This window comes from Antechinus flavipes, chromosome 4, assembly GCF_016432865.1.
Source record: "Antechinus flavipes isolate AdamAnt ecotype Samford, QLD, Australia chromosome 4, AdamAnt_v2, whole genome shotgun sequence".
Taxonomy (NCBI): Eukaryota; Metazoa; Chordata; class Mammalia; order Dasyuromorphia; family Dasyuridae; genus Antechinus; species Antechinus flavipes.
The window spans coordinates 457841483-458129840 of NC_067401.1; positions in this window are offsets into that span (position 1 = coordinate 457841483).

Consider the following 288358-nt stretch of genomic DNA (forward strand, 5'->3'; position numbering starts at 1 on the left):
CACAGGTGTCGATCTGGAAGGCTGTCTCATTGAATTTTGTCATTTTACTGTTGAAGAAACTGAGGATTGGGGTGCCTAAGTGTCAGGTCCAATGACACATAGATAGAATGTGGGGTGATTCCAGCCCATTGATCTTTGTACTATATGACCTGGTCATCACCATGTCCTGTGAAAGCTGGGGACTTTAGGGAGGTGGTTTCATTTCCCTGAATTTTCTCTCTTTCATCTGTAATTAGGAGCAGTGTAACAGCATTCGGGAGATACGGTCTCAGAGACTCAGACCTCTGGGTCCCAGTCCTGGTGCCCTTTTGGTGCTTTCTAGTTGGCTGGTCCTGGGCAAGTGTTGAACCCACTCTGGTCCCCAGACATCTCCCTAAGCCTGTAAGCTGCAGAGCTGGTGAGTGACAGTATCAGGAGGGGGCCCTGCCTGCTGGAGCATGAAGCTCCTAATAAGATTTAATTTAATTTATTTTTATTAGATTTAATTGTAGAGAGAAGATGAAGTTTTGTCCATATTGGCTTATATTGATAAAGGAAGTTTCCTGAGTGGGGGAGTTCTTTAGACTAAGGTCCAAACCCCACTTCTCATAATGGGGGTGAGGGGAAAGGAAGTTCTCGAAAGCTTTACTCAGAGGATGCTGACAAATAGGCTGAAAACTCAAATACTCTGGGATGTTTTAAAACTCAAATTAGGATTTCATGGGTGCAAACAATTCCCTGATGAGGACCCCCATGCAGATCAGCTTCTGGTGTTCAAAGTTTAGTTCTGAAGATTTTTTTAAAAGCACAAAGAGTTAAAGTATTCATCCAGGGTCACACAAGCCAGGATATGTTAGAAGTAGTTCTTTCTGCCTTGGAGCTCAGAACTGCCTCCCATGTACCATTTTGTCTCTTTACTAATGTACCTTCTTACTTAATTTGCTTCCTCATTTCATTATGTTATTGTTTATTTTATTGAATTTTTAAAAATTAAAACACCCCATCAGTGGGCATGACCTTAACTTTCCTTCATTTCTGGCTTTCACATCTGATATGGCGACATATATAAGAGCCTCTGATTCTTTCTTTTTTTAAATTGAATGCTTTATTTTATTATTAAATTTCATTTTGATATTGTATTTTTCTTTAATTACATATAAAGATAGTTTTCAATTTTTATTTTTCTAAGATTTTGATTTCCAAATTTTTTCCCTTCCTTCCTTATGACCCCTCCTCACATTAGCAAGCAATCTGATATATTTATACATGAACACTTATTTTTTAACATATTTCCACAATTCATGTTGTGACAGAAAAATTAGAACAAAAGGGGAAAACACACAAAAAGAAAAAAAAAGTTGAAAATAGCATGCTTTGATTTGTATTCAGTCTCCTCTGGATGAGGATGGCTTTTCCATCCAAAGTTTATTGGAATTGCCTTGGATCACAAATTATTGACATGAACTAAGTCTATCATAGATGATCATCACCCAGTTATGCTGCTGCTGAGGACAGTTTTTGGCTGGTTCTTCTTGCTTCACTCAGCATCAGTTCATGTAAGTCCTGATCAGTCCAAAAGCATTTATTCAGTGTTAGCTGCTGTAGACGCAGAGACAAAATTAAAGTAATCCCTGCCTTCAAGGAGCTCACATTCTATCTTTTCTGTTAGATATGACTTCTCTGGGATTTGTCCACTCCAAGGATCATTTATCGAGAACTAGAAAGGATATTCCTTTCTACCTTTTTTACAGATGGGGAAGCTAAGACTCAGAGGGTTAAAATGATTTGGCCAGGATCTCACAGCTAGGAATCTTCACTTTGGGTGACACTGAACTTGAATCCTCCTGACTCCAAGGCCAGACTCCAGGCACATGACTCCACTGAAGGCCTTCCTTCTGTTGAAAGATTGTCATCATGTCAGCCCTAAGTCTTCTCTTTTTCAAGACGAGAAGCATCCTGGCAAAGAATCCCCTCTCCCGACAATTCTGTGCTGAATGGAAATCATTCTATTTGAGCATGGTACATGGTGATGAGTCTTCATGTGATTCCCATTTTCCTGATCATATGTTCCATTCATCTAGACCTGATAAAACATGGTGAGGTGTCAATAATTGTATCTTAATTTCCCTTTTGTAGCTAAATTAACCAAAACTCTGGGATGCAACTGTGATGGAAAAATAAGTGTGTGTGTGTGTGTGTGTGTGTATTCACATTAATATACATACATATATTTACATGTATAGATCTATACATATGCTTCTCTTTCAATGAATCCTCATGGAAAGGACCTGGGGTACTCTTGAGTTGGACAATTGAAGAACCATCAGCAATCCCCTGCTTATATATACATAATTTTGTGCATTCTAGTTCTTTATTAAAGGGTAGGTACATGAAGAAAGGAAGAAGTCCCACGAAGCTCATGATAGGGGCAACTCTAATGCAAAAGATCCCAATCTCATCTTGTTCCCAAGCAGAAATTTGGAGGATCCTCATCTCTGTGATCAGGCTGAAAAAAATTGAAAAAAAAAGGGTCCTTCTCCCTCTGACATTATGTAATTATCTGATCTAGGATAGTCCTGAGTTCAAAGCATCATAGTATTTGTATGGCCTTAGATTGAGGGGATCAGACCGGAGAAACTCATCTGTCCCCTTCCAGCTCTAGACCTATGGGCTCTCCTTCTTACAAGGAACCCTTTAATGATAGAGGGATAGAAGATGGGCAAGGTCCTGGGAGTCTATGTACCCTAGTAAATGTCTTCTTCTTTCCTAATCTATAGTATTGTAAGTGGCAGATCTATTTTCAACCATTCAATAAAGTCAATAACTTTGGCTGTCAGATGTTGAAAGCTTGTTAGGATGCTGGTAAATAGGGATTATTATATTCATATTCGTAGAATAATGAATGTCAATAAATCACAGAGTAACTTTTAATTCTCCCAATGGGGGGGTAGGGTTTCTTGCTACACTGATATAATCCTAGCTAATAAGCTACCTCATCAATAGAATCTTTTTCATCATTGATGCTTAAATGACAAATATGGCCCCATTTCTGAATAAGAAAAAGGTTTTTGTGATTATTTTGAGATCCTGTATATTACTGTGAGATCCTAAATGGACAACAGGGGAAGTGAGGAATTAGCTGGCCTGTCATTGGCCCCCAGAGTGCAGCTGAGCCCAAGTGGAGCTGGATCCGTCACATCCGTATAACCAGGGCTGCTTGGGAAGCAGGAGAGATAGCTAGGATGGACATTAACCGGCAAAGAGCATATGTTACTAGTTCACGTCAACTGAGCAACCAACAAGTAATTATGATGTACGATAATGTGCCAAGTACTATCAAAATTGTTGACCTGGCATAGGGAGGGTGAGGAATAATGGATTACTGATATTTAGATAGTGCTTTAACATTAATGCTATACGCACATACATAAAATCTTAATAAAAATCTCCTTTATAATGATATATATATGAATACATTTATACATATGCAATATATACATTAATACAATTGACTCACATGTGTGGATACACACACACACACATATATACACACACACAATGACTCATCTATTGTGAACACACACATATATATGTATGTATATATATAATCATAATACATATATATGTATATGGAGAGAGAGGGATATATGGCAAAATAAATGTACATATATATAGTTTATATATATGTTATATATATATACATATCTCCACACAAATAGGAGTCACATCTATATAATATTATATTCTCCAATTGCTAGTACTTCCCCTATTTTTATACTTACTTTGTCTCTATTATGTATACTTTATATATACATAATATTTCTCTTGCTAGAATGGAAGGTACTTGAGGACAAATGCAGTTATATTTTTCCATCCTCATATTTCCATTGCTTAACCCAGTGCTAGGCACATAATAGGTGTTTAAGAAATTAATTCTGAAAGGTGTAAATCTCATAACAACCCTTTGAGTTAAGTCATATATGGGCTTATATACTTTATGCATAAAGAAACTGGGTCTGGGAGAGTTTAAATGGTCATATAACTAAGTGACCCATGGTCATATGAGTAAAAAGTGTCTGGGATTTGTTTCGATCCCCATTTTCCTGCCCCACATTTGGTGCTCTATCCACAGTGCTGCGTTCTCCTTCAAGGCTTCAGTTTTGTGAGGTGAGTCCATTTGATTTAATATCTATTTATTAAACACATGTTAAATGTCAGACATTGGGCTAAGGTCTGGGAATTGACAGAAGAATCCAGTCCCATTCTCAAGGAATCCATAATTCAGTGGGGAGGAAGGAAGAGATGGTTTCAAAATGCATATGATATAAGGTAGAATATTCTAATAACAATGGAGAGTTCCAGAAAAAAAAATATTCTGAGATCATTTGAGGAGAGCGAGAACTTTTAGCTGGAAGGTGAAGAGGGAGCCTGGGTCAGGCAATGCTTCGTGGCCTCAGCCTACGTGGCCAGCTCATGGACATTGCTCAGCTTCTTACTCTCCGCTCCTGCCAAACTATCCTGTTCTTTGTTCTTCACTCTCCACGCTCCATTTCCTGTCTCCATGCCTTTGCATTGACTGTTGTTCATGCCTGAAATGAGTTTCCTCCTTACATCTGCCTCATGGAATCCACGTCCTCCCAGAGCCCTCCAACAGTCCTGCTTTCCCTGTACCAGCCCTTTTGTTCAGCTCCTTTCTATTTATCATATCTATTTTAGATGGTTGTCTGCTGTTTCTCCCATTCCAAGATGAGGCCGGGATGCGGCCTCCCCCAGGGGAGTGTAAGCTTCAGGAGATCTGAGATTGTTCCATTCTTTGTCCTTGAATCCTCAGGGCCAGCAGAGAAGATTGATGTAGGGAGGAGGTGGCTGTAGACCTTAACCTCTAGGATTTAAATGCACAACACTGAGCATGGAGGATGGCTCTTCACTGATCCATGGAGGCAGAAAGGTTTCTGGGGGACACATCATCCACCCCAAGGATGCGCAAAAGTGTGCAAGGAGTTCCAGGTTTGGAATCAGGGAACCCGGGTTGGAATCTAGGGTCCAACATTTGCAAGAACTCCAGTCCAAGATGAGTCATTTCTTCTCCAGAGAAAAATTCCTCTAGACAACCAGTGGAGGGGTATGATGACCTCTCCATTTGATTCCAGACCTACATTTGTAATCCTCTGATTTCAGGCAGACTCCTCCCTTGTCTGGTCTCTGTCTATCCAAAAGGTGACCAAGGGCTCAGGCTCTCCCCTACAATAGAATTTGCCTTTTATCGTTTCTTACCTCATGTCCAACATCCTCCAATTCCTAATCGTCCCCTTGCTGAGGGGTTAGGATGGGATACTTCCTTTTTAAAGAGACCATTTTTCCTAGAGTTTCTTAGTTCAAGACCAGCTCTTTTTAGCTGACGCTAGCCATGAGATCTGACTACTCCATCACAGAAACTCCACAGTGGGTGCCAGGACTTTTCCTCTCAGTCCACAGGGAACCTAATGAGTAAAAGGGAACAGGTGCTGTACTCTGGTTTGTCTAATTAACAGCATGCATCAGATTACCGAGCCCTAACGGCCTCCACTGGCTCAGATGGTTGGACCCTGCTGTCCTCCTGGGTGTAAGGGAGACCAGGAAGGACGGCGGGTCTGCGCCATTTTCTGCGATGGAGAATCCGCTGACGAGCCCACGGTAGTGATGGCATTCCGGCCCCATCTTTGTATGGGAGAAACAGCAGATGATTGTTTTACTCTAATGAGCCCCTTGTAAGATAAAAATGGGAAACTAGCTCCGTTTTCCTCGAGAACAGAGCAGAGGCGATGCAGAGATTAATTGTGGATGTCTGTGATCAGATAGTTAGTCAGGGCCTTTCAGGTTATCCTTTAATTCCTGGAATACTCTGTCTACCACTTCCTCCTTCTAAATGATCTCCCGCTATAACAAGAGAAGAGTTATTTGTAAAGCTAATCAATGAGACAGTAGAATATAATTTTCTCTATATCTGATTCAACTGACTTTAATTAAATGACCTTGTACTACCCTGAATCCATCAAAACCTCAAAGGTGGTGAAATCACAGAGTGACACGGTCTCTGCCTTTGTGTTGATGGTAGCCCCTGGCACCCTCACAGCCCACGCTCTCACATTCATGGTCAGCTCCATGAAGTGTGCTTTCTTTCCCAGGGTGGTTTCTGGCTCTCCAGACTTCCCATGGTGCCCCAACATTTCTCTCTTCCTGGTAGTTGCTCTATCCCCAGCCCCCCAGTACCCCACAATGGATGTTTGTGCCAGAGTCTCCACTTTGATGAAGGGCTCAGCTTTGCTCTCTCCTGCTTCTGTTCCTGATTCTCACTTGCCCCTCCATGGATTTATTCACCCATCCTTGCACCCCACTTTTGGATCTTTGTCTTTACTGTCTTCCCCATTACAGTGTAAGCTCCTGGAGGCCAGGGACTTCCCACTGTCTGCTCATACTGTATCACCAGTTATTAGCACAATGATGAGCACAAGTTAGACTAGAATTCAAATCCTGCCTCACACTCAGTGACTGCACAGGACTGGGGAACTCCCCGAGCTACCTCAGCCTTGCTTTCCTCATTTGTAAAAAACGAGGGGAGTGGATTGGCCGGGAGGCAGGTTCCCTTTAACTCTAAGGCAATGATTCCATGACCTCCAGTTTGTCCAGCTCTAAAGTTAAGGGTTTGGATGCAGCGACCTCCGAGACTCTGCTTTTACCTTTAGCTCTGGCCTCCTAAGATCTAGAAATGATGCAGCGTGCTCCAGATGCTTTTATCTTTGAAGAGAAGTGCTCCGAGATAATGTCCAGAGACTCTGGTTCCTGTTGGCTTAGCTCAAACAGGATCTGGGTTTCACTTTAAACAAGGCCAAGTCTAATTGGAATCGAGGCCTATCTGAACTTGAGAAGTGATTAAAAGGCAAAAAGCTTCTTCTGAGCCAATGGATTTGTTCTGAAAGGATTAACCTGGATATGGGAAATGTGCTGACCCCAAGCATTTCATTTGATGTTTTCCACCAAACTATCCAGAGACTGGGCTAAGAGACCAATAGATCAGCCACAAGAGGCTAATTTTGTGTTCCAGCCGGGCTTTATCACAGCTATTATAGCTAAGAGTAGGAATCAAACTAAAAGCAAGACGGGCTTTTGTGACCCAAGTGCTTTTCTTTTTAATCCTAAAAGGCACCAGCAGAGCTGGGATGCTCTGAAGCCAGTCTGGCCTTCACTTTTACTATCAGCCCTTCCGGTCAGCAGTGTTTTTCCCTTTGCTTTCTATGTTGGGAGGGTTTTAAATTTAGAATCAATTCATAATCACTAGTATTTGATCAAAATCAACATGCACCTTCAAGAAAAACGTTCCTGCAGGATGGTGTGTCTTAAAATGATTCTTATCTCTAAATTCTTTGGCAATCACTTTACAAGTTGTGTATATAAGGTGATACACACCTAGTAAAAAGTTGTCATTAGAGGAATGAATGTTAATGAGATGGTCAAGCCACTTCCTTCCTTCTTTCCTCCCTTTCCATCTCTCTCTCCCTCCCTTCCTTCCTTCCTTTCTTCCTTTTTTCCTTCCTCCTTACTCTCTGCCTTTTTGAATGCTAACTTCTTTCTTCCCTTCCTTCCCTTTTTGTTTTTTCACTTCTCTTGATTTTTCTTCCTTTTTTCTTCTTTTCTTTTCTTCCTTCTTTCCTTCTTTCCTTCCTTCCTTTCTTCCTCTCTTCCTCCCTTCCAACTTCTCTTTTCTGGAATAACAAGAAGTTAATTCATTGGAAACTGAGTGGCAGTTGGAGAATAGCTGGATAAGTTATAGTCTACGAATGTTATGGAATATTGTTCTATAACAAACAATCAGCAGGATGATTTCAGAAACACCTACATGAACTGATGCCAAGTGAAGTGAGCAGAACCAGGAGATCATTGTACACAACAATAGCAAAATTATGTGATGATCGGTTCTGATGGATGTGGCTCTTTCCAACAATGAGTTCTAATGGTCTTGTGGAGAGAGCCATATATACCCAGAGAGAGGACTGTGGGAACTGAGTATGGTTCACAGTATAAAATTTTCACTCTTTTTGTTGTTTGCTTACATTTCATTTTCTTTCTCATTTTTTCCTATTTGATTTGATTTTTCTTGTACAGCAAGATAATTGTATAAATATGGATGCATATATTGGAAAAAAAGAATTGAATTCATAAAACACTTTAAATTTTCCCAGGTGCTTGTTATACATTATCTCATTTGAACCTCACAATAATCCTTGAATTGTGTGTATTATAGTCCAAATTTGACATATGAGGGAAGTAAGAGTGAAACGCCTTGTCCAAGAGAGAAACCAGTTTAGACCTTTCTTATTCCGAATCCATAGGCCTCTGCATTATGCTAAACTGTCTCTTAGAAGAGGAAAACAGAATATCTGCTTCATGTTGAGTAAGGCAGCATTTGAGCTTTTTGCAGAAGTCAAGTTGAGAGAAATTTAGGAAGAATTTCCAGGATTTGTCAACTAATGAATGTTGAATATGAGGGAAAGGGGAAAGTCAGCAGTGACTATAAAATCTGACCTAGGTAATGGAGTGGCCAATGGGGGAAGAGGCCTTGAGGGTGTCCTTTCATAGGCAGTACAGTGCTAATTGTTGTGGAAGAGACAGAAATGTTAAAAGAAAATGTGGCCGCCTGCAGGATTAGGTCATGAAGGCCTTGAAGGCCAAGAAGAGGAATTTAGATTTCAATGTACAGTCAATAAGGAACTATTGAATATCCTTGACTACAGTAGAGACACAAACTGAAAAAAGCCTAAATATTAGGCAGCAAAAAGCTGCCAGTTATTTGCTATCATGCAAAAGGAACCTCTCCTTCTGGTACAGAATCCTATTTTCCCCTCTCTGAATCAGTCAAATAAAACATAAGATTTAAGTTACACATATGCCGATATGACAAGGATCTAACATTTCCCCAGGGTGTAGGAAACTCCTGCTGCTGCTGCAGCTCTTACCCCAACAATGAGAGGGGAGGGCCCAATGGAGCGGGATGAGCTCCAGGTTCTGGGGCAGAAGAGAGGTGATGAAATCCAGACTCTGACACCCATTTCCTGAATGATGCTGGCCAAGTCATTTCTCTTCTCTCCATTCTTGACCAGTAAACTGAGGGAGTTGAACTCAATGGACTTGGGGATGTGATCAACTGTAGATCAAGGAATCTGTGGTAGAGTTGTGGAAGTCAGTCATCAGAGTTTGTAGGTAACCTAGGTAACATAAAGGAGTTTGAAGGCCCCCTGGGCTAAGGTCTAAGGGAAAAGTGACTCAGACAAACTCACAAGACAGTAATTTCCATTTTCTTATTTGAGCCTCACAATAATCCAGTGTGCTAAGTGTTCAGGAATCACATATCCAGTTTTCCCTTTCCTTTTTTCCCGGTGCTAAGTGCTGGTGACCCAATGACCCAACAAGAAAAGAAGCTATCCCCTAAAAGGCCTTTCATTCTACAATGTTGACAAAACTTTCAATGAAATGCTGAATACATGAGTTACTGTTATTGGGTCAGTGCTTAAAACATTATTAATAGAACCTTAAAAAAGACACTGGCCAGCTAACTTGGGCCCCTTAAGGGAAAATTTCAACTTCATGTTTCCTAGGAGTTGCTCTGCTTTTATAGTTATCAGTCTGGAGGCTTAGGAGAGGGGAGAAGGGGGCTTCTTTGCTGAAGGAGGAAGATGATCTCACTCTGCTTTAAGGCATCCCCGGGGGTTTGCTCCACCAAAGTGGAGGATTATGGGGATGACAGTGGGTGAGAGAATCACATAACCAAATCAACCAAAGGCATTTGGATCCCTTGTATCTGCTTGTATCTGCTGAAATAAGTCACATTATCCATGTAGAATCTTCTGGTCGTCAGTTGAATAATCTTTTCTTGGAATTATTTCTCCTAAAACATGTCCAGAGATCCCATTTAGATTCTTTTTTTTTTTTTAAATCAGGTAATAAAAGATTTGAAATTTTCCAAATGTCAATGTAAAACATAATTAATAAATGAATTCTTCAGATTCAATCAACCATTCATGAACTAAACATCGATTGTTTTTGTTATTAGTACTAACACTATGTGTTTGTATCATTTATCATAGCATTCATCATTTTGTTGTTGTTGTTCGTTAGTCTCAGTAGTGCCCCCCCCCCTCTTCGTGACCTTATTTGGGGTTTTCTTGGCAAAGATACTGGAGTAGTTTGTCACTTCCTTCTTCAGCGCATTTTACAGATGAGGAAACTAAGGCAAACTAGGTGAAGTGATTTGCCTAGAGTCACACTGCTAATAAGTATCTGAGGTAGGATTTTAATGCAAAAGATGAATCTTCCTGACTTCAGGCTGGTACTCTATTCATTGCATCACCTATCTACTCCATAATTAGTCATAATTCTATTAATTATTACATTGCTATGGGTCAAGCATTGTGCTGAGTGTTGGAGACACAAAGAAAGGCAAAAGAATCCCTGCCCTCCAGTAGCTCGCTGATGGCAGAAACACCATGTCCAAAAGTATGGCCACATCCAATACATACAGGATAAACTGGAAAGGATCAGTGCCTTTGCTCAGGGCTTCGGGGAAGGTTCTCGTGAAGAGGCGTTTTAGGAGGACTCGTGAGTTAAACTCAGACATTCTCCTGGGTGACCCTGAATGGGATTTTTCCCACGCAGCACTTTCCCAAGCTTATTCTCTGGCTTTCCGCTGGCCTAGGGAGAAAGCTTAGCCCAGTGGGAAGTTCTGGAGTCAGAAACAGAGGCAGAAGGATCGTGGCTCTCCCTCGGAACCTCTGTCATAAATGAAAGCAAAGTAGATGCAGTATTACGAGCACGCATTAGCTCACTAGGTCTTTAGTACCCCCATGAGGCTGGGGTCTCACATGATGGAGGCACCTGAGGTCTAGTGAATTGAGCAGAGTACTCACACAGCTAAAAAAAATGTCTAACTCTGGTCTCTCCTGACACTTTGCCTCCTTCTTTACAAAAGAATTAGAGAGGAGGCGATTGCATAGACTGTGGGAAATGAATGTAATAGAATATGATTATGACATAAACAATGGATGACATCAGGAATTCAGAGTGATATGGGAAGACTTAAATTAGACGGCAACAGAGTCTGAGTCTGAAGAAATGAGACTGAAGTTACCGAGACCTCAGACCCTTATGTGTTGTATGACCTCGGGAAAGTGATTTAATTTCTCTGCCTCAGTTTCCTCAACTGTAAAATGCTGATCACATAGCACCTTCCTGGCAAGACCATTGTGAGGATCAACAAAGGTAAATCTAAGACCCTAGCCTCCTGCAAACCAGCAGCCCTCTGGGCAAATGAGCAGCCTGCCACAGGGCAGCAAGGTCCACCCCAGCAAACCCACCCCCAGCTCAATAAGCATTATCTATAAAGGAAATAAGTTATTAGTCTTCCCAATACAATCAGAGGTAAAACAGCAACAAACATGATCACATCTGTTATTTAATATTGTACTAGAAATGTTAGCTGTAGCAACAAAAGAAGGGATAGAAATTAAAGGAATTAGAACATGCAACAAGAAAACAAAACTATCACTTTTTGCAGATGTTGTTATGGCATAGTTAGAAAATCCATTTTGACTCAAGAGAATCAAAAAACTAGTTGAAATCTTGAACAACTTGAGCAAAGCTTCAGGATACAAAATAAACCTACCTTAATCATCATTTCTATATATTACCAACAAAACCCAGCAGCAAGAGATAAAAAGAAAAATTCCATTAAAAAAAAAACAAAATTGTAGACAATATAAAGTACTTGGGAGTCAATCTTCAAAGACAAACTCAGGAACTATATGAACATAATTATAAAACACTTTTCACATAAAGTCAGATCTAATCAATTGGAAAAAATATATCTTGTTTATCAGTAGACTGAGCCAATGTGATAAAATCGACAATTCTAATTAAGTTAATCTATTTATTCAGTGCTATTCCATTGAAACTATAAAAAACTATTTTATAGAACTAGAAAAATAATTTAAAAAATTCATTTGGCAAAACAAAAGATCAAGGATATTAAGGGAATCAGCGAAGAGGGAAAATCAAAACCCAGTGATCTAGCTATACTAGATATCAAACCGTATTTAAGAGTAAATAAGATAAAAATGTGAAAAAAAACTATTTAAAAATTTACCATGGTATTCTGGTACTAGCTAAGAAATAGATTAGTGGACCAGGGGCATCGATTAGATACAACTTACACTAAAGTAAATGATCATAATAATCTATTATACAATTCTAGATCATGATCCATGATCCATGCTTTTGGAACAAAAACTTGTTACTTGACACAAACTTCAAGGAAAACGAAACAGTATGGCAGAAACTAGGTAAAGATCAACATCTCACATTGTAACCCAAGATAAGTTCAAAATGGATGCAGAATTTACACACATAGGTTGATACCCCAAGAAAATTAAGAGAGTATAGAATACTTTATCTGTCAGATTTATGGATTAGGGAAAAATTTAAGACCAAACAAGATACAAGGAGCATTATAAATGTAAACTAGATAATTTTGATTATCAAATTAAGCAGTTTTTGCACAAACACAACTAATGCCACCAAAATTATAAAGAAAGCATAAAAATAGGGGGAAAACACAATAAGTATGATAAAGACCTCATTTCTCAGATATATAGAGAATTGAGTCAGATTTATAGAAATACAAGTCACTCCCCAACTGACAAAGGATGTGAATAGACAGTTTTCAAGATAAAGAAATCAAAGCTATTTACATTTATATGAAAAGATGCTCCAAATCACTATTGATCAGAGAAATGCAAATTAAAGCTACTGTGAGGTATTTACCACACACCTAACAGATTAATCGATATGATAAAAATGACATTAGATGTTGGAAGGGACATGAGAAAACTGGGACACTAATGTACTGTTGGTGAGCTCAGGGAATGAGGGAAGGAATTTGGAACTCAAAACTTTAAATACAAATATAAAAATTGGGAAAATAAATAAATTCAAATTGATGGTGATAGGGAAGAGTACGAAGAGCCCAAAGAACATCATAGACAATAATTTCAATAAATGAAAATAACACTGAAAAGCAGCTGAATTCTGTTTGACAGCAACAATCTACTTGTGCCTCAGAAAACAAGTGGCTACAAATTGAGGATGTCTTCAAGGCAATCTTGTCCACCCCTCTAAATTTATAAATGTGGAAACTGAATTTTAGAAAGCTTAAGTGACTTTGCTAAAGCCGTGCAAGAAATTTGCAACCAAGGTAAGCTTTGAAGCTGGGTTCTTTGACTCTTTCCATTATCCTCTGTACCCTCTTAGTGCATTGCCTTCTTCGAGATAGGCAGAAGAGGAAATTTGGTTACACAATGTGTTCTATCTTGTCAGAGGCTGTTATCGTGCCAATCAGATTTGTTTAATGTTTATTCTTTGTTACAGAATTGACTTCATTTGTATCTAAGTATATAGGTTGGCGTATTAGGAAAAGATTATACTTTTTTAAAGCATAAAATTTTAAAAATATTACTTTCCACTCCAAGTTGTAAATTATGCATGGAAATGTCATTATCTGGTTTCTCCATACATTTATGCTTGGCGGTAGAATGTAATCCAATTCCTTGGAGATTTTTGCACACATGTGGAAGGCACCCAAAAACTTGTTCAGCAGCTCTCTTTTGGTTAGCATCCCTTTATGAACACCAAAAGTTCAATTTGTTTTAGTTGGTTTAATTTTATTTTTTTAATATTCTGCAAGTGCTGGCCAAAGTTTGGCTGCTATTTGTGAATGACAGTGAATTATATATGGGAACAAGGGCTGCAAGAATAAATCATTCTTTCCACATCCCTCAGTAGGCTTCTACTAATAAAAGAAAAAAAAATTCTGAGGTTGCACTAAAACAGCTGTAACCATAAAAATACATGCAGATGATCACATCTACCTCAGAACACATATAATAATTCATGGGCCAACCTTTCGCGTCTCTGTTTGGTGATTCATTTTTTAACTGATTGAGCCATCAACAACCCCATGGTGGCCAAGCATGGCCAGTCCTCCGGCACTGGAGCAGCATTGCATGACTAAATGATCCTTTTGCAAGAAGGCAAGTACACATAAGCCCCAGTGAAGTGGAAAGTGACTGCTCTCAGGGAAACTTTAAGATCCTGTTAGTGGTGGTCCAGAACACGGAGCACAATTATACTGAGCTCTCCAAATTCTGTTGAGGCTTAGGAGATTGCATCTTAAAGGAACTGCATAGTTTCTGGTGGAGTGAGGCAAGGATGGAAGAGCTCGTTCCCCATAGGCAAATGGAAAGGGGTTCCCCTTTGGGTCCACAGAGGCTTTGTTATAATCACAAAGGAAGAGACAAAACTTTCTCCTTCACCTGTACCTGCTAGTTTCCCCAAAGTCCCAGTTTTCCTGGTCCTCCTTAAGGTGCCTTCCTTTTGATAGTGTCTCCAATGTATCCTGTATTTATCTTTTTTTGTATGCAACTGCTTGCCTATCATCCATCCTCCATGCGCTTGTGATGTCCTTGAGATGCAAGGCTGTGTACTTCCCTTTCTTTGATTTCTAGCACTCAGCATAATGCCTGGTACTCAGTAAGTGCTTAATAAATGCTACTCAATCTGATTTGATTTATTTATTGCCAGATACTAGTTCAAGTAAGTATACTCAGGAAAAGAATACTAGACTGTAAGTCAGGAAGAATATACAATATAGTTAATAATAAGAAGCACTTTTAAGTTTGCAAAACATTCTACTTATATTATTTCATTTGTCCCTCATAAAGCTGGAGGGAATATTTACTTATTATCATTATAATTATAAGATATTCTACTTATTTGACTTTATTTGACTCAAAAAGCTGAAAGTAATGTATTATTATTAATTATTATATAATATTTGACTTATATTTATTTAATTTGACCCTCATAAAGCTGGAAATAATATATTATTATTACATAATATTCTATTTATATTATTTCATTTGACTCTAATAAATCTGAAAGCAATGTATTATTATTATTACATATTTGACATATTCTTCATTTGAACCTTATAAAGCTAGAGATAATATTTATTATTATATAATATTTTACTTATATTACTCATTTAACCCTCATAAAGGTGGAAGTAATATATTGTTATTATTATTCCTATCATCCAGATGAAAAAATGATACTCACAGGGCTTAAATGCCTTGCCAGGGAGCACACAACTAGTGAGTGTCTGAGGTTGCACTGAGACAGTTCTTTCTGACTCTAAATCTGCATTTTATTCATCAGATGACCAGATACCTCTAGAGAACTTGATATTAAAGTCCTTGATGTATCTTTAGCCTTCCCTTTATTCCTAGTATTCCTAGAATATCTACTATTTTACCAATTTGTAAAATAGTAGATATTCTAGCAATACTCGAAAGCATTACACCATGATGAGGGCCTCAGTTGCATCATCTTGGTTCTGGGCTTTCCAGTGCTGATCACTATTAGTCATGTGTCTGTATTTCACCTACTGTGTAGAGACTGAAGGGTCATAGAGATACCAGTGACTTGGATAAAGGAATAGAAGGCATCTTTTCCAAACTTACTGAAAACTCACTTACACAGGCTGCTGTGGATATGTTTGCTCCTGTAAAGGATGGCGGAGAGCTCACTGTTTTTTGACTATGAGATGGATAAGATGGCCCCTGATGACTTGGAAAAAACTTTTTCTGAGATTCAAGTATGTGAGATTGCATTAGTGTAGCTTCTCCTTCCATTAACTCAATTTTCAACTGCCCTATGACTCAGGGGCTGATTTTCAATTGCTAATGTGGCCAAAAATGTCATCCTCCTGTGGCCAATTTGGTGATGATCCCAACTTTGGTAGGCTGATCTCCAAATGATAGGCATTCCATCCTTTCCCTTTCCAGGCTAGGTGAAAAAGCTAGAGGTTTTTAAAGACCCCAATAATATGGTTATATTGTAATGAAAAAAAAAACAGACTTAGGCTTTGGTTATTGATAGGATTGGGAAGGTAATAACTACCTACTCTGTGCCAAGAATTGTGCTAAGTGCTTGGCAAATATTACCTTATTTGATATTAGTTTATTTGACAAGGGGACGCATTGGTATTAATATCATGCAAAATAATCATTTTATTTCTAGCAGTTCTTTTTGTAGTGTCAAAGAATTGGAAATCGAGTGGATTCCCATTAATTGGGGAAAGGCTAAATAAACATATGAATATAATGGAATATTAGAATTATGGGTATTGGAATGTCATGGAACATTAATGTTTTATTTATTATTTTATTTATTATTGTTTTACAAGAAATGATGAGCAGGCTGGTTTCAGAAAGGTCTGGAGAGTCTTAATGAACTAATGTTGATGGAAGTGAGCAGAATCAGGAAAAGATTGTACACAGTAACAGCAAGATGATGTGATGATCAACTGTGATTGACGTAGCTCTGCGAAACAATACAGTGATCCAAGACAAGATGGAAATGCCATCTGCACCCAGGGTTAATTTTATTATCTTGCCAGTTCCACTTAAGGTTTTGAACCATGTTGGGGACTGGCTTTCTGGTTTAGCATTCACTAGTGCTTTGGTGAGACTCTTAATGGACCCCTTGGGAGCCCAAGCTGTCTTGTCCCATACTGATCCTTGTACTGGACAACTGCTAGAAGGATTCTAAACATGACTGCTCAGGTATCCTAGGCAAGGGCCCTTCAAAGAGCACTTGAGTAATATTGGTAAAGTGAAGATAAAATGAAAATCATTAAAAATTAGTGAAAATTATTAAAAATTAAGAATTAGAAAATCATTAAAAATTAGAGAAGAATTTGTTAGCTGGGTATCCACTCTATTTCTTTCCCTAATGGCAGCAGTGGACAAAATTGGTCACTGGATAAAATTTTGGATCCCTTTGTGAGATTAGCTTCCTTGCTGCGTACTTCCTGGTGCATTGATAAATTAATAAAGGGACCCTGTAGCAATCTGATAGCTGTAGAGTTCATCAAGCTAAGCGGAGCTTGGAAAAATCACAAAAAAGAAGTCTCCTCATTTTGGCCAAGTTAGTCATGATAAACAGGCTTTTAGGGAGAGGGGCATCTGGGATCTTTATTTCAATGGATGCAAAATGAGCGTACTCAGTTTTGAAACTGAAATTGCTGGTGATCGTCATTTACTTTTGTCTGTTGCCTTTCTCTTGTAGAAGAGAGATGGAACATGAATGTTAAGAGGGAAATACCAACCCTCCATTGTCAGACCAAACCTGCCTTGGGGGCCATTTTGCAGAGGGTGTAATTTATCTCCATTAAAGTATATTTATAGTATTACCATGAACAGCATGAGAGAGAAAAGGGCAAGTTATTCAGAATAAAGAATCCTTGAGTTCATCATGGCGTCATTTTGGATCAGGACAGATGAAGAAGCTTGAGTGTACTGGGGATGGGGGAGATTACCCCTATGTCATCAGAATTCTTTTTTTTTTTTTTTTTTTTTGAGTCACAGAGCCTTTTGACAATTTTATGCCAAATATGTATCTATCCACCCATATCCAAATCTGTCACGTATGTCTTTATCTATCATCTATTGGTACCTCTCTATATTTAAAATTCAGATTTCATATTAAGATTACCTTTGTGTAGTTTCAGGAAAACAAATAATGGATAAACTTTCTTAGGCATGGCTAGGGCCACTGTAGCAAAAGGAAACCAAGTATATTAAAGTAGAAGGAGCACTAATGGCTTATCCCTTCTGAGCTCAGTTTCCTCTTCTGTAAAAATGGAAATAAAAATGATACCTCAAGAGATTGTTAGGTTCAAATAAGATAACATATGGTGCTTTGTAAATCCTTTAAGAAATATGAGTAAGGAGGATTCTGGGAAGATGGCAGACTAGGTTGGCAAATTTCAAGCTTTCCTGGCTTCCCCCACAAATTTGCTCCTCAGGGTGAACATAGACTGTTGAAAAACCAAGAAGACTGCCCTGGAGAAGAAGGAACCAGCACCTGGTGAGTGCAGAAGCAGCAGGGCAGGAGGGGGAAGCTCCTTGTTTGGGGTTTCTGGTTAGAGCAGAGAGCTAAGGGAAGCGTAAGGCACCATCTCTCCACCCATCATTAGATGGGTTTACACTAATACCTCTTAATAAAAAATGAAACAGCAAAGAAGAAAGAGCCTCACAAATGAAACATATTATGGGAACAGGTGAGACCTGAATTCACTTCAGAGGAGGACATTTTAGGAAAAAAAAAGAAAGAAAGAAAGAAGAAAAAAGAAAGAAAGAAAAAAAAAAGCTTTTAACCCAAGAATAATGTGAACCTTCCCAGAGAGAATTTATAGAAGAACTCAAACAAAAAATTCAAAAATCAAATGAGAGACACTGAGGAAAAAATAAAGAAGAAGAATTAAAATTATCCAAGAAAAAACAAGATTATGAAAAAAAAATCCAATTGGAAGAGGAGGTACAGAGTCTCAAAGATAAAATAACTCTTTGAAAATCAGGCAAGAGGAAGCCAGTGAAGCTATGAGAGACCAAGAAAGAACAAAGCAGATTATAAAGAATGAGAAAATAGAACAGAATGTGAAACATCTCATAAGAAAAACAACAGATCTGGGGGGAAAAAAGATCAAGAAGAGAAAATATATTTTAAAAAATTGGACTGTCAGAAAGTTGTGACCAAAAAGAGAACCTTGATTCAATCATGCAGGAAATTATCCTAGAAAATTGTCCTGGTGTGATAGAGTATGAGGAGAAAGTAGAAATAGAAAAAAAAAAACCCTCCTCAGAGTGTTCCTTTGTAGAAAACATATAGGGATATTATTGCCAAATTTCGAAACCCCAGATCAAAGAGAAAATTTTGAAAGAAAATTGCAATCAAATATGCTAGAACTACAATTAAAATTGTACAAGATTTATCAGAAGCTACAATAAAAAAAAAACACCACAGGTTTTGGGATCATATCTACAGAAAAGCAAAAGAACTGGGTCTACAGATAAAATTATCATATCTGGCAAAATTATCTATAATTTTGAATGACAAAAAATGGACATTCAACAAACTTGCAGACTTTCTATCAACCAAACCTGAATTTAACAGAAAATTTAACATCAAAGATGAATTTTAAGAAACTCACCATGGACAAACTGTTTAAACATGGACCAATTTTTTTTTTAACATGGGAAATGTCTACTTTATGTTTAAGATTTACATCAACAATAGGGTAAGATCAAAAGAAAGTTCAGCAGAGTAAAGGTAAAATTATAATCATATACAAATGAGGTGCAGAGGAAGAATAGGCACAAAAGCATTAAAGGGGAGAGAAAGCTCATAGCTGAAAACCTACTCACATCAGGAATGGGTTCAAGAGGCAACACTACATATATAACATGAAGGGTATGGCACCCACCCAAATCTATAAAGAAATAGGAGAGAGAGGCATAGGAAAGCAAAGGGGGTGAAGGAAGAATATAGGGAAAGGATTACGGGGGGCGGCAGGGAGGAGTTAAATCATAGTAAGCCAAGTTATGGAGCAGAATTTAATGAAAGAGTCAGCAGAGATAGGGAAGATGTATGTGTGTGTGTGTGTGTGTGTGTGTGTGTGTGTGTGTGTGAGTATGTGTATGTATGTATAGATCTACATATGTATACATAATATAATTTTCTTAACTGTAGCTTGTATGGGTATGGTGGGGAGATGAAAGGGAGATGTGTGTATGTATCTGTTGTCTGCATGTATGTGTATGTATATATTTACATATATATAGACAAATATATCTTTTTTAAACTATAGTCTGCTTAGGAGTGGTATAAGGAATGAAAGGGGAGAAAAAGAATATAGTAAAAATAAGTGTCCAGCAGAGAACAAAAGAATAGTTTATGGGGAAGTAAAACAAAAAGATGAACATATATACATATAATTTCTTCATACACACACACACACACACACACACACACACACACACACACACTTTCTTGAAAATTTGTTGTTATATCTTTTGAATCCTCCCTGAAGTTTTGCTGGGCACATGATAAGGTTCTCTCTCTCTCTCTCTCTCTCTCTCTCTTTTTTTTTTCCATTTTATTTCATATTGCTTTTCTGGTTTTTTTTCTTTCTTATTCTGTTTCTTCCAATAAAATAAATTTGGGAAAAAAGAATGATGTGAGTGCTAACTTAGTTATTATTGTTCTTATTTTTATGATGGCAGTTGTTGTTATTCCTTAAGGAGGTAATACCCCAAATAAGCTTTGATGGAAATTAAGTATTCTACAAGGCTAAAGTGAGACGGATGCATTCCAGGCATGAGGGAACAAGTCTGTGTACAGGCTTAGGGACTGAATATTGCCAAGGAAACAGACAAATAGTGATTTGGAAGAGTTTTTACCAGTAGATTGGATCCAGATGGTGATGGCTTTAAATGCCAAATGAAAGGGTTTGCATTTCAGCCCAAAGGCAGTAGAGAGCTACCAATGGCTCTTGAGGAAGGGAGTTAAATTATCAAGCCTATACCTTAGGAAGAAGGTGCATTCACAGAGGAGGAAGATGCTCTAGTGAACCTAAGAGAGGGAGTAGCACAGTAGTGTTGGACTTGAATTCAGGAGACTAGGATTTGAATCACAATTGCAATCCCACACTTAATAACATTATGATCATGGACAATTCTTGTCATCTTTTTGTATCTTTAAAATTGGAAAAGAACTTTCATTCTAACCATCTCACAGAGCGGTTGCTTGGAATGGAATTTGTTGTTGTTAAGGTGCCATGTGAGCTTGAGATATTATTGCCAGGGACATTTGGGAAAGAGAAGGAGTGAGTGACCAGGCTCACATAAAAAGAGATGTGAGGAAAGTGATGGCAGATGAGCTGTTTGTTTTGTTAGGGCCCAAATTCAGATGCCCAGGAAGCTGCTGGGCTTCCTTATCTCTGTGCCTTTGGTACGAGGTAGAACTCAACCAGACCCAGAATTCATCAGGTCTAAGCAACAGCACTTAGCCTGGGACAAGACTTTTGCCTTTGAACTTCTAAAAATAAGTGGGGACACCAAGGTTCTATGATACGTGCTCCTCACTAATGCCACCTTATATGCAGTTCTCAGCACTTCCTAATTTAATTTTTCTGCAATTATTGTGTTTGTAGCTATTCGTTCAAGTCATCAGAGAGATGGTTTTTTAATAGACTCAGTGCACACTCATAGCTCAAATTCCCATTACAGTTTCAAGTTCTCTCCTACACAGGTAAAAATTGGGAAAGAACTGAAGACTCTGATCATTGATGCTGTCTAACATCTATCTGGATCACAAAGGAAAGGGGAGAGAGTGCCCAGAAAAGCAAAAAAAAAATGTTCCCAAGAAAAATTGCTAAGAGGCTGGAAAGTAAGACTTGTTTATATAGCAAGGTGGACCGCGGAGAGCATTTCAATTGAGGGACTTAGAGGGATGCAAACCTCTCAGCAATCAATGGAAATGATACCTAAATTCAACTGGCTTCTTGTGCTTCTGTATTATTTTCTCCAGTTGTTCTGTTTCCATGGGGAATCTGCTTTTCTGTGGCTTCCACCTATTGTTCTTGGTTCTACATCCAACGCTCAGTGATACGTGATGACAGTTTCCTATTGTATCCTTTTTTTCTCTTCTCTAAACTAGCCATTCTTTCTGTTCAGTAGATTTTCATATGGCATGAACACGTAGCCTTTGTCCATACTGGTTCTTCTCCCTAGACATTCTCCCACTCATCAACTTTCTCAAAGCAGTCCAGTGGCCCAGATGCGGTCTGACTAGTTCGACTAGATGTTACTGTCCCTTTCCTGGGTAACTACCTTAAGTAGACTCAGATGGCATTAGACCTCCTAGAACTTAAGTATAGATATCTCAGAAACCTCATTTTCTAATACAGAGAAGTCTCCCGGTTCTAGGAGATTATACACAGAAGAGAACAAACTCTATTGGATGCTGGCAATCTGAATATTTTTCAAGCATGGACCCAGAAATGTTTGGTTGTCAAAGAGACTCAGAAAAATCAGAACAGACATTCTGAATATCAGATGAATTGTCAACCAAGTGAAGGTGCTGATGGTGACGATGATGGTGTGCTGATGATTAAGATGATGATGGTATCAGCCAACTAGTGCAATTAGTAAGGGACAGGACCCGGAGTCAAAAATACTCAAGTTTAAATTCTCACTTAGATAATCCTCAGTAGTGGCCCTGGGTGAAATTGCCTCAGCTTCCACATCTGTTAAAAGAGTGATAGCTTAATAGCACCTAACTCCCAGAGTTGTTGTGAGCATCAGGTGAGATAGCATACAGAGAGTACCTTGCCAACCTTAAAGGGCTATGAAAACGATAGTTGGTTGTTGCTGGTTCTGATCAAGTCACTGACAAGTATTTATTGTGTGGCCCAGGCAGTTGAGATAGAAATATAGAAATAGTATCAACCTTCAAGGAGCTTATATTCCAAAAGATAACACCACATGGGTATGAATATGTAATATCATTACATAAATCCCATACATTTTCATGTTTTCATATACATTTATATACGTAGCTAGCATTTACATATATATATATATCACTTTAAGGTTTGTAAAACACATCAAATAAATTACTTCATTTCATCTTATTAGATATTAGGTTATTACCCTTTGAAAGCAGTACAATTACTCTTTTTTGTAGATGAGGAAAATGAAGCTGGGAGAAGTTAAATAATGTGTCCAGTATCATACAATCAATCATTATCTGCGGCACAATATGAACTCAGATCATCTATTGCTATCCATTATGACCCTTAAAAGCCTCCCTTTTCCTTCTTTTTCTCCCTGCTTTTATATATGTATTGATAGAGCTACGTAGAAACACATATATATATGTGTGTGTGTGTGTGTGTGTGTGTGTATACACATACATATTTCACAGTGTGTGAATGAAACCCTCCATTAAGATATAGAAAGGTTGTCATCTGATTTGATGGAGAAACCACCAAAATTCTCTTGCTCTTTAAATACTCCCACTAATTAAACATCGAGGCATTCTAAGGGTTAATGGAAGGGAGACCAGCTGTAGCCGGGCATTTCATTTCACAGCAATTGAATGAGGCAAACAGTTTTCTCAGCAGTATTTTTTCTTTTGTCAAGAATCTTTCATCTCATTTTTGTTCTCCCTTGCATCAGAAAAATGAATATTCATATCCTGGTCGAAGTTTGGAGTTAGCAGAGAAGCAGGAGCTGTTGAAGCTCCCAGGAATGAGAAACCTGGGCTGAGGACACAAAGTTATTCAGTGATCGACTAGAACCCAGAGCTTATGGTTTTAAATGATGCATTTTCTTCCATGAGCTCATTCTGTTGTGATGTGATAATTGCCTGTCAGAAACAGAAACAGAGGCTTCATCTAACCTTAGCTTTAAAAAGCAAAACAGGATTCCCAAGGATATACTCTCGGGATGTGGCTAGTCTCACAATGAAGAAATCCTAAAGATTTCTCTCTTAAGGGTTGGAGGCCCTGTTAAGTGGTCAATCAGTGTTTATTTATTAAGCACCTACTAAGTGCCAGAAGTCATAAGACCCTCTCTCACTTTGATCTCTCTTCATCCCAGTCCTGCAGGAAACACCCTCCTAAACCTCCTCCCCAAAGGGAGGTAATTCCTCAGTTTTGGAGTGAAAACTGGAGCAGAACTAACCTGAGGATTGGAAAATGAGTACCTTGCCTCCTCATTCTACATCCAGCCAGGTCCCAAGACACCACTGACCCTCTGCCTTAACCATCCAGTAGAACCTGGGAGTGTGTGAACTGCAACATCTTCCTCCTCCACTTCCCCACTTCCCATCTCTTGTTCAGGGATTAATAATGAAATCAATGTTATTATTGCTTCTGTGATGGGCATGGCAATTTAGAATTATAGATTCTAAGTGGAGCCCCATGGTGCCACTTGGAGTCACTATAATTCTGCCTATTAATCAATCAGCCAACCAATCCATCAGCAAACACTTATTAAGGATCTTCTGCATGTCCGCTCCCTCCCTTGGCCATCTGCTTCCATTCGCTCATGCTCATCCATGGCAATGGCAGCCCTCAGTGTCCCATCCTACTCATAGACACCCTTTCAGTGTCCCCTTTGGAAAGCCCATTCTGTGGTCATAATTGTGCCCTTTAATTTATTTTATTATTTTTATTTTGCTAAAGCTTTTTGTTTACAAAACATATACATGGGTAATTTTTTCAACATTGACTTTGTGTTCAAAATTTTCCCCTCCTTCCCCCCACCCCATCCCCTAGATGGCAGGTAATCCAATCCATGTTAAATATATTAATATTAATATATATAAAATATAGAATCTAATATATGTGTGTATATATATGTATACATACATATATATACACATAATTATCTTGCTTGTGCCCCTCATTTTCAAACATGTTATTATCTGATCCCATTTGTACTTTCCTTGTCTCTCTTCCTAAAGACTTTGGGTCATAGGATATTTCTATCTTCACCTTCTTTATGCCGGTTACTTAAGATGGGCAGGCCATGTAGCTAGCTAGTCTGTCAAATCGAGCGGAGACGTCACCTCTAGCCCCACTCTTATCTGATCAGCTCCTTTCCTTTCAGCGGTCTCCTTTACCTGTCTGCAAATTAACTGGCTCTTGGCTCTGGAGCTTCCCCTTCTAACATCTCACTATTTCCCCTTTCCTTCGTCTCCATCTACCCCAGATCCAGAAATGGCTGCTGAAACTGATACTGGGGCTCACTGATGATTGAGCTGGTGATCCCTCCACTCCATGGGGTGATAAACTGCTGTGCTCCCCCTCCCTCCGTAGCACTGACTGCAGCAGCATCCATTGAAGAACTGTCTGACATCTTGTCCCCTTCCTATCAATACCTGTTATAGAATGTTTTATGTTTCTCACCCAAGAGAATGTACTCCCTCGGGCAGGGACAGTTTTTTTGTGTATATTTGTGTCTCTGATGCTTACCATGGCCCCTGGAGCAGATGACAAGAACCCCCTTAATCAGTTGTCGTATTCTTCTCTGGATGAGAAAACTCATTGGGGGGAGTCGGGGGAAGCAGGCAAAGGAAGATTTTAATCAAAAGGCTGATGTATACAGCAAGTCAAGCCAACAAGCATTTATTAAGTGCCTATAGTGTTCCTGACATCTAAGTGCTTATAGATAAGAAGAAAGGCAAGATTTTTTTTAAAAGAAGAAGAAAATATATCTCCTGCTAAATGAGATCCCTAATAATGGAAATTCTCTGTGAATTGAAATGGTTTGTTTATACGAACATTAGTGGGAATTGAAAGAAGCAGGCAAAGGAAGATTTTACTCAAAAGGATGATGTATACAGCAAGTCCCATCAACAAGCATTTATTAAGTGCCTACAATGGTCCTGACATACTGTTAAATACTGTGGATAAGAAGAAAGATAAGATATTTTTAAAAAGAAGAAAACAGTATAATCTGCTAAATGAGAGCCCAAATTATGGGAATTCTCTGGGAACTAGAGTAGTATTCTGAAATGCTGGGATTTTAGAAGGGAGCAAATGGCCAGTAAATAGACTGTCTCCATGGCTTCAACAATCTTGGGAGTTGAGGAGATTTCCCAATATCCTTAGCAATTAGCACAATTGCTGGAACATGGCAAATGCTTAATAAATGTTAGTGGAAGGAATGACAGCAGAATCAGTTATAAAGCAGTTGTGGCAGAGCTGTAGCTCGTGGAATGGAAGGCTTGGGTTCTAGCCTGAGACACCCAAGGCCTGGGGAGGAAAGATTTTAGGGTAAAGGATGCTTTTAGTCCTCAGTCTCCCATCAACCAATAAAAACCAGCGAGCACTCTCTGGGCATTTATTATGCACCAGGCACAAGCTAGTCCTGAGGAGAGCTTTGCTCCAGATCAAGGCAAAAACCTACTGATTGCCCAGTAGCCAAGAACATGGGCATCCCTTCATGGGGTGGAGAACGGGGGCTCATTATCTGGCATCTAGTCCCTTCATGGATATTGAGAAAAGTGTCTCTGGAAGCATCTGTCAACAGAAAGTGGATGGCAGACGCCCTGACAAAGTGGACTGGCTGGGCTGCCTTTGTCCCGCTCAAGTCCAAGCTTTTGAAAAATCAATGGACAACAACAGGCCCCAGCAGGTCTTCTGCTCTGTACAGCTCTAGACAGGGGGAGGATCACAAGGAAATGGCCTGCCACAGAAAACTCTCTAAGTCTCTCCGGTGACAGAATCCAGCCAAAAAGGGCAATGGTTTGGGAGATGCCCCAGATTCCATGACACGCCCCCATTGTGTGACCTGGCCCAGTCATGGAACTCTGAGACTCTGCTAAATTGTGGAACAGTCTTGCCTTTCCTGTTCTCCCCCTCTTTGAGTCATGTGAAGAGGCGGCTTCATGAAAGAAGGCTCTGAAAAAGTCCGCCTGTCGTTGGGTGTAATTTTAGGTTAAGTTCAGAGGTTTTATGGCTGTAAGGAACTGCCAATTCAGAGGTCCACATTTCAAGTCTGAGACTACGAGCCACATGACAGACTTTCCTACAGACACAATGATGATGATGATGATGAATGTTTATACAGCTACGATCCAGGCTCCGTGCTAACTGCTGTACAGATATGATCTCATTTGATCCTCCAGGAATCCTGGGAAATGGGTGCTAATATTATCCTCATTTTAAAGTTGAGAAAACTGAGATAAACTAGGTGACTTATGCAAGAACCCACAGCTAGGATGTGTCAGAGGCAGGACTGAAATCCAGGTTCCAAGGTAGTCCCCCTCTCCATGACACCATCTTATCATTCAAGGATGATAGAGGGAGCAGAAGGTAAGGATTAGGTGGCTCAGTGGATGGAATACTGGATTTGGAATCAGGAAGACCAAGATTCTAATTCTGCCTCGGACTCTTATTAACTCCGTGACCCCGGGTACCTCTCCTAGCCGCGGAGATGATGTGTGGAAAGTGCTTGGCCAAACACCAAGTGGATAGAAATGCTTGGTTTTGTTGTAGCGTGGTTATGTTGGCATGGGAAACCCCTAGATGAGGAAGCTCCTGCAAATGCTTCTTTGAACCACAAAGTCACAGGGAACTGCTTAGAGCTTGACCCAAAGATTGACCAAAGCAATCAGTCTTTTCTTTGAGGCTAAAAACAAATCCAGAGCCAGAAAGGCCTGAATGCAAATCTGGTCTCTGTTGTCCCATAGATTCATGATTTGGGGCTCACTGAATCATGCCTTTGGGGCTCAGTTTTGCTAAACAGTAAAATAGGGTCAGGGGAGGGCTTCCTGTCTGTTGCTGAGATCCTGCCAGGATCTAAAGCTATGAAATCTGTATGGACCACAAATGAAACCTTTCCTGAGCTGCAGTTCACTGTTGTGAATGGGCCTGCCAAAGTGATTCTCAGGCAGCCTTCTGATCTGATCTGACACCAGAAAATGGCCGAATTCCACGAAACAAGGACACGTGAGCTTGAACCCACCTTTTCCGAGATGTTCATCAGATTCCTTGTAGGCCAATGGAAACACACGTTCTATTTAGATTTGTACCCAGAAACCCAGACTAGCAGATCACTGAACCTGGAAGAAGGAGGGATCTGGTCCCCCTAAAACAAAACAAAAATAAGACAAAAAAATATAACATTCATCTTGAGGAATTCCCCCTTCTTTTTGTTTTTCCCTGCTTCTCGGGGTTTAGTTTTTGTTTTTTCACTCTTTTGATCCTTTCCTTTGCTTCTGCCTCTACAAATAGGTCCCCTTCTATGATGCTCACGTTCAGGGTGGGCCTAGGGTTCGAAGAGTACACAGTAGGCCAGCAGCTAAACTCTGATAATGTGCCCTTGAGCACTTGTTCAAAGCTGACATTAGAAGCTGGATGGGGGGTGTTGGGAGCAGAGGATGGGGGTGAGGGATGCCTCTGAGCACAATAGTGGGGGAAGAAACGGTTTCTCCTGACATTTTGCTTTTTTGAGAGACTAAGCGAAATTGTGAATACAGTTTAACTGGTACCCTTCTTAACTCGGCTGCAAGTTGCCATGGAAACAAGCTTCTCAGATCCACATGAAAGGCATTGGGGGAATCTGGTAGGCTTCACCATTAGCATGATCTAAGCATCCTGCTCATCACTAACAAGCCCGGCAATTCTTTCTGCATGTCATTAATGCTCATTACACCGCTCTGCATGGGATGAGGGACTCATTTCCCATCCAGTGTCTTACAGGGACAAGGTGATTGTTGGTGGCTACAGAGTCACCAGAGAAAATATTACTTTTCATAATATCTTAGCCAGGAGACAAAAGAAAGCCAGCCACTCCCCAGCCCCCTTGCAGGGCAACACTCGTACAATAGAATTGGAAGCCTCAAGTGAGAAGTCTACAATGGCAACGGTAATTAGAATGAGATGCTAATATTGAGGGTGCACACCTTCCATCGGGAAAATGTTTATACTCAAAGGGCACTAAAGACACCTCTCAAGGGATTTTTTTTTTTTTTTTGCTTTCCTAAGCAGCAGAATGTAGCCGATAGAAAGCTAGCTTTTGAGTTATGGAGAATAGGGCTTAAATCTTGCCTCTGGCACACAGGTGATGTGACTCTGGGCGGATGACCCAAACCTGATTCAGTGTCCATCCTAAGCAATTCTTTAAGATGCTGAGAGGCAGAGCAGGTGTCAGGCTGATTGGGCAGAGAGTTCTTCACTGGAAATACCTTTTGATTATAACAATGAAGTCCCAGGTCTGTTCCATAATGAGAGAGAGAAAGAGAGAGAGGGCAAGGGAAGGAAGAAAGAAAAAAATTTAGACAAAAATCATAATTTTGAATGAATTTTTATTTTTTATTATTCTTTTATTCTTTATTGATGCTTTTATGTTTTTATGATTGTTATCTCTTTAGCAATAACAGCTTTCCCAATAAAAAGCAATTCATCATAGAAACCCAATTCTTTAAAACAAAGAATAAAACATCAAAGTGATATAGACCAGTACACATGAATACTCCTTAGATTATAAGTATTATTTGGCACTCCCAGGCTCCTACCTCTCTCCCAAGAGGGGGGATTGTTAAAAAGCAGTCCAGGACAATGGAAAGGGCCCTGGACTTGGAGACTGGATCTGGGATTTAACTATTAGCTCTGCTGCTTCTTAGCTGAGTGATTTGTAGCATTTTTAAACTTGAATTTATATTTCTATGTCTCCTTCATTAGTTCTCTAGAATAAAGATGGACAATTCTTTTAAAGTCTTTTCACTTTGTTTTCCTTTAGAGCATTATGATCATTACATATATTTTATTGTTTCCACTTTTTTCCTTTGCTGACAGTTCATGTAGATCTTCCCAAGTGAATCTCCATTTTTTCTAATTGTCATTTCTCATGGCACGATAATATTCCATTGCGTTCATATCTGTCAGCTTATTCCAATATTCCTCAGCTGAGAAGCACTTATTGTCTTTTTTTCCTCCATTTCAACAAGTTAGAACCTTTGATTTTGTAAAAGCTAAGAAACTTTTAGGCTAATGAGTTTCATTACATTCCCTCAAGCATGAGTCCAATCTTTGCCAAAGAAAGCATTTTTGTAAAACTTGCCTTCCAAGGGCTAGAATTCTTCTAAAATAAGGGAGAATGGGAGTGTTTCCAACTGATTCCATAAGACTTATGTAATTAGTTGCCAAGGCTTATAGATTCTCCTCCATCAAGGTTTCTCATATCCATTACTGTCTCTCTATTTCTACAAGCCCCACTCTAGTTAAAGCCTCTATTATCTTTGGCCAGAACTATCATAGTGGCCTCCTAATCAATCTCCCTGCTTTTATCCACTCACTTTTACCATTTCATCTGAAGGAAAAAAAAAACAACCTTCCTAAGACATACAGCTAACCAGGTGCTTCTCCTGCTTAAATTTTTTAAGTGATTTTTTATTATCCATAAGATAAAAAAATAAAAAATGTATCTGTAGTCACATGAAAAAGTGTTCTAAATCACTACTAATGAGAGAAATGCAAATTAAAACATCTCTAAGGTATCACATTACACCTGCCAGATTGGCTAATATGATACATAGAAAAGGAAAGTGATAAATGTTGGAGAAGATATGGGAAAATTGGGACCCTAATACTCTGTTGGTGTAGTTGTAAACTGATCGAACCATTCAGGAGAGCGATTTGGAACTTTGCCCAAAGGGCAAGCAAACAGTGCATACCCTTTGATCCCACAATGTAATTACTAGGTCTGTATCCCAAAGAGATCCAAAAGAGGGGAAAGGATCTACATGTACAAAACTGGTGGTAGCAGCTTTTTTTTGTGGTAAAGGATTAGAAATTGAGGACATGCCCATCAATTAGGGAATGGCTGAATAAAGTGATGGTATATGAATGTGATGGAATATTATTGTTCTGTAAGAAATGACCAGCAGGATGATTTTAGAGAAGCCTGGGGAGACTTACACGAACTGATGCTGAGTGAAATGAACAGGACCAGGAGACTATTGCACACAATGACAGCAATTATTATGTGATGTTCAATTATGATAGACTCAGCAGTTCTTTGATTTAAGACAATTCCAGAAGCCATGATAGAAAATGTTATTCTCATCTAGAGAGAATTCCAGAGGCCCAATGCAAACCAAAGTATTTTCATTTGGATGTGTGTGTATATGCAAGTGTGTTTTTCTGTCTTGATTCTATTTTTTCTTTCACAACATGACCACTGTGTAAATATGTTTAATATGATTGTACATGTGTAACCTATGTCAGACTGCTTAATGTCTTGGGGAAGAGAAAGGAATAAGGGATGGAAAAATAATAGAACTCAAAATTTGATTTTAAAAAATAATGTTAAAATATTTTTCGTATAATTAGAAAAATAAAATAGTATTTTTAAAAAAATCAATGTACGACATTGAAAATTCTTTACTGTATGACTCAAAATATCTTTGGAGATATTTCTAAAAACTAATACAATAGAATTAATAATAATAACAATCCATTATATTTGTAAAATATATATTATATAATATTATAATATATATGATTATACAATATATTATATATTATAATCATATTTACAGTATTTCAAATATGTAATACATACCAACTGACCAACTTGTTTTTATTAGTCAATCAATCAAGAAGTAACTATAAGGCACTTCCAAGGTGCCCGGCATATACTAGGTATTTTAGTATAAAGATCACAATGAAACAATTCCTACTTTCAACTGGTGTTTAATAGGATAAGATGTTATATTAAAATTTAAGGATATGCACAACATATGCACAATAAAAACAAGGAAACTGGAGATTTGAAAAGAGACAAATCCTTAGAAGCTCAAAGAAGCCTTCCTGGAGGAGGGAGTAGTAGACTTGAGCATGGGGATTCCAAGAAATAAAAGGGAACAGGGAAGGCATTCTACGTATAATCCCATTGATCCACATCCCGAGATCCTTGCAGGCTGAATACTGATTTAATTTTTAAAATGTAATGTCTACATTGTATTTTATTTTTATTTATTTTATTAGATTTTCTTTAATTCCATTTTAATCTGGTCAGGCAGAGGCTCAGTGACCTGACTGGTTGGAGAATGAAGAGGCACTGATTCTTTTTCCAATCCTTAGTTAGGTTAGCTCTGTGCATTTTCACTCCAAAACTGAGGAATTCTTTCCTTCTGGAGAGGAGACTTGGAGGGGTTTTCCTCCTGGACTGGGATGAAGAGAAAGATAAAAGTAAATAGGAGGGTCTTGTGACCTTTAGCACTTAGTAGGTGCTTAATAAATACTGATTAACTGCCTGGTTGGATCTCTATCCTTAACTGAACAGCCTTAAGGATTTCTTCATTGTAAGACTAGCCACAACCCAGGAGTAAACCCTTGGGGATCCTGTTTTGCTCCCCATCTAGTTGGGTGCTTCTCACCACTGGTTTGCATTATGGTGGGTGACTAAGGAAAAAAAAAAAGGTTGGATCTTCTGGCATGTCCACTGCCCAACAAACTGGGACCAGACCTCCTCAGCTTAGTCTTGGACCCTGAACACAGGCGATGACAGATTTTTATAGATTAAAAAAATAAATCAAATAATGTCAGTGAATGGAAAGGAAACAGCACCATATTAAGTCAATCTGATTTGTAATGGGAAAAAGCTAGCAGGGAGAGAACCAACAGGGGCAATTTTCTGAATTCAGGAAAAGAGCTTTCCCCATCCCCCTACATTTCCGTACACAACTGGAGAAACATAAAAATAAGAACTGGATTATCAGTGTGGGGCAGGTATTCAGATGAAGCCCATGGATTGCTTGAGATGGGCGATGACTGTGGGAAAGCTGCTTGCATCAGCCTCTGGGTCTGGCCAGGTTTCTGGCCAGCAAAGCCCAGGCCCTTAGTTAAGGGTCACCAAGCAGCAGGCGGAGGAGGCCCGGCTTTCCTGCTGCACAGCGCTCCGTTCAAACAATACAGTGAGGTTTTCTCCCAATTCCCAAAATTGAATAAAGTTTTCCCAGGAGCCAGAAATTGGACTAGACCCATAATTGAATAGAAAGGGAACTCAGCTAGTTCCAGAATTGAGTCACAACATGGAGTCAATGCAGTTCACTCTATTCCCACAATTAACCCATTGCTGTCTTAATCCCATGGATTTCCTCCTCATGAAAGGGGAGTCTATGTTTGGTGGAGAAGCCCCTAGAGCTCCCTGAGGACAGGAGTGACCTGGCCAGACTGAGCTCTGAGAGTATCATCTCAGCAGCTGGGTGCAAGATGGATTGGCCAGGAGAGAGATTGGAGGCAGACAGAACAAGGGGGAGGTTGGTGCAATAGCCCCCTGGGTGATGAAGGACTCAAGTAGGGCTGGTGATCCCCTGAGGGGAGGGGAGCCGCTAAGAGGGATTGCTTCTCCTCTTCTTCCTGGAGTGTTCCCCACTAATGCACCCCCAGCCTTCAGATCAGGAACTGCCACCTCCTTTAGAAGCTCTTTCTGGGTCACTGTAGTGTGAACCCAGTCTTTTCCACCAAAGTACTAGTAATTGTGTAGTTATGTCCTTTGTTTGCTCAGCTGAAAGGTAAGACTGATGGATCATGGGAAGTGAAAGGCAAGTGGAACTGGAGAGACTCCAGAGAGACCCAAGGGTATGTGGAAGTGTGATCTCCTCCCCACCCCCAAGCAAGAAACTGGATTGCAATGAAATTGGTGCTGCTGGTTATACATTATACATGATCTATATGAATATATATTGTACATATGTTATATATTATATATTATACATATATACATGTTATACATCATAATACATTATAAATTGGTGCTTTATCTGGCTTGACTCACTGGCTCCTTTAAGGAATGGCCTGCTCCTCAGGGACCAAGCACATCTGTCTCCTCTCTACTTCTTCCCTCACCTCTGCCTCGAGTCTCCTTGGCAGACCAGTACCAGGCAACACCATCATGGGCTGCTCTCTGATTTCCTGGGCTCCACATCATCTGACAACCTCCTTCTCGAGATCATTTGGTTGCAAGAATACAGTGAGAGAATATAATTCCAAGATCATAGATTCACAGTGGGAAAGGATCTCAGGGTCATGAAAGGGAACCCCCTCATTCTACAAATGAAGAAACCGAGTCTCCCTTACTGTGACTTGTCTAGGGTCATACAGGAAGCACGGCATTAAGATGTGATGAGAGTCTCGGGTAAAAAATAAAGGAGATGTGTGACTTTAACATCCTTATGTGTCTCTGCCCTTCTGGACATAATAGGGTGCACAGAAGGATCTCAGAGAGCATAAAATACCCTTTTCCTCTATTATTTCTCATTAGCTCCTTTGTCCTTTTCCAATTAAATGAGGAATTAGGAAAGCTTAAATGATGAGGATAATAAATACGATCTGTGCTTCAGAATGGAAAGGGATAGCTCAGGTCTACTCCAACCCCCTAATTTTACTGCCGAGGACACCAAGGACCAACAAGGTTGAATAATTTTGTCCAAGATCAAACAGATACTAAGCAGCGTAACTATTATTGGAACCTGTGACTTCTGTCTCCAAATGCACTGTCCTTTCTATCCTATTACACCATGCCGCCTTCATGTAGAAAAACTCTAAAACAAGGAAACTGTTGAGAAAATGGAAAGCACATAATGAATTCTCTGGCACTGACTGTTTCATCCAGAGTCCAGAGGACTACTTGTCATGGATATTGTAAAGGGAATTAGATCCATCAGGCAAGGGACTGAGGTGAAGGACTTCTAAGGTCCTTTGCAGCACCCGAGGTATTTAAGATTTTGTGATATTATTCTTAAAACATATTGTGTTTTATCAGTTTCACATTCCTTCCCTGTCAAACTTCTGCCTGAGCTACCAACCAGGAGTAAAACTGGGTGAGGTTTCTAACAGCCGACCTTTTTTAGACCTGGATAAAATTACTTATTGCCAAGGATGTGGCCAAAAAGTGAGACAGAGAAGGGAAAGAAGAAGGGAGGGACTTGGGGATGCTACCTATGGTTGTATAACCCTGACCAAATCACTTAGTTTACTCCTATTTGAAAAAGAATAATAGTAGTGTCTGTCTTACAAGGCACTTTTTATTTTTATTTTTTTTTATTTTTCAAAATAATGCAAAGATAATTTTCAACAATCACTCTTACAAAAACCTTTTGATCCAAATTTTTCTCTCCCTCTTCATCCTCACTTCCCCTTCTCTGGATAGCAAGTAACACAATATAATTCTAGATACACCTCCACATTTAATACAAGAAAAATTTGATCAGAAGGGGAAAAATGAGAAAAAAAACAAAAAGCAAGCAAGCAACAAGAATAAAAAAAAGATGAAAAAAACTGATAAGCAAATGTAGTGATCCACTTTCAGTCCCCATAGTTCTCTCTTTGGATGTCGATGGCTCTCTCCATCACAAGTCTATTGGAATTGGTCAGAATCATCTCCCTGTTGAAGAGACAAGACACTTCTTCAATGGTTTTTAAAGTATTTAACAAATGCTTATTTCATTCTCCCTCTCTCGCCCTTTCACTTCTTGTATATGTATGACCAAGGGGACCATTTGTTTAACCTTTATTGGCCTGTTTTCTTATTTGTAAATCAGAGATTTGACCAAATCCCCCGCAATGTCTCATGCACTTATAAATAAAAGATCCCAAAATTTAGGCTGTAAAATGATCATAGGGTGAGGTAACCCTGTGGGCTCATGGGAGCTGCTTAACCTTCTGATGGTCCTTTAAAAGGACCAGTCTTTAAAACTGATTTGGACTTAAGATCTCCTCTGCCATCTCAAGGCACATGGATTGGTGATTACAATACTTATCCAAAGCTTGTATGTACCATAAACCATCCAAGCTACCTTCTGTCTCAGGGGCAATCACAGCAGCTGGGCAGAAGCCCAGAGCCAACACAATTAATCAGCCAACCACAAAGAACAAATATTTACCAAATTCCTATTCTGTGCAAGGCTTGTAAATGTATTGCACTCACCTGCTTAGATAAAATAATGAACAGGTCTTATTTTAATAGTGTTTTCAATTCAACTCAGCTAAAATCTAGTATATACCAGAGACTGCCTTAGGTTGTGGGGATCTGCAAACAAGAATTGAAAAATCATTCCTACCCTCAAGGAGTTTAAAATCTCATGAGCAAATATAAATAAACAGAGTGTTTGATGAGGGAAATAACATCCCCTTGGATGCAACATCTAACATGTACCTTGAAGAAAGCTAAGGATTTCTAAGAGGCAGAGATGAGGAGAAAGGACCTTCTGATGCTGGGGGATACCCATGCAAAGCCTTGGAGACAGGAGAGATTGGTGACCAGCTCATTTCAAGTGTAGATTTCTTGGAGGGAATTCTCTAGAAAATGGATCTCACATTATTAATGGTTTTATAATTTTGCTTCAATTAGACAGACATGTATTAAGCACCAATAGGTGTCCTAGGCATTGTGCTAAGTGCTGGGAATGCAAAGAAGGAAAAAATAATCCTCTTTTTCACTTGTATTACTTACCCCCTCACATATATACATTTCATTTCTTTGAGGGAAACAGAAAAGAAAAGGGGAAATAGAAATGTTGCTGAAATAAAGTGGACTAAGGGTAATATGCATGAGGAAATGGGATGGGGAGATGTGATCATGTTGGGTTGTGTTGAGCTTGACAACTGATTAGGGAACAGAGAGGGAAAGGTAAGGTAGATTTAAGAGCTGAGAATAACTAAGATATCCAATCTTAGTAGTTTTTTAAACTATGCTGTAGGAAATTATCAAAATATACCACTGAACCAGAAGGATCATTGTATGGATTCAGGAAAAACAAACAAGCAGAAATAAACAAATAAATAAATGAGTGAGTGAGCACATAAATAATACATGAGTCAATCAATAAATGAGTGAATAGATGATAGATAAAATAAATTGATCGTCCTTTATGTTGCATTTGCTTTTCCACATGGAGTCTCCTTTTCTTTTATTGGAAAAAGGTTTCGGTTGGAGTCTTTCCTGCCTTTCTCCGTCTCAATAAGATGCAGCCTCTGTGAATGAGCCTCCTGTAATTAGCAACCATACGGCAGATGGTCCCAGAAGCCCCAGTGATGTGTACTAGTAATTGCAGGAATTGACAGACCTGGTTTTCAGTGACCACTTACCAGCTGATCCCGTAATCGAACCATTCAATTCAAAATGAGTCCAACTTTCTGGAAGGGCGAACACCACCAGGAGTTTCATAATAAATGATGTGCAAGGACAACTGACAGTAATGCTTGCTTCCCCTCTGCAAAGGAACCGTCCCCCTGTGCCCGAGATTCACTTTGTGTGTGACACAGAGTCCTATCAATCCCTTCTCAGGGGAGATTATTTCATTTTTCCATAGCTGGTCTAGGGAGGATCAAAGATCCAAATATGGGATAGAATACATGTTTCAACAAGCACTTATTAACCAACTACCTTATTCAAGAAACTACTTTGTGCTAGGGATGCAAAGTAAAAAATAAAAACCAGGCAGGCATTTATGAAAGGCTTACCCTATGCTAGGTACTTGTCTATGCACTGGGGACAAAAGACCTAACCTCAAAGACACGAGAGCTAATACAGAGACTGATGTGGGACTTGGACTCAAGAAGACCAGAGTTTGCATTTTGGATGAAATCTAGACTAGCTGTTGGATCCGTCTCACTGGTCCCTCTCAGCCTCAGTTTCCTCATCCTACCCACCTCCCAAGATGGCTGGGAGAATCAACTAACTTAAACTCTGAGGAGCACTTTGCAAGCCTTGAAATGCTGTATAAATGCTAGCTTTGGTATTAATAATAAAAATAATAAAAAATTATCTTATCAGAGGGATTATATTCTACTGGGGATGGGTAACAACATGCTCCCAAAATATAAATCTCAAACATATATAAAGTTATTAGAGGCTAGGAGGAGCACTAAGAACTCAGGGAGTGGGGAAGGAGACACCAGCTGAAGGGAGCTGGAGAGGGGGCTTGAGGTAAAGAAGGAGAGCGGAGAGTCTAAGCTATGGTGGACATAGATAGCATGTCAAGTCAGAGAACAAGAAGCAGGTCAGCTTGACCTGAATCAAAGGACATGGGAAGTGGGTGGGAGGGATGAGTCATGTGTAATCAGTTCTGAGAGATTGAATCCAGGTTGTCTTGTGCTTAAGATGTCAAATAGAAGAATTTATGACTGAATCCCAAATCAAGAGAGTTACCTGAAATTTCTTGCATGCTTGGAGATGGGTTTTAGGATTAAGGAAGGAACCTGCTATAGTTGAAAAAAATGACCACCTTTGGAGTCAGAGGTTCTGGATTCAAATACTGTTTCTACTACTTAGAATGCGTGTGACCTTGGGCATCCCTTTATCTGTTGTGAGCTACAAGTGTACAATGAGGGAAGTTGACTAGAATTGATGTTGGAGATCCTTTCCAAAATTAGATTAATACCATGATCCAAATATATCTTTTACTGCTGTACAGAGGCTGGATTGGTGGAGGGAGAGACTGGAGACAGGGAAACCCATTTCATACCTCTCAGCGGTGTTTCTACTGGGCTTCTATCCCAAAGAGATCTTAAAGGAGGGAAAGGAACCCATATGTGCAAAAATGTTTGTGGCAGCCCTATTTGCAGTGGCAAAAAACTGGAAACTGAGTGGATGCCCATCAGTAGGAGAATGGCTGAGTAAGTTATGATATATGAACATTAGGGAATATTTTTGTTTTATAAGAAACAATCAGCAGGATGATTTCAGAGAGTCATGGAAAGACCTGCATGATCTGATGCTGAGTGAAATGAGCAGAATCAGGAGATCCTTGTATACAGTAACAACAAGATTTTAAATGATCAGCTATGATGGACATGAATTTTTTTCAACAATTAAGTGACTCAAGGCAATTCCAATGGTCTTATAATGGAGAGAGTCATTTGCATCCAGACAGAGGACTATGGGGACTGAATGTGGATCATAACACAGTATTTTCACATTTTTTGCTGGTTTTTTCTTTTGTTCTTGTTGTTGTTTTCTTTCTCTTTTTTTCCCTTTTTGATCTGATTTTCTCATTCAGCATGATAAATTTGGCAATATGTATAGAAAAATTGCACATATTTAGCATATATTGGACTACTTGCTGTCTAGGGGAGAAAAATTTGGAACACAAGGTTTTGTAAGGATGAATGTTGAAAACTATTTTTTTGCATATATTGTGAAAATAAAAAGCTAGAAAGAAAGAAAAGAAGAAACAATAAACAAGGAGAGTGTTTCAAGGATGGGCCAAGCTAGTGAAAACATTTGGAGAAAGAAAAGAGAGAGAAATTCTTATTATTGATTAATCCATTGTCAATATATTAGATTCCCAGATTCTTCAAAGCTCTGGTAGAACTCAGAAAACTTTATGCCTGCCCACTTGTCATTTTGAACTGATTGTTTCTATCGTCTCTCCCAGTTAATAGACTGCTCAGAGAGCACTTTCATACACAGAAGTGAAAAAGAAAGAAGATCCTGACCAACCTGGATTCCAGCTCTCAATGACACAGTATTGAAAGCCGTTGGAGCCTCTATCTTCTTTTAGGGGCAGTCACTCACTGACCATCCCAACTCTATGGTCAGAACTTGGAAAAGAAATAACATTGGATTTGGAGTCCAGAGATCTGGGCTTGAATTCCACATGGTCGATTCAACATGTGAACTTGGGGCAAATGAATTGATCTTTCCTGTCTTAGTTTCCTCATCTGCAGAAAGAGATTCCAGCTTCTTTGAAACTCCCATTGTGATATCCCATCTCATTCTTCTCACTCATTTTACGGTGTCCATTAGAAGACCCTTTATTCCTAATTATCCATTTCTGTCTTCATCAGTTGACCTCTGTCTATAGAGATCATTTTCATATTTTCTTTGACTTTTTAATTGTGTTTTAACTCTTTCTTCTCCAACTCCCCCCCCCCCCATTTTCTGTGTTCTTTATTGAACTCTTCTTCAGGAAGAAATATCTCTTTCTCTCCTTAGAGTCTTTGACTTCACTTATACTAACTTTGAAAAGGTTCTAATATTTGTTAAGCATCTGGTAGCAAATCATTGTTTCCCCCCTCCATCCCCAGAAAATAACTTCAAATAGATTCAAAATAAATTCAAAGTACTCTTTGGGTCCATATTCCTCACATCCATCCCTTACATGCTCAAGTAATGTTGTACAGTAGGGAAAATTGTTGATTTTAGAATCAGGGGACATGTTTCCAAATCTTTTTTTTCTGGCACTTACTGGATGACCTTGGACAAAATAACTTAATTTTCCTGGACTTCATTTACATTCTGTAATTTTCCAGAGGACATAACTATTTCCAAAAAATAGTACTCCCAAAAAATCTGGGAAAAGAAATCCCAAGAAGGAGCACATCATTAATAGAAAGAAGGAACAGGTATAAATAAGGCATCCATACCTAAGTAACACATGGGGCAGGATGTGCTCATAGAGAGGTGCACATGGAGGGAACCTGGGCTCATATATATGAGTGGAGGGCCAGTCCATACCTCTGAAACTAAAGAGATATGAAGACCTTCTTACCGCTCCCCCTGGACCTGTTCCAAGTTGCTCCTACAGATTGACTTGAGTCGGTCAGACATTGCTGTGTTGGACGCCATATACCTGGGGAAGCTACCATATGGGATGCTAGTAGATTGCAGGTATTGGTTCTGCAGCAATTCTTAGCTACTTTCCATTAATGGAACTCCTTATATTTAAGGCCCACAAGTTTAAGAAAAGGACAAAACTCTTGTCTTATACCACCACAAACTTCAGCTAGGGAGAAAACTTCAGCTCCCTCCCCCCAACCTTTTCTCAGCCCCAGACTCCTGCTTCTTTAAAACGAAGAGCAAAGATGCTAAATAATTAGTATCTCAATATCTTCTGTCTTTGTTTTATGCTCTTTGGTCACTGCATTTGGGAGTCTCTTCTGTGGATCTTAGTCTAATTCACAGAGAGCATTCTATCTCCATCTTCCTCCTGCTTTTCACTTCTGAAGGTCCAACATTTACCAAACAGTTCTGAGTTGGACAATTTCCCAGGTTAGTTTGGCTTTTTAAAAAATTTACATTTTAAATTGTTTTTAAGTTTCTCTCATTCCCTCATGTAATTGAGTAGATTGGGAAAGGTCCTTTAACAAGGCTGAGACTAAGGTTCAACGTCATTTTCTCTGGTCTCTGTGTCATTTTATAAGTTAGATGATCAATGAAAGCCTGATAGGGACTGAGGCACAAAGATACACTTATTTAACTTTGTCTCTCACTAGGGAACAAAAGCTTCTTCCATCATTCTTCCCATATTTTAAAAGCACTCCTGTTTGAACAAGAGTTTACCGTTTGTGCACACCAGCCTGATCTTTCTACTTTTGAGAAATTAATTTCAGCCATGACTGTAGTATGTTAAGAAAAGGCAGTATCTTTCATTCTAAACATCCTAACTTGCATTCTTTCTCACCTGCTTGTCCTGGGACTTATTCCCATTTTAGCAAATATATTTCCAATGTAGAAAGACAGCATAATGTAGTGTTGAGAGAGCCATTCTCAACATCAGGAAGACCAGTGTTTAAATCCAAACCTCTAGCACCTATTGGCTATAAGATCCTGGGGAAGTCATTTAATTTCTCAAAAGATAAATGGAGTGTGTATGATGAAGAATAAGTCACAAATCAGAACACATAAAGATTAGTTAAAGCTATAAGGAACATTTAGCCTAAAGAAGTAATGGCTTAATTTTAATTTTAATTAATTAATTGATAGCTTTAATTTTATTGACATTTCTTAGACATTTCATTAACATAGGGATGGGCTTCAAACATTTCAAGAATTCAAAGGGAATGGGAGATGGGAAGAGTTTTCTAGTTTATCTAAAACAGAGGCTCAAACACATGGTGTATAATCCATATAAAGATCATAATACTATAGAGAAGTTTAAATATAATAGGGAAATACTTAATGAAATAAGGGGAAATACAAGAAACCTTAAATGATATTATATTTTAGAACTAAGGCAACATAGTGCATTTCTTTATGCACAATTTAACAGCCTCCTTTCTATTTGAGCCTAACTCTGTTGGTTTTAACCAACTTCCTTATTTTATGGAAAACAAGCAAACAAACAATTCAAGGCAAGGGAAAGGTGAGATTTTCCTCACAGGAAGTGGCAGTGGCTAAAAGTTAAAGAGATAAGCAAATGTTAACTTGATATTAGGAACAATTCCTTCTTTAGAATGAGCTATGTACTTGAAGAGGTGATGAGTTCTCTGTCTCTGAATATGTTCAAGAAGTTGGTGAGTTAACCAATGTCAAGGTATTAGAGAAAATTTTCATGAATTTCATAATGAAAACTTCCAGACTCCCACCTGTAGAGGCTGGCTCTTCTAACACCACATCATGTTGTGTTTCTCCATTGGAAATATATTTCCTAAAATGGGAAACAGCTTCTGGTATTTATTGAATTGAAAACCAGAACAATATGGCTTTTCTAGGCCCCTTTGCTCACCTCTTCTTGGTTGCTGGCCTCTGGTCCTGTGCAGACAAAAGGATATTGTCCATCAGCCAATGGAAAAAAAACATATTGGGCTGATTCAATTTGTAAAGCAATAAAGAAGGTTTTTAATTTCCATCCAAATAACCAGGTAAAAAAATAACATTTCTTCCATTCCCAAACAGACACATTGTTTGGCTATTACATTGGCCTTGGCTGGGGCTACTCTCAAAATCATTTCTCTTTTCAAAATGCATATAAGTTTTGTTCAGTGCTTCCCAAGCCTACTGCTTTGCTTCCTTTTGTATTCATTTCTAGTCTCTATCCCTTATCCTTCAAGGCCCCATTAAAATGCCATTTTCTCTAGAAAGCTTTTGTTGATTTGTCATTCTAGCCATTTGTGGAAGCCATTGAAGTTGTCACTGCAAGAATTGCCTCTGGTCCCGTCCTCCATCTCCCACCCTGGGTCAGTGCTCTCCTGATTGGCGAGAGTTTGACAGAGCCAGCTGGACTCGGACCCTCTGCACTGCTACTTTCAGCCATCTTTCTGCTATACCATCAATCCCTCTCTCCTTAGTTGTCCATCTCTTGTTCTGGATCACCAAATTAGCACCCCTGCTCCCCAGAGAGAGAATATCAATTGATAACCCTATGGTGCTACTCTTCCTGCATCCATGATGTCTTCCTGGCCAAAATTCACATGTGTCTGGGGGCATATGTATATATTTTCTACATGAAACTGTGAAGTTTTTTTTTGTTTGTTTGTTTTTGACCATAGGCATCATCTTGATTTTTTTTTTTAATTTCTGGCACTTAATGGCACAAGTTAAGTACTTAATAAATGCTTTATCATTAATTCTGATTCCCATCGAAAGAGATCTTTCACTTTTATGAACTCTGATAAGACTCAATCATGCTTATATACTTCTCACATTTCAATCATGAATTATAGAGCTATTTTATCTTCCCTACCATATTGTAAGTTCACAGAGAATTGGAATAATATCTTGTGATGGACTAGGTCTTTCAGATCTTCTCTATGTGATGAATACTTGAGAACACTCAGCTATTAAGCTTTGTAGGATGGGGCAAAAGGGTCAGATCAGAAATAGAGCAGGTCAAAGCTCCCATGGTAATCAGCACTGAGCTCTGATCTTTGATACAAAAACTCAGCCTAAAAAAGAAAAAGGAAATGAATGAAATTTGCCAGGAAAATACAGGGTATATATTCTGAAAGGATGTCATGATCATTTCATAAAATCTGTTTCCTTTTTGAACTAAGGTTCAAGTGCATGTAAGGGATAGGACAATATGCAGAGAACACTTTAAAACATAATTTTATTGATAGCTTTTGTTCTTGCATTACCTTTGTTTCTAAATATACCCCTCATTGTTCTTTTCTCTAGGGCGTCATCCTTTTTAACTAAGTGTCCAAAGAAGTTTATCAAAATGGAGGAATAATCAAATACTTCAAATGAGTCTGACTATATATGTGACATTTCAATGTCTAGGTCCCCCAATTAAACAAAGGAGATAGAGTTGCATTTTCTCATTCCTTCTATAAGATTATTCATTGAATGCTTGTTCCAAATACTAAAGCTCCTTTCATCTATTAGACTTTTTGTGTTTCATAACAAGAGCTATGCAATTAACTTTGTGATTGCAGTCATTTCACAGATAAGGGAACAAAAATAAGAAAGAAATGTTTTAACCAGCAGCATTTAGATCATGAATGTCAAAGGGAGGATTTGAACTCTGGACTAATTTGCTCTTCTGTTTAGCATTCTATCCACCATGACACTGTGCCTTTTATAAAACCAGCCTCCTTGGGGAGTTTCTTGGAAAAGTATCAGAAAGTTAGATTAGAAATAAGTTCATTTTTGGTAAGAATCACCAATAAAATTTGAAGCATTTGAACTCAAATTCAGGTGTCAAATTGAATCAACAGAATAAAGCAGAACTGAAAACTATCTTGGGTTCCTCCAACCAAGACTCATTGAACAGAGAACTATCAAGAAGAAAAGTTGTGTTTATATATTTTAAGAGACTGAACACAAGCTTGAAACCAAAGGTCAATTAAAAGAATACATTTAAAATAACACCAATCATAAATATTTCAGAACCATATTTTAATAGAAGTCATACAAATATCCATAATTGTTTTATATCTGATATGTTTCATTGATGCATTGCTTTGTTTTTCAATTCATATAAGTTAGATCTGATGATTATTGCTTAGTTAAGATCTAGTAATGCTAGGACTTCTTCCTTCTCACTTTTTTTTTCATAATTTTCCTTGAAATTCTTAACATTTTTTTCTCTCTGCATGATTTCTTTATTACTTTTTCTACTCTAATAAAATAATTATTTGGTAGGTTAGCATGGCATTAAATAAATAAACTTTGGTAGTATCATCATTTTTTATTGGATTGTCACAGCCAAATTATGAGCAGTTAATATTTACTTAGGTCTGATTTTCTTATTTTGTAGCTATATTCATACAATTTCTATACGTGTCCGAGTTGCTAGAATACTTGATATTTTATATACTTTAGTTATTTTAGTTATTTTGAATTAATTTTCTTTTTCTCTCTTCTAATGATTTGTATGACTTTGTTTTGCTAGTTTCCTGGTTATTTGTTGTTTCAGTTAATTTAGAGGTGATATCTAGGATCATCTATATAAATTTCAATTTGCACAAAGATTTTGAATTTTCTTTGCTTATACTTCTTTCTATTTCTTTTTCTTGCCTCTTTTTTGTTATAAGTAGTATTTCCAGCACTATTATTAAATAAGAGTTGTATTATAGGATACCCTTGCTTTATCCTGATCATACTAGAAAGGCTTCTAGTTTATTGCCATTTAATATAATGTTGGCTCTTATTTTTACACAGATATTATTTACTATATTAAGGGAAGATCTATCTATTCCTATGTGTTGTAGTGTTTTATCAGATGTATATTAGAGTTTTCCAAAGTATTTTTCTGAATCCATTGACATAGTTATGTGATTTTGATTTCTTTTTTATTGTAAATATAATTTATCGTGGTTATAGCTTCGTAGATATTGAAGTCACACTAAATTATAAATACTATCTAATAGTACTACATAGTCTATTGCTATACTTGTTTAAATATATTGTTTAAGTTTCATTATATTCATATTGACTTATATGTTGGTTTGCTTGTTTGTTTTTCTGAATTCACTCTCCCGGGTTTAGATATCAAGAAAATATTTTGATAGCAGAAGGAATTTGGTAATACCATTCCCGACTATATTTTAATATTTCATATTCTTCTACTCTTCTGAATAATTTTTCTATCCTGTATCAGAAGATGAATGGCATCCTAAAGGAATCTATGATCTCATTTAAGATTGAGACCATTAATTACTCATGTAATTTGCACATGCATTCAGTGATCTGAAATTTCATTAGAATGGGAATTACCTCCATCAGTATACATAACAGCCCAGCTATCGTAGGAAGTAATCTTTGACATTTATATGAGATTTATTAACTTTCTCATGAATACACAGGAGTTATATTTCAGAAGCAATATTTAAAGCTAGTTTTCTTTTCCTTCATTCCCAGTGGCTCTTTCGACCACACTGCACTAGTTTGTACAGAATAGCCGATAAATCAACATTTTGTTCATGAAAGAATGAAATGAGACATAAGTTTCAGGTGACAACTATAGAGAATTGCTGACAGAGTAATAGACAATCAGGTGATCATTCACATTTGGTACTCCAAAAATCATAGTCTAAAACTGCACCCAAACCTTTGATCACCCTATATATTTGAATAAGAATATAGCTACTAGAAACAATAGTTATTAAAAGGAGGGTAAAGGAAGATAGAAAATGTTATAAGGACTTTATAATTCACCTTATAGTAGATTCACTTTATAGAAAAAGAAGCCTAGTCAAAGGTAAAATGACTTTATAAGATTGTACAATTAATGGAAAAATTGGGACTAAAATATAGATCTCCTAATTCCTATTTGAACATAATTTCTATTTATTAATAAGCCAATCAAAAATATTTAATAAGTACCTAATAATATGTGCCAGAAACTATTATTCATTAGAAATACATATATAGAACCTTCTTCCAAGGAGGTGACTCCGTAATAGAAAAGATAAATAGATGATAGATAATTAATATAAATTTATATATTTATATATATTTATAAATATAAGCTAGAAAAATAGCTATGATTGATTATTATTAAAACTTTTTTTATGTAATCAACACATTATGTCAGTAATCACTTAATCTATAGAAAAAACATTCCAAATAAAAAAGGTATTACATATCTTTTAAATTTCAAATGACATAAGAAAAAAGGAAGAAAGATCCTTCTTTGACTGATGCAATTAATTAAATAACTTTCTTTATTTAAGAACAGTTGACCTCTAAATATAGTGTGTCATAGGAAAAAAGTAGAAGCTTGTTTTGTTTCTTTTTTTCTTAAATAAAGTGAGAAAGGATGGAATTTTGAAACATCATATAATAACTTTTATTTTTCCTAGCCAGAAAGCCATCTTTTCTTAATTATCTTTAGCAGCTTGGTGTAGAAGGGGGAAAATATTGGACTTCGAGTAGGAATACAGGGCTCAATTCCAACTCCAAAGGTTAATAGCTTTGTCATCTTAAGCAAATAACTTCACTTCTCTCAACTTTAGTCTTCTTATGTATAAAATGGTGATGATATTACTTGTCTTAATTCTATTGTTAAATTTATGGTGAAAATGCTTTTATAAATTATGAAGTGTTATATAATTTGAGATAATATTTTTTAAAATCACCAAGAAAAGTGTCCCCCCCTCTGTGTCCTTATTTTTCCAACAAACCCCAAATCTCCAGCTCTGTGAAGAATATCTGGGTAACTCCAATAGGGCTGAGACTGATGTGCCATCACCAGTAGAATCTGTTTTTACATCCTAAATGGGTAGACAGCTTTTGTACAACCTGTGTGGAAGGGGAGGTTATTTACAGATAGAGCAATTTGCCCAGCAAGGGGACAATTGCAACATATGATACACACCCAAGTGATTTAATGTGCTTGATTAAGGCTTCGTGGTGGTTCCTGTGGCAGAGTAGAGGTTGGCCCTTTGTTTGTTCTCCTTGGATTCTAGGAACATTGTTGGCTGTGCTTTTGAATACATGCTGCCAAGTAGGCAGTGCCTTTGTTTCCATTCTATACCTATGAGAATGGCTCAATTGCCTTTATGATGGGCTACACATGTGAACTGATGGCTCAGGAATATGAAACTTTGACTTCCCTCTTTCTGGGACTTTGATTCACCTGTTTATCCCTCTTTGAAGAAGAAAGCAGAGATTAAAAAAATGTTTGCAGTTAAAGCATATAGGAAACAGATGCCTACAATATTCATATCAATAAAATATGAACATATACTTGAAGTCAAGAGTAGAATTTTTTGTGGGAAAACAGCCCTGTTGAGAAAATAGGTAAGCTTGTATATTTAAACATTTTTTATTGAGCTAAAAATTAGGAATGTCACTAGAAAGGAAATACAAAATTATTCAGACTAATATCATTTAATTTAATTCAAGCCAAGTCAATCATATTCAAATCAGTGCAATTGAAAAAAATAAAAACACTTATCTACTCACCATCTACAAAACTAAGACCATATAAAGGCAAAATGAAAAAAAACATTCCCTGACCTCATCAAGCTCATATTTTAGTGGGATGGATAGGATAAGTGTATGTAAGTTACTTTGCAAAGGAGAACAATTAGAAATTAGGAGAATCAGGAAAAAAAAGTTTCATGTGGGATGTTACTTAACTTTTTTTGCCTCATTTTCCTTAACTGCAAAATGGAGTTAATAAAAACATTTTCCTCATAAAGTCATTGGGAAGCTTATAGGAGATGATATTTATTAAAAATAAACAAACAAAAAATCTTCTAAGTAGTGGAAGGAGGAAGTGCATTCTAAGCACTATGGGCATTGAGAAAGGATACGGAAAACTCATTTTTAAGAAAAAAAAATAAAGGCACATTTTTTTTTTTTTGGTGTGTGTTTGGAATCCCTGGATGGCATCTCTATGACATAAGTCTATTATTGTCCCAGAGGGACCTAAATTGCTTGTGCCAAAATGGATATTGGAGACAACTGAATAATTAAAGATTCTTAACCTGGGGACTGATAAATAATATTTTGAGAACTATTTCAATATAATGAGTTTCCTTTGTAATATCATATATTTTTAAAAATAAATTGGATATCTTTTTTATATTACCTAAATTTCCCCACAAGTGAATATTGTGCATTTAGAAGAGGTCTTTACCAGACCTAAGAGAGGCTCAGAATACCAACCAAGTTTAAGAATCTCTGATTTATTTCAACTTATTTTTACATCAGTATAAAATCATTAGGGTGAAGTAGGAGGGGAGTTGGCTTCAAAATCAGGAGTACTTGTGTTCCAATCTGGTTTCTCATACAGGTCACTTGTGTGACTTAGTTAATCTCACAATATTCTCTAGCAACTCTAAATTGCTCAGAAGGTGCTGACCTCAATTGGGAGGAGGGATTCCCTCATCTGGGAGTTCCCTATGCCCCTGATACCATAGATCTAGTTCTTATGGTTTTTTGTAAGAGAAGGAAACTGAGGCAGAGTCCAGGTGATGCCAGAAAATGGCAATAACAAAACAGGGAATGCCTGGATTTCTGTCAATTTTCTTATTGCCTACTTTAAGATATCTTTATGGTGAGATATTTCTAGTATATTTTCAATTCATTCTTCCAAAAACTCATATTAAAAGAGCAAAACTCCAATATCCCCAAAGATAAAGTCTACCTGAAAAATCCTACTACTTTGATTCAAAGCACAAAGGCAAAAACAACCTGCATTTCTATAATTTTCCCCACATAACTGAATGTCCCCAAATGCTTCCCAAAGCATTTAATTACATGCTAGCAGTGGAGGAGAGGCTGCCGTTGCTACGTGCCAGTAACAACCCACATAAAGAGCTTTGAATGTCAAGTGAACTCAGCAAGTGTAAAAGATTTGCAGAAACCTAGTTCCCAGCTCTCTTAGAAAACACAGTCACATCCCTCCCCAGCATTAGGACAGGTCAATGGAAGAATGCTATATGCCTAAGGATGCTCATCCCCCCAGCTGAATCACAAGGGCCAGGTATTGACCACGATGGACCCAGTGAGTAAGAGATCAGAAGATGTCCTCTGGCCCCTTCCTCAGCTGTGATTGAGATAGAAATTGCAGTTCACCTAGAGAGCACAGGACTTGAGATCTACAATCTTCATAGAGAGTTGGGAGGGAATTCCTATGATATCTGAACCCAAATTTCCTATTTAAATATTGCTGGTAAGTCCTCATTCTCCTCTAGGTTAGGGCTTTTCAGTCCCCCTCTCAAGTAGGCTATTCTCATTTGGAAGGTATTTTTTTTTCTTCATTGGCCTGTAAAATCTGATTTTCTTTCATTTTTCTTTGTTCTCCCTTTTGAAATTAAGCAAAACAAGCTTAATTTCTAATTAGGAAAAGTGTTCTAAGTTGGCCTCAGATGCTTGTTAGCTGTATTATCCTGAGCTATTTCAGCTCTTCCTGCCTCAGTTTCCTATCATCCAAGATCAGGATAAAATGAACTATTCGGAGAGCATTTTGCAAAACTTTCAGCTCTATAAATGCTAACAACCCTCAATGTCATTGTCATCTTCCTCCCCCTCCTCCTCCTCATAGAACTATTCATCATTATCCTTAGTTCACATAACAGCACTTCCAATACTTGAAGATAGTTAACACATTTGTTCCTTAACCTAAATATTCTTAGTGCCGTTCATACACCCTTATCAAACATGGTCTCCTGTCTCCTCGCTCTCCTGTTCACTCTTTTGTAATAGCCTGAGAAGAAGGGATTGATTCCTGTGTGAGGGGTTTGGGGGAAGTGCTGCCCTGATAGGAAGTGGATTTGTCCCCACCTTCGAAGAGAAGGAGGCCCTCATGAGCCTAAGCTCAGGCAAGTGTCCAGAAGCCTGAGTTCCAGATTAGACTTCTGCAGGGCCAGGAGTCTGGGGGATGATCCCCATGACAACGTGGCAGTGATGGAGCGTAGATCCTGGACAGCAAAGCCCCAAGGAGCAGCAGCTGTGCTCCTCTCGTGGAGAAAGTGGCAAGATGCCCTAGTCCCTGGTATTGATTCACCTAAAGACATATGCACAGAAACACATACACACATGTATGCATCTACATCTGTGTATACATATGAAACTTTTTTGGATATTGTGAGTTACTTTGGCAATCTTATGTATTTTATTTAATTCATTTAAAGACTACCCTAAGAACAAAGACTTTTAGGCTTCACTAGATTGCCAAAAAGTGTCCATCACACACACACACACACACACAAACACACATACACTCATACACACTGACACTCACACACTCAAACACATTCATACACACACACTCACACACTTACACACACACATTCACACACAAACACACACACTCACACTCACATACACACTCACATACATACACTCACTCACATTCATTCACATACACATACACACACTCACATTCACACACACACTCACACTTACAAACACACTCACTCTCACTCACATACACATACTCTCTCTCTCTCTCTCTCTCTCTCTCTCACACACACACACACACACACACACACACACACACACTTAAAACTCATGCCTTACTGGCTTTATAAATTATCAATCTTCTTCCCAACAGTGGGCACACACAAGCAAAGCATGGAGTTTAACGTGGTCTCTGCAGGAGAGAAGACAGCTGTAATTGTATATCCTTAGTCTGGTGTACCAAGTTCCTCTTAATACAGTTTAAAAGAGATTTCTTGAGATCCTGACACATTATTGCCTCATACTAAGTTTGCAGTTCCTTAAGAGTCTAATATCTTTTTGAAGTGATTTAGGAATGTAGCCATAGTGGCTTTCATCCATTGACCATTGGCTATAGAACATACATTTTTTTTCTCCAATGTAACTGTACAGAAACATTCAAAAACAATTGATTCAAAAGCATTCAAAAATAAATTTTACATTTTTAGAAAAAAAATTTGAGTTCTACATTTTCCCTCATCCCCACCCACAATTATGAAACCACATGTAAAGTTATACAAAACATTTCCATAAAAGTCAAGTTGTGAAAGAATACATAGATCTCCAATGCTAATAAAAAATAAAAACTCTCAAGAAAAAATAAGTTTAAAAGAAAGAGAATAGAGAGCAAAACAAAGAATATTTCAATCTGTATTCAGACATAATTCCTTCTTTGGATATGGTTAGCATTTTTCATCAAAAGTCCTGCAGAGTAGTCTTGGATGATTTTATTACTGAGAAAAACAAAATCATTTACAGCAGGTCATGCCAGAACATTGTTATTATTTTGTATACAGTCCATTTCGTTCTGCTTGAGTTCATGGAGGACTTTTCAGTTTTTTTTTTTTTTTTCTGACAGCATCCTCCTCATCATTTCCCACAGAATAATACTATTTCATCCCAAATACATATTACAGTTTATTCAGCCATTCACCAATTGATGAACATCCCTTCATTTTCTGGTTTTTCTTATCCTGAAAAGAGAGCTGCCATGAATATTTTTATACATATAGGTCATTTTCTGTGTTTATTTTTTCCTCCAATGTCTTTTGGTATTCATACTTAGGAGTGGTGTTGTGGTGTTGTTAGGTCAAATATATTCATGAATTTATAGCTCTTTGGACACAGATCACATCTTTTGATCTTTTATTAATTGGTGCATAGTTCTTTTTTTAATACAAATTTGACTCAGTTCCTTCTATGACTAAGAAATGAAATCTTATCAGAGAACCTTGCCTTGATTTTCTTTTTTTTACAATTACAATTTAACTGTATCCCCCCCCCCCCATTTATTCTATCTCTCCTTTCACTCTGTCCCTCCTCAAAAGTGTTTAGCTTTTGACCACTCCCTCCCCAAATATGCCCTCTCTTTTATCACCCTTCCCCCTTCCCATATCCCATTCTGCTCCTATTTTCTTTCAGGGTAAGATAGATTTCTATATCCCTATTGAGTGTGTATATTATTTCCTTCTGAGCCAATTCTGATGAGTGTAAGGCTGAGACAGTGAATCTCCTCCTCCTCTTCCCCTCCACTCTAAAATGTTTTTCTTGCCTTTTTTGGTGGCAGATAATTTGCACCATTTGACTTTTTCCTTTTCCTTTCTTCTAGTGTATTCCTCTCTCATTCCTTAATCTCGTCATTAAAAAAAATACTATTATCCCTTCATATGCAACTCGCATCCATGCCCTCTGTCTATATATACTTCTTTTAAATGTCATAATAATGAGAGAGTTCTAATTAGTTACAACTATCATCCTTCCATATAGGAGTGTAAACAGATAAACCTTATTAAGTCTCTGGTGTAGCACATTCCTGATTGCCTCCCCATGTTTCTCCAAAGTACTGTATTTGAAAATCAAATTTTCTATTCAGCTCTGGTCTTTTCATCATAAATGCTTGAAAATTCTGTTTCATTGAATGACAACTTTTTCTCTGAAGGATCATACTCAGTTTTGATGAGTGGGTGATTCTTGGTTACACTCCTAGCTTCATTGCTCTTTGAAATATCATATTCCAAGCTTTCCATTTCTTTAAGGTAGAAACTGTTAAATCTTTTGTTATTACTGACTGTGGTTCCACTATATTTCAATTGATTCTTTCTGGATGCTTGCAATATTTTCTGCTGGACCTGAGAGTTTGGAATTTAATCATAATATTCCTGGGAGTTTTAATTTTTAGATTTCTTTTAGGAGGTGATTAGTGGATTATTTTAATTTCTATTTTTCTCTCTGGTTCTAGAATATCAGGACAGCTTTTCTTGATATTTTTGAAAGGAGATATCCGACATCTTTTTTTTTAAATCATGATTTCAGGTAGACCAATATTTTTTTTTATTGAAGCTTTTTGTTTTCAAAATATATGCAAAGATAATATTTTTCACCCTTGCAAAATTTTGAGTTGCCATCCTCTCCCTTTCTTAGATGGAAAATAATCCAATATATATTAAACATGGTGAATATATGTAAATTCAAAATAGGCATACATATTTATACAATTATCTTGCTGCACAAGAAGAATTAAATCAAAAAAGGAGAAGAAATGAGAAAGAAAACAAAATTCAAGGAAACAACAACAAGAGAAGTGAAATGCTATATTGTGATCCATATAGTTCCCACAGTCCTCTCTCTGGGTGCACATGGCTCTTTTCATCACAAGATTCCTGGAACTGGCCTGAATAGTCTAATTGTTGAGAAGAGTCGCATCCATTAGGATTGATCATTGTATAATCTTGTGGTTACTGTGTTCAGTGATCTCCTGATTCTGCTCATTTCACTTAGCATCAATTCATGTCTCTCCAGGCCTCTCTGAAAGCATCCTGCTGGTCATTTGTTTTACAGAACAATAATCTTCCATAACATTCATATCCCATAATTTATTTAGCCATTCTCCATCTGATGGGTATTCACTCAGTTTCTAGTTTCTTGCCATTACAAAAAGGGCTGCTAAAAACATTTTTGCACATGAAGGTCCCTTTCCCTCCTTTAAGATCTCTAAGCCTAGTAGAAACACTGCTGGATCAAAGGGTCTGCACATTTTGATAACCTTTTGAGCATTGTTCCAAATTGTTCTTTAAAATGGCTGAATCCATTAATAATTCCACTAACAATGTACTAGTGTCCCAATTTTTCCACATCTCTTCCAATATTCACCATTATCTTTTTCTGTCACCTTAGACAATCTGAGAGGCATATAGTGGTATCTCAGAATTGTCTTAATTTGCATTTCTTTGATCAATAGTGATTTAAAACACTTTTCATATGAACTGAAATGGTTTCAATTTCTTTATCTAAAGATTTTTTGTTCATATCCTTTGACCATTAATCAATTGGAGAATGGCTTGAATTCTTGTAAATCGGAGTCAATTCTCTATATATCTTAGATATGAGGCCTTTATCAGAACCCTTAAATGTAAAATTATTTTCCCAATTTATTGCTTCCCTTCTAATCTTGTCTGCTTTAGTTTTGTTTGTATGAAAACATTAGATTTACTATAATCAAAATTGTCTATTTTGTGATCAAAAATGATCTCGTTTTGATTTGGTCACAAATTCCTTCTTCCTCCATAGATCTGAGAGATAAACTATCCTATGTTCTTCTAATTTGTTTATATCTTTCCTTATGTCTAGATCATGAATCCATTTTGACCTTACCTTGGTATAGAGTGTTAGGTGTGGGTCAATGCCTAGTTTCTACCATACTAGTTTTCAATTTTCCCAGCAGTTTTTGTCAAATAGTGAGCTGGAGTATTTGAATTTGTCAAACACTAGATGGCTATAGTTATTGACTACTTTGTCTTGTGAACATAACCTATTCCTCTCTCTTTCTTAGCCAGCACCAAATGGTTTTGATGTCCACTTCTTTATAATATAGTTTTAAGTTGGCACAGCTAGGCCACCTTCATTAGTATTTTTTTTTATTAATTCACTTGAAATTCTTGACCTTTTCTTCTTCCAGATGAACTTTGTTATTATTTTTTCTAGATCAGTAAAATAATTTCTTGTTAGTTTGATTGGTTTGGCACTAAATACATAGATTAATTTAGGTAGTATTATCATTTTTATTGTATTTTCTTGGCCTACCTATGAACACGGCATATTTTTTCCAACTGATTAGATCTGACTTTATTTGTTTAGAAAGTGCTTTGTAGTTGTGTTCATATTGTTCCTGACTTTTCCTTGGCAGATGGATTCCCAAACATTTTATACCATCAACAATCATTTTGAATGGAATTTCATTTTGTATATCTTGCTGCTGGACTTTGTTGGATATAAAAAATGCTAATGATTTATGTGGATTTATTTTGTATCCTGCAACTTTGCTAGAGTTGTGAATTGTTTCTAGTAGTTTTTAGTTAATTTTCTAGGCTTGTCTAAGAAGACAATCATATCATCTGCAAGCATAATAATTTGGTTTTCTCATCACCTACTCTAATTCTTTTAATCTCTTTTTCTTTTATTATTGCCAAAGCTAACATTTCTAATATAATATTGTATAGTAATGGTAGTTAAATAAATTTAAATTATATTGTTTAAATTAAATAATTTAAATTATCTCTCCTGATCTTTCAGGTCAGTGGTTTTTCAAATTAGATATTTCAATTTTTTTTGTTTTGCTTTATAATATCTTGATTTCTGAATAATGTCATTAGCTTTCATTTGTTCAATTCTATTTTTTTAAGGAATTATTTTCCTCAGCGGGCTTTTTTATTCCCTTTCCCAATTGTACAATTTTGCTTTTTAAGGCATTCTTTTTCTCATCAGCTTTTTGTATTTCCTTTTGCACCACTTTCAATTCTTTTCCTATTTTTACACTATCTCTTTTATTTCATTTTCAAAATTCTTTTTGAATTCTTTCATGGCTTGAACTTAATTCTTATTTTTTCTGGAAGCGTTGGATGTAGGAACTTTGATTTTGTTATCATTTTCTGAGTTTTGTTTAATTGGTTGTTATTTTTTTTTAACTGTTGGTGAAACTCAATGTCAGTCTTGGCATCTTCCTGGCTTAAGGTTCTAATAATCTGTGATTTTTTGTTCTGGTGTCAGGGAGGGAAAACACAATAAAACATTCTTAATAGAATTACTGGTTGGAACAATTGACAATCAACAAAAATTAGCCCTGTAATATGAGAGCTTCTTGAAAATAATGACACATTTCTATAGTACTGTATGATTTCAAAAACACTGCCTTCACAACAGCTCTATTAAGTAGGTGGGTGATGGAAACATTATTATCTCCACTTTGCAGATGGGGAAATTGTGAATGATAGGTTAATTGATTTCCTTGTGATATCCTCAGTGGAAGTTGTCCCAATATGAAATAACAAGTAAATTGTGGCTTTAATTTCCTAACTTTCTCCACATCAAACATGATCCTTTCCTTTTAGGGAATACAAAAGAAATAGAAATAATTTTTGTTTTTAAACAGCTCATGATCTCATTTTGGAGTCAAGATCAATCCATGTGATGTGATTAGAAAACAGCAGAAAACACTAGATGGCTAAGTGGTAGCATGTGTGTACCAGACACAAACTACTTAGAATTTGACAGTAACCCTCAAAAAAAAAATGAGGCAGGAAATGGGAAATGCTAACTGGATATTAAGAGATGGTTACAATAAAGATAGATGGAGAAAAGTGAAGAGGAAATGCACAAGGAAAAAGTCCAGAGAATAATAAAGGAATAGCAGAAAAGTAGGCTTAATAGATCAAGTGGGGTGGTATAATGGAGAATTATGAAAGTAAAATTATGAACCCTATATTTGATGAGGAAGAAAATAAGTAGCAGCTAGGGAGTTTTATTCAGTAGATATAATATATAACTTAGAGCCCCCAGATATAAATTAGATCAAATCTTGACATTCTATTCCAAAGATCAATAACTCTTTTGATCATTATGGATCAGTCAACTTTATTTTAGGAAGGTTTTTGAATATATCACATGTGCATTCTGTGTTTTCATTCCTGAAAATATGAGTGTAATTTTTATACAAGCACTTCAAGAAACATATATATTAGATAACAGAAAAAATCTTTCTTTTTCTCCATTTGCCCCTTAGTACAAAGGATTAACAGGAGCCCATAAATAAAAATAAAATAAGCAAATAAACAAACCAACAACAAAACAAGGCATGCACTATATTCCCCCAAACCATCAGTTCAAGCTAGTTCAATTTCAGTCATTTATTAAGCTCATTTTTTTTGATAGATATCATGCTAAGGATTGGCAAAGACAAAAACAAGTAGTCAACAACACAATTCTCCTCCATCTCTTCCCCACAGAGTTCTTCATAGCTCTTTAAGAATCTTATCTCCTGGTCATTTGGACTTAATTAAGAAGAAGAACACATTTAGGATCTAAAGCCCTGAAAATTCTTTGTCTATAAGACTTCTACTTTTTATAGACCTCATGATAATAGTAAGGAACATAGTAAAAGCTTTTTGGTCCCCCATATCATGGCTTTTTAATCCCTTGCTGTTCCTTCATTTATTGGTACTGGGATGGAACATGTAGATGGTTTTTTTTCCTTCTTAAGAGATACTAGAAATACTTCTTTATGGATAGAAAATAAAATCCCCAAACTCTACAGCTTGGGGTTATCCTCAAGGCAACCCTGGAAATCTCCCTTTTCTACCTTGGTTAGATTCTGGGATTATACTGCCTAGAAAAAATAAATATGTTTCAATCTTCTACCTCCCCCCTAAAAATGAGGTTTTGGGAGCCCTATTGTCCATGAACTACCATCTCAGGTCAAGTGGGAAGAAAGCAACTTCTATGCTTCTCTAGTGTACTCTACATTATTCTGCTTACTGTTAATTTTAGGCTGCGAAAGTCCATTTCCAGGTTTCTGGTCTCTTCTCAAGAAGAAAAAGGAGGCAGAAACCTGTTCTAAAAGTCAAATCCAGGAAATCCTCTCTCAGGCTGTATAAACACAAGCATGCAACTGTGAGGGAGTCATTAGATGCTGAGAGGAATCCACCCTCTACCACTTCCACTGACTGCATTCTTGGGAAATGGAAAAAAAAATAAACAAGAGAAGGAATTGCTTCAATGATTGGCTTCATATACCTGACATCCCATGCTCTTAGAAAATGCTCATTGGTTAACCAAATTAATATGATGATGATAGATAGATAGATAGATAGATAGATAGATAGATAGATAGATAGCATTTACAAGGTAGTTTGAAGTTTGCAAAGCATATTATATTATATTAGTCATATATCACATATCATGTCATGTCATATTTGGTCACATCATAATATTATATTATATTTTTATTTTCTAAGTTCACACTCATATGATCCTAGGATGCAGATGTTATTTTTGTTCCCATTTTAGAGCTAAGGCAAGATTTATTCTCTAATCTCTGATACTTCCTTACTGTCCATCACTCTACCCATTTTGACTTGTTGGTTTTTTTTGGTATTTCAGCAAAGAGCTTGACATCCCTAAACTCTTAATCACCATTCCTGGTAAGTTGAAAACCATCCTCTAGAAAAGATCTTAAACATTTTCAATGTGTGACCCCTTTTCTCCTGAGAAATTTGTATGTAACTCCAGGTCTAGAGGTATATAAAAATCCAACATTTACTGATAAGAAATCTTAATTTCATGACCCTCACATTCAATTATGAGATCCCATATTGGGTGGCAAACCACTATTTACGAAGCTGGGTTCTAGAGATGTCAAGGAACATGGCCACTTTCTTTGTACATGTCAATGCAATCAAAAGTCCAAGCCAAGAATGCTTCTTTGTGATGATCAGGGAGCCCTTCTGGTGGGATGCCTACACATATAATAAGAAAGGTGAGGCAGAGAAAAGCACCCATGGATTTTGAGTCATCTGCAATCTGGCTTGGGATCTGCCCCTAATATTTCTCAGCTATGGGATATTACATTACATTTTTCTAATATAAAATGGAATCAGATAAAATCTCTTTTCCCTTTTGCACAGAGTTCACATGAAATGATGTATGTAAAAAAAAAAAGCCTTGAATACATTTCAATGTATGCAAATGGCAAAAAGCCATTGCATGCATATTATTATAAGAATGAGAGCTGCTCTAGCCCTGGGGAACACTAAAATAGCATCACACAAACATTCCTGAAGGATCTAATGCTTTGCCCCCCATTTTCCTAGTTTTCCTAAGCTTCCCACAATCCAAGGACCTTGTATTTCGAGATGACCCGAGCTGATTGCTTACCATAAGCACTGTCTGATATCAATCAACAAAGCAATTCACCTTATTCAGTGAAAAGGATTGCTCTAAGTGTGAAGAATTGCAGTAAATTATCTGAGCTCTCCCATTTCGAAGCTGCTGCCAAAGTCAGGATCTCTCCTCCTGAAATCTCAAAAAAATGGGGCTTTGCAGAGAAGAGAAAGGAAGAAACAGAAAATGTGATTTCTGGGGGAGGGATGCAGATGATAGTACACATGAGGCTCTCATGGTCCGCAGCTAATGATATGCTTAGGGAGACAGGGATAATGCAGAAGAGCATCATGGGTCCCAAGTGCTCATGAAGAGACTGCATACTCCAGTGAAATGAGCCCAGAATTTTCAGTGTCAGAGGTTCTGGATTGTAATCCTGGCTCTGATAGATAGTAGCTGGAGGGGTTAATTATCCTTTCTATGCCTCAGACAGCCAGCTCTCTGAGACAGGAATCTTAATCTGGGGATTACGAATTTTTAAAATATCTCTATAGCACATTTCAATCTAATGAGTTTCTTTTGTAATCTTATGGATTTTCTCTTAAATATTTAAAAATATATATTCTAAAAAGAAGTCCACAGACATTATCAGATTGACCACCAGTGGAATAATGACATGAAAAAAGTTTCAAAGTTTAACCTCTAGATCATATAACCTGCTCTAACCTGTGTCCATGATGATCTGACAATACTCTCCTCCCCAAATCTTTGAACCAGACAACCTGACTTGACTGCTTTTTCCATAAGGCATTCTGCCCCCTCCCCATGCTGTGTTACAGGCTGCTTCCCTTTGGCTCTGCCTCCCAGAATCCCTAGTCTCCTTCAAAACCTAGCCTGAGTTCTATCTTCTACCTGATGTGTTTTCTGATTCTAAGCCACTGCTGCCTCCCCTTCAAAATAGTCTTGTATCTATTATTAGAAGTCAGCTGGTGATTCATTACCCAGAGGCAGGACAAGCTGAATACAGTACTTTCCCCCAAATCTTACTAGGTATAGGATTGTGAACAATTCTCTTTACCTCTCCCTGCCTCAGTTTCCTCTTCTGTAAAATAAGCTGAAAAAGGAAATGGCAAACTACTCAAGTACCCACAATGAAGTCAGGAAAATTAGAACAGGACTGAAAGTGACTAAATAAGAGCTCACAGGAGTCCAATACTAAAGAAAAGGAGTCAGAGGTCCTGAATTAGTTTGCTGGTGCTTTCCCAGATTAACTAGGAGAACTTTTTGGAGTCAAACTTTTTGGACCTCAGTTTGCTTGCCCATTGCACTAACTGCAACTGAAGTCCCTTCTAGCCCTTAAGTCTATGATGCTGCAATCCCTTAGGAATTTGTCCTGCCAAAATTCAGTGAGCTGACTAGTGGGCTTTCAGCCATCACACTTTATTCTCTCTTCCCATTGTGCATCCCCTAGTATCTTACCTCAATGCATCGCTGCCTTGGTCATTAGAAGTATCTGAAACAATAGAGTGAGTTGTAGATAGCGAGATCTCTTGTACTTGGCTGAGGAAGCTGATTCCTGAAGGAGAATGGTACCTCTCCATTTGACAGATGAAATGCTTTCTCAGACCTACAACCTGAACTCTCCTTATTTTGTAGATGAAATGGAGATTTTTCTGACTCTCTCCATTCTATTTTCCCTTAGCCTGCCCATAATTCAGTGTTTAAATTTTGGCTGCCCGTGGGCTTTTACAAGACCTCATGACCCAATGAGAGCTTATCATTTTTCTCCACTTTTTTTTAAGATGGCCGGCTGAATGCCTCTCATAAAGAGTTCATTTGCGTCCCTTATTTCACTGGGTTATGAAAAATAATAGTAACAGATCTTTATAGAGTATTTTAGACATGGCAAAGTGCTTCATGCACATTATAAATTAATGAACAATACATGAATGAAAAAGGCATTTATTAAGTGTTTGTTATTTGGTGTGCTCTGGGGACTTTGGATAGTGCTCCTCTAACTAGGGCAGGAAGGAAAGAGTTTAGTTGTCTAACCAAACAAGCTAACCGCAATCCCTGGGAGTTTTAAATAATGAAAGAAGTTCAGGAGTTGATTAGCAAAGTTGCCAAGCAGTAGATTACTTCAGGTTTAAGAGAATTTTGAGAAAGTTGACTCTTGTTTCTATATTTGAGGGTAGAAAGCAGCAGAGGAAGGAAACCCAAAGACAATTTCACACTCCTTCTTATTGGCCACATGATCAGGGAAAAAGAACCACCTAGTACAAATGCATCCAGAAGATACCCTCAGGAAAGCCAAGGACAGAGACTGATAGAAAATAAACACCCAATGGGGGAAATGGTCTCATGGAATCTGATATTCTTGAATAGAGAAGAATAAATGATGGCTAGGCATTAAAGAAAGGGCTGCTAGTAAGCAGGATCATGTATATTATGATATATATTCTAAATATGTCTCATTGCTGTAGTATAATTTGATCCTCTGTGTGTTTAAGTGGAGAAAATATCCTTTTAAAAATTATTCCAATAATATGTATATTTTCAATTACCTATGAAGATGGCTTTCAACATCTATTTTGGTAAGATTTTGAATTCCATTTTTTCTTCCTCCCTTCGTGAACTCCCCTATACCCGTTCTAGTAGGTAATATGATATAGATTATATGTGTATATTAATTTTAAACATATTTCCATATGAGTCATATTGGGAAAGAACACAAGGGAAAAACCATGAGAAAAAAAGAAAAGAAAAAAAAGTGAATATAGTATGCTTCAATCTGCATTCAGTTTACATATTTTTCTCTGTGGATGTAGATAGAATTTTCTGTGCAAAGTTTATTAGAATTGCCTTGGATCACTGAATTGCTGAGAGGAGCTAAGTCTATCACAGTTGATCATCACACAATCTTGCTGTTGCTATGTAAAATATTTTCCTGGTTCTGCTCATTTCATTCAGCATCACTTCATGTTAATCTTACATGTTTTTTTTTTTTTCTGAAATCAGCCTGCTTATCATTTCTTATAGAACAACAATATTCAATTATATTCATATACCCTAATTTATTCAGCCATCTCCCAATTGATGGACATCTACTCAGTTTTCAATTCTTTGCTACCACAAAGGGAGCTGCTTCAAACATTTTTGCACATCTTTTCTCTCTTTTATGATGTCTTTGGGATACATAGTGCAATTGTTGCACTGTTGGATCCAAGCTTATGCAAGTTTTATAACCCTGTGGTATAGTTCCAAATTGCTCTCCAGAATGGCTGGATCAATTCAAAACTACACAATGTATTGGTGTCCCCATTTTCCACATCCCCTCCAACATGTATCATTATTTTTCCTGTCACCTTAGCCAATCTGATAGATGTGAGCTGGTACCTCAGAGTTATTTTAATTTGCATTTCTCTAATCAATAGTGATTTAGAGGATTTTTTTCACGTGAGCAAAAATGGCTTTAATTTCATCACCTGAAACTTGTCTCTTTTGACTATTTATCAATTGGGGAATGAATTGTGTTCTTATAAATTTGAGTCAGTTCTCTTCATGTTTTGGAAATGAGGCCTTTTTCAGAAACATTGGCTGTATTTCCCCCCTCCCCCCTAGCTTTCTGTTTCTGTTTTGATCTTGGCTGCATTTGGATTTGTTTGTGCAAAACCTTTTTAATTTAATGTAATCAAAATTATATATTTTGCATTTCATAATTTTCTCTAGTGCTTCTTCTAGCCATAAATTTCTCCCTTCTTTAAAGATCTGACAAGTTAACTATGTCTTCCTCTCTTAGTTTGCTTATAACATCCCCTTTTATTTCTAAATCATGTACCCATTTTTATCATATACAAGATATGAGATGTTAAGGTATGTCTAGTTTCTGCCATACTATTTTCTAGTTCTTCCAGCAATTTTTTTTTTCAAATAATGAGTGCCTATCTCAGAAGCTGGAATCTTTAGCTTTATTAAATAGTAGATTACTATAGCCATTGATAATTGTGTCTTATTTACATAACCTATTCCACTTATCCACCACTCTATTTATTAGCCAATACCAAATGATTTTGATGACTGCTGCTTTATAATGGAATGTTATGTCTGATATATTTAGGTCACTGTCCTTTGCATCTTCCCTCGTCCCATTTAATTCCCTTAATATTCTTGACCTTTTGTTTTTCCAGATGAATTTTGTAATTATTTTTTCTAGCTCTGTAAAATTATTATTTTTGGCAGTTTGATTGGCATAGGACTGAATGAATCGACTAATTCAGATACAGTTGTCATTTTAATTACTTTAGCTCATCTTATCCATGGGTAATTGATATATTTCTAATTGTTTAGATCTTATTTTATTTATGTGGGAAGTGTTTGTAATTGTGTTCATGTAATTTTTGGTTTATTTTGGCAGATAAAGCCCAAATATTTTATATAGACTACAGTTATTTTAATTGGAATTTCTCTTTCTGACTCTTGGTGCTGGGTTTTGTTGGAAACATATAGAAATGGTAATACTTTTGTGGATTTATTTTATATCCTGCAACTTTGCTGAAGTTATTAGTTGTTTTAAGTAGTTTTTTTTAATTGATTCTCTAGGATTAAGTATACCATTATATCATCTGCAAAGAATGGCAGGTTTGTTTTCTCATTGGATAGAATGCTAATTTCCTCAGATTCTACCAATTATATACCTCATGCTTGTTGATGGTTTAGAAAGATGCTGCTTATTATTTTAAGGAAAACTTCATTTATTCCTATATTCTCTAGTGTTTTTAATAGGAATGTGTATTGTATTTTGTCAAAAAGCTTTTTCTGTAACTATTAAGTTAATAAGATTTCTGTTAGTTGTATTATTAAAATGATCAATTATGCCATTAGTTTCCCTGATATTGAACTATACCTGCATTCCTGGTATAAATCTCACTTGATCATAGTATACTATTCTGGTGATTTATTACTGTAATCTCTATAGTAATATTTTATTTAAATTTTTTTGCAACAATATTCATTAAAGAGATTAGTCTATAATTTTTCTGTTTTTTTTTTTTTGGCTTTTTCTGGTTGAGATATCCATATCATATTTGTTTCATAAAAGGAATTTGGCAGGATTCCTTCTTTGCCTGTTTTCCCCTAAGAGTTTATATAGTATCGGAATAAGTTATTTTTTTAAATGTTTGGTAGAATTTACTGGTAAATCCATTTAGCCCTGAAGATTTTTTTTTCTTAGACAGTTCATTGATGGCTTGTTCAATTACTTTTTCTAAAAATGGGATTATTTAAGTATTTTATTTTCTCTTTTCTTTATATTCCTGGAAATATTCATCAATTTTAATTTGATTGTCAGATTTGTTGATCTATTGTTGGGCAAACTATCTCCTAATTATTGCTTAATTTTTTTTTTTTCTTCATTGGTGGTAAGTCTACCCTTTTCATTTTTAATACTGGGTTTTTGATTTTCTTCTTTTTCTAATAAAATTAACCAAATATTGTTTATTTTGTTTTTTCCCATAAAACCAATTCTTAGTTTTATTTATTAGTTTTATAGGTTTCTTCCTCTTAATTTTATTAATTTAATCTCTTCCTTGATTTTCAGGATTTCTAATTTGATATTTAGTTAGGGACTTTAATTTGTTCTTTTCCTAATTTTTAGACCAATTATAGCTCAATTCATTGTTCTACTCTCTCTCTATTTTATTTATATAAGTGTTTAGAGATATAAAAATTTCCCTAAGAACCACTTTGGCCACAACTATACGTTTTGGTATGTTGTCTCATTGTTGTCATTCCCTTGTATGAAATTATTGATTATTCATGTCATTTGTAATTTGTTCCACTCATTTTTTTTAAAATTAGGATGTTCAATTCATAATTAGTTTTTAGTCTGTCTTTTCCTAGCCCCTTATAGTATGTAATTTTTATTACATAATGATCTAAAAAAATTCATTTGCTATTTCTGCCTTTGTGAAGTTTTTATGCCCAAATACATGATCATTTTTTGTTTAGGTACCATGTACTGCTGAAAAGAAGGTATAGTTCTTTCTATCCTCATTCAGTTTACTTATTTTATCATACATAACTTTTCTATAATTCTATTCAGCTCTTTTACTTTTTCTTATTTATTTGTGGTTAGATTTGTGGGTAGTGAGGGAAAGATTGAGGTACCCCATTTGAATCATTTTGCTGTCTATTTCTCCAGTAATTGAAAACCTTTCCTCTAAGAGTTTAAATGTTGTACTACTTGGTACATGTATGTTTAATATTAATATTCCTTTATTGGCTTTGGTCATTTCAGCAAGATATAGTTTCCTTCCTTATCTCTTTTAAGTAGATTTATTTTTATTTATTTTGTCTGAGATCAGAATTGCTATTCTGTTATTATTATTATTATTATTATTATTATTATTGCTTCAGCTGAGACATAATATATTCTATTCCAGTCTTTTATCTTTATTCTGTGTGTATCTATGTATTTAAATTTTTTTTTGTAAACAATATATTGTAGAATTCTGGATTTTAATCCGTTCTGCTATCTGCTTCCATTTTATGGGATAATTCATCCCATTCACATTCATAGTTATGATTACCAGCTTGTATTTGCCTCAATTCTATTTCCTCCATGTCTATACAGTTTTCTCTAGTTCTACTCTGCCTTTCTCAACAGTGTGTTGTTTCTGACCACCCCTTCCCTCAATCTATTCTCCCTTCTATCATCTTTCCTCCCTTCTCCTATCTCTTTCTCCTACTTTCTCTCTTCCTTCTCACCACTCCCTTTCTTCCCTTTCCCTCTTCTCCTCCTATTGTTATATAGGGTAAGATAAAATTCTTTACCCAATTGTGTGTGTATGTTGTTCCCTCTATGAGACAAATCTGGTGAGATAAAGATACAGACAATGCTCATCTCTTTTCCTTTCCCCTTTCTATTATAATAGGTATTTTATGCCTCTTCATGTGATTTAATTTACTCCCTTTTGCATCCTCTTCTTTCAGTACAATTTTTTTCCACCACTTAATATCTTTTTTTAAATATCATCACATCAAAGTGAACTTATACCTGTAGCCTCTGTTTATTTATACCCTTTCTAAATGCCAAAATAAAAAATGCAGTTTTCAGGAGTCACAAATATCATCTTCCCATGTGGGGATGTAAACAATTTAACATTTAAATAACACTTTTTTTCCTTTCCTGCTTACATTTTTATGTTTCCCTTGAATATTGTATTTTAAAATTAAGTGTTCTTTTTTATTTTGGTCTTTTCAGGAGAAATGATTGAAAGTCTCCTACTTCATTGAAAATCCATCTCCTTTCCTGAAAGATTATACTCCTTTTACTTGTGTAGTTGATTCTGGGATATGATTCAAATTCCTTTGCCCTCCCAAATATGGTGTTTAAACCTTTGACTCTTTCCTGTAGAAGTTATCAAATTCTATGTAATCCTGACAATGTAATTATTTTGTTTTTCAGATGAGATATTTTGAATTTTCTTTTTTTATTATTTTTAGTTTTCTTGATTGATTCTTGATTTCTCATAGCCATTAGTTCCCATTTTCTCAGTTATAATTTTTAATGCATTATTTACTTCAGCTAGTTTTTGTGCCTCTTTTTTCCATTTGGCTAATTTGACTTTTAAAGATGTTTTCTTCAGTCAATTTTTGTCCTTCCTATTCCAAGCTGTTGATTTTGTCTTGCATACCTCTCATTTCTTTTCCCAATTTTTTCTACCTCTTTTATTTGATTTTTAAAATCCTTTATGAGTTTTTCCAAGAAAAGTCATTGGACTTGAGATCAATTCATATTATTCTTCAAGGTTTTGTAGGTAGGCATTTTGTTTTCTTCTAAGTTGGTGTTTTGATCTTCTCTATCACCACAGTATCTTTTAAAGATATAAGTTCCTTTTTGCTCCTTGCTCATTTTTTTTCTTATCCCCCAATTTCATGACTTTAAAAGTCAAACTATGCACCTGGGGCACAAGAGGCATTGTCCCAGCTTCTTGTGTAGCTTTGAGCAGAGAGGTCCCTTGTTTTTGGTGAATGGCTCATAGAGCTGGGGGTACTGGATCTAGTCCCATCTACTGTTACCTGTTTTCCTGGCTTGATGATTTGCCTTCAGTGTTGGGACTGAATTGTTTTATTGAGCCAGGATTGAGAGATATCTAATGCTTATTTGTGCTGTGATTAAGACCATACTAATGGCTTGCCTAAACATTGTCTGAATTAGGCTGCATTCCCCTTTCATCTCAGTGAGACTGATTTTTAAAATCCTTCCAAAATATCTTGATTTGAAAAATTGTTTCACTCTGTCTCTTTCTAGGTTCTGTCATTCTAAAATCTTTTCAGAGGCTTGGTTTCACATAGTTTCTGAGGGAAACACTCAAGAAGCTTCCTGACTTTACTCCACCATATTGGATTTGCCCCCTTCAGAGGATAATCTTTCAAACAACCCCATTTCCATAATGTACAATGTGTGTGTGTGTTATTGTAGTTATTCTTTTTTTTTTCTATACCATTTTAGTAAACAGGTAAAAAGATTATTGAAAGTTTGCTGACTGGTGTTATTAGGAACTATACTAGTAGGGGCTTGTAATTGACGATGCTAGAAATCCATCTTTCTCAGGGTTACCCCTGGGTCCCTAAGGGGAATCATCTTTTCTCTTAGATTCAGTATGTCAATTTTAGTTGCAATTTGGAAATAATAATTACAATCCATAATTAACAATATGTAACAAACAAAATGTAATTATACATAATAAAATAAAGGAGTGCATATATATACATAATAAAATAAAGGAGTGAATTTTAAGGTAGTTTTGGACAAGATGTTGGTGAATAAAGAAAAAAATATATAGATAAATCTCATAATATTCCAGTGAGATGCTCATCACCAGACAAACTCCTTTAAATTTAATAACAGTATTATGAGATAGACATAACAGTTTACCCACTTTACAAATAAATTCACTCAGGAGCACATGCTTGCTAAGAGGCAGTGGTCAGATTTGAACTCTAGTCTCCACTAACTTCCATGCCCTAGACCCTTTTCACTGTCTAATGGAATAATATGGAATGCCTTGACTATATTTTCCTCTGTGTCTGACAAAAGTGTGATGCCAAAGAGGAAAGTAGAAGAAATGGGTGAGTTTCATTATGTTTCAATTCAACAAGTACATATTAAATGATTACAATCTTCTTAGTACTGAGGTGATACCGGAAATATCAAGACAACAAAACAAAACAAAACAAAACAAAAAACAACAATATATACTTAACTATATTGAGCTAACATTTGATTGTAAATGAAAAATGTCTCTTAGAGAAGGAAAAAAGACAACAGGAATGTGGCTACTTTCATAACTATATGATCTGGTATTCCATTATGGATTTTTTCTCAATTAACTTGTATTTTCCCCTATTGAATATTAGAATAACATGATCAGAGATTTAGAAAAGTAAAATACTTTACAGATAATCCAATCCTATCTCTTTAAATATGATATGGAAGTCCTAAATCCTATTCCCTAAAAATACTGCCCTAATATGCTGTTCAACCAGGGCTCTTTCTTTTACTCTGCATTATTTGGCATAATGGTACTGGGATATTTGCAGAAGTCCAAAGTACCTTCAAACTCCCAAGTGAAGAATAAAACATATTTGACCTCATTTCAGTGCCAGATACATTATGAATATATAATGATTTTTTTTAAAAGATGGATAAGCCTTACATGATGTATGCAGCAAAATTCTATTAGGTAAACTACTTTTCATTCATTTTTTTTTACGTTTTTCATTTTTATTCATTTTTGTTTAATTTATTTTTATTAAAGCTTTTTATTTTCAAAACATGTGCATGTATAATTCTTTCACATTAACCCTTGTGAAACTTTGTGTTCCAATTCCCTCCCTTCCCCCACCTCCTCTGCAAATAGCAAGTATTTTCATATAATTTGTTTATAATATCTTTCCTTATGTCTAGATTATGAATACATTTCAATCTTTTCTTGGTATAGGGTGTTAGGTGTGGGTCAATGCCAAATTTCTTCTATACTAGTTAACATTTTTTTCCAGTTTTTGTCAAATAGTGAGTTCTTATTCCAAAAGCTGGGGTCTTTGGGTTTGTCAAACACTAGATTACTATAGCCATTAGCTATTTTGTCCTATGAACCCAACTTATTGCATTGATCAAATACTTTATTTCTTAGTCAGTACCAAATGGTTTTGATGTCCACTGCTTTATAATATAATTTTAGGTCTGACACAGGGAGGCCACCTTTATTTGCTTTTTTTTTTTCCCATTAATTCCCTTGAAATTCTTGACCTTTTGTTCTTTCAGATGAATTTTGTTGTTATTTTTTCTAGGTCAGTAAAATAGTTTTTTGAGACTTTGATTGATTATATTGTCACTTTTATTATATCCTTGATTTTTTCCCAATTGTTTAGATGTGACTTTATTTGTATTGTGAATGTTTTGTAGTTGTGTTCATATGATTCCTGACTTTGCCTTGACAGGTAAATTCCCAATATTTTATACTATCAGCAGTTGTTTTAAATGGAATTCCTCTTTGTATCTCTTGGTTGATTATATATAAAAATGTTATTGATTTATGTGTATTTATTTTGTACACCTGCAACTTTGATAAAGTTGTGAATTTCTAGTAGTTTTTAGTTGATTCTCTAGGGCTCTCTAAGTGTACCATCATATAATCTGCAAAGAGTGATAATATGGTTACCTCTTTATCTACTCAAATTCTTTTAATCACTTTTTCAATTCTTATTGCCACAAGTAACATTTCTAATACACTACTGAATGATAATCGTGATGGTGGGCAACCTTGTTTTATCCCTGATCTTACTGGGAATGGTTCTAGTTTGTCCCTATTATATAAGATGCTTGTTGATGGTTTTAAATAGAAGCTACTGATCATTTTAATGCAAAGTCCATCTATTCTGATGCTCTCTCATATTTTTAATAGGGATGTGTGTGGATTTTATCAAATGCTTTTGATCTCTATTGAGATAATCATATGGCTTTCTTAGTTTGGTTACTGATATATTTAATTATGCTAATAGTTTTCTTAATATTGAATCAGCCCACATCCCTGGTACAAATTCTACTTGGTCATGGTGTATTATACTGTGGATGACTTTTTGTAATCTCTTTGCTAATATTTTACTTAAGATTTTTGCATCAATATTCATTAGGGAAATTGGTCTATAATTTTCTTTCTCTGTTCTCATCCTACCTGCTTTAGGTATCAGAACCATGTTTGTATCATAAAAAGAATTTGGTAGGAATCCTCCTTTTCCTATTTTTTTCAAATAGTTTGTACAATATTGAAATTAATTGTTCTTTATACATTTGGTGGAATGCATATGTCAATCCATATTGCCATAGACACTTTTTCTTAGAGAGTTTAATAATAGCATGATCTAGTTATTTTTCTAAAATGAAACTATTTAAGCAATGCATTTCATCTTCTCTTAATCTGGGGAATCTATATTTTTGTAGGTATTCCTACACCTCACTTAGATTATCAAATGTATTGACTTAAAGTTGGACAAAATAACTCCTAATTATTGCTCTAATTTCTTCTTCACTGTTGGAAAGTTCTTCCTTTTCATTTCTGAGACTAACAATTTAATTTTCCTCTTTCCTTTTTCTAATCAAATTAATTAAATGTTTATCTATTTTGTTTTTTTCCCATAAAACCAACCAAAAATAAAACTCTTAATTTATTAATTTGTTAGATTTTTTTTACTTTCAATTTATTAATCTTCCCTTTTATTTTTAGAATTTCATGTTCATGGTTTTTTATTTGTTGTTTTTCCAGATTTTTTAGTTGCAAGCTCAATTCATTGATCTTCTCTTTCTCTCTTTTATGCAAATAAGCATATAGAAACATAACATTTTCCCTAATAATTGCTTCAGCTGCATTCCACAAATTTTATGTTGTCTCATTATTGTCATTCTTTTAGATGAAATTATTGATTGTGTCTATGATTTGCTTTTTCACCCATTCATTCTTTATGATTAGATTATTTAGTTTCTGTAATGTTCTACTTGGTTCAGTTTACTGGAGTCTCTGGGAGCAGCTTTCATTTCAGTTCAGTAATCACCATATAAGTAACCAGAGGTTGAAGTCCAAATCCTTTATTGTCTCCTATCCTGGGGCCCTGGACCAGCTTTCTTGAGGTCCTCCTGAATGTATCTTGATTTCTGTGGGGGAGGAAGAAGGACCACCACCGTGGTCTCTGTCTTCCCTAGTTCTCATTCTGTCTGAGTTTGTCTGAGATTATATGCTCTCTTATCATAGGTGTGAATCTTGTAGAATTATATTAAATACTAAGTACATTTACTGAACTACCATTGTCTTTATCAATTCCACTGACTTAACTAACACCTTTTAAGAATCCTTTGTTTCAAGTTCAGAGTTCTGGCCCATAACAAGTTTCCAATTACTTTTTGGTCTATTTCTCATGGCTTTTTATTGAATGTAATTTTTATTGCATCATGATCTGAGAAATGCATTTATTATTTTCTGGCTTGCTACATTTCATTTTGAGGTCTTTATGCTAAAATATATGGTCAATTTTGGTATAGGTTCCATAAACTACTGAGAAAAAAGTGTATTCCTTTCTGTCTCAATTTAATTTTCTCCAAAGATTTATCATACCTAACTGTTCTTATATTCTATTCCTCTCCTTAACTTCATTCTTATTTATTTTATAGTTTGATTTATATAGTTCTGAATGAGCAAGTTTGAGATTCCCCACTAGTATAGTTTTGCTTTCTTTCTGTCTTTCTTTTTTTTTCAGCTTTCAACTTCTCTAGGAATTTGGATGGTATACTACTTGGTGCATACATATTTTTTTTAAGTAATACTATTTTTTAAATAATTATAACTTTTTATTGACAGAACCCATGCCTGGGTAATTTTTTTTAAACAACATTATCCCTTGCACTCACTTCTATTCTGACTTTTCTCCTCTCTCCCTCCATCCCCTCCTCTAAATGGCAGGCAGTCCTATACATGTTAAATAGGTCACAGTATATCCTAGATACAGTATATGTTTGCAGAACCGAACAGTTCTCTTGTTGCACAGGAAGAATTGGATACAAAAGGTAAAAATAACCCAGGAAGAAAAACAAAAATGCAAACAGTTTACATTCATTTCCCAGTGTTCTTTCTTTGGGTGTAGCTGCTTCTGTCCATCATTGATCAATTGAAACTGAATTAGATCTTCTCTTTTGTCGAAGAAATCCACTTCCATCAGAATACATCCTCATATAGTATCGTTGTTGAAGTGTATAATGATCTCCTGCTTCTGCTCATTTCACTTAGCATCAGTTCATCTAAGTCTCTCCAAGCCTCTCTGTATTCGTCCTGCTGGTCATTTCTTACAGAACAATAATATATCACATTATTCATTCATAAACCACAATTTACCTGACCATTCTCCAATTGATGGGCATCCACTCAGTTTCTATTTTCTGGCCACTACAAACAGGGCTGCCACAAACATTTTGGCAAATACAGGACCCTTTCCCTTCTTTAATATCTCTTTGGGATATAAGCCCAGTAGTAACACTGCTGGATCAAAGGGTATGCACAGTTTGATAACTTTTTGGGCATAATTCCAGATTGCTCTCCAGAATGGTTGGATTTGTTCACAACTCCACCAACAATGCATCAGTGTCCCACTTTCCCCACATCCCCTCCAACATTCATCATTATTTTTTCCTGTCATCTTAGCCAATCTGATAGATGTGTAGAGGTATCTCAGAGTTTCTTAATTTGCATTTCTCTGATCAATAGTGATTTGGAACACTCTTTCATATGAATGGACATGGTTTCAATTGGAAACCTGGAAATTGTCTGTTCATATCATTTGACCATTTATCAATTGGAGAATGGATTGATTTCTTATAAATTAGAGTCAATTCTCTATATATTTTGGAAATGAGGCCTTTATCAGAACCTTTAACTGTGAAAATGTTTTCCCAGTTTGTTGTTTCCATTCTAATCCTGTTTGCATTAGTTTTGTTTGTACAAAGGACTTTTAATTTGATATAATCAAAATTTTCTATTTTGTGATCAATAATGATATCTGGTTCATTTTGGTTACAAATTTCTTCCTCCTCCACAAGTCTGAGAGGTAAACTATCCTATGTTCCTCTAATTTATTTATAATCTATAATTATAATATTTATAATTTATAATTATAATTAATTATAATTTATAATAATATAATTTATATATTATAATAATAATTTAGGCATTCTTTATGCTTAAATCTTTTTGATTTTATCTTGGTATACAGTGTTATGTGTGGGCCTAATTTCTGCCATACTAATTTCCAGTTTTCCCAGCAGTTTTTGTCAAATAATGAATTCCTATTCCCAAAGTTAGGATTTTGGGGTTTGTCAAACACTAGATTGCTATAGTTGACTATTTTGTCTTGTAAACCTAACCTATTCCACTGATCAACTAATCTATTTCTTAGTCAGTACCAAATGGTTTTGGTGACTGCTGCTTTATAATATAATTTTAGATCAGGTACAGCTAGGCCACCTTCATTTGATTTTTTTTTTTCATTAATTCCCTTGAGATTCTTGACCTTTTGTTCTTCCATATGGATTTTGTTGTTATTTTTTTCTAGATCATTAAAATATTTCCTTGGGAGTCTGATTGGTATAGCACTAAATAAATAGATTAGTTTAGGGAGTATTGTTGTCTTTATTATATTCACTTGGCCTATCCAAGAGGTGCATACATATTTAGTATTGATATTGCTTTATTATCTCTGGTACCCTTTAGCAAGATATTGGTTTCTTCCTTACCTCTTTTAAGTAGATCTATTTTTGCTTTTGCTCGATTTGAGATCAGGAACATTACCCCTGCTTTTTTATTATTATTATTTCACCTGAAGCATAATAAATTCTGTTCTTTTATGGGATTCTGGCTTTTAACCCAGTCTGCTATCTGCTTCCATTTGCTGTTGGTGTGAGTGTCATGGGGAGAGCTCAGAAAAAAGATGTGTCTCCACTATCTTGACTCTGTCCCAGAAAAACTATTTTTCTAAATTCATTTAATTCGAGAACTGGGAGGAAACCTGCCAATTGTCCAGTCTAATTGCTATGTGAAAAGGAGGAAATTGAGGTACAAAAGAGTAAAGGCAATTGAATTGCTGAAAATCAAACAAATATAACAGTAATGGACAAATTCAAATGACAAGAAGAGTTGAGACGATGCACTAGCTTCCTTTCATAGACAGAGTGGAGGACTGTGGGTTCATCATAGTGTATATACTGTCAAAGAGGAGTCATGTTTTAGGTGATTTCCCTGAATTGCTTCTCCCCATCACCATTTCAGCTTTTCTTTTCTTTAATTTTTCTTCAATTAACAAGTACTTGTTTTGTTTTCCTCTCATTGTCCAAATGTAAAAAAGAGCACAAAAAATAATTGTAAGAAATCTGCATATTTTAGCAAAAAAATTCATGCTAACCATATCCCAGGGGAAAAGAAGTGACTCAGAAATAAAACAAGCAAAAACAATTTTTTTTAAAAAGAAAGTCACATAAATTATTAGTGGTCTAGTCCTAGCAGGAAGGTACAATGTCCTGGGTGGCCTGATTAGGTCAGATCCAAGAGAGTTAAATATATTTATTTTTTGTCATATGAAGGAAAAAGATACCTGTTATTACCATTAAGTAAGACCAGCTATAATGCAATATTTATTTTGAGGGCTACAATTAGTGTCTGCTCATGTAAAAGTAAGACAGGTAGGCAAATGAAGAGCATGATTAAACTTGTATGGGGGGTGGTGAAGCTGATCTTTTTCATTGGGGAAAGACAGACACATGGCCAAGAGCAGGTTATCAGGATAATCAAAACTGACAGCTGCTTTTGATATCACTGACAATGGAAGTAAAGAGGATGAGCTTGTAAAATATATATCCCAGATAAGCATCTGAGTTTCCTCAAGGGCTGAAGGCAGCAAAGGGAAATTCCAATAACATCTTGGAAGCTAGAGGATCAGCAAAGTTTGGGGTGATAGTGGTAACTGGAAGTATCCATCGAGTCCCAATGCCACGAGTTTTTAGTTTAATTTGGGAATTCACATTTGAGGAAGGTCATTGATGAGCTATCTATGTCTCAGGGGAGGGCAACCATGAGGATCATAGTAAGAATAGCTGGTGTGTGTATGTGATCAGTTAAGGTTTACATTTTACAAATGTGATCACGTTTGATTCTCACAAAAGAACTGTGCTATAAATATGACTATATTACAGATAAGGAAATTGAGACTGAATAAGTGAGTTGATTGGCCCAGAATAATACAGCTAGAAAGTGAGTGAAGTAGGAGTCTAACCCAGATTGTTCTACCTTTAAGACTGCTTCTTTAGCTACTAAAGCACTGAGCCAAAAGTCCAGAATTTAAGAATAACTCAAGGGATTAAGAAAAGTGTTTGTGCAGTTGACATGCCTAATCCTTCTATTGTTATTCAGTTATTTTCAGTTGTATCTAACTCTTCATGATCCCATTTGGGGTCTTCTTGGCAAAGATATTCGAGTGATTTGCTATTTTCTCTCCAATGCATTTAACAAATGCATAAAGTGAGACAAGCAGAGTGAAGTGACTTGTCAGGGTTACATAGCTAGAAAGTGTCTGAGGTGAAATGAGAATTCAGAAGAACTGCCTGAATCCATGGCAGGCATTCTATCTACTATGGCACCACCTACCTGCCTCCCCCCTCCATCCTTCTAGTGATTGGTCTATTATAATTTACATTATTCTAGTTGACAGAGTCCATCACCTCATTTAGTCCCCACAATAACCCTAGAAAATAGGTGCTATTACTACCCCCATTTTACAGATGAATCTGAGAGAAGTTAAATGATTTCCCCAGAGTCACAAAAGTAAGGAATGTCTGAAGTAAGATTTGAACTCATCTTCCTGACTCCAATTCCACTGTACCATCTGGGGTTACTTAATTTTAAAAAGAGGGGGCATTAAAAGATAGTCTGTAAAGGAGAGGGGTGTCTGATAACTAATTTCAGATATTTGTAAGGTTGTCATGTGAAAAACAAGACTCTTCTTGTTCTGATTGACCTGTGACATGGGCAGTGTCTGGAACAATGGGTAGAATTTATAAGGAGACATATTTAGACAGATATAAGGGGGAAATGCCCCACAAATTTGACCTATTCAACATCTACATGGTTTGCCAAAGTAGCAAGTGAATTTGCTCTTATTCGAAGCTTTCAAATAAAAGTTGGTTATTGGGGGTGCTGGAGAAGGGAGCTTTGTCCAGAAATGGCTTGCACTGATTGGCCCCTGGGACATGTGTCCCCACCCTGGATTTCTGTGCTTTTTGGCTCTCTAGCCTGGCTCTGTAAGCAAGCCAAGTCCAGCAGGGCAATGTTCTCACTTGGCTCAGCAGGCTTCTCAACCATGAATCTTTTTATGGCAGGAAGATTACAGTTGTGAAGAGCTCCAGGGAATGGAATTTAGAATGCTTTTGGATAAAATTGGCTTTGGACTGAAGGACCATGGCTAATGAAAAATGCCTTGAGCTAATTTTAGGAGTGGAAAGGGCACTAGACTGGATGGGAAAGATTCAGGTTCTAGTCTAGTCCTTGCCATCATATGACCTTGGATAAGTCACCTAAACCTTCTGAATTTAGATTTCCATACAAGGTCTTCTGGATTACAAGGGACAAAGTACATGAAAGCACATTCTAAATAAATAATAAAAACCAGGAAAAGGTAAGGAATTATTATTATGTTGCTGAAAATTTTAGCTTAAACCAACTTCTGTTATCACTTTTAATTACATCCTATGTGTGCACTGCATGTTAGGAAATTTAGAATTAAAACCATATTTTTTTCTACATAATAAATAATCCTTTCATATATATTAAGTAAACCAAAATTTTCAATCTAGTACCATTCACAATTTACCTGTCTTTACTGTGTTATCTGAGCAAGTACCTTGGTAAAAATATAATAATTGAGACCATTGGATAGCTCCCAATGAGAACCTACATTAGGAAAATTCCATACTCTTATGGTTATCTCTTTTTTTAATTAAAGCTTTTTATTTCTAAGACATATGCGTAGAAAATTTTCAGCATTCACCTTGTAAAACTTTGTGTTCTAATTTTTTTTCTGCTTTCTCCCCATGCCCTCACCACATTGCAAGAAATCTATGTTAAACATGTGCAATTCTTCTATATGTATTTCCACAATTAACATGCTGCACAAGAAAAATCAGATCAAAAAGGAAAAATGGAGAAAGAAAACAAAAAGCAAACAAGCGACAATAAAAAGGTGAAAATGCTATGTTGTCATTCACACTCTGTCTCTCCCCTCCTCTCACTGTGTAAACCTAGGGCTCTCCATAACATAGTGCATTGGAACTGGCCTGAGTCATTTTGCTGTTGAAAAAAGCCAAGTCCATCAGAATTGTTCATCATATAATCTTGTTGTTGCCGTTTCCAATGTTCTCCTAGTTCTACACACTTCATTTAGCATCAATTCATGCATTCTTCTTGTTCTTCTTGTTATTGTTCTTTTTCTTCTTTTTTTCTCCTCCTCCTTCTTCTTTCTCCTCTTCCTCTTCTTCCTTCTACTTTTTTTTCTTTTCCTCATCTTCCCTTTCTTCTTCTCTCCTCCTCTTTTTCTTTCTATTTTTTTCTCACATCACATATGGTGCCTCTTAGGGTGCCATATAGCCATTATGTTTTGTTAACAAAACAGTTATATATTTTTCAAATATATGAAGGTTTGAGGGATTTTTAAAAAAAAATATTTCTTTTCTTTAAAAAATCTGAGATAATTTACTTTTTTATTTTGTGCAGATTTCATGTATTATTTATTGAAATATAAAGTTAGAAAAACAGGCTTTAGTATACTGTGTTGCAAATGGAGCTGTTTTACTGTAACTTTAAACCAAAATCATGCTGCTTTTCATAAAATGACTAGTAACAACCCAGGGCAAACTGAGGCTCAGTTTTTAGGTTTTGATGGCTTAGAATGAGTGTAAAATAGCAATTGCTTTCTATTCTGGCCAGAGACAGTTAGGTTTTCTCCTTCTAGACTCATACTTTTGTGATGGTAAATTAAGCTGTCTTTTTTCCTCAATTTTTATCTAGCTTTTAGTCAATGAACTGACTTTGCCTCATACAAATGAACACTTGGAAGACCTTAATGTAGTGATATCACCCATGCCATCCTATGCTATCACCAGTTATCTTGATATTTTTCCTGCCATTGGACTCTGATACTTCTGAACGAGAGAATGGGATTGATGAATTTGTTCAACTCTGACTCACTTCAATCCAATTCATGTAAAAATCAAGACTTCACTTTTGTGATGCCATTAGTTATTTTCAAAATCAATGGATAAACATCATTCACAATATTAAAACAAACCTATGGTATGAATTTTAGTAACACTTATAGTTTTCTCTTAAAAGTGTCATATAGATCACACATATCTATATAAGCTATAGATTTTATAGATGAAAAAAATCTCAAAATAATTATGAATTTGCTCCAGTGACACCTCTGTAGAAGCAATGATTATTTCATTCTTTGTCTTTCTATCTCCAGGGCTCAATGCACAATGCCTGGCGCATGGTTGATATTTAATAAATATTTCTTAATTGATTGATTCAAGACACAAAGAAAGAGCTGGGATTGAGGACTAAATTTTTTAACTGCTGATCCATTGACCTTTGGGTTGCTTTTACCCACATCACTATTCCTCCTTTCTATATTTATGTTCTATAAGATTTTTTTTTAAATTCCAGACTTACATGAGCCTCTGTTACTTCTACCCATAGTTCAGTGAGGCACAATGTTGGACAGTATGAAGAATACGGACTCTAGAATCAGAACATGAGATTTCTATTTGTCTCTGGTGTTTATACTCTAAATGACCTTGGGCAGGTTGGGGACTCTCTGTTTTTTTTTTTTTTTAATAATTTGTATTCTCTAAACTATAATATATTTAACATGTATAAGACTTTTTGCCATCTTGGGGAGGGGGTAGAGGGAGGGAAGGGGAAAATCGAAACAGAAGTGAGTGCAAGGGATAATGTTGTAAAAAATTACCCATGCATAGGTACTGTCAATAAAAAGTTATAATTATTTTAAAAAAAATTGTATCCTCAATCCATAGTATGATGTTTCACTCATAAAATACACATAATAAAAATTCACTCGTTCTCTACCAATCTACCATCTGTCTATCTTCTATCAATCTAACATCTATTTATTTATTTATCTATCTTCTATCAATAAATCAATCTAATCTAATTCATCTATATCTAGTAATTTAATCAAGCTAACAGAAGGACCCAGGCACAATATGTTTTTGGAGGTAGCTGGTAGGTTGGTGTAGAGGCCCTTCTTTTCCTTGTATTTCTTCCTAGATCCTGAGACCTCATAGTTGCTGCGATCTTGCCAGTGGAAAGCTTCTCTGGCCTTTGAAGCATGTATTTTCTATGTAGATACTCCTGTTTTTTTCTTCTAGCCTATGTTGGTTCCAGTCTGTGAGGCACTGGATGGAGCCTTAGGCAATCCACAAGTTTCCATACAGTCATCCCTCCTGATCACCCTTAAGCAAATGGGTGATACACACAAGTTTGAGGTCTAGCTTGAGATGAGTTCATTTACATTGAAAAGGGAAAATGATTCCTACCAAAAGGCTATTTGGGCTCCCGTGACTGGGACACATCCTACCACTGTTAATTAGTTGGTCCGTGTTCCAGAGGGCTCTGAACACTTGGGGTTTCTGGGATATCGAGCTGCGGATCTATAAAGACTCCCTATTTGGTCAGTTTCGGCAGCTGTTCATTGACAGGCAGCCTCGGCCTCCTGCAGATTACATTGTATGTCAGTTTCAGCCACTTTCAATTACCCTCGGGCTGTCTCCAAATTTCCAGATTGTCCTTGACAGCCAGAACCACAGGGAGACATGTGAGTTTGGTGAAGAAACAGGGGTAGAATCTGTAGTTATTGTAAAAGGGCATGTTCGGGGTGGATGAATGAACCTTGTTATTATAGCAAAATTCAGCCGTGGGCAGCAGGGTAAACCAGTCATCCTAGTAATATGAAGTATAGCATTTGAAATATTGTTCCAGAGTTCAGCAAGTGCCCTTTGTCTGACCAATGTTTAGGCAGCATTATGCAGTGGAGAAATAAATTTTTACCTGTAGACTGATGAATAGTACAGTTCAAAAGTATATAACAAATCAGGGACCTCTATTAACAAGAAGATGAGAAAAGGGACTTTAGGTCTGGAAACCATCTCTGAAGACCTCAGGGATAGCTTTGGTGGCTGTGGGAGGTCCTGTGCAAGGGAGAGAATAAGCCATCTGGGTCGATTTGTCCATGGCTTCAGGGATGTCACCATCCTCCCTGAAATGGGGCCTGACATAGAGTTTGGCATTCCCACCTTCCATAAGCAAACATAGAGATTGACAGAGGATCACACAAAACCTTGCATTTCTCCCATGGTATTTTTGATGTGGACATATTTTGTAAGATCAGAAGATGGCATCAGGTTTAATTTAGAAAGAAAAGTTCTATAATTTTGCTCAATGATGAGCAAAATTATAATATCATAACATCACATGGGGGATACAATAGCAGAGGAAAAAAGTATTTATTGATTAGTGAATCACTCTTTGAATCAAATGCATGTATGAAACTGCTGAGTTTTAATATGTGTGTGTGTGTGTGTGTGTGTGTGAGAGAGAGAGAGAGAGAGAGAGAGAGAGAGAGAGAGAGAATGATGATGATGGTGATGATCATGATGATGATGACAATGATAGTGATGGTGCTAGAAATTGAAACTAGTCTAGAAATGAAAAGAAAAAAAAATCTCAGGAAATAAGTGCTAATGAAAATTTGATTCCTTGGAGAAACAACTCAAGGCAGGATCATTTGCTGGCTTAACCATCCATTAGTAAATGGATGATAAAGAGAAAAAATAGAAAAAAAAAGTTTATTCCCTGTAAACCTCTCAGGGTTTTTCCTCTCTGAGGAAAACCAATGCAACTAGTTTGGGGGGAGTTCTCTTGTACTGTGTTGTATCTCTGGGTCTTGCTTTCCTTTAGAAAGCTGAAAATAATTCTTGACCCTGACTAACTGCTAGTCCTCCCTTCCTCCATCCTATATTTTATGTGGATATATTTGTCATTTACATATATGCATGTTGTCTTTTTCATTCAAATATAAGCTCATTGAGGGCAGGAACCATTTCATTTTGTCTATGTAGCCCCTATGTAGCCCCTGAACTTAGTGCATTATCAGACTCATAGTAGGTGCTTAATAAATACTTGATAATTGATTGTACCCTTTCCCAATGCAAAATGTCAAACAAAATGAGTAATAAAAGTTATATTACAAATCAAAAATCATCTCAAATATCCCTGCACTATCATAAGAGCATTTCAAGGACCTCTAAATTTGCTAAATGTATAGCAGCAAATGGATGGTAAAGAGAACAAATAGAAAAAAAAAAAAGAGAGACTGATATTAATCCTTTGATCTAAGAAAGCAAATTGAGTCCTGTAGCCAAGATTAGTTTGTTTTTAAATTCAAAATTCTTCCAGCTTTTTTTCATTCCCTGCCCACTCTGGTTTCTTTCTTCTCTTACAAATATATTCTTTCAGAAAACTATAAAGCTTGAGGAAATACAGCTGATGTGAATTTATCTTTTTATGTATCTATCTATCCTTTGATTCACTTATTTATTTATTTACTTATATTTATTCATTCATTTATTTATATCTGTCTACCTACATATTTATCAATGTCCTTTTTTTGTTGTTGTTTGTTTGTTAAATGCCACAACCAAGCAGCTTTTATAGACCACTCGTCATTTTGCTATCTGTGCTAGTAAGGCAGGCAGCAGGTTGCTATGGTGCTGTGAAAGGGATTCTGCAGAATGGGAGACCTTGGGATTCCAAGTCTTACCTCTGCCAATTAAATAGCTTCCTTACCTTGAATAAATGATTTCAATCCTAAGTTTCATTTGCCTCATCTGCTTTCAGCCCTCTTCAATTCTCTCTCTGTTACAGAACTCTCTCTCTTATAAAACTCCATCCACTCCCAAGGCTTCAATTAGCAGGTGATTCTGACAGCTATGGCTAATAGTGCCTTACAGAAGGGTAACTCTGATAGAAAGAAGGGGCTAGTCAGGAATCTTGGGAGCTGTAGTTTTGAAGGGAGCCTCAAGTTGAGATTGGGGTTCTATGGCAGAATCTGAGATTTAGACGAGTTTTCTGTTTCATGTCTCTACAAAAGAGAGCTTCAAGAGCCAGTCATAGATGCAAAAAATGGCAGGCAACAGAGACAGAGGAGGAAGATGTTCAACTTGTGGATGCTTCAACAAGGCATATAGAATCATCCTCCACTAAAAGCATGCATGTTAATAGGAAATAGAGTGGGCAGCATTCTCTGTTATCAGTGAACTTTCGCCTTGCTAAGGACCTAGGTGGCTGGTGAATTGTAGCCTTCTTTATTCTCTTCCCCTTCTATCTAAAAGCAAAGTATATTAAATTGAATTTTCTGTTCTTTTTAAGTTGTGTACTTGTTTATTTAAATAGACTTGAAGGAGATTTTCTTGGGGGAAAGATGATATCAATTTTAATTGCTTTTGGTGGATATTTATCTTTAATGAGGTACAGAAAACAATTGCATAAGGGAGGGAGGAGGAATGCCCATTTGTTTAAATACAGAGAATGTAAAAAGTCAGAGATTTATGCCTATGGCTAAATGATAAAGATTCCTCTATTCCAAAAACTGACAAGATATATGAGTGTAAGAAGATCTGATGGTCATGGTTTTCTAAAAAAAAAAAATTAATAACAATAATTCATTATTTAAAGTTCCCTAAAATAATAAAGAATTGGAACTTAATGGCTTTGGCCCTTTTCCCCTATGTTAAAACTAAATGAGCATTAAACTGTGCAGAGTGGAGAAAGCTCTGGTCTCCCAGTCAGCAAGACTCAAATTCAAATTTCTGCTTTCGACAATTATTAGCTATGGGACTTGGGGTAAATCCCCAAACCCATTCAAAGCTTTACTTTTTTTGTCTGTAAAAGGGAGATAATGATAGCATAAGTTTCCCAAGGTTATCATGAGGATTTAATGACATAACTCGTATGAAGTGATTTGAAAACAATTATAGTGTTAAATGAATACTATTTATTGTTGTTGGTATTGTTATATATCCTTGACTTTTTTAAATTCTCGCTAACCATTCTTAAGCTAAAGATCTTTGTCCTCTCAGGAGAAAGCTAAAATGAAATATGATTGGTTCAGCCATCCCATTGATCTCAATGTACATAGCATTTTTGTTCTTCCTCTTTCCTTTAGTCTAATTATATACACATATCCTCTAATCCCACTCCTGGAAATATGCTTATTAATTCTACACTATCTTTGCGCTTTCCCTGGCCACCATTCTCCTATATGTGTTGTCTCTCCCCATTAAAATATCAGCTTCTTAAGGGACAGAATTCTTTGCTTCTTTCACTTTTCCCCTCTTGCTTAGCAGAGTTTCACACACAGACCTCTTGATAAAATTAATCTTCACCTAACCATTACCTTTTAGCTTTTCAAGGTTCCTTCAAGACTGCTCAGAATTAATGTTACCTCATACCTATCATATTGGCCAACATGACAGAAAAGGAAAATGACAAATATTAAAGGTATAATAAAAATTAAAAAGGACTATATTATCATTCCAGGTAGAAAGGTTGAAGTTAGATGTCATTCAAGGGCCAGTTTAGTCATCCCATTTCAGGTCAACATGCAACAGGGTTTCCCACCTAAGGGTGCCCTTTTCCTTAGCCATTCTCCCAACTTCATGCTTCTCTGCAGTTCATTTTTTTTTGAGGTTTGGGAGCTTCCATTCTTTTCATTCAACTAATCTAGCCATGATGTAAAACTTCATGCCAGGTTCAACATGCTACCCATTTTTTTTCATGGTTTTTCTTTTCTTTTCTTTTCTTTTTTTTAATATTTTATTTTCTTTTATTTAATAATAACTTTATATTGACAGAATCCATGCCAGGGTAATTTTTTTCAACATTATCCCTTGCACTCGTTTCTGTTCCGATTTTTCCCCTCCCTCCCTCCACCCCCTCCCCTAGATGGCAAGCAGTCCTTTACATGTTAGATATGTTGTAGTATATCCTAGATACAATATATGTTTGCAGAACTGAACAGTTCTCTTGTTGCACAGGGAGAATTGGATTCAGAAGGTAAAAATAACCCGGGAAGAAAAACAAAAATACAGATAGTTCACATTCGTTTCCCAGTGTTCTTTCTTTGGGTGTAGCTGCTTCTGTCCATCATTTATCAACTCAGTTAGGTCTCTTTGTCAAAGAAATCCACTTCCATCAGAATATATCCTCATACAATATCATTGTCAAAGTATATAATGATCTCCTGGTTCTGCTCATTTCACTCAGCATCAGTTCATGTAAGTCTCGCCAGTCCTCTCGTATTCATCCTGCTGATCATTTCTTACAGAACAATAATATTCCATAACATTCATATACCACAATTTACCCAGCCATTCTCCAATTGATCACTCTACCCATTATTAACAAGGTTTTTTTTTTAATAGAATTTTAAGTCTTGAAGAGCAAGTCTACAAATATTGCCTCATTTTATCCTCACAACTCTTAGGATGCAGGTGCTATTATTATGTTCATATTACAGATGAAGAAACTGAAACAGAAGTTGATACTTTGTCCAGGAGCACACAGCCATTGTGTGTCAGGCAGGATCTGAACTTAGGTTGTCTTGATTCTTGATCCTGGACTATTCCTAATGTGCCACTAGCTGCCTCTTCTATTCCACAGTACTACATGGCCCTTACTTTTCCTGACTTTTTTTTCCCCATTTTCTCATGGATTGTGACTTGGCTGCCAATCAAACAGAGGATAGATCCCACACAAAGATCGATGGTATGCATGATGGGTGGAGCAGACTGCAAAATAAGAACCTTCGAAGAGGAAGATCAATAAAGAGTGTCAAGAGGAAAAAGATGGACTGCTCATGTGAATAGAGTGATTGATAAACAATGATTCATCTTATTCTGAAGGTGTCCTCATGATGTCCACAGAAAGTCAGGAAGATCTTTAGCATTTGGACTGCTGCCACATCTTTCCCTCTACCTTCCATCTTTTTGTAGGACCTGCCCCAGGTGGCCCAGGATAGGGAATAATGAAGGAATAGTGACCTGCATTATTGGAGGGAATATGCAAAGTGTTGATCCATGTGAATAATTACAGATTAGGAAACTGAGTCTCAAAGGTAAAGTGACTCATCATATAACACAGTCACTAAGGTTCTTAACTCTATTCTGCCAACTAATATATCCCCAGTTCCGACAATCATGCTTCACACATGGGGGGGCTTCATGTATATTTGTTGAATTGTAATAGGGTTGAGTTAAATTAAATTGACAGACCACTCTGTCACACCTAAAAAAATACCCAGCAGGCCATGCAGAAACAAAAGCAGCAGTGAGAGAATTTGAACTATCTAAAACAGTTTTTTTTTTTCCTGTGCTCTGTTGGAGCCAGTGGCTGTCTCTGAGTTGAGCACAGAAAGGTCAATATTTGGAAGCGAACAAGGAGAATATTTATGAAAGAGCAACAGCACATAGTTCAGTGGAAAGTGCTAGCTGTGCCTTTCACACTTCTTCTGACTCATCTCCATAGGAAGTCTCTATAAATGCTACCTATTATTTTTGTGAATTGAGCCCTTAATTTGCATCTGTTTTCTATCGGATGACTCCAGGAAATTGAGACCACAAAGTTGAAAAACAGGAGAATACCTGTTTAATGTTCCATGGCAGGCAGATTTTCAGCTTGCAGCAAAATCCTTCCAGGCAAGAGATGGAATGAGCATCTTAACCAATCCTTGATGACTTGAGTCCATTATGGAAATGGGCAGGAGGCCATTCTATTAATGGGAAAAAATAAAGTCTTATCTTGAGCAGCTCATTGTTTGAAGGGAGACAATTTAATGACTGGCAGATAAACAGGGACCTCATAAACCAAAGGAGATTTTTAAGGAGCCCTACAATTTTGATGTAATACATATATATTGAGACACAATGAAAGGAGAGCAATGCATTGTAAAGAGTGGTGTATTAGAATCTTATCATTCTTGTCATCCAGGATCTATGGACAAGCCACTGGGGAAAACAACAACTAAAGCAAAACAACCTTTGTCCAAAAGAAGCTTATATTTTTATGGAGAATCCTGGATCCTTAATTCAAATCTAAGCTATGCCATTGACTGTGTATAGAACCATGGGCAAATCAATTAATTTCTCTGGATCTGAATTTCCTGAAATGAGGGAGCTTGGGATTTTTTTTTTTTGGAACAAAAGATTTCTTCCATATCTAGGTCTCTTGTCTTATGATCTTTATTGTGTTTGCTTGTTTTTTCTCTGTTCCAGATTATTAAATAATAAGAATGAGCTTCAGGTATTGCTATTCAGCATGAATGCTGCCTCCATGAATTTGGATGAGAATCATGTGAAAGGGATTCACTTTATTCAGTGTCCTTCCAAAGGCAGAATTAGGAGCAGTGGACTACTGCCATACAGTCAGGTTTAAAGTAGAATAAAACTAAGAACTAGACTTATGAAATTTTTATTTTTGTTTGGTCATCCATTATTCTCTTCTTCATAGATCTGACAGATAAACTATTCCATCCTCACCCATTTTGTCTGTGCTGTCATCCTTTATGGCCAATGGAATAGTTACAGATTAGGAAACTGAGTCTCAGAAAGATAAAGTGACTAGAATTATTCAATTGAGTTATGTACATGGCATTTCCTCTTCGAGCCAATTCCAATCAGAGTAAGTTTCAAGTGTTATCTGAACCGCCCCCCCACTATCTTTTCCTCCCTTCTAAAAACTTCTTTATACCTCTTTTATGTGAGATAATTTACTCCATTCTACTCCTTCTTTTCCCCAATGCATCCCTACTTCTTACTGTTTTTATTTATTTAGGCTATCATCCCATCACAGTCAAATCACACCTATGCCCTCTGGCTATGTATACTCCTTCTAACTTCTATAACAATAATAAAGTTCTTAACAGCTATAAGTCATTGACAGATACCTTCTTCCCAGTTGCCATTGAACAATTCTGCCTCTTTGCATCTATTCCAATTGTACAATCATGTAGCTAAATCTGTCTGTTTTTGCCTGTCTGTCTGTCATAATAAGAATCACATGAGACACTTTTTAAAATTTTTACTAACATATGTGTGTGTACATGTATAAAATTCCCTTATCTGCCAGTTTATTAACCATTTCAAAAAGGTAATTAGATTATTATATTATAATACATTCTTAATGAATTCATCATTGCTTTTTTTTTTCCTTGATGTTCACACATTACCCCTTTAGTCATAATTTCTAGAATTTTGCCAGGCATTAGTCAGTGAACAAGCACCTAAGTGATTACAATGTTCCAAACACTGTGTTAATGCTGAGAATACACATACTAAAAAGGCAAAAACTCAAGGAATGAATATTCTAATAGGAGAGAAAACACATAAATAACTTGAGCCTTATCCTGCTCCATCTCCCACATGATTTTATCCTTTGCAAACTAGAAGTAGAATAGGTATAAGCAGAAAATTCACATTATCACACAGTTTTTGGGTTGGAAAGCATCTCAATGATCATCAAATATAATCCACACTTCAGAGGAATCTCTGCTATGGAATTCAGCCATTCATCTGGTCTTCAGATGACAGATCTCACTACATCCATCACCATCATGGATTTTCCTGCTTCATTGGATCTGCTAGAGATCAGGTTTCTCTGCCAAAAAGGTCTCATCTGTCAAATGTGAAAAAATATTGTTTGAACCTAATTGTCTTGTAGTAAGGATTTAAAGGAAGGGTTACACAGGTAACCTCTAAACCAACCAATGCATCAGGAAAGAGAAGGCCTCCAGTGCTCTTGGCAGATTCCTTTTAAACAATATGTGTGTTTACAAAATTGAAGAATTTAAGAATTGGAAGAGATCACATTGACTTCTAATTCAACTCATATGTGAAAACTATTCCATTCCTGGCAAGTAATCATCCAGATACAGCTTGAAGACCTGAAAGGAAAGGGAGCCCACCATCTCTTAATGTGGAATCCCATTGTTATTTTGGACAGATTTATTCATAGGAAATTGTTTTTTTCCCTTGGACCAAATAAAGTAAATGTAATTAATCCCTGGTCCCATGATTGCCATTCTAATTATTGAAGTCTAATTTTGTGTGGTCCTGAGTCTTCTCTACAAACAGAACATTTATTATTTCTTGGATTAATCCTTCTATATCATGGGCTCTGATTCTTCACTATTCTCTTTTCATTTCTGTACATGCTTCATATTTTCAATGTCTTTCACAAATTATTATGTTCAAAATGTAACCTGATACTCCAGATGAGTGTATCTCTATATCGAGTGGCCATAACTCTTACTGCAATTCAAAATTTTATTGAGTATTCTGGGAGTCCTCAGAATAAGATTATAATTCACCCAATTCACCAGAACAATTAAGGAAAAGTTACCTATGAAGAACTCAGGCACAGGAAGGTTAAGACATGTATTTGTTCATGATCGAACATCTAAGAAGTAATTGAAATAGGATTTGAATTCAGATCTTATTGCCTCTGAGTCCTGCACTCTATCTATTATATATGTATGTATGTATATGTGTATATAGCCATCTATACATATATATACACAAATGCATGTATATGTGTGATATATATGTGTGTATATGCATATATATTTATGAAACATTGATGCTGAGCCAATAACACCTCTTTGTTGATTATGTTCATCCAACCTCTTCTTAATACAAATGGTTTTATTATTGTTTCATCTATTTTTCTTTATCTTCTTCACAAGAAATAAATAGCAAAACTTGTCAAAATCTAGGTAAACTACTGTGTTAAATTCCTCTTATTTAATGTTTTATTCTTCCTTCAGAAATAAAAATGAGGTTAGTCTGGTACAATGTGCTCGTGATAAAGATATGCTGGTTCTCTTGGATATGAATCATCATGTACTTTTCTAGATTTTCATCAACCATCTCTTTAATAATCTATTATGAAAATACAGGTTTAGAGTTAGCAGACTTATTTTCTCTCTTTTTTTCTTCCAAAGATAAGAAAATAGTTTATCCTTCTTTAACCTTGGGGCAGGGGACTTCCGGTTAAGATGGCGGAGAGGAGGCTCACAGTTGCATAAGCTCCGCGCTTTCTCTCACTATCCACTTCATTACAAGCCTCTGAATCAATGCTTGACTGAAAAAAACCCACAAATAGTTACCAAGAGAAGCCATCCTTGAGATCCGCCAAGAAAGGTCTGTCTTTACCGGAGGGCTGGGGCGGTTTTAGATCAGCGCAGGCTGAGGGCAGCGGCAGTGAGAGCACGAGAGCAGAGCTGAGACGGGGTGGGGAGTGATCGTAGCCGTCTCTGCGGGGAGAGCTTCGCTACAGGTTTGGAACCTGCAGCAAGTCAGCAGCCCAGCAGAGAAGCTAAAAACACCGGGGCTGAAGAACACAACCGCAAACAGCTGGAGTCTCTCAGGACCTGGCCGCCCCCCCCCCTTCTTCCCCCCCCCCCCTCAGTGACTCAGCATGCTTTGGGATCTCAGAGCGCAGGCGCAGCACAGTCCTGCTAGTGCCTCACTGCTGCCCCCTGCAGTCTATAGAGGAAGCTCGATAACACACCCAGCCCCCCCCCAAAGAAAGACTCCAGTTTTTTCTGTTTTTCTTTGGTAGTTTGTCTCTGATTAATAGACAGAATGAGCAAGAAGCTGAAGAGGACTTTAACCCTTGACAGCTTCTACACAGATAGAGAGCAGACTCTAAATCCTGAGGAGACTAAAAACAGGCAGTCCCCAGGTGATTCCCCAAAGGAGGAGATCGTCTGTTCCTCAGCACAGATGAACCTCATAGAAGTGATTAAAAAGGCTCTCACAAGGGAGCTAGAAGAAAAATGGGGAAAGCAGAGTGAGGCTTGGCAAAAGGAGAAGGAAGCTTGGGAAAAGGAGAGGGAGGCTTGGCAAAAGAGCCTGGAGAAGTCAGTTAAAGAGAGAGTGGATAAAGAAGTAAAATCCTTGAAAAATAGGATTAGTGAACTGGAAACAGAAAACAGCTCTCTAAAAAACAAAATTGGCGAAATGGAAAAAAATTCCACAGAACAAAAGAACTCAATTGGACAATTAGAGAAAGATTTTAAAAAAGTGAGTGAAGAGAATACTTCACTGAAAATCAGAATTGAACAAGTGGAATTGAATGACTCGAGGAGACAAGAAGAATCAGTCAAGCAAATCCAAAAAAATCAAACAATGGAGAAAAATGTGAAATACCTTCTGGGGAAGACAACAGACCTGGAAAACAGATCCAGGAGAGACAATCTGAGAATCATTGGACTCCCAGAAAAACATGATGAAAAAAAGAGCCTGGACACTGTCTTCCAGGAAATTATCAAAGAGAACTGCCCAGAAGTCATAGGAACAGAGGAAAAAATAAACATTGAAAGGATTCATCGATCACCCACTGAAAGGGATCCTAAAATCAAAACACCAAGGAATATAGTGGCCAAATGCCAGAACCCTCAGATGAAAGAAAAAATATTGCAAGCGGCTAGAAAAACCCAATTCAAGTATCAAGGAGCCACAATAAGGATCACCCAGGATCTGGCAGCATCCACATTAAAAGATCGAAGGGCCTGGAATATGATATTCCGAAAGGCTAAGGAACTTGGTATGCAACCAAAAATAACTTACCCAGCGAGAATGAGCATCTTTTTCCAGGGAAGAAGATGGACATTCAACGAAGTAAGCGAATTTCATCTATTTCTGATGAAAAAACCAGAACTTAACAAAAAGTTTGATCTACAAATATAGAACTCAAGAGAAATCTAAAAAGGTAAAGATTAATCTTGGGAACTATATTTTGACTATATAGATGTATAAAGAATACATGTATACCTTGTTCTAGAAATTGATGTGGAAAGGACATTGTACCAGAAAAAGGGTAAAGTGGGGGTAGTACATCTCATGAAGAGGCATAGGAAACCTATCATATCTGAGAGAAAGAATGGAGGGGGATGAATATAGTGGGTATCTTAGTGCCTTCAGAATTGGCTTTAAGTGAAAAATCTTAAGACATATTCAATCTATGGTGAAACTTCTCCCATCTCATTGAAAAGTGAGAAGGGAAAAGTGGAAAGGGAAGGAATAAGCTAAGCGGAAGGGAATACGGGAACTGGGAGGGAAAGGGGTAAGATAGGGGGAGGAACTCTAAGGCGGGGGGAGGGACACTAAAAAGGGAGGGCTGTGAGAAGCAAGGGGTGCTCACAAGCTTAATACTTGGAAGGGGGGGAAAGGGGAAAGAAGGGAGGAAAGCATAAACCGGGGTTAACAAGATGGCAAGTAATACAGAATTGGTCATTCTAACCATAAATGTGAACGGGGTAAACTCCCCCATAAAGAGGAAGCGGTTAGCAGAATGGATTAAAAGCCAGAATCCTACAATATGTTGTTTACAGGAAACACACCTGAAGCGGGGAGATACATGCAGGTTAAAGGTAAAAGGTTGGAGCAAAATCTACTATGCTTCAGGTGAAGTCAAAAAAGCAGGGGTAGCCATCCTGATCTCAGATCAAGCTAAAGCAAAAATTGACCTAATTAAAAGAGATAAGGAAGGACACTATATCTTGCTAAAGGGTAGCATGGATAATGAAGCACTATCTATATTAAACATATATGCACCAAGTGGGGTAGCATCTAAATTCTTAAAAGAGAAACTAAGAGAGCTGCAAGAAGAAATAGACAGTAAAACTATAATAGTGGGAGATCTTAACCTTGCACTCTCAGAATTAGATAAATCAAACCAGAAAATAAATAAGAAAGAAGTCAAAGAGGTAAACAGAATACTAGAAAAGCTAGATATGATAGATCTCTGGAGAAAATGCAATGGAGACAGAAAGGAATACACTTTCTTTTCAGCAGTTCATGGAACCTATACAAAAATTGACCATATATTAGGACATAAAAACCTCAAACTCAAATGTAGTAAGGCAGAAATAGTAAATGCATCCTTTTCAGACCACGATGCAATGAAAATTACATTCAACAAAAAAGCAGGGGGAAGTAGACCAAAAAATAATTGGAAACTAAATAATCTCATACTAAAGAATGATTGGGTAAAACAGCAAATCATAGACATAATTAATAACTTCACCCAAGAAAACGATAATAATGAGACATCATACCAAAATGTATGGGATGCAGCCAAAGCGGTAATAAGGGGAAATTTCATATCTCTAGAGGCCTATTTGTATAAAATAGAGAAAGAGAAGGTCAATGAATTGGGTTTGCAATTAAAAATGCTAGAAAAGGAACAAATTAAAAACCCCCAGTCAAACACTAAACTTGAAATTCTAAAAGTAAAAGGTGAGATCAATAAAATTGAAAGTAAAAAAAACTATTGAATTGATTAATAAAACTAAGAGTTGGTTCTATGAAAAAACCAACAAAATAGACAAACTCTTAGTAAATCTGATTAAAAAAAGGAAAGAGGAAAATCAAATTGTTAGTCTTAAAAATGAAAAGGGAGAACTCACCACTAACGAAGAGGAAATTAGAGCAATAATTAGGAGTTACTTTGTCCAACTTTATGCCAATAAATTCGACAACTTAAATGAAATAGAAAAATACCTCCAAAAATACAGCTTGCCCAAACTAACAGAGGAAGAAGTAAATATCCTAAACAGTCCCATCTCAGAAAAAGAAATAGAACAAACTATCAATCAACTCCCTAAGAAAAAACCCCCAGGACCAGATGGATTTACATGTGAATTCTACCAAACATTTAAAGAACAATTAACTCCAATGTTATATAAACTATTTGAAAAAATAGGGATTGAAGGAGTCCTACCAAACTCCTTTTATGACACAGATATGGTACTGATACCTAAACCAGGTAGGCTGAAAACAGAGAAAGAAAATTATAGACCAATCTCCCTAATGAATATTGATGCTAAAATCTTAAATAAAATATTAGCAAAAAGATTACAGAAAATTGTCACCAGGATAATACACTATGACCAAGTAGGATTTATACCAGGAATGCAGGGCTGGTTCAATATTAGGAAAACTATTAGCATAATTGACTATATCAATAACCAAACAAACAAAAACCACATGATCATCTCAATAGATGCAGAAAAAGCATTTGATAAAATCCAACATCCATTCCTAATAAAAACACTTGAGAGCATAGGAATAAATGGACTTTTCCTTAAAATAGTCAGGAGCATATATTTAAAACCATCAGTAAGCATCATATGCAATGGGGAAAAACTGGAACCTTTCCCAGTAAGATCTGGAGTGAAGCAAGGTTGCCCACTATCACCATTATTATTTAATATCGTATTAGAAACACTAGCCTCGGCAATAAGAGTCGAGAAAGATATAAAAGGAATTAGAGTAGGCAATGAGGAAACCAAACTATCACTCTTTGCAGATGATATGATGGTATACCTAGAGAACCCCAGAGATTCTACCAAAAAGCTATTGGAAATAATTCATAATTTTAGCAAAGTAGCTGGCTACAAAATAAATCCCCATAAATCCTCAGCATTTTTATACATCACCAACAAAACCCAACAGCAAGAGATACAAAGAGAAATTCCATTCAGAATAACTGTTGATACCATAAAATATTTGGGAATCTATCTACCAAAGGAAAGTCAGGAATTATATGAGCAAAATTATAAAAAAGCCTCCACACAAATAAAGTCAGACTTAAATAATCTCTTGTCTTATGATCTTTATTGTGTTTGCTTGTTTTTTCTCTGTTCCAGATTATTAAATAATAAGCATGAGCTTCAGGTATTGCTATTCAGCATGAATGCTGCCTCCATGAATTTGGATGAGAATCATGTGAAAGGGATTCACTTTATTCAGTGTCCTTCCAAAGGCAGAATTAGGAGCAGTGGACTACTGCCATACAGTCAGGTTTAAAGTAGAATAAAACTAAGAACTAGACTTATGAAATTTTTATTTTTGTTTGGTCATCCATTATTTTCTTCTTCATAGATCTGACAGATAAACTATTCCATCCTCACCCATTTTGTCTGTGCTGTCATCCTTTATGGCCAATGGAATAGTTACAGATTAGGAAACTGAGTCTCAGAAAGATAAAGTGACTAGAATTATTCAATTGAGTTATGTACATGGCATTTCCTCTTCGAGCCCATTCCAATGAGAGTAAGTTTCAAGTGTTATCTGAACCGCCCCCCCATCTTTTCCTCCCTTCTAAAAACTTCTTTATACCTCTTTTATGTGAGATAATTTACTCCATTCTACTCCTTCTTTTCCCCAATGCATCCCTACTTCTTACTGTTTTTTATTTATTTAGGCTATCATCCCATCACAGTCAAATCACACCTATGCCCTCTGGCTATGTATACTCCTTCTAACTTCTATAACAATAATAAAGTTCTTAACAGCTATAAGTCATTGACAGATACCTTCTTCCCAGTTGCCATTGAACAATTCTGCCTCTTTGCATCTATTCCAATTGTACAATCATGTAGCTAAATCTGTCTGTTTTTGCCTGTCTGTCTGTCATAATAAGAATCACATGAGACACTTTTTAAATTTTTACTAAGATTTGTGTGTGTACATGTATAAAATTCCCTTATCTGCCAGTTTATTAACCATTTCAAAAAGGTAATTAGATTACTATATTATAATACATTCTTAATGAATTCATCATTGCTTTTTTTTTCCCCTTGATGTTCACACATTACCCCTTTAGTCATAATTTCTAGAATTTTGCCAGGCATTAGTCAGTGAACAAGCACCTAAGTGATTACAATGTTCCAAACACTGTGTTAATGCTGAGAATACACATACTAAAAAGGCAAAAACTCAAGGAATGAATATTCTAATAGGAGAGAAAACACATAAATAACTTGAGCCTTATCCTGCTCCATCTCCCACATGATTTTATCCTTTGCAAACTAGAAGTAGAATAGGTATAAGCAGAAAATTCACATTTTCACACAGTTTTTGGGTTGGAAAGCATCTCAATGATCATCAAATATAATCCACACTTCAGAGGAATCTCTGCTATGGAATTCAGCCATTCATCTGGTCTTCAGAAGACAGCTCTCACTACATCCATCACCATCATGGATTTTCCTGCTTCATTGGATCTGCTAGAGATCAGGTTTCTCTGCCAAAAAGGTCTCATCTGTCAAATGTGAAAAAATATTGTTTCAACCTAATTGTCTTGTAGTAAGGATTTAAAGGAAGGGTTACACAGGTAACCTCTAAACCAACCAATGCATCAGGAAAGAGAAGGCCTCCAGTGCTCTTGGCAGATTCCTTTTAAACAATATGTGTGTTTACAAAATTGAAGAATTTAAGAATTGGAAGAGATCACATTGACTTCTAATTCAACTCATATGTGAAAACTATTCCATTCCTGGCAAGTAATCATCCAGATACAGCTTGAAGACCTGAAAGGAAAGGGAGCCCACCATCTCTTAATGTGGAATCCCATTGTTATTTTGGACAGATTTATTCATAGGAAATTGTTTTTTTTCCCTTGGACCAAATAAAGTAAATGTAATTAATCCCTGGTCCCATGATTGCCATTCTAATTATTGAAGTCTAATTTTGTGTGGTCCTGAGTCTTCTCTACAAACAGAACATTTATTATTTCTTGGATTAATCCTTCTATATCATGGGCTCTGATTCTTCACTATTCTCTTTTCCTTTCTGTACATGCTTCATATTTTCAATGTCTTTCACAAATTATTATGTTCAAAATGTAACCTGATACTCCAGATGAGTGTATCTCTATATCGAGTGGCCATAACTCTTACTGCAATTCAAAATCTTATTGAGTATTCTGGGAGTCCTCAGAATAAGATTATAATTCACCCAATTCACCAGAACAATTAAGGAAAAGTTACCTATGAAGAACTCAGGCACAGGAAGGTTAAGACATGTATTTGTTCATGATCGAACATCTAAGAAGTAATTGAAATAGGATTTGAATTCAGATCTTATTGCCTCTGAGTCCTGCACTCTATCTATTATATATGTATGTATGTATATGTGTATATAGCCATCTATACATAGATATACACAAATGCATGTATATGTGTGATATATATGTGTGTATATGCATATATATTTATGAAACATTGATGCTGAGCCAATAACACCTCTTTGTTGATTATGTTCATCCAACCTCTTCTTAATACAAATGGTTTTATTATTGTTTCATCTATTTTTCTTTATCTTCTTCACAAGAAATAAATAGCAAAACTTGTCAAAATCTAGGTAAACTACTGTGTTAAATTCCTCTTATTTAATGTTTTATTCTTCCTTCAGAAATAAAAATGAGGTTAGTCTGGTACAATGTGCTCGTGATAAAGATATGCTGGTTCTCTTGGATATGAATCATCATGTACTTTTCTAGATTTTCATCAACCATCTCTTTAATAATCTATTGAGTATTTTCCCCAGAATGAAAATACAGGTTTAGAGTTAGCAGACTTATTTTCTCTCTTTTTTTCTTCCAAAGATAAGAAAATAGTTTATCCTTCTTTAACCTTGGGGCAGGGGACTTCCGGTTAAGATGGCGGAGAGGAGGCTCACAGTTGCATAAGCTCCGCGCTTTCTCTCACTATCCACTTCATTACAAGCCTCTGAATCAATGCTTGACTGAAAAAAAACACAAATAGTTACCAAGAGAAGCCATCCTTGAGATCCGCCAAGAAAGGTCTGTCTTTACCGGAGGGCTGGGGCGGTTTTAGATCGGCGCAGGCTGAGGGCAGCGGCAGTGAGAGCACGGGAGCAGAGCTGAGACGGGGTGGGGAGTGATCGTAGCCGTCTCTGCGGGGAGAGCTTCGCTACAGGTTTGGAACCTGCAGCAAGTCAGCAGCCCAGCAGAGAAGCTAAAAACACGGGGCTGAAGAACACAACCGCAAACAGCTGGAGTCTCTCAGGACCTGGCCGCCCCCCCCCCTTCTTCCCCCCCCCCCCCTCAGTGACTCAGCATGCTTTGGGATCTCAGAGCGCAGGCGCAGCACAGTCCTGCTAGTGCCTCACTGCTGCCCCCTGCAGTCTATAGAGGAAGCTCGATAACACACCCAGCCCCCCCCAAAGAAAGACTCCAGTTTTTTCTGTTTTTCTTTGGTAGTTTGTCTCTGATTAATAGACAGAATGAGCAAGAAGCTGAAGAGGACTTTAACCCTTGACAGCTTCTACACAGATAGAGAGCAGACTCTAAATCCTGAGGAGACTAAAAACAGGCAGTCCCCAGGTGATTCCCCAAAGGAGGAGATCGTCTGTTCCTCAGCACAGATGAACCTCATAGAAGTGATTAAAAAGGCTCTCACAAGGGAGCTAGAAGAAAAATGGGGAAAGCAGAGTGAGGCTTGGCAAAAGGAGAAGGAAGCTTGGGAAAAGGAGAGGGAGGCTTGGCAAAAGAGCCTGGAGAAGTCAGTTAAAGAGAGAGTGGATAAAGAAGTAAAATCCTTGAAAAATAGGATTAGTGAACTGGAAACAGAAAACAGCTCTCTAAAAAACAAAATTGGCGAAATGGAAAAAAATTCCACAGAACAAAAGAACTCAATTGGACAATTAGAGAAAGATTTTAAAAAAGTGAGTGAAGAGAATACTTCACTGAAAATCAGAATTGAACAAGTGGAATTGAATGACTCGAGGAGACAAGAAGAATCAGTCAAGCAAATCCAAAAAAATCAAACAATGGAGAAAAATGTGAAATACCTTCTGGGAAGACAACAGACCTGGAAAACAGATCCAGGAGAGACAATCTGAGAATCATTGGACTCCCAGAAAAACATGATGAAAAAAAGAGCCTGGACACTGTCTTCCAGGAAATTATCAAAGAGAACTGCCCAGAAGTCATAGGAACAGAGGAAAAAATAAACATTGAAAGGATTCATCGATCACCCACTGAAAGGGATCCTAAAATCAAAACACCAAGGAATATAGTGGCCAAATGCCAGAACCCTCAGATGAAAGAAAAAATATTGCAAGCGGCTAGAAAAACCCAATTCAAGTATCAAGGAGCCACAATAAGGATCACCCAGGATCTGGCAGCATCCACATTAAAAGATCGAAGGGCCTGGAATATGATATTCCGAAAGGCTAAGGAACTTGGTATGCAACCAAAAATAACTTACCCAGCGAGAATGAGCATCTTTTTCCAGGGAAGAAGATGGACATTCAACGAAGTAAGCGAATTTCATCTATTTCTGATGAAAAAACCAGAACTTAACAAAAAGTTTGATCTACAAATATAGAACTCAAGAGAAATCTAAAAAGGTAAAGATTAATCTTGGGAACTATATTTTGACTATATAGATGTATAAAGAATACATGTATACCTTGTTCTAGAAATTGATGTGGAAAGGACATTGTACCAGAAAAAGGGTAAAGTGGGGGTAGTACATCTCATGAAGAGGCATAGGAAACCTATCATATCTGAGAGAAAGAATGGAGGGGGATGAATATAGTGGGTATCTTAGTGCCTTCAGAATTGGCTTTAAGTGAAAAATCTTAAGACATATTCAATCTATGGTGAAACTTCTCCCATCTCATTGAAAAGTGAGAAGGGAAAAGTGGAAAGGGAAGGAATAAGCTAAGCGGAAGGGAATACGGGAACTGGGAGGGAAAGGGGTAAGATAGGGGGAGGAACTCTAAGGCGGGGGGAGGGACACTAAAAAGGGAGGGCTGTGAGAAGCAAGGGGTGCTCACAAGCTTAATACTTGGAAGGGGGGGAAAGGGGAAAGAAGGGAGGAAAGCATAAACCGGGGTTAACAAGATGGCAAGTAATACAGAATTGGTCATTCTAACCATAAATGTGAACGGGGTAAACTCCCCCATAAAGAGGAAGCGGTTAGCAGAATGGATTAAAAGCCAGAATCCTACAATATGTTGTTTACAGGAAACACACCTGAAGCGGGGAGATACATGCAGGTTAAAGGTAAAAGGTTGGAGCAAAATCTACTATGCTTCAGGTGAAGTCAAAAAAGCAGGGGTAGCCATCCTGATCTCAGATCAAGCTAAAGCAAAAATTGACCTAATTAAAAGAGATAAGGAAGGACACTATATCTTGCTAAAGGGTAGCATGGATAATGAAGCACTATCTATATTAAACATATATGCACCAAGTGGGGTAGCATCTAAATTCTTAAAAGAGAAACTAAGAGAGCTGCAAGAAGAAATAGACAGTAAAACTATAATAGTGGGAGATCTTAACCTTGCACTCTCAGAATTAGATAAATCAAACCAGAAAATAAATAAGAAAGAAGTCAAAGAGGTAAACAGAATACTAGAAAAGCTAGATATGATAGATCTCTGGAGAAAATGCAATGGAGACAGAAAGGAATACACTTTCTTTTCAGCAGTTCATGGAACCTATACAAAAATTGACCATATATTAGGACATAAAAACCTCAAACTCAAATGTAGTAAGGCAGAAATAGTAAATGCATCCTTTTCAGACCACGATGCAATGAAAATTACATTCAACAAAAAAGCAGGGGGAAGTAGACCAAAAAATAATTGGAAACTAAATAATCTCATACTAAAGAATGATTGGGTAAAACAGCAAATCATAGACATAATTAATAACTTCACCCAAGAAAACGATAATAATGAGACATCATACCAAAATGTATGGGATGCAGCCAAAGCGGTAATAAGGGGAAATTTCATATCTCTAGAGGCCTATTTGTATAAAATAGAGAAAGAGAAGGTCAATGAATTGGGTTTGCAATTAAAAATGCTAGAAAAGGAACAAATTAAAAACCCCCAGTCAAACACTAAACTTGAAATTCTAAAAGTAAAAGGTGAGATCAATAAAATTGAAAGTAAAAAAAACTATTGAATTGATTAATAAAACTAAGAGTTGGTTCTATGAAAAAACCAACAAAATAGACAAACTCTTAGTAAATCTGATTAAAAAAAGGAAAGAGGAAAATCAAATTGTTAGTCTTAAAAATGAAAAGGGAGAACTCACCACTAACGAAGAGGAAATTAGAGCAATAATTAGGAGTTACTTTGTCCAACTTTATGCCAATAAATTCGACAACTTAAATGAAATAGAAAAATACCTCCAAAAATACAGCTTGCCCAAACTAACAGAGGAAGAAGTAAATATCCTAAACAGTCCCATCTCAGAAAAAGAAATAGAACAAACTATCAATCAACTCCCTAAGAAAAAACCCCCAGGACCAGATGGATTTACATGTGAATTCTACCAAACATTTAAAGAACAATTAACTCCAATGTTATATAAACTATTTGAAAAAATAGGGATTGAAGGAGTCCTACCAAACTCCTTTTATGACACAGATATGGTACTGATACCTAAACCAGGTAGGCTGAAAACAGAGAAAGAAAATTATAGACCAATCTCCCTAATGAATATTGATGCTAAAATCTTAAATAAAATATTAGCAAAAAGATTACAGAAAATTGTCACCAGGATAATACACTATGACCAAGTAGGATTTATACCAGGAATGCAGGGCTGGTTCAATATTAGGAAAACTATTAGCATAATTGACTATATCAATAACCAAACAAACAAAAACCACATGATCATCTCAATAGATGCAGAAAAAGCATTTGATAAAATCCAACATCCATTCCTAATAAAAACACTTGAGAGCATAGGAATAAATGGACTTTTCCTTAAAATAGTCAGGAGCATATATTTAAAACCATCAGTAAGCATCATATGCAATGGGGAAAAACTGGAACCTTTCCCAGTAAGATCTGGAGTGAAGCAAGGTTGCCCACTATCACCATTATTATTTAATATCGTATTAGAAACACTAGCCTCGGCAATAAGAGTCGAGAAAGATATAAAAGGAATTAGAGTAGGCAATGAGGAAACCAAACTATCACTCTTTGCAGATGATATGATGGTATACCTAGAGAACCCCAGAGATTCTACCAAAAAGCTATTGGAAATAATTCATAATTTTAGCAAAGTAGCTGGCTACAAAATAAATCCCCATAAATCCTCAGCATTTTTATACATCACCAACAAAACCCAACAGCAAGAGATACAAAGAGAAATTCCATTCAGAATAACTGTTGATACCATAAAATATTTGGGAATCTATCTACCAAAGGAAAGTCAGGAATTATATGAGCAAAATTATAAAAAAGCCTCCACACAAATAAAGTCAGACTTAAATAATTGGAAAAATATTAAGTGCTCTTGGATTGGCCGAGCGAACATAATAAAGATGACAATACTCCCTAAACTAATCTATTTATTTAGTGCTATACCAATCAGACTTCCAAGAAAATATTTTATTGATCTAGAAAAAATAACAACAAAATTCATATGGAACAATAAAAAGTCGAGAATCTCAAGGGAACTAATGAAAAAAAAATCAAATGAAGGTGGCCTAGCTGTACCTGATCTAAAATTATATTATAAAGCAGCAGTCACCAAAACCATTTGGTATTGGCTAAGAAATAGATTAGTGGATCAGTGGAAAAGGCTAGGCTCACAAGACAGAATAGTCAATTATAGCAATCTAGTGTTTGACAAACCCAAAGCCCCTAACTTCTGGGAAAAGAATTCATTATTTGATAAAAACTGCTGGGATAATTGGAAATTAGTATGGCAGAAATTAGGCATGGACCCACACTTAACACCATATACCAAGATAAGATCAAAATGGGTCTATGACCTAGGCATAAAGAACGAGATTATAAATAAATTAGAGGAACATAGAATAGTTTATCTCTCAGACTTGTGGAGGAGAAAGAAATTTGTGACCAAAGATGAACTAGAGACCATTACTGATCACAGAATAGAAAATTTCGATTACATCAAATTAAAAAGCCTTTGTACAAATAAAACTAATGCAAACAAGATTAGAAGGGAAGCAACAAACTGGGAAAACATCTTCACAGTTAAAGGTTCTGATAAAGGCCTCATTTCCAAAATATATAGAGAACTGACTCAAATTTATAAGAAATCAAGCCATTCTCCAATTGATAAATGGTCAAAGGATATGAACAGACAATTTTCAGAGGATGAGATTGAAACTATTACCACTCATATGAAAGAGTGTTCCAAATCATTATTGATCAGAGAAATGCAAATTAAGACAACTCTGAGATACCACTACACACCTGTCAGATTGGCTAAGATGACAGGAAAAAATAATGATGAATGTTGGAGGGGATGCGGGAAAACTGGGACACTAATGCATTGTTGGTGGAGTTGTGAACGAATCCAACCATTCTGGAGAGCAATCTGGAATTATGCCCAAAAAATTATCAAAATGTGCATATCCTTTGATCCAGCAGTGTTTCTATTGGGCTTATATCCCAAAGAAATACTAAAGAAGGGAAAGGGACCTGTATGTGCCAAAATGTTTGTAGCAGCCCTGTTTGTAGTGGCTAGAAACTGGAAAATGAATGGATGCCCATCAATTGGAGAATGGCTGGGTAAATTGTGGTATATGAATGTTATGGAATATTATTGTTCTGTAAGAAATGACCAGCAGGATGAATACAGAGAGGCTTGGAGAGACCTACATGAACTGATGCTAAGTGAAATGAGCAGAACCAGGAGATCATTATACACTTCGACAACGATATTGTATGAGGACATATTTTGATGGAAGTGGATTTCTTTAACAAAGAGACCTGAGTTTCAATTGATAAATGACGGACAAAAGCAGCTACACCCAAAGAAAGAACACTGGGAAACGAATGTGAACTATCTGCATTTTTGTTTTTCTTCCCGGATTATTTATACCTTCTGAATCCAATTCTCCCTACGCAACAAGAGAACTGTTCGGTTCTGCAAACATATATTGTATCTAGGATATACTGCAACATATCCAACATATAAAGGACTGCTTGCCATCTAGGGGAGGGGGTGGAGGGAGGGAGGGGAAAAAAAATCGGAATAGAAATGAGTGTCAATATAATGTAATTATTAAATAAAAAATTTAAAAAATAAATAAATAAATAAATAAATTAAAAAAAAAAAAAAAAAAAAAAAAAAACCTTGGGGCATCTCTACCATCTTCCATGAAAAAGCTGGTTGGTTCAATGGATAGACTACTAAGTCTAAAGTCAGAAAAATCTGTGTTCAAATCCAGATTTAGACACTAGTAAGTGTGTGACCATAGCAAGTCACTTAATCTTTGCTTCCCTCAATTTCCTTATATATAAAATGGGGGCAATAATAGAACCTGTTTTATAGAGTTGTCATGAAAATTAAATGAGATGATATTTGTTAAAAAGGCAGAGCTTAGTGTCTGGCACATAGTAGGTGCTATATAAATACACATTCCCTTCCTTTCCCTCTTCCCCATGATGTCTCAATATTGCTAACAATAGTAAATACTTAATACCCAAGGATGTAAATCATCTGGTCCACATGACCTGGATTGAAAAAGGAGGAACTGGAGTGCTCTCCTCTTGTCTTTTTATGAGTAACAACTTGCTTTTAGTCATTTTTGTTCTATCACTTCCGGTTCAAAGATTATTTTCTTTTGCAGAAAAAATAGAAAGAAGAAAAAATGAGTAGCTCTGCTCTCTCTCTCTCTTTCTCTATTGTCATTTATCAGCATCCTATTCACTCTAAACAAAAGAACTTTCCCTTCTTAGATCTGTTTTTTTTTTTTTTTAATTTCCCTCTCCCAATGCAGGTAAAATGAAACAAAATACATAAAAATCAGTTGTTTTTGTCCTTCATTTCCTTTGCCAACCTAGGTTCTTTTTAAGTTTTAGAATGCCTGACTGTATTTCCATATGAATAGTGTATAGTCTGTTCTGTTACCTGAGTTTGCCTCAATCATCTGTACACTCAAAGTAAGTAAGTAAATAAATAAATAGCACTGACGTGGTTGGTTAGTTCCTCATGAAGCCAGACTGTTTTTGTGAATAAACTCATTTTTTCTCTCTTCGATGGAATTACTTCCTAGTTTTTTTTCAGATTTTTTTTTTCTTATCCATTCCTTCCCTCCTGTGTTAACTTCCCCTGAAGACTTTTGTTCAAGTAATAACTTCCTTTCCAACAAACCCTTTAAAATATGTTATCCTGAAATCTGGGAACTTGTCAGATTATACTTAGATTTTTTGTTTTCTCTCTGTGTAACAAATTCTAAGAGAGAATAGTTACTTCTCTACAGGAAGGTTCCTCCATATTAGAAATAGAACCACAATATTTTCCTTTTGTTGTTTCTTTTATCTTTTGAAAGATGAAAATATCACTATAATAATTCAAGGATTTCTCAAATCATCTAATTTTGGAAGTGAGAGAATTCTAGCCATTATCTTTATAATTGAACTTCTCAATCACTACTATGGTTTCCCTTGAGGCTGACCTTCTGAAGTATTTTCCAAATTCCTCATCCCTTTTTCTGCCCTGGTAGTTGGTATAATGCTTCAGTGACAAGCCACTTGTTTCTCTCTCTTTTATTTTCCTCTTAATTATTCTCCACCATGCTTCTTCTCTCTCTTTCTTGTCTTTCCTCACAAGAATTTACTACTTTAATAAATAATGTGATCATGACAATTCAACTAAATTAATCTATTCATTCAGGGCCATTCCAATTATACTCTCAAGAAATTATTTTATGGAGCTAGAAAAAAATAATAACAAAGTTCATTTGGAAGATCAAAAGGTCAAGAATTTCTGAAAAGAAAAAAGGAAATGAAGGTAGCCTGGCTATCTCAGAACTAAAATATATATTGTAAAGCAGCAGTCATCAAAACCATTTGGTATTGGTCAAGAAACAGAGTAGTTAATAACAAATGAGACACAATAGTCAATCACTATAGGAATCTAAACTTTGACAAACACAAAGATCCCAGCTTCTGGGATAAAAACTCACTATTTGACCAAAATTGCTGGGGAAATTGGAATATGGCAGATACTAAACATTGACCCATAACTAACATTTTACACCAAGATAAGATCAAAATGAGTTCATTATTTTGACATAAAGAATGATACTATGAGCAAATTAGAAGAACAAAGGACAATCTACCTTTCATACGTGGGAAGAATGAAGGGATTTGTGGCCAAAAAAGAACTAGAGATCATTATGAAATGCAAAACAGATAATTTTGATTATGTTAAGTTTAAAAGTTTTTGTGTAAGTTGGGAAAAAAATTTACATCCAAGGTTTTGCTAAAGGCTTCATTTAAAAAAATAGAGAGAGAGGATTGACTCAAATTTATAAGAACACAAGCCATTTTCTAGTTGATAAAATGACAAAGAAGATAAACATACAATTTTCAGATGAAAAAAATTAAAACCATTTCTAGTCATGAAAAATTCTCTAAATCACTATTGATCTGAGAAATGAATATTAAGACATATTAATGAGGTACCATTACACACTTGATTCGCTAAGATGACAGGAAAAAGATGAAGATAAATGTTAGTAGGGATGTGGAAAAACTGGGACATTGTTGGTGGAGTTGTAAACTGATCTAACCACTCTGGAGAAGAATATGGAACCATGTTCAAAGGGCTATCAAACTGCATACTCTTTGATCCAGCAGTTCTATTGGGAATTGTATCCCAAAGAGATCATCAAAAAGAGGAAAGAACCCTAATGTGTAAAAATATTTGTAGCAACCTTTTTGTAATGGCAAGAAACTGGAAACTGAGTGGCTGCCCCTCAGTTGGAGAATGACTGATTAAGTTATGGTATGTGAATACTATGGAATATTATTCTGTAAGAAATGATCAGGAGGATGATTTCAGAGATGCCTGGAGATACTTAAATGAACTGATGCTGAGTGAAATGAGCAGAACAAGGAGATCATTGTACACAGCAACAGCAAGGTTATATGGTGTTCAATTCTGGTGGACATGGCTCTCTTCAACAATGAGGTGATTCAGGCCAGTTCCAATGATCTTGTGATGGAGAGAGCATCTGCCCCCAGAGAGAGGACTGTGGGAACTGAGGGTGGGATCACAACACCATATTTTAACTTTTTTTTTTTTTTTGCTGTTTGCTTGCTCATTTTTTTTTCCTTTTTGATATGATTTTTCTTGTGTAGCAAAACAATTGTGGAAACATATATAGAAGAATGGCACATATTTAACACATATTGGATCACTTGCTGTCTAAGGGAAGGAATGGGGAGAAGGGAGTGAGAAAAAAATTTGAAACACAAGGTTTTGCAGAAGTGAATGTTTCAAAAATAAAAAGCTTTAAAATAAACAGATAATATCATGCATCTCACATCTTTTCCCTACTATATTATTTTAAATAAGATATACCCATTAAAAGGCATGGTCAAGTTGTGGGTTTCATATCACTAATATTCAGTGATATCTCTGAAGCCAAAGTCGCCCTATTGGATTAGGGCATCTAGACAAGATCACCATGTTCAAAGATTTACAGGTCCTATAATTTTAAAAGGCACTGCTTAGGATTTAAAATCAGAGGGAATATTAGAGATTTGTTCAAACTACTTGATTGGTTCAGAGAAGGTGAGGGTAACTTGTTCTAGCTTATTAATAAATAAGTTGTATTCTTATTGTAGATAAACTGTAGATCTAGATCTTAAACCCAAGGATTTTTAAAAAATATTATTCAGTGTCATTTCCCTTATAGAACCTTGGAAAACCATAGACATGAATATCCCAGAATGAGAAGGCATACATGTTCTGAGATGGGAGTAAATATGATGAATACCCTCTGGAGGGAAATCAATCCATCAATGTCATTACCCTAGACCTGGAAACTGCATCATTTTTTTTCCTTCAGATCAAACCATGATCTTTGTATTCAGTACAGAAGTAACAGCCAGCACTGCACTTCCCCTGTCAATTCATCCCATGCCTCTATGAGTGATGGCTTCTTCTCTCTTGCCCTTGTGAGAAGATTCAGATGCAATTTCAGAATTAAAATTTAACACTGACCTCTCTAAACCTGATTATTCAAAGCACTTTACAATTAATGTGCAAAGATCCATGTCTAAGAGATAATGTCATTCAAAATAATTCTTATAGAATTATTTTTTAAACTTTCCCCAATGAACTGAATGTGGTTCACAATACAGTATTTTCACTCTTTTTGTTGTCTCTTGCTTGCATTTTATTCTTTTTTTTTTACTGGTTTGATTTGATTTTTTTTTGTGCAGCACAATAATTATATAAATATGTATGCATATATTGGATTTAACAAAAAACTTAAAAAAAAATAAACTTTCTCCAATGTCTTATCCCATTCACAACAGGGAAAAAAGCTCTATTAGCTTTGACTGTTTTGCAGTAAAGCGCTATAGTAATGGCAGCTAGCAAGACCAGTTGGGTTGAAGTTGATGATGACCATCTTGCCTTTCTCTTACCCTGGGACTCACTGGGCCTCAGTGTACAAGATACTTTTTTCTGCAGTCAAGAGTTTGTGGATTTAAATGCCCCTCTGCTGATTACCGTCAGTGTGGCTTAGGCAAACTACTTTATTTCCCTGGGGACTCAGGTTCCTCTCCCCTAAAATGAGAGCCCTGGACTACTTGAGCTGTCTGGCCCTTCACAGGCTTACATGGATGATCCTTCCATACTATGAGCTCAGTCTGCAGTCTGCTCCCCTTCTGTCCCCATCCTGGGCCAGGTGGCCTGGACTGCAAATTGGGCACCTTCTGCTGAAGGGAATGAGGCTCTAAACTGAGTTAAGTCCACACTTGAACCCAGGTCTTCCCCACTTCAGACTGACCCTACCATCCGATATATTAACTGCTCCCTTCAGTCTTGCTCAGTGGGTATTAAGGTGTCGGGGGGAGCAGACCTGGAACAGAATCCTGCCTCCCTCCCTGCTGTTCATTTTACCTGAGGTACATTTTCTATCTCACTGAGCCTCAGTTTTCTCATCTGGAAAATGATCATGTTTAGATAATGTTTTGTGAGGTTTAGAGAGCAGGACGCAATTGCTGTTTTGCACATGGATAGAAAGTATAATGACTTCAGAGTCAAAGGATCTGCATTCCAATCCTGCTTCTATCTCTATCTGGGTGACTTTAGGCAAGACGTTTCCCCTCTTTTTGCCTCAGTTATCTTATCTGTTAAATGAGTGGGCTAAACTAAATACCCTTTAAAGTTGTTTCACATTTAATGTTGATCTTCATTTTGAAGGAGGAGAATGTTTCTTTCTCTCTGTCTCTGTCTGTCTCTCTCTCTCTGTCTTTTTTGTTTGTCTGTGTTTGTCTCCTTCTCTCCTCCCTCCCTCTCTCCCCTCTCTCTGTCTCTTTCTCTCTGTGTCTTTGTCTGTCTCTCTCTCTCTCTCTCTCTCTCTCTCTCTCTCTCTCTCTCTCTCTCTCTCTCATTTCCCCTGAGAACACTTAACAAATGTCAAACTGGACTAATTCTTAGTAGAATGAATGACAGGTCACTTTGAATGACAGGATGGTAATTTCTTCTTAGACAAGCATCATTCCACAAGCCCCATCTTGCCTTTCCTGCTGTTCCGATGTTTGCCTAAGAGCCCCCTCAGTCCTCAGAGCTTGGACTGGGTCTCCCTTCCCAGTTGGGGAGACAGTAATGGGAGGGTTAACTGGGCCAAATACAAGCACCATCTAAATAATTGCCCATAATTTGAAGGGAAGGAAATAGTTGATTTTCTGAGTAGTTGATCGGGGAGAGGAGGAAGAAAGCAAGCTTCCTGCTGGCTGGTAAAACTGATAGGAGGCTTTTTTTTCCCAGGTCTCCTTCAAGGGCATTTCAGATACTTTGCACTAGGGGAAAAGGCAAATTGAAAGCCAGGGAGTAAAAGGATTGCAAAGAAGAAAGAAGGCATTAAGTGGGATGGGAAGGACCCACCACTGGGAGCAGTCACACCAAGGGACCCCCTAAGGAAAAGGATTTAGAAGAACATATGTATTCAAGGTTACAACAAGACTGTAACATGGATATCTTATAAATAAACTATTCTATCCCTCAGTAATAAGATATCAGCACAAAGCTTTAGGGTGAACCAGCAGAATTTCTAAAGAGACCAGAAAGCATGGGGGCCTGGACACCGAAGTGACCTGGCATCAAAGGCCTCCCAATGCGCAGTTATAGAACTGAAACTCAAGAAAATTGATGATGATATAGTGATCTACCTCCAAATTCTCTGGAAGAGAGAGAGGAGGCAGCTTCATACAATTAATAGAGAAATGATTGGGAATCAAGGATGCTTGGGTTCAAATCCTGTCTCAAAATCACATCTATGTTTCTGTTCTTCTTGCATTTTACTTCCCTCCATAAACTTCCAGAGACTGATTTTCCTACTGTTGATACATGACACTCCACTAAGATGACTTTTCCCTGGTCTTCCCCATACCTGAAATGCTCTTCATCCTCAGCTCTGCCTCCTGGCTTCCTAGGCTTACATCAGCTCCAATGGCATCTTTTCCAATTCCCTCCCATTGACATATAGCTTAAATGTGTGTAGACATTTACAGGTTGTCTCCCCCAGTATACTGTGATCTCTTTGAGAGCAGAGACTAAATTTTTGGCTTTTTGCCTACAACATTGCTCATCTTCACAATGGATTGGATTTGAGAGAAGCAGAATCACACAAAGTCTTCACCATCACTCTCTCTTTCTGAATCATTGAAGTCCAATGGCAAAAACAAAATTCAGAATACCTGGCAATGGCCCAGTTTGCAGGGGATAAGCTTGGCAACTTTAGTGCCTTCCCAAGATCTGAGCACTCGACACTACCTGGTTGGCTGCTTTCATGAAATTGGAACAAAATGGCTCTTATTCACTTCACCAGCTTGGGTAAAGTGACAGGTCACTCCTATCTCACTTACAAGTAGGGGGACTTTCAATTACCCTCCACCTGGTTTAGCCCACCTGCCAAGATGGCTGCTCAAAATCAAGAAATCTTTATTTCAAGTCGTACATCTTCCCAAATGCCGACATTGTCTGTTAAACTGGAAGACTTTTAAGATTTTGATTATTATTTTGTGATTGGTGGACTAGATTTTTTTTCCTCTTCCCTACTTATTTATTTTATCATTTTTTAAAAAAACAAACAAGCAAACAAAAAACAATTAAATCTTAATCCCATGTAGTTTAATTTATGATTTCTTAAAATTCAAAATTGGAAAATCAGGATTAGTTAAGACCACTGTGATTCAAATGGAACTATATGACATTACTTTAAACCCAAATCACTCTGGCTCTCACCAGTGATCAATATAAGTTCCCAGTCCAAGTCTTATTTGGTCATTGTTTGAGTTTCTTAAGTTCAGACTGAGTGTAAATTCATAATTTCAACTTGAGTAGGTAAAAGAGATCATTTATTGCCTCATTTCTTACCTAACTTCAATCAATGAATGGGTGTTAACCTCAGACAAACTGAAATCTGGGAAAGATCTTCAGTTATAAAGGTCAAGGTCTCCTATCACATCTAAGTCTATTCCTGGTCATCCTGATCTGTGTGTTGCCACTGGAACCAGATGACACTAGAGGCCAGAATGAGGTTGGTGACTTTGCCCAGCCCTGCCTCACTTAAATCCGATTTACTCCCAAATCAAGACATCACTTTCCTAAAGTCCTCTGCAAGAAGAAAGGCCAAACAATCACAATCACCTTGCTGTGTTTCAGGTAAAACCCTCTATCTCCCAGCTCCACAATTTTGTACTAGCTGTCCCCATACTTGGAACATTTTCCTTTCAGGTCCTCTTTTTTTCTTTTTTATAAACAGCATTTTTTTCCCCAAATACATGCAAAGATAAGTTTGCAGAACCCTGATTTCCAAATCCTTTACACCTCTTTCTGCTGAAATCCCTGTTATGCTCCATGTAGCCTTGCCCACTCCTAATTCCAAGGTTCTATTGCTTCATCTTGAAAGGTATCTTGTATTTAGTTTACATGTATGAGTCAATAATAACAATTATTAGTTAAATGTCTACTATGTGCAAGACACTGTGCTAAGCATTGGTGACATAAATACAGGCAAAGATCAGGGTAAAGGGGGTACATTTTAATGGTGACTAAAATAGGCAAATAAATAACTATATAAGATATATACTGCTTAAATGGAAGACAATCTCATAAATAATTTATTAGCATCTGGAGAGTGGACAGATGAGCATGGAAGGCAGTTAACAAATATATACAGATTGAAGGATTAATTTGATCCTAACAAAAAGCCATGAATAAAGTATAAGAAATATTACTATGCCTATTCTACAAATGAGATAACAAATTCTGAAAGCATAATTAAGTCACTTCAGGTCACACAGACTAATAAATAACAAAGCTTATGTTCAGGCTAAGATCCAAGTCTAACATTTTTCATAGTGAGCCATATTTAGTTTGATGGCTATAAGGCCCAATGGACACAAGAAGTTTTCTCACAGAACTACAGTTCCTATTGTCTGCTCTTTTTGATATCTTAGTCCTGGACTATGATTGGTTTTAATAGATTCTGCTTGAGAACTCAGAAGGGAGTCTTTCTGACTGTCCTTCTCTTTCCCCTCTTATATTCTCAGCTTGTGCTCATGGATTGTGATCTCATCCCTAATTCAGTCATGTTCAAATTTTTCTTGTGCCATAATCTTGTTTGAGGAATCAATCTAAATGGTCAAAAGATATGAACAGATAATTTTCAGATGAAGAAATTAAAACCAATTCCAGTCATATGAAAAAATGCTCTAAATCACTCTTGATCAGAGAAATACAAATTAAGAAAGCTCTGAGGTACCACTATACATGTCTCAGATTGACTAAGATGATGGGAAAAGATATTGATGAATGTTGATGTTGAAAAATTGGGACACTAATACATTGTTGGTGGAGTTTTGAACTGATCCAACCATTCTGGAGAGCAATCTGGAACTATATCTATACTGTACATACCCAGCAGTGTTTCTACTGGGCTTATATCCCAAGGAGATCTTAAAGGAGGGAAAGGGACCCACATGTGCAGAAATGTTTGTGGCAGCCATCTTTGTAGCGGTAAGAAATTGGAAACCGTGTGGGTGTCCATCAGCTGGAGAAAAGCTGAATACATTTTGATATATGAATGTTAGGGAATATTATTGTTCTGTAAGAAATGACCAACAGGGTGATTTCAGAGAGGCCTAAAGAGACTTACATGAATCATTGAGCATTCATGAACCAAGAGAGCATTGTACACAGCAACAGCACAATTATACAATGATCAGCTCTGATGGACATGATGGCTCTATTCAAAAGTGAGGTGATTCAGTCCAGTTCCAATGGCCTTGTGATGGAGAAAGCCATCTGCACCCAGAGAGAGGACTCTGGAAATTGACTGTGCATCACAGCATATTTTCATCTTTTTGTTGTTGTCTCCTTGCATTGTTTTCTTTCTCATTTTTTTCCTTCTTGATCTGATTTTCTTTTGCAGCATGATAAATGAGAAAATATATATAGAAATATTGCACATGTTTAACATATGTTTGATTGCTTGCCATCTAGAGGAGGGGATGGGGAAAGGAAGGGGAAAATTGTAACACAAGGTTTTACAAGGCTGAATGTTGGAAATTCTCTTCATACACACACACACACACACACACACACACACACACACACACAAACACACACATATACTGAAATTCAAAAGCTATTATTTAGAAAAGGAGGAATCAATCGATACTGGTCATAAGAATGTTTGTCCCGGGGAGCTGCAGCCTGTTGGAACAGATGGGCTTTGCTGACATACTCCCATTGGTTGCTCTCTGAAAGATTTCATTACCTTCCAAAGCCTTCCTCTCCACTGGCGATGCTCATTGGAGTGAACAATGAAGAACTTGGCCCATGACTACCCATGAAGTCTGTGCTGTGTTCATCTGTCCCTTCTTTGGCTAAAGCTTCTCAATCCCAGCTGTAGGTACACTGTCCTAGGCTGTTCTCTTCCTTCCTTTGGTCAATCTTTGACAAAGTGATGATTTCTGTGGTTGTTGGCTCCTTTATAACTTGGAACATGTTCTTCAGTATCACCAGATTGGGACCTTATGTTACCAGAAATTACAAGAGCAGAGATTTGAAGGCTTTCAAAGTAATCTTATCCAACTCCTTCATTTTACAAATGAGAAAACCAAGGAGCAAATGTTAAGTGAAGTATTCTCCAAAGACATTAAAATCAGATGAAAATAGCAGAGGAAGGGTTCAAAGCCTGGTCACAGAAGCACAGGATTTTAGGAGAGGAAAGGACCTCAGAAAGAAAAACACCCAATATCTGAAGAGAAATCCACTCTTGCATAAACCACCCTACCAAGTGGCCAGCCATCAATTCTTTGGAGTCCACTAGTGAGAATGAATACACTCCTGATGGAGGCAGCCAAATTCCACTTTTGGAAAAGTGTCACTGTTAACAGAGTATTTTTTTTCCTTTGCCCAACATCTCTTGACAGCTTCCATTCTTTATTCCTAGTTGTTTCCTCTGTGACTAAGCAAAAAATATTTTCCCTTTTCCATGTGACAATCTTTTCAAATACTTAACGACAGCTCATATAGCTTCCTTTGCCAGGTTAAACATTTTCAATTCCTTTAGTCATTCAATTAATCATTCATTCATTCCTCAAACATCTAGTAAACAGTAAAATAGGGTATAAGAGAAGCAGGAAAGACAGAAACATAAATAATCAATTAAACAATCCATGACAAACATTTATTAAATGTTCATTCTGTGCTAGGTCCTGGGCAAAGCAAATACTGAACAAAGCAAAAGGTCCTTGACGTCAAGGAGTTTATATTCTATGGGGGAGAAATCATACAAAAAAAGTATATTTTAGATAATTAGTAAGTAGATGGAAGATACCTTTAGAGAGGAAGCCTCTGGGACTGGGGAAAGCCTCTTACAGAGAGCAGAGCTGAATTTTGAATAAAGATCAGGATTTGAAGAGTCCAAAGTGCTGAGAGAGATCCTTTCAGACATGTGGGACACAGAGATGAGAGACAGAGAATCCTGTGTAAGGAAAAGCAAGGGAGATTCAATCCCTATATTTGAAGAACATAAAAACTAGCACAGGGGACAAAATTTTTGCAGCAACAAATATTATAGATAGATAGTCAGAAAGATGGGTAGATGTATGTGGAAACAGAAATAATATATAATACTGTCTATTTGAATATATGTAAAATATATAATATTGTAATAAATAACATAATAATATAAGATAATGTAGGAAAATGATAACATAATAACGACTTATTGAAGAGAAAGTGTAAAAGAATAATGGTCAGATTGTAATTAGCTCCAGGGCAATTTCCATCAGAAATAAAAGTTGAGAAGAATGAAATAAGGATAATATCGTTTTAGACTTACACAATCCTTCAAGGGACAGCAAAGTGCTTTTCATGTATTATTATAGCTTCAGAAGCCCAAGTCTCCCATTTCATCCAGGGCCATTTCCAGTCATCTTGATCTGCGTCCTGCCACTGGAACCAGATGGCTCTGGAGGGGAAAGGATACATACAAGGATACTCTCAGGGTCAGAGAAGAAATAGGGTGAGCCCTGAAGCCAGAGGGAGATGTGCCTTCCAGTCTTGGGAGCAGAAAAGTTCCTAATTATTGAAGAAGATATGATGCAGCAGGACTAATATTGCCCCAACTTCTTTGTACAGTGAAACACTGCGTTTTTAGTTGGTTCTGATGTCTCTTTGTCAAAAAACATAAAATAAAAGAGTTCCCAGAAATGTAGATGATTAGACATAATAGGCAGGGGCAATAGGAAAAAGAGAGAGGACCCAGATAAGTGGTTCAGTGGGTAGAACATTGGGCCTGGAATCAGAAAGACTCATTATCTTTTGTTTAAATTGACCTTAGATGATTACTAACTGTATCACTCTGGACAAGTCACTTACCTCTGTTTGCCTCAGTTTCCCCATCTGTAAAATGATATAGAAAAGGAAGTGGCAAACCATTTTAATGTACCTACCAAGAAAAGTCCAAATGGATTCACAGAAAGTCTGGCATGAGTAAAAAGTGACTGAAAACAACATTAGAAAAAAAAATTCCCCAATATAGTTTTGACTGGACATTGTTCCTTTGGAACATGAAATTAAAACAAACAAACAAACAAACAAACAAAACTGGGTATATTTGAGTATCAGAGGGACACACAATCTATCCAGGATTTAATTTCCTTGCTGCAGGAATTCCCTTCACCCTCTCAGCTTGGAAGCCCATCCTTAATTAGTAGTGAGTCACATAGCTGACCAATGTTAGAGGCAGGACATGAAATTAGATGAGATCAAGATGGTGGGTCAAATATAGTATGGAATCAGAGACAATGATGCAAATCTGCTCTGCAGTGAGGGCCCTTAAAAGACTCTCCATATATCCTATTTGTGATATGCATATTGGTTGGTTGGTTACTGTCCATTTTCGAAGAGGACCAAAATGCCATCACTATGTTAGAGGTGAGTTCCAGTTTGTCCGACTGTGGCTGGAGATCAACATGAGCTCAAGATGCTCAGCCACAGGCCGGCCACAAACTGTCCCTTCTTTAATTTCATTCATCTCATGTTTCTTCTGGGTTAATCCAATTCTGCTTTGCTCCTCAAGCATAGCCCTTTCTGTGATGAGGGCACGCCATGCTGAATGGTTCTGTCCCAGTATCTCAGTGTCATACAGTCAATTCCAAAGTTCTGAAAGTGTCCCTTTTCTGTGCATCTTATGAGCACTTGTGTTGTGTGAGTTTTAGGCAAGTTTACATTTAGCATTTGAACAATGGGCTGCTAGACAACAGACAGATAGATAGATAGACAGATGGATAGATAGATACATTCATAGATAGGTAGATAGATAATAGATAAATAGTAAAATAGATCAATAGAAAGATAGGCAGATAAATAGAAAGATATACAGGGCAGATGGATAGATAATAGATAGATAGATAATAGATAGATAGATAGATGATAGATATATATGTATGTATATATATATATATATATATATATATATATGATTTATGTGGTACTTAAAGAGCAATTATAGAGAGCTTTAAGATTTGCAGAGTTTTACAAATATTTTATTTGAGCTTAAATAATTCTAGAAGATAGAAGCTATTTTTATCCCCAATTTGTCTTTGAACAAAGTAAGTTACACTTAAGTGATTTATCTAGGGTCACACAGCTATTAAGTGTCTGATGTTAGGTTTGATCTCAGATCTTCCTGAACCATTTTCTATTTATATTTTAAATGCAATGTAATGAAATTAAGCACCTATGTTATACTGAGCACTAAAAACAGAAAGACAAAACCAAAACAATATCTGCCTCATGAAGTTTACATTCTACTGAAAGAAAAAAAATGGCCATGGACAAGTAAATGCAAAATATATGCAAAACAAAATATAAAATTAGTTTAAGAGTTGGGGGCACATCAATTATGGAAAATCATGAAAATCTTTGTTTAATAGAAGGCATCCAAAGAAAATTTTGAAGGGAGTTGTGATGAGAAAGAATAGCTGTATAGGATGAAGGACATCCTATGTTTACTAATGTTCACCAGAAGACTGGAGAGCAGCAAATGGGAGAATATGGACATGGTGTAAATTCTAAAAGAGGGACTGGCAAAACTTGAGTGTGGGGACTGGAGAGGGATTGTGAAAGACTAAATAAGAACTAAACAGAAAAATGGCATTTTGTTTTAGAATTAGTAGGGAACCACAGATGTTTCTTGAGCTATACAATAATATAGTTGGACTTTTATTTTTGTCTTAACACATATGAGAAAGTCACACTCAGGATTTATGCCTCAGGCCAAATTGGCAGATATTCAAAACAAGAGTTTTATTTTTATTATTTCTTCTTCTCCATAACAAGGAATTTAACTCCATGTTTCATTTTTCCTGGATATAAATTGTATGTAAGTGTGTATATGCATATTATAGACATAAAAAGATCAAATTAATGATTGGGAGTTCATTTAGTCCTCTGTCTTTAAATAAATCCATAATATTGATTTCTCTTTAAAAAGACTCCCAGATAGCTGAATTCAGATGAATTTCAATAATTAAATTTGGGACTGAAGCATATATCCATCTTCTCAATGGAAAAGTAAAGGATTTTAAGGGAAAAATGAAGCATGATTTTTTGAATAGTTATTTCTCATTATTTTTTTTACAAGAGAGGGCATATTATATGTCAATATTTTAGCTTGAGAAATGGAAAAAAATGTTTTTTTTTGTTTTTTTTTGTTGTTGTTGTTTTTGTTTTGTTTTGTTTTGTTTGCTTTTCACTGAGGCAATTGGAGTTAAGAGCCTTGCCCAGGGACACACAGCTAGGAATGAAAAACTTTTAATTCTGATTTTTTAATGTATTGAGAAAATCATAAAGTGATAATCTATGCATGAGAAGGATATAGTAGTAAATGATAAGGATTTGCTATTCTTGTCCCCAACATAATGTTACCAAGTGAGGCAACATGCAGGAGCAAATTTTGTCTCTGAACCAATCTGCCTGTGTGCTGCCAATCAAAGTATTTCACCCCTGTGTCCAACTCTGACTATTTATTGGGTGCAGACCAGGCAGCCATGCTGTAATAGTGGGTAACCTTTCCAAACCTGGAGTTCCTTATACTGATAAAAGTAAAGTTCCATCCCACCTCTTGCCCTTAAAAAAATAATAAACAATAAAAAATATGTAACCCCATATAGGAAGTGATAACTATGTGACAAAAGACCCATTTTAATCAACATGAATTGGATTATTTGAAACCTTTTGTATCTATTATCCTTCAAATCTCCAGGATTTAGAAATCATCCATGTTTGAATCCAAACAAACAACCCTGTAATTAAAAAAAAAATCAATCAGGGCTTAAAAATTGGCCATATTTTTTAGGCTGTCAATAAAGCTGTTCCACTGGGACCAATCTGGAATGAGTTTTGAAAATGGCTTGGATATTGACCACAATCAAATCATCAGAATATACAATGTGGCAAGACAAAGGAAAACTATATTCTGTGCCCTGATTTTAATATCAATACAATATGATTTTTAAATTCAAGACTGTGCTGATGATATTCATTTCTAAAACATTTTCTTTTGGAGATGATCAGAAGAGAGTCTTGCATGCTTAAAAAAGAACCCTGGATCACTAGACCATTTCAATGGATTTTCTTCAAGAAACAATCCAAGTATGAAAGGCATTGATGGCACCCACCCTATCAAGGATAAAATCACAACTATTTCCATTGTTTTTGCATGTGGCAGGAATGTTTTTTTTCCCTATTTGTTCCCCTCCCCAGGCTTGACCATATGTTGGTTTGTTGAAAAAGAATTGTCTTTTGTAAAATTTAATTAGCTAATATTTCTAAGACTCTCTCTGAAGAGGAAAGAAATTATTTTGACTTACTGGTATATTTCATAGGTATTTTGTGTTTGACATTTCCCAGAGGCATTTTGTGAATTATGAGGGAAAACATGGCTCCCCTTGAAACCGGAAAGATCTGAGTTCAAATGCTGTCTTTGTGAATTACAGGGTTTATGATTCTGGGCAAGTCACTTAAACTCCTAGGACTGAAGGGAGGGAGGAGGAAGACATGGAAGAGGAAGAACAGAGGGAGAGGCAGAGTGTCAAATACAGAAACCAGAGCCACTAATTTGTACACAAGGATGCCTGCAGATGCCATATTGACCTCATTTTACAATGTAGTATTTTCTGTGTATTATTATATTTTTATTTCTTTTGTTAAATATTTCCTGATTACATTTTAATCTGCCTCAGAATTAGATAGCGTTGTGGACTGGACTGCTCATTTGGCCCTCTCCGACAACTAAAAAATATAGGACCATATCAGTGATATATAATAAAGACTATGTTATATTATAAACCCAGTAAAATGTGTTATACTGAATTTGTAGTAGGGTTCTCACCTTGACAATCCTCTTACAAATGAAGTTTAGAGCCTTGGGTTCCTTGGTCACTCCAGCTCAAAAGAGATGGATAAGAATTTGAAAACCATTATCAGAAAATTCATTTTCTTCTTCCTGGGAGCCTTGGCTATGTCGCAGGGTGCTAAGAGCCAGAAAGGAGAATGGCAGCCCTGGGGGAGGGGCCTGAAGACCTCCCCTGGAGAAGACTGCCCATTTCCTCTTACAATCTTTCGTCAACCTACCCCAGTCTACCCCCAATCCACTAGATCCCCTCCCCACAGTATCCATCTTGTTATTCAGTCCCTCAGTTGTTTGACTCTTCATGGGCCAATGGATTGTAGCACACCAGGTCCTTCTATTCTACTCTACCTCTTCAAATCTGTCCAAAGTTCATCTTCAGTGTTTCCATGACACTATCCATTTCATCCTCTGTTCTCCCTTCTCTTTTTGTTTTTAATCTTTCCCAACATCAGGGTCTTTTCCAATGAGGCCCATTTTCCCATTATGTGACCAAAGTATTTAAGCTTCTTGTGAACAGCCTGAATTTACATATTGACTAATTTGATTTCTTTGCTTTCCAAAGGCTTCTGAAAAGTGTTCTCCACACCACAATTTGGAAATGTTGATTCTACAGCATTCAGTTTTCCTTATAGTTCAGATTTTGAATAGATTGAATCAGAAGTTCTTATGAGAATTATGTAACAGGACTGAAGCATGGAAGAGAGAGAGAAAGAGAAAGAGAAAGAGAGAGAGAGAGAGAGAGAGAGAGAGAGAGAGAGAGAGAGAGAGAGAGAGAAAGAGAGAGAAGCCCATTGAACTGACTTGGGTAATGAAGAGCTCACTGAGGACTGCTAAGAGAATGATTTAGATGGTATAAGTGCAGAAACCAGATTTTGAGCTTCTCAGGAGTCAGTAGGTGGAGGGTGGTAAAAGTTGTGAGTATTGATTTCATTTTTACCAAATTCTAGGGGTGCTTAAGTAAAAGATGGCCCATAAGGAGAGCGACGTGAAGGCTGTATTAAGAGATGTGTGAAATGATAAGAAAATGGTACAAATGTCTTAACAAAAACTGTTAGTGGGAAGTGAAAGAAGAGGATCAAGGGGCAGTATCGAGGAAGACAATCTCCCTTTAGCCAGCTCTAGGTACACAACATTACTGGACCCTAAGAGTGATGATAAAGATGAGGAAGAAGAGGAGGATTATTATATTATGAAAACAATGTGTGTGATGATGACAAGAATTACAGTGCATCGAGGTCTGCAAAGCATTTCATATTTTTTTCATTTCCCATCTCATTTGATCCTCACAACAAGTCTGTGTGGCAGGTGCTCTTATTATCCCATTATATAAATGAGTAAACTGAGTCTGAGAGAGACTAAGTGATCCAGTACATATCTAAGGCAGGATTTTATTTCATTTCTTTTTTTTTAATTTCAATAGTACTTAATTTTTTCCCATTACTTGTAAAGATAGCTTTTAACATTCTTCTTGAGTTTCAAATATTTTCTCCCTTCCTTCCTTACCTCCCCTCTCCTCAAGCTGTGAACAATCTGATATAAGTTATACACATATAATCACATTAAAATTATTTTAAGTTAGGATTTGAAACCAGGGTTTTGAGTTCAGCCTGGCCATGTGAAGTTCTCTGCATACAGTGCTTTTTCCCACTCAGAGTCAATTACTAAGTATATTCCCAGGACTTCAGCAATATGTGTGGGCCCAAGAAAGACAACATGACCCCAAGCCTGTTTTTATTACTTCAACATATGGAAGCGAGAGTATTCCCATCTGTGATTTCATTCATGTAGGGAAGCCCCCAATGAGGTTATTCCCTCTAGGAATACAGAAATATCACCTTGCAGATGAGAAAACTGATTATCTGAGAGGCTAGGTGATTCACTGGGAGCCAAAGTCTACTCTTCCTAACAGAGCCCCCACAATCTTGCCACAGTTTCACATGCCATGCAAAATGTGAGTAGAACTTTTTCTGTTTCCCAGGTTTCCCATTAGTTTTTTGATCTAAGTCTATTTGAATATGTCTCATTTTATTATTCAACAATCTAATGATTTAAGTAGTGATCCACTTGGGGAAAATGAATCCAGTAAAAACAAAGGAAACTTTAATCTCTATTATATATGGAAGTACTTAAGGTGTACCTCTGCAATCCAAATGATATGTGGACATGTCTGAGGCAGATGGGGAAAAAAATCACCTACTATGTGCTAGGCACCTGCTGAATGCTTTACAAGTATTATCTCATATGATCTTCATAACAATCCTGTGAGATAGGAACTATTATGAACCTCATTTTAAAGTAGAGAAAACCAAAGTACAAGGAAATTAATTAACTTTCCTGGGTTTACACTGCTAGCAAGGTTTGAGACTGGATTTGAACTCAGTCCTTTCTGACTCCTAACCCAAGGTGGTCTATTTACCGCATCATCTAGTTGCCTTTAGAGGGGAAAGCCCATTGATGATAGAGAAACAAATGATGATAGGCAATGATGATGATGGTGATGGTGATGGTGATAAGTGATGATGATGGAGCATCATGAGTGTTAGTCTTAGAGATGGGGAGTCTTCAATTCAAATCCTTTTTCACAAAATTAGATTGAGAGAAGATATACATACATACACCTACACACAGAGAGAAAGAGAGCGCAGATAGATAAATAAATAGATAGATGATAGATAAATATATAGATGGATAAACAAAGATGATAGATAAGTAGTGAGCAGATATTTAGATGACAGACAGACAGAAAGACAGATAGATAATAGATAAATAGATGCTAGATTGATAGATAAACAAATGGATATTTATTTAGGTGACAGACAGACAGATAGATAAAGTACAATGGGAGCCTGGCCCATTGAGCTCCATTTTCAGAGCAGACATGCTGCCAGTTCATATGGAAGAGACTAGGAACTTACTTCTAGAAAGGTATCACATAATGATTATGGACTATTAACTATATGGTAGAGAAAGAGGTTGATGACTGTTTCTAGAAAGTACATTCTGGGGTATATTCCAAAGGTGTTAACTGACCAATTTTTTTTTCTATTTTCCTGTTAGAGAGTAGGCAAGAACTGCTGTAAGCTTTCAGTGGGGATAGAAGTCTCAGACCTTTTATTTCCTCACCTTAAATGCTTCCATGTGATTTATAAGATTTTGACTCTGCTTTTATTGTCTCCATTATAGCCAATATTCCTACTTTTTGGTAAAAGAGCAATAGAAATGGATGTGACCTGTGAATTTGAAAGGTCAGAATATTAAGCCTTAGAAATCCAAGATCTGGAGATTTGATCAGATGTTTCTGAAGAGTAAAGTGGGTGGTTTGGCAGCCAAAACTCTTAAGAGTAAAATGCTCGATATAACACAGCTGTCAACAGAGATTCAGAGTCACCCACTGACTATGGCTGCATTGCATTTGGATGTAAACTTGATGGGACAAATGCTTTGTAGTAAGGTGTAATAGGATCCCACTCTTCTCAAAACTGGATTCATAGATGGGAGAATTCAAGGAGAAATGTTTTGTAACTTTTTACTATGTTTTCAAAGTAAATATTGCTTTTAAAAAATTCATAAATTTAAAAAATCATAAAAGGATATTAGGCTCTCTAATCACTAATGATTAACACTAGAGAAAACACATTGAAATGGGAACTTGAGAAAACAGCACTGGAGAAAGCTATCCCTTTGCCTTTCAGAGATACCTTTAGAACCCTCATGGGAAAATATGGCCTTTTTTGGGAAACCCAACTATTGAAAAGTGAGTGTGAGTTAGGATAAAGATGATTTAAAGATTCTAAGGACTATGAGAGAAAGAAGAGGGGAAAGACACATTTATCTTTAAGAATTTGGGACCTATGAATAGCTGAAGACCACAGTGGATAGACTACTAGACTTAGAATCAGGAAGATTCATGTTCATGAGTTGAAATCTGGTTTCAGATGTGTGAACCTGAGCAAATTATATAATTCTGTTTGACTCAGTTCTTCAACTGAAAAAAAAAAGACATTGGAGATGGAAATGGAAAAGCACTCTCGTATTTTCTCCAAGAAATTCCCAATATCGAGTCACAGAGAACTGGCCATGCCTGAACAACAAAACATTTGTGAGACATACACACATGTGCATATATATGTGTGTTTGTGAATATGTATGTATGTGGGTATATGCAGACACATACAGTACACATTTATATGCAATATAGAAAAATATTTTAGGCATACACGTGCATGGAAAACGCATACCCAAATCTCCTCTTCTTTCCACAGATTCACTCACTCAAAATCCCCCCCATTGTTTCTGTTGTTACTACTTCAAGTTCATTTCCTGGGTAGCTGACTACTCAAGACAAATAGGGAGACAAACTAAGTGTATGATGGAGAAGCAGGTTGAGGAGGGCTGAGAGAAAGGATGCCCCCAGTTTCTAGCCCTGCTAATGAAGTCTGCTTATCTGTGTCTCACACAGAGTCATTGTGCCTAGCATTAGAGTTCATCAGCTTTTGGATGCCTGAGGTCACCTTGTCCTGATTTGGCAATGTAATGGGATTAACTGGTTATCTTTTAAACATTTGGTTTAGTCATCCAGAAGAAAAGGGGGAAAGTGACTTTTTTCAACCCACTTGACCAGAGGATTTTATTACTGACTCACCTGATTGAATCAGTCAAAATGGTTAAACATAATTGCAGAATTGTTATAGGATGGGGCAAGAGGTGTTTAAATGAAAAGTGAACTTTTCTTGCAATTTCTATATAATCCTATAAATTAATGGTACTGATTTTAGTACTGAGATTTTTCTGCATCTGTCCTTCTGTGAGAGTGAGTAGATCTTCCTCTGAGGCAGATTGCCACCAATCTCTTAGTAAATAGTCTTGAAGAATCTTCATGGCCAGAACAAATTAAGAAACAAGTTGGTCAAGAGCCTTTTTGAAGATGTCTTAGCCAATGCTTGATATGTCATCCATCCAGGGACGTCTCATCCACACTGGAAAGGACTTTCAGAACCTGTGCTCTGTCTTCACAATCTTGGAAAACTTGGGTCATCTCATGTGTAGATGAATCAGGGAAGAAGGACTTTTACCCAAATCTTTTATAATAAAGAAATCAGCCTTCTTCAGGTAGAATTGGATTCTCCCTAATGATTCTCCTATAACACACCAGCAAGAACTGGATGCAACACTTCCCGTGTGGTCTGGTCAGAATGATGTCCAATTGGACCATATGAGCATTTTTTGACATTTCATATTTGTGATAATGGGTCATCCAAGTCATCACTTTTTTTCTGTGGTTTTGGCAGAATTAAGAAGTGAAATTTGGGACTCTAAGTCAGAAAAAGTTCACCCCCTGCTGGTGGTGTCACTTACAGGTTCTGTATCTTGGGCAAGACATTCCATCATCATTTTTATTCAGTTAAATAACCAGTAAAATAAGGATAACAACCCTTGAACTACCTATTGCACAAAGTCATTGTGGGGAAAGTATTTTGAAAACTGTAAAACATGATAAAGGCATCAGCCATGATCTCATTTTTATTGGCTGCCATGTTGCAAACCAACTCATTAAACTTGCTATCTTCACAAATCTCCAGGATTATTTTGGCTGCTTGGTTGTTTTGAAAATGAACTGCTCTCTAGCCATGTTTCCTCTGCTTGCTTTTGTCCAATTTTTCTGATATTAAGTTCAAGAGTTGACATCTATTCTTTATGTATTTTACTTTTTCAAGCCAACATTGTATTAGAAACTTTTCAGTTGCCTGATTTTTGTCAGCTAATTTATTAGCTATCTCTGCCAGCTTCCTAGCAACCCTAACTTTCATAATGTATCATTTGAACCTTCATGTAAGTCATTGGTAATATTAGAGTTAGATCAACCATGTGGAACCGTTTAATCGTCTTTGTTCTTGGAAAATGGGTCCTGTTCTACTGAACCTCTTATAAAATCAGATCTCATTAATATATTCTTTCCTATTTCAGCCCAGTAGTTGTCAGGCTTGACTTTCACTTTAAAAGATCACATTTCCCTTGTCCTAGTTTGGATATTGTTTGTGCTTACTCAGTTCCTGAAGCATCCCCTGCATGATATTCTCTCAAAATGCAAAGGATGGCAATACGAATACAGCCTCACAAAGGGAACCATTCAACAGCAAACAGATAAGTAAAAGCGAAGAGCTTTTGGAAATTCATATTAGTTTTTGGAGTAAAAAATGTATTCTGAGAAGCCCGGAGGATTAGCCTTTCAGATGCCTCATACACATTCTAAAATTGTTCCTGAAATGTCCCTGATGAAAGTAGCTTTGTTCCCAATGACGTCTTCAGCTGATTTGGGGAGAATCACAAGAGCAATAAAAACACTCACTGGATGCAGAACACTGGGCTAACTCAGGCAGTTAATAATAATTCAGTCAACACATATTAACCACCTCCTGTAAAAGACAATCCCTGCTCTTAAGGAGCTTACAATCTAATGGGGAAAACAATATGTAAATGATTATGGACCTATAAGCTATAAAAAGGATTAGTTCAAAATAGTCAACAGAGAGCAGCAGTAGAATTAAAAGAAATGAGAAAAGGTTTCTGTAGAATATGAGAGTTTAACTAAAATATGAAAGAACCTAGGGATACCAGAACTGGGGAAATGAGAGAGCATAGTTCATTTCTGGAGAATAGGCAAAGAAATGCTTAGAGTTTCAAGATAGTGTGTAAGGAGGCCAGTGTCCCTGGATATCAGAATACAAGCATAAGGTACAAGAACCCTGGAAAGTTAGGGAGAAACCAGGTGATAAAGGGCTTTGAATACCAAACAGAAGATTGTGTGTTTAATCCTGGAGGCTCCAGGGAGTTAATGGTATTTAGTGATCAGGGAGAGTGACATAGTCAGAAATGCAGTTCAGAAAAATCACTTTGGCAGTTGAGTGGAAGATGAGCTGAATGAGGAGAAACTTGTGACAGGGAGATCAAAAGGCAAGTGATTGCAATTTTGCATGGGAATTGAGGAGAGAGAGAGAGAGAGAGAGAGAGAGAGAGAGAGAGAGAGAGAGAGAGAGAGAGAGAGAGAGAGGACAGAGCCAAAGAGAGACACACATGGAGAGAAAGGTGAGACAGAGTCGTCAAGGATAAGACATAGATTGTGAAACCAGGTTTCTGAAACCTTGTGATATCCTTAACAATGACAGAGAAGAGATAACATATTTAATAGATTCTGGAAAAGATAAGATGATATGTTTAGATGATCCCTTCCCTCTGTCAGCTAGTGATACAGTAGATAGAGCACCTAGAGTTAGGAAGGGATGAGTTTAAATCCAGCCTAAGAGAATTCCTCCTAGCTGTGGGATCATGGGCAAGTCACCTCACCCTGTCTGCCTCATTTCCTCATCTGTAAAAAGAGCAGGAAAAAGAAATGGCAAACTACTCCAATATCTTTGCCAAGAAATCCCCATGGGGATCACAAAGAGTCAGAAATAACTGAAACAGCTGAAGGACATCAAGGAACCCATCAGTCGATGATCTTAGTCGAACTGGGATCTAGGCAAAACTATCTTGAACTCCTTAAACTAGATTCTTTCATCATGGTAACTCAGGGCAGGAGAGGAAACGATCTGAAATGGCCTGTTTTTAATCTGAGATGGTAATTTAGGGAACTTTTTATAGCATCAATAATTTGAGGCAGCCCTCTAGGTCTACAAGTTTCCCAAATTGCTTAGTTAGAGAAAATTGTGGGAATTTTGTGAACCAAACTATCAGGTAAAATTGACTGCATTTCAAAACCTAAGTTTCATTTTCCTGTTAAGTTCCACTTGCTTGCTAATTATGGGAATTGAGTGACATCTTGTCACATCCACAAAAGTTAACCTGCTCATTCCCCATCCCCATTTCTCAAAACTCATTCCCTACCCTCAAACTGGAAAGCCCCCAATATTTCCTCCAATTAGAAATCAGATGAGCTAATCTTTTATCCTGGTTCATATCTCATTATTTAATATCTCTTAATGCATGAAAATCTGTCCCCCACCTTTATTCATGGTCCAGTGACTAAGTGAGGGACCTTGATTTTGATTTGTTTTGCCTGCCCTATGATTAAATCAATATGGTTGGAAGCTCAACCTTTTTCCTCAGTTATTTCAGATTTCAGCCATCCCAGTTCTAGAGTAAAACAGACTGTAGCACATGGAAACAATTAGCCTAGTTCACCTCAGCCCCTCTTCACTATTAATATAGATAATCACAGCTGCAGTTTTTGTATGACCATCTGCACTAATTGTTAAGAACAGCCCTAGCGAAGATATGCTGCCTAATTTTTGTTTATTGCTACCCAAATTTTTGACTCCCCTCGCTGACTGATCCATTCCAACATAGCATTTTCTTGGGAGGGAGAATCAATCTTTCAAATTCATGGGTTTAGGTTCTCTGATATCCCATCTTTTGAGGCAGGATGCTGTCTGTGAAAACACAACCTTCTCTCATATGTAGTAATCTCTGAGCTCTAAATCCCTGAAGGTTATACTCACTGTAATTTCTCCAACTTCCCAGGGGCACCTTCGTCTACATATAAATTGACATTTCTCCCTTTCTTTCTCCTTATTTCAATTCATGTCTTCACTGTATCACTTATTCTCCTATAATCTTTCTTCTGAGAGATTATAGCAATTATTTCCCCCTTATTTCTCTTTGACTTGATCAAGATACAACCCACGTTCCTCTTCATCTCCTTTCTCCCTTATCCGCTTTTATGTGTCCTTCCCATTTTGCAGTTTAGTCCCTCAATAACACTATTCACCTGCAAGCAGAACACTGGTAGTTTTGTCTCTGAGGTTTCAGATCTATTTCTCCACCGTCACTTCTATTTATGTTCTACTTTCAGTCTTTTTTTTTTCTTGTGAACTTCTAAAAGGAAATTTCTTCCTGGTCCTTCTGTTGTTATTTATTTTCTTTCTCTAGTTCACACTTAACTTCAGAGATGTTTCTTTTTCTAATTTTTCTTCCCTTTTTTCTGGACTATTTTATGTCATTACTTATGCTTCCCCAATAGCTGTATTTATGCATCTTTATTGTGTTTTTTTGTTCACAAATTAAACCATCTATTTTCATTTTTGTAGAGATGCTTCAAAAATTTCCCATTCATTAGCTACTCATGCATTTATTGAAGGCTGGGGGCAAATTTGCAGAGGATGTCACCTTGGCTTGTATCTTGAACTACTTTGCCTTCGGTGCACATTATTTCATTTATTTTTGTACTGCTCAATAGACTTCTTAATGTCTTATCTTACAAAGACAGCTGTAATTATTTTACCTTTCACACATAATTATTATTTTTTGAGTTTTAAGTTGCTTTGAGTGGAATTTTGAGCATTGAGCCCTGAATTTTTTTTCCTAATGCTCCATCTTGTTGTTCACATCAACATTCAGGTTCTCAGTGGTTTACACCAATCACTAGATGAACAACATAGTTTTAAGGCTTAATCTCAATAAGAGGGTCCAATTATAAGACATCTAGCCAATCTCAGACCATATCATATCTCATCTAATTTTCCAAAAGGACACAAAGACTAAGGTTAAGTAACCCAACACACAAACTTTCCACTTCTTGCTCCAGTTGTGAGAATAATGATCAAATCATTGCTAGGGAATCGGGAAAGGTGTGTCAATCTGCTGTCTATAGTCCTATCTACAACCCTGTAGCTGCCTAGATGAATCTTCCCTTCCTTTGATACAATTCTCTATGCAAGTTGAAGCTTCTCCTAGAATCTAACTTACTTTTCATTGTCCTAGACTACTCTAAGATTCTAGTCAAAGAACAAGTAACAATTGAAGTTTGGAGAGGGAGTTTATCTACAGAGAGGAATGAATTTACAAATCTAGGGGTAAAGAATACAAGTTTCCTGAAGGCAGAAGCTATTTCATTTTTAGTTTTGTATCCCTAGCATCTACATGAAGGCACAGAACACCTGACACACAGGGGGAGCTTAACAAAAGGTTGGTTAGTGGATGATTGACACTTTTCTAAATTCTGAATCCTATTACCATGTCAAACTGCTCAACAAATAGAAATTTCATATTCATCAGATCCCTCCATAGGAAGGGACTTCAGTGGTGAACTAATCCAGCTCACACTTAACCAGATATTCTCGCTGGAATATTAAGGACACATAATTCTAGAAATTCTGGGGAAGAACTCCCATAAGTGGGGGCATACCTTTTCTTATGGAACCTGGCAAAAAGTCCAATTCCTCTTCCATGTGACAGCTTTCTTAGAATCAAGTTTGTTGACTCATTTTCTTATTTTAATTTTATTCCATTTAAAAAGCAGTTATTGAGTTTCTACTATTTTCAAAGCACTGTATTAAACAATGAAGACAACAGGACAAAATTACAAGGATCTTACATCCAACTGAGAGAGAAAAGAAACAGATTAAAAAAAAAGTAATCTGCAGAGTGAGCATAGGAAAAAAAGCCCTGATCCATTGGCCCAACATGGTATCTACTGTATTCTCTGCCATTGAAAGGGGGTAGTCTCCTCGATTGTCTATGACTTTAAGCCTTGTAAGAGTGGGCCATTCACTCTGACAAAATGGGTTTGGTTGTGTTTGTTCTATTCCATATGTTTGTTCTTGGTTTCAGGTGTTGGATCTTGTCTCCTGGTAATTTCAGCCATGGAGACTTTGGAGCCAGTGGGACCCATGTGGTGATGCAGCCAGTCAGCCCAACAGGGAAGCCAGAAGAAACCAGTCAGGGCTCCTGGGAGCTGAAGCCAAGGCAGATTTGGACCTAGAATTGATACTGAGCTTTATGGACATCAAGCCAACCTATTAACCCAGTCTTCCTGTCACTTCAGAGTCTAGAAGTGATATAGGTAAGAGTCTAGGGAAGAAAATACCTCTCATATGTTAGGAGGATAACTTTATATAGTGGTGATTACCCAAACTTTTTTTTTTTTTTGTAAAAGATAATCTAACTTTAGAGGGAATTAGAGGGAAGGAACCTTCCCTCCTACAGCTAAGGGAATATTATTCATGCAGGCCCTATCTCAATTCCTTTAAGGGCACTGGAGGACTCTGGCAGGAGATTGAAATGTAACATAGCTTCCCTTCCAGGAAGTGAGGACCAAGATAACCCCTATTCCACAGAAGTTACCAAATACAAATGCAGATGAAATGATTTCAGGAGAAAGAGTCCTAATAGCTGGGCATGGGTGGGCATCATCAAGGAAAGTTTTGTGTAGGAGTTGACATTTTAAAAGAAAAGCTTTGCCTCCAATGGAAAACCACCAACTTGTGTGATCACTTTTACATTTGGTGTGCTACAGCCTATAATCAGCCCCAAAGTTTGTGCGATGCAGACTCTGAATGGGAAAGCAGCGTAGGTGCTTTCTCTCTCTCATAGAGGAAGTCCATGCTGATTTCCAGCTAAATAGTCCATACTGTATCGGTAAGTCCAGCAATGCTTTTATCACAGCAGGGTGAATTCCTCCTGTCAAAATCGGCACCAATTATGCAAATTAAATTTGAAGGATTCATTAGCTAGATGGTAATTGGTTTAACGTGCATTAAAGAAATGATATACAAATTTTGCTTTCAAGAAAATCACTTTTCCTTTTCAAAATAACCTTTAAAAGGCTACATGATGAATGAGAAAGAAGCCAAGATTTCAGAAATATTCCTTTTCATGGATGTTTAATGGACCCAATGTGTACTCTCTTACAATGATAAATTTTTAAAGCCTTTCTTTTTTTTTTATGTCCCCATACAATACTAATAGCTGTAGGATTACATTATCAGTGAGCATTTCTCAGATGTGGCGCATTACTTTTTATAAACTGATGAGGGATCTTATTTTCAATCCAGTCAAGTCAAGGAGCACTAAGCACCCACTATGTGCCTGATGTATAGTATAAGACAGCACATCTTAGGGGAAACAGTGTGAGCTGAAAATCAAGAAAGCCTAGTTTCCTATAAATCTCTCACCTTCTCTAGCTTTTCAAAGGTGTAATGGCCCTAGAATACTCTCCTTGGTACTGAAAAAAATATTTACTAAGTGGCTTATAAGATAATGAATACTAAGTGAGGTAACACTTAAAATATTAAGTGCCTAGGGGAAATATATATATATATTTGGAGTCAGAAAACTAGTTTAAATCCTGTCTCATCCAAGTACTGGCCTTGAACTTGACAAATTCGAACTTACTTGTCTGGGTCTCAATTTCCTCATCTATAAAATGAGAAGTTGGATGAAATCATCTTCCTTTTAAAGTTCTATAAGATTAACCTTAAAGGAAGAATAAAATTTAAAAACTAAGATTGATAATGGGATATACTGAAAAGACCCAGCCTAGAATCAGTTATCTAGAGAATGTGTATATTGGAAAAAATATTTAAACATGCCATTAGATGATAAGAAGTAATGCATCTGGAAAAAGAAGAATGAAGATCGATTGATGGGAGATCTCATATGATAAATAATACATATATAATATATTAACATGTTTTATAATAAAACCAATGCTCAAAATATATACGCATTGGTACAATATATTTATATGTTATATATGTATTATATACATATATGAACTTAAGATAAATAAACACATTAAAACATATAAACATATTAAAATTAATATAACAAAAAAGATCTAAATAATAATTTAAGACAATTAGAAAAGATGTCACAAAGCTATGGAAGAATAATTGCTAAATCAATTATAAAGATAATTGCAATAGATTTTAAAATGAAGGAGGGATCTTTTCGGACCTGCATAAACTCAGAAATCTCAACCAAAATGTCTGACTGGAGCTAAACTTTTAAGTTTACCAATGTTTTGACACTCAAGAATTTCTGTGACCTCCCAATGTACCACCCTGTAGCTAATGTAGTGAAAAGCCATTTTGCCAGTGGATTTGCTGATCCTAAAGTGATATATGTGACATTGTGACCCATATCCAAAGCCTTTCTGGATGAGTACAATAGGCCAGAGATGATCATAAATTGACAGAGAATCTTGAATCACCTCTTTGTTGAATGAGGTATGGAAGGCAGGATTGTGGTGCAGTTGGTTCTTAAAGGAAAAAAATAATAATGAAAATTACCCTATAGGAAGGGAAAGAGAATAAAAAGCTGAGAATTAGCAAAATATTTGAAATGGTTTTCAGGGGACACTTTGGCTTTGTTTAATATTTTTATTACTGATTTGATCTAATTTGCAGATGACACAAGGCTAGTAAAAGATTAGCTATCATATAGGATTATAGATCCATAAGTATTTTGCTAAGTTAGAGAAATTGGACACAATATTAGATAAAATTTGAAGATAAAAATAAATTATTGTGGAACTTCCAGGGGTGGAGCCAAGATGGTGAAGTGAAGCCAGGAATCTGCTCAAGCCCTCCCAGTTTTCCTTAAAACCCACATAAAACCCAAGCCTCAAATATATAATTTAACTGAATGAAGTCATTCTCCAACTCCAACTGGAAAAAATATCAAGAAAGGTCAGTCTCACTGGGGTGTAAAGGGTTTTCAGGTCAGCTCAAATAGGCTCTAGGAAAGTCTGTGGGAGGGTCTTAACCACAGAAAATCAGCAACTAAGACCCTCAGTCCTGACTCAGTAAAAGAGCAGATTAGTGGGGCAGCTTCTAGTCCCAGCTTAGAAGGCAAACTATGGGAAGCTAGGCTTTTTCCTCAAAAGAACAGACAAAGCTACCCCCTACAAACATAAGGAAGCCTTATGCTCAAAGCCAAGGCTCAAAGCAGCACAGCACAGGGCACTTAGAAGAGTGCCTCCTTTACCCCAGGAGTAGAGCTCCACCTTAAATGTTTAAAAAAAGGAAATACTAAAAGAAAAAGGGAAAAAAAATGAGCAGGGAACAGAAAAGAACCTCGAACTTAGACAAATCAGGTGCCCTGGTGACAGGGAAGACCAAAACATAAACTCAGAAGAGGACAAACTGTGCACAAAAAAAGTGATATGAATTGATCTTGGGCCCAAAGAGACTTCTTGGAAATGCTCATGAAATACTTAAAAAGACAAATAAGAGAGAGAGAAGAGGAAATGAGAAAAGAAATGAGAAGTATGCATGAGACAGTCAACAACTGGGAAAAAGAAGGGGAAAAATTGAGGTAATAATACCTTCAAAAGTAGAATTAACCAAATAGAAAAAAGGAGATACCAAAACTAACTAAAGAAAATCACCCATTAAAATCTAGAACAGGACAAATGGAAGCTAATGACTCTGTGAGACATCAAGAATCAGTCAAACAAACTAAACAAAGTGGAAGAAAATATGAAATACCTCATTGGAAAAACAGCTGACCTGGAAAATAGATCCAGAAGAGACAATTTAAAAATTATTGACCTACCTCAAGGCCACCATTAAAAAAAAAAAAAACCAGAACCTGAATAACATATTTTAAGACATAAGTAGACCTGCCCTGAAATTCTAAAAAAAACGCATTGAAAAAATCCATGAATCACCTTTGGAAAGAAATCCCACAGAGAAAACCCCAAGGAACATTGCTATGGAACTCTGAAACTACAATCTCAAAGGGAAAAAAAAACTCAAGGTTTTAAACATAAGGGCCCCTTGTGTTTGTAGGGGGTAGTTTTGACTGTTCATTTAAGAAAACAGCCTGCCAGACAAAAAATAATTCAAATATCAAGAAGTACTAGTCAGGATTACCCAGGATGTGGCAACTTCTATCTAATCCTTTATTGTAGAATACCATATTCTGGAAGGTAAAGGATCTGGGATTACAATCAATAATTAATTATCCAGCTAGACTGAGCATCATCTTTCTGGGAAGGAGATGGAGCTTCAATGAAGTAAGAGACTTTCAATCATTTATATTGAAAAAACAGAACTAAACAGAAAATTTAGTCTACAAACACAGGACTCAAGAGATGCATAGAAAAGTAAACAGGGAAATTATATATATATATATATATAATATATATATATATATATATATATATATATATATAATGTCAAACTGTTACCATGCCTACATGGGAAAATGGTATCTGTAACTCTTGACAGTTGTATATGTCCCTGGAGCAGATAGAGCGGGGCATCACATGGAATGAATGTGTTGTTCTGAATGGACTCTGATGTGATAACATCAAAGAAAAATACATTAAGGGGTGGGAAAAGATCTATACTTGAAAATGAGAAAAGAGGAAATAAATGGGACAGATCACATTAAGAGGTGCAAAAACCCTATTACAATTGAGGGGAAAAAGTGAAGGGATGAATATTGCATGAAGCTTGATCTCATCATTTTTTGCTTTAAGAGGGAATACCTTAATCATTCAGTTGGGTATAGAAATTTATCTAATCCTATAAAGAAGTAGAAGGAGAAAGAGAAAAGAAAATTCAAGGAGAGGTAGAAGGGAAGACAGAAACACTAGGGGAAAGATAAGAGAAGTGGGGAGGGGTGATAGATGATAAGGTAGTGGGTGCAGTGTATAAAAAACAGGACTAAGGACAGTGTGGGGAGAGCAAAAGTATATACAGGGGAGAAAATAGGATGGAGGGAAATATAGAGCTGGTAATTATAACTGTAAATGTGAATGGTATGAAGTATCCTATAAAATGGAAATGAATAGCAGAGTGAATTTTAAAAAACAAAAAAAAAAAAACAAAAAAAACCAGAATCCTCCAAAATGTTTACAAGAAATAGAGTTGACACAGAGAGACATCTATGAAGTGAATGTAAAAGGCTGGAACAGAATTTATTATGCTTCAGCTGAATTAAAAAAAAAAAAGAAAAACATTGGTAGCAATTCTGATCTCAGATAAAGCAAAGACAAAAATTGATCTTATTAAAAGAAATAAGGAAAAAAATTGCATTTTGATAAAAGGTACCATAAATAATGAAATAATAAGGATACTAAATGTGTATGCACCAAGTGATAAAGCAGGGAAATTCCTAGAGAAGCTTTTAAGCCTGTTAGATGAAGAAATAGCAAAACTATGCTATGTGTGGGAACCACACAATCTTTCCCTCTCAGAATCAGACAAACCTAACCACAAAATAAACAAGAAAGAAACTAGGGAGGTTAATAGGATCCTAGGAAACCTAGATATGATAGATCTCTGGAGAAAATTGAATAGGGACAGAAAAAAAATACACCTTTTTCAAGGCAGTACATGGCAGCTTCACAAAAACTGACCATGTATTAGGGCATGGAAAACTTCACAATCCAATGTAGAAAGGCAGAAATTGTATATGCTTTCTTTTCAGACAACAATGAAAAAAATATATATTCAGTAAAGGGCCAGGAGAAGCTAGAGTAAAAACCAATTGGAAATTAAATAATGTAATTTTAAAGAATCAGTGGGTTAAACAACAAATCACAGAAACAATCCATAATGTCATCTAAGAGAATGACAATAATTAAAAAACATATCATACCCTATGAGATGTAGCCAAAGCAGTTCTTAGGGGAAATTTTATATCTCTAAATTGCTATATGAATAAAATAGAGAAAGAGATCAATAAATTGGGCCGGAATCTAAAAAAGCTAGAAAAACAAATTAACCCCCCCAATTAAATACCAAATTAGAAATTCTGAAACACAAATGAGAGATTAATACAATTGAAATTAAGAAAACTATTGAACTAATAACTGAATAATTAAATGAACTAATTGTTTTTTGGTAAAAACAAAGAAAATTGATAAACCTTTGGCTAATTTGCTTAGAAAAGGGAAAGGAAAAATGAATTACCAACATCAAAAATGGAACAGGTGAACTTAACAATAATGAAAAAGAAATTAAAGCAACAATTAGGAGCTATTTTACCCAATGGAATAGCAGCAAGTCTGACAATCTAACCAAAATGGATTAATATTTACAAAAATATAAATTACCCAGATTAACAGAAAATGAAATAGATTACTTGAATAGTCCCATTTAAAAAAAAAAAAGAAATTGAACAAGCCATTAATGAACTGTCTAAGAAAAAAAGCTCCAAGGGCAGATGGATTCAAAAGTCAATTCTACCAGACATTTAAAGAACAATACCACATATATAAAGTATTTAGAAAAATAGATAAAGGAGTACTGACAAATTCCTTCTATGACACAAATATTGTAGTGATACCTAAATCAGGAAGAGCCAAAACAGAGAAAGAAAATTACAGACTTATCTCCCTAATAAATATTGATGCAAAAAATTTAAATAAAATCTTAGCAAAGAGATTGCAGAATTTTATTACCAGGATAATACACTATGACCAAGTGGAATTTATACCAGGAATACAGGGCTCATTCAATATCAGTAAAACTATTACTATAATCGATCCTATCAGTAACAAAACCAACAGATGTCATGATGCAGACAAAGCTTTTGACAAAATACAGCATTTATTCCTATTAAAAACAATAGAGAGCATAGTGATAAAGGGAACTTTCCTTATCTATCTGAAATCAACAGCAAGCATTATTTGTAATGAAGAGAAGCTGAATGCATTTCCAATAAGATCAGGAGTGAAATAAGGATGCTGATTATCACCACTATAATTCAACATTGTATTAGAAATGTTTGCTTTAGCAATAAGAAAAGAAAAGGAAACTGGGGCAGCTAGATAGCACAGTGGATAGAGCACCAGCCCTGAAGTCAAGAGGACCTGAGTTCAAATCTGGTCTCAGACACTTAACACTTCCTAGCTGTGTGACCCTGGGCAAGTCACTTAACCATAATTGCCTCAGGGGAAAAAAATAAAAGAATTAGAATAGGCAATGTATCACTCTTTGCAAATGAAATGATGATATACTTAGAGAATCATTAAAAAACTTACTGCAATTCACAGCTTTACCAAAGTTGCAGGCTATAAAATAAATCCACACAAATCATCAGTATTTCTATACATTATTGAAAAAGCCCATAAGCAAGAAATATAAGGAGGCATTCCATTTAAAATTACTGTAGACAAAATAAAATACATGGGGGTCTACCTGCCAAGACAAGCCTAAGAATTTGGTTTAGAAAACATTTCTCACACAAATAAAATTAGATCTAAACAATTGGAAAAAAATATGAATTGCTCATGGGTAGGCTGGGCTAATATAATAAAAATGACAAATGTAACTAAATTGGTTTACTTTTTCAGTACCATACCAATAAAACTCCCAAAATTATTTTGCAGAACTAGAAAAAAATAATAACAAAATTTATCTGGAAGAATAAAAGGGCAAGAATATCAAGGGAATTAATGAAAAAAAAATACAAAGGATGGTGATTTAGTATTTCCAAATCTAAAACTATTTTATAAAATAGCAATCATCAAAACTATTTGGTACTGGCTAAGAAGAAGTATAGTGGATCAGTAGAATATATTGGAGAGATATACATCACACAGTAATCAAGACTTATAGTAATCTAGCATTTGATACAACTCCCCTTCCCTCCCCCCCCCAAAAAAAAAACCCCTCCAACTTTTGGGGAAAAAATAACTCACTGTTTGACAAAAAATGCTGGGAATATTAGAAAATAATACATCAAAAACTCAGCATAGATCTATATCTCACACCCCCTGCTAAAATCAGCTTGAAAAGGCACATGATTTAGGCATAAAGGATGATAACATAAAGAAATTAGGAGAGTAAGGGATAATTTACCCATCAGACCTTTGGCTAAGGGAGGAATTTATGAAAAAAGAACTAAAATACATTATGAAAGGCAAAATGGACAACTTTGGTTACATTAAATTAAAAAAATGCACAAACAAATCAAAAGGAACAAGATTAAAAGGGAAGTACAAAGCTGGGAAACTCCTTATAGCTAGTGTTTCTGATAAAGGTCTCTTTTCCAAAATATATAAAGAACTTTGTCAAATTTATTAGAAGACAAGTCATTCCCCAGTTGTTAAATGGTCAAAGGATATGAACAGATACTTTTCAGATGATGAAATTAAAGCCATCTATAATCATATGAAAAAAATGCTCTAAAACACTATTGATTAAAGAAATGCAAATTAAAACAACACTGGGGTACCACTTCATACCTCCCAGATTGGCTAAGATGACAGGAAAAGTTAGTGACAAATGTTGTCACTAAATGTTCCAACATTTGGAAGGAATGTAGGAAAAAACCATAGGAAATAGGACATTAATATACTGTGGAATTTTGAAATTATCCAATCATTTTGGCGAGCACAAACGATTGTAAAACTGTGCACACCTTTTGACCCAGCAGTGCCATTGCTGGTTATGTCTCCCAAGGAAATCTTTTTTTTTTTTTTTTATATTTTTTTTATTTAATAATTACATTATATTTACACTCATTTCTGTTCAGATTTTTTTTTCCCCTCCCTCCCTCCACCCCCTCCCCTAGATGGCAAGCAGTCCTTTATATGTTGGATATGTTGCAGTATATCCTAGATACAATATATGTTTGCAGAACCGGACAGTTCTCTTGTTGCGTAGGGAGAATTGGATTCAGAAGGTATAAATAATCCGGGAAGAGAAACAAAAATGCAGATAGTTCACATTCGTTTCCCAGTGTTCTTTCTTTGGGTGTAGCTGCTTTTGTCCGTCATTTATCAATTGAAACTCAGGTCTCTTTGTCAAAGAAATCCACTTCCATCAAAATATGTCCTCATACAATATCGTTGTCGAAGTGTATAATGATCTCCTGGTTCTGCTCATTTCACTTAGCATCAGTTCATGTAGGTCTCTCCAAGCCTCTCTGTATTCATCCTGCTGGTCATTTCTTACAGAACAATAATATTCCATAACATTCATATACCACAATTTACCCAGCCATTCTCCAATTGATGGGCATCCATTCATTTTCCAGTTTCTAGCCACTACAAACAGGGCTGCTACAAACATTTTGGCACATACAGGTCCCTTTCCCTTCTTTAGTATTTCTTTGGGATATAAGCCCAATAGAAACACTGCTGGATCAAAGGATATGCACATTTTGATAATTTTTTGGGCATAATTCCAGATTGCTCTCCAGAATGGTTGGATTCGTTCACAACTCCACCAACAATGCATTAGTGTCCCAGTTTTCCCGCATCCCCTCCAACATTCATCATTATTTTTTCCTGTCATCTTAGCCAATCTGACAGGTGTGTAGTGGTATCTCAGAGTTGTCTTAATTTGCATTTCTCTGATCAATAATGATTTGGAACACTCTTTCATATGAGTGGTAATAGTTTCAATCTCATCCTCTGAAAATTGTCTGTTCATATCCTTTGACCATTTATCAATTGGAGAATGGCTTGATTTCTTATAAATTTGAGTCAGTTCTCTATATATTTTGGAAATGAGGCCTTTATCAGAACCTTTAACTGTGAAAATGTTTTCCCAGTTTGTTGCTTCCCTTCTAATCTTGTTTGCATTAGTTTTATTTGTACAAAGGCTTTTTAATTTGATGTAATCGAAATTTTCTATTCTGTGATCAGTAATGGTCTCTAGTTCATCTTTGGTCACAAATTTCTTTCTCCTCCACAAGTCTGAGAGATAAACTATTCTATGTTCCTCTAATTTATTTATAGTCTCGTTCTTTATGCCTAGGTCATAGACCCATTTTGATCTTATCTTGGTATATGGTGTTAAGTGTGGGTCCATGCCTAATTTCTGCCATACTAATTTCCAATTATCCAAGCAGTTTTTATCAAATAATGAATTCTTTTCCCAGAAGTTAGGGGCTTTGGGTTTGTCAAACACTAGATTGCTATAGTTGACTATTCTGTCTTGTGAGCCTAGCCTTTTCCACTGATCCACTAATCTATTTCTTAGCCAATACCAAATGGTTTTGGTGACTGCTGCTTTATAATATAATTTTAGATCAGGTACAGCTAGGCCACCTTCATTTGATTTTTTTTTCATTAATTCCCTTGAGATTCTCGACTTTTTATTGTTCCATATGAATTTTGTTGTTATTTTTTCTAGATCAATAAAATATTTTCTTGGAAGTCTGATTGGTATAGCACTAAATAAATAGATTAGTTTAGGGAGTATTGTCATCTTTATTATGTTCGCTCGGCCAATCCAAGAGCACTTAATATTTTTTTCCAATTATTTAAGTCTGACTTTATTTGTGTGGAGACTTTTTTATAATTTTGCTCATATAATTCCTGACTTTCCTTTGGTAGATAGATTCCCAAATATTTTATGGTATCAACAGTTATTCTGAATGGAATTTCTCTTTGTATCTCTTGCTGTTGGGTTTTGTTGGTGATGTATAAAAATGCTGAGGATTTATGGGGATTTATTTTGTAGCCAGCTACTTTGCTAAAATTATGAATTATTTCCAATAGCTTTTTGGTAGAGTCTCTGGGGTTCTCTAGGTATACCATCATATCATCTGCAAAGAGTGATAGTTTGGTTTCCTCATTGCCTACTCTAATTCCTTTTATATCTTTCTCGACTCTTATTGCCGAGGCTAGTGTTTCTAATACGATATTAAATAATAATGGTGATAGTGGGCAACCTTGCTTCACTCCAGATCTTACTGGGAAAGGTTCCAGTTTTTCCCCATTGCATATGATGCTTACTGATGGTTTTAAATATATGCTCCTGACTATTTTAAGGAAAAGTCCATTTATTCCTATGCTCTCAAGTGTTTTTATTAGGAATGGATGTTGGATTTTATCAAATGCTTTTTCTGCATCTATTGAGATGATCATGTGGTTTTTGTTTGTTTGGTTATTGATATAGTCAATTATGTTAATAGTTTTCCTAATATTGAACCAGCCCTGCATTCCTGGTATAAATCCTACTTGGTCATAGTGTATTATCCTGGTGACAATTTTCTGTAATCTTTTTGCTAATATTTTATTTAAGATTTTAGCATCAATATTCATTAGGGAGATTGGTCTATAATTTTCTTTCTCTGTTTTCAGCCTACCTGGTTTAGGTATCAGTACCATATCTGTGTCATAAAAGGAGTTTGGTAGGACTCCTTCAATCCCTATTTTTTCAAATAGTTTATATAACATTGGAGTTAATTGTTCTTTAAATGTTTGGTAGAATTCACATGTAAATCCATCTGGTCCTGGGGATTTTTTCTTAGGGAGTTGATTGATAGTTTGTTCTATTTCTTTTTCTGAGATGGGACTGTTTAGGATATTTACTTCTTCCTCTGTTAGTTTGGGCAAGCTGTATTTTTGGAGGTATTTTTCTATTTCATTTAAGTTGTCAAATTTATTGGCATAAAGTTGGGCAAAGTAACTCCTAATTATTGCTCTAATTTCCTCTTCGTTAGTGGTGAGTTCTCCCTTTTCATTTTTAAGACTAACAATTTGATTTTCCTCTTTCCTTTTTTTAATCAGATTTACTAAGGGTTTGTCTATTTTGTTGGTTTTTTCATAGAACCAACTCTTAGTTTTATTAATCAATTCAATAGTTTTTTTACTTTCAATTTTATTGATCTCACCTTTTACTTTTAGAATTTCAAGTTTAGTGTTTGACTGGGGGTTTTTAATTTGTTCCTTTTCTAGCATTTTTAATTGCAAACCCAATTCATTGACCTTCTCTTTCTCTATTTTATACAAATAGGCCTCTAGAGATATGAAATTTCCCCTTATTACCGCTTTGGCTGCATCCCATACATTTTGGTATGATGTCTCATTATTATCGTTTTCTTGGGTGAAGTTATTAATTATGTCTATGATTTGCTGTTTTACCCAATCATTCTTTAGTATGAGATTATTTAGTTTCCAATTATTTTTTGGTCTACTTCCCCCTGCTTTTTTGTTGAATGTAATTTTCATTGCATCGTGGTCTGAAAAGGATGCATTTACTATTTCTGCCTTACTACATTTGAGTTTGAGGTTTTTATGTCCTAATATATGGTCAATTTTTGTATAGGTTCCATGAACTGCTGAAAAGAAAGTGTATTCCTTTCTGTCTCCATTACATTTTCTCCAGAGATCTATCATATCTAGCTTTTCTAGTATTCTGTTTACCTCTTTGACTTCTTTCTTATTTATTTTCTGGTTTGATTTATCTAATTCTGAGAGTGCAAGGTTAAGATCTCCCACTATTATAGTTTTACTGTCTATTTCTTCTTGCAGCTCTCTTAGTTTCTCTTTTAAGAATTTAGATGCTACCCCACTTGGTGCATATATGTTTAATATAGATAGTGCTTCATTATCCATGCTACCCTTTAGCAAGATATAGTGTCCTTCCTTATCTCTTTTAATTAGGTCAATTTTTGCTTTAGCTTGATCTGAGATCAGGATGGCTACCCCTGCTTTTTTGACTTCACCTGAAGCATAGTAGATTTTGCTCCAACCTTTTACCTTTAACCTGCATGTATCTCCCCGCTTCAGGTGTGTTTCCTGTAAACAACATATTGTAGGATTCTGGCTTTTAATCCATTCTGCTAACCGCTTCCTCTTTATGGGGGAGTTTACCCCGTTCACGTTTATGGTTAGAATGACCAATTCTGTATTACTTGCCATCTTGTTAACCCCGGTTTATGCTTTCCTCCCTTCTTTCCCCTTTCCCCCCCTTCCAAGTATTAAGCTTGTGAGCACCCCTTGCTTCTCACAGCCCTCCCTTTTTAGTGTTCCTCCCCCCGCCTTAGAGTTCCTCCCCCTATCTTACCCCTTTCCCTCCCAGTTCCCGTATTCCCTTCCGCTTAGCTTATTCCTTCCCTTTCCACTTTTCCCTTCTCACTTTTCAATGAGATGGGAGAAGTTTCACCATAGATTGAATATGTCTTAAGATTTTTCACTTAAAGCCAATTCTGAAGGCAGTAAGATACCCACTATATTCATCCCCCTCCATTCTTTCTCTCAGATATAATAGGTTTCCTATGCCTCTTCATGAGATGTACTACCCCCACTTTACCCTTTTTCTGGTACAATGTCCTTTCCACATCAATTTCTAGAACAAGGTATACATGTATTCTTTATACATCTATATAGTCAAAATATAGTTCCCAAGATTAATCTTTACCTTTTTAGATTTCTCTTGAGTTCTATATTTGTAGATCAAACTTTTTGTTAAGTTCTGGTTTTTTCATCAGAAATAGATGAAATTCGCTTACTTCGTTGAATGTCCATCTTCTTCCCTGGAAAAAGATGCTCATTCTCGCTAGGTAAGTTATTTTTGGTTGCATACCAAGTTCCTTAGCCTTTCGGAATATCATATTCCAGGCCCTTCGATCTTTTAATGTGGATGCTGCCAGATCCTGGGTGATCCTTATTGTGGCTCCTTGATACTTGAATTGGGTTTTTCTAGCCGCTTGCAATATTTTTTCTTTCACCTGAGGGTTCTGGCATTTGGCCACTATATTCCTTGGTGTTTTGATTTTAGGATCCCTTTCAGTGGGTGATCGATGAATCCTTTCAATGTTTATTTTTTCCTCTGTTCCTATGACTTCTGGGCAGTTCTCTTTGATAATTTCCTGGAAGACAGTGTCCAGGCTCTTTTTTTCATCATGTTTTTCTGGGAGTCCAATGATTCTCAGATTGTCTCTCCTGGATCTGTTTTCCAGGTCTGTTGTCTTCCCCAGAAGGTATTTCACATTTTTCTCCATTGTTTGATTTTTTTGGATTTGCTTGACTGATTCTTCTTGTCTCCTCGAGTCATTCAATTCCACTTGTTCAATTCTGATTTTCAGTGAAGTATTCTCTTCACTCACTTTTTTAAAATCTTTCTCTAATTGTCCAATTGAGTTCTTTTGTTCTGTGGAATTTTTTTCCATTTCGCCAATTTTGTTTTTTAGAGAGCTGTTTTCTGTTTCCAGTTCACTAATCCTATTTTTCAAGGATTTTACTTCTTTATCCACTCTCTCTTTAACTTTCTCCAGGCTCTTTTGCCAAGCCTCCCTCTCCTTTTCCCAAGCCTCCCTCTCCTTTTGCCAAGCCTCACTCTGCTTTCCCCATTTTTCTTCTAGCTCCCTTGTGAGAGCCTTTTTAATCACTTCTATGAGGTTCATCTGTGCTGAGGAACAGACGATCTCCTCGTTTGGGGAATCACCTGGGGACTGCCTGTTTTTAGTCTCCTCAGGATTTAGAGTCTGCTCTCTATCTGTATAGAAGCTGTCAAGGGTTAAAGTCCTCTTCAGCTTCTTGCTCATTGTCTATTAATCAGAGATAAACTACCAAAGAAAAACAGAAAAAACTGGAGTCTTTCTTTGGGGGGGGGGGGCTGGGTGTGTTATCGAGCTTCCTCTACAGACTGCAGGTGGCAGCAGTGAGGCACTAGCAGGACTGTGCTGCGCCTGCGCTCTGAGATCCCAAAGCGTGCTGAGTCACTGTGGGGGGGAAGGGGGGGGCGGCCAGGTCCCGGGAGACTCCAGCTGTTTGGGGTTGTATTCTTCAGCCCCAGTGTTTTTAGCTTCTCTGCTGGCCTGTTGACTTGCTGCAGGTTCCAAACCTGTAGCGAAGCTCTCCCCGCAGAGACGGCTACGATCACTCCCCACCCCCTCTCAGCTCTGCTCCCGTGCTCTCACTGCCGCTGCCCTCAGCCTGCGCCCGATCTAAAACCGCCCCAGCCCTCCAGTAAAGACAGACCTTTCTTGGCGGATCTCAAGGATGGCTTCTCTTGGTAACTATTTGTGGGTTTTTTTCAGTCAAGCATTGATTCAGAGGCTTGTAATGAAGTGGATAGTGAGAGAAAGCGCGGAGCTTATGCAACTGTGAGCCTCCTCTCCGCCATCTTAACCGGAAGTCCCCAAGGAAATCTTAAAGGAGGGAAAAGGACTCATATGTGCAAAAATATTTGTAACCACTCTTTTTGTGGCAGCAAAGAATTGAAAAATGAGTGGATGCCCATCAATGGGAGAATGGCTGAACATGTTGTCATACATAAATGTAATGGAATATTATTGTTCTATAAAATGGTAAAATACTGACTTTAGAAAGGCCTGGGAAGATCTACATGAACTGATGCTAGACGAAAAAAGTAGAACCGGGAATACATTATACACAATATCAGGAAGAATGTGCAATAGTAAGTTATGAAAGGTTTAGTGCTTTTCAGTGGTTCAGTGATTTAAAGCAGGCCCAGTAGACTTTGGACAGAAAATGCCATTTGCATCTGGAAAACAAAACAAAACAAAATAAAAGAGACAGTGTAAATCAACACATGCTATGTGTACTTTTTTTCTTTTTTCTTTTAATCTCTCCCATTGTTTTTCCCTGTTGCTCTGATTTTTCTCTCTCAACATGATTTGTAAAATAATGCATATTAAAAATAAATACATTTATCAAAAAAAATTATATACTTGTATTAAAAAAATCATTATTACAGGTATAAGCTGGGGCATAATTAGCAGCTTGATAAAAAACCTAAGAGTATTTCTAGACTGCACACTAATTATGTCAACAGTTATGGGGCATTGAAGAAAGTCAATATGATCTTAGGAAACTTTAAACAAAGTTCATATTTAAGTAATGAGGATGTAATGGTTCTTTATCTAGTCTGAACACAACTGAAATATTTTGTTTAGTTCCATCTACCTCAGATTAAGAGTAGAAATGACTAAATAGGGAATAGGATATTAATATTTCTTGAGTCAGTGTCAGAGATGCTTTGTTTAAGGAGCTAAAGATGTATTGCCTGGAAAACAGAAGCTTAAGATTAAACTGTAAGAACTGTATTCTTGTATTTACCAATATAGGATATGGAAGAAAAATTAGACTTATTTTGTTTGTCCCGGATAACATATTTGGCTAAATTATTATTTATTATATAAACTACATGAATTAAATAATATAAATATCACAATTTTGTAGTATAAATTAATGTTAAATAAATATATATTATATAAATTAGTTAAAGATCCTAAGAAACAAATTTATCAAGATATCAAGAAACAATAAGGTCTTCTTAACTATTAAGGTTTTCCAAAAAAATAGCTCTGGTGAGTCTCATTGGAGTTCTTCAAGCAATTCCTAAATGACCACTTATTACCTTGGAGGGAATTCATTTTTTTCAGGCATCGATTGGACTAGATGGTGATAAAGGCAGGTATTCTAACTATGAAATGTGATTGTGGGTAAATTCTCAGTTTGGATACGATGGGGGAAGAGTAAGTTAGATGGATATTAGGAGATAAGACTGAGGGAAGATGGAGAATATTGGGATCAATAATTTGGATTTGAACTAACAAATAATAAATAGGGAGATGGAGGTATGAGAACAGGGAAGCAATGATGGGGTCAATGTTTTAGGAAGAATAATCAGGTAGCAGACAAGTATGTAAAAAGGGCTAGATCAGAATGTGAAAAGGTTGGGTGATCTACTAGATTATTACAAAAACAAGGCCTGGGGAAAGGAGCCCTGGACTATTTTAACAAGGGAAATGGATTTAGGTCAATTCCACTAATACTTAATAAGCACCTACTATGTTCCAGGCACCAAGCAGCTGGAGATACAAAAAGAAAAAAATGAATCATTTCTGCTCTCAATGAATTAAAATTCTACTGTCATTAAAAAGAGTCACTGAGAGATATTGAGAAAGAATCTACAGGGTTTAGTGACTGAACATGAGACAAAAAGGGGGTCAAAGATAACTACAGGGTTTTCATTTATTTTGAAAAGTCTTTGAAATATTGTGCAGAAATAATGAAGAAATCAAGATTGTAGAAATATCCCTTCTTTATAGGATTGACAGTCATTTAATGTATTCATAGCTAACTTCCTTTTCGTGATATCTTTTTTATGGTCCAGAATACAAATAGAATTGGAATTTTTTATTTAAAAAATTCAGGAAATTGAGAAGGAAAAAAATGGCTTAGCAGAAGCTGGATAGTTCAGTGATACAGCACCAGCCATGGATTCAGGAGGACCTGAGGTTACATTTGGCCGAAGACACTTAATACTTACTAGCTGTGTGATCCTGGGTAAATTATTTAACTCCAGTTATCTCACCAAAAAAAAAAAAAAGAAAGAAAAGAAAGAAAAGAAAAGAAAAAGAAAAAGATGGCTTGAGGAAGGGAATGATTTAGCTTCTTCCTCTATCAATTTATTGATTCGATATGCATTTCTTAAGAACCTATTATGTTTTAGCCACTGTGACTCATTCTGAGCAGGATTAAACAGACTTTCCTCTAATTGTTTAATGTTTAAAGCTCTCTCTCTACTCCTGTCTGGTCTTTCCCAAATTATTACCCATCACTCCCCTTCACATTCTCTGTGCTCCAGCCAGACTGACCTTTCTCCTACTCCATATTCTATCTCTCTTCTTGAATGCTCTCCATATACATTCTTCTTTTCTCCATTTCTTGCATTTCCTGGTGACTCAATTCATGGGAGACCTTTGTTGATCCCCTTCCTTCCACAAGATAACATCCCTTCCCTTCCATTCTGCAGCTACCTTATAAATACATTTATTATATAACCTTTTAGACTACAGTCTTATTTGAAGGCAAGGACTGTTTCATTTCTGTTCTGATAGCTCTACTAATTTGAACAATGCTTAAACCACTGTTGTGTTTAAAAAAAAAAAAACTGGCTGATAAACCAATAGGTTGGAATGATGAAGAACAAAATTCTCTATGGCACTTTGGCTAGTGATAGATGGATAGTCAGGAAAACAGGAGTTCAAATCCAGCCTCAGATATTTATTAGCTGTCTGATTCTAGGAAAGTTACTTAACTTATGTTTGCCTCAATTTCTTTATCTGTAAAATAGGGATCTACCTCTCAGGTTAATTATGAGGACCAAATGAAATAAGAATTGCAAAGCACTTCCACATGCTTGGCCCATAGTAAGCATCATATTAATATTAACTATTCCATAAGAAGCAACATGAGATAATGGGGTGAGACCTGGTCTTGTTTCAAGAGACCCTAGATCCAATCCCACTCTTTGATATTTGCTGTGTGACCCAAAGAGAGTCACTTAATGTCCCAATGACCCCAAATCCCTATCTAAGGCTCAAAGTTTCAGACAAATTGAAAACTTACAGGGAGTTTTTACTCCAGATAATTTCCATGGAATTAAAAAGATAGGACCGGATTATTCCATCTCCCCCATCACACAAAACTGTTTTAGAGAACAAAGTAGGAGCTAAGTACTAAAGTTTTCACTGACAATGAGGTCAGAGGTAAAAGAGATCTCTCAATATACATTTGTGGAAATTGAGACAGAAATAGTTGAAGTGGCTTGCCCCAAAATATAGAGGGATCAAATAGCTGAGATGGGATTAGAGTGATAGTTCTCTGACTTTAAATTCACTATTCTTTCCACTGGTCCATACTGCTTTCCATGATCATAAAGATAAGCTTCCTGTAGATCCGATTTCCTGAAATTATAGGGAAAATGAAAGGATAGATGAGGAGATGAGTTGTGTTGAGGTGAAATGGGATTTAGTTGGATATCTGGAAAGAATGCCTCAATAAAATAAGAGGTAAGGTTGTCAACTGTAACAGGTACTTGGGAAGAGGAGATAAAAAATGGAAAAAAAAAAGAGGCTGGGACATACAGTACAAATAATGAGCCAGGAAATCAATGAGGGATAAAAAAGGCAGATGCCAAACAGCATCAATGGCCAAGTTGTACTTGGATAGTATACATTCATAATAGGCCAACTCTGTTGGCTCCAGAACTGTTCTGTACCCCAGGAACATGAGTGGAGAAATCAGGCAGGAGGGCTAATCCAAGCTTGACTTAAAAATCAAGCTCTACAGAAAGCCAGCATGATAAATATGGCAGCCTTGTCACCATTGACCAAGAAATCAAGGATAGAATGGGGAATAGCAGAGCTAGGAGAATGCTAATTGATTTTGACATGAAGGTTTTAGGGATTAGGAGATTTCAGAGAGTGTGGAGAGAACTCAATGCATTCTGGAAAATGGGAAAAATGAGAAGTAGAAAACCGTAATGGAAGGGAGTCGAGGAAGAGAAAGGTTGGATACTTTATAGAACTATCTATAAGACCTCACATAAAAAATCAACAAGCATCTATTAATTCCCTGTTATGAGTCAGACATGGAACAAATTACATTTCTAGGATCTTCCTTTTTTTTTTCCCTGAGGCAATTGGGGTTAAGTGACTTGCCCAGGGTCACACAGCTAGGAAGTGTTAAGTATCTGAAACCAGATTTGAACTCAGGTCCTTCTGACTTTAGGGAGGACCTGAGTTCAAATCTGTTCATTTGTTCAGAGTCTTCATTTCTTAATGGGAAAAATGAAGGGGGTTGGACTAAATGACTTCCTGAAAGAAACCGATCTTTCCCAAAAACAAAGGTAAGGATGGGCAATAGTTCAATCATGGAGGATGCCTGGCACAAAACGGTGGAGGTGAGAGATGATGTGTTTGTGTAATACAAGGTTTAGAAAGGTTATATGGGACCAGATGGTAGATATTTTAAAGTTTCAAATGGTGTAATTGCCAGTGTATTTGATCCTATGTAGTAGGACACATTGGGAAGATTTTGTAAAACTAAAGGTAAGGTATTTTAATGGATCACCTGTGGAGGGTAAATAAGAATGAGGAGTTCCAGATGACACCTAAGTGTGAACGCAGTGTCAGGAAGGATGGTGATAGCTCTCTCAACAAAGGACTAGGAAAGGTTGAAAGAACAATAAGTTCATTACATAAGTGACTTTTTCAGGATCTATATAGCCTGGGTGCTGTAGATAGGGAAGATAATCTGCTTGGTTTGGCTCACCTGGGCCAAACTTTGTAATCAACACACCTATTCAAGATTATATTGATCTTGTAGAAATCTATAGACTAAAGTAGACACTGCACTGACTTAAAAGCCAGAATGAATAGTTGTAATCTAGTCTGCTTTGTTTCTCTACTTCCCCTCTCCCTCCCATATCGAAAGTGACTCAGAGAAAAGTCTTTAGAATATATATCCAGGCATGCTAATTGACATTAATGAGACTCTCAGAATAAGTAACTTGTTTCAAGTATTCACTTCAGTAATTCCATACCTTCTTTTTAAGAGTGACAATAATAATAATAATAATAACTAGCATTTATAAAGTACTCTGAGGAATGCGAAATACTTTACATGTGTTCTTTTGACCTGTGAGATGGAGGATATTATTATTATTACCATTTTTTCGGATGAGGAAAATAAGATAAAAGCTAAATGAAACACCCAGAGTCAGTGTCCAAGGCAGGTTTTAATGCAGATCTTCCTAACTCCAAGCCTCATGCTTTATGTACTGTACAACCAAGCTGCCTCTTAATCCCACAATATCCACTGTCCATTAGTTTTGTGAAAAGACTAAGATGGGGAAGCATCTGCGACCCATAGCTTCTTGAATAGTCCTCTGCTTTTGCATGAAGTGGAATGCAACCCTTGGATTAACTGACTTCGGACTCAGAAAAGCTGATTTAAAATCAGATTCTCACATTTATTAGCTGTGTAACTTCATATAAGTCCTTTTCTCAGTTCCCCTCCTCTGAAAATGAAAACTTCTTACTTTTCTATTGCCTTGTTCCAGCAAACCACTTCTAAAAATCTTATAACACTATAGAAAGTGCCCTCTCATTCACAGTTTTAGAATTAGAAGCGAACTCATTGATGATTTAGGGTATACCATATCTTAAAAGTGAAAACCATCACCTTCAGAGGCAGCCCATTATTCTTTGGAACAGCTCTATTTGTCATAAAGTTTGTCGAGCCTTAATATACCTCTTTCCAATTCCTATTTATTGGTTTTGGTCTTGGCCGCTGGGACCAAACAAAACATGCAGAATTCTTCCGTATAATAACCCATCATACCCAAAGAAGGCTGTCATATCTACCCAGTGTCTGCTGTAGCCTAAGCACTATCAGTAACTTAAAGTCCTTTACCATGCTAATTGCTCCCCAGATTTCCATGTCCTTCTTAATCTGGGGTGCCAAATCAGGAAAGGGAGATATATTACGCCAATTGATTCATCCAAAGAGTTCATGGAAGAGTTGGGCTTGGAAACCCAATTTTCCAATTAAACATCCCACTGAATGACAAAGGAGGAGCACTGTTTAGTGCAGCATCACAGACTGTAAGTTTCCTGAGGGCAGGATGATTTTTTTGCCTTGATTTTTGTATCTCTAGTGCCTAGCATATCACTACACATTCAGAATATATTCTTTGTGAATTGAATTTTACCCAAGTAAACAGCTGAATTAGAACAGCAAGCTATTCTGGTAAGACAACATACAGCAAACATATGGCTGATTTGTATATTTAGACCCATTCTTGCTCCCCCTCTCCCCATACTGTTCCTTATTAATTTGTCAATAAAAATTGAATATTGAATTGGATCCCATAGTTATGAAATTATTCATGCCATTGAAATTCATCATAGGGGCTTGTTTCCCCATCTCTAGTCACCCACAAGCCTCTCTTTAGACATAAATTGGACTCTGGGACAGAATCTTTTAATACTTATAGTTCTGAGAGAAACTTAGGTCCAGTTCTAGGGAAGGCTCTGTCCTCCCAGAAAAGGCTCCCATGTATCCCAGAATATCACAGGACAGCTATTGAAAGAGAAAAAAAAGGGAATTGTAAGAGAGGTGACCTTTATTTAATTCAGTATTCTATTTATGAAAGGCAAGTGGAAAATCAAGCATCTTTATTTTATTTATACTTATATGTATACAGCACACCTCTTCCTACCAGAACATATGACCAGGGCCTGTATTCTTTTTCTTTCTATTTTCAGTATCACATGTGAAATTAACTGACTCATAGCAGGGATTAAATAAATGCCTATTGATTTCTGGGCTAATTGTTTGAATGTTTGAAAATGTTATTAGTAAAAGCAGCCTGTATTATCCAGACAAGATAATTAGGTGACACAGTGATTCAGAAAACTTGGGTTCAAATCTGGCCTTAGACACTTACTAGCTGTGTGACTTTGGATTTATCACTTAAAGCCCATTGTCCTCAGATTTCTCATCTGTAAAATGAGCTGCAGAAGGAAATGGGAACACCACTTCAAAATCTTTGCCAAGAAAACTCCAAATGGAGTCCCAAGGAAGCAGACACAACTGATAACAAATTAGCCAAATTATGCATGTTTAATAAGAGTTTTTCTTATAGTTTGATTATTTGTTCCAGATGTGGGGAAATTTTTCTGAGGTCTGTCTGTTCTTGCAAAGTTATTCAGTGAGAATGTCCTTGGAAAGTAAAATGAAATGATTTGGGAACCAACTAAGTGAAGAAGGCTAAATAAAGAGACATTTCAAACTAGAAGAGAGATGCACATCATGGGATATGAGAAACAAAAGTTGACCTAAAAAGTGTCTCCTCACTCTCTACAATTATCCCATGCGGTTTCTACCGGAAAAAGAAAGGGGGAAATGGGTGCTTGCTAATTTCACATGTTTTCCCATTCATTAGTCAAAGGAAGGGGGTCCTTTTGGAAACTCGTTTAATGATTTACTTGATTCTAATTACAGTATGGAAATCAGCTGAATGCCCAAATCTAGAATCAAAAAGCAAAAATGTCTGCATGAGTTTTGAAAAATTGCTCCAAATCTCTTTTGGAAATTCAAAATCAAAACAACAACAAAACCATTCTATAGAAAATTGAAAACAAAATGTAAAGCTCTTTTCAAAGGTTTGGTTTTTTCTGTGACATTTTTGTCAATTGTTTTTAATCTTTTACAAACTACTTCTACCTTTTCATTGATAAGAACTTTCTTCACCAGATGACTTATTTCTTTATTTATCTCTGTATAAATTAAGTCTACAATAAAACTATGAGCTTCAAAAGTATAGACATGGAAGATTTTTTTATCTTTGCATTACCAATTTCATACTAAAGAGGAGACATTTAATAAATTCTTACTAAATGGAATGGACATTAAATGAATTGAAAAGCAGTGACTTTACTTAGCAGCCAGTTTTCTGACACAAAATGTGAGTTGTAGGATTGACCACAACTTGGTAGAAATTCTAGAATTGGTACTTTGTATGTAGGCTCTGAAATCACAAGCACAATGCTGCTATCACCAGTACACCAAAGTTTACACAGAGATGAAAGCTCAAAGCTTTCTCCTTCCTGTTCCTTATGTTCCTACCTCATAGCAAATTATATTCTAGCTCTCCTTTACCATACCCATATATTGTCTAGAATCCTGTCTCCAGCTCAGGAAGTCACAGACTGGAATTAGCCTCCACCCTTTGGAATTTCTTGGGGTTCTTCCTCTGACTTGATGATTTCTCCTACAACTTTCATCTTAGATTTGTTCCAGGTTTATTCATTTTCTCGCTTCTTTGCAGACCTTCGTTATTACATGTTAATTATTTTGTCTTCTCTCTTCTTTTTAGTTTCCTTTGATGTGTTTTCCCTCATTACAATGGAAGTTCCTTAAATGCAAGGATCGTCTTTCTTTAGACTCATGTTTGTACTGCCAGGGTAAAGTATAGTGATTTATGGAGAGAAAGGATTTACAAAACATTTGTTCACTTGACTGGATTCTCCTTGAGAAACAGAGAGGGGGAAAAGAAATTCATTAGGTGATTACAACTTTTAGCTCTTTTAATTATTCTATATTATAGCCTTCATGGATTATATGACCTTACTGGTAGCATTGGGAGATAGTGGGAAGAGAAGATCGAGATTATAGTACCAGTAGATGGAGCGGAGAACTTAGACTATGCCTCCAATTTCAGGCCATTTAAAAAGATGCCATTCCAAATCAGGCTATTTTACTAAGTAAATATAACTACTACTATCATTATTATCACCATTACTACCATCACTTATGATTATTGTTCAGTTGTTTCAGTCTTGTCCAACTTTGTGATTCTATTTGTTTTTTTTTTTTTTTTTTTTTTTGTTTTGTTTTGTTTTGTTTTGGCTAAAACACTGGAATGCTTTTTTCTTTCCATTTTCTTCAACTTATTTTACAGATAAAGAACTGATGCAAACAGGTTCAAGTGTCCAGGATCATATAGCTAATAAGTACCTGCATTTGCATTTGAACTTACCTCTTCCAGACTCTAGAACCACTGCTCTATGCACTGTGTTATCTAGCTGTCTCAATACTATTATTACTCTTTTGATAATTAAACAAATAATGAGATGATGAAGAAGAAAAATAAAAGGAGGAAAAAAGTAGAAAGAGAAAAATTGAAACGAAGAATAATTTAATTTCTACTCCTTTCCACAAGCATTAATAAAGGGAAACAATATGACATCAACTATAGATGTGAAATCATGCAAAACATATTTCCATATTAGCCATGTTGTACAAATAAGACAAGAATAATAGAGTGCAAAATATTATGCTTTAATTTGTACTCAGATTTTATCAGTTCTATGGGTAGCATATTTTATATGAATCCTTTGAGGCTGCCTTAAATGGCTGTATTAATCAGAGCAGCTAAATCTTTCACAATTGATCATCATTACTATATTGCTGTTACCGTGTACACTGTTCTCTTGATTCAACTCACTTCACTTCCCATCAAATAAAGCCTTCTTAGGTTTTTCTGAAACATCGTTTCTATAAGTATAATAACATTCCCATCTCAATCACACAGCACAACTCATTCCACTATTTCCTCAATTTCCAATTCTTCTCCAGCACAAAAAGAACTGCTATGAATATTTCTATAGATATATGTCTTTCCCCCTTAATCTTTTATCTGTTTGGAATACAGACCTACTTGTGATATTGTTGGGTCAAAGGGTATAAATAGTCGAGCAATAAAAGTGCATACTTTTTGGGGCTCAGTCTGAATGTTAGGAAATTCTTCCTTAAGTTAAATTGGAGTCTAGTAATCTTTAATCATTGGTTTTCCAGTGATCCATCCAGCGAAGACATCCAGAAAATGTCTTCCATTTTGGTAGAAGTACAATGGGTTTTTATGCTGGGTGGAAGTAAGGCAAAGGTAATTAAATCCCTTAGTACTCACATAGCTAATTTCAGTCTTGCTTCTTACTTGATATGTATGGTAGCCTGTTATGTGCCAGAACTTGAAAAAAGGTGCTAAGTAAGTGAAATTGAGGAGACAGTGGTTAACTCTAATTTAGCATTGATTTAATCCTACAACAAATAAAGGTTTCCTAGTGATAAAACGATTAGTGTATACTCAGTGTGGAACATATAAGGAGGAGCTTTCAGAGCCAGAAAGGACAAGTGCACTAGAAGCTCTTGGAGGCTGAGGCAGATTCATTCCTTTGTGCTGGCTGGAGGTTGAAGCACAAACCTTTGGATTCAGAGACAGTTGAGGAAATTCAGAAGCCAGAGAAGGTGGTCAAGCAGAAATAAGGAAGACAGAGAAGTGGTGGTAGGTTGTTCTATGGAGAACACTGAAATCAAGATTCAGAAAGCCCCCAGAAAAATTAGCCAAGCCCCAGATGAAGGAGATAAGACTTTGAAGGAGACAATAAAGGATTTGGACTTTAATACCTGGCTGTATTTAGGGTAATTATTGAACTGAAATGAAGGCTGCTTCCAGAAGCCCCCAAGAAACCTGCTCCCATAGAATATTGCATTTTAGAGAAGAATATTACATTAGCCAGCAACATTATGGATTATTAAAATCATCCCAGTTTTATGCAGAGCTTTTGAAAACTATCTTTTTTTTTTTCCTCTAAGGGAACTAGGCTAATGATTCAAGCATACAACTACAGTTAAATTGCAGACCACAATTCTGACAAGATTTACTGAAGGATCCCAATTAGTTGAAAAAGAAAAGTTCAAAAACCACACTAAATAACCAAGGGTTTCTATAGCAATTTAGCTAGGTGACTTGAATGTTGGGGTTTGCACCACAAAAGAACTAAATATAGTTTTTGAAACTATCGACCTTAAAAGTTGACAGTCACTTCCACAAATTTGAAGAAGCTGCATCCCAGATGAAATTATTTTGTGGCAATACAGATCCATAGCACTGCAATAGAAGCCATATCATAGTTGTTGACCAGGAGAGAAACACAAGACAGCAGAAATACCCTGCAGAGATGTCTGGCCAAAAACATCAGAGAAACTCTTCAAAGAAAGATCAATATCACCAAAGTATATAGTAAACTTTGTTATAAAACAGCAAAGCTACCCCAGCTATGCCTGTTTCTTAGCAATGCAAGACCTCTAAATATGTAGCATTTCTTTCATGTCTTTTAGTCCCATATGTTTTCTGAATCAACTCCTCCTGCCATGGAAAATGATTGATAGAACTGTATACTTATGTATGAGATGTTTATCATCACTTATATTGCTATCATGTTTGACTAACATATTTTGTTTATAAACTACTGTTTTAGACAGTTTTCAGATGAAGAAATTAAAACCATTTCTAGTGATGTGAAAATTCTCTAAATCATTATTGATCAGAGAAATGCAAATTAAGATAATCCTGGAGTACCACTATATATCTCTCAGATTGGCTGAGATGATAGGAAAAAATCATGATGAATGTTGGAGGGGATGTGGGAAAACACTGATACATTGTTGGTGGAGTTATGAACTGATCCAACCATTTTGGAGAACAATTTGGAACTGTACCCAAAAGGCTATCAAACTGTGCATACTCTTTGATCTAGCAGGGTCTCTACTGCATCTCTATCTCAAAGGGATCATAAAAAAGGAAAAGGACCCACATGTGTAAAACATGTTTATAGCAGTCCTTTTTGTAGTGGCAAGAAGCTGCAAACTGAGGGGATGCCTGTCAGTTCGGGAATGGCTGAATAAGTGATGGGATATGAGTGTTATGGAATATTATTGTTCTATTAAAAATGATCTGGAGAATGATTTCAGAGAGACCTGGAGACACTTACATGAACTGATGCTGAATGAAACGAGTAGAACCAAGACATTGTTGTATACAGTAACAACAAGATTTTACAATGATCAGCTATGATAGACGTGCTTTTTTTCAACAGAGAGGTGACTCAAGGCAATTCCAATGTCTTGTGATGGAGTCATTTGCATCCAGAGAGAGGACTATGGGGACTGAGTATGGATCACAACAGAATGTTTTCACTTTTTGTTGTTGTTTGCTTGCTTTTTGTTTTCTTTCTCATTTTTTTTTCCTTTTTGATCCAATTTTCCTTGTGCAGCATGATATTTGTGGAAATATGTCTAGAAGAATTGCACATGTTTAACATATATGGAATTACTTGCTGTCTAGGGGAAGTAGGAAAGGAGGGAAATTTTCTTTTGCAAGGATGGATGTTGAAAAAATATCTTTGCATAGTGAAAATAAAAACTATTATTTAAAAAAAATCAAGTTTTCTCTGCTTAGCTTAGTAAAGGAAAAATCATCAGTGGTGTCTTATAAGAAACAATTGTGAGTAAATACTAATCCACTAATTAGTTTTAAGAAGGAGAGGATGCATACTGGTTTAGAGTTAGGGGAGATGCTAATCATATGAAAGTCCCCCAATACCTTAAGACAGAAACCATAATTTTCTTCTCTAATCTCTTTTTGTCCAGACCAAACATCCCCAAATCTTTCTACTAAATCTCACGTAGTCAGTTACTCAACCACAAGCATTTATTAAGCACTAATGTATCAGGTATTATGGTAGACACTTCAAGATTCTAGTTGTTCTCATTTGGAAGTAATCTAGTTTTTCAAATTTTTGAAAATGTGGACCTAAAAGCTGGACAAAATATTCCAGTTACGGGTCTAGGCAGGGCATGATAATTATTGTGAACTAGCTAAGTCTGTCTCAGTGGACAGAGTATAGGGAGTTAGAAAGACCTGAATTCAAATCTAGTCTCAGATACGTAACTAAGCAAGTCATTTAACCTTTATCTGTCCTAATTCATGGAAGAAGGAAAGGACAAATTAATCTGGTATCTTTGACAAAAGCATTCCATTTGCAGTATTGTAGTGCCACAGCATTATATATATATGGAATTATGAAGACTCAGACATGACTGAATAATTGAATGGAATCTTGGCCAAGAAAACTCCCAAGGGGTAACAAAAAGTCAAGCATAACTAAAATGATAAAACAGAAAAGCACCTACTATGTTCAGGTCTTAGTTCTAGAAACTAGGCAAGTGAAATGGCACAATCATTGCTCTAAAAAATGTTCCACTGGATTTGGGGTTGAGAGTAGTAGTCTACAGCACAAAAAATTATAACCAAGATTGACTATTATATAGACAGGGAGATAATAACAATTTGGGTGCTTTAAGACCTCCTTTCCTTTTCCCTCTCTCAATCTTTCACCTTTCTCTCAGGGTACAATGTCAGAATCACTGTTTTAATTACATTTTATTCTTTAAATCAAATCCATATTATCATTTTTATTGGAATGAGTGATAATCTACTACACTATATTATTGTTTGGTAGTTCAGTTATAGTTTTATCTCCATGACCTCATTTGGGGTTTTCTTGACAAAAACAATGGAGTGATTTATTCTTTCCTTCTCTGGAACATTTTATAGCCCTGGAAACTGAGGTAAACAGGGTTAAGTGACTTGCCCAGAGTCACACAGCTAGTGTCTGAGATCAATTTTAAATTCAGGAAGATGAGTTTTTCTGATTCCAGGTCTGGTACTCTATGTACTATTCCACAGAGGTGCACTGTAGCTCCACCCATAATATTTATTTTCTAAATCAAAGCTTTCTTCCCTGTTCACCATTGGCTACAGATTTATTAGAAAATGATAACTTTGAGTACTGGTTATCTCTCTTTAAATTTATATTCCCAATACATAGCCCAATTATTTCCAAATATCATTTTCCTAATAAATGTATGATTGATTGATTGAAAGGGAAAGAAGATAAAGAATTTAGGAATCAGCAATATAATGTAACAAGTATCAAGACTTTTGATGGAGTTTTCTGATTCTGCTCTCCCCCTTAAAAAAAGAGCTAATGATATCTTAACTTCAGTTACATTCATCCTATAACAAGTGGAGATTATATAACAAGTGGGTATTAGCGAGTAGATCCAGAAAAGAATCTGGTTCTTACAATAGGAAAGAACTTATTGTTATAACAGAAATAATAGGAATCCTTGGGAGAGAGGGAGGAATAACTATTACCTCTTGTAGTTTGCAAAAAAGAGAATAAATCTGAGTATAATTTGACTATCCCCCCCTCAACTTGGGTATAGAAAATTTCATGGCATTCGGGGGGACAGTTAGTAGGATATTATAGACTATACTCCTTCAAAGTAATCAGCATACTAAGGATGAGAAAATCTCAAGTAAGAGATTGTGGAGACAAAAAAGAGAATAGAAATTATGAACAAGAGAAATAGAATCTGTCTGTAAATGAACATATAGATTCAGAAAGAATTGCCAACAAACTTAGATTTTTTAAAACACACACAGAGATAGACACACACACACACAGAGGAAATGTAAGCCACAGCAGGTAGCATAGGATGAATTTTTTAAAATGATATTGAAAGAATTGCTGAAGCTCATAAAGAATTGAAGATAGAGAATTAAGCTAATCATAAAGGATTTTTTTAAAGCTCTAGTGGGTGAGAAAGGGGGAAGTTCAGAGAAGAAATATAGACCCACTGCTCTGAGTGTACAGAAGCAAATTTGATATGCTTTGGCTTTCTCTGAAAAGACAATGATTTATAGAGATTAAAAGACAGAGCAAAAGGAGCTAATGGGGAGATGAAACTCGATACAAAAAAGGAAATGGTAAAAGATATCAGAGATGTCCTTGAGGAAGTCAGGGAACTTGGTTCAGGTGAATTACAATCTTGTTCGGTTATTTCAGTCAAGTCTGACTGTTACTCTTCTTGATTCCACTTCAGGATTTTCTTGGCAAAGATACTAGAGTACTGTTTTCCATTTCCTGCTGCAGTTCTAGATGAAAAAATGAAGCAAATAGAGTTAAACCACTTGCCAGAGTCACATAGCTAGTTTGTTTCTGAGGTCAAATTTGACTGCAGATCCTCTTGATTTGAATACTTACTCTATCCACTGCACTACATAACGATCCCAAAATACAGTCATCCTTTGAAATAACCTTTGGGTGATACAAATTAGTCACTATCAGTGATCTAGTAAAGACTGTGAATAAGAAAGCTACTGAAAACTAGGGAGGTAAATATCTTCAAAATTTTGGAAAGGAAAAAAAATCAGTCATTCAAACTATGGGCCAATAACCTTGACTACTACTAATTCTTCTTCTTCTTCTCCTTCTTCTTCTCCTTCTTCTTCTCTTCTTCTTCTTCTTCTTATTCTTCTCATTCTTCTTCTTCTTCTCCTCCTCCTCCTCTTCCTCCTCCTCCTCCTCCTCTTTCTCCTCTTCCTCCTCCTCCTCCTCCTCCTCCTCTTCCTCCTCCTCTTCCTCCTTTCTTGTTCTTCTTCTTCTCCTTTCTTGTTCTTGTTTCTATTATTCTTTTTCTTCTTCCTCCTTCTCTTCTTGTTCTTGTACTTGTTCTTCTTCTTCTTCTCTTGTTCCTCCTCCTTCTTTTTCTGCTTTGGTTTCTTCTGTTTCTACTTTTTATTGCTTCTTCTATGTCTGCTTCTTCCTTTCCTGCTTCTAATTCTGTTCCATCTTCATCTTTATTTTATTTTTGCATGAGCTTTTAAATTTATTCATCAGGAGAATGCAATGAATGTAATTTATATTGATTACTCATTTGGAAAATCACTTTATGCTTATGAGGAAGACAGAATGATATTAGGTAATTGTAAAGTTAGTGGGATGAACACCTGTTTGCTTGGCTAGACATAAAAATTCAAGATCATCTTGGTAAGAGGTCTTAAGGGAATGTCCCATAATTATGTTCTTAGCCTTGTGTTTTTTTTTTTATTTTCTTTCTTCAGTCAATAAGTTGGATTAAAGGAAAGATGGCATTCTTATCCAATTTACATGTGACACGAAATAAGACGTATAGCTAACAAACTGGTTGACAGAGAATAGATCCAAAAAGAACTTGAGAGGCCAGATGATGCAATTTAGAAGAGATAAATATATATGGGTACAGAAAATCAATTTCAAAAGCACAAGATGGGGCAGATATGGTTAAATAGCAATTCATCTGAAATCAATTTAAAGATTTAGTAAAATGCAAAGTCAACATCAATTAACAATATAACATGGCAGCCAAGAAAGCTAGAGAGATTTGGGGCTGCATTAAGAGAAGTGGGGCTTCCAGTAACAAAGAAGTGATAGTCCTGTATTTTAACCCCAGCCACCATTGTCTTCGGCTGGGAGGTCCACCATTTCCAAAGGACACTCCTGAGTTGATGAGTGTCCACATAATGGCAGCTAGAATAAGATTAGGAATCCCAGCCTTTTAAGTTGCTAAAAATGTAAAGAAGAGAAAACTCAGAAGTGATAGGCTAAGTAATAGCTCCTTTTCAGCTATCCAATGGAGGAAGAATTTAACTCCCACCTCTGGAAGTGGAATCAGAAACCATGGTCCAGAATTGTAAAGAAGGGAACTTGATTTGATGTTATGAAACGTACCTTTACAGTTATTAATAGAAGGAATATGGATGGGCAACCTCAAGAATCAGTAAACTTCAATGAGTGAATGATTCTTGAGGTTGCCCATCCATATTTTTCAGCTAAACACCAGATCACCCATTTAGGGTTTTGGTGTGGTGGACATACTTCTTTACATGTATTCTTTCACTTGGTGCCTCTGTGATGCTGTTCCCTTTAAAATTATAGACATGGTGATCCTTTACAATTCTTGAACACTTACGATGAATTTACTTCATAATATCTTTTAGCACTAAGCCTTCCAAACCAACTTCCCCAGGCTCCTTTCTTCCTCATGACTCTCATCTTTCAAAGATAGTTAGGCAGGATTTAAGCAATTGGTAACTAAAACATGATTCTCATAAACATACATTTGTAGTAGAAGGGCTCTCATAGCTTATCCAGAAGAACCCTCTTGTTTTATAAGCAGCTAGATGGTATAATAGAGAATGCACTGAACCTCCAATCAAGGAGACTATGTTTGAACTCTGTCTCATACATGTATTATCTCTGTGACTTGAATAAATCATTTAACTTTTTTTTTTATTTTTACTTTTATCATCTTTAAAATGAACATAATTATAATATGTACTTCACAATGTTGTTATAAGGATCAAATGAGATAATATATCTAATATTTTGCAACCTTGTTAATATATTCATAATAACATATTAATGTTAGTTATTTTAATGATCATGATCATAATTTTGATCACAATTATCATCATTGTTATTAAAATTAAGAAAGCTGAGATCCATAAACTTATTTTGATTACCATTATGCTATCTTCATCTAATTTCTTTCAAGCTCTCTCTTTGTCACTTTTCATTCATTAAAAGTGACATAAGAATATATGTGAAAAGGACAGTTGACAAAGTAATAAATGTTAGAAATCTATCAGTCAATAAGCCTGGAAAACTGGAAAGAAGGTGGTGCCTTTAATACTAACTAGAAAGAGATGAAGGCTTTGGGGGAGAAATACTGAGTTATTTCTTTAGACATGTTGAATCAGAGATGTTATAGGTAATCTAATGAGGTCTAGGTTTGGAGATCTGGGAATCATTTGCAGAAAGATGGAAATTGAACCCATGAAGCTTATGAATCACCAAGTGAGAGAATATGAAAGGAGAAAAGGGGAGGTCCAATGGCAGAGATTTGGAGAACAACTAGAGTCCATAGCCTTGACATGAAGAACCAGCAAAGATGACTAAAAAGGAGCAGTCACATGAGTTGAAGGAAACCTAAGAAAGTACAGAGTTAAAAGGACTTAGAAAAGAAAGTGTCCAAGGGATGAGGGTGATCACTGTTGTAAAAAATAATACAAATTAAGCATGGAAATTGAGAAAAGACAATTAGATTTTGAAATTAAAAGATCATCGATGACTTTGGAAAGAGTAGTTTCCATTAAATATTGAAGCCAGATTGGAGGGGGTTTTCAAACTCATTGAGAGAAGTATGGGCACCAATTTTCCTTCTCAAGGAATTTAACTGAGAATGAGAAGATAAATATAGGATAATCAGTATCAGAAATGGAAGAAAATTAGAAAATATAGAAGGAGGGAGCATTGTAGGAAGTGAAAGATCAGCAATATGTAATAAGAAAATAGTTTTTGACATAGTTCAAAGAGCTTTGACAAATTGAATTGAATTTGAGCTTCACAATACTGTAAGGTCAGTATTTTATTCTCATTAGGCAGAAGAGAAAACTGACAGATGATCCAAGTGAATTTCCCAATGTTCCACAAAATATTACTTCCAAAACTAGGAATAGAACATAAGCTCTTTGGCTCTTCTTCAAGGGTTCTTTTCTCTAGACCCAACTTCTCAAGTTTGGCATCAGATTAAGAGTTTCCCCTCAACAGCTGTGAGAGAAAGATGAGCAGCAATCCATAAATCATAATTTGCAAGTTGAATTTTTCTTTCTACAATCCCTTTACCATGTGACAAAAGGCCAGTCATTTATCACCTCAGTGCCAGATTCCTGCACATCAAATAGAAAAGACAATTATAATCATAAACATTCATGTAATCATATTTGTTTAGTGTCTGATCACGTGCCCCCTTGTTACTTAGTTGTTATTTTAACTCCCCCAAAATGCATAGCCTTACCTCTTAGGACATTATAAGCATTGGGATAGCTAACCTCAGGGCAGATGGAACTGAAAATGATAGCAAAAATCCTAGTTTAACTAATAGGTCATATAACAATAACTAACAATAGTAAAGTTTGGCCCAGGAGAAGATGGAGAAAAACATGTTGCACATATGGCTCAGATTTGGGAAATGAAATGAGCCAAAAGTAATAACTCACACAGAAACGCCATGGTTGTTTATGATGAATAATTTCCTTCAGAAAATGGTCAGAAATGATAGACATGTGATGGTTTAAAATCAAGTTACAAAAAAAAGAAATATATCTTCACAGAAGAGAATTAATGTGTCTCTGATATGCAGAATCTTTGTGATCTGGTGAATAAAGCACTGGGGTTGGAGTCAAAAAATCTTAGTTCAAATCCTACATAAATAAATGACCCTAAGCATTTATAAAATTTGGTAATTTGATCTAGCTGGGCCTCATTTACTCATTTGTATAATATGGTGGTTGGACTCAATGACCTCCAATGTTCCTTCCAGATCCAAATAGATCATCTTGGGGTTCTGAGTTAGGGGACATCAGAACTATTTGTCTGCTAATTAAATCAAAGACTAAAACCAATATCAAAATCATAAGAAAAGATAATGATGAGAAGAGACTGAGGATACATATTAAAGCTTCAAATAGACACATTCAAATGAATTATCAATATCCAAATTGGGAAATGTAATGTCCGGACTAGCTCTTTGGAGGACCTCGGGATCAATCCGAGTCCTTGGTCTTAGTGGAGGAGTAAAGGAGGAAGGAGGGCCATGTGGCTGGTTAAAGGCTGGAGTCTGGAATCTGTTGTCTTCTCTTGTGTTTGTGACTGAGAGAGTGTTCCCAGTTGTCCCAACCCTTATATACTTCAGTACGATTACATCACTACACCCCACTGAGTAAGCACAACCATTACATCACCATAGAAAACCATTATCTCACAAGGACTATATAAGCACCATGCTGACCTAAATTTGAGGACACTTTCAGAGTTCCGGATCTCTACAGGAAATGTCAAAAAGTAAACTTTTATGACCATCCTTACCTGAAATAGTTCAACTAGTAGTACATAGTTGTCCCAATGAGAAGATATTTTCAAAAACCCAGAAACTGTCATGGTCGGCAATCACTTAATCTCTTTGCCAAGTAGAGAAAAATATGCCAGCAAAGGGCAACATCGGCTTAGATATAAATTTAATTGTAAAACACTGCAGGAGAAGTTAATGAGAGATGAAGAGGAGTGCGACCTCATTAAAAAGGTAAAAACAGTGAAAGTAAAAATGAAATAGTAGACTTGACAGCATTTCTGTGATTTTGTAAGATGCAACTGAACCCCTTGGTTTTCAAAGCAATGAGGTAATGAATCCAACAAGAGACATGTTGTGGAAATCACTTATCAATGCTCATGTAATAACATTTAAATTATATTTGAAAATGTATTTGGACCCTTGTGCTTGAGTCCCTGAAATGCTATATGGTATAGAAAAAGTGATTTTATGTAAGATTATGAAAGAAAAAAAGAGTAAATTGATCAAGTCAACCATACATTGAGGAAAGATGTTCTTGAAATAACAAAATCTGGAAAGCATTGAAAGATCATTGTCCATAATATTTCTTATAAAAATTGAATAGTATAGTTTCCAATTACATGCAAAGATTGTTTTCAACATTCATTTTTGTAAAATTTTGAGCTTAAAATTATTTTCTCTTTCCCTCCTTTGCTTTCCTGCTCCCCCAAACAGCAAGCAATCTGATATAGATTATACATGTATAATCATTTTAAACATATTTCCTTATTAGTTATGTTGTGAAAGAACAATCAGAACAAAAGAGAGAAATCATGAGAAAGGGGTGAGAAAGAAAAATAATATGTTTCAATCCACAGTAAGTCTTCACAGCTTTCTCTGGACATGGATAGCATTTTCCATCCAAAGTGTATTGGAACTATCTTGCCTCACTGTGTTGCTGAGAAGAGATGTCTATCATAGTTGATCCTACAATCTTGCTATTATGGTATTCAGGATTCTCCTGGTTCTGCTCACTTCACTCAGCAATAATTCATATAAGTCTTTATAGGCTTTTCTGAAATTAGCTTGCTCATCATATCTTATAGAACATTAGTATTCCATTACATTCACATGTCACAGCTTTATCAGCCGTTCTTTAATTGATGGGCATTCTCTCAATGTTCAATTCCTTGCCACCACAAAAAGAGCTACAAAAATGTTTGTACACATGTAAGTCCTTTTCACTCTTTTATGATATCTTTGGAATACAAATCCAATAATTTGTATCAAGTATTATATCAAAGAGTATGCAAAGTTCTAGAGGCTTTTGATTATTGTTTCAAATTATTATTCAGAATGGCTGGATCAGTTAACAACTCCACCAGTAATGCATTGATGTTCCAGTTTTCCTCTCCAACATTTATTATTATCTTTCCTTTTCTCTTAGTCTATCTGAAAGATGTGGATTATTAACTCAGAGTGGGTTTAATTTGTATTTCTATACTCAACAATGGTTTAGAGCATTTTTCCCAAGTAATTGTAGATGACCTCAATTTCTCCATCTGAAAATTGTCTCTTCATTTGCTTTGATCATTTATCCATTGAGGAATGACACGCATTCTTATACATTTGATTTAGTTCTCTATATATTTTAGAAATAATACTTTTATCAGAAACACTGACTATAAAGTTATTTCCTAGCTTTCTATTTCCCTTTTAATCTTGGCTTCATTTATTCTGCATTCAAGGTTTTTAATGCAATTAAATTTATCCACTTTACATTTTATGTTGATCTCTATTTCTTGTTTGGGGATAAATTCCTCCTCTCCCCCCAAATCTGACAAATCAACTATTCCTTGCTTTCCTAAATTGCTTATAGAATCACCCTTTATATCTAAATCATGAACCCATTTTGAGCTTATCTTGATATAGGGTGTGAAATGTTGGTCTGTGTCTAGTTTTTGTAGTAGTTTTTTCCAATTTTCTCAACATTTTTTTACTAAATAGTGAGTTCTTATCCCAGAAGCCAGAATCTATGGGTTTACCAAACAATAGAAAATTATATTCTTTGACTATTGTGTTTTGTGAACCTAACCTATTTTCCATGATATTTCAGGGAGAGGATTCTAAATGAATGCCTTTCTTCATGAAAAAGCAACCCTCCCAAAAAAACAGATATAATCACAGATTTGGAGCTGAAAGAAACCTATTTCAGAGAGCATTGACTCCAACTCTTTCATTTTATAGTTAAGGAAACAAAGGTTCAAAGAGGTGGTAAGATTTACCTCTAGTCATGTGACATAAGACTCAAACGTGGTTCTTCATGTCTTCAAGCATCTGTCCCTAGTAGCATCACAAAAATTAACTTTATGACAATAGAAATATAAAGAAAAAAAAACAATGAAATAGTCTTTATCCTCAATAGCTCTGAATTTCACTGAAGAAAAACACATGTATATGTGTACAGAATATATATGTGAAATACAAAGAAGCTTAGTGGAAGCTTGAGGGTGAAACAATAATAACGAGGGAGTCAGGACAAATCTAAGTATCTTGTATGGAAAGGAGCTTGTATGGCTAAAGAAGATAGGGATTCTTATAGGTCAAGATAAAGAGGGGATGGATTTCAGGGTTAGAATACAGACTATCTGTGCAAAGGCATGGGAATAGGAGATCAAATGTTCTGTATAGGCTACAAAAGCAAGAATCAATTTGAAATAGTAAAATGGCATAATCTTAAAATGAATGAAATAATCTTTTTTTTTTGCTGCAAAAGATCAGGAGAGGTTTTAAATACCTAACAGAATAGCATGTCTTTTATCTTAAGAAATAGGAAATCATTCAAGCTTTCTGAACATGACCCTGATGTGGTCGTATCTGGGCTCTAAAAAGAGTTCTATTATGAATGCCTTCAGATGGGCTTCCATTTCTATGCTTAGCATAGTATCTGTCACATAGCAGGTGCTTCATAAATGTTTATTGGTTGATCTAAAGATTATATTGCCCTGTCTTCTTTATCCTTGCTAAATACCTAGGAAGAAGCTGGCTGAGATTAGAGATTCATTTACATTCAGCAAACAAATATTCATCAGATATTTATTAAATAGATACTGAAAGCTAGTGATATAAAAAAGGTGAAGATTTTAAATTGACAATTATGCTGCCATCAAGAGGCTATTATTTTCTTGGGGAAGGGAATAAATGAACACAGATAAATATGGTACAATGAACCAACCTTTTCAGTCATCTTTGGCAGCATCATTATTATCTACAGAAGTCCAATTGCCTTTCAGCTCTGTGGAATGAGGGAATATTGATTCACCATTCTTTCATTTGTTTGTTACCTTAGCAGTAGGTAAGATCCAATGGGTAGTAATGCTTAGCTTGAGGAGGTCAACATTCATTTTTCATAGAGCAGACTCCCTCTGATTCCAAACTGATTCATCCATTAAAAGTGGGTATCACTGACCCTCAGATAAAATAGAAGAGTGAGAATGTTATATTGTGGTCCACACTCAATTTTCACGGTCCTCTCTCTGAGTGTAGATGGCTCCCTTCATGACAAGATAATTGGAATTGGCCTTAGTCATCTCATTGTTGAAAAGAGCCCCATCCATCAGAATTGATCTTCCTGTGTACAATTATCTGTTGCTTCTATTCACTTCACTTAGCATCAGTTCCTTAAGTCTCTCCAGCACTCTCTGAAATCATCCTGCTGGTCATTTTTTATAGACAATAATACTCGGTAACATTCATACACCATAACTTATTCAGCCATTCTCCAATTGATGGGCATTCACTCAGTTCCCAGTTTCTTGCCACTGCAAAAAGGGCTACTACAAACATTTTACCAGTGGACAAATATTGTGAGAATTCTATGAAGTGTGAAATGATTTTTTGGCAAACAGGAATTGTGATTTCATTTTTTTTTTGTTCCATGTATTCTCCATACATACTCCTTATTACTATTGCATTTGAAAATAGCTCACTCTCTCTAAAAACCTTAAATTGCAAAGGAAGATCATGCTCCAACTCAGGGGAAAACATTTTTATAGCTACTATTCTTACTGTAATATTTTTTTTTAATTTATGGAATAAAACAAGTACTTCTCTAATATAGCATAATAAAAAAATCACATGAAATTGAAAATCCATTAGGTATGATGCTATTTTTTAAAAATCTAAAATAAAATTATTATGTACATTTCTTTTTTTTTTCTTTTTTTTTTCCTTTTTTTTCTTCCTCCCACCCTAGAAATGGCTATCAGTAGACACAAATAGGTTTATATATGTTGGTTGGCTGTATGTTGGTTCATTGTCATGGGACCAACATGATATCACTATTGTTAGAGTTGAGTTCCAGTGTGTCTAACTGTGGCTGATCAGACCAACAGTAGCTCAGAATACTTTGTCATATGAACATTTAGGGTGAATTCTCCAATTTGCACATGTCAAATTTTTTTCTGGGCTAATTCGATTCTGCTTTACTCATCGAGCACAGAACCTTCTATTATAAGGGCACACCATGCTTGGTGGTCCTTTGCCAGTGTCTCCTATGTCATACAATTGATTCTAAAGTTATTAAGCGATATCTTGAGAGTGTCATTGTCTCACTTTTTCTGGCTACCTTCTGAATACTTGTCCTGTGTGACACAAAATTATTCTACATATACTTCTGTTCATCAATTCTCTAAATGCATCTAGTCTTTCTTCATATGTTCTTTATAATTGATTTGGATATTTATAATAGTCAAAATGACTGATTTGCTCAAAGTTGTTCTTAAAACAATATTGTGATCGCTATATACGATGTTTACCTGGTTCCACTCATTTTATTTTTCATGATTTTGTTCAAGTCTTTCCATGTTTTTTCTAAGATTCTGAGCTCACCATCTTTTATAGAACAATAATATTCCATTATTTTCATATGCAATAATTTATTCAGTCATTCCCCAATTGTTGGACATCTACAAAATGTCCAGTTCTTTGCCACCGCAGAGACATGCTATAAACCTTTTAGGACAAAGATGTTATTTTCCTTTTTCTTAATAAATGATCTTTGTAAGAAAACAGTTGATGAAGTTCTATAGTTATCAACAGGAATTATACTGGTGGGGGACTCATGAGTGCTGCTGCTACTACTACTAGAAAGCCACAAATAACCCTTCAAGTTTTCCCCCCAGAACTCTGAAGAAAGAAATAATCAACATGTACTTTGGGAGGACCTGACCTGCAAATTTGATTGGGAATTGGGATAATGGTCTCTCTCAGCAGCTTGGAAGCAGGAGTGAAGATTAGAATGTCACCTGAGTGAAGTACATTCAGTGAACTCCAGTGGCTTCCTATCAATTCAAAGATTAAACATAAAATCCTCTAGCTTTATCGACCCTTTACATATAGTTTGCATTTTTATATTCATCTTATATTTCAGTCCTTTCCAAACATTCTTTGACCCAGTGACACTGGCTTGCTTCCTGGATTTTTATGGAACATTCCATCTCCTGACTCAATGACTTTTTGATGCCTATCTCCCATGCTTGGAATGTTCTCTTCCTATCTAAAGTCTTAGTTCCCCAGGCTTTCTTCAGCTCAACTCAGATCATTCATTTGTCAAGAGGACGTTTTCAATCACTCTTGGTCTTAGTGCCTTTTTTCTGAGATTGTCTGTATTTTTTCTCTGTATAGATCTTATATGTACATAATTATTTTCATTTTGTTTCTATTTTATAATAAGCTCCTTGAAGACTTCAATTATAGTATTGCTTTTCTTTGTATCCATATGACTTCACTCACTTTTTGGTACATGTCTAGTGATTAATGTATAAATGTTGACACAAGAGCAGATAGATAGAAGATTGATGTAAAATATGAAAGGTACCTTGGCACTATATTGATGAGGGTACTAAATGATCAGCAAATGAGCTTACATGTTATCCTAGAAGTAACAGAGAATTAACAAATGGAAGTGACATGTCAGTTTTTGATTTGAAAGGATGGTTTTATCGATTTATATGAATGGACAGTGGGAGTGAAGTGATTGGAGCTCTCTCCATTCTCAGTAAACATAACCAAATGCATTCAAACCTATAGAAAAGTCTTTCTCAATCCAATTTGAACAAAAGTCCCTGAAAGATCAGGGTTATGTTCATTGTGTTTTCTTTCTATCCTCCCTGTAAATGAATCTAAGTTCCTTGAGGGGAAATACCATTTGTTTGTTTTATTTTTGAACTCCTATAGTGTGTTGTCTAGAATGTAACAGGCACTTAATAAATTCATGTTGCATTGAATCTAACCAAATCCTATTTTAAATAGTGCTTTACAATTTTCACCAAAATCTGAACTTGAATGATTTCCATTTCATGAGCAAAAAGAGAAAAAAAGATAATTATAAGATCATATTTTTCTTGATCCTTTTTTAGTTGACTAATTTTTAAAATTTTTATTGACCCAATTGTCAGAACTTGATTGTTTCCTTCAGTAAGTAGTTTTATTTTTTTTTCTGGAGGATGTTTGGTATGGTTTGAATTTAGATCTATCATTTGACTTCTCTTCTTATTTGGCTTAAAGTGAAGTTAGACAATAAGAAAAAATTACATTACCTTTATACTATAAAGATATACAAATGATTTGACTAAAATGCTGTAAGAAACTGGTGTACCTTTATTGACTTGTCTGTTCAGGAAGGCTGACCTTTATTTAACTAAGCTTCTTGATATAACCTTCCTTGTCCCTAATTCTAAGTGACTACAGCATGTGTTCTCTGTCAATGATCCAGGTGCTATTCTTGTTGACATTTTTCATATCTTCCATCCTAATTACAGCCAGAAATTATAACAAAACCATGGTGTATTTTAAAGACAAAGCATTTTACAACAATCTGAAGAATGTGTGGTACATGTTAATAAGAGGCTTCAGAAACTTACCTGAGAAAATCTTTAGAGAATAATAAATATTATTCTAATTAAGAAACATTAATAGTTGTTCTGAATGCTCAAAAGAGAGAAAAAACAAGCCAGGAAATTCCTGTTTTATAGGGAAACACTAGAAAATCATGCCAAAGAGCAAGGGAAAAAGAAACATATAGTTTCCATCTTCAGGTTTAGTAAAAAAAAAAAAATACACTGGCCCATTTCCCTATGAATAATAATAGCTGACATGGTATGCAATGCATGGTTTCAAATACATTTTGAATATTTTCTCTCCTTGAACTGAATGAAGTTGAAGACAATTTTTTTTTTTATTAAGTAACTTGATGTGAAGAATCACTCTTTTGGCATGTCTGGGGGGCAGTCCATTCCTCTTTTGACCAACTTTAACAGTTCAATCCTCTGACTTTAAGAGAGAGAACCATACTCCAAATTAAGATTGTTATTTTCTTTTATGAAGTCTTATATACTTTGGATATCTCCATCCCAATTTCTACATAAGTCAACATCCTGAACAGTTTGACAATTATTTTCTCCAGTGCTACCAGCCCTTATCCCAATATATTCTCTCCAAAAATAAGCATTACTGATGAGTGATTTAATGTGATTTAATGAATTTACTTTAATTGACTTTTTAGAGAGGAATATTTACTGAGAAGATAGCAAAATATGAATATAAACACTTCCCACCAACAACTACAGGCTTATTCTTGTCCATACTGTCTTCATCCCTGAGAACATGGGTTGAGACTTAAACAAGTTTATCCATAGAATGATGAAGTTCATTTCTGAATTCAGTCCATCTGATTGAGAATTATGGACTGGCTGTGATTTAGGTTGGATCAGTTTAGTTGCTTGAGATTGTACTCCTCCTCATCTGGCTCCCAGAAAATTCTATATTGGAATTGAACTCCCAACTTTCTGATTCTCACTATTATGATCTTTTAAAAATCATAAGGTAATAGCCTTCCCCAGTAATAGTTCACTAAAAAGCAAAAGCAAAAAAAAAAAAAAAAAAAAAAAAAAAGGTCATATACAAAGAGGCAAATAACCATGACCCGTGATCCTAAGTGAGCCCTGAATCCCTAAGATTTCCCCCTCCTTAGGAGTTTATAACATATCTCTCTCATCCAAATGATAGTCAAGCGTGAATGAAGGAATAATAGACTTTGGCCAGTTAACCCCATTTGTATATGCACAATTTGCTTGTAGCAACACTTTTATTTATTTTTTTAAGCTTTTTATCTTCAGAATATATACAAATATAGTTTTCAACATTCACCCCTGCACAATTCTGTAGTCTATTTTTTTTTCCTTCCTCTCGTCCTCTCATCCCCTCCCCTAGACAGGAAGTAATATAAAATATGTTAAATATGGGCAATTCTTCAATACAAATTTCAACAATTATCATGCTATACAACAAAAATCAGATCAAAAAGTAAAAACAAATGAGAAAGAAATCAAAAAGTAAGCAAATAATAACAAAAAAGTAAAAACACTATGTTGTAAGCCACACTCAGTCCTCCCCAGACCTTTTCTGATTGTAAATGATTTCTCTATCACCAGTCCTGATGATGGATTCACCAGGCCTGAGTCACCTCACTGTTGAAGAGCCACAACCATCAGAACTGACCATCGTATAATTTTGTTGATGTGTATAATGTTATTTTGGTTCTATTCATTTCACTTAGCATCAGTTCATATAAGTCTCTCCAAGCCTCTCTGAAATCATCCTGCTGATCATTTCTTATGGAACAATAATATTCCATAACATTCATATATCATTACTTGTTCAAACATTCCCAAGTGATGGACATCCATTCAGGTTCCAGTTTTTTGCTATCACAAAAAGCTTTGCAAACAGTTTTGGACATGTGGATCCTTTTCACCCTTTTATGATCACTTTGGGATACAGGCCCAGTAGAGATACTGCTGGATCAAAGAGTATGCATACATTGATAGCTTTTTGGACATTGCTCCATTATTACTCTCCATAGAAGCTGGATAAGTTCACAACTTTATCAATAATGCATTAATGTCCCTGTTTTCCCACATCCCCTCTAACATTTATCATTATATTTTCCTGACATCTTAGTCAACCTGAGAGGTATGTAGTGGTATCTAGTAGTTGTCTCAATTTGCATTTTTCTGATCAATAGTGACTTAAAGCATTTTTTATGTGAGTTGAAATGTTTTTAATTTTTTCCTCTGAAAATTGTTTGTTCATGACCTTAGATCACTTATCAATTGAATAATGGCTTGTATTCTTATAAATTTGAGTCAATTCCCTACATGTTTTAGAAATGAGGTCTTTATTAGAACTGTTACATGTAAATACTTATTGCAGTTTACTGTTCCCTTCTAATCTTGTCTGCATTGGTTGTATTTGTACAAAATCTTTTTTTAATTTAATATGATCAAAATTATCCATTTTGCATTCCATCTAGTTCTTCTTTAGTTACACATTCCTTCTTTCTCCATAGATATGAGAAGTAGATTATCCTTTGCTCTTCTAATTTGCTTATAATATCACTCTTTATGTTTAAATCATTTACCCATTTAAACTTTATCTTGGCATAGGGTGTTGGGTATAGGTCAATGTCTTAGTATCTGCCATACTAATTTCCAATTTTCCAAGAAAATTTTGTCAAATAGTGAACTCTGATCCCAGAAGCTGAGGTCTTTGTGTTTATCAAGCATAAGATTAGAATGATCGTTGACTATTGTGTCTTATGAATTGAATCACTTCCACCGATTGATTATTTTATTTCTTAAGTAATATTAAATGGTTTTGATGAATGATGCTTTGTCATATATAATTAGATCTGATATAGCTAGATCACCTTCATTTGTAATTTTTCATTAATTCCCTTGAAATTCTTAACCTTTTTTTTCTTCCAGATGAACTCTATTATTATATTTTTTCCTAGCTTTGTAAAATAATTTCTTGGGAATTTGATTGGTATGGCATCGAATAAGTAGATTAACTTATGTAGAATTGTCATTTTTATTATATTAATTCAGCCTACCCATGAACACAATATTTTCTAATTGATTAGATCTGACTTTATTTGTGTGGAAAGTGTTTTACAATTGTATTGTCAGAGAGACTCCTGACTATTTTATATTATCTATAGTTATTTTAAATGGAATTTCTCTTTGTATCCCTTGCTGCTGGACTTTGTTGGTAACATGGAAATCTGAAAATCCTTTTTTTTTTTAATTAAAGCTTTTTATTTTCAAAACATATGCATGGATAAATTTTCAACATTGACCCTTGCAAAACCTTTTGTTCCAAATTTCCCTTCCTTCTTTCCATCCCCTCCCTTAAATGTCAGGTAATCCAATACATATTAAACGTGGGAGAAATATATGTTAAATCCAATATATGCAAATATGTTTATATAATTATCTTGCTGCACAAGAAAATCAGATCAGAAAGGGAAAAAAAAAAGAGAAAGAAAATAAAATGCGAGCAAACAACTAAAAACACAAAAATGCTATGTGTAACCCACACTCACTTCCTATCATTCTTTCTGTGGATGTAGAAGGCTCTCTGCATTACAAGATCATTAGAATTGGCTTCAATCATCTTATTGCTGAAATGAGCCCTATCCATCAGAATTGATCATCAAATAATCTTGTTGTTGCCATGTACAATGATCTCCTAGTTCTGCTCATTTTACTTAGCATCAGTTCATGTAAATCTCTCAAAATCTCTCTGAAATCATCCTATTGATCATTTCTTACAGAAAAATAATATTCCATAACATTCATATGTCATCACTTATTCAGCCATTGTCCAACTCATGGCCATACACTCAATTTCTAGTTTCTTGCCACTATGAAAAGGGCTGCCACAAGCATTTCTGCACATGTGGGTTCCTTTCCCAGTTTTATGATCTCTTGGGGATATAAGTCCAGTAGGAACACCCATGGTTCAAAGGGTATGCACATTTTGATAGCCCTTTGGGCATAATTCCAAATTGCTATCCAGAATGATTGAGTCAACATATAGCAATCTTGATGATTTTTGTGGATTTATTATTCATCCTGCAACTTTCCTAAATTGTGAATAGTTTCTAGAAGTCTTTTAGTCGATTTCTCTATGGGTCTCTAAGTACACCATCATATCATCTGCAAAGAGTAATAATTTGGCTTCTTCATTACCTATTCCAATTCCCTTAATTTTTTTCTTCTCTTATTATGTAATAGCTTTTGTTTTGTGGTGGCAAAGAATTGGAAAATTAGTAGATTACCGTCCATTGGAGAATGGCTAAATAAGTTATGTTATATGAAAGTAATGGAATATTATTTTTCTCTAAAAAAGGATGAAAAAGTTGATTTTAAAAAAACTAGAAAAATTTACACAAATTGATGTTGAACAAAACAAGCAGAACCAGGAATACATTGTACACAGTAATAGCAAGATTGTGCTTTAATATAAGATTTGATTCTTCTTAGTCATTCAATGATCCAAGGAATCTATCCAAACTTTGGAATACCATCTGTATCCAGAGAGAAAAATATGGAGATGGAATGTAAATCAACACGTGGTATGTTCATTTTTTTTTTTTACTTTTTCTTCTGTTTTTTTTTTTTTCCTCTCATGGTTTTTTTCCGTTGTTCTGATGTTTCTCTCCTGATATGATTCATAAAGAAATATTGCTTTTTAAAAAGTGAATGTACTTGGATAACCAGAAAAAAAATTAAAAAAAAAAAAAAGTATGTGCACATTTTTTAGCTCAAAAGCCAGTGAACAATGCATTACTTCACCACTTAGCAGATTAGGGCCAGTTACAGGATGTCTGTGCATGTTCCAAATTGGGGAACAGGGAACTTGCATTACATATCATCATGTCCTTCCACAATTGAGCTCTCTTGCCTCATTCATGTGGGTTTGTGGCAAATAGACTACCCTGTACATTCACCCAAGTACACATGGGGATTGAATTAGCTAAGCATGCTACAAGATTTTCATAAGGGCTAAATTCCCATTGAAAACACAATCCATAAAAACTGCATAAAAATATAATAATCGCTTCTTTTGTAGGCAGAACTTCACAAAAACACTTAAACTCCAGCAATGAAAGTCATTACTGTAAATTGGATGCTTAAGTGGAGGAACTGATGTGGGACATTTGCACTAGGGAAATCCCATCCAAGTTGTGCTGCTCTCTAGGTGTCCTCAGGCCACATTTTTGACTCCTGCTCATCTTGGTCTTTTCCTGTCATCAGAGAAATACAGGATTCTACCTCCTGGGAGTTATCCCTGGGATCAATTTAAAAGCCTAAGCATTCCACCAGCCGAGCACAAAGGATATGCTAAATACAATTTACATTTAAATACAAATACAATTTGGATTTAATAGGAGAATTGGGGCATGTACATACAACAATCAGACCATGAGAACAAAGTGTTAAGTGTGTTTTATTGATGAGAAGAGAGAAATGGGGATCCAAGGAACCAAAAGCCCAACTTCCCATGTCCCTCACATTTTACCATTTCAGGAGATGACCATTTAATCTGCCTCAACCTGAGGTACTAATAGAAGCAAAACCAGTGGATTTTATTTTGTGGGGGAAGGAAGAACCTTAAAGAACTCAAATCCAAAGGTTTTTTTGTTTTTTTTTTTTTGATTATTGTTGTTGTTTGTTTTTGTTTTTTGGTTTTTTTTTTTTTTAAGAATGGAATATAAATTAATCAACATTCCCAAAATTGTCTTGGAATCAAGAACACCTGGATTCAAATCCTATCTCAGGTTCTTACTATGTGATACTGGGAAAGTCATTTTAACTTTCTGTGACTCAGTTTCCTCCTTTGTAAAATGAGAACAATAATATCACCAACTTCACAGGTTCGGAGCATCAAATAAAATAACAAAATAGATAAAGAGCTTTATAAAATTTAAAGTATATTATGAAAGCTATTGTTCTTATTATTACCCATCCTTTCTTTCCCCATTTTCCCCCACCTCCTATTTTTCCCCTCCTCCTCCCTCCCATTTCTCCCTCTCCTCCTATTTTTCCTTCTCCTCCTCTTCCTTCTCCTCCTCCTCTTTCTCTTCTTTCTTTTCCTCCTTCTCCTTTTCCTCCTTCTGCTCCTTCTATATAGTTCTCTATGGGGAGAACAGAATTTGAAAAATAAAATCCCATCCCTAACGTGTTATGGTTATATAGGAGGAGAGACAGAACATACATTTAAAGCTGAAAAGGATCTTGAGTCCATCAAGTTTCTGTATTTTATAATAAAGTAAGAAAAGTGAGGAGAAGAGAAGAGCTTAGTCACTCAAGTAATAGGTACATAGGGTAAAATTTGAACTCATTGACCTCAAAACCTCCAAGTTTGGTGCTTTTTTCACTAAACCATGTTGATATTTGCAGATGGGCTTTCTGAAAATAATTCCTCTGAGTAGATTCTAAGTTCTTTGAGGGCAGAAACTATTCTATTTTCATCTTTCTGTCACCAGAGACTAACACCAGACCTGGCACATTTTTGTTTGTTTGAATCTATGATTGCAAAGGTTAAGCCAACTCCCAGTAAAGAAACTCCTCTTTAAGCTATCTGGCACCTGTTTAGTAAATGACAGTGCTGATTGTGTCTGGCTCAGCATCATATAGTCAAGACAGTCAAAAAGCAATTCTTAAGCATTTGTGACATTCTAGGTACTGACACAATTTTACAGGTGGGACATTAAGCCCGATCTCCTACTTTCCAAGGTCATTCTGCCATGCTGCCTCTGTCTTGGTAGTCACTAAATATTAAAATTTTATTGCCTTATTGCATGTTGTTCTCTCTTACAATAAAATCTTAGCTCCTTGAGATTGAGATGGTTTCCCTAGGGAGAAAAAGGAAAAAAAAAATAAACACTTACAAAGCATATTCCATAGTCAAGCAAAACAATTTCTCACAATAGTCATTCCTCAAAAAGTGTGTTTCCTTCTCCATATTGAGCCCATCACCTCTCTGTCAGAAGATAAGTAATATTCTTCAACATCACTCATTTAGAATTATAGTAGGTCATTGAATTGATCAAGATTCTTCCATCTTTCCAAGATGTTTCTTTTATACAGGATTATTATAGAATATATTTTCTCTTTAAAAAAAAAAAAAAAACTTTCTTTTGCATCAGTAGATTTAAAACTCTCCAGTTTCCCTAGAAATTGCTTCTTTTATTATCTGTCATAAAACAATTATAATTCTTTACATTTATGTACCATAATTTATTAAGCTTCTCTTCAGTTATGGATATCTCCTTAATTTCCATTCGGTGGGCACAGAGACTATCATTTTGGTATTTGTATCACCAGTGCCTTTTATACTGCCAGGGCACATTGTAGATCCTTAAAATGCTTGTTGAATTGAATCAAAATGGTAGCCAGCAAATATTTTTTAAATACTCTACCAAAATATGAATGAATGAATGAATAAAATCAAACTTTAAAAAAAATTCCAAGGATGGCCTTTACCACCCTAAATAAATCAAATAATTTACAAAAGAGCTCTTAAAAATTGAATCCAATGAGGTAACGGGTGAGGAGTGTTTTATGAATGAAAAAGAAGTATATGTTTATTTTTTTTAATTGAGAAAAAACATAATATGATGTAAAATGGAACATAAATTCTTTGAGGTAAAGACTAATCATTTATAAATCCTTGATTAAATTGCAAAAGGATAATCCTTGCCTATTCCATCTAGCAGAAGGTAAGCCATCCAAGGACATGAATTATTTCCCCCCCCATCTTTGTATCAGCAAGCATGTAGTATAACATGCTGTATGCTGTAAACACTAAACAAATATATAATATATTTATATTTCATTCATATATATTCAATTCAATTATAATTCAATTCATATATAATTCAATTAAAAGACGTGGGATCTTCAGGACTGAAAATACAAGATGTATTTCTTGAAGGAAATATACCCAAGGCAACCCATGCAAGATTAGAGAATCAGGCTTAGAGTAATTTAAGGCACATTCAAGTCCAGAGTTTAGATCAATGGGCCATATGATTGTTCTGAATCCTAGAAAAAGGAAATTTGTTTTTTTTTTTGTTGTTGTTGTTGTTGTTGTTGTTTTGTTTTTTCAGTCAAGGAGCTCTTCATTGACCACCCAAACTCCTTTAAGAAATAACAGAATTCACATCCAAAATAATTTAGACAGGAATTTGAAATAACAATATAGTTTAAAAGTACAACTATATTAAGTGCTGCACAATGGAGTGGGCATATCTTAAGACCTTGACCTTAGAGTTGGAGTTATCACCTGATTGAATCAATTACTGGATGGCTGAAGATTTCTTCAGGTCTCTTCTAGTTAAAAATCATAGAATTCAAGAATTTGAGAGATATAAAAGATCTCAAGGGCCATCTATTAAAACAATATGCTCCCACAAAAGAATGCCTATTACAATCTATCAAACAAGAATCAGTTCTTACAGTCTTTGTGTAAAGATCTCAACAAAAGGAAAACCATGACCTCTCATGCCAGTGTCTTTCACCTGGAACAATTTTAGTTTGGAGTTAAGTTTTGTTTGTTTGTTTTTCTGGAATCAAGCCCAAATGTTTCTTTCTGCAACTTTCACCTGTAATTTTTTATTCTAGGGCCAAATAAGACAAGTCTGATTCAACTGCTACAAATGTAGACAAAAATTCTTCAAACATATTATTTGAACAATGCTCTTAGTGCTGATAGTTTCTTCTCATCAGGCTTAAATACAATACCCCCACCTTCTTTCAAGCAAATATATGACATCACCCTAAGGCCCTTAACTATTTTGCTTTTTCTAGTAACTCAGTAACCATTTAACATCCCTTTGGAACTATAGTTCCCAGAATGAAATGCAATAATCTGGAAGTGGTCTGGCCAAGGCAGAGTGCAGTGGGAGGATCCCTTCTTAATATCCTGCTCTTTTATTATGATTTTACTTCAAGGCAATGAACTCTTCCATTTAGCAGCTATTTGTTGTTGGGCAAATCAATCAAGCTCTTTGGTGAGGTTAATGTGTCTGGGAAATAGTTATGAAATGATAATATCAGTCCTTTCTACATCTCCCATAATTTGTTAGGATTAAATAAGAAGATAAATATAAAGCACGTTGTAAACTGTAAAACTGATATGGATATCAGCTTGAATTTTTTCCCCCAATTCTAGAGGTAGCATAGAAAAGCATAAAAGAAGTCAGAATATTTGGGCTTGTGTCTACTGACACTGATTCCCAATCTATAATTAATTCAATAGTGTTTTGTAGTTTTGCTCATATAATTCCTGATTTTCCCTTGGAAGATAGATTCCTAAATATTTTATACTATTGGTAGTTACTTTAAATGGAATTTCCCTTTGTAACTCTAAATGTTGGATTTTGTTAGTGATATATAAGAATCCTGATGACTTATGTGGGTTTATTTTGTATCCTGCAACTTTGCTGAAGATGTGAATTATTTCTAATAGCTTTTTTAGTAGAATCTCTGGGGTTCTCTAAGTATACCATCATAACATCAGCTTAATTGAAATTTTAAGAAAATTTTTCCCACCTGGTATCCCCCTTTTTTCCATCAGAAATTTCCATTTATTTTAGTGATGTAAAACAAATGTTGGTCCTAAATTAATCCTTTATGAGACAAGAAAGGAAAAAGAACAGAATTTGGAAAATGCATTTCTTTGACTTGCACCCCACAGTTACATTGTAGATTCATTTTCCTCCCCCAAATAAACTACATCATCCAAAAAGTTCCAACTTGACCCATATCCTTAGTTATATGTATATATACATGCACATATATACATATATATGCACATACATAAATGTGTGTATCTGTATTCATAAATTAGGAAAAAAGGGGGATAGATAAAAGACAAAGCAAAAATCCCTCTGATTCAAAAAATAAAGTTTTTCTTTTCTCACTTCAATAATTCCAGATCCCATCTGCCTGGAAAATAATTTCATCTTCATCTATAGTTTACAGAACTTTCCCCAATGTGAAAGCAAATGTTTTATGCATGGTCTTGATATTTAGATGAAAGTAATGTGGAAGCCACAAAGACAGTTCCTTTTCTGTCTTGGCAAATCAATGAGGTCTGTCTTTGGCTGCTGAATAAAATCATGGCCTGGGAATTCTGCTTAAATATGGAATGGAATGGCCCTACAAAATTTTTGTTCAAGGGGAATCTAAGCCCTCTCCAGGTGATCCTCTTGTCCACGATTCTCATTCTCTCTCTCTCTCTCTCTCTCTCTTTCTCTCTCTCTCTCTCTCTCTTTAAATCCCAGCATTCCCTTTATTGAAAGAGTAGCCCTGAGAAAACTACTCTCCTGCCTCATTTTCTTCATCTATAAAGTGTGGGATTTGAAACAGATCAGGTCTAAAACTGGTTGATAATCTAACACTATTATTCTATGAATGACACTGGAAATACTTTTATTAAGTACTTAGTGTGGGGTAAGTGCTGGGCATACAGACACACAACAACCACAACAATTCCTACTCTCAAGGGGCTTACATTTGAACAAATTGAGATCACACCTAAAGAAGGGTTCAGCTATAAGTCAAATAGAAAGTCATAATGGTATATAGGTTGAAGACACAAAGTCAATGTTATTCTATCATCTTAAATGTCATTCTAATTGATAAAACCATATACATTCCCCACAATGAATCACTGCACAGCACAATGACCTTCAGTATTGAGAATTTTCTTATATGCAATGCTAATAGCCCTTTGGTCAATAGAAATGTATTAAGTATTTACTGTTTTAAATTCTGAGAAAACAAACCATAAGTAGGAAGAGAATACCTGACTTCAACATGACGACTATAGCTTGGTATTGACTTAAAAACATAAAAAAAAAGTCTCACTTATTTGTTTTATCTTTCCCTCTAGGATGCCTGAAAGCACATGGATCATCATACCTTGTGGATGATAGTTTTAATCGATTCCACTGATCTGCTATTTTATTTCTTAATATCAGCTTGTTGTGGTGATTATTACTTTGTAATGTAGCTTGAAATCTAGTACTCCTAGCTCACTTTCTTTCACATACTTTTTCCTTCTTGACCTTTTGTTCTTTTAGATGGATTTTATCATTTTTACCTTTATAAAATACTCATTTAGTAGCTTTATTGGCTTGGTACTGAATAAGTAAATTAATTTAGGCATAAATGTCTTTTTTCATTATATTGGCTCTGCTGATATATGGAAAATAGATGTTTCTCCATTTTTAATCTATCTTTGTGTGAAGTGTTTTATAATTGTGTTCATATTGTTATTGATGTTTATCTTAGCAAGTAGCTTTGCAAGTGTTTTATACTATTTGTCATTATTTCAAAAGGAATTTTCCTTTCCATCTCTTACTACTAGATTTTGTAGTAATATGTAGAAATATTGTTAACTTATTTGGGTTTATTTTATATTCTACAACTTTACTAATGTTGTTAATTGTTTCAACTAGTTTTAAGTTTATTTTCTAGAGTTTTCTACGTATATTATTATATTAACTGCAAAGTGATCGTTTTGTTTCCTCATTGCCTATTCTTATTGCATCAGTTTCTTTTTCTTGCCTTATTGCTATAACTACCAATTTTTAGTATAATAGTGAAAAATAGTGATATAATAAGCATCCTTATTTCACTCCTAATCTTATTGAGAAATTTTCTAGTTTATTCCCATTCTTGGTTTTAAGTAGATTCCACTTATTATTTTAAGACTCTATCTATTCACAATTCTGGGGTTTAAAATAAGAATGGGCACTGTATTTTATTAATTTTCTGAATTTTTTGATATAATCATATGATTTCTGTTGTTTTAGTTGTTGATATGTCAATTATGCAGGTAATTTTCCTAATACTGAGCCAATATTGCATTAAATCCCACCTGGTCATAGTATATGACATCTATGACATATTGTTTTAATTTTCTTGCTAGTATTTTACTTACAATGTTTTCATGAATATTAGCTAAGGAAATTTCCCTACAATTGTATTTCTCTGTTTTTAGTCTCCATAGTTTTAGATATTGAAGCATATCCATGTCATAAAAGATCTTTGGTAGGACTTCTTTATCTATTTTTTCAAATACTTTATATAGTATTTGCATTAATCTGGTAAAATTCACTTTTAAATACATCTGGTCCTGAGGATATTTTCCCTAGGGAACTCATTTACACTTGTTCATGATTTTTTTTTTCTCATAGGATTATATATATATATATATATATATATATATATAATATATATATATATATATATATATATATATAATATATATATATATTTATTTATTTCCAAATACATGCAAACATAGTTTTCAATATTCACTTTTGCAAAACCTTGTGTTTCAATTAGAATTCCTATTGGAATTGCCTCAAATCACCTCATTGTGAATAAGAACCACTTCCATCACAGTTGAACATCTTATAATCTTTTTGTGGCTGTGTATGATGATCTCAGACTTGTCTTAATTTGCATTTCTCTAATCAATAGTGATTGAGAGTATGTGTATGTGAATAAAAATGGCTTGAATTTCTTCATCTGAAAATTGTCTGTTCATGTCTTTTGCCAATATTAATTGGAGAATGGCTTGTATTCTTATGAATTTGAATCAACTATATATATATTTTTTAAATGAAGTTTTTGTTAGAAAAATTGGTTGTGAATTTTCCCCCATTTTCTGCTTTTCTTCTAATCTTCAATGCATTGGCTTTGTGTGTACAAGAAGTTAACTAATTTAATATAATCTAAATGATCAATTTTCCATTTCATAATGTTCTCTATTTCTTCTTTGACCATAAATTTCTCTTTTCTCTACAAATCTGAGAGGTAGACTATCCCTTGTTCACCAAGTTTGTTTACGTTATCACCCTAAATCAATCTAAATCATGAAGCCTTATCTTGGTAGAGAGTGTTAGATATTGATAGATGCCTAGTTTCTACCATACCATTTTCTGCTTTTTCCAGCAATTTTTCTCAAATAGTGAATTCATATCCCAGAAGCTGGGGTCTTTGGGTTTATCAATCACTAGATCTTTAGTCATTGAGTAGTTTGTCTTGTGAACCTAAACTATTTCACTGATCTACTACTCTATTTTTAGCTAGTACCAAATGGTTTTGATGATCACAGTTTTATAGCTTACTTTAAGCCTGATATAGCTAAGTCATCTTCTTTTGCATTTTTTTCATTCATTTCCTTGAAATTCTTGATTATTCTTTCAGATGATTTTTTTCCTAGCTCTATAAAGTAATTTCTTGACAGTTTGATTGTTATAGTGTGAATAAGTTAATTAATTTAATTAATAAGTAAATTAATGTAATTGCAATTATTATTATACTAGCTGATGAGCACTTGATATTCTTCCAATTGATTTGATTTAACTTAATTTCTATGAAAAGTTTTGTAATTGTGTTCCTATAATTCCTGATTTTGTCTTGGCAAGTAGACACCCAAATATTTTATAATAACTATAGTTATTTTAAATGGGGTTTCTCCTTCTATCTCTTTCTTCTGGACTTTCTTGGTATTATAATATAAATGGTGATGATTTAAATGGATTTAGTTTATATCCTGAAACTTCGCTGAAGTTGTTAATTGTACCTGGTAGTTTTTTTTTTTTTTAATTTTAATTTCTAAGATTCACTAAGTATACCATCTGCAAAGAATGATATTTTTTTTTGCATTTCTGCCTACTCCAATTTCTTCAATTTCTTTTTCTCCTCTTACTGTTAAGACTAACATTTCTAGTACAATATTGAATAGTGGTGGTAAAAACAGGCAACTTTGTTTCACTGCTGATCTTATTGGGAATGCTTCTAGCTTGTTCCCATTACATAAAATGCTTGCTGATGGTTTTAGGTGTTACCTATCATTTTAAGAAAAACTCCATTTATTTCTATGCTGTCTATTGTTTTTAATAGTAATGGAGGTTGTACTTTGTCAAATGCTTTTCTGCATCTATTGAGATAATTATAAGATTTCTTTGATTTTGGTTATTGATAGTTAATTTTGGTGATAGTTTTCCTTATATTGAATGAGCCCTGCATTTATGATATAAACTCAGCTTGGTCATAGTATATTGTTTTGGAGATAAGTTGCTAAAACCTATTTGCTGATATTTTATTTAAGATTTTTCCATCAAAATTCATTAGAGAAATTGTTCTATAATTTTCTTCCTCTGTTTTGATACTACCTGGTTTAGGTATCAGCACTATATTTGTGCCATAAAAAGAAGTTGATAGGACTCCTTCTTCCCCTATTTTTTCCAAATATTTTATATGGTATTGAAATTAGTTGTTCTTTAAGTGTTTGGTAAAATTCACTTGTAAATTCATCTGGTGCTGGAGATGTTTTCTTAGAGAGTTTATTAAGGCTGATTTAATTTCTTTTTTTTTTAATAGGACTAAGTAATTTATTTCCTCCTCAATCTGGGCAATCTATATTTTTGTAAGTATTCAAATATTTCACTTAGATAAACAGATTTATTTGGATACAATTGGGCAAACTACCTTTTAATTATTTCCTCAATTTCCTCTTAATTAGTGGCTAATTCACCCTTTTCATTTTTGAAACTAGTAATTTGGTTTTATTTCTTTTTTTTCTAATCAAATTAAACAAAGGTCTATTTTTTAAATAAAAACAACTCTGTTTTATTTATTAGTTAAATGATTTTCTTAGTTTCAGTTTTATTAATCTCTCCTTTACTTTTCAGAATTTCTTATTTGGTATTTAATTGGGATTTTAAATTTTTTTTTCTAGCTTGCTTTAATTGCATGCAATTCATCCATTGCTCTCTTTCTCTATTTTGTTCATGAAAATATCTAGAGATATAAAATTTCCCTTAAGAACTGCTTTGGCTACATCCCATAAGTTCTGGTATGTTGTCCCATTGTTGTAGTTCTCTTGGATGAAATTATTGTTTCTATGATTTATTATTTCATGTACTCACTCTTTAAGAATTAGGTCATTTAATTTCCAAGAAATTGTGTAGTCTACCTTTCTCTGACTTTATCAAATGTAATTTTTCTTGCATCATGATCTGAAAGAGATAAATTTACTATTTCTGGCTTTCTGCTTTTGATTGTGAGGTTTTTATGCCTTAATACAAGGTCACTTTTGTGTAGGTGCTATGTACTGTTGAGAAAAAGGTATATTCCTTTTTATCCCCTTTCAACTTTCTCCAAAAGTCTATTATACATAACTTTAATAAAATTCTGTTTACTTCTTTAGCTGCTTTATTATTTATTTTGTGGTTAGATTTATCTAGCTCTGATTGAGGGAGGTTGAGATTTCCCACTAGTATAGTTTCGCTTTCTATTGCTTCTTGAAACTCCTAACTTTTTCTTTAAAAATTTTGATACTATACCACTTAGTCATATATATTTAATATTTCTATAACTTCACATCTATGGTACCCTTTAGCAAGATGCAATTTCCTTCCTTATTTGTTTTAATTAGATCTATTTTTGCTTTTACTTGATCAGAGATCAGGATCATTATCCTTGCTCTTATTTTTATTTCAGTTGAAGAATAATATATTCTGCTGTACCCTTTTACCTTTATTCTGTATGTATATCTCTACTTCAAGTTTGTTTCTTGTAAACATTGTAGGAATCTGGTTTTTAATTCACTTTACTCTCCACTTCTGTTTTATATGAGAGTTCACTCCATTCACATTCACAGCTAAAATTCCTCATTCTATATTTCCCATGATAGTATTTTTCCAAGCTATACTTTTTTCTCTCATTTCATCCTCTCTCTCTCTTCTCACAATTTCTGACCATCATCCTCCTCATTTTGCCTTTCCTTTTTCAACCCTCCCCTTCCTTCTCCCTTTTTCCTTTAACTTCTATTCTCCCTTGTATTAGCCTCTCCCTTTTCTTTCATCTTTCCCCTTTTTTATCCCTGTAGGGTGAGACAAATTTCTATACCAAACTAAATATAAATCTTATTGCTTCTTTGAGTCAAATCCAATGAGATTAAGTTTCAAATAATTCACATCTTACTCACGTCTTCCCCTCACATGTAACATATCTATTGTGCTCCTTCATGTGGCATAATTTATTCTATTTTACCTCACCTTTCATCTTCTCCCAGGACAGTTTTTTTTTTTTAAAGCTATATGTTTGCTTTGCTATTTCCTTCACCAACCCATTTTACAGATGAGGAACTAAGGTAAACATGATAAAAATCACTTGCCCATGAACACACAGCTAGTGTCTGAGACCAGATTTGAGCTCAGATCATCCTGACTACAGGCCTGGTACTCTATCCATTGGATGATCAAGATGTTTCCCTTCTTCCTGATACTCTACCACAGTCTATTTTGTTTTTAAACACTGCCTTCTTTTATCTGCTTTCCCTTTTACTATTCATCCCTTTTTTTCTCATGTCCTACCCCTCATACTTCCCTGTTGAGTAAGGTAGATTTCTATTACCAATTGAGAATAGATAGATAGATAAGTAGATATATAGATAGATAGATAGATAGTAGATAGATAGGTGTTAGATATAGTTTAAATCTTTTAATTAATTTAGATGTAAGGTTCAATTTTCCCTCCTCCCACTCTTTCTCTTCCACTACAAAAGAAAGCTATTCTTTGTGCATTTTTTTTATGAGAGAAAATTTTCCCCATTCTTCCTTTATCTCTCCTTTTCTCCAAAGGTATGCTCTTTCTCATCTATTCATTTTTTTTAGTCCACATAATTAAGTCAATCTTGCATTCTCTTCATATGTAAAATCTTTCTAACTGTCCTAAAATGGTAACATTTTTAGAAGATATATCTTCATATATAGGGAGATAAACAGTTTAACTTTACTGAGTCCCTTTTAATTTCTTCCCCATTTATCTTTTTATGCTTTTATTGTGTCTTTTATTAAAAATCTGATGTTCTATTCAGCTCTCTTCTCATTAATGCTCAAAAATCCTCTATTTTATTAAATATTTATTTTCCCTTGAAGTATTATACTTAGATTGCTTGGATAGGTTATTCATGATAATAATCCCAGCTCTTTTGCCTTTCTGAACATATTCCAAATCCTTTGATCTTTTACTGAGATAACTATTAAGTTGTGTGGGGTCCTGACTGTAGTTCTACTTTTTCCCATTTTGGCTGCTGGAAGTCTTTTCTTTCTGAATTAGGAGGTTTGAAATTTCACTATGATATTTTTGGGAATTTTAATTTTTGAATCTTTTTCAGGTGGTGATAGATGTATTCTTTCTATTTCTATTTTACCCTCATATTTGTTGATATTTAAGTATTTTTCCCTGACAATTTTTGGAAATGGGCAGTCTAGGATTTTTCTTTGTCTATAATTTTGAGCTTTATCTAAAACTCTTAATTTATCTCTTCTCAATATATTTCCCAGGTAATTTGTTGGTGTTGTTGTTTTTGCTATGAGATATTTTGAATTTTCTTCTATATTTTCATTCTTTTCATTTTGTTTTATTGTTTTTTAGTATCTCACAATCATTAATTTTCATCTGCCAAGTTCTAATTATTATGAAATTTTTCCTTCAGCAAATTTTTGTATCTCTTTTACCATTCGGCCAATTCTGTTTTTAGGGAGGTATTTTTATCAGTTAAGTTTCATATCTCTTTTTCCACTTGACTTATTCTATATATGAACAGAAATTGCTTTTATAAAACTTCCCACATGTAGTCATCCAGTTTTCACTTGAAGACTTCTAGTGAGAAGAAACTCAACATTTTTGAGGGAGTCCATTTTATTTCAGGGAAGCTCTAATTGATAATATTTTGTTATATTTTTATTTTTCCCTCTATATTGAGGTAAAGGTTTTCTTTATGACATATACATATTCCTCTTGGATCTGTATAAAGCTGAGCAAAATAAATCTCATCTCATTTCCACTTGTTAATCTCTTTAGGGTTGCTAGATGGCACAGTAGATAGAACACTGGCCCTAAAGTCAGGAGGACAAACTCAAATTTGGCATCAGACATTTAACACTTCCTAGCTGTTTGATTCTAGACAAGTCACTTAACCCCAATTGCCCAAACCCTCCCCCCAAACAAAAAAAAATACACTATATACCCATATATCTTTTTCCTTAAATGTCTAACCACTGTCAAGTCTCTCGCTTGGTACTGTTTTGTTCATTTTCCAGTGTCTTCTAAAAATGATTTCTTTATTCTAGAAGTTCTGCAGTTTTTCAAAGCCCTTCCTAAGTAGTGGTTTCTACAGTTGAACAATACTTTGTAAATGATCCAACCAATACAATTAAGGCAAGGCTCTCAAATCCCTAAATCTGCACTTTATAATTCTCTTAATGCACTTCTATGTTTTATTAATTATTCATTATTAATTCATTCATGTTTCTTTAACATTCATTTAGACATTCATATATCACTGTTGCCTCATTGTTTTTATAATTCCCCTAAAACTCCCAGTTACTTATTTTCCAAACACACTTCGCTAACACTATAGCCATGTAGGTAATTCGTAAACTCAATTGTAGTAGAAGAGGACTTAAACATTTACCTAATGCATATAATCTAACAAAATTCAATACATTCTTATAGCCTACTGGGGCTTTTGGGGAAAGATTTTCCTTATGTGAGATATGGTTATTTCTTCTAGTGTTTTGTTACTTCAAAATTTGATAAATGTAGCACCTATTTCTTTTTAAAATTATTATTATTATAGCTTTTTATTTACAAGATATATGCATGGGTAATTTTTCAGCACTGACCCTTGCAAAACCTTCTGTTCCAACTTTTCCCCTTCTTCCCCCCACTCCCTCCCTCAGATGGCAGGTAGACCAATACATGTTAAATATGTTAAATACAATATATGCATACATATCCATATAGTTATTTTGCTGCACAAGAAGAATCAGACTTTGAATAAGATAAAATTAACCTGAGAAGGAAATCAAAAATGAAAGTGGATAAAAATAGAGGGACTGGAAATGCTATGTAGGTTTACACTCATTTCCCAGAGTTCTTTCACTGGGTATAGAAGGTTTTATTCCTTATGGAACAAATAGAACTGATTTGGTTCATCTCATTGTTGAAGAAAGCCACCTTCATCAGAATTGATCATCATATGGTATTGTTGTTGTAGTATATAATGATCTTTTGGTCCTGCTTATTTCATTCAGCATCAGTTCCTGTAAGTCTCTCCAGGTCTTTCTGAAATCTTTCTGCTGGTCATTTCTTACAGAATAATAATATTCCATAACATTTACATACCACAATTTATTCAGCCATTCTCCAAATAATGGGCATTCATTCAATCTCTAGTTTCTAGCCACTACAAAAAGGGCTGCCACAAATATTTTTGCACATACAGGTCCCTGTCCCTTCTTTAATATTTCTTTGGGATATAAGCCCAGTAGTAATACTGCTGGATCAAAAGATCTGCACAGTTTGATAACTTTTTGAGCATAGTTCCAAATTGCTCTCCAGAATGGCTGGATGTATTCACAATTCTACCAACAATGTATCAATGTCCCAGTTTTCCCACATTCCCTCCTACATTCAGCATTATCTTTTCCTGTCATCCTAGCCAATCTGACAGGTGTGTAGTGGTATCTCAGAGTTGTCTTAATTTGCATTTATCTGATTAATAATTACTTGGAGCATCTTTTCATATGGTAGCACCTATTTTTTAACCCAAGTAATTGATAAAAATAAGTAAACACCACAGGACCAAATACAGATTTCTAGGCTTTGCCTCTAGCCATGTTACTTTGGATTTAAATTGATCCATTAATCAAAAATATAAGCTAACAGTATTCTAGCCATCTTTCAGTCTGCTAATTTTGGTAACTAAGTCACAAAAAGAAACAAGGTTAGTTGGGCAATTGATTGTTTTTGATAAAAATATGTGGGCTATTATTGATCACTGCTTTTTTTTGTACAAGCACACAAAGTATCTCTTTAACAATTTATGTCCCACTCAATTCTAGCATTTTAAGAGTTTTCCCTGGAAGTTCTTGATCCATTTGCATTTCTTCAGTCCTGTAGTTGTTCTCCCAGTCTCTATGATGGTTCAAAAACAGTGACCTCTTGGAGAACAGAGATTCTGTTTTGGCTGCCTCTTTGTGTCTTCAAAACTTAGCACTGTGCCCAGAACACAGTAGTTGCTTAATGAATGCTTATTGACTTGATTCAGTAATGCTGTTTCTTGATCTATTTGTTTTTTATAGTACTGTGAAAGGTGATGTGCCCTATTCTGGTGACTTGAAATTTTTTAGTACTAGGTCTTCTCTCACCATGTCACATTTCAGTTACCTGTTAACTACTATTGTTCTTTTCTCTGGACAAATAGTGTTTTCTTTGATAAAGAGAAGATTTAAGTAATTTGTCTTTTCTCAGCTGACTGTACTCTGTCCAACACCTTTACACAGTAATATAATTCTTTTCCACGTATTCCTCTGAAAGAAAACATGACTAAAAATAAATATTTTTTGGCCATTCTTTTAAATCTTTTCTCAAGACTATAATATATCAAATCTATGTCAGTTTTATAAAATAAAAACATCAGTCATTTCTTCTCTGATTAAATACCAAGATGTTTTCTTTCATTCATTCTCTCCCCCTGGTCAGATACCATTTGCAGAGCTGTGTTCAAGTACAGATGTCATGTTTTAGAAAGGACTTGGAGTCAGCCACAGTATGGTGACCAGAATGAGGAATATAAAGGCCACATATTATGACAATGACTTCAAAGAAGTGGAGACAGGGACGAGACAATATGGCAGAGAGAACATACCTTTCTTTTTTGACCTTCTCTTATGACTTTCAAACTAATTACCAAACCCAACCTCTGAATTAGTTCTGGACTGACAGAACTCACAAATATTGGTAGTGTAACAAATTATGAGAAGATAATTTCATAGATCCTCAGAAAAGGTCTTTTTCAACCCAGTGTGGAGGGAGGCAAGCCAAGTGCAAGCAAGCCAAGCATAGATTCTGGGGAATGCAAGCAGTGCAGACTCAGAGTAATGCCTGCTGGAGAATATACAGGGAGAAATCTATAGCAGCAGTATTGTCTACACTGCCCTGGTACAAGTCAGTAGATCAGCAAAGAAGTTATAAAACATCTGACACAAATACAAAATGTAAATAGTGAGCCCCCAAACACCAAAATCTCATGGGACCTAGCCATGCCCACCCAGCACCAGGAGTGAGTTAGTACAGACCCAATATAGCCATGGCCACATATAGAGAAAGCTTGGAAAACCTCCCCTGCCCTAAAAGCAGATCTTGGCTTTTTTTTTTTCTAATGAGTAAAAAAGCAAAACATGCTCTAACCATAGATAGTTTTTTTATAATGAAAGAGAGGAACAGATTTCAATCCCTGAGGAGACTAAAAGCAGTTTGTCTCTAGATGAAACCCCAAAGGCTGATATAAATTGGTCCCCATCACACAAGGCTCTTCTAGAAGAAATTATAAAAGATCTGAAAAGAGATCTGGAAGAAAAATGGTGAAAAGTAATAAGAACTTTACAAGAGGGTTTGAAAAAGAAAGCACAGAAATTATCCAAAGAAAATCCACTACAAAATAGACAGTGAAATGGCAGCAAAGAACTTCTTAAAACATAGTTGAAAAAATGAAAAAAAAAAAAAAAAAAGGAAAATAACTCCCAGAAAAACAGAATTTGTGAAGTGGAAAAAAAATCCACAGAACAAAACAAATCATTTAAAAATTCAATTGGACAAATACAAAAAAGAAGTAAAGAATAAATAAATAAATAAACTAATTCATTAAAAATTAGAATTGAACAAATGGAAATGAATGACTCAATGAGACATCAAGAATTAGTCAAGCAAAACCAAAAAAAAAAAAAAATTGAAAAAAAAAATAAACGGGAAAACAACTGACCTGGAAAATACATCCTAGGAAAGAAAATCTAAGGATCACTGGACTTCTGGAAAACCATGATGGAAAAAAAAAAGCCTAGACACTATTTTTCAGGAAATCATCAAAGAGAATTGCTTGATGTCATAGAATCAGAAGTTAAAAAAATGGTGAAAGAACCAAATACCTCCTGAAAGAGACCCCAAAATTAAAACTCCAAGGAATATCATGGATAAATTTCAGAACTATCAGACCAAGGGAAAAAATATTGCAAGCAGCCAGAAAGAAATAATTTAAATACCAAGAAGCCACAATAAGGATTACACAGAATCTAGCAGTTTTCACCGTAAAGGATTGAAGGGCCTGGAATCTAATATTTTGAAAGATAAAGGAATTTGGAATGCAGCCAAAAATAAATTATCCCACTAAACAAAAAAAAATTGACCTCCAAATATAGAACTCAAGAAAAGCATAAAAAAGTAAAAAGAAAAGAACTCTTGAGAACTGCATTTCTCTTATGGGTCTATATAGAGAGTACATGTATAATTTGATTTTTACTGTTACAATATACAAAAGAAACTAGAGGTGGAAAGGGGATTGAACTGGAAAAAGGAGGAAATGGAGGTAAAATGAATAAAATTACATCTCAGGAAGTGGCAAAGAAAATGTATTATAATTGAGGGAAAGAAGGGAGGATGATGAACATTGTGTTGATTCTTACTCTAATCAGAAAATTATAGACCAATCTCCCTAATGAATATTAGTGCAAAATTTTTAAATAAAATATTAGCAAAGAGATTACAGAAAATTATCCCAGAATAATACACCATGACCAAATAGGATTTATTGCAGAAATGCAGGGCTGGTTCAATATTAGGAAAACTATTAGCATAATTGACTTTATCAATAATCAAATTAACAAAAATCATATGATTATCTCAATAGAGGCCAAAAAAGCACTTGATTAAAATCCAACATTCATTCCTAATAAAAACACCAGAAAGTATAGGAATAAATGGGCTTTTCCTTAAGATAGTCAGCAGCATTTATTTAAAACCATCAGCAAGCATCATATGTAATGGAGATAAACTGGAATCATTCCCAATAAGTTCAAGTGTTTAACAAGTTTGCCCACTATCTCCATTACTACTCAATATTATATTAGAAATGCTAGCTTTAAATTAAGACAACTCTGAGATCCCACTACACACCTGTCAGATTGGTTAGAATACAGGGAAAGATAATGCTGAATGTTGGAGGGGATGTGGGAAAACAGGGACACTGATACATTGTTGGTGGAATTGTGAATACATCCAGCCATTCTGGAGAGCAATTTGGAACTATGCTCAAAAAGTCATCAAACTGTGCATACCCTTTGATCCAACATTGTTACTACTGGACTTATATCCCAAAGAGATTTTAAAGAAAGGAAAAGGACCTGTGTGTACAAGAATGTTTGTTGCAACCCTCTTTGTAGTGGCCAGAAACTGGAAACTGAGTGGCTGCCCATCAATTGGAGAATGGCTGAACAAATTATGGTATATGAATAATATGGAATATTATTGTTCTATAAGAAATGATCAGCAGGATGATTTCAGAAAGGCCTGGAGAGATTTACATGAACTGATGCTGAGTGAAATGAGCAGGACCAGGAGATCATTATATACTTCAACAATACCATATGATGATTATTCTGATGGACGTGGCCTTCTTCAACAAAGATATGAACCAAATCAGTTCCCATAGAGCAGTAATGAACTGCACTAGCTACACCCAGGGAAAGAATTCTGGGAGATGACTATGAACCACTACATAGAATTCACAATCCCTCTATTTTTGTCCACCTGCATTTTTGATTTCCTTCACAGGCTAATTGTGCATGTTTCAAAGTCCGGTTCTTTTTGTACAGCAAAATAACTGTTTGGACATGTATACATATATTGTATTTAATTTATACTTTAACATATTTAACATGTATCAACTTGCCATCTGGGGAAGAGGTGGGGGGAAGGAGGGGAAAAGTTGGAACAAAAGGTTTAGTGATTGTCAATGCTGAAAAATCACCCATGCATATATCTTGTAAATAAAAAGCTATAATAATAACAATAATAAAAGAAATGCTAGCTTTGGCAATAAGAGAAGAAAAAGAGATTAAAGGAATTAGAGTAGATGAGAAAATCAAATTATCACTCTTTGCAGATGATATGATGGTACACTTACAGAACCCTAGAGAATCAACTAAAAAATTATTAGAAATAATCTACAATTTTAACATAGTTGCAGGATACAAAATAATTCCACATAAATCATTAGCATTTTTATCTATCACTAACAAAGTCCAATAGCAAGAGATACAAAGAGAAATTCCATTTAAAATAACTGTCCAAAGTATAAAATAACTGGGAATCTATCTGCCAAGGGAAAGTCAGGAACTGTATGAGCAAAATTACAAAATACTTTCCACACAAATAAAGTTAGATCTAACCAATTGGGAAAATACCAAATGCTCTTGGATAGGTAAAGTAAATATAATAATGATGACAATACTACCTAAATAATCTACTTATTTGGTTCTATAATAACCAAATCCTCAAGAAACTATGTTACTGATCTAGAAAAAATAGCAAAATTCATCTGGAAGACATACGCAAAGACTCCATCTTTTGGGATAAGAATTAACTATTTGACAGAAAGTGCTGGGAAAATTAGAAACTAGTATAGCAGAAATTAGATATTGACCCCACATGCCAAAATAAAATTGAAATGTGTTCATGATCTAGAAACATAAAGAATAGGATAGTTTACTTCTCAGATCTATGGAGGAGAAAGGAATTTGTGACCAAAGAAGAATTAGAGATCATTATTGATCACAAAACAGATAATTTTGATTATATTAAGTTAAAAAGTTTTTGTACAAATAAAACTAATGCACATAAAAGCAAAAACTGGGAAAAAACTTTACATTCAAAGGTTCTGATAAAGGCTTCATTTCTAAAATATATAAATAATTGACTCACATTTTTCAGAATTCAAGCCATTCTCCAGTTGATAAATGGTCAAAAAATATGGACAGACAATATTCAGATGAGGAAATTGAAACTATTTCTAGTCATATGAAAAGGTGCTCCAAATCATTATTGATCAGAGAAATGCAAATTAAGACAACACTGAGATACCACTACACACCTCTCAGATTGGTTAAGATGACAAGAAAAGATAATGATGAATGTTGGAGGGAATGTGGGAAAACTGGGACATTGATACATTGTTAGTGGAGCTGTGAATATATCCAACCATTCTGGAGAGCAATTTGGAACTATGCTCAAAAAGTTATCAAACTGTGCAGATCTTTTGATCCAGCAGTATTACTACTGGGCTTATATCCCAAAGAAATCTTAAAGAAGGGAAAGGGACCCACATGTGCAAAAATGTTTGTGACAGTCCTTTTCGTGGTGGCAAGAAACTGGAAACTAGTAGATACCCATCATTTGGAAAATGACTGAATAAATTAAGATATATGAATATTATGGAATATTATTGTTCTGTAAGAAACAATTAGAAGAATGATTTCAGAGAGATCTGGAGGGATTTACATGAACTGATGCTGAGTGAAGGGAGCAGAACCTGGAAATCATTGTACACGGCAACAATAAGATTATATGATGATCAATTCTGATGGACATGGCTCTCTTCAACAATGAGATGATTCAAATCAATTCCAATTTTTCAGTGATGAAGAGAGCTATCTACACCCAGCAAGAGTACTGTGGGAACTGAATATGGTTCACAACATAGCATTTTCACGCTTTTCATTATTGTTTGCTTGCATTTTATTCTGCTTCTTTTTTTACTAGTTTAATTTGATTTTTCCTGTGCAGCACAATAATTGTATAAATATGTATGCATATATTGGATTTAACATATATTTTTACTATCTTTAACATATATTGGACTACTTGCAATCTAGGGAAGGGTGTCGGGGAAAGAAGGGAAAATTGGAGCACAAGGTTTTGCAAGGGCTAATGTTAAAGAATTGTCCATACATATGTTTTGAAAAATATAAAGTTCTAATTTAAAATAAAAAGAAAAAAAGAAATTGGGACATTTAGTTGAGAGGGAGTTTAAAAAAGATAAGAAAATGAGAATAGAGCATGGTAGCTGTCTTATAGTATTTGAAAAATTCTGGCTTGGAAGAAGGAATAAACTTGTTTTGTTTGGTCCACAATGCAGGGCTAGTAACAATGTATAGATAGTCTAGAGAAAGATTGTGACTCACTATAAGGTAATTTTTATTCTAAAAATCAGAACTAGATAAGGGTGGAACAGGTTGTCTCAGAAGGTATTGTGTTCTCTATTGCTGGAGGATGCTGAGCAAACCCTATATGACTACCTGTTCAGGATATATGCTAAAGAGAGATTCTTCAAGTGTGTAATGGTCAAATAGTCTATGAAGTTTCTTCCACAATTCAGTTTTTTTTTCATGACTTTTACTTAATTAAGGCTCAATATATATTTTTTTCAAGATGGAAGACATATTAACCTGCAAGGTGTATAAGTTGTTAAATAAATAAACACAAAGACAAAGAGAGACAGAAACAGAAAAAAAGACAGACATAGACAAAGACAGAGAAACAGAGACAGATAAAGAAAGATAAAGAAAGGGGCAAAGAAGAAGGAAAAGGGAGGGGGGGAAAGAAAGAGAGAGAGAAGAAGAGAAAGAGAGAGAGAAAGGAAAAGAGAGAGAGAGAAAAAGAAAGAGAAAGAGACAGAGAGAAGAGAATATTTATTAAGCACTTAGTATGTGTCAAATATTGTGTTAGAGGTAGTTAGATTTCTGGCTTCTAGTCTACATGATCAAATCTAACAACCAAGCATGAATACATACAGACAACATCAAAGCAGCAGAAGCAGCAGGAGAGTGCTTTAATGACCAAAGACAAAGGGTGGGCACTGCTTTGAAATGCTTGTAGACTAACCAATTATTCTCATGTCTAATAATATATACCCATTAAACTTTCTCCATCCAACAATTATTTGGGGTACCTTCCAACCCTTTGTCATAGATTGACAGTTTCACTAGAATTATGTATATCATTTAAATAAATGAAATGCTACCACCTAATACCTATTAGATTGGCTAAAAAAACAGAAAATGAAGCTAACAAATACAGAAGATGATGTGGGACTTGATTCAATAATGTTGAATCTTGTTTCTAATTCACTGTTAATAGAATTATGAAATAATCCAATCATTCTGTAGAAGATCTTGGGACTATGACTAAAGAGTTATAAATCTATTCTATTCTTTGACCAGCAATACAATCACTAGGTTTATATCACAAAAGGTAAAAGAAAAAGGACAAGAAAACGTACTTACGTGTAAAAAAAAAATATTTATAGCAGCTCCTTTTGGAGTGGTAAGTAATCAGAAACTGGAGATGCCCAATGATTGTGGAGTGACTGTGCAAGTTATGGGATATGAATGTGATGAAATACTATGGTGTTATAAGAAATAACAAGCTACATGGTTTCAGAAAAAAATACAGGAAGACATACAAATCAATATAAAATAAAATGCAAACTAATAGAACAATGTATATATAAAAGCAAGATTGTAAAGATTATCAATTGTGAAAAAGACTTAGTGATTCTAAGTAATACAATGATCCACCACAACTCTAAAGAATTCATGATCTAAAAAGGCTCTAGATGAAGTGACAGATTCACATCAAATATTGAAATATTTCCTTTATCTTTTACTTCTCCAGAACATGGCTAATGTAGAAACACATTTTGAATAACTTCATGTACATAGTAGGTATCATATTTCTGGCCTTCTTAACGGGTTCAGGAGAAGTTGATAGAGAAAGAGAATTTGAAACTGAATATAAAAATAATAAATATCAATTGATTTTTAAAAATTAGGGCATTAAGTTGGCCAAAGACTTTCCCTTTTCTTATATTATCCCAAGAGAAATATTATCCTTTCAATTCAACTTAAACTCAAAGCACTTCCAATTTGAAATTATATATAATAAGGTGTGGTGGTGTTTTTTATTAATTTGATAAGTTAATGTGGAAATGTGCAGTAGAAAGAATTCCATACTTGAATTCCTGTGAACTAAGTCCACATCCAGGGCTAAAATTCCATGTCTGTTTGTCCTTGAGTAGGTTTACCTCTCTGGATCTCAGTTTCCTCAATAGTAGAATTAAAGTGCCGAGCCAGAATAGAAGAAAGTCAGCTCTTTGAAAGGAGGATTTATTTTATTCTTTGTATTTATATCTCTATTATCTGCCATAGTACCTTGCTGGAATCTTTACAAACTGCTAACTCATCAGAGTTGATAGATTATTGATCTCATCTTACAAGGAGATGTTTTGGGCCAGAACCTGAAACAAGGTACTAAGTAGAATTAATTGATACAATGCTTGTGTTCACACCAGTACTCATTGGAGTTCACAGTATGGGAGATTCACAAAGCAAACTTTGTAATTTTATGAATTCACACCTCCCTTAGGTGAGCCTCCAGAAGGAAGAGTCAACCTTTGGGAGATGATATACAAGAAGCGGACCCAGTTAGGGTTGTGGAGCTGAATTTAGATTGAGAGGGGAGCGTCAAGTGAGTTCAGCCAGAAGCCTTCTCTGAGTGAGGAGTTTTACTTCAGAACATTGACTGGGGTCGGAGAGGAGCACTCTGGGAGATTGAGAGCCAGAAGCCCTCTCTCAGAGGCAAGACAGATTCACCTTTGTGCTGGCTGGGCTGAAGGACAAACCTTTGGATTTGGAGACATTTGGAGGGAGCTCTTGGAACCAAGCAGAGAGATAGGCCTCTAAGCTAACCGGGCTATTTTGGAAGGACACAATAAAAGATTTGAACTTTCAGCACCTGGCTGTATTTGGGTGATTATTACTTTTAACTGAAACTAAGGCTGCCTCCAGAAAACCTCCCCAAGAAACCTGCTTTGTCCCAGAGAGAACTATTATTTTAAAGAAAAAAAAAAAAAACCCACGGTACCTGGCACACTCTAGGTCATTAACAGATGCTAATTGGTCAATTCATGGATTTCTGAGGTCCAATTCAGCTCTAATTCTGAGCAAGAATTATCCTATTAGCCTATTAGCCTATGGCAGCCTACAGCCTCAGGGAAGGAACCTTCATGATTTTCTAGGATAACTCTTTCATTTTATAGATGGAGAAACTGATGTCCAGTTAGATAGAAGTGCTTAATAAACAATAATGCATTTGATTATAGCTCAAATAAATCTTTGGGATGAGTAATAGGTTAATTAATAGAGATTTATTGAAGCAAACACCTTTCATATAGTATATAGTGCCCCATAAGATTAAACAGGGATGCTTTTAGGGGAATTTTGAGTAACTGTTCTGTTTCCATCCCTTTTCTATCTTAATAAATGATTTATGTTTTTTATTTATCTTTTTTGGCATATATCTATGGTTGTTGCTTAATCCTTGAGGTTTGTCATTGTTTTGCTCTTTGTATTTATATCTCTAGGAGTTAGCACAGTGCCAAGGACATAGATATTTATACATGTTATTTAGCTAATTCCTTCTCCCACTTTCCTTACAAAGAATTTATGAGTGGGATATACACATATTTTTGTTGATCAGGCATGTCTGAGTCTTCATGATGCCATTTGGATTTTCCTTAGCAGTGGTAATAGAGAAATGGTTTATCATTTCCTTCTTTAACTCATTTTATAGATGAGGAACCTGTGGCAGACAGGATTAATTGATTTTCCCAGGTTTGGTTGCTTGGTTGGTTGGTTATTGTCCTTTATGCTCAAAGAGGGTCAAAATAGCATCATTATGTTGAGGTTCAGGTACAGTGTGTTGAAATGGTTGATCAGACAGATGTGAACTTGGAAGGCTTTACTACACATTGAGCAGAAATGTCCTTGTATGAACATTATACGGGGGGCGGAGGGGGCTGTCTCCAAATTTGCATATCTCACAATTCTTTGGTGTTACTTCAGTTGTACTTTCTTTAATGTTGTTAGCCCATGTTGGGCAATTCTGCACCAATATCTTCCATACTTTATAATCAATTCCAAAGTTCTTCAGAGGGACCTTGAAAATTTCCTTATATTGTTCTTGTGATCTCCAAGTGAGAACTTGCCTTGTATGAATTCTCCATAAAATCGCCATTTAGGCAAACCCATGTTTGACATTTGAACAACATGGCCAACCCATTGGAATTGTGCTCTCTGATAGAATTTGAATAGTTGGCAGTTTAGCTTAAGAAAGGACCTCAATGTCTGCTACCTTACCTTTCTATATAATCTTCAAAATCTTCCTAAGATAACTTAAAAGGAAGTGATTCAGTTTTCTGGCAGGGTTCTGGTATACTCTCCAGATTTCACAGGCATACAAGAATGAGATCAGCACAATGGCTTTGTAGACATTTAGTTTGGTAGTCAGTTTAAACACTACACTTCTCCCACACTTTCCTTTGGAGTCTCCAAAACACTGAGCTAGCTCTGGCAATGCATGTGTAAACCATAGCATCTACATGTACATCCCTAGAAAGTATACTGCCAAAATAAGTGAACTTAGCCACGGTATTCGAAATTTAAATATTTGTTTTAACTGATGTTTCCACACATGGCTAGCATGGTGCTGACTGGTGGAGAAGCTGTGTTTTATTGCCCAGAGTCTCACAGTTCACAGATTTGAACTCAGGAAAATGAGTCTTCCAGACTCCATGCCTGGCTTTATATGTACCCTGCCACATTATTGTCTTATTTTCCAAATCATAAAACTGGGGCTCAGAGTAGTCAAGTAAATCTCTTATTGACATATAGTCATAAATGGAGGAAATTGGGCCATCTCTCTCCAATTCTAGTGTTTCTTTAATATCATACCAGCTCCAAGTTTAAGTCCCAGTATCAGAACACATTGAAGTTAATTTTTTTTTCTCATAACAACCCTTAAAAAAGGGAGTATATATATTAACATCATTTCACATATCAAGGGAGACTACGACTAGGTGCCTTGTCCAGGATGATGAAAAGAGGAAGTGTTAGATATGGGATCTGAATTGTGAGCTGCTTGATTTGGTATGTAATGAGATAAAGGAACACTTGTCTTGCCTTGCCATCTGCACTTCCTTGGAGCCCAGAGTAAAGGTCCAAGGACTTTTATGAGACCTTTTTGTGTAGGCTACAGGCATTTAAGCTTTAACATTTTACCAGTCACTGGTAGGTCTGGAGTCAGGAAGACCTGAGTTAAATTCTGGCCTAGGACTCTTTGGCTATATCACTTTAGATAAGTCACTTTACCCTTTTATTTCAGTTTCCTCATCTGTAAAAAATAACTGGAGAATTAAATGGCAAACCACTCCAATATTTTTGCCATGACAACTCCAAATGGGGTCATAAAGAGTCAGAAACAACTTAAAAAATGACTAAACAATACTTACTAAATCCTTAGGACTTCCAGCCACAAGCTAAACTTGCTTTTATGGTTTGTCTACCCCAATTAGAGAAATTGGACTTGAGAATAATAAATTTCCTATCTTTTATGTCTATGTCCTCAGTGCTTAGCACAGACCTGGAATACAGGAATTATTTAATATAATGCTCTTTCTTTCTCTCATTTTTTTTCTCTTCCTCTTTCTTTCTCTTTATTCAGTCATCTATTCATCTGATCATCATTTTTTTTTTCATTCATTCATCCTATTAGCCACACTGGCTTTTTAAATAACCTGAGAAAAAGTACTATAGAAAAATAAGCTCAAAGTGACCATATCAATAGGGACCTGTATAAAGAAGATAGCAAATTGAATATTAAAAGGAAATATTTTCACACCTATCCCTAGCTCAGAAACGCCAGTACCTTATCCATTAGGCTAATAAACCAGCCACTCACACCCATTATCCCATTTGATCCTATTATAAGAGTCCAGAGATTAAAACCAGCTCAGTATACTTTGAGATTTTAACCAATTATCTTCTCTAGATATTTGTATTCCTAACCTCTTGGTGTTTGCCATTTGCTGTGACTCAGGCCTTAAGGAACTAAGAGTCGTAATCAACTGTGAATAATAAAAGCTAATGGTAGGATTAATGACCCTCAACTAAGTAGGGGGTTCCCATGCCTTTGGCTACTTCTAATATGGGAATGATTAATATTAGTTATTTGGGGATTTAGTGTTTCTTCAGATCACAATGAAAAGAAAAAAAAAAAAGAAATGCACATGTGTTTGTGAAATTGGGGGACTTATGACCTAACTAATAAATTGATTAGGAGAAAGAGTCTTTGAAGCATACCCCTTCCATACTGTGTTTAGTTCTCAGATGCTCTACCAGATTAAATGGGACTTTGTCAGGCACTTAACCTGTTTCCATCCCATTTCTACCTTGCACAATTAATCTATATTTATTCTACTTATATTGATTTCATATATATTTTAGTGTCTCCTACATAATCCTTGATGGTTGCCTTTTTTTTGTTGTTGTTGTTGTTTTTTGCTCTTTAGCACCTGGTACAATATTGGTCATATAGATATTTAGCAGTTGCTCATTATTTAACTGATTCCCCTAGCCTATGATTAAATTTGTCTCTAAAAAAACCAACAACAACAACAACAAAACCAACCCTCTAAACTCCATGAATTAAGTTCAATTTGATTTAGACAGAAGATAGGCCCTCCAGCCCAGAGGAAGAAGTTCTCTATTTTTGAAGGGAATTAAGGACAGAGTTCATTTTTTCCCTGACTAGTAGAAATCACTAGTTTCTCTGACTGTATACAATTCAATTCAACTGGCATTAATTGTGCACCAAGTGCAATATCAGTAGGGAGCAATACAAGGTCAAAATAGTTCTGGTCCTTTACCTTTAACAAGCTTACCACTCACTAGAGATAGATAGATAGATAGATTGATGATAGATAGATAGATAAATAAAAAAAGATAGACATATATGGACATGTATATATAAACACATGCCTAGACCTATGTAGGCAGATATAGCTATGTAGTTATCATGTACATATATGTATATGTATATGTGTATGTATGTGCACACACATTTTATGTAGAGAGAAGACAGGTGTAAATAGAAAGTAATTTAATTGGTATGTAGGGTATACAAGAAAAATACATAACTCAGAAAACATTTTTTTCTAAGAGCAGATCTTTTGGCTCTGTCTTGGTTAAAGTCAGGGTTCTGAGAAGTTGATCCAAGTATTCAATGAAGTTTTCATCCATTGGTATATCTTGGGATTTCTATTAGTTTAAGGAGATAAGTTGAGAGCATGATTTCAATACTGAAATGATAAATTTTTGGGAACCCGTCTTCTTAGGCCATTCTGGTAGAATGAAGAATGGGGGTGTGTTCATTTGGAGTATCTTTGTATTTGTAAAATTATTGTGATTAAATATTTGAGCTTGACATTAAAAGTCATCAGTTTCAAAGCTGTTAAAAATATAATCATTTCAGAATATTACAACATTAAACTTAAATTTTGGTGAAATCTAGGTGTTAATGGTACCAATGTCATATTAGTGATATTTTCTATTGTACCTTTTCTCCACTTCACATTAATTGAGCTACCCAAATCTATAATGCTTTTATCATCTTCAATTTTATAGATAAAGCAACTAATACACATATATCTACAAGGATTAATTTGATATTGTCTGAGTATAGACTTTAACTCAGATATTTCTCACCCCAGGTCCAATCCTCCATCTACTGCACTTACCTAATAAGGAGAATAAAGATAAAATTTAGTTTTTTTTTTCCTAGTGCAGCGGGCACCTATTTCCACACCTTCTATTGCTTGCTTCTGTTTTTTGTGTCTGACTAGTTTGATTTTTTGTAAAAAAAAACACATGGTTTTATGTCTTCCAGGTTAGCAGGTAATTAATATGGCCATATTGACCAATATTCAATGGGTCACATTCTCTGATTGCATAACTGTATGGATTCTCTGTATCATTTTTTTGGCAAAAGGACAGTTTGGAAAAAAAAAAGTACTATGCATGTTTTCACGGTTTCTTGCTGTCTGGGATCATGACACTTTGATGAATTTCAAGTCTATATTCATTTCTGTTGTTAAAACTCAGTCAACCATAGGAAAAGGACCTATCATTACATAAGCCCATAAATTCCTCAGAAGTTTTCCACCAAATTTGGAGTTTTCATTAAATCGAATTCAGTGAATATTAGGAGCTTTCTTGAAGGAATATGTGCTATATTCCACAATATAAGCTGCTGGATTTCTATATTGTCAGGATGCTATGAATGAGTATGTAAAAATTGGTGTAACAAGAATTGTTGAAGACCCTATTGGAAAATATGTTTGCCTTATAATTTCATGTGTTCTGAGGAATAATTTTCTTTTGTGAGTCCTAGTCTGGTCTGATTAACTTCCTCCTCCAAACAATTAAAAACTGTTTATTTTCTTCTAGAATCAGCAAGATGTTAGAATAGCTTATACTTTAGGTCTAACATAAACATCAAAACCCACTTTTGGTGGTACATCAAAAAGGTACATGAGCAGCATCAACTAACCTGATAATCTACTTCATTTTCCTCCAATGGAATAGAGGATGGGATGGGAGTTTAAGAGAATATCTCAACTTGGACTCATACCCCGGGTCCAGAATCAAGGTGGAGTCACAGAAGATAGAAACACAGAGAAAAACTACTTTCCCATTATTCCCTGATAGTGTTTAGGATTTTGGCTATTTAAAATAATCCTATCCTTATGTGAAAGGTGTGGTCCATCCAGGTAATGGATGGACTCCAATTGCAATGAATTCAGGCAACTTGCTTCGGACTCTCAAGAAGATAAGACGTGACTCCAATTGATGTGTGGAGAAAGAAAGAGTCCTTTCTTATGTGGAATATGGGTTGAATTTACCAAGCTTAGACTGGAAGCTGCCTTTTTTTTAAAGAAATTATTTTCTTTAATGTTGAATTTATAAATATCATAGATCCCCGAGCCTGCTGACAATAAGAAAAGCATCTACCTGATTGTTCCGAAGTATGACAGCGATCACAAAATTAGATTTGCATCAAAGAAAATCAGAATTAGAGAAATAGGCCATCAAAAAGGTGGAAGTTACATAGCTGTTTAACAGGATAATGTCAGCCAATGCAGAGGTTCAAAGTAAACCAGCTGATTAATTAGCAGCTCTACAAATATCTTATTTTGTGAGGCTTAAATCTTAACTCCCCAAATCATTGTAATATTAGTAAAAAGTGAATAAATTATGTTTTGTTCCTTTAATGGATCTTTATTGCAGGATTCCCTTTTCAATGTTTAAATAAATTCTTCTTCCCAATTTGACTTGTATTTGTAGAGTAGATACTTTTTTTTTTTCAATCTCTCCCCTTGCTGGGGAAAACTCTGACCTATGAGAAGTTAAACACTTCTATATTTGATATATAACTATAATATAGACCTTACAATATATATTACAATATTCAATGTATAATATATATCACATAATACATAATGTAGTATATATTGTGTAATATGTTATATTATATTATATTATATTAGTTATAGAACTATAATGTAGTACTAACTCCATAAGAAGAAACTTTTTCCAAAAGAGGATGGAGAGTCATTGGCTATGAAAATTGTAATGCTACTTTCTGTACAGAAAAATTATATAGCTAAGAGGAAGCCTTGTACACAACTTACTTTCTGACCTCAAGTTGCTTATAATCTAATGAAGGAAAAAATATAGAGGAGAGGATTGATGGCTGAAGGTACACTAAAGCCCGGATATTCATAGGAATGGTGAGAGAGAATATTGCCCAGTAACATATACCTTCCAGGAATAGTGGCAAAGTTGAGTACATCATAGTTTTCAGATTTGGAGGTGGGTGGAAGGGTATGTAGTGGCGAGGCTACTTTTAAACATATCAAAAAGAAACCCAGGAAACAGGGTGTCATAGTTGAAATAGAGAGCTTGGTAAGCCAATCACCAATCATGAGAATGGGGCTCCATAGTAAATGTATAAAGACAAAAAGACAATTCTGAAAAGAATTTTTCAAATCATGTCTATTATAGCAGCAATGCACAAAATAACTGGATGTGAATTTCAAAAATTGTCCTCATATTTTAAAGATAAGGCAGAGACAAGGCCCAGGCTGATTACCCCAATGTTTCTCAAGGTGATTTTTAGAGGAAGATTGTTTCTTTCAGTGCAATTCAAAAACTAGATATAATGGTTATCCAGTTTGGGAAGTGGGCTGCTTTATCATGTTAAACCTTCCCTTTGTGAGGCTGAGACTATTACACAAATTTAACAGATTGCACTTTTCTAAAAGACATTAACAAAGCAGAATACAGTAGACACTACATATAATAGTGCATACGTAAAAGCTCAAAACATGTACACATGGCTTTGCATGCATTGGCCTATGAATAGAGATGATAGAAGTCAGGCTCTATAAAAATTAGTGGGTGAAATTCAGGCAAAGGAATGAATTTGAAGCATCCCATGATGTTTCTCTCTTCTTACCCTCAGCTGCACACATGGATGGGAGAGTAGGTGGTATCAACCTCCTAATCAAATGTGACTCATTTCCTCCAGTATAGATGAATCCAAAAACAATAGCCAAAGACCAGGACCCCAGATAGAAGGTACCTAAAGCCATAATGATATTCTTCTGAGAGGCCAAAGAAAGCATCTTAGACTTCAAATTGATTGCCTGAAAAGAACTTTTCCCTACTGGGTGACTCTGTCAGAAATTTCCACAGAAATTGATAAATCAGAAAGTTCAGAGGAAATATCACTGAATTAAAAAAAGAGGATAGATAGCAGAGAATTGAAGATCTTATACAGAGAATAATACTCTTCTCAAGATGTAGACTCGATTCTGTTGTCTGGGAATGTCATTAAATAGATTAACAGTGACCTCTTGTACCTACCCATTTGGCTTCTATTTGTGTATTTTGTCCTTGCTACCAAGAAGTTAGAAATAACTTTAATTTTCCCACCCCATGAATGCATATGTTTGTTGGGAGTAGAGGCTGAATGCTTCTTGCAAAGGAAGAGGAAGAATCCAAGAAAACTGTAAAACATGTAAAGCATATCTGTTCTCTGTCCCATGACTCCCCCTCCCCCTGACCAATTTTTTAGTCTTAAAGAGAATCTCAACATTTCTTTAAGGAGGAAGTGATTGTTTAAGCTGGAATTAGACCAGAACAGATACTGCCTCAGTGAAATTATGTGATTCCTACAAATTCTTCTTTTCTCACTAGAGCACCAAAACAATCCTTGATGTTCTATCAATTTGCTTACTGGAGGATTAATCTAGCATTTAAGTTTGTTTTTTCCCATTGGTTGTCTACTTGAAACATCTATACTTTGGAAAGTTGTTTCATCATTTTTCTCCAAATAAGAGTCCTGACTCCACCATATAAATGAGCCAATTTATTGTTTTTCTCTCCCTTGGGTTGAAGTCATGAGCACTCTGTAGGCTAAGGACTATGGGTCCCATTAAGTGACTAACATATGTGGAATATAATTCATCATAGTTCATTTTGTAGTGGCAAAGAACTGGAAAATTTAGAGAAAATGCTTATAAATGTAGTGGAATTTGTTATGCTATAAGAAAAGCACAATTGGGTTGCAGAGAAATATTGGCAAAATCATTATAAAATGATCAAAGTAATTTCACAGAAGCAAATGAATAATTTCTATAATAACCACAATATTATAAAGATAAAGAACTGAAAAACTTGAGAAGTTTGATTCTTGAAATCATCAGTCAAATTCTGAAAGGATCAATGGTGCAGCATGCTAACAACTAACACAGAAAGGATGAAGGCAAGATATTAAGTGAGACATATGTTTTGAAACAGCCAATAGAGTAATTTATTTTGATTAACTATGCTTATTTGTCAGAGTTTAGTTCTGTCTGCACAAAGGTTGAAGTGAGGTAAAATAAAATTTTGTAAACTGAAAAATATTAAAAATATGTATATTTTTAAAAATAAATGTCTAATGTAGTATGAAACAAGAGGCATGTGGAATGAAGAGCTGGACAAAGAAGAGTAAGGAGAAAGACTAAAATAGTACAGTACTTTATTCTTTTTCTCTTGAAAACCATTTAGAGGGGTTCAATCATAGAATCACACAATATGAGATTTGAAAAGGACCTTGGTGACCATCTATTTCAACTTATGCTTGAAAGGAATGCCCATTATAACATAATGCACAAATTATTATTCAAACTGCACTTAAAGGTCCTCTAAGGAGAGGATAATTGTTATCTCTTTTTTGGGGGTGGGGTGAGGCATGGGGATAGCACCTTTTTTAACTAAATCTTTTTTATTTTCAAAACGTATGCATGGATAATTTTCAATATTCACCCTTGCAAAAACTTATGTTCCAATTTTTTTCACTCCCTTTCCCCCACCTTCTTCATTACATGGCAAGTAATACAGTATATGTTGAACATGTGCAATTCTTCTATACATATTTCCACAAATACAATGCTGCACAAGAAAAATCAGATGAAAAAGAAAAAAAAAGTGAGAGACAAAACAAAATGCAAGCAAACAACAACAAAAAGAGTAAAGATACTATGCTGTGATTCACACTCAGTTCCCACAGCCCTCTTTCTGGCTGCAGATGATTCTCTCCATCACAAGAATATTGGAACTGGTCTAAATCATCTCACTGCTTGTAATGATTGCGTATTTTAAATCAGCCGGAGTCAGGAACTCAGGTTAAAGGAAAAAATCTTCAGTCTTTACTCAAGTGAAGTGGTGAATAAAGAATGCGATAGCAAATAATGGCAAGAAAGATTGCGATAGCAATATGGGCAGCTGCGACAGGAAATCAGCTAACAGAGCAAGTGAGGGCTGAGATCTCCTCCCCTTCCTTTTTCACTCCCCTGCCTCCACCCACCAGAATCGTCATTTCCTATACAACACATCAGGACTTGCACAAAGAGTAGGCTCCAAGCTTAAATATCAATAGAGTATGATCCAATTACTATTTAGCCTCATGTGCTTGGGACCTCAGTGCATCAACTCAAGCCTCAGCCCATTACAACTGCTGAAAAAAAGGCATGTACATTGGAATTGATCATTGCTTAATCTTGCTGTTGTTGCTGATCTGGTTCTGCACACTTTACTCATCATTAATTTATGGAAATTTCTCCAGGTCTCTCTGAAATCATCCTGATAATCAATTTTTATTGAACAAGAATATTCCATAACATTCATATACCATAATTTATTCAGCCATTCTCCAATTGATGGGCATTCATTCTGTTTCCAGTTTCTTGCCACTATAAAGAGGGCTGCCACAAACTTTTTTTTGTGGTCCCTTTCCCTCCTTTAAGATCTCTTTGAGACACAGGCCCAATAGAAACACTGCTGGATCAAAGAGTATACAGAATTTGATAACCCTTTGGGCATAGTTCTAAATTGCTCTCCAGAATGGTTTAATCAGTTCAGAGCTCCAGCAATAATGCATTATTATCCCAGTTTTCCCACATCCCCTCCAACATTTGTCATGATCTTTTTTCCTGTCATTTTAGACAATCTGAAAGATGTGCATGGTACCTCAGAGTTGTCTTAATTTATATTTTCTTGATCAATAGTGATTTGGAGCACCTTTTCATATGACTAGAAATAGTTTCAATTTCTTCTTCTTAAACACTGTCTGTCCATATTTTTTGACCATTTATCAACTGGAGATGATAATATTGCATTAGAAATGTTATCTTTGACAATAAGAAAAGAAGAGATTAAAGGAACTAGAGTAGGTAATGAGAAAACTAAATTATCATTCTTTGCAGATGATATAACATACTTAAGGAATCCTAAAGAATTAAGCAAAACCCTACTAGAAACAATAACTTTAGCAAAGCTGCAGGATACAAAATAAATTCATTCTGATAAATGTGAGTCAATTATTTATATATTTTAGGAATGAGGCCTTTATCAGAACCTTTGAATGTAAAAATGTTTTCCCAATTTATTGCTTCCCTTCTAATTTTATCTGCATTAGTTTTATTTGTACAAAAACTTTTTAACTTAATATAATTAAAATTATCTGTTTTGTGATAAATAATGATCTCTAGTTCTTATTTGATACAGATTCCTTCCTTCTTTATAGATCTGAAAGATAAATTATCCTATGTTCTTCTGATTTGCTTATATCATGTTTTTATGTCTAAATCATGAACCCATTTAAATCTTATCTTGGTGTAGGGTGTTAAGTATGGATCAATGTCTAGTTTTTGCCATACTAATTCCAGTTTTCCCAGAAGTTTGTTAAAAGCGAGTTCTTATCCCAACAGCTGGGGTCTTTGGGTTTGTCAAACACTAGATTATGATAGTCTTTGACTATTTTGTGCTGATGTTTTCCAGTTGATTAGATGTGACTTTATTTTTGTGAAAAGTGTTTTGTAGTTGTATTCATAGAGTTCATGACTTTGCATTGGTAGGTAGACTCCCAAATATTGTATATTGTTGATAGTTATTTTAAATGCAATTTCTCTTTGTATCTCTTGCTCCTGAACTTTGTTGGCAATAGTAAAAAAAAAAAAATACTGATGATTTATGTGGATTTATTTTGTATCCTGCAGCTTTGCTAAAGTTATTGCTTCTAGCAGGGTTTTGCTTAATTCTTTAGGATTCTCTAAATATGTCATGTCATCTGCAAAGAGTGATAATTTAGTTTTCTCATTACCTACTCTAGTTCCTTTAATCTCTTCTTTTCTTATTGTCAAAGCTAACATTTCTAATGCAATACTGACAGTAGGCAACTTTTTTTTTTTTAATCCCTGATCTTATTGGAAATGGATCTAGCTTGTCCCCATTACATGTGAGGCTTGTAGTGATTTTAAATAGATGCTACTGTTTATTTTAAGGAAAACTTCAGCTATTCCTATACTCTTTAGTGTTTTTAATAGGAATGGGTATTCGCAGACAGAGAGCAGACTCAAATCCTGAGGAGACTAAAAACAGGCAGTCCCCAGGTGATTCCCCAAAGGAGGAGAGCGTCTGTTCCTCAGCACAGATGAACCTCATAGAAGTGATTAAAAAGGCTCTCACAAGGGAGCTAGAAGAAAAGTGGGAAAAGAGCCTGGAGAAGTCAGTTAAAGAGAGAGTGGATAAAGAAGTAAAATCCTTGAAAAATAGGATTAGTGAACTGGAAACAGAAAACAGCTCTCTAAAAAACAAAATTGGCGAAATGGAAAAAAATTCCACAGAACAAAAGAACTCAATTGGACAATTAGAGAAAGATTTTAAAAAAGTGAGTGAAGAGAATACTTCACTGAAAATCAGAATTGAACAAGTGGAATTGAATGACTCGAGGAGACAAGAAGAATCAGTCAAGCAAATCCAAAAAAATCAAACAATGGAGAAAAATGTGAAATACCTTCTGGGGAAGACAACAGACCTGGAAAACAGATCCAGGAGAGACAATCTGAGAATCATTGGACTCCCAGAAAAACATGATGAAAAAAAGAGCCTGGACATTGTCTTCCAGGAAATTATCAAAGAGAACTGCCCAGAAGTCATAGGAACAGAGGAAAAAATAAACATTGAAAGGATTCATCGATCACCCACTGAAAGGGATCCTAAAATCAAAACACCAAGGAATATAGTGGCCAAATGCCAGAACCCTCAGATGAAAGAAAAAATATTGCAAGCGGCTAGAAAAACCCAATTCAAGTATCAAGGAGCCACGATAAGGATCACCCAGGATCTGGCAGCATCCACATTAAAAGATCGAAGGGCCTGGAATATGATATTCCGAAAGGCTAAGGAACTTGGTATGCAACCAAAAATAACTTACCCAGCGAGAATGAGCATCTTTTTCCAGGGAAGAAGATGGACATTCAACGAAGTAAGCGAATTTCATCTATTTCTGATGAAAAAACCAGAACTTAACAAAAAGTTTGATCTACAAATATAGAACTCAAGAGAAATCTAAAAAGGTAAAGATTAATCTTGGGAACTATATTTTGACTATATAGATGTATAAAGAATACATGTATACCTTGTTCTAGAAATTGATGTGGAAAGGACACTGTACCAGAAAAAGGGTAAAGTGGGGGTAGTACATCACATGAAGAGGCATAGGAAACCTATTATATCTGAGAGAAAGAATGGAGGGGGATGAATATAGTGGGTATCTTACTGCCTTCAGAATTGGCTTTAAGTGAAAAATCTTAAGACATATTCAATCTATGGTGAAACTTCTCCCATCTCATTGAAAAGTGAGAAGGGAAAAGTGGAAAGGGAAGGAATAAGCTAAGCGGAAGGGAATACGGGAACTGGGAGGGAAAGGGGTAAGATAGGGGAGGAACTCTAAGGCGGGGGGAGGGACAGTAAAAAGGGAGGGCTGTGAGAAGCAAGGGGTGCTCACAAGCTTAATACTTGGAAGGGGGGAAAGGGGAAAGAAGGGAGGAAAGCATAAATCGGGGTTAACAAGATGGCAAGTAATACAGAATTGGTCATTCTAACCATAAATGTGAACGGGGTAAACTCCCCCATAAAGAGGAAGCGGTTAGCAGAATGGATTAAAAGCCAGAATCCTACAATATGTTGTTTACAGGAAACACACCTGAAGCGGGGAGATACATGCAGGTTAAAGGTAAAAGGTTGGAGCAAAATTTACTATGCTTCAGGTGAAGTCAAAAAAGCAGGGGTAGCCATCCTGATCTCAGATCAAGCTAAAGCAAAAATTGACCTAATTAAAAAAGATAAGGAAGGACACTATATCTTGCTAAAGGGTAGCATGGATAATGAAGCACTATCTATATTAAACATATATGCACCAAGTGGGGTAGCATCTAAATTCTTAAAAGAGAAACTAAGAGAGCTGCAAGAAGAAATAGACAGTAAAACTATAATAGTGGGAGATCTTAACCTTGCACTCTCAGAATTAGATAAATCAAACCAGAAAATAAATAAGAAAGAAGTCAAAGAGGTAAACAGAATACTAGAAAAGCTAGATATGATAGATCTCTGGAGAAAATGTAATGGAGACAGAAAGGAATACACTTTCTTTTCAGCAGTTCATGGAACCTATACAAAAATTGACCATATATTAGGACATAAAAACCTCAAACTCAAATGTAGCAAGGCAGAAATAGTAAATGCATCCTTTTCAGACCACGATGCAATGAAAATTACATTCAACAAAAAAGCAGGGGGAAGTAGACCAAAAAATAATTGGAAACTAAATAATCTCATACTAAAGAATGATTGGGTAAAACAGCAAATCATAGACATAATTAATAACTTCACCCAAGAAAACGATAATAATGAGACATCATACCAAAATGTATGGGATGCAGCCAAAGCGGTAATAAGGGGAAATTTCATATCTCTAGAGGCCTATTTGTATAAAATAGAGAAAGAGAAGGTCAATGAATTGGGTTTGCAATTAAAAAGGCTAGAAAAGGAACAAATTAAAAACCCCCAGTCAAACACTAAACTTGAAATTCTAAAAGTAAAAGGTGAGATCAATAAAATTGAAAGTAAAAAAACTATTGAATTGATTAATAAAACTAAGAGTTGGTTCTATGAAAAAACCAACAAAATAGACAAACCCTTAGTAAATCTGATTAAAAAAAGGAAAGAGGAAAATCAAATTGTTAGTCTTAAAAATGAAAAGGGAGAACTCACCACTAACGAAGAGGAAATTAGAGCAATAATTAGGAGTTACTTTGCCCAACTTTATGCCAATAAATTCGACAACTTAAATGAAATAGAAAAATACCTCCAAAAATACAGCTTGCCCAAACTAACAGAGGAAGAAGTAAATATCCTAAACAGTCCCATCTCAGAAAAAGAAATAGAACAAACTATCAATCAACTCCCTAAGAAAAAATCCCCAGGACCAGATGGATTTACATGTGAATTCTACCAAACATTTAAAGAACAATTAACTCCAATGTTATATAAACTATTTGAAAAAATAGGGATTGAAGGAGTCCTACCAAACTCCCTTTATGACACAGACATGGTACTGATACTTAAACCAGGTAGGCTGAAAACAGAGAAAGAAAATTATAGACCAATCTCCCTAATGAATATTGATGCTAAAATCTTAAATAAAATATTAGCAAAAAGATTACAGAAAATTGTCACCAGGATAATACACTATGACCAAGTAGGATTTATACCAGGAATGCAGGGCTGGTTCAATATTAGGAAAACTATTAGCATAATTGACTATATCAATAACCAAACAAACAAAAACCACATGATCATCTCAATAGATGCAGAAAAAGCATTTGATAAAATCCAACATCCATTCCTAATAAAAACACTTGAGAGCATAGGAATAAATGGACTTTTCCTTAAAATAGTCAGGAGCATATATTTAAAACCATCAGTAAGCATCATATGCAATGGGGAAAAACTGGAACCTTTCCCAGTAAGATCTGGAGTGAAGCAAGGTTGCCCACTATCACCATTATTATTTAATATCGTATTAGAAACACTAGCCTCGGCAATAAGAGTCGAGAAAGATATAAAAGGAATTAGAGTAGGCAATGAGGAAACCAAACTATCACTCTTTGCAGATGATATGATGGTATACCTAGAGAACCCCAGAGATTCTACCAAAAAGCTATTGGAAATAATTCATAATTTTAGCAAAGTAGCTGGCTACAAAATAAATCCCCATAAATCCTCAGCATTTTTATACATCACCAACAAAACCCAACAGCAAGAGATACAAAGAGAAATTCCATTCAGAATAACTGTTGATACCATAAAATATTTGGGAATCTATCTACCAAAGGAAAGTCAGGAATTATATGAGCAAAATTATAAAAAAGTCTCCACACAAATAAAGTCAGACTTAAATAATTGGAAAAATATTAAGTGCTCTTGGATTGGCCGAGCGAACATAATAAAGATGACAATACTCCCTAAACTAATCTATTTATTTAGTGCTATACCAATCAGACTTCCAAGAAAATATTTTATTGATCTAGAAAAAATAACAACAAAATTCATATGGAACAATAAAAAGTCGAGAATCTCAAGGGAACTAATGAAAAAAAAATCAAATGAAGGTGGCCTAGCTGTACCTGATCTAAAATTATATTATAAAGCAGCAGTCACCAAAACCATTTGGTATTGGCTAAGAAATAGATTAGTGGATCAGTGGAAAAGGCTAGGCTCACAAGACAGAATAGTCAATTATAGCAATCTAGTGTTTGACAAACCCAAAGCCCCTAACTTCTGGGAAAAGAATTCATTATTTGATAAAAACTGCTGGGATAATTGGAAATTAGTCTGGCAGAAATTAGGCATGGACCCACACTTAACACCATATACCAAGATAAGATCAAAATGGGTCTATGACCTAGGCATAAAGAACGAGACTATAAATAAATTAGAGGAACATAGAATAGTTTATCTCTCAGACTTGTGGAGGAGAAAGAAATTTGTGACCAAAGATGAACTAGAGACCATTACTGATCACAGAATAGAAAATTTCGATTACATCAAATTAAAAAGCCTTTGTACAAATAAAACTAATGCAAACAAGATTAGAAGGGAAGCAACAAACTGGGAAAACATTTTCACAGTTAAAGGTTCTGATAAAGGCCTCATTTCCAAAATATATAGAGAACTGACTCAAATTTATAAGAAATCAAGCCATTCTCCAATTGATAAATGGTCAAAGGATATGAACAGACAATTTTCAGAGGATGAGATTGAAACTATTACCACTCATATGAAAGAGTGTTCCAAATCATTATTGATCAGAGAAATGCAAATTAAGACAACTCTGAGATATCACTACACACCTGTCAGATTGGCTAAGATGACAGGAAAAAATAATGATGAATGTTGGAGGGGATGCGGGAAAACTGGGACACTAATGCATTGTTGGTGGAGTTGTGAACGAATCCAACCATTCTGGAGAGCAATCTGGAATTATGCCCAAAAAATTATCAAAATGTGCATATCCTTTGATCCAGCAGTGTTTCTATTGGGCTTATATCCCAAAGAAATACTAAAGAAGGGAAAGGGACCTGTATGTGCCAAAATGTTTGTAGCAGCCCTGTTTGTAGTGGCTAGAAACTGGAAAATGAATGGATGCCCATCAATTGGAGAATGGCTGGGTAAATTGTGGTATATGAATGTTATGGAATATTATTGTTCTGTAAGAAATGACCAGCAGGATGAATACAGAGAGGCTTGGAGAGACCTACATGAACTGATGCTAAGTGAAATGAGCAGAACCAGGAGATCATTATACACTTCGACAACGATATTGTATGAGGACATATTTTGATGGAAGTGGATTTCTTTGACAAAGAGACCTGAGTTTCAATTGATAAATGATGGACAAAAGCAGCTACACCCAAAGAAAGAACACTGGGAAACGAATGTGAACTATCTGCATTTTTGTTTTTCTTCCTGGATTATTTATACCTTCTGAATCCAATTCTCCCTACGCAACAAGAGAACTGTTCGGTTCTGCAAACATATATTGTATCTAGGATATACTGCAACATATCCAACATATAAAGGACTGCTTGCCATCTAGGGGAGGGGGTGGAGGGAGGGAGGGGAAAAAAAATCGGAACAGAAATGAGTGTCAATATAATGTAATTATTAAATAAAAAATTTAAAAAAAAAAAAAAAAAAAAAAAAAAAAAAAAAAAAGAGAATAGGCATAGGATTTTAAGGTCTCATTTATATGAGAGTAAAGGAGAACAGAGTAATTATTATCTGGTAACCTTGCTGTAAGTTTATCAGGAGAGCCAAGTCACTTCAAAGTTGTCAATAAAACTTTAAAGTTAACATGTCCATATCATCTCAAAATTATCAGCACTATTTGATCTGCTGGTCTTTACTTTGGAGGTCTGAAAAAGTCCTGACAGCAAAGCCTAGATGAATTCTCTTTTTTCACCACATATTGCCAGGATGTGATTTTTTGTGAATATATAATAAAATTTGTAAATTAAAAAAAAAAAAAAAAAAAAAAAAAAAAGGAATGGGTATTCGATCTTATCAAATGCTTTTTCAGCATATTAAGATAATCATATGATTTTTGTTATTTTGGTCATTGATTTAGTCAATTATGCTGATAGTTTTCCTAATATTGAATCAGCCCTGAATTCTTGGTATAAATGCTACTTGATAATGGTGTATTATCTTGGAGATAATTTGCTTTAATCTCTTTGCTAATATTTTATTTAAGATTTTTACATCACAAAAACATATGGTAATCAATTCTGATGGACATGGCTCTTTCCAACAATGACATGATTGAGGGCAGTTTTGATGATCTTGTGATGAAGAGAGTCATCTACGCCCAGAGAAAGGATTGTGGAAACTGATTGTGGATCACAACATATAATTTTCATTCTTTTTATTGTTTTTTTTTTTTTCATTTTTTGTTGTTGTTTTTACTTTTTGTTTTCTTTCTCATTTTTTTTTCCTTTTTGAACTGATTTTTTCTTGTGCAGCAAGATAATTGTATAAATATGTATATATATTTATATAGATATGTAAAAAAATAAAAATAAATATGTTAATATATATATTATATATATATATTATATATAGATAATATATATTTTAACATATTTAACATATATTGGATTACTTGCGATCTAGAGTAGGAGATAGTTAGGAGAAGGTGAAAATTTGGAAGACAACGTTTTACAAGGGTCAATGCTGAAAAATCATCCATGCATGTTTTGGGGTAAAAAAGGTTGAATAAGATAAAAAGATTTTTGCTTCAATATTCATTAGATTTAGGTATCAGCACCATATCTGACCTTTAGTCATAAAAAAAAAATTGATAAGATACCATCTTTCGCTATTTTCCCAAATGCTTTGCATATTATTGGAAACAGTTGTTCTTTAAATATTTGGTAGAATTCTCATGTAAATTTATCTTGCCCTGCAGATAGTTTTTCGTAGGAAATTGATAAATAGCTTGTTCAATTTTCTTTTCTAAAATGGGGCTATTTCAGTAATTTATTTCCTCTTCTGTTAATCTGAGGAATCTATATTTTTGAAAATATTTCTCCATTTCACTTAGATTATCAAATTTATTGATATTTAGTTGGGTAAAATAACTTCTAATTATTGCTTTAACTTCCTCTTCATTGGTGGAAAGTTTTCCCTTTTCATTTTTGATACTAAAATTTTGATTTTAGTCTTTCCTTTTCCTAATCAAATTAACTAGAGGTTTATTTATTTTGTTTGTTTGTTTGGTTTTTTTCTTTTTCACAAAGCCAACTCTTATTTTCTCTATCAATTTAATATTTTTCTTACTTTCAATTTTATTAATCTCCCCTTTTATTTTCAGAAATTCAAATTTGGTATTTAATTGGGGGGAGGGGAGATTTGATTTGTTGTTTTCTAGCTTTTTTAGTTCCATAACTTATTTCTCTATTTTATGCAAGTAAGCATCTAGAGATATAAAAATCCCCCTAATAACTACTTTGGCTGCATCCCATAAATTGTGATATGTTGTCTCATTATTGGATGAAATTTTTCTTGGATGAAATTATTGATTGCCTGTATGATTTGTTGTTTTGCCTATTCATTCTTTAGAAATAGATTATTTAGTTTCCAATTAATTTTTGGTCATTTTCCTCTGGCCTTTTATTGCATGTAATTTTTATTTCATCATGATCTGAAAAAAATGCATTTGCTATTTCTGCTTCTCTACATTTGATTTAAAGATTTAATGCCCTAATTATTGGCGAGTTTTTGTATAGATTCCATGTACTGCAGAGAAAAAAAAGTATATTCTTTTCTATGTTCTTTCAATTTTCTCCAAAGGTTTATCATACCTAACTTTTCTAGAATGCTACGTACCTTCTTAACTTCTTTTTTATATATTTTATGGTTTGACTTATCTAGTTTTGAGAAATCAGGGTGAGATCCTTCATTAATATAGTTTCCCTGTCTATTTCTTCTTGCAGCTCTCTTAATCTCTCCGTTAGGAATTTGGATGCTATACCACTTGGTGCATTTTTGTTTTGTATTGATATTACTTAATTATCTATTGTATCCTTTAACAAGATGATGTTACTTTCCTTATCTCTTTTAATTAGATCTATTTTTGCTTCTGCTTGATCTGAGATCAGGATCACTCCCCCCTCCCTTTTTTTTTTAACTTCACCTGAAGCATAATAGATTTTGCTCCAACCTTTTACATTTACTCTATATGTATCACACTGCTTTAAATGTGTTTCTTGAACACAACATATTGTAGGATTCTGATTTTTAATCCAGGCTGTTATTTACTTCTTTTTTATGGGAGAATTTATCCCTTTCCCATTCATAGTTAAAATTACATACTCATTAAGTTATACTTTTCTTTTCCCTCCTCCCTGTAATTTGTTTCTGATACTAGCTCCCTGAAACAGCACTGACCTTTTACAGCTCTTTCCTCTTTTTTTATACCTTTTCCTTTTTACTTCTGTTCTCCCTTCTATGAGTTTCACCATTTCCTTTCCCTTTTCCCTTCCTATTTCCCCATAGGATGAGACAAGTTTCTCTGTGAAACTAAATATTTTATATTCTCTCTTTCAGCCCAATCTAATGAGTGTAAGATTTACACAATGCCCAACCCCCTCCTTTCTTTCCTTCAATTGTAATAGGCCATTTTACCTTTCTGTGAGATGTAATTCATCCCCATTTTAACTCCATTTTCCTCTTCTTCCAGTAGAATTCCCTATCCTCCTCCAGTTTCTTTTTTTATATCATCACAATAAAATCAAGTTACACTTGCACTGTCTAAATATACCCATAATAGAAACACAGATCTCAAAAGTTAAACATATCATCTTTCCATATAGGGATATAAACTTTTTACCTTTTAAAACAAAGTTATTTTTTTTCTTTTCTTTTTTACCTTTTTATGCTTCTCTTAAGTTTTGCATTTGAATATCAGATGTTCTGTTCAGCTCTGGTCTTTTCATAGAAATGAATGAATTTCACCTGCTTCATTGACTGTTCATGTTTTCCCCTGAAAGATAATGTTTAATTTTGCTGGGTAGTTGATGCTACCCTGCAATCCAAGTTCCTTTGTCTTTCAGAATATCAGATTCCAGGCTCTTTGATCTGTTAAAATGGAAGTTGATAGGTCCTGGGTAATTCTCATTGTGGCTCCTCAATATTTGAATTGTTTCTTTCTGACTGCTTGCAATATTTTTGCCTGATTTAATAATTCTGAAATTTAGCTATGATGTTTGTTGGCGGTTTCATTTTGGGGTCTCAGGAAGTGATCAGTGAATTATTTCAATGGCTATTTTACCCTCTGATTCTAGGACATCAGAGCAGTTTTCCTTGTGGTTTTCCTGAAAGATGTTTTCTAAACTCTTTTTTCCATCATAGTTTTCAGGAAGTCAATAATTTTTAAATTGTCTCTCCTAGATTTATTTTCCAGGTCAGGTGTTTTTCCAATGAGGTATTTTATATTTTCTTCTTTTTTTTTTTTTCATTTTTTTGGATTTTGTTTGACTAATTCTTGAAATGTCATTAAGTCATTTGTTTCTGTTTGTTCAATACTAATTTTAATGAATTATTTCATTTGGTTAGCTTTTTATCTCATTTTGCCTTTGGCCAATTGAACTTTTAAATTAGGTGTTTCGTGCATTGGATTTTTTTTTTTCCATTTTACAAATGCTGTTTTTCAAAAAAAAATCGGTTTCTTTTTCAAAATCTATTTTGAAGGAGTTATATGCTTTTTAAGTTTCATCACATCCATTTTGCAAGGAGTTATTTGCTTTTATCATTTTGTCAAATATATTTTGTAAGATGTTAAATAACTTCTTTTTTCCATTTCACTAAATGTATTTTAAAGGGTTTTCTTCAGATAATTTGTTTCCTTTTCCAAACTTTTCTGTAAAGTTCTCATTTCTTTTCCCCATTTTTCTTTAACTTCTCAACTTTTAACTTCATTTTAAGATTTTTTTCTGAATTCTTCCAAGAGAGCTTTGTGAGATGGGGATCAGTTTATATCACACTTTGTGGCTTCCTCTGAAGATGACTTACAAACTTCAGGTTTGAGGTCTGTTCTCTTTTTCCATTAAAATATATATATATATATATATATATATATATATATATATATATATCCATGGTCAGACTTATTTTTCCTTTTTTTTTTTTTTTTCCATTTTTAAAGGTTGAAGTCTTCTCTTAGGGCAAAGGGAAGTATGTCCCAAAGTTTCTCTACAGGTGACAGCAACTTCCCTGAGCTGGTGGTATAGTTCTTTCCAGTGCTGGGTGGGCATGCCTTGGTTCTGTGTGATTCTGCAGTTCAAAGGCTCATTATTTACTTTTTGTATTTGCATTGTAAGTCTCACAGCTAATCTAATGATCCACTGGCTTGCAATCAGAACAGAGTATCCAACATTGCTTTATTTTGGCTAAGAGCCTCCCAGTAAATTCCTTGGCCCATGGATGTCATATTGTCCAGGGCTCTGCTCTAGTTGGCCACCTCTCCTCTCTTCCCACCCCCCTCGCACCTGATTGAAAAAGACCTTTTCTAAAGTTCTTCCAAAATATTTTCTGCTAGAAATTTGTTACTCTCCAAATATTTGTGGATCTTTTCACACTAAAACCAGTTCAGAGACTTGATCTGGTATTGATCTTAGGGATGCTAGGGAAAGCTCAGATAAAGACCTGTCTACTCTTTGCCATCTTGGCTTCAACTCTCCACCCTCCAAACAAAATTATCTCTTGAAACAGCCCATTCTTCTTTGGGACTTAAATGATAATTTGTTTCCTTTTCCAAACTTTTGCTCTGATGTTGACTTAATTTGCATCTTTGTAATTTCCTTTTTCCACTTCTCTCACTAGTCCTTGTTCTACACTCTGAGATCAAAAAGATAAGCATTGTCTCTCTTTTAATTTAGTGCTAACTACGGAGCAGGCTCTAACCTAAGTACTGAAGATGAAAATAAAGATGGAAACAGTCCTTGCCCTTAAGAATTCTGATAGAGGAAACAACATGCCAACAGCTCTATAAATCAAAGAGCTTGACTGAACAATTGTTCAAAGAACTGGAGTCAGTTATCATCCCACCTCTTCTCACCTCCTTTTTTTCTTTAGTCTCTACTGCCTCGGTATTTTAGAGGACACTCAAAGTGTCTCCAATTTCTCTTCCATGTAAAAATTATTTAGATACTTGAAGAAGTCTATTTCTCCATCTCCATATCAATTTTCCTTCTCTCTACAAATATGCCCAGTTTTCCAAACTAATCTTGATGTGACATAGACTCAAAGTCTTTCTTTGGATCAAGTACTAAGCAGGATGCTCCCAATGAGATCTGATAAGGTAGAGTACATCTGAATTATCACCTCCTGTTCCTGGAATCTTTCTTGCCCTTGACATAACCCAAGGTTCAGTATTCTTTTTTATGTGTCATTTAGTTTAAACTTAAATACAAAATAGGACAAAATAGAAAAAAAAATAAAAAGACAGAAAACAGCATTTTTTTTTGTGCAGAGAAAAACATAAGGGGGCATTCAAAATATGTAACAATTAATTTCCATTTTAAGAAAGAATATATAATAATAGAAGACACTGTATTCAGAAGTATAGAAGAAGAAATTCAAAATTGTCCATCTTTGCTTTCTTGTATGATTTTCTTTTGTTCTCTGATGTCTACTTTTTACTTTATTCTTTTTCCCCTTTCCTCCCTCCTCACCTCTTCCAAGGCTACAGTTAAATACAGATAAATTTATATATACACACACACCATATATGCATATGGATATATATGTATACATATGCTATGTATATACATATACAGGCATAGATACATGTATATCTAAAACAATATTAATATGGCTAACATATGATGTAAAATTCTCTCTTGATTAAATCTTTTTTAACTTTGACTTTGTCTGAGATCAATGATTACCATTCCTACTTTTTTCTTTAATAATGAACTGTACCCAATTTATCCTACTCCCGTTAATCCACATACCCTTCTATACCCTGATTTACTCTATCCCCTAATATTGCTTTATAGGTTATGGAGGGCATTATATTCTTCTGGATAAATATGCATTTTTTTCTTTAATCTATTCCCAATGTGTACCGTAGGATTTCAGAATGACCAGCTCTCTTCCTTTACTAAATTCTCAGTCTCCATTTTTTTGTTTTCAATATCATTCATATAGTATAATTATGATTTTTATCTTTTACTATATGGTTTTGCTAACATCATACTGAACTCTGCTCCAATCTGTTTTTTGGACTACCCACTTACTAATAACAATCTTACACATATGGTTTACATTTCCACTTATAAAACATAAAAAAGTTTGTCCTTTTTGAATTCCTTGAAATTAGTCTTTGATGTTGTCTCTTATCTGCTAAATTTTCTATTAAGTTTATATTTGTTTGTGATAATATCCTGAAAATGACAGTTGATTGAATGTCCATTTTTTCATTGAATATTATGCTTAATTTTGCTGCATATAATATTTTTGGCCACAATTCTAGTTTTTTTGATTGTTGTATATAGTATTCTAAGACCTGCAATCTTGCTGATATGTCTTGTTCAATTTTGATTGTAGCTTCATCTTATTTGAATTGTTTTGTCGTTGTTGCTTGTAAAATTTCTTTTTGATCTGAGGGTTTCAAAGTTTAGCAAAAATGTTCCCATGTGTTTTCCTTATAGGATCTTTCAAGTGATGATTGGTGGATTTTTTCTATTTCAATTTTCCTTTCTTGTTCTAGCATTTCAGGATAATTTCTCTTTGATTATTTCTTGTATTATTATGTCATGGTTCTCTTTTTAGTCACAGTTTTCAGGTAGTCCAATTATTTCTATGTTTTCTCTTCTTGCTCTGTTCTCCAGATCTTTTGTTTTTCTAATGTTTTGCATTCTCTTTTATTTTTTTAATTCTTTATATTTTGTTTTGTTATTTCTTGGTCTCAGAGCTTCATTGGGTTCCCCTTGCCCAATTCTAATTTTTAGAGAGTCATTTTCTTCTTTAAAATTCTGGATCTCCTTTTTTTTTTTTTTAGTTGGTTGACTTTCTTTTCATAATCTTTTTTTTTTTTTCTGTACTCTTCTTTGTTTTTGAGTTTTTCCTCAGTCTCCCATTTGATTCTAAAGTCTTGTTTGAGTTCTTTTTGGGCAGGTAACCATTTAACATTACTTTTGGGGATTGAAGAAGCTTTTTTTTTTTTCTGCTTTAGTTCCCTCTTCTGAAGATCAACTCAAGTCTTCCCTATTCCCATAGTAACTTTCTGGGTTGGGTTCTTTCTACTTTGCCTGCTCTTTTTCTTTTTAGTAAGAGTTTATTAATATAATGAATTCTACTCCTGGGTTGAAGGCAGGAGGTGGTATATTTGGCTTTAGGTTTTCTTTCAATTCTTTTCTCTGGCTAAAACCAAAAACCACAAACTCCACTCTACTGTAAGTGCTCGCAGCAAGAGCTATCTTGCCCCACTGCTTTTGCATTCACCCAGGGACACATCTCAGCCGCACAATTGGGCCTGATGTTCCCAATCAGTAGAGGTTCCCTCAGTCTTTCTAGACTCAGACTCTGACTACCCATACTGTACTGTGGGTGATACTTCCTGTGGTTCAGGCTGAGGCTGCCTCCAAATCAAACTTTTCCCAGAGTTTCTGAATGACTATTTCAGGGGAGTTAACCTAAAAGTGTTTACACTTTATACAGATGAAACCTTGCTCCTGGCATCTTCTGATCATCTCTAGTTGTCCTAAGAAGACCACTGTTCTACTCAAACTCATATATTTTTCACCTGTCTAAATTAACAGTTGTTGGAATCCTTACTAACTGCTAAGTAATTAGAGTTGATCTAATCTTACAAGAAGTTGTTTTGGCCAGAACCTGAAACAAGGTACTAAGTAGAACTAATTAAGACAAGGCTTGTGTTCACACCTTTACTCACTGGAGTCCACAAGTATGCTAGCTTCACAAAGTACACTTTCTACACCTCCCTTAAAGCTCATTGGGCCAGAGAGCACTATGGGAGAAAACCCATAATCCCATTCTCTCAGAAGAGGCAGATAAAAGGCCAGCGATGAGGGATCTATGGCAGAATACATTTTTTCCTCTTGGCTGGCTGATCGCGCTGGACTCAAGAGGAACGACTCTGGTGCAGAGAACACTTTGACGGATTTCAGTGGAGCTACGCCAGAAGCCCTCTCTCCGCGGCAAGTTGGTGGCTGGGCTCCCCAGAAGGAGATAAGAGAGACCTTCCATCTCTGTCTTGGTTGGAGGCAGAAGAAAGCAGAGGCAGAGGCTGAAGGACAGAACCTTTGGATTTGGAGACATCCGAAGGGCTCCAAGCCTCTAAACCGGCTGTGCTTTGAGAAGAACAAACTCCAACATTTGAACTCTAACAAACAGTGAGGCACAATTTTGTTGTATTTGATCAATTGGCTGATTGATTATGTTTGTGGGGAAAATATGGAGAACTTATAATTCTCTGACCTACTCTTCCATTTCCTCAGAATCCTCATTTTTTTTAACTGCAACATTAAACATGACTCATACTGAGGTTATAGTCCAGTAAAATACACCAAAATGAATTATTCCATCCCCTCCTTGTTTCTGTGGTGATGATTTTTTGACTCAAATGAAAGACTTTAGATTTACCCCTCATCTCTTTTATTCCTATCTTATTAGATTCTTTTCATTGCTCTACCCTATTGAAATATTTTTGGATCTTAGCCCTATCATAACAAATCTTTCAATTTTGGTCACATTGTGATTCAGTAAGCATACTGTGATGTAGAGGGCTGGAACTCTGAAAAGGTGTACTTGAATCAAGGACAGCAGGGTACTTAAGCACCTATTCAATGTGAGATAATGGTTCTCTAAACATATACTTAATGTGATGGTGATGTAATGGTGCATGCTCAGTGTGCTGTAGTGATGTGATCATTCTGAAGTATTTAAGGGACTCTCAGACACAGAAAGAGTATCCCTTAGCCACATATACAGAGAAGACTTCAGGTTCCAGACTCCAGATTCCACACTCCATCTTTGACTAGCCTTGTGGTCCCTCCTGCCTTCATCGCTTCTTCACTAAGACCAAGGACTTGGGCTGATCCTGAGGTCCCCCAGAGACCTTTCCAAAGTATGAAAATCAAACTCATTGACCTAGAGTATATGAACTGCATTTTCTTCCTGTTTTTTTTTTATAATAATACCTTTGTTCTTCACAACTATTCTGATACCGCTTGTGGTTTTCACAGTCTTTTAGTAATTAACTGAGTGGTTCAGAAAGTACATCTGTAAGTTAGGATCCAAGCTTAAAATCTATCTCTACAAGAGGGACTTGAATTCATCAAATATAGCTTGATGCTTTCTTACCATTTCTTTAGTTATCCTCTATGTTGACACTTTTTATTCTGTCCTTTTCTGCCCAAAGTAATTTCTTTTGACTACCATCATGTTTTCTCCATGGGCATAACTCAGAGAACTTCCTAGAGATTGCAATCACCAATCAACAAAATCAATCAACATGTTGATCAATTAATAATGATATATTAAAGATTTATATGTCAATCACTGTTCTAGGTAGTGGGATATAAAGAGAAGGAAATAATCTCTGCCTTGAAGGCATTATTATAGATTATATATATAGGTTACATTCTAGGGGAGGAAGAAGCCATGAACATATATAAGTATATGTAAAATATATATGAAGTAATTGCAGAGGCATTAAAAGTTGAATGAGTTTTAAAGAAAGGCATGAATTCTAAGAGAGGAAGGTGAGGAGAAAGGGCACTCTAAGCATGGGTCTGTGAGAGGACAGCAGCCATGTGAGATTGGCTAGATCAAATAATGAAAGATACATTAGTAATGTCTTAAAAGGTAGACTGGAGGCAGGATGGGAAGATTTTTCAGTGCCATTGAAATTTTCATTCTGTCTGGTGACAATAAGATGATAGTTTATATATAATATAATTCAAAATCTCACCCTTATTTTTCATTATGAGATCCTAATGTAGTGCTTGGAAAATCATGAGAGTTTAATAAATGTTTGTTAGTTGCATGAAGAGGAAAAGGAAGCGCTGGATATTTAAGAGGTTCAATTTTAGCCCTAAATACACACATTCACATTCCTCAGCTGATACTTTGCAAATTATTTTCCCATAGACTCAATTATAGAAGGAACCTGACACCTAGTCCAAACACCTTATTTTCCAGAGAGTAAAATCCATAAAGAAAAAGTCATTTATCCAAATATCCAAGGTCAAACAAGTAGCAAGCTATTGATAAAGGATTCACACATGACATCTTCAACTTCAAGTCCAAGGCTCTTTCTGCTATAGCACATTGCCTCCATGATGGAGGTACTTCCCCAGGGAGAAAATCATCTTTTCCTTACCATTTTGGACTGATTGACCATCTTTCTATTGTTCACCATGAGGACACACAGTGTGAAACTAAAGGCTGCCCAACTTTGATTCTCACCTCATTACCTCAATGTCCATTGCCACTCAATCCTATGTTTTGACCTCCAGCCAACATTTCTTGGAGATGTTTGCCAGATAATTATCTCAAACCCATCAGGTTGGCAAAGATGACAAAAAAAATGAAAACAACAAATGTTGGAGGAGGTATGGAACAACAGGTGCACTGATGCATTTAATGGCCTTGATTCTGGAAGGGAATTCAGAATTGTGTGCAAAAATTACTAAATAGTATGTGTGAGCTAAACTCAAAAGAGATTACAAAAAGTAAAATGTCCTCCTATACCTATTAAAATGTTTATAGTAGCCCTTTTTGTGAAGGTGAAAAAATTGAAAGTAGGGAAATACCTAAGAATTTTGGAATTACTGAATAAATTTTCTTATATTTTATCATGCTGTATAAAATAAGGAAATAGATTATTTCAGAGATATAGATTGTACAAATGGATGAAGAGGGAAGTGAGTGGAACCAGGAAAATGATTTATACTGTAATATCAATATTATAAAAACAAACAATTATGAATTAAACTCAACATATATTTATTAAATATCTACTTTGTGCCAAACACTCTAGTAAGTGTACAGTTAAGAAAAAAAGAATCCTTTCCTCCTAGAAGATTTTTTATAAAGTGATGAAAAATGAAATGTGCAAAACTAGAAGAACACTATGGCAACAATGTATAGACAAAAATATTTGCAAGTTTTAAGAACTAGTGAAAGATTTGGGGTGTGGAATGAGACATTTGAATGCAGTCAGTGAAAGGATTTGTTTTGCTTAACTATGTATGTTTATTAAAAGGAATTAATGTTCCTTTTCCCCAAATAGGTACAGTTGGGAAGGAGAGAAAATAGATTTCTGTTCACAAAAAATAAAATTTTATTTAAAAAATAATGTGTTTTCACTTTTTACTCAAAGAATCATACAATCTCTCTTTTGTAAGGCTCCTCAGAGACTAGTAAGACCAACTTGCAGCAGATCTAGAATCTCATCTCCTCTGCACCAAGTTGTTTAATGTGAACTCTGCCTCTCCATCAGGAGTGTCCTTTTTCAAAAGCTTATTAACACATTGGAACCTTAATACACCTCTCTCCATTTGAACTTTGAATCTAATATGTCATCTGCTCCCTGGTATCTGCCAGGAGGATTTATCTCAGGAAACACCAGCAAAAACTCATTTTAACTTCACCTCATGTCAAATACTGTCCTGTGAATAAAGAACTTATCCATGGACACTTTTTGAGCAAGACACTAAGACTGGAGATTTACTATCTTTTTTTATATATGTGGTGTCAATCAATAAGCAGTACTGCAGCCATGGACATGGAATCAAGAGAATAGGAACTAATCATTCACCCACTTTCTTGTCTTAGGTGTGTGGCCCTGGCATGGTTGTAACATAGTTAATAAGTCAATCAGCAAGCATTTAAGAAAGACTCGCTATCTGCTAGGCACTTCACTATGGGTTAAAGATACAACATTTAAAAAAAAAAGGAAATAGAACAAAATTGAGGGAGAATTTTTATAATTAGTGTTTCTGATAAAAGTCTCATTTCAAAAAAAAATAAAAAAAATTGTCAAATTTATAATAATATAACTCATTCTCCAATTGATAAATCATTAAAACATATGAACAGACAATTTTCAGATGAAATTAAAGCCATCTATAGTCATATGAAAAAATACTCTAAACAACTACTAATTGGAGAAATGCAAATTAACACCACTCTGAGCCACCTCACACCAGGAAAATATAATGATAAATGCTGGAGGGATTATGGGGAAAACATGAATCATTGGTGGAGTTGTAAAATGATCCAACCATTTGGGAGGGCAATTTGAAACTATGCACAAAAGGTTATCAAATTGAACACCCACTGACCCAAAAGTGCCACTACTGGATCTGTCTCCAAGGGAAATCATAAAGGAGGGAAGGGACCCACATGCACAAAAATATTTGTAACAGTTCTTTTTGTGGTAGTAAAGAATTGGAAAATAAGTAGATACCCATCAATTGGGGAATGACTAAACAAGTTGTGATATCTGAAGGCAATGGAACATTATTGTTTTATAAAAAATATGATGAACAAGATGATTTAAGAAAGACCTGGAAAAAATTTACACAAAGTGATGCTGAGTGAAACAAAAAGAATCAGGAATGCATTATACACAATAACAGCAAGAATATGTGATGCGCTAAAAAAGGAAAAAGGACCCACATATACAAAAATGTTTGTAGCAGCCCTTTGTGTAGTGGCAAGAAACTGAAAACTGAATGGATGCTCATTAATTGGAAAATGGCTGAATAAGTTATGGTATATGAATGTTATGGAATATTGTTTTTCTTTATGATCAGCAAGATGATTTCAGAGAGGCCTGGAGAGATTTACATGAACTGGTGCTAATTGCACAACAACAACAAAATTATATGATCATCAACTCTAATGAATATGGCTCTTTTCAATAGTGAGGTGATTCAGGCCAGTTTTGTGATAGAGAGATACATCTGCATTCAGTGAAAGGGCTGTGGGGATTGCGTGGGGATCACAACATAGTATTTTCATTTTTTATTGTTGTTCTCTTGCATTTTGTTTTCTTTCTCATTTTTTTTCCTTTTTAATCTGATTTTTCTTATATGGTATGTTAATTGTGGAAATGTGTATAGAAGAATTGCATATGTTTAAAAAGAAAAAAATATGGAATGATCAACTATGAAAGACTTGTTTCTTCTCTGTGATTCGGTGATCCAAAGCAATTGCAATACACTTTTGATAGAAAATGCCATCTCCATCCAAAAAAATAACTATGGAGATTGAATTCAAATCAACACAAGCTATGTTCACTGCTTTACTCTTTTTTTTTTTTCCTTTCCCATGGTTTTTCCATTTTGTTCTGATTTTTCTCTCCCATCATGAGTCATAAAGCAATGTGCATTAAAAACAAACTAACAAAGAAAAAAAAAAACAAATAAATGAGGAAAAAAGGGAAATATCTCTTAGGGTCTCCCTTTCTTTCTTTTTTTGGGGGGGTCTCCCTTTCAATAAAGGAGGCAAGCCTATCAATTTGTCTTTAGAAGAATGACTTTTTTCTCATTTTGGGGGAGACAACATTGAGCTCTAAATAGGTCAGGAAAACCTAGGTCCAATGTTGTTTCAGATATTTACTAGCACTATAACCCTAGTTATCCATTTAAATTTTCTAGGATATTTGAAAATTTTGAAGCTCTATATAATAAATTTCTTTAGGTATTGTTGTTTTTATCATTATCATTATTATCTCCTAGATATTATTGGAAACTGCAGGAAGGCAGCTTCAGCATAAGTTTTCTGGATACAATGGCTTATCCTGGCATATTCATGTGGAAGCCTTTGTATTCTATGGTTTGTCTTTTTTTGGGGAACACTGGTGGGGCAAACCCCAGGACCACTTGAAATTGTGTACTTGACGAATCCCTACATTTATTTTACTAAGGCTTGTAAAAAAAAGTCATAGCATTCTAGGTTATCCAGAAAAGTATGAGGCAGAAGAATGCCTGAATGTCTTGTTGTCAAGGCAAACCATTAGTAAGCTGTTTCATGACTTTGCTGGATACTAGCGACCATTCAGTTCTTTGGCTTTTAACTGATTTTTTTTTTTTTAAGTGGATGCTCTTTTTACAGTTGGAAAGCTAGATTTGTTTTGCTTCATAAAATGTATCTAAGATTTCAAAAAGTCTTGCCTAATATCAGATAAATCTATGGCAGAATAAAAAAAAAAACTTTATACGAGCGGATCCTAAGACATTCAAGGTCAAATCACGTCTGTTCTAGTACCATGAGAAAGTATAGAACTCAGAAGCCAGTGTCAAGGGTTTGATTTGTGCCAAACTGTGGAAGTGAGATCAGATCATCTTTAAACTAAGGGAAACAGTAGACCATGATGGGGAAAAGCACCAAGTTTGAAATTTGAAACTTTCAGTTCAAATGTTTAAATATTGGCTCAACTATTTACTACCCTCATGACCTAACCAAGTCACATTGCTCTGTTTGACTCAATTTCCTCTTCTGTAAAATTAAAGTGTCAGATCTGTGATGACCACATATTTTAAAATCAGCCGGAGTCAGGAATTCAGGTTAGGGGAAAATTGTGATGTTTATTCTTAGTGAAGGTGAAGAAGGATCGAAGGTGAAAGGGAATCGGAGGTAAAGGGGGATGGGGGGGGGTCGTGATAGCAGTGCGAGCAGCTGTGACAAGATGCCAGCCAGCAGTCTCTCTTTCCGCTTCCCTTTCCACTCCTCTGCCTCCATCCACCAAAATCGTCATTTCCTATATAACACATCAGGACTTATACAAAGAATGGTTGGGAGCCATTCTTTTTCCAAGCATATATATTAATAGCGTATGGTCTAATTACAATTTAGCCTCACATGCTTGGGACCTCAGTGCATCAACTCGAGCCTCAGCCCATTACACAGATCGATGACTTCCTTTCCTGCTTAAGATCTATGCTTCTAAAATGACCACCTATGACATTTCAAAGGGCACTGGGTCATCTGAGGTGGTGAGGGTTGCTGCTAACAATACTTTTTCACAAGAATCCCACCTATCCCATCCCAGGAAACATGGGTGAGGAAGCTTATTGATCTGTGATAAATGAATGGAGTGATTAATGGGTCCGAATCACAGGGAGAATACTTGGTGTGCATTGTCTGGGGCAGGGATACCTGAATGCCAGGGCACCTATTCTCTGAGAATATTTACATGAGTAATGACAGAAATGGAAACAGAACCTAGGGTCTAATACAATCAATCTGTCTAATATAATCTGTCTGCTTTCCCCTTTGAAAATTACTGATTCTTCTTTTTAATTATCGGCATTATCTAAAAAAGAAAGCAGGGTAACTTTGGCAAAAAAGGCAAGGGCAAAGAGTGATCTGGTATAGCATGAGGGCATGGACACACACACACACACACATCTCACCTATACACACAGAGTTTGAAGTTACCACACTTGTATGTATGGCTGCTCTAAGCTGTCCACTATCCTTGAAATTGCTCTAAATGAAGTAGTTTGGTAGATTAAAAAGGATCCATTCCTTAGATCCACAAGAGACATGAATTTCTCTCTCCTCTTTAACAATTTCTAGCTGTGTGTCTGTGGACAATTCTTTAACTTTTCTGACCTTATTTCCTCACCTATAAAATGGGGAGGCAATTAATTTGATGTCAGATATTGATACTGGATTATTTATAAGAAAACAACTTTCTCTTCTGGATAAGGAGGTGGTGGAATACAGATGAGTAATGAGACATACAATAACATCATGGTCAAATATTGGTCTTTCCCCCTGGATTATACCTCTTTGTCACAAATTTGAGTTCTATTGGGAAAGTAGGAATTACTGGGAAATGTTAATAGTGTAAAAAAAAATCAATATAATTTTTATTATAATAAAATGTAAAAAGACAAAAATTAGAATTCCTATGAATGAGCTCTTGAATACAATATCAGGGAATGTGGGTTTGATTTTTCCTAGCTATATGACATTGGACCAATCACTTTGCATCCCTGGGCCTCAGTTTTTTCTTTATGAAATAAAGATATTTGCAGAGGTTCGTATATGACCTTGTTTGTGTCATTGAACCCTTTTGCTTGCAGTCTATTGAAGCCTGTGGAAGCCTTCTCAGAATCATGTTTTACATTTACAAAATTGAATATACATGGTTACAAATCAACTATTTTGAAAGTTGCTTAAGATCTGCATATATAAATATATACATGTATGTGCATATGTATGTATGTGTGTAGATGTATATTCACCTATACCCATATATACATATACAAACATATATAAAATATGCAACGACTTCAAGAACTCCTACTTCAGATCTGTGGCCTACAAATTCCCTTTTTGAAGTGATTAAGGTTAAGCAAAATGCTGTTAGCTTTCTTGCCTTACAAAAAAAGTAGGTACTGTTATTTTCCCCATTTTATAGATGAGGAAACAATGATTTATTGAGGCTTACACAGATGGAACGAGAGTCAAAATGAGGTATTCCTGACTCCAAAGGCAATATTCCATCCACTCTGCCAAGTTGCCTCTTTACTTGAAAATTAGTGAGTTTCGATATAAAGTTTTTTTTTAGTCATTTCCAAGAATGTAAAAAAAAAAAAAATCAGCTTGAACCGAATGAGAAAACTGAGACTAAGAAAGGGTAAACAGTTTACTGAGGTTGGTGGGAGGCTAGAGTTGGGGTGGGGGAGGTTATAGGAACAATATGATAGGCCCCAGGACAAGCAACAATTGACTCTACCATAAACAGAGATGCTCCTGGGTTTTAAAATAATCCCAAATCCTCCAACTCTATTCATACAGCCTTCACACATGTCAGCCTTCAACTCTTTGGACGCAAAGTTCCAGAAAGGTCCAATGACTCACAATCCCAGATAAGTGGATGGACATGCAGTTGAAGAGAACAAAAGCCAAGACATGGGAGCCATGGGTTAAAGCGGCTCGCGGTAAGTGGATCATGCCATCGACCATGCAGAGCCCAGCCAGGGCCTCTTGCTGCAGCAGGAAGAGAATGCATGTGGATCCCAAGACACCCACACTGCAAAGAGATGCCAGGAAGCTTAATCAAATACTTTTCTGTCTGCACAACCGTGATACCTAAAGCTGTTAGCAACATCATTTTTAGACATCCGTGGGAGGGAATTTTTTTTGTAATTCTCCATTTCTTAAGTTCCCACCATGTCTAGGCTTTCTGTCCCAAGAAACAGCCCATCCCCAGCCCTGGAACACTGAGGTTGTGGATGATGGTTTGTTTTCTGGGGCTCTGTTTCCATAAAGGATAAAATTGTAATCCAAGCATTCATAGTACATTCAGACACTTTGGTTTTCCCTTGAATATCCAGCTGTCATCTCAGGACATTTCTGGTCATGGTCTGACAAAATCAGCCTCCTGACAGCCTTCCTCAATGAATAGAAAAGCAACCACCACATGGTACACTTCTGGGTTTACAGAGTCAATGTTACAGAGTGGCTAGAGAGCTGCCCTTAGAACCAGGAGGACCCGGCTTCAAATTCTACTTCTGGCACAATAATGATTACATGTGACCCTGACCAACTCACTTAACCCCTAATTGTTCTAGGCCACGATTAAGGCCCAGAGAAAGTGCTGATCTCACTAAGAAATAGATTCTTCATCTGGGACTTTTCTATATCAATCATGCTAATGAAATAACAAGTCACTAAACTATCCCTAACTCTTCATGGCTTATAAAGTGCTTTGTATATAGTAGTTCATTCAAAACTTACTGAAAGTCAGATACTTTAGATAGTATCATCATCCCCAATTTATGAAGAAACTGAGGTTAAAGGATTTGCTAAGTCATGGAGCTTAAAGTTTGGTTCCTGTCTAACTTTCCAAGCATTTAAATGGGTGAATGAGAATAAGCATTTAAATAGCACCTATTATTTTTACACATTTTACAAATATTGTCTCATTTGAAGTTCCTAACAATTCTGTGAGGTAGTTATCATTTCCACATTACATTTGGAGAAACTGAGGCAAATAGAGCTTAAGTTACTTGTCCAGAATGATACATATATAAATATGAGGCAAATTTGAAAACAAGTCTTCCATTTCTAAGCTGTAAAATGAGTTGGAAAAGGACATATCAAAGAGCTTCAGTATCTTTGCCAAAAAAGCCAAATGGGGTCAAGAAGAGTTAGACATGAGCAAAGAACATCAAATCTCAAGATAATTCCTTACTAGTTGATTCTTTATCCCTTTGGACATAGTAGCTTATTTTCTCCTCAAGCCTCCCACAAGCTTTTTCTCACTCTACACTGCCCAGTCCCAGCTGAGGACTTCACCACATACGCATACAGCAATTAGGGTCACTCACTCACCAGAAGCTCCTTCTTTTCTCCTGATGTCATTCTGGACCATTTCCTTTACTCCATTGTCTTTAAATAAATTCTCTTCTCTCTTTCTTTCTGTCTCTATTTTTGTCTGTCTCTGTCTCTCTGTATGAGTCTCTCTGTTTCTGTCTACTGCCTTTCTGTCAATATGTCTCTCACCAACTCCTTATATCTAATCAGTTGTCAAATATATGTTGCTTTTATCTCCAAGACATCCCTCACATCAATTCTCTTTTTACAAAACCATCACCCTAACTTGGAAACTTGCCTCTTCTTCCCTGGAGTACTGCAGAAGCATTTCTCACCATCCCCACCAAGCTTTTCTTTTCTTCCTAACTCTCTCCTACATGGCCTCCAGAAATTTTCCTCCACTGCAGCTCTTACTATGGTACTCTTTCTTTATTATCTCTCCCAGCTCCCTAGGACCCATAGGATCAAACATAATGTCCACATCCTTTGTCTGACATTTCAGACTCCTCATACCCTGACTGGCCTTGGTTTTCCAAGCTTACCCATCACTACCCTCTGTTCTGTAGCCCAGCCATGCTAGCCCACTTGCTATCCTCCCCTATGCTGTCCCACCTCCAGTCTGTGTGCCTCTTTACTGGCTGGATTTTTTCATATCCACTTCTTAGAATTTTTTGTTTCGTTGGGATTTCATTTAAGTTTCTATTCTATAAGGCTTTTTTTTCATTTAAAATTTCCCTTAAAGATTAGTAACTCCCCCTCAAACATTACCTCATTTCTACTTGGTTGCTGCCTTGTACCTATTACACATCTCCCCCACTAAAATACAAGATTCTTTCAACAAGTATTCATCTCAAAGGTCTCGAGGGCAGGGACTGTTTTTACTTTTTTCTGTGTATTTCCATCTCTTAACACTCAGACTGGCTGGCACATTGTGAGTGAGATGTATTTGGTGTTCAGGGATGACTAACATCTCGGCCACGAAGGCTGGCTGAGCGCTTTTCAGGGCCTCTTATCTCCCTTTATGTCCATCTTCACCCAACTCCCAATTTCCAAGAAGCCATAATGACGTTAGATACCAAATGATGAGGTTGAGTAGCAATTCCTAGTTTGCATACAAGGCACAAGGCATATGTGAAGAATTCACAATCACATTCACACTGCCAAAAAGTTATTTACAAGAATAGGTTTAGGACAAAATGAAGAAGTAAAATAGACACCAGGAGTGGTAAATATGAAATAGATTTCAGAGAGCACATAATTAGCAAGGAAAGGTGTTTTAACAATTAACAATGAAAAAGACAAGTTCCCCAGTGGAACTCATAATTAATCAGGAGAAAGGGAATATGCCAAGAGGTGGGAGTATGCTATTAATTGGCAGACTAAATCCACAGAGGAGTTTATCACCCTAAAAGAATTACTTAATTATAACAAGGAGAAAGATAGTATGAGGCACAAAAAAAGGGGATAAGAGGAGAGACACTGTGAAGAATGGGGAAGGGGTGAGAAGAAAGACACCACAAGGTAGATCACTGAGGGTGCTAACCCAATAGTAACTCAGCAAAGATGGCATAGACCACGGACAGCTTTTTTATTTTCTTTTTTTCTTTCTTTCTTTTTTTTTTTTCATGGACAGCTTTTTAGAGGAAATTTGACCTCAGGGGTTTGATGTCACAACTTGGCTTTGTGATTGAATAAAGCAAAGTGGGATTACCCAATACCTGACCAGAGAGGGACTGTAAGGCTGAGCTAATATGCATCAGTGCCCATCTCTGCTTGGCTCAGGGAATAATCTTATCAGTACTTTAGGCTTTCTCTGTCACCCCCACCTAGTTACCCTGGACCTCATCAGCTATAGCAGGAGCAATGGCCACATTGGTAAAACTATTTTAAAAGATGGGACTGAACCAGATTGAGAGTAACAGGTCTCAAACTCATCAGTGACTCAAGGGAGTGTCTACCCCAAGCACATTACGACTTTTCCCAGAAGAATGGGTAAACAAAAGCAATTTGTTCCAGTGGTCATGAAGGTAGTTGAAGTGATTATAGTAGAGTGCTGAGAGCTCTGTCAGACATCAAAATGCTAAGCTCATCCACTTCAAATCAGGCCATCACCATTCTTCCAGATTTTGTCTTATTACTGGACTTCTGTGGCTTTAGAAGAGTGAGTTTGATGACTTTGTGCATCTAGACCTCACTTAAGTCCAATTCACAGAGGTCAAGTAAGATAATTAGTCTTCTTCAAACAAAATCAACAATAAATAACATATCAGAAGTAAGTGCTTTTTAATAAATACTTGCTTATTTTCTACATTATTTTTCCTTATCTATTCTATGCTCTATTCACAAGCAGAATTTTCACTCCCAACTCTAAATTGCATTAGAATGTCCCATTTGTAGTCTTTTTACAACTTAACTTTAACTTCCTTTAAAGCTCAAATATCTCCTTTAAATATCCATCACTTTCTATTTATTTTATATAAAGCTTTTTGTATTTATTCATATGCACAAGAGATATTTTCCAAAGAGAAGATAAATTTCTTGAGGGCAAGGTACACTTGATTACTTGGCTTAACAAAGAGTTTGAGTTGTGTGTATAGGGCAAGTGACTAATAAATCCTCATTGATACATTGATATTGTGCCTGAATTTACCCTTGTACCTAAACTCTACCATTTTTCTTTCAGACCCATGATTTGATTGGTATAAGAAACTACAATATGATGAAATCCATTACAGATACTTGCCAGAAACCATTTTGCACCTTAGTGACTTGGAGGATTCCCTAGAGGCACTACACATAAGGTCAAATCACTTGGCTATCACCCCCAATTCTCATGAGATAGAATTTGAACCCAACATCCTGACTCATAGATGAACTGCCTGTGATCACTTAAATATTAATTTTCCTAAAATCCCAATTTCATCAAGTTGTACTCTTGCTTAAAAAAAAAAAAAAAAACTTTAATGAAGCCATGTAGGTAACATGATAATGTCCAAATCCCTTCAAATGGAACTTTTAAAATTCAATAATTATCTTCATATTCAACTTCCTAATTACCTTTTCTTACATGCCCTCTCTTCTCATCTCCCCTACAGAACTTTTAAATCTCATCAATCTGACTAAGGATCTTGATCCATAAATTCTCTGTTATTTCCATTTGAAATGTTCTCCCATCTTCTTTTTCTATGACATTCCACTCACCCTTCTGGGTACAATTTAATTTCTTTAATCTATAGGCAGCCTGGATCACTGCAATCCATAGTGTTCACTCCCAGCTGTGAATCATATGCATTCATACTGCATATATCCACTAGACTAGAAGCAATTATCAGATTTTCCATAATTATAATTTCAGAGAGTGTGAAGTTGGATAAATGGGCCACTTTAGGAGATTCATCATTCACACTAATCAGGACTAAATCCTTATTGTCTTTGTCATTCATTTGGTACTTTGGATCATATCAGAATATTATGTGATTTTCCATTAATCTCTCATGTCTGCTTGCCCTATCACCACAATTAAATTCTAAATTCTGATTTGAATCCATAACAAATCATTATCAGTTGGAAGAACTAAGGACATTTAGACATAAGAAGAGAAGAGAAGATTTGAGATGGCGTGGCAAAAATAGGGAAGTATAAGAGTTTTATTTAAGTGTTTTGAGGAGAGGGATTGCATTTATTTTGTTCGGCTCCTATATGCAGAACTAGGAAGGCTGTGAGAAAATTTTTTAAAAAGAGAGAGAATTTATGGTTTAGGTCAACTAAAGCTTTCCTAATAATTAGCATTGTGCAGAATTGAAACAGGCTGCCTCAGTAAAAGACTACCCTTCTCAATGGAAGTCTTCAAATAGAGACTAAATAATAACTCATAGAGAAGAGAACTGATAATCAAATTCATTTTATGAAACTCAAACAATGGCATATCTAAGGTCAGAAATAGCAAAGTCAGAATTTAAACCTGGTCCTTTTTAAATCTAAATGGAGTTCTTCTTCCACTGAACCCATTTTAGGTACCATATATAGTAAGTGGTCTCTGACCTTCCTTACAACTTTGGAATTTTTAGGCAGCTCAGTGGAAAGAGCATTGGGCCTAACATCAGATCTGAATCTGCTTCTTATTGCATGTATTTTCTAGCTCTGCAATCATGAGCAAGTCTCTTAAAAGGAGGCCAAAGTTTCTTCTTCTGTAAAATTAAAGGGTTAGTATTTATTTAGAAAATTTCTAAAATCCCTATCATATGTCTCTCTACCCCTATCATTCCCTATGTCTTATCTCTGATTGTTGAGTTTCTAGCCTGAAATACCATTTTGTGAGATGCTCAGATTATCCATTCTCATCTAACTTCTAGCCCTTCTTAGGACTCTAGCAGTTTCTGTCTCTTCCCAGCAGCCTTTTCTCTTTATGGGAGTCATTCTTTCCTCTTTTCTATAGTGCCTTTCTACATTAGGCTTTAAAACAGTCAAGGACAGGGATTGTCCCTTTTTGCTTTTATTTCTACATATAGCACTTAGCACAGTACCTAATACAAAATAATTATTATCACTATCCTCTTTCATTTTATATTTATCTTTCTTTTTTCCTTCATTCTTTTCTCTTTCTTTTTGGACTATGTGGCTCTCTATTTAATTCTATGTTCATATGATTTGTAAAATTATAATGGGTTGAAATGTCATTAAAAGAAGCATATTGTAGGATTAAGAGTTATAAACTCACTGGCTCCTGACCTAGCCAGTCTTATCTGGGGAAATCTATTCAGTTGTTGATGCCCCACTTTAAGAGGGTCTTTGATAAATTGTAGTATCCAGAGGAGGCAATCTCAGCAGTGAAGGGGTCCACCCAAGGTCATGATATGGGTAGATCAATGGAAAGAACTGTTTCTTTTTAGGTTAAGGAAGAGAAGAAGTGAGGAACTGGATGAGAATGACAGCTGTCATGAACTATTGGAAGAGATGTCACATGGTAGAAGGGCTAGACTTGTTCTACTTGACTTCAAAGGGTGGAACTCAGAGGGAAGAACTCAGGAGGTTGCAAAAAGGCACATGTTGCTTGAGGTCAGCTGAAACGCCCTCCCCATTAGAGCTGTCTAAAAGTGGGAAGATCTGCTCTGGGGAACCTTTGGCTCTCCATCATTCAGAGTCTTTATGTAGAGTCTGGGTGATGATTTGTCAGACATGGAAAGGGAGCAGGGGGGAGGAGACTCTTCCTCAGCTCTGGGCTGCCCTAGATGGCTGCTGAGGTAAGTCCTTTCTACCCCAGAAATTCCACAATTCTGTAATCCCCTTTGCCATCATCACTACCCACGCAGTCTTCCTGACCTTTCCTGTCTCAGCAGACAACTTGAATTTTATTAAGGTTGAATATGTGCTGTGAAATGAGGTAGGGGCAAAGGGGCAGTCATAAAAACAAGCATGTTGCTGAGCTTAAAATGAATCTGGGTAGGCGTGATTAAAACTAGGCAGCAGAACGCAAAACCTAAAATTAGAATACTCTCCTTCGCTTTCTTATTTCCTCTGCTTTGTTTTCACTGCACCCTCTGCTCATCAGGAAAATGAAGCTTGAGCTGCATCAGGTTAGATGGCCACCAACTCCAAAATCCATAGCTGTGTTTCATTTCTACACAAAACCGAAGAATTGTCCTCTGAGATAGATCCCACTTATATGCTACACCATTTGATTTAATTCAATAAACATATCTATTACTTACTGGAACCAGGGTGATGAAAAGGTGAAGAAGATACAGTTCTTGCCTTCAAGAAGTTTATAGTTTGTCTGTTTGTTTTAATGTGGAGTAAGAACAGTATTCAAATAAATATCGTCTAGAAAATCTGAGTGTGAATCATAACTCAGATTATAACAAGCTCAGTGACCATTGTCAAAGTGGGAAATTCAGTTAACCTCTTTGTCATTTTGTTTCCTCGCCTATGAAATAAAGAAAATAATGACTCTGTGCCAGAAAACAAATACTTATTAAGTGCTTATTATGTGTAGGTAGTATGCTAAATGCTAGGGGTACCTACATAAAAACAACAGTTGCCTTTAAAGATAAAACAACAAAAAAGGGAAGGTTAAAATGATAGAGTGGGGAAGGTACCCATCTGGGTCCATGGTAGTATAGTCTACAGAATCAGAAACCCAGAAACTGAAGGAATGCTGGGAGCATGGCCTGTCTGGACCTGCTCCAACATTGTTGCTGAACAGATACGCTAAGATAATGTTTGAATTTACAAACTTTAAAGTATGTGTGTGTGTGTGTGATCATGAAGACAGTTATTATCATTGTTGTTGTTATCATCAATTTCATCATCTTTATAATAGGCATATGGCCATAGATCACTATATTTGGGGTCAGAAAGACCTGTGTCTAAATTATTTCTTGCATATTAAAAGGCTGTGAAACTCTAAGCAAATTGCTTAACTTCCCATTTCCTCAGTTTTCTGATCTATAAAATTAGTACATTGGATGCATTGGCTTCTAGATCTATAATATGATTGATATTCTTTTTATGTAGTTTCCTAAAGCGTCAGAGGAGAAAAAAAATTATAGGAACAACCATTTAACCAATCAATAAAAAAGCATTTAGTGCCAACTGTGTGCTAGGTATGATGAAATCAAAGACAAAACAAAGCAGCTCTTGCTCTCAAGTTAATTCTTTTCTGTTAGGAGAAATTCTATGTAAACATGTCAAGGTTAAACTCTGATCTTGTGGTATCTTTGGCCCAGAGAATTCCCAGATAAGGAGATTTTCTCTCTTTATCCTTATTGGGTTGCTCCTCTGTGATTTGGAATCTTGGAAAAGTTGTCTAAAGCACTGAAGGTTTCAAAGACTCACTCAAGGTCACCCAGTACGTAAATATCAAATGTGTAACTTGAACCCAGATCTTGTAGCTTTTGGGCTGAAACTATACTACTCTCCTTTTCCCAATATGCATATGCAAAATATGTACAAGGGATGCTGGTATCTTCAAGATGGGACTTCAGGAGTCATCTCCACTATCTGGCTCTTAAATACTAAGACAAAAATTGAGGCCCACAAAGTTAGGGAACTTAACCACCAACTGGATGAGCCAGTTAAGACTTGACATGCATTTAACCTTGAAGATTAAATGAAACTAAACCAGATTAAAGTGTAGAAAGACAGGTAGAGGAATTATTATAAAGGAAATAGAGGTGGCAAAGTGGATTGCTCATTTGAAAAGTCATTGGCCAAGATGACAGAGAGAAGTTGGGAAGTTGTCTGAGCTCTTTCCATCAAAAACAACTACTAAACCAAAATCTAATTGGATTTTGAAATGACAGAACCCATAAAAAGAAAGAGTGAATCACTTTTCCAGCATAAGCTAATTTAGAAGAACTTCAGGAAAGGTCTATCTCACTTGAGTAAAAGGGGAGTACATGTACTGTGCAAGCAATCTAGTGGAAGGGTCTTAGCCACAGTACAGATCAGCAGATGAGATCTCTTGATTCTGGCTCAGCAGGCCAGCTGTGAGTGAAGCCTCTAGCCCCAGAACAGAAACAGAAACACAACAAATCAAGAGCCTCAGAACTCTTGGCACAATAGACATGATATGGCCAAACTTACACAATGTAGTGGGCAAGCCTAGAAAGCCAGTGATAAGGTCCCTCTCTTCCAGAAAGAGAAGCTGGTAACAGTATCTCCTGGCCCCAAGGACAAAAGCTCAACTTTAAAAAATGAGCAAAAAGTTAAGAATAATCCTGACTACAGAAAGCAACTATTAAATGTGACATCTCAAAGGAGAATATGAATTGTCTCAAACTTAAAAGGTTCTTTTGGAAGACCTCAAAAAGGATTTTAAAAAATCAAGTAAGAGAGGTAGAAGAAAAATTGGTGAAAGAAATTAGTCATGTAGGATACTTATATTAAAAAAAAGTCAACAGCTTGGAAAGGAAGCACAAAAATAACTTCTTAAAAATAGATTTGGAGAAAAGGGGAAAATACATTGAAGAAAACAACTTCTTATACAATAGATTTGGAAAAAATGAAAAAAAAATCCACTGAAGTAAACACCACCTTTAAAAGTAAAATTGATCAAATTGAAATTAATCAAATGGAAAAAATCTTAAAATGCTAACTAAAGAAAATAACTTGTTAAAAATTAGAATTGGACAAGTGGAAACTAATGACTATGAGACATCATGAAGCAGTAAAACATTTTTTAATTAGAAAAAATATAAAATTTCTCATCAGAAAAACAATCTAGAAAATATATTCAAGAGAAATTTAAAGATTATTGGACTAACTGAAAGGCTTGATCAAAAAAAAAAGAGCCTGAACAACATCTTTCAAAGAATCAGTATAGAAAACTGTCTCAATTCCTTAAAATCAGAAAAAAATAGTCATTGATATATTCCAACACTCACCTCTTGAAAGAAACCAGAAGATGAAAACTTCAAGAAATACTGTTGCTAAATTCTAGAGTTATCAGGCCAAGGGAAAAAAAAAATAGTTCAGACAACCAGGAATTTAAGGAATTCAAATACTGAAGAGGAACAGTCAGGATTGCTCAGGATTTACCAGATTTCAAATTAAAAGAATCGAGGGCCTAGAATATGATATCCCAAAAAGCAAAGGAGCTTGAATTACAAATGAGAATCACTACCCAGCAAACCTGAACATAATCATTCAGGGGAAAAGATGAATATTCATTGAAATAGGGGACTTTCAATCATTTCCATTTCTAATGAAACAAAAAATAAGATTTTCAAATACAAGACTCAAGAGAAGCATGCAAAGGTAAATAGAAAAGAAAAAAAATGTTATTTAAAGGTTAAATTGTTTATATCCCTACATGGGAAAATGATACTTGTAACTCTTGCTTAACAAAACAAAAGCAAAAAAATAGATCTAATTAAAAGGGATAAGGAAGGCAATTACATCTTGCTAAAATATATTATAGACAATGAAGTAATATTGATATTAAACATATGTGGATGAAGTGGGATAACATCCAGATTTTTAGAGGAGAAGTTAAGTGAGTTACAGGAAGAAATACTAAAGTGATCTCAATTTTCCTCTTATCAGAACTAGATGAATCTAACCTTGGTTGATTGGTTCTCAAAGAGGATCAAAATGATATTACTATCCTAGAGTCAAGTTACAATGTGTCCAGCTGTTACTGATCAGAATGTTCTGCCATAGGTTGAACACAAACAGTCTCTATGAACATTTGTGGTGGATTTTCTAACTTTGTGCCCCTTGTGTTTCTTCTGAAGTAATTCAATTCTGCTTTGCTCATACAGCATAGCACCTTCTTTAATGACAGCACACCATGCTTGGTGGTCCTGTTATAGTGCCGCCCATGCCATAGAACCAGTTCTATAGCTCTTGAAAGCTTGGGGATATTCTTGTAGTGTATTCTTTTGACCAACTTATAAACATTTCCCTGTGTGAGAACATCATAAAATAATCTTTTTGGCAGGCATATATTTTGCATTTGAACAATGTGAGCAGCCCAATAGAATTGTTATCTAACCATAACATGAAGGAGAATAAAGTTAAGAAATTGAATAGAACTTTAGAATAAATATAAATGATAGACCTCTGGAGAAAATTGAATGGGCATAGAGAAAAATATACATTTTCTCAGGTGTATATAGCATATACACAAAAATTAATCATATATTAGGACATAAAAACATCATCATTAGATACAGAAGGCATAAATATTAAATGCATCCTTTTCAAATCATGATGAAATAAAAATTATTTGTAATAAATAACCATGGAAAAATAGACCAGAAATGAATAGAAAACAAAATAATCTAATCTTAAAGAATTAGTAGATCAAACAATATCATAGAAATAATCAACAGTTTCATCCAAAAGAATTCAATAATGAGACTTCATTGCAAAACTGTTTTCACCCAGAACAATTCTTAGGGAAATTTTATATCTCTAAATATTTACATGAATAAATCAGAGAAAAAGGCAATCAATGAATCGAGCATGCAACTAAAAATACTGAAAAGAAGAAATTAACCCCCCAAATTAATGCCAAATTAAAATTCTAAAAATTTAAGGAGGAATTCATAAAATTGAACATAAGAATACCAGTGAATTAATAAATAAAACAAAGAGTGTGTTTTATAAAAAAAAATCTGACAAATAGACAAAAATTTGGTTAACTTGATTAGAAAAAGGAAAGAAGGAAACCAAATTGCCAACATTGAAAATAAAAAAAAAAAAGTTTAAACTCACAACCAATGAAGAGGAAATAAAAAACACTTATTAGGAGTTATTTTGTCCCACTGTAGCCCCAAAATCTGACAACCTAATTGAAATGGATGAATATTTACAAAAACACAAATTGCCCAAAGTAATGAAAGATAGAATAAAATATTAAAATAACCTCATTTCAGGAAAAAAAAAAGAAATTGAACAAATCATCAATGAACTCCCTAAGAAAATAATTTTCAGGACCAGATGAATTTACTAATGAATTCTACCAATTAAAAAACAAACAAACAAACAATACCAGTGAAGGAGTCCTGCCCAATACTTTTTATGACACAAATATAATACCTGAATGAGGAAGAGACAAAACAGAAAAGGAATAATATAGACCAATTTCCTAATGAATATTGATGCAAAAATTGTAAACAAAATATTAACAAAGAGATTACAGTAATTATTTATCAACAGTATAATATATTATGAACAGGTGGCATTTATACCAAGAATGTAGGCTGGAGCAATATTAGGAAAAATATCAGGATAATTGATCATCTCAAAAACAAAAGTGAAAATCACATGATTATCTCAATAGATGCAATAAAGAAGCTGTTGACAAAATATAGTCTCCATTGCCATTAAAAACACAGGAGAGCATAGAAATATATTGAGCTTTCCTTTAAATGATAAGCATCAACTGTTTAAAACCTTTAGCAAGCATTATATGTAATAGAAATAAGCTAGACATATTCCCTATAAGATCAGATATGAAACCAGGATTCCTATTATCACTACTATTATTTAATATTATACTAGAAATGTTATCTTTAGCAATAAGAGAAGAAAAAGAAATGGAAGAAATCAATGCACAATGAAGAAACAAAACTATCACTCTTTGCAGATGATATGATGATATACTTAGATAATCCTAGAGAATCAAGTAAAACACTACTTTCAACAATCAACATTAACAACATTGCAAGGTATAAAATAAACCCACATAAATCAGTGACCAAAAAATAAATCTATATTTTGCCAATAAAGCCCAGAAGCAAGAGGTAAAAAAAGATATTCTATTTCAAATAACTGTAGATAATATAAAATATTTGGAATTATACCTATCAAGGCAAGCCCAGGAACTATATGAAGTCAGTTAGAAAATATTGTTCATACAAATAAAGTCAGATCTAAATAATTGATAAAATATCAATTGCTTATAAATAAACTGAGCCAATGAAATAAAAATGATGAATCTACCCAAATTAACCACTTATTCTGTGTCATACCAATCAAACTTCAAAAAATATAGAGAGATATAGAAGAAATAATAACAGCATTCATTTAGAAAAAGAAAAGATAAATAATACCAAGGGAATTAATGGGGGGAAATGCAAGGAAGATAGTCTACAAATACTAGCCCTAAAACCATATTATAAAATAGCAATCATCAAAACCACTTGGTACTGGCTTTGAAATAGAGTGTTGAATCACTGGAATATATTATGTATAGATGATACAATACTCAACAACTATAGTAATCTACTATTTCATAAAACAAATGAATCCAGTTTCTGGGACAAGAATTCCTTTGACAAACATTGCTGAGAAAACTGTGAAATAGTATGGAAGAAACTACGAATAAACTAACATACCAATATAAGGTAGTAATGGATACATGGTTTAGAAATAAAGGATAATACCATAATCAGATTTGGAGGGTGAGGTTTAGTTTATTTGTCAGTTCTTTGGAAAAAGGAGGAATTTGTGACCAAACAAGAAATAGAGAACATTATGAAATGAAAAATGGATAATTTTGATCACATTAAATTAAAAAGGTTGCCATACCAATCAAACTTCCAAAAATTACATAATAGAACTAGAAGGAAATAATATAATTTATCTGGGAGAAGAAATGGTTAAGAATCAATGGGGGAAAGTACAAAGAAAGGTGGTCTAGCTGTACCAGACCTAAAAAAAATATTATAAAGCAGTGGTCATCAAAACCACTTGGTCCTGGCTAAGAAATAGACTAGTGAATCACTAAGATCAGTTAGACACACAAAATACAATAGTAAATAATTATAGTAATTAGTATTTGTATACCTAAAGACTTCAACTTCTGGGATAACAAGTCACTATTTGACAAAAAAAAAATGTTGGGTAAATTGAAAAATACTTTGGCAGAAACTAAGCATTGACCAACATCTAACACCCTAAATCAATATAAGGTCAAAATGGGTTCATGATATAGAGATAAAGGTAATACTGTAATAAGATTAGTAGAGCAAAGATCTGTGACTTTGTCATTAGTAGACCTGTGAAGGTAGGAGTTAATAGTCAATGAAGAACTACAGGACATATGAAATAAAAATGGATAATTTTGATAATATTAAATTTAAAAAGAATTTGCACAAATAAAGTCAATGCAGCCAAGATTGTAAGGGAAACAAAGTCGGGGGGGGGGGGAGAAGGGAGGGTTTACAGCCACTGTTTCTAATAAAAAGCTGATTTCTAAAATTTATAGAGAACTGACTCAAATTTGTAATAAGACAAGTCATTTCTCAATTGATAAGTAGTCAAAAAATATGAACAGTTTTCAGAATAAATGAAAGCCATTTTTAGTCATATGATAAAATGCTGGAAATAACCATTGATTAAACAAAATGCAAATTAAGACATATCTGAGGTACCACTTAACACCTTCCAGGTTAGCTTCGCTGCCAGGAAAAGATAAAGATAAATGTTGGTGGGGATGAGGAGAAATCGGGCTACTATTACATTGTTGATGGAGTTGTGAAATGATTCAGCCATTCTGAAGGGCAAATTGAAAATATGCCCAGTGGGCTGTAAAATTGTACATACTTTTTGATCCAGTATCTCACTACTGGGTCTGTATCCCAAAGAGGTGATTAAAAAAGGGGGAAAGAACCCATATGTGCAAACTGCTTGTAGTAGTTCTTTGTGTTATGACAAAAAAAAAAAAAAAAAAAACCTGAGAATTGAGTGGATGCCCATCAATTGGGGAGTGGTGGAATAAGTTACGCTATATGAATGTAATGGAATATTATTGTTCAGTAAAAAATGATGAGCAGGATTATTTTAGCAAAGACTGGAAATACCTACATGAACTCATGCTGAGTGAAGTGAGCAGAATCAGAATATTGTATATAGTAACAGCAAGAATATGTGATGATTAAATATGATTGACTTAGCTCTTCTCAGCAATACAGGCAAGGCAATTCCATTAGACTTGGTATAGAGAATACTAATTTCATTCAGAGAGAGAACTAAGGAGACTGAATGTGGATTAAAGAGTAGGATTTTCACTTTTTCTTTTTCTTTCTTTCTTGTGTTTTTTGTTTTCTTTTCTGATTTTTTTTTCACAAAATGAGTAATATGGACATATATCAAAATACTTGTTGTCTTAGGGAGAGGGGAGAGAAGGGAGGAAGAAGGCAAAAAATTTGAAATTCAAAAATCTTACAAAAATGAATTTTGAATATTATCTTTACATGTAATTGGAAACAATCAAATACCATAAAGTGGGGGAAAAGTCATTAGCATGAATTTTTGTGTTGTGTTCTTTTTCTTCTTTAAAATATAATAAAATACATGATGGATCTCTCTGGGAGAAATGCAGTTTTCTCGGGGAGCTTTTCTGAAGGCAGATTTAGTTTCAGTTAAGAGTAAATAATCACCCAAAATGCAGCCAAGTGATAAAAGTTCAGATCTTTTATTGTCTCCAATATAGCCTGGTTAGTTGAGAGGTCTATCTCTCTGCTTGGTTCCAAGAGAACTTGCTGCTTTGTCCTTTGCTTCTGCCTCTGCTTTCTTCAGCCTCCAGAGCCAGCACCAAGTTGAATCTGTCTTGCTTCTGAGAGAGCTTTCTCAATCTTCAGCTGAACTCTTGAGTCATAGCTTCTTCCTTTGAAAACATCTGACTGGCCCCTTTGAAGCTCTATTTATTCGAGAGAGAGGAATTGTGGGATGAGGGATTATAGGTTTCTCCCATAGTGCTCTCTGGCCCTAAGAGCTTCAAGGGAGGTGAATTCACAAAGTTACAAAGTTTACTTTGTGAATCTCCCATACTTGTGAATTCCAATGAGTAAAGGTATAAACACAAGGTTGTATTAATTAGTTCTACTTAGTACCTTGTTTCAGGTTCTGGCCCAAAATATCTACTTGTAAGATCAGATCAATAATCTATCAACTCTAATGAGTTAGCAGTTTGTAAAGATTCCAACACCAGAGAGCTTAACAAAGGAAACGGGGCTCAAAGCTACAGGATGGAGGATGGCACACTTATTAAACTCCTCTTATGTGCCAGGCCCTGTGCCAATGCTAGAGATACAAATTCAGTTAAAAAAATAGCGACTACTTTCAAGGAGTTTACAATCTAATGATACATCAGAATCCTACTTAATCTCTCCACATTTAGTAGCTCCCCACTCCAAACTCATTCCCCAAACTCTTACCATATGTATGTTCTTAAAGCATGTGTAGAGCACCACCACCCTAACCACCCACACTTTAGAACATTCAATGGCTCTCAAGTGCTTCTGCCATCAAATGCAAACTCTTATGTTTGGCATTTAAACTGCTTTATTCACAGCCTGCTTTCAGGCTGTTTCCAGGCAGATTCTACACATCTCTTTCACTTATTCTACATTCTAGATAAACTGATTTACTTGTGTTCCCACTACATTGAATTCTAACTCCAAACTATGCCCAACTTAAAAACAACCTCCTTCAACAGACCTTTTCCAATTCTCCCAGATTTTTCAGTATCCCCAATTAAATCTAAATATATTTATTTTGTATCTACCCAGTACTTACTGATCTGTGAGCATATTGGATCCCTCAATAGAATGTATATATTCCCATGCAACACCTCCTTTGGTTATGTCCTGAAAGACTGTTCAGTGCTGCTTACCCAGAGGGAGAAAGAACTCCTGTTTGATTCCTGTTGAGTTAATGCTGAGCTCAATATTGTGTAACTGTCAAAGACAATTTATTTCAGTTGGCTGGAGATGTTCTTTGAAAGCTACCTTCTAGGGAAGTGGTTGAGAGTCTTTTGATTGGCACAAATTTTCGATTGGTGAATTAGATCCTAAAGTAGACTTGAAGATCCCATGAAGATCCTTGAGCTCCAAAACTTGTAACACACTAGGTGTTACAAGACATTGGGTGAAAAGACTCTCTCTCTCTGGGTTTTAGCTGAGATCATATATTATTCCCAACTGAAGTGCTTCCTTAATCTTTTATATTCTTTGGTATATTCTAATCTAGGGAACTTCTCTGATTCCCATTTGTTGGAATCTTTACAAACTATCAAGTCATTAGAGTTGATAGAGATAATAATTATCTAATTTAGCATGGTTCAGTATCATTGATCTGATCTTACAAAAAGATGTTTTGGCCAGAACCTGAAACAAGGTACTAAGTAGAACTAATTCATACAATGCTTGTGTTCACACCTTTAGAGAGCTCATATAAGCAAGAAATATTTAAATACTCATTGGAGTTCACAAGTATGGGAGATTCACAAAGTAAACTTTGTAACTTTGTGAATTCATACCTCCCTTGAAGCTCTTAGGGCCAGAGAGCACTCTGGGAGAAAACCCATAATCCCATTCTCTCAGAAGAGATCATATATAACCCTAGTCAAGGCAGTTCAGCTGAATTAGATTGGAGAGGAGCACTCTGAAACAGACACAGAGCACTCTGGGAGACTGAGAACCAGGAGCCTTCTCTCTGAGGCAAGACAGATTCAACTTGGTGCTGGCTGGAGGCTGAAGAAAGCAGAGGTAGAAGCAAAGGACAAAGCTGCAAGAGCTCTTAGAACCAAGCAAAGAGATAGGCCTCAACTAACCGGGCTAAAATGGAAGGAGAAAATAAACGTTTGCATTTTTTACCAGCTGGCTGCATTTTGGGTGATTATTATTCTTAACTGAAACTAAGGCTGCCTCAGAAAACCTCCCCAAGAAACTCACTCCCAGAGAGAACCATTATATAAATTTTAAAGAAGAAAAACACCACACCATTGACTCTGTTACTTGGATAAATGGATTTACTTGATCATTGCTACTTTGATGATTTATGTGATCATCATTTGATTGGAAGGAACTATTCTGGTATAGATAAGTTAAGAGTGACTTCCTCCCTTAAGAGAAACCAGAGAAGTAGCTTTCTTTCTGAACTTCTAAATGTTGTTCTCCTGGATTACAGCTATTTGACTGGATGGCAGACAGATAGAATCTTCTTGGAAACCGAAGACATCACTCAGCTTTGCCAGTTATGGTTCCTATTTGACTCTTCCCATCTCCACTGCCGGTAATGCAGACAACAGCCCTTCTTTTTTACTCACAGATCATGCATTAGATCATCTATATTCAGGCTACTCATGAACCCTTTCATATTTAAATACCTGAGTATAGACATATCTATATCCATACATGAATATTTCTATACAACACACATATACACACAACTATAATTTTATTACTATATTCTCTGGTAGAATGTAAAGTCTTTAAGAAAAGGCAGTTTGGGTTTTCCCAAGGATAAACAAAGTTTAATTACTTTTGCATTTTTAATGAATATGTCAGTCATCCTTTCATATAAGTTACCCATAAAAATGTTAAACAAAAAAGCTCAATAACACTCCAGTAGGGATCTCCTCTAAGTTGGAATAGAACCATCAATGACTGCTCTGAATTTATCCATTTAATGTGTTCTAAAGGAAAGCAATTGTAGTATATTTTAGCCCACATTATCTACATTTTGCCCACACTAATAACAAGAGAGCCTTTTTCAAATGTTATCTTGAAATCCTAATAAAAACAAACCACTTATAATTGGAATTTATGGTTAACACTTATACTGTGACTACTCTGTGCCAATCACTGTGCTAAATGCTTCACCAATATTATATCTACATCATTTTTGTTGGTGATTATTTTGGAAGAATCTCATGCTGGATGGGACAGAAGATCCCTGTAGCAGATGACTTGAGATTCAAGTGTCAGCTCTGCTACTTACAAGCTATGTGACGCTGGGCAAATCATTTTAAGGATCTTTACTCTTGTACAAAATTAGAAATGTATTGCTTGATCTCTAAGGTCCTTTTCATCACTAAATCTACAATCCTACGCTCCTCCATTTCTTTTCTTTCAAATTTGAGTTGCTTCTTGGAAATCTTCCTTTATTTTCTCCCATATCTTAATTGATTTTTTGGTTTGTTTTTTTCATAGAATTAAAATTAACTTTCAAAGCGAGGCATGCTCAGTAGGCCTGGACTGTTTTAGCTATGTGTCAGCAATCACGATAATTCTAGTTTTGTGTTTTGAACAGTATGTATGAGAATGAGTAGAGAGATCAGATGCAATGTTCTCTCCTCTCAATGTTTATGGCAACACAGTCTTCTGAAATCCATCATCTTTCAAAGGGCCTTACTTACACACTATGTTTTAACATCCATCCAGTGACTGATTGCCGCGACATCAGTGTCCCAGGAGACAAAGTGGAATATCTTTCTTTCATGCTGGTAAGGGTGAACTCTTGGCACAGGAACTACAGATGTCAAATAAAAAGCAAAGGGAGCAGGATTGAAAGACATATCATTATAAGCGAGGGTCATATCATTGTTACCTTTTTATCTAACTAAATATGACCAACAAAGTCCTGGCACATAGTAGGCACTTAAATGCTTGTGTGTGGAGAGAAAGGGACAAAGCAAAATTAAATCAGGGAAAGCAGAGATTTCTTAAGAAGAAAATATGAAAGTTCTGGACCTGGGAAATAGCAATTTGAACCCAGGTTTTCTGGCTTCTTATCCAGTGGTCTTTTGAGTGGCCTTTCCACAACATCTTTACATGCTGTGGGCTGCTGGCCAACCCTCAAGGTAAACTGCTCTTGTTGTTAGCATTAGTTGAATCTGCTCCTTTTTAATCTTTCTGCTCAACTTCCAGAGGGGACAAGATATTTGGAATATTGGAGTCAGGAAACCTGAGTTTGAATCCCTGGGCCAAATCATTTTGCCTGTCTGGGCCTTAGTTTCCTTACTTGAAAAATGAAGGCATTGAGCTGGAAGACCTCTGAGGTTTTTGGAACCTGAAATCCATCTCTCCCTGATCCTCTCCTTTGTCCCCAAAGGCCTGTCCTGTGTCATAGCAATAGCATCAAGGGGAAGAGACATATATGAGTTCAAGGTGACTCAGATTTTGGAAACCAAGAAGAATATTTGCAGCCACATGACTTCCAAGCCCAGTCTCTTCAGGTTGCTTGAATGACAAACTGCCTCCTTTCCCCCTGTGATTGGTCCTATCAGGATACACATTTATACTAAACATAAGGATGCTTTCCCTGGCTAAGCCTGGGACCAGAGCGGATCTGCACATAATCTTTCCTCATTTGGTAGCGTCTGCACTGGGTAAGCAAGAGAAATATGGGGATGTCTCCCAACCAGACCATTGCCGAGACCTTTGAGTTACCTGGGAGGTTTCAGACCCAAAGGATTTCAAGCATTCATAGCAGTCTGACCAAGGACTGGCCTGAAGCTATGTCTGCATTCCCAGGTGTAAAACAATCTAGGGTACTGAAAAGCCCAGAATGGCAATAAAAATATCTCAAGACATGGTACCTGGGAGAAGGAATAAAGTTTCCCAAACAATGTAAATCACATCAGACCCATTCAGGCTAATTTTAATAAAATGATAATGCTTCTTAATATATACAAGGTGCTGGGGTCCCAATCACCAAGTGTATACTAATTACCTAATATGTGCCAAGTACTATTCTAAGGATTTAAGAAACAAAGAAAGGCAACAACAGTATCTGCCCTTGATACACTTGCAGTCCTATGAGGAAAAACAATGTGCAAATAACAAAATGTATCCAGAATTGGTAGAACCTTGGACCATAACATACTCTCTGCACTCAAAATCAGAAAGAAGTTGTCATATTTGCATAGAAGTGCCTCCAAAAAAAATGATGTACATACAACCTAACATTGGGAGGGAAAGCAGGATCAGTATTCCGGGTGTACCATGGCTTATGGGAGAAAGCATTGGATTTGGAGTCATGGAGGAGCTGAATTCTCACCCGAGCTGTGACACTTACTAGCTCAGTGACAATGAGCAAATTATTTTCAATTGTGTTTCAATGTGAACCCCAAAGGATCTGACTCATAAAATAGGAATTCTAAGATAAATTCCTTTCAGAAAGTTGTTAGGAACATATAAATCACAGTCTTATGGAAATATCAGTTACTCTTATCTCCATTTTACAGTTGAGAAATGCAACATTTAAGAAGGTTGAGAAGCATATGCAAGGTCCCACATTTAGAAAGTAGTAGATCTAGTACTGATTCTTGGCAAACTCTACTAAGGTTGCCAAGAATATAAAAAAAATAATAAAATTATAATAATTATAATTACATATATACCATATGTTTTTTTCCTGTTCATTTACCTTTTTCTTCTTTATTTTTTTTTGCTTTATTCCTTTTACTTTCTTTCATTTTATTTCTGTACTTTCCCCTTATGCATTAGTCTAAAATATTGTATCTATTTATTTCCAATAGTAAGAACTTATCCTTCCATCTTTTCCCAAGTGGTGATCAGAACAGAGAGGCTCAGTGAGCTCATTCTACTCCTTGTGCTCCAATCTCGGTATATGGCCTTAGGATCTAAGTGTATTTTGAACTCAAATGGGAGCAATTTAATATGACAATCAATGTAATAACATTATCATCATCTATAAAAGTGCAATGTCCAGTTTAAGGTAATTAATAGTTCCACGTTACTCTAACATAGTTATAAAATATCTGGAGGATTGTGGCTAGTTCTGAGAACCACATTTTCTACAAGAAATTTACAAACTATCTGGTCCCAGGGAGGCTACCCACCCTTTTAAATAATGCACATGCATACATGCATACACAAATACACACATACATATATAAACACACAATCAATATGCATATGTCTGCATATGGTAAATTATAATGAAACTCATATTTATGTAAGCTAATTATTGAGATTTTGTGATTTTCTCCAGTTCTATTCCACAGTACACAAATAAGAAAAAGATGAAGTGATAGAGTATTGAGAAAATTGACTGAGAATAGAAAACAATGTAGAGTTGAATGATTTCATCACTGGGTCAAGAAAAGGAAGAAAAGAGAAGGTAGACAGTGTGGAAGTGATGGCTTGATGAGGACTGAGAAGTGGAAAAAGTGAAGGTCGTACTGAAAATGAATAACAGGGTAAGGAATTGTAAAACAGAGGGAAAGACAGAAAGATAAAAAAATTATGAACATAGAAAATAATTTTAGAATTTATGAACATGGAAGCTGAACACTTGTGGATAATAAATCAAGGGTCTGATTATCCTGTGGATAGCTGAGATAGGGTGGAGGAGAGGTCAGAAAAAAAATAAGTTAGTGTAGGAACTAGGAATGGAAGGCACTTAAGGGGAAAATATGTGTGTATATGCGTAAATATATGCATGTATATTCTCAAGTATGAGGGAAGGAGCAGAGGTGAAGCTTCACTGAATTCATTAAGAAAAGAAAGACAAGGTTCTAAGGTTTGGGGGATAATAGTTACTAGAAAATGGATTGAATGAAATTTCGAAGAGAGCTTCCTAAGGGCTGCTGGTAGAGGGAGAGTCTGCATGTGATAATGAGGAGCTAGGATTATTTTAACTCATCTAAAATGACCAGTGAGTTGGGTGGAGGGGGAGGATCAGGCAAAAATATGAGTAAAACTGAATCCAGTTTGGTAAAGCCTGGCCAAGGATTCCATGGCAACAAGAGGGAGCCAGGTATCAATATGAACAAGATGATGGAGAGAGTGGGAATAAAAAAGGCTTCAGATTAAAATCACTTTCCTAACTCTGGAGAGGGTATATCTGAAAACAGTGTGAAGGAGTGGGCAGATCTGCAGGGAGCCATTATCAGTCCTTAAGGGTCATTTGTCAATCCCTAATCACTTATTAAGCACTGACTATGTACCAAGCACTGTGCTAACAACTGGGGATAGAAGGACAAAAAATCTCTAACTTTAAGGGGTTCACAATCTACTGAAGGAGATGAGGTGTGAACAGCTATGGACAACCAAAGAACTGAGAGAGAATGGAAAAGAGACTTCTGGTAGAAAGATGGGATTTTAGTTGGGACTTAAAAGAAGCTGGGAAATCCAGGAGGTAAAGATGAGAGAAATGGTTCCAAACCTGAAGACAATATTCAAAAAGTTTAGATTAGAGACTGAGTGTCTTGTAAGAGAAACAGCAGAGAAGCCAGGTGTCGTGAACCTTTGGGGACTGGGAGGTGAAAGGAAAATCCTATTACATGTACAAAGACTGGAAGGTAGGAAATGGGAAGGTGGTAATGGTTTTCGAATGAAAAGGTTAAAAGTAAAGGAAAAGGCAGTAAGGGTTATGGGGTCAGTACAAGAGTAATTGGGGAATCAGAATCATTGACATAGACAGGATATGACAGAAATTTGATAATCAATGAAGAATGAATTCAGTAAAATTATTAATGGCTAGAGAGAATATCCATGAAAAAAAGGCAAAATATATGTAATTACTTTGTTCAGAGCCCACCCTCAATGTTCAACTTTATGGCAGGTAGTGATACCGAGTCCTGGGAATCCCAGAAGGATGTTGCCTCTTGGATGCTCCACAGATATAATTTTTGAGCTATAATTCTTTTTAATGATATATTTCTTTGTTCACTTATTGAATTTATATCCCAGATATCTGTGTGTATGTCTTATCCTCTACTAATTTATTAGCTACTTATGACTTACCTATCTTTGTAACTTCTCTGAGTATTTTAACTATTTTACAAGTTTTTGATACATTATAATAATTGAATGGAAATTACTGGCACAAAATTGACAAAATGTGGGTAGCACTTTGTCTTTGTTAGGTGCTCCAATATGATTTTTCTTCCAATTTCCTTTCCTTTCCAAATGGGGGAAGTGATGCATAAAATATTCTTTGAGCTGCTTGTTAAAGAGACCAATCAATCTGATTCTGTTTCAGAACTGAATTCCATGCAATAAACATTTATTAAGAGCCAACTAGGTGCAAGTTGAGAAGGAGTCTGGAACAATATGGGGCCAGCTTTAGAATGAGTCATGCCTCTGAGACACCCTAGTGATGGGATCATGGGCAAATGATTTACTCTCTCAGAGCCTTTGACTCGTTTTTACAAATATACATTTCAAGAAACTTGGATTAGATTTCTCAGAGAAGAGAGATTTCACATTAACAGTTTCCCACACCAATAAAACTCTAAGACTGAACCATGTATTTTTATGTTTCTTTTGGGGTATTTTTATCCACACTAGGGTTGCAAAAATTAAACTGCCAAGACCATCCCTGCCCTTAAAATGAAAGAAAGCAAAAAATAGCTAATGTTCTCTTAGAGGGAATGAAAATCTTCATTTCACTAGTAATTCTCATTTGGGAAGCTTTATTCTAAGAAGAATTATGAATTCCATGATTCTGTCTTGTGGTACAGCAGAAAGAGAAATGGATCTGGGAACAGAAGTGAGGCATTCATTTCTGATATATATATGTATGTATGTATATGTATGTATGTATATATATATATATATATATATACACACACATATATATATATATGTATATATATATATGTATGTATGTATGTATTACTTGGATGACTTTTAGTAATTCATTTAAATATACTGGGACTTTCTTCTTTGGTCAAATGGTGGATTTCTACTAAAATGGCCTCTGAGGTTCTTTCCAGTGCTATCTAAGAACTTATGACTATTGGGTAGCCCTGGCTCACTATCATTTTAAAACTCTGAGTTGATGTTATAATTAGAAATAGTTCCAGGACTCTGAGTGTCCTAGGACCTACACTTCCTGCTATCTTACATGATTCCCTAAGGAAGAACAGTATTTTACCAAACTATTCATTTGAAGAGGGGATGGTTTTCTCACTAAGAAATGTTAGGATGAGTCTCACTTTAAACCAAGACACATCCACTGAATGAGAGCATGACCTTTAAATATAACTGAAGACTGAACATTGCTAGTGCAGAGTTTTATATCTCTTTCCTTTGTTCTTGATCTTTTTATCACCCCAGGAAGCTTAGGAACAGCAACAACAACCGAAAAAAAAAAAAAAAAAGAAAAAAAAAAAACTTTAGACACAGCCTATCAATTGATGAATCACCCATACAACAATGATAACTCAGTCGGCAATTCTGCAGCTCATTGCAGGAGACAACTTACAATGTAATAATCAGAGAAGCCAGGACATCAAATAGAATACCAAGAAGCCTTGCTTTGTAGCTTAGGAGTATCAGCAGGAAGATGCTTGATTGACAAGAACAAGGGTGGAACTGATAACACCTTCTGCTAATTCAGAAATGGTTCTGATAAATCAGTCAGGAATTCAGGTGGTCTGAGATTAGAAGGAGCAAGGCATAGTCATCAAGCACAACTATTGAGGAAAAGAATAAAAGAAAGTTAAAATCATTAAAAGAAAAGAAGCAAGACATTATCCTTTCCAGTTGGCGAAAGAACTATTTGTTTAATTTGTAGAATATTATAAATTTACTTTTTGGAACTCAGCATGATAAGCATGCAGAAAAGAAGAGTTGTGGGTAGGGAGCTGGGGAATGTGATTGGGAGTCAGAAAAACTGGATTCAGATTTCAATTCTATTATTTACTGTTTGAGCAACCATGGGGAGGAGAGGTGCAAGGTAGGGGAATGAATAAGGCAATGAGATCGGAACCTAGTAGACCTGTCCTGAGATTCTACTCTAGACAATTATCAGCTATGTGACTTTGAGGAAAGTGCTTTGCCTTTCTGTGCCTTAATTTCTCTTTTATAAAATAGGAGATCTATCATCAAAAGTTCCTTTTATTTCTGTCATCATGTGATTCAGTGAAGTCACTAAACCTGTATACTCCTCAGCTTCTTCAGATGAAAAGTGAGGAAATTGGAGCCCATGACCATTAAGTCTCCTGCCAGCTCCAAATCTAAGATTCTGTAAGCATATGCTAATTATCTTCAAGGCTTTGAAAGCCACCACAATTATCATTATTTATTTGGAAGGGGGTGACAACATGTAATTTTTATTTGTCCACAAATACATGGTAGTATCATAAGTTGATACATGGTAAATGTTGAAGTTCAATAGATTTATTTGAAAACCCTATCCCTTAGAAGCTTTCTGGTTCCCTCCTACTCTAATCCTTCCCTTGCTGATGTTTTGTTTGTTTGTTTTGTTATTGTTATTGTTGTTGTTATTATTATTATTATTATTTTGCAAGGCAATTAGAGTAGAAATTTTCATTGTAGAAATTGATTGCCATTGTAGAGGAAAAAGAAAAGATCATGAGGATTTCTTAGTCATATTAGAATAACATCAGGGACAACTAGATGCTGCAATGAATAGAGTACCAACCCTGAACTTAGGAGGACCTGAATTCAAATCTGGCCTCAGACATTTAACACTTCCTAGCTGTGTGACCTTGGGTAAGTCAAGTTATATCACTACTATTTAGCTTAGTCTGTCTCTCTCTCTCTCTCTCTCTCTCTCTCTCTCTCTCTCTCTCTCTCTTTCTCTCACACACACACATACACACACACACATACATACTCTACCTCTGTGCAGTCCATGTATTATCATTATAAATATACTTGTATATGTATATATGGATAGGTATTTTTATGTAACACATGCATATGTAGCCATATATGCACGTATGGGTATGTATGCATATTGTATACATATATACACACAGAGATGCTGAGAAGACATTGACTTGCACTGTGTGTTTTCTCATCCACGAATTCCTTATATCACTGAAAGGCTAAGTCGAGGGCTTGTTTCCTAATTTATAACTCAGTTGAGCAGTTAGGATGTATCTTATAAAGTCAATATATTGCATTCCAATTCACCTTTTGATTAAAACATTGAACTTGGAAATCCCATAGGATGTCAATGACACATAGTAACATCGTTCCCCACAATCTTAGCCAAGTTCTTACCTAGCAACAGCAACAAAAGCACAGAACCATTGGGTTCTTGAATGTTGCTGAATGCCTTCTGACTTCACAATTTATCCAGTCACTGTCACTACAGACACTCTTTGCACTTCTGAGAATTTTGTTGTTATTGGAAAACAACTTGTCTATGGAAACTATGTAAAGTTTCATATTAAAAGAACAAGCCTAATAATCATTAGAGAATTTCTCAAAATGGAAATGAGATGAATTGCAAAATGATAATGGGCTCCAAAGAAAAGATAAATGAAAGGAGGCAGCACTAAAACAGTGGAGTAAAGTTGGAGACTCATCAGCTTTCCAAACTTCTCTAAATTCTCTAAACAAATCTGAGAGCATCAGAATACACAAAAGGACACAGTGGAATATTTTCCAGCTCAAGACAACTTAGAACCCAGAAAAGGGGACCTGTGGGAGTCCAGCTGGTGGGATAGCAGAGCAGAAACAGATCTTCAGCCTGTGAATTAGTGGCAGCGCTGGTGGTTTCCAGATCTCTCAGTCCAGAGACCTCAAAAACTATTTGGAAATTCAGAAGGAAAGATTCATTAGTAAGGTGAGAGGGCTGTGGAAAACCAGTAAACCAGGAATGAGTAAGGGTAGCAAAGGCAGCAGTTGCTTCCAGATGTCTCAGCTCCCAGAAAGTCTTTTTACTAGCACTGATGGAGGACTCTGTTGCTTTAATACACTAGACCATATGGACGCAGTGGAGTGGACACTCCTCACAGTTAGTTCTAGGACAGAAAAGAATGGTTGTAGTCAGGTCCCTAAATATATCTCTGAAAGTAGCTTAGGACAATGCACCCTCCATCCTGAAAATGGAGCCCTATTTTAACATAGTTAAAGTATTAAGTAATAAGCTAGGGAAATGAGAAGATAATAGAAAAATATTATGACCATTAAAAGTTACCATGATGACAAAAAAGATCAAAACATTTACTAAGAAAAACCTAACAAAGTCAAAGCTCCTACATCCCAAGCCTACAAAAAAATAATAATAATTGGTCTCAGGCCATGGAGGAGCTCAAAAGGGATTCTGAGAATCAAGTATGAAATAGATAAAAAATTGGGAAGAGAATTGAAAATAATACAAAATGAAATACAAAAAAAAATTGAGCAGAAGAATACCTTAAAAAACAAAATCGGTCAAATGAGAAAGGGAGTCCAAAAGCTCAGTGAGGAAAATAATTCCCTGAAAATTAGAATTGAGCAAATGGAAGATGGAAGATAATAGCTTTATGAGAAATCAAGAAAATAACTGAACTCCTCTTCTAGGAGTGGAGCCAAGAGGGCAGAGTAAAGCCAGAAAGCTGCTCAAGCTTGCCCAGTTTCCCTTGAAATTAAGCCTCTGAACAGTGTGATGGAATGAAACCATTCTTCAGCTCAAGATTGATTGGAAGGTCTAAAATTATATTATAAAGCAGCAGTCACCAAAACCATTTGGTATTGGCTAAGAAATAAATTAGTGGATCAGTGGAAAAGGTTAGGTTCACAAGACAGAATAGTCAACTATAGCAATCTAGTGTTTGACAAACCCAAAGCCCCTAACTTCTGGGAAAAGAATTCATTATTTGATAAAAACTGCTGGGATAATTGGAAATTAGTATGGCAGAAATTAGGCATGGACCCACACTTAACACCATATACCAAGATAAGATCAAAATGGGTCCATGACCTAGGCATAAAGAATGAGATTATAAATAAATTAGAGGAACATAGAATAGTTTATCTCTCAGACTTGTGGAGGAGAAAGAAATTTGTGACCAAAGATGAACTAGAGACCATTACTGATCACAAAATAGAAAATTTTGATTACATCAAATTAAAAAGCCTTTGTACAAATAAAACTAATGCAAACAAGATTAGAAGGGAAGCAACAAACTGGGAAAACATCTTCACAGTTAAAGGTTCTGATAAAGGCCTCATTTCCAAAATATATAGAGAACTGACTCAAATTTATAAGAAGCCATTCTCCAATTGATAAATGGTCAAAGGATATGAACAGACAATTTTCAGAGGATGAAATTGAAACTATTACCACTCATATGAAAGAGTGTTCCAAATCATTATTGATCAGAGAAATGCAAATTAAGACAACTCTGAAATACCACTACACACCTGTCAGATTGGCTAAGATGACAGGAAAAAATAAGGATGAATGTTGGAGGGGATGCGGGAAAACTGGGACACTAATGCATTGTTGGTGGAGTTGTGAACGAATCCAACCATTCTGGAAAGCAATCTGGAATTATGCCCAAAAAACTATCAAATTGTGCATACCCTTTGATCCAGCAGTGTTTCTATTGGGCTTATATCCCAAAGAAATACTAAAGAAGGGAAAGGGACCTGTATGTGCCAAAATGTTTGTAGCAGCCCTATTTGTAGTGGCTAGAAACTGGAAATTGAATGGATGCCCATCAATTGGAGAATGGCTGGGTAAATTGTGGTATATGAATGTTATGGAATATTATTGTTCTGTAAGAAATGACCAGCAGGATGAATACAGAGAGGCTTGGAGAGACCTACATGGACTGATGCTAAGTGAAATGAGCAGAACCAGGAGATCATTATACACTTCAACAACGATATTGTATGAGGACATATTTTGATGGAAGTGGATTTCTTTGACAAAGAGACCTAACTGAGTTTCAATTGATAAATGATGGACAAAAGCAGCTACACCCAAAGAAAGAACACTGGGAAACGAATGTGAACTATCTGCATTTTTGTTTTTCTTCCCGGGTTATTTATACCTTCTGAATCCAATTCTCCCTACGCAACAAGAGAACTGTTCGGTTCTGCAAACATATATTGTATCTAGGATATACTGCAACATATCCAACATATAAAGGATTGCTTGCCATCTAGGGGAGGGGGTGGAGGGAGGGAGGGGGAAAAAATCGGAACAGAAACAAGTGCAAGGGATAATGTTGTAAAAAAAATTACCCTGGCATGGATTCTGTCAATATAAAGTAATTATTAAATAAAAATTAAAAAAAAAAAGATTGATTGGAAGGACTTCAAGAAAGGTCAGTTTCAGTGGGATTAAAGGAGTATTCAGCACAACTCAGAGAGACTTTGGGAAACCTGGTGAGAGGGTCTTAATCATAGCAAATAAGCAACTAAGACCTTTAGCCCTGCCTCAATACAAAAGCAGATCAGTGGGGCAGCCTCCAGCCTCAGCTTAGAAGGCAAATTCTGGGAAACAAGCCTGTTTCCTGAAAAGATCAGGCAAAGTTCCCCCCTGCAAACACACGGGACTGCTGTGCTCAAAGCCAAGACTCAGAGCTGCACAGGAAGCTTGGGACAGAGCCACCTTTATCCCAGGAACAGAGCTCTAGATGAAAAGTAAAACAAGAAAAGAAAAGAAAAAAGAAATATAACAAGAAAAAGAAAGAAAATGAGCAAGAAATAACAAAGAATCTTGACCACAGAAGGCTACTATGGTGACAGGATAATCTGAAACACAAATTTAGCAGAGGACCAAATATCCACAGAAGAAATCTCAAAGAGTGATGCAAATTGGTCTCAAGCCCAAAGAGGCTTCCTGGAAGTGCTCATAAAAGACTTTAAAATGCAAATAAGAGGGGTAAAAGAAAAAAAAATGAGAAAAAAATGAAACAGTCAACAACTTGTAAAGAGAAGGGGAAAAAATTGAGTGAAGAAAAACAACTGACCTAGGAAGAGAAGATCAATGAGTTGGCATACTACTAAAAAAGCTGAAAAAAAGACCAAATTGTGATCTACTTGTACAGTGCCACACCAATCAAAATGCCAAAACTAGAAAAAAATAACAGAAAAATTCATCTGGAAGAACAGAAGGTCAAGAATATCAAGTGAATTAATGCAAAAACACACACACACACACACACACACACACACACACACGCACACAAAGGATGGTGGCTTAGCAGTACCACACCTAAAGCTATATTACAAAGCAGCAGTCATCAAAATCATTTGATACTGGCTAAGAAATAGAGTGACAGATCAATGGAATACATTAGATACACACAATAGAATAATTGAGACCTGTAGCTATTTAGTATTTGATAAACCTCAAACTTCAGCTTCTGGGTTAATAATTCACAATTTGATAAAAATTGCTGGGAAACTAGAAAAAAATATTTTAGAAACATGACATGGGCCCACATCTCACACTCCATACCAAAATAAGGTCAAAATGGGTACATAATTTGGACATAAATAATGATACCATAAACAAATTAGGAGAACAAAGAATAATTAATTTATCAGATCTTTGGAGAAGGGAGGAATTTATGACCAAAAAGAATTAGAGAACATTACAAAAAGCAAAATGGACAACTTTGATGACATTAAATTAAAATGTTTCTGCACAAACAAAATCAACAGATCTAAGATTAAAAGGGAAGTACAAAACTGGAAAAAATATATAAACTTTTTTTTCTGATAAAGTTCTCATTTCTAAAATATTTAAGACCAATGTCAAATTTATAAGAATATAAGTCATTCCCCAATTGATAAATGGTCAAAGGATATAAACAGAAGCCTTCTAGAGTTATATAAAAAAATGCTCTAAATCACTATTGATTAGAGAAATGCAAATTAAAACAACTCCGAGGTACCATTACACACCTTTCAGATTGGCTATAATGACCGGAAAATATAATGATAAATGTTGGAGGGTATGGGGGGAAACTGGAACAGTAATGCATTATTGGTTGAGTTGTTAAATGATCTAACTATTCTAGAGAGCAATGTGAAATGATGACCAAAGGGCTATAAAACTGTGAATACTCTTTGACCCAACAGTGCCACTATGGGGCTGTATATCAAGGAAATCATAAAGGAGGGAAAAAACCCTTGTGCACAAAAATGATTGCAGCAGGTCTTTTTGTGGTAACAAGAATTGGAAAATGAGCAGATGCTCACCAATTGAGGAATGGCTGAATAAGCTATATTATATGAATGTATTAGAATATAATTGTTCTATAAAAAATGATGCTCAAGCAGATTTTAGAAAGGCCTGGAAAGATTTACATGAATTGATGCTGAACAAAACAAGCAGAACCAGGAATATATTTTACATTATAACAGCAAGAGAGTGTGATGATCAGCTATGAAAGGCTAGTTTTTTTTTTCTCAGTGATTCAGTGATCAAAAGCATTCCCAATAGACTTTGAAGAGAAAATACCATGTGGATCCAGAAAAAGAAATATGAAAATTGAATGTAAATTAACACATGCTACTTTTTTTTCTATTAGTTTTTTTCTTCCACGGTTTTTCCCTTTTGTTTTGATTTTTCTCTCCCACCATGATTCATAAAATAATGGGTATTAAAATAGATAAATAATTCTTTAAAAAAATTATAACCCCAAATTAAATACCAAATGTGAAATTCTGAAAAATAAAAGGGGAGATTAATAAAATTGAAAGTAACAAAACTATTGAACTAATAAATGAAACTGAGTTGGTTTTATTTTTTAAAAAATAAAATATGCAAACTTTGATTTTTTATTAGAATTTTATTAGAATTTTATTAATTTTATTAGAAAAAGGAAAGAAGAAAATCAAATTTCTAGTACCAAAAATGAAAAGGGTGAACTTTCCACCAATGAAGAGGAAATTAGAGCAATGATTAGGAGCTATTTTGCACAACTTTATACCAATAAATCTCATAATCTAAGTGAAATGGATGAATACTTACAAAAACATAAATTTTCCCAATTAACAGAGGAGGAAATAAATTAGTTAAATAGTCACATTTTAGAAAATGAAATTGAACAAGCTATGGATTTACAAGAAAATTTAAGAACAATTTTGCTTATCATTATTCATACAAAACTTAAATAAAATGTGACCAAAGACATTATAGCAAGTTATCACCAGAATAATGCACCATGACCAAAAAGGATTTATACCAGGAATAGAAGGCTGGTTTAATAGTAGGAAAACTATTAGCACAAATGACTGTATCACTAACCAAACTAAAAAAATTTATATGATTATCTCAATAGATATAGAAAAAGCCTTTGACAAAATTCTTCACCCACTTCTATTTAACAAATTAGAGAACATAAACATATGGACTTTTCCTTAAAATGATCAGTAATGTCTATTTAAAACCATCAATAAGCATAATATGTTATAGGGATAAGCTAGAAGCATTTTCAATAAGATGATGAGTGACAAAGCAATCATAAAAAAGGAAAAAGACTCACAGGTAGAAAAATGTTTGTAGCAACCCTTTTAATAGTGGCAAGTAATTTGAAAATGAATTGGATGTCCATCAGTTGGGGAATGACTGAATAAGCTATAGTATACATACATGATGGAATATTGTGGTTCTATAAGAAACAGCCAGATGATTGCAGAAAGGCTTGGAAACACATGAACTGATTCTAAGTGAAGTGAGCAGAGCCAAAAGAGCATTTAACACAGCAACAAAATTATGTGATGATCAATGCTGATGGACTTGTCTCTTTTCAACAATTAAGTGATTCAGGAAAATTGCAATAGACTTTTGATGGAAAAAACCATCTGCATCCAGAGAGAGGGCTATGGGGACTGAGTGTGGATCACAACATAGTATTTTCACATTTTTGTTGTTGTTTGCTTGCTTTTTGTCTTCTTTCTCATTTTTTCCCTTTTTAGTATGATTTTTCTTGTACAGCATGATATATATGTAACTATGTTTAGGAGAATTGCACATATTTAAAATATATTCAATTATTTGCTGTCTAGTGGAAATGGTGAAGGAAGGGAGGGATACAAATTTGGAAAACAAAATTATGTAAGGCAAATATCTTTGCATATATTTTGAAAAGAACAAGTTATTATTAAAAATAAAAAAAAAGATCAGTAGTGAAACAATGCTGCCCACTATCACCATTATTATTCAACATTGCATCAAAATGTTAACTTTAGCAGTAAGAGAAGAAAAATAAAATAAAATAATTACAATAGGTAATGAGGAAAATGAATTATGCTTTGCAAATGATACTTAAAGAATCCTAGAGAATCAACTAAAACCCTACTGGAAACAATTAGCAACTTTAGCAAAGTTGCAGGATATAAAATATATCCACATAAATTATCAGAATTTCTATATGTTACCTGTTGAGGAACACACTTAGGTGTGGAATTTCAGAAAGTCTATAAAAAGGTTCAAGGAAACGGCACCTATAAGGAGCAACTCGGTTCTCTAAAGCCCTTCCCACTTCAACATACCTGTGAATCACACCACAACAGAGAAACTAAGAAATGTTTTGGTAATTTTTATCTCACTCTCTGAGCAGAACTGACTGATTCAAGGAATCCCTCTGACCCACACTAGCATTCAGTGATAAGGATAAAACAAATTTACTGGTGCAGATATTGCTTGTGAAAGAATGTATGATTTTATTTTAATAACTTTGCTGTACTTAAAAATATTTTATATATTCTGTATTAGGAATGGAATAAAGAGAAAGGTTTAGAGATTTTCAATGCACCTGCCTCTCCATCTCCTTGTATCTTTTTCGTCCTCTCAAATGACATGATCACTTCTACTGATCAGAATTAGATTCCCAGCAGCCACTAAAAGTTGGCTCCTATCACAGTTATCAACAAAGTCCAGCAGCAAAGAAACAAAGACAAATTCCATTTAAAATATCTGTAGATAATAAGAAATATTTGGGAGTCTACCTGACAAGATTCAGTCAGCAATTATATGAACACAATTATAAAACACTTTCTACACATATAAAGTCAGATTTGCACAATTGGAAAAATATCAAGTACTCATGAATAGGCTAATATAATAAAAATGACAATTCTAATTTAATTATTCAGTGACATACCAAGCAAGCTGCCAAGAAATTACTTTACAGAGTTAGAAAAATAATAACAAAATTCATCTAAAGTGACAAAAGGGCAAGAATTTCAAGGGAATTAATGACAAATGCAAATGAAGATGGCCTAGCTGTATCAGAACTAATACTATATTATAAAGAAATATTACAAAAAAATATATAAAGAATATTATAAAGAAAACTATATTATTAAAAAAATTATAAAGACAAGTAATGTCTTGTGTAAATGACTATAATAATCTACTGTTTGATAAACCCAAAGACCCCAGCTTCTGGGATAAGAGCTCACAATCTGACAAAAAATTGCTAGGAAGATTGGAAAATAATATGACAAAAACCAAGCATTAACCAGCACCTAAAACCCTATACCGAGATACGGTTGAAATGTGTTCATGATTTAGACATAGAGTGACACTATAAGCAAATTAGAAGAACAAAGGTTAATCTCTCAGATTTGTGGAGAAGGAATGAATTTATTGCCAAAAAAAGAACTAGAGTACATTATGAAATGTGAAATGTATAATTTTGATTATATTAAGTTAAAAAAAATTGTACAAACAAAACTAATGCAGACAAGATTAGAAAGGAAGCAAAAAACTGGAAAAAAAATTTTACATCCAAGGGGTTCTGATAAAGACTTTGTTTCTAATATATATAAAGAACTGTGTCAAATTTATAGAAATGCAAGCCATCCCCCTTTTGATAAATGATGACAGGATATGAACAATTTTTAGATGAAGAAATTAAAACCATTTCTAGTCATTTGAAAAAATGCTCTAACTCACTATAAATCACAGAAATTCAAATTAAGACAACTCTGAGGTACCACTACAAACCTCTCAGATTGGCCAAAATAAAAAGAAAGTGAGTGAATCTCTTTTCAGAATTTGTTCAAAAAGGAAACAAATACACACTCATCATGGGTATAGAAATCTATCTTACTCTGCAGGAAAGTAGGAGGGGAAAGGGATGTAGAAAAGGGAGAAAGTGATAGAAGAGAAGGCATATTGGTAGGGAGAAGATCTATAAAAATATTTTTGAGAAAGGTCAGTATAAAAGGAGAGAGAGAGAATAGAATAAACAGTAGAGGGAATGTAGATAGCTATAGTAATTGGGGAAAATAATCTTAAAATTTGAAAAACTGAAAAAAATAATTTCTCTGAAGAAGATCTTATTTCTCAAATATAGAGGGAATTGAGTCATACATATATTTAAAAAAATAAGAGCCAGTCCCCAATTAATAAATGATCAACACATATAATCTATGCCCAAAGGACTATAATATCATGCATATCCTTTGGCCTAACAATATCCAACTAGGAATGAATCCCAAATAGATTTTCTTTTTAAAAGGAAAATGACTTATATACATAAAAATATTGATAGCAGCCCTCTTCTGAAGGCAAAAAAAAAATGGAAATTGAGGGGATGCCCATCAATTGGGAAATGGCTGGATAAATTGTGGTATGTGATTATGATGAAATATTATTGTTCTATGGGAAATGATGATCAGGATGCTCAGAAAAATCAGAAAAGTCCTCCATGATTCAAGCAAAATGAAGTTTGCTGTGTACAAAGTAACAGCAATGTTCTAGGATTATCATCTGTGAATGACTTTGCTATTGTCAGTAATACAATGATTCATGACTATTCTGAAGGACTTATGATGAAAAATTCTATCCATATCAAGAGAAAGAATTGAATGTCTCTGACATTTAAGCATACTTTTTAAACTTTATTTTTCTTGAGAAATTTTTTGGGGTGACTGGAATGATTTATATTTTCTTTTATATGGCTTTTCTGGAAATGCTTTGCATGACTTCACATATGCCTTCTTAATGGATGTTGAAGCTGTAGAAAGGAGAGAATCTGGAATTAGAAGTTTAAAAAAAACAACAATGTAAAAAGTTGTTTAACAGGTAATAGTTAAAAATAAATATACATATATATATATTAAATAAACATAAAGAAAAAAGAAAAAGACAAATGATCATCTTAGGCATATAACAGTTAATAATCTGAATAGAAATTATGATTAAACCCATGTGAATAGAATATTATACCAATTGAAGTAATACAGAATGAAAAGAAAAAAAAAGTCTAGTATAGAGCTTTAGAAAGTATCTCCAATTTTTCAGCATGATGTAATTGGAAAAACAATAAAGGAGATTGAGAAAAAGCAGTCATAGATAGGATAAGAATCTGGAGAATATGGGGTTACCAAAGCTTGAAGAAAAGAGTATCAAGAAAAAGAAATCACTAATGAGGAATGCTTTGCAGAAATCAAGAAAAACTATTAGACTAGGCAATTAAGATCATTAGTTATCTTGGAGAAAGTATGTTCTCTTGAATGTTGAAGTCAGAAGCAAGACTTCAAAGGTTTTAGCAAAATAGATAAGGAGAGAGGAAGTGGAACAACCTAGTGTATACTTCATTCCATAAATATGAAGATAACTAGAGGATGATAATTAACAGGAATGTGGGATGAGAAAATCAAGTCAAGGATTTTTGTTTAATTTTTCAAAAGAATAAGAAGACATAATATCTATAGGCTTCAGGGAAAGAACTAGAAGAAATGGTAAATAGAAGAAAGGGATAGACAGACAGATACAGATACACACAGAGAGCGACAGAGAGAGATAGAGCTCAAGAGAGACAGAGAGAAACAGAGATAGACAGACAGACAGAAACAGAGAGAGACAGACAGAGAGAGAAAAGAGAGAGAGAGAGAGAGAGAGAGAATCATAGTAGAATCAATATGATGAATAAGATTGGAAGGGATGAATAACCCCTAGAAGGGGTTGTCTTTGCCAAGAATAGCTACTTCTTCACCTTATACTTGAGTGAAAGAAGAAATGGTAAATAAAAATGTCTGTATAATGGAAATGAAGAAGAGGAAAAATAGGACAGATCTTGGCAAATGATCTTATTTTTTTTATGGACAGCACTCATCAAATTAAACAATCTTTATTAGATATCTTCTGTATGAAACATTTTTCTCAACAATGAGAAAAAATGGAAAAAAATGCAGTATCGCCTCTAAAGGATCTTTCTGTCTATTTTGGAAGGACAAAAGTGCAATAAGTATGTATTGTAAAAGGTAAATTCAGATGGGAACAAAGGAGAGATCCAGAAAAGTGCTCTAGATCAATTGGATTATAGATTTTTTTTCAGAAATGTAAGTTTTCCCATATGTATTTTTTTTTAATGAATTAACAACTGCTAGGTAATCTACATTAACTTGCTGTGATACAATTTCACCACATTTCCCATACTAACTTTTCTATTTACTTATACAAGTGAGGAATAAATTTTAAAAATAGAGTGATTCAGGCTTTATAAAACACTTTGCAAATATTACTTCAGGTGAAATTTAATTGAAATGAAAGAAAGAATATTTAACTATAAGATCTCAGACAGGTCTTTGTCTTACTCTTTGCCATGACCTTGTCTTAAGGAATACTATTATGTAATATTATGTAGCACAACATCCTGGGGAAGTAGGTGCCATTATTATTTTCTTTTTCTACAAATGGAAATGGAGACTGAGCAAAGTTAAGGGGAATTTTCCAATGTCTGAAGAAGAATTTGAATTCATCTTCCTGATTACTACTTTTGTAAATTATCCATTACACCGCAGAGTTTACTCAAAATAGAAAGCTTTGTTCCTCTTACCTTAAAACTCAACTTTCCTGGACTTTTCTTCTTTTTTTCTGAATCCTATTCAACTTCTTGGCAAATAGATGTATCTCTACCTGAAAACAAATGAAGGAATAAATGAACAAATAGTTAAAATTTGTATCCTTTGATTTGAAGTTCTTTTAATATTACTGCACCTGAATACTTAAAACACACTAGAGAGTAAATTATCCATTAAAAAGAAATAAAACATAAAACCATTCTTTGGATGAAAGAACTGCAAATATATATATTTTTTAAATCTAAGTGAGTGACAGAAAATGGGTAAGTGTTTTAGATTAACTTGCTTTGTGAGCAGTGTAACAAAGAATTGAAGAATATAAAGAAAGACATTATACATCACTCTCTAGACAGCCCATGAAAGTATTAGACCTAGGCTGGTGAGAAAGATACCTTATTTATAATTAATTCTCATCCAATGCAGAGTTATAACCAGAACAAGGCAATGAGAATTTTTTTCCCCCAGGACCAAAATTAAAAGGGTACTGAGAGCAGTCACATTATTTCAAAAGTCTAGAAATTGAAGATGGTAGAGTCAGCAACTCACCTGAACTCTTCAACAATTCTGAACAATTTTGCAATAATGCATCAAATTGAATTCTGGAAAGTAAAAACCAAGAAAAGTTTAAGGTGAGAGATTTTTTCAGTCCAAGACAACTAAGAAAGTTTAAAAATAAGTCTGTTACACTGGAGTGGAGGCCAGTTTAGAGTCTATACTTCATCAAGACCAGTGGTAGCCCTTGAAAGCAGCTGAAACAAAGCAGCTTCTGAAACTCTCAAACCAGAGACAGCAAGAGGATTGGATGACTGGTTAAAATGAGATTACAGGGGATCCTGAGCTAATACTTACTGTTCCATTGCCAGATGTAGTTCTGGATCAAAGTTTCAAGACAGAGAGAAGCATTTGTGAATGGTCACAAGATAGAAGGGGGGGTTCTCCTTGTAGTTCAAGCGAAAAGAGATGTATTTTCACTTGTGGCTACAAGGGATAGGGAATCTTTTCTGAGTGAAAACCATCACATTGCAGAAAATCAGTGACCATCCCTCTTTCAGCATTATACCACCTTGAAGGCACTAAAACTTACAGATAGTCATAAGTAGCTCTGAGAAGAGCAGCTAAAAAAATTTGAAATGTGCCTCATCACTCTCAGATAAGCAGAAGCCAATTTTAACATAATACAAAATAAGCTGAAAAAATAAAGGAAAAAAAGAGAAAAAGAAAATGACTATCAAAAAGCTACTATGATGGGGCAGAGCCAAGATAGAGGATTAAAGGAAAAATCTTATCCATTCTCTTTCCTACACCTCTCCAAACACTTTTAAATAAGGAATCTAAAAAAAAAAGTTCTGCAACAAAGCTACAAAAAGATAAAGTAAAAAAAAAAAATTCCCAGCCCAAGATAACTTAGAGCATGAAAGATCTGTTGCACCAAGGCGAGAAAGAAATATATTTTCAGCAGGCTGACCCAGCACTGACAGACCTTCAGCAAACCAAGAATAAGCCTCAAGGAAACTAACACAGTGGCACTTTTGGTGAACTCTGGATCTCTCTGTCTATAGATGGTAAGGGAATCAGAAAATTGGACAGAAGGGGATTTACAGAGTCCCTTTGCTTCCTCAAGAAGCAGGATTCTATTGCATTGACTCTACATAGATCTGGGTCAGTGCCTTGGGTCTTAGACTAAGTGCAAGGAAGAGAGCTAGCAGAAAAGAGTTTTTGGTCTCAAAGGAACAGGGACTTTTGTCACAGTTCCAGAGATGAAGAGTGCTTGTGTTGCAAGATATAAAATAAACTGATATAAATCATCAGCATTTCTAAGTATGTTACCAACAAAGCCCAGCAGCAAGAGATAGGGAAAAAAATTCATTTAAAATAACTGTAGACAAAATAAAATATCTGGTGTCTGTCTGCCAAGATAAACCCAGAAACTATATGAATATAATTACAAAACACATTTCATATAAATAAAGATATTGGAAAATTATCAATTGCTCATGGGTAGGTTGAGCTAATATGATAAAAATGATAATTCTACCTAAATTAGTCCATTTGTACAGTGCCACAATTATCAAACTGCCAAAAATTGTATACAAGCAGAAAATAATAACAAAATTTATCTGGAAAAAGAAAAGGTCAAGAATATCAGGGAAATTAATGAAAAGCAAAGTATGGTGGTCTAACTGTACCAGGCCTAAAACTCTATTATAAAGCAGCATTCGTCAAAATCACTACTGGCTGAGAAATAGAGAAATGGATCAGTGGAATAAGTTAGATATATATGACACAATAATCAATGACCATTACTAATATTTAATGTTTGATAAATACAAAGATCCCAACTTCTGCAATAAAAAAAAAACCTCACTATTTGACAAAAAGTACTGATAATGCCAGAAAATAGCATGTCACAAACTCAGCATAGGCCACAACTTGACATTTTAGAAAAAAAATAAAACAAGATCAAAATGGGGTGATATTATAAGCAAATAATCTTCCTGTCAGTTCTTTGAAAAGAGAGGAACTTTTAGCTTAAGAAGTTGAAAACATTATGAAATGCAAAATGGATAATTTTGATCACATCAAATTTGAAAGTTTTTACACAAACAAAACCAATATAGCCAAAATTAAAAGGGAAGCAAAAAGCTAGGATTTTTTTTTTATATCGTGTTTGTGATGTTTCATTTTTAAAATATATATTAAAAAAAAAACTGAGTCAAGTTTATAAGAAAACAAAACATTACCCAGTTGATAAATGGTCAGAGGATATGAACAGATTATTTTTAGATGAAGAAATTAAAGACATCTATAGTTATATAAAAAAAGTTCTAAAGCACTTGATTAGAGAAATGCAAAAATTAAAATAACTATGAGGTACTTTTTAGATTGGATAAGATGACAGTAAAATATACTGATAAATGTTGGAAGAGATGTGGGAAAATTGGGATACTGATGCATTGTTGGTGGAGTTGTGAAATGAACCGACCATTCTGGAGAGCAATTTGGAATTTTGTCCAAAGGGCTATAAAATTGTGCATACATTTGATCCAGTTGTTCCACTATTGAATCTGTATCTCAAGGAAATTATAAAGGAAGGAAAGGACACATGTGTGCAAAAATGCTTGCAGCACCACTTTTTGTTATGGAAAAGAATGGAAAATGATTAGATACCCATCAATTAGGAAATAGCTTAATGAGTTATGGTATATGAAAGTATTATAGTTCTATAACATTGCTATATTATCATTTTATAAAAACTGATGAAAAGGCTGATTTTAGAAAAGCCAGAAAAGATTTAAATGAACTGATGCTGAGTTAAGCAAGCAAAACTAGGACAACATTGCACACAACTCACAATAAGATTGTATGATGATCAACTTGGATAGATTTGGTTCTCAGCAATTCAGTGATGCAAGGCATTCACAATAAACTTTGGATTGAAAATGTCATCTGCATCCAGAGAGAGAACTATGGAGACTGAATATGGATCAGTGTACACTATTCTCACAATTTTTCCCCTTTTGGTTCTGATTTTTCTCTCCCAACATGACTCATATAGAAATATGTTTTTAAAATAAATATAAATATATAACATAAATTTTTTAAAATTTCATTAAAAAGAAAGAAAAGTGTTCTTTTAGTTACTCACATAATACAGGGGAATAGTAAAACATACCTCTCTCTATATCATACTACCTTGGAAGAGTCTGACTCTGAAAGTAGCTGCACAAAAACCTGAAATTTAGGATGGTACCCTCTCCATGTGGGCCATTAATATTCACTTTAGCATAGAATTAAAGGTCAAGAAATAGGCTGCAAACAACAACAAAAATTCTGACCATAGAAAGTTACTATGGTGACAAGGAAGATCAAAACAAACACTCAGAAGAAAACAAAGTTAACATTCCTGCATCCAAAGCCTCAAAGAGAAATAAATTGGTCTTGGGCAAAGGTGGATCTCAAAAAGCATTTTATAAATCAAGTAAGAGAGTTAATTAGAGTAAAATTGGGAAGAGAAATGAGATTGGTACAAGAAAATCATTATAAACTTTGGAGGCAGCTGAAGTTGGGAAATGACCTCACCCTTAGAAATTTTCATCTCATGGACAAAGTAATGGTCTGACAGCTGAATAGGAGCATACTGAAAGATGTTAGAATTAGAAGTTAATCACACAAATAGCTGCTAAGAATAAAATAAAACAAAAATGAGCAAACAAAGGAGAAAGAATCCTATCATAGGTAGCTATTATGTGGATAGAGAAAACCATTGTTCATATTCAGAGGAAAATAGTAAAGCTTAAAAAAAAACTACTCACTTTTTTATTATAGCTTTTTATGTGCGAGATATATGCATGAGTAATTTTTCAGTATTGACAATTGCAAAACCTTTTGTTCCGATTTTTCCCCTCCTTTCTCCTGCCCCCTCCCCAGATGCCAGGTTGACCAATACATATTAAATATGCTAAAGTTTAAGTTAAATACAATATATGTATACCTGTCCATACAGTTATTTTGCTGTACAAAAAGAATCAGACTTTGAAATAGTTGTACAATTAATCTGTGAAGGAAATCAAAAATGCAGGCAAACAAAAATAGAGGGATTGGGAATTCTATGTAGTGGTTCATAGTCATCTCCCAGGGTTCTTTTAGTAGATGTAACTGGTTCAGTTCATTACCGCTCCATTGGAACTGATTTGGTTCATCTCATTGTTGAAGAGGGCAACATCCATCAGAATTGATCATCATATAGTATTGTTGTTGAAGTTTATAATTATCTCCTGGTTCTGCTCATTTCACTCATCATCAGTTCATGTAAGTCTCTCCCGGCCTTTCTGAAATCATCCTGCTGGTCATTTCTTACCGAACAATAATATTCCATAATATTCATATACCAAAATTTATTCAGCCATTCTCCAATTGATGGGCATACACTCAGTTTCCAGTTCCTGGCCACTACAAAGAGGAATGCCACAAACATTCTTGCACATTCTGGCCCCTTTCCCTTCTTTAAAATCTTTTTGGGATATAACTACTGGATCAAAAGGTATGCAGAGTTTGATATCTTTTTGAGCATAGTTCCAAATCGCTCTCCAGAATGGCTGGATGTATTCACAATTCCACCAACAATTTATCAGTGTTCCAGTTTTCCCATATCCCCTTCAGCATTCCACATTATCTTTCCCTGTCATTTTGACAGGGACCACTCACTTTTTAATGAAAAAAAAAAGTCAAATGGTCTCAAGCACCAAAAAGTATCTTAGAACTTAAAAAGGACTTTAAAGTAAAATAAGAAAGATCAAGGAAAACAAATTAGAAAAGAGAACAATACAAGAAAATAAGATTTATGGAAGAAAATAATTTCTTGAAAACTGTAACTGGACAAAGGAAATTAGTGACATTCTAAAACAAACCAAAAATAATAAAAATAAAATCAAATGAATGAAAAAAATAGAGAGAATATGAAATATCTTATCAGAAAATCAACTGAGGTGGAAAACAGATTGAGGAGAAATATAATAATAATAAATAAATGCCTAAAATATGATTTAAAAATAATCTTGGTACAATATTAAAAGAAATTTTCAAAAAATATGAATTTACATGAAGTGAAGCAAAGCAAACTGAGCAGAATAAGAGAACATTGTATCCAGTAACAGCAATGTTATATGATGATTTACTATGGATAATTTAGTTATTCTGAGCAATAAAGCAATCCAAGAATATTTTGTAAGACCTATTGTGAAAGGTCCTAAGGCATTTCCAAAGAAAGATATAGTAGTGTCTGAATGTGGATGAAGGTTATTTTTTCTTTTATTTTTTCAGACTTTTTTGTCTGTGTACTATTTTCCAGATTGACTTACATGGATGATGTACATGATGACATATATGTAACCTATGCCAAATTGCTTGCCTTCTAAAAGGGTGAAGGGAGGGAAGAGAAGAAGAGAATTTGAAACTCAAATTTTTGGGGGAAAGGTAAAATAGCTTTTACATATGGATGAGAAAAACAAAATATTAGGCAATGAAAGCAAAACTACTATAAGAACAGGAAAGATCAAGTCATAAATGCAAAAGATAAACATGCAAAAATATTCACAAGCAAAATCTCAAAGAAAAATGCAAATTAGATACAAGCCTAACAGGATTCCTAAAAAAATGAAAGAAAGAAGTACAAGTGTTAAAGAATAACTGGGAAAAAAAGCAATTAAAAAATGCAGACAATCATAAAAAATACAATGGAAAATTTGGTAAGAGACACAAAAAATACTGAAGGAAAAACATTTTTAAAAAACTGAATTTATCAAATACTGAGACAAAATGTATTGAAGAAAATAATTCCTTAAAAAGCAGAATTCACCAGATGGGCCAAAAGGAGATATGGAAGCTCCTTATGAAGCAGAATGGATGAGTGAAAGATAGATTCCATGAGAACATTAAAAAACAATAAAATAAAGCCCCAAAATGACAGAAAAAAAAGAAAATTGAAATATAACATAAAAAGTGACCTATGGAAATAGATAAGAGATTAAGAATTATTTACAATAAAAACTAATCAGACAATTACTAGATTCAAAAGAATCAATTCTTCAGCTTTATATGTGGAAGAAAAATTCATTCTATAAGGGGGAAAAAAGTACCTCAAAGACTTAGGGGAAAAAAAAATCATGGTGTCAGATTAAAGAAAAGCAAAAATAAATCCAATTAAAAAGATAATTAGGGAAACAACATTTTTCTAAATGGTAATATAGATGAAAAAATACTATCAATACTATACATTGTAGAGGGCTGAAACTCCAAAAAGGTATGCTTGACTCAGACAACAGAGCAATTAAGGCTAATTACCTATTTGATGTGAGACAATGATTCTATTAGCTTATGTTTGGATAAATGGCTCTTCTCACCTTTTGTGCTTGCTGAATGTTTGATGTTAAAATAATGATAGACAAGGATTGGAAGGTAGAAGGAGAGGAACCAGAAATGCACTTGAAGGCAGGACAAGGAAGAGAGAAGTTGGTGACTCTGAACTCCTGAATCCAGGATTCTGCTTGATTGCCTCTCTCACTTCTCCCCCTAAAGACCAAGGACTTTAATTTATCCTGATTCTGGCTGACTCTGAGGCCCTTCAGGGAAATAGCCCATAACCTACAATACATATGCTACAAATGGTAGAATATTCAAAAATTTAAAAGAAAAGTTAAATAAGTTACAGGAGGAGATAGTAAAATTATAACAGTCAGAAACCTCAACTTTTCCCCACCCTCAGATAAATCTAATCACAAAATTTATAAGAATAAAATTAAGATCAATATAATTTTAAAAATTGAATCGGAAAAATTGAATTGGAATAAAAAGAAGTATACCACTTAATCTATACATGATAATTCCACACACATATGAAAACACACACACACACAATTGGTCATGTATTAGAGAATAAAATCTTCACAAACAAATGGAGAAAAAAATGAGAAGTATTAAATGTACTCTTTTCAGACCATAATGAAATAAAAATTACATTAATTAAAGTGACTTGGAATCATGGAATAAAATTAGTTAAAAACTAAGTAGACTAATTCTATACAATGTGTGGATCAAAGAAATCATGGAAATAGTCAATAGTTTCATTAAATATGACAACAATGGCAATGGAGTGAAATGCATGGGATGTATCTAAAGCAGTACCTAGAAGAAATTTCTAACTGTGAGCATTGATAAAAGGAAAAAAAAAAAGAACAAATCAATAAATTAGACATACAATTAATAACAAGTAGAAAAAGAAAAAAATAATTAAAATTCACAAACGAACATCAAAAAAATAAAAGCCTAATAACCAAATGAGAGGTTAATAAAATTATTTTTTTAATTACATTAATAAATAAAACTAGGAACTGGTTTTATTTAGAGAAAAAACAAATGATTGGTTAATTTGATTTTTAAAAATAGAAAGAAGAAAAGCAAATTACCAGTATCAAAAAGAAAAACAACATGAATATATCTCCAATAAAAATGAAATCAAAGCCATTATTAAGAGTTATTTTACCTAATTATATTTCAAATAAACTGATCATCTAAACAAAATAGATAAATATTAGTAAAATATAAATCACTCCCATGAACAAAAGAAAAATATATTTATTTAACCATATTTTAGAATAAGAAATGGAACCAACCATAAATGTGTTCCCTAAGAAAAATGCTCACTCATCAGATAGATTTTCAATGTAGCCTAACAAACATTTTTAAAAACAACAAATAAATAAATAAAGCAGTAAGTAAATAAGTGAATAAGTAAATGAATCATTTCAAATCCTTCCTATTACACAAATATGATTTTGATATCTACATCAAGGGAAGCAAAAACAAAGGAAGAAAAATGATTTACCAATTTCTTAAGAGTGTTGATGCAAAAAAAATAAATAAAATACTAACAAGAAGATTATGGAAATACATCACAGTGATAATACACTTCAACAAGATGAGATTTATACAAGAATTGCAGGGCTTATTCAGCATTAGAAAAATTAGCAACATTACTGACCACACCAATAAAAAACAATAAAAATTGCTTGTATCAATAGATGCAGAAAACTTTTTTGACAAAATGCAATATGCATTTCTTAAAAAAACAAAAACAAAAACAAAAAACTAAAGCATAGCAAACTATTGAAAAAAAAATAATGACAAATAGTATCCATCTAAATCCAAGAGCAAGTAGTACCAGTAATGAGGTTAAATAAAAAGCATTTCCCAATAAAATCAGAAGTGAAGCAAGGATTTCCATTTATTTAATATTATAACAAAAATATTAGCTACAGAAATTATTCAAGAGAAATAAATTGAAGGAAATAGTAAGAGATAACTAGGAAACAAAACTCATATATTTATATAAATCTAGACAGTAAATTAAAAACTAAAACAATTAACTCTAACAAAGTTCAGAATATAAAATAAATCCACAAAAGTCATCAGTTTTTCTATACATTATCCCTCCCTTCAAAAACAAACCCAGGATAAAAAGAGATGCAAAAAGAAATTTCACTTAAAATAACTGCAGATAAAATAAAATCTTAGGAGTCTACCTGTCAAGAGAAATCCAAGAATTATATGAGCACAATTACAAAAATATTTTTATAGATGTAAGAAAAAAAAATTGAAACTTATTTCCTAATGGACAAACTAAGCCAATATAATAAAAATAGAATTCCTACTTAAGTTAGTTCATTTATTCGGTGACATACCAATCAAATTACCAAAGATTTGTTTTACAAGGTTAAAAAAAAAAAGCAAAATTTATTTGAAAGAATAAAATATTAATATCAAGGCAAGTAATGAAAAAATATGTAAAAGAAGATGAATCAGTAGTACTAGATTTCAAGCTATGCTGCAAAGTGGTCATCAAAATCTGGTATTAGCTAAGAAATAGTGTAATGGGTCCTTGGAATAGACGAGGTACACAACTCAAAGTAGCCAATGACCATAGTAGTTTCATTTTGATAAACCAAAAGACCTAAGTTTTGGGGGAGTTAATTCAATATTTGAAAAATAATTACTACTAGGAAAAACTAGACAGTAGTTTGGCACAAACTGGGCAAAGATTAATAACTCACATTATATACTAAAGGAAGGTCAAAATGAGAAAATTATTTGCATGTAAATGGTGATATCACAAATAACTGAGAGGAGCATGAAAATTTTTACCTATCAAATCTATGGATAAAGCCAGAGATAGAACAGATTTTGGGAAGTAAAATGGATAATTTTGATTATATGAAATTAAACAGTGTTTTACACAAATGAAACCAAGGCTGAGAAAATTAGGGGAAAGCAAAGAACAAGTTCAATAATAGTGATGTTAAGATAAAGGCCTCATTATTCTTAATAGGTGCTGATTTGGATTGAATTGAAGGAATTAATGACTATACAAAGATAGTGCCCAGGTTATTTTTGTCTTAAAGTTTAACTTGCTAATGTTTTCAATAATATTATCAAGTAGTACAGATAGTCTGATTTTTTTTTTTTACTATAGAAAATGAAATCAATATATCTCTAAAAAAGTGTTCTTCATTCTGAGCCATCCAATCATTGATTTAGACCTGATAGGGATCTTGGAGTTGTAATCTAGATCCTCATTTATTGAAATGAAATATGAAGCCCTCCAAAAAGAAGTTATTTGTCATAGGTCCCAGAAATATTTAAGATCTTCATTTCAACACCAGGTCTTCTAACACCAACACTAGTCCCCTTTCCACTTTTCCATTCTGTCTCCTTGACAAGGAGATACATATTACATCTCTTTATTCAATAGCTTCTTTCATATATCAGTCATGTCTCCACAAAACCTGGAAGGAGCTGAGAAAAGATGATCATTGGTGACCTACTGTTATTTTAACCAGAAAACTTCAGGAAAGCATTCAGGTTTTTGTTTTTCAAACCATCCTTCCCTTGTTAAGCTACTTGTGAACATTCCTGATAGAGTATACATCATATGAATTTCTCACTAATGCATTCACTCGGAGGTTTGGGGGCTTTATATTTGCCCTGCCTTAGAATCTTGCACCATATTGCCACCACTGAATTTAAAATATTTTAAAAATAAATTGAAAGTATTTCTCTTTCAGTCAGTAAAAGAAAAAAAAAATTAAAAGGCTATGGCTTCCAGTGTGCCATTCCTAAACAGGGTGGTTCTAGTCTAGGCAGCTGTCTGTGTAAGGGGGAGGAGCTTTCTTGAAGGATTACTATCAGACCTAATTTTCTGACATATGGACATTAGGGGTGAAGATTGCACAACTAAAGCTGGTTAATTATCACTCTGGATGATAATTTGCATATATACAGCATCTTTTATAGGAGCCAATCAAAGCATTAAAGCTATTATACTAATGAATGTTAGGCAGTCAGTATCATTACCTTCATCATATAGCTAGGCAGCCAAGGTCTCAAAGGAGAGCCAGGACAGTAACCAATTAAATATAGTCATAGCTATTGCCCAAGTAGTCCTTCCTTTTTGAGGATCACATAAATCTTCCTCCCATACTCCCAACAGAGATGCACACAATCAGTGTTATGTCACTCAGAAGCTATCTATCTCAATATATGCCTAAACAAAGATCCTGTCAACAATACCCCCTGAAATAAGTTTATCTCAACTTTGAATACAGCATGAATCAATCAATGTGAAAGGCACTATTCTGGAAAATATAAAAGGAAAAGAGTAAACACATTGCAGCCCTCAAGGAACTTAAATTCTCTTTGGTTGCTGCTATGTTTGTACATATAATAAAATACAACACAACTTGACAAGGCAGAAATCATCAACAACTGAAGGCATCATGGAAGATTTTCCAGAAGAGATGATACCTGTGATGGACCTTGAAAGAAAACCAAAAATTGCCAAGGGTAGAGGTGATGAAATAGTGCATTCTGGGTGACATGCAGAATAGCATGAGTAAAGGAACAGGGTCTGGAGATGATATATTGAATTTTGAGAACACCAAGAAGTGATAATGGGCTAAAATGCAGAATATGGAAAATGTAATTAAGCAAAATATATCAGAAAAATTTAAATGGAGCCAGTCTGTGATAGGTTTAGATGCCAAGTTGAAGAGTTTATGTTTTGTCCTGGAGACAGTAGGAAATCATTGAACTTTTCCTTATGAATATGCTCAGACTTCTACACTAGCAAGCTTATAATGGCAGCTATGATTTAACTAGTACTTCTATAAAGCTCTGAGGTTTGCAAAGCTATGTGAAAGATGCATTGAAAAGATGGGAAAGATGAGACTAATTTGTAAATTGAGGTAAATACTTATGAGTAGATGAACCAGTTTTGTGGCCATATAAAGAAGAGTGATGTGAGAGAAGCTTGGGGGATGGAGTAGAGAGGAAGATCCAAAAAAAGAATTGGCAAAAGAAGGAAAGGGGAAAGGACAACTTCAGTATCCATCTGAGTGTATGGAAAAAGAGCAATAACTTAGACACAAATGAGGGTGTTTTCATTTAAAAGGAAAAGGCATTAAGCTCCACATGGACATGTTGAGTTTGAAAATTTACATAACACATATGAAGAGCTATCCCACAGGCTACTGGTGATGTGTTTTTAGCCTTTACTTGGAGATCTTCAAAGAAGAGAAAGCTACTAACTCATGAAGTGCATCATTCTGGATTGACTGTTTCTTATGTCTCAGATATCTTACTATCTCAAACATAAATTTACTTCTTTTCAATTTCCACCTTATGCTTTTAGTTCAATCTTCAGGGGTTGTTTCCACATGAAGGCCTTGAAATCTTAACTATATCAATAAGGGGTTTTTCTAAACAAAATTCCCTAACCTGCTAAAGGTATTTTTTTTCTCAAGGCAAATAATAAAGATTATGACAATTATTAATATTTATATAGTACCTTTAATTTTGGAGACCACTTTAGATATATCATCTCACTGATTCTCACAAACATCTACTTATCACCATTTTATAGATAATGAAACTAAGAATGATAAAATAAATGAATTCTTAAACTTATAACAGTAAATGTTTCCAGCAGGATTGAATTTGGTTCTTCCTTACTCCAAATCCTAATAGGCTGTAATTCAGGCAATATGAAATTGATGGAAAAAAAGTTGTTGGGAGATAGAGACAAATAATTTTAATTCACGATACATGCTTATATATGCATGCATGTATATATGCACGCATTGCGTGTTTATATGTATGCAGCCCAAAGCAGGTGTCAAATTCCATCTAAGGCTAAATGCCGGCATGAGACCGATAGTCAACAAGTACTGTAAGGGAAAGTTGAAAAGAACTTTGAAGAGAGAATTCAAGAGGGCGTGAAACCATTGAGAGGTAAATGGGTAGGGTCCACACAGCCCGTGGATGGTGTAAGGCGGGTAGCGGCTCCCGGCGTGCTGGGACCGGGTCTTCTCAGAGTCGGGTTGCTTGGGACCTCAGTGCATCAACTCGAGCTTCAGCCCATTACATCTATGTGTTTGTATCTGTGTATATATAGTATATGTGTGTATATGCATGTATTACATATGTCTGTTTATGTGAATATACACTTATATGCATGTATTTATGTGTGTGCGCATATATATATATATGTATAAGTATATGTAATAAACTTTCCACTTTTTTCCTTTGGTGGAGGCCCAGACAACTGTGGGATATGGGAGTCCACTTATAGCCATCTCAGCAAAACTCCCTGACAATACTGGAGGGAGATGATAATTTTTTTCTATACTGAAATTTATGATTCCCTCTTCATTTACCATCCTACTGAATGTGCAAATCAAAATTATCCCTACAGTTTAAATATTTTAGAATTAATACAGTCACAATGTTTGGGCTCTTCATATATGTGGATCTGTATGGATGAAGTAATGGATAGGTCAGTGATTTGGAGTCAGAGGACCTGGGTTTGAATCTTTACTACAGGTTACTACACGTGATAATGAGTGTCATTTCATTTCACTGGTTCTCAGTTTTCTCATTTGTAAAATAAAGACATCTCTAAACCCTTCTAATTCTCTACATCTTTTTATTTATCTCTGTCTCTGGAGCACAGAAATCAATGTCCAATGAAAAAAGACTTTTGTTACATGAACTTGATTCCCCTCAAAATGTATTGAATAGCATATGATCTCATTAATCTAATCATGTTCTTGTGAAAGACAAAATAATATAATAAATAGAGTGGTGACTTTGGAGTAAAGACAAATGAGATTAATTTTTTTTTTCTCTGAAATATGCTAGCTATATGAATACAGACATATGCTGAAGCCAGCTCAAATCAGCTTGATTTGATGATCGTTAAATTGTCAGTGTAAGCTTTTATACATTGGAAATCCTGAAATACTACAAACTAAAGCTTGATTTGTTGTTTTGTTGATGGTCTAGACAGAAGAAAATGAGGAAGTGTAAATAATGAAGCTTAAACATGTGTTTTGCATACCAAAAAAGCACACATGCACAGGGAGGTGTATTTACCTATCCACCCCTGTTTGTTCCCCAATTACTTCATCTCTTCCTGTTCTGTATCTAGTTGGTCCTCAAAGACTTTAATTTACAGAGTTGTTTGAGAAAGTTTCCACACTGTGATGTCATGGCATAAATATAATTTCTGCTCTGTACTCTCCCCACCTCACTTCTAAGAACAACAACAACAATTTGGAGTCTTGGAAGAGAAATTTGTGATGTTTTGTTCTTTTTTTATCAGCCTGTCCTGAAACCAAGCAATAATAGTGTGCTGTTACACTTGCCTGCCAGATACTCTGTTGGTTGCTGGGGATTCAAAGAAAAAAATGAAACTGTCCTTTCCTTCAAGTCACTAACATTTTAATGGGAAGAAAAACATGCTCAAATATAGATATACAGAAAACATATACCAGGTCATTTGTGTGTGTGTGTGTGGTGGGGGCAGATAGAGATTTAGGAAAACGAAAAGGTTAAATGTGATCATGAAGGGAAAACATGGAGACCTCCACACATGTAGACTGATGACTTCATTCACTAAAGAACCTGACCTCTCCTTGGATTATGAAAGAGATAATAGGATTTTTTTTTTGCCTCTGTTTTCCCTAATGGCTCCTCCAGGCACTTTTGACCCTCTGTGTCATCTCTAACACAATATAGAATTATCAAATGATTGTTGCACTGGCCCTGTGAGAGGTCCTTAAGGTGGCAGAAAGTTTTCATTTGTCCTGTGACCATTTTCCTTTGAAAAGTGTAGCATCAATTACAAAGGAGGGAAAAGGACCCACATGTACAAACATGTTTGTAGCAGTTCCTCTTGTAGTAGCAAAGAATTGGAGAATGAATAGATGCCCATCAACTGGGTGATGACTAAACAATTTGTTGTTTATGAAGATAATGGAATATTATTGTTCTATAAAAAATAATGAACAAGCTGATTATAGAAAGGCCTGGAAAGATTTCCATGAACTGATGTTGAGCAAAACATGCAGAACCAGGAAAACAATGTACATGATAACAGTAAGAATGTGTGATGATCAACTATGAGGAACTTGGTTCTTCTCAGTAGTTCAGTCATCCAAGGCAATTCTAATAAACTTTGAATAGAAAATGTCATCTGCATCCTGAAAAAGAACTATGGACAACTACATTCACTATAAAGAATGAATATAAATCATCACATGCTATGTTCACTTTTTTCTGTTTTTTTCTCTTTCTCATGATTTTCCCTTTTGTTATGATTTTTTCTCTCCCAACATGATTCATAAAGTAATATGTATGAAAAATCAATTAATTAAAAAATAAAAAAAGAAAATTGTAGTATCTCTAAGCTTCTTGAGCTTTCAACAAATTGAAAACTATGAATGTGTTCCCATTAGTTAAAAAGTAAAATTTTAAAAAGATAGATTTTCAAAACTTACTTATGTTAAGC